The following is a 288,358-nucleotide window of genomic DNA, read 5'->3' as shown; positions in this document are numbered from 1 at the left end:
TAGCAACTGTACTTGTTGCTGGGGGTGGTGCAGCTGCTGTGCTTGGAGCTGGGGTAACCGCGCTGTCTGTTGCAGTCGAAGTTTGAGCAGCTGCTGTACTTGCCACTGGGGTAGCTGTGCTGTTCATTGCAGTTGAAGTTTGAGTAGTGACTGTACTTGTCACTGGGGGTGGTGAAGCTGCTGTTCCTGGAGCTGGAGTATCTGCGCTGACTGCTGCTTTGCCCTCAGATCCGCCGACATTCTTTTCCTTTTGAAGGTGCTGGATAGTGTTGAACAAGGCCCTGTAAGCATAGGCCAAGCCCCAGCACGTTGCCACGATTTGTCCATCTCTGGTATGGCCAGAATGACCACACACCTCATTTAAGTGTTTTACTAATTCTTCTGGATTTTGTAGTTGTTCGGTAGTGAAATTCCAAAGTACTGAAGGGGCCCACTGACCTAGATACTTGCCCATACTATACCACACACCCTGCCACTCATGGCTGTCCAGCCTCAGGGAAAATCTCTCGGTCCTCCTACATCGTCGTTTGACCCCAGACAAGACCCAAACCTGACTCTGCTTAACTCTTGAAATCAGTCGTGGGCAAAACACACTCTGTATGCGTGCTAGCATGGTGATTCCCATCACGATCAGCAAACAAGTCTCAACAGCATTAAAATGCCATTCAAAAACATCAAAACTCTCAAATGTAAATGGTCTGGGGAGAGGACTGGGAGGGTAAAAGGATGTCTCCTTCACAGGTTGAGCACCTGAGAAGGAGAAAAAAGATGTGTAATTGCTAAGCACCTCCATCATATACCTCCCAAAGTATAAAGGTGGTGACCACACTGGGAACATAAGCCAGATCAGTTTCATGATCAATGATTCTATTGTATTACAAGTGATTACCATAAAGTACAATGAGGCAAAAACCTTAGCCCAAGCCCTACACTTGAAAAACACTAATACAGCAAATACCGGATGGACGTAAGATATGATACACTGAAACTGTGAGATCAAGAGGAACAACCTTGAGAGCCAATAAATCAGCATTGTGACGAGTGACTATCAATCCAGTCAGATCTGTTCTTATCTCAACCCCTCATGCCCCACGTTGGGCACCAAAAATAACTGTTGTGGTTTAAACCCAGTCAGGCAACTTGTTCACTCACTCCCAGTGAGTGGTGCCGGGCTGACAAAAATCGAGGCGCCCCCCCCCCCAGGGCTCTCCCCTTCCCCGCTCCCAGAGGAACGGGGAGGAGGATTGAAAGGGTACATCTCCTACGGGTTGAGACAAGAACAGTCCAGCAAACAATGTACAACACGAATCACCACCGCTACTACCAACTACAACAATGATAAGAGAAAACAAGGGAAGAGAATACAGTGCCAACGGCCAAGAAACGAGTCCCACGCAGAAGCCCGTGTCCTTCCAGGTAACTCCCAGTTAACCCCCACCCCGGGCATGACGTGCTGTGGTATGGAATACCTCTTTGGCTAGCCTGGGTCAGGCGCCCTGTCTCTGCTTCCTCACAGCTTCCCCTCCTCCCTGGCAGAGCATGAGCCTCACAAAGTCTTTGGTCAGGGTAAACATGACTTAGCAACAACCGAAAACATCAGTATCACCAGCACTGTTCCCAGGCTGGAAGTCAAAACACAGCACTGCACCAGCTACCATGAAGGAGAAACATGACTGCTACTGCTGAACCCAGGACACCTTGGCTCCCTAGAAGTCAGTGGAGAGTAATGAATACTTCCAGGGTTAGGTTCATTTCACTTCTCTTAGACAGCTGCTTTAGGATGAGACAAATTGCACTTTAGACTCTACTCATTATGTTGACTGCATCTCTGCTGACTGTGAATGGAGCCCAGGGCATAGACACACCCTTGATGAATTCCATCCTTTCCTTTTCCCATCATCTGCTCCAGCTACATCATATCTGAGCACTGACTGAAAAGAAGTTACTGATTATTAAACATGCAGTAAGACTGATAGACACCAAGCAAATTTTAGAGAAAGAGAACTGAGGTAAGAATCTGGAGTGGGATTTCGGGGACTGCACTGAACTTCAGTAAGCTGTTTTTTAAAGGTTCCTAACAAATGCTGAGTGTTGACTGCCAAATACATTGTTAATTCTCAGTTCCTCTTTTTTTTTTTTTTTTTTTTTTTTTAAGCCACAGGTACACAAATTCTCAGCTGTTCACCAATAATAATTTTAAAAGCTGTGGGTTTTTCACTGCATGGTCAGGCAGATGGCAACTTGTAAAGCAAGAGCTAAGCATGACTGCTACTTAGAAAGACTGTTGTCCAATGTTTAATCTGGGCAGCAGCTGTATAAAATCTGAGGAAATTTGAAATAAGCCTACATCAAACGGATAACAGGGGGGGTTGGACTAGTATTAGACTAATCAATTCAAGTATATTTACATGGTCTCTAAAGCCAGGACAGAACTTGGCCTTGCTGTACAGTCCTTAAAGGACATGGTAAATACTATGATCTCAGCAACAGGGCACTCTGTACCAGATTCAGAATTGTAAGTGTGAAGACCAGACTAAGGCATGTGTTTTAGGACATGTGAGTAGGGCTAAAGAAGGTGTATGTACACTTTACTAGGGAGGATAGCTTGCTTCTATCCTCACTTTATTTCTCCTATTTCTCACTTTAAAAAAACTAGATCTAAACTCGAAAGCATCTTCTGTGACTTGAAGGGGTAAACACCATGACACTAACAGGAAGGAGGGGTAAACATCATGATACTAACAGGAAGGAGGGCTTGTGAAGTTTCCATTCCGCACCTGATTTTAGTCAATGGCCAATCAGCAGAGCTTATGGTGCTGTACTAAAAGACTAACTGAAGCCTGCTACAAATTCAGAAGTCTGCAGCAAGTTTCTCCTCTGTTGTGAACTGTGTGTCTGCTGTAAATTTTGACAGTGATCATTTAATGGAGTAAAGAGTAAAGGTTTATTAGTTTGGTTGCAGTCGTACGTTAAAACAAATACCTCACTTTGGATATCCAAGTATCTCTGAATCACCATGTGTACCAGCTTTGCTTGAACTCCAGTATGTAGCATGTTTACAAATTTTATATGCACTCAGCATCTGGATAAAGCTATATGTCCATTGCTTTCCAAGAACCAGAGCTGTGAATCGTCTCCTGAGATTATAAGAGAAAATCAGGTCAGTCTTTGAAAGAAAGAAGAAAAAATAAATAGCATCACTGCTTCCTTTTGTTTCCTCCTTTATTTACTCAATAAAGAGCCCCAAATTAGAGATGTCTTTCAGGATTTGGGAGATCCAGTTTTTGTCTCAGGTGACTAGAAATTACATCCCTTGCCTACCAAATTTGCCCTAACCACAGAACTATAGAATACTTTGAGTGACAACTCTGTTTCTCTCCTGTGAAAATTTTGGTTAGTGAAGAAGGTTTATTGCCAATACATTCCTTGGCACAGAATAGGCTGTAAGCATTGTATAACCTGCTCATTAGAGTACATCCTGCACCCAGAGCAGACGTGGATCTCAGAACCTGCTTCATATATTAGATGAGAACATAGATTCCATCAAACACCAATTCAGGTTAGAAGACAGCACTGACACAGCATATCCAGTGTGACTAAATTCCTTGTAATAAGCATAGGAGTATAGTCCCATCAAATAATTCAGGCCTCAAAAATAAACAAGCAGCAAAGGTAAAATTAGTAACTTTTATAGTATTAGTATAGCAGTTTTCCATCAATACAAAAGGTAGAAAGGTGGTTCCTTCAGCCTCAAAGCCAAATGCACAAGGTTTCCCTCCTAAAAACAGTACAGGATGCATTAGAAGTTGAATTGAAAGCTTTAGAAGCAATTTGAAAAGCATAATCTTCACAGGGTACACATTAAGTAAATGATTCTGTATGAGAATCTGACTGAAAGACAGATTTCTCATGGCAGCATACCTGTTCATGTTTCCTTTGAACATAGTTAAGTCCAAAGTGCTTGAAAATTCTGATAGGACAACGTTATCAGCTAGGGGTAAAAGGTCTATATAACCTCTACTTTGTAGATTTCATCAACCTGATTAGAAGAAATAGGACCATAGCTAACAGATCTAGCAACAAAGCTACTGCCTGTGGACTGGTGATCAAATAGGAGGTAAAAAACAGACAGAGGACAATAGAAAATTCTCATATGCAACAAGAAATTTACATCAAAGTTGAGAAACTCGAATGAGTGGATTCATTCAGGTATCTCTGAATTACCATCACAAAGGAGAGAAAGTCTGAAGCAGAAATCAAAAGCAAAATTGCTTTTGTGATAGCAGCACTTGCAAAATTCAACAGAACCTGACAAGACAAGAATATGTCAAGTGCATCAGTGGTAAAACTCAGAATAATTGAGTATGCCATCAAAGCCTAAACATACATGAAATATGGACTCCAGCAGTATGGATCAAATGACACATTCAGGCCTTTACATTCAAATGCCTCCAAATAAATATATGAATAACATATACCGTATAGGACTAACAGCACTATTAGAATGGATATTTCTGCAATAATTACATCCTATGAGTCTGTGCAAGCAATTGCAAAAAAAGGCAGCTGCTGGGATGGCTTCACCATGTGGGGAGAGCAACAGGCCTTGCAAACACAACACATCAGACAAAAGTCAAAAAGTAGAGGGAAGAAGACTCCCAGGGACCATACAAAGTGAAGACGGCACAAACCCCATGCATCTGGACAAGGAAATTAGAGGCAATTGGACAGTATCTCCAAGCTTGAAGGTCATATTTTAAGGTGTATTGCCCCAGCATCAATTATTACTTAAACACATTATACTTAAACTATACACTTATGAATTAGTTTAAAAGTCTGTTTCAGCTTAACTGTTGGTACACCTAAATACATAATTCTTCCATATGTATATATATATATATATATATATATATATACGTTCTTCCATGTATATATAGCTACTGGGAGCCAACCAGCTTGTCCTTGATTTTGAGCAGAACAGTAAGTTGTACATGTCTTAAGGTTACTGCAAGCAGTTTACTAAGTCATTGAGTTTTGCTTCTCTCTTGACTGTTTCTGTAGCAGTTATACTACAGTAGTGCTGGTCACAGACTCAAAGGTGAGCTGAGTAGTCATCTGTCTTGACAGAAGTTGAAAACTCCTTTGAAAAATGGCACTGTTAAAAATAGCATTTGTTTGTATATTTTCTATCAATGGACCCTAAATTTATCATTTACTAAATTAATTTACTAAACCCTAAATTTACTGCAAGAAATTCAAGTTTAAATACAGCAGATAGATTGAACAAAGTCAGATGGGCAGGTACAGTAATCCAACTATGCCGATAAGCACTGGGCCCGATACATCTGTGCAGCTGAGCTGTAATGTATATTCATCATGATGAGACAGAAAGGTAGTATTGCTTTGGGTTGTACTGTAGGTCAGACACTATTCAGACACCATTGAACACACTATGATTGTTCTAAGCCATACAGGAGAGGCCCAACCTATACCCATCAGTTCCTTCTGCTTTTTTACCATGATAACGACAGCAGCACTTGGCACTTCATTCATTTGTCTCAGAAGTGACAACAGTTTCCCAGGCTGCTCTGTCTGAATTTCTGGTCCACTGGTAAGGATTACTCTGAATCTCAATAAAGCATTAAAAGAACAACTCCATCTGACATTTTCCACATAAATAGCTTGGGTAAGTTATTTATTGTCTCACAGAATCCTGTCATGGGTAATGTCAGTGATTAGCTAAGATGATCCCTTGGTACTCTAGCAAAAGGTCTGACTGCCTAATAGGAAAGCATTCAAACCTATGTCATGGACATTGATTATTCCACTTAAGAACGAGCTTTCACAGCTTCAAAGTATTCCCCACTGCCAGGCTACTGCCACTTTTTCCAGAAAATTGATTATCTCATGATTTACTCCTCGCAATAATTATTAGTCCCATTGGGCCTGACCTGTACTGCCGTACATATCTGAAGAGCATTTAAGATTATGTTGTGAAAAAATAAGGAAATAGATGTACAACCTACTAAGTTCCTTTCAGCATTCAACAGGTGTCCCATGCTGGACAGTTAAAAATCTCTGACCAGAAGGGGTAGAAACAGGAGGATGCGGCAGATTTAAACCGGTCATTGTCGGCCATTAACGGTCATTTGCAGAGGTGACTCCAGAGAGGAGCCTTCAACCCCGGACCGAGGGGAAACACCGCGTCCAGGAGCCTCAGTTCTGAGCGGCGAGAGCCACCGAAGGACCCTCGAGCCCCTGCCAGGCCTTGCCCAGGAGCCGGCAGCTCCGCTGAGGCGAGCAGGGGCTCCCAGGGGACGGTGCCAAGAGGGAGACCCCGCCCTGAGCGGAGCAGGAGCGGTTGGCGCGGCGGTTGGAGCCGGCAGCGCGAGCAGCAGTGAGCGGGATGGGGAGCGCTCGGCTCAGGACCAGGGTCCGACCTGGGAGCTCTGCTCTGGCTGCCCCGGCGGTGGCAGCGTCGGCACCAGACAGAGCCGATGAGAGGGGAGGCTGCAGGGCGGACCTCAGGGTGCGGAAAGTGCCTGCACCGGTCTCCTGAGGCGCGGGTGCACAATGGGCAGGGCTGCACTCGGTGCTCCCTGGTGGAGGTCTTCCCACAGCTGGGGGCTGAGCTGCATGACACTGTCAGTCGCTCAAAGGTGTCAGGGGAGCTGAGCGGGAGCTGGACTGCTTGCTCCAGGCCTAAACTGTGCAGGGGCCATAAGTGTCCACCGTAGAGCATACAAAACACTACTCCCCCAAATACTAGTTTTTAAAAATGCCTGAATTGCTGCTTTTGGAGAAACAGAACCTAACACAAGAGTCTGAGGACAACAGCACTGCATCAGGAGTCCATCTGACCCAATACTCTCTCTCCAGTAGCCCTCCATGCATGTCTGAGGGAGCATATATGAGGAGTGCAGGTCTACCGCTGTCAGGGTCCAGAGGGTGTTCGTAGGCCTCAGTGCCTGGGACCGGCCTCCCTTGGGACCTGGACTGCAGATGGCCCCTCAGACCTAGGTCAGAGCCTGTCATGCAGAACTATATGCGTAACATATCATAGAATCATAGAATCATATCATAGCTGTTCTGTTCTATTCTATTCTGTTCCATTCCATCCCATCCCATTGCATTCCATTCCATTTCAATCCATCCCGTTCACTTCTGTTCCATTCCATTCCATTCTCTTCTGTTCCATTTCACTGCATCGCATCCCATCCCATTCCATCTCATTCTAACCCATTCCATTCCATTCCCTGCACTCACAGTGAGTTGTATAATGATGTGACCATTCTTTACTTGAAATGCCAAGGCTTTCAGCACCAAAACCACTTTCCATGACACAAATCAGACACAAATCAGGTTCGAGATGGAAAGAATATTTTATTAATCTATAAATAATTTTATTTAACTTAGCTTAGTTTAGTTTAATTTTAGTCTAGTCTAGTTTAGATTATCTTCTTTTTCTAAATCTCTCAGAGCTGATGCCCACAGGCATTAACCCGATGCCCTTGTGTAGCCTGCAGCAGGCTGGCGCACCCTTCAGTTTAGCTTGAAACAACATCCCTTGCAGCCTGATAAATGCAAAGGCCAGGACAGGAGCGGTGCCATGGTGGGGCAAGAGCAGTGCAAGAACCCAGCCAGAATGGGCCAGGGAAGACCTGACAAGGGGGGTGCTCAATGCTACAGAGAGAAGCAACAAGTCCCGGGGCCACGCTGGGGCCACCCTGGGAGCACAGAAGGCTTCCTCCCCCTGGATGCAGGGCACGAGGGCCACCTGCATGGAGCACGAGCAGCTGCCTTTGGGCTACCAATAACCCGAAGGAGCCCCATGGAGGGGCTGTGCTCTGCTGCGGAGGAGGCAAAAAACCCCGGGGACACTTGCTAGTCCACCTGGGGGCCGAAAAGCCTCCCCCTCCCCCAGCTGCAGGACATGGTGCATGAGCCCCAGGTGATAACGCAGAGCACCAGGACCAGAGGAGCCCTGACAAGTGGTCATGCTCAGTGCTCAGAGGAAGGCAAGAAAAAACCCGGGGACCAGTGACAGTCTGCCCCAGGGGAAAATTCCTTCCTGACCCCAGTGCTGGCAATTGGCTTCTCCCTGAGCACGTGAGCAAGACCTGCTCCCGGTCCACGGGCTGGTTATGCCTCTGAGGGGACAAGGGGACGCTGGCACTGCCTGTTCTGCCTCCACCTGCAGCCATCTCAGGGGCTTCCAACAACAGCAAAATGCCACTGGCCTGATCTAGCCTAGGAGCAAGAACCCTTTCAGTGCCTGGCACTGGAGCTCCAAAGCACTGGCACAGGGCACTGGGCTTTATAGTGTCCCAGAGCACTGTGATGCTGCTTTGGCAGGTGCTGGCACTATGACACGGGGGTGATAGGGCCTCCTCAGCCCTTCCCACCACAGCCCTGCTGCTGCTGCCCTTCACCCAGCATGCCTTGGAGAAAGGCCTTTGGGGTTGTGGCCCTGAGGCAATGCCTGTGTCCAGGAGGCCCAGGGGGATGTCCGGGCCCACGGTGGCCACAAACTGGGAAGAGCTGCAGAGTGTCCCTGTAAATGAATCCCTGTGTCCAAATGTATCAATAAAGGCTTTTTTACCACAGTCATTTTAGTGTGGCAATCCCAGAGGTCAAAGAAAGAAAGGGGTTTTGGTTCCTTCTGTATGAACTTTGCGGAAACATAGAGAGCAGACAGGATTTCCTCGCCATTCCTTACCAGTACACCAAGTGCCATTTGCTACTATGCTGCTTATGGTGAGGTCTTCTTGTTGGAAAGAAGAAGAATTTCAGAAATCTGCATTTGTTCCTTGGAATGTTTAGATATTTGCTTGTGTTTATTAACATTCGTGTTAATACCTCTTGTATTACTGCTTGAGTGCAAAGCTTCACTGACTGCTGCCTAATTCTGTGTTCTCGATGTCTCAATAAAGTGTTTTGATCCCAATTTGATTTAAACCATGTGAGCTGAGCATCTTTTCCCTGCAACTTACGCAAAACAAGGAACTGACTCAGTTGTGTCAAAGAGTTTTCAAACCCTCAGCTAAGCATCATGTAAGGGTACTGTATAGAGGGCAGAGATTGAGAGATTGGCGACACCCCCCCCCCCAGCACATTTATCCAAATCCTTGAAATGCAGCATGACCGCTGGTCTCTCTCCCATGGGCTGATTTCTTGCATGGTCTGGAGTGAGGGGGGAAAGGAACAGGCACCGAGTTTCTCATTGGAGATGTTGGTGCAGGCTGCAGAAGGCAGCCCCAGGTGGGTTCCTGTCTGAATTGAGGAAATTCTTGTGTCTGTCTGAACAAACTGCTCTTTTAGGCAAAACACCTATGTTTTTCACATACAGGAGGAGAAAACACTGCTGCCTCTGCCCACCTCTGGTAGAAAGTGAGCATAATCACCTCATGGAAACAACAAGGGAAAAACAATATACACAAACAGAAACACACCCTTCTCTATCTATTGCTATCTCATCTCTAGCTCTGTATCTCTACACCTATATCTACACCTCTGTCTCTCTCTACCTATCTCCTGGGTTAGGGCAAATAAATCCTCACACGACAGCAGTACCGGTAACTGAGGGCATGTGCTGAGGACACTGGAGTGAAACCCAGAGCTGCAGCCAAGGCAAAGGGAGACAAGCTGGAGGGAACTGCAGTGACAATGCTCTTCCAAAAGCTTTCCTAAGTGAAGGCAGGAAACAGGAGAAGCTGTGCAGGGACAGCCTGATGCCAATTCACACGGTGTCCTGAGCTGGTACCAAAAGGGAAGGATGGGCTCTAGAAGAAAAGGGTCAAGGAACAGTGACCTCCCTCCCTAGACGGGAGAAGAGCATAGGAGGCGATGGATTGAAATCTCTTCTCTGTGTTACAGAAACACACTGCATGCTTGGTAAAGGGAAGTACTGACGAGTTTTGCTCTGCCAGGCAAAGGACTGATATCCTTCGGCACAGGCTGGCACGGCCATTCATGAGCCTCAATGCCAGTCCTGTACCCGTGGTCCTTTACAGAAAAATGATTCTTTACTGTGAGGGTTGTGAGGCACTGGAATGGGTTGCACAAGGAAGTTGTGAATGCTCCATCCCTGGCAGTGTTCAAGGCCAGGTTGGACAGAGTCTTTGGTGACATGGCTTAGTGTGTGGCACCCCTGCCCATGGCAGGAGGAGTTTAACTAGATGATCTTAAGGTCCTTTGCAACCCAAATCATTCTATGATTCTATGACAGTTTCCAATGGTCTGAGAACTAATATTAAGATTTCACACCACATTTTCTCATAACCATCCCACATACAATCTACCTGCAATCCATGATGGGAGAGGCTCATTAAGACTGTATCCATCAATGCACAGAAAGCCTGAAAAGGAAAATACAACTTTAAATAAACAAGGAAATAAGTCATGCAAAACAAAGACTACATATCCCATTTTTTGCCATTGTCACATGAATACAGCTCTAAGTGCAAGGAATTTTCATGTAAGATGCTAATGAATTTCCTAGGAACCTAGCTTCAGGAAACCTGCAAAACATCTGTTCAGTTTCAGTGAGACTTGAACACACTGGGTACCCTCTTGAGAACTCCTGATATATCTTTGGCATGGCTAAGAGGAAAGAAGAGCAAACTGGAAGGAGTCGGCTAGACTGCTAAATATTTTTATACACTTGTTTTAAAATACTAAATCTTTGGTGAGTTATGAAAAAAAAGTGGTGTTGTGGCCTGCACTGAAATGGAAATTTTCAGAGCTCATTGATACAAAAAATCTCAGGAGTTATTGCCATCCACATTGGACCTATTCCTTCCCTGGACAATGCTGTGCCATAGGAAAGTTTCCCATCATGTCTAATATATAAAAGTCCACCATGCCATCCCACAATTAAATGACAGAAAATCACACATGTACAATTGATAGTAAGAGCCTACAAGTTTCCATTCCTAGAGAAGAAAAAGTAATGTGATTTTCATGTGTTCTGTGCCTTTTTCTTTAGGCATAGAACAGACGACCAAAAAAAAAAAAAAATAAAAATAAAAAAAAAAAGACCACCAGGAAGTCAGAAGATCCAGCAGTGAGTGCTCTCAAAGGACCTTAAGCTACTGAGGTTTTTGACAATATAAGAGCAGTAAGGTGTCAAGGCTCTGGAGGTCTGGTCTGGTCATATCATGGATAGGTTCTGTTTGGCTCCAAATAGGCACTTAGAAAAACATCTGTATGTTTGAAAATGACATAAAGCATTTGGCAATACCCAGAATATTTCCAGTATAAATACTGATCTAATTAATTTCTAAACAAGTCAGTGAAAGTGTATGCATTAATCCAGAAGACCAAAAAGATTTATGTACCTTCCTGTTAATGATGCATACCTTAGTCCAACAGTTTGACCAACGGAAAAGCATTTCATAGGTCTGTTTGTTCCCATTTAAGGTCAACCTAGACATCATCTTCTATGCATTATGCTTTGTGATATACTGGTAAGTGATAGCCTTGGCTTCAATGATCACAGTATTGTGGAGTTTGGTATCTGGCTGAGTGTGCTGAAGATTAATGATAAGACAGAGGTTTTAGATTTTAGAATAGCAAAATTCAGCTCGCTCACAGCTGAGTTGGGAAAGATTCCATGGGAAATTTCCATGGAGGATAAAAGAGCTAGTGAGTGTTGGAACAAGGAAATCACTGTGAAATCATTCAAGGTGAAGGGGCACTAACTCCACAGAGTTGGTGCAAATAAAACAGTTTATTCACACACCAATAGAACAGAATCCAGCATCATCTATCTGAAAACCAGAAGCTGAAGTTTCTTTCCTATCATGCTGAAGGAGAGAAAATTTGAGGTCAGGACAAAATTTTTTAGAAAGGGAAGATTTACAACAACATTAACTAGGACTTTTCCTGAAAACTAAGTCAGTAATGAGATATCTCAGGGATGCAGGCAACTCCCAAGCATCACAGGTAAAAGCTGGACTTGCACAAGTCTGAGAAAAAGAAGTAGAAAGACAGAAAAAAAAGAGCCCAAGAAAACACACCAAAAAATCACTAGAACAAAACTTCAGAGTAAAATGCAAAGATTCCTGTTCGAACCTTCCCATTTCAGGGAAACAAAACTTGTGCATTTTTCTGTCAGTAAGACTGGCTAAAAAGCTCCACTATCAATTTTTCCACCTACATAAAGAGGTCCTGAACCATAGCTAACCATCACAGAATGAAATGGACATTTAAATAATATTATTATTGTGCCTGTACTACTGTTAGTGCTAGCCAGTCATGGTTCTGATTCGTATGTACTGTGAATTGTAGGCACACTGTGAAAGAAAGAGTTTCTGTCCCCAAGACATTAACATCTAAATTATCTCTAACCTACTGAGGGCTCACTGCTGAGTGGGACTGTAGAAACATTTTCCTAACCTCATTTCCAATCTGTTTTCTCATCAACAATAATCCCAGCAATCAATGTTCCCATATCAGCTGAGCCAGCCTTCCTCTGCTACAAAAACATGTTTTAACAACCTGATGGACCGTATCTCTTAGTTACCTTTGATGAGATTACAGTTAATTTCTGAAAGGAAGGATATATTTAATAGTGTACTCACCCAGGCTTACAGTCACACAAATTATTAAATTAAGGAAGAACAACACAGCTGCATTTGGATAATTTCTCTCATTCCTGTGGATAATGCTCAACACAAATACTTAACAGTTAGCATTCATCAATTCTGCCCTCTCAGCTAGTCTTCTATCACCAGACAAAGTACTCCTCTCCTAAACCACATCAGCAGTGGCTAATTCCTAGTGCCGAATCAGTCAGGACCTTCCTCACTCCATGGACTTGGTTGAGAACACCTCGGCTCCCCAAACCAGGACAGTGCCCTTTCTTCCACTGGCCTATTCATGCAAATGGGCAAGAGAATAATTTGCTGCAGAGGTTCCTTTCTGTCCTCTCCCAGTGTAGAAGTGCTGCCTGAAATGTTCTTAACCTTTAATTCTGTAGGTGCAGTACTATATAAAAGTCCACAGAGAAATAGAACATTTTTCAGGAAGTACTAGATGGAGTTGGCCTCTTGGGAGCCAGGCAATAAAAATCTCTATTTGTTCCAGAAGTATGGGTTTGTTCCTGATTTCTGTGCTTTAGAGGAATGGGAAATACATGATACTCTCTATCAGTTCAGCTAGTTTTATAATAAAAAAAATAATAACTTCCTCTATAAGGAAGGTATTTATTAGCACTGAGACATATTTACTATACAGCACTGCAGTGCCTATAGGATTAATACTTGTTTCTTGAAGCAAGACTTCCTATCAGATTAAAAAAAAAAAAAAAGAAAAAAGACCCCAACCCACACTATTTTTTATTAGGACAGTTTAATCCTAATCCTTTTTCTCTCATCTTGGCAGAGGATTTTTAGCAAGTAACTATATTTAAATAACTACCCAGAATTAATCCTTTTGGTTGCTCAAGGCATGAAGGGAAAGCAGTTAGAAACAAAGAATTCAGAAACATGTTGCAGCTGTTTCATACAATTCACTATTTATAATTGAAAAGATGTTTTTTTTTTCTTTTCTTTTTTTGTGTGGTATGAGGGTAACCTCAACTGCCTTGTTCTTTCTTTTTCACAATAGCAAATATCAAGACAGAGTAGACATAAAACATTTTCAGCATGAAGTTAAGTGTTTCTGACAGTTTACAGTGCGCAGCATAATGCTGTATGTAGAAAGAAGATTCTTCTATATAGCTTGGGTTGATTTAATAAAACTAGAAAAAAAAAATCCCATTTTTTGCCTCAGCAGTAATTGATTGAAAGTTTCCTGGTTTGCAAAAGTAGGGATTGCAAGTACTGAGAAGGAATTTTGTATGTAAATGTAGTCCCTCTGATTCTAACTTCTTGATGTTTGGATCATGATACTTCCATGACGCTTGGGGCTTTCCAGATCTAAAAACTACCATGACCAATTTAATCTCAAGAACCCCATACAAGGTGTAAGTCTTTTTAGACCCATTTTAAATAACCAAAACCCGAGCCAAATGTACAAAATGCACATATATATGTGTTACACTGAAATACTGTTATATTAAGTAATCTTTAGCGCATGAGTGTCTATGCCTTACTCAAAGACTAAGTCCTTATAGTAGGTTTGGAATTGACAAGAGGGTTAGGAAGCTAGTCTCTGTCTCTGTCTAGAGTTCTCAAGAACTCTCAATCTGCAGGGTATGTTTCAAAACATACAAAAATACAATTCAAAACATACAAAATACAATGAGGCAAGTTGGGAGCGTGAAATATTTGGGTACTTCAGCTATACCATTGAATGGTGAGAATGGTATTCCTGCATAAGGACCTGTAGGTAGAAGAGAGAAGCTGGGGTTTTTAATAGGGATTATTTTTCCAAGACTGTAAAAACAAAGCTGATTGAAAACTGGGAAGAAAAATTAACTGAGTTTTTACAGACACATAACCGGTATTTACCCATGCACAGAGTGAGCTGTATTGGCACATGTATCCCATGTTTATAGCATTTCAACAAATCACCAATAATATCTTTACCATATCACTGAGGTAAGGGTGTGCCTCTGCAAACATTAGGAATCAAAAGCTTTCCAGAGAAAAGCAAATCGTTCAAGGTCACACCAGGTGTATGGGGCAAAGTTAGACTGTTTTTCTAGCGTTAGATATGAAATCTTGCTTCTTGAACACATATTGTAGAAATTACTACCTTAGTTAAGAATTAACAAAATAGAAGGGTTATTAAAACTATTCTAAAAAACTACTTTTCATTGTCTGAAAGAAATTCAAGTTTCAGTAGCAAGTTCCTATGTCTTAGTCATTCATCAGATTTCAATTATATGTGTTTTCTCAGTTTTCTGAATATTACACGCTAGATCTCTCTTACTATGAACTTATAGCCTAGTTGTCATTTTCCTTTACTGCATACTTCTAAAAATGTTTAAGATTATGTCAATAACACAAACCCTTTATAAGAGATTCCATTATAAATCTTTCATCTGAATATTTTCATAGTCCTTGGGCCATATTTCTTACATTTGCATTGTAAATTCAAATCTCTCTAAATGACAGGGTTTCCATTTTGTACAATTTTATATCCTTTGTCCTGATTATGTTAACAAAACTTCAGATACAGTATAGTGCACATGAAAGAAGGGTAATATCATCTGAGAAACTAGTCACACTTTTACCCCATGGGCTAACAGATTTGATGGAGCATATAATTAAAAAGAATAACAAAGTTGTTCAGAAAAAAAGAAATCATTGTGTAATATGTGCAAAATGCAAATATTTCAGACACCTTCAGCGTTAACAGTGTTTCTCCACTCTTCTGCTTACTATTTAGAAGTAGAAGCTGAAAGCTCCTCCATCCCTGGTACTCAACATTACTCACATGGCTTTTATAACATCAGTAAAAATTCCAGCAGGTGGCTAAAAGAAGTCAAAACATGGTCAGCCAGTACATGAAGAGGATGCACAAATCCAGGGAAATCTCATGCTCTTTCTGAGCCAAGCAATTACCAAGATCTTGCACTGCTAAATGTAAACATTCTGCTGATCAATTAGCACTGCAGGGAAGTTATGTGATTTATTTCACACGTGATATAATCCGTGGGTCCTATAAACACAGCAGAGAGGGACCAGTGTTACCGATAACAGATGATTAAACTGATATATAAGGGAGGGGCGATGAATTTTTATTTTTTTTAACTCAAGTATTGTGAATACAAAGCTGCTAACTGCTTTGCCTGCCTGCATCAAGAACATACCCTGAGTTTCGATCCATTATAATTATAATAAAATGTTGTCTCTCTGCAGTTAAAAATGACACTTGGAAATATTTCTCCTCTTTTTTTCCCCTTATTCAACCATGTGACATTGTTAATGCAGAAAAAAGTTAAATTCCAGAAACCAAAGTCATGCCTTGTAGTCTATTAAAGACCAGCTGTCGGCCAGAGTTAAGGAAATGATTGTGCTGTTTGTGCCATTTCTAATTAATAATAGCTAAGGATTAATAAGGCAATTTGGAAAAAGAATGTACCAGGTAAGGATTTATACGCAGATGAAAGTCATTTTATTGTAAATAATCACGGATAAAATTAAGTGGGAGCTAAAACATTTTATGGTGTAGCAAAAAATGTTTAAAACATTTTCCAAGCTCTGCTTCTCTTGGAAGCATTGTTAATGCACGTGGAGGTGCTGAAAAGTCACAGTTTCATCCCTGAGAAATATGTACTTAGCTCAGAGATGTATGAAACATTTAGCACTTCTCTTCTTTGTTGCAAAAAAAGCATGAAAACTGATCTTACAGCGAGACTTTTCTTTGTCTATTGTGCATTAAGCCCATTAGAGGTTCCACGGCACAATGGGCAACTTCTAACCACACTGCTGAGAGAGACATGGTTTGGGCCTTTCAGGAACCACCCTCAGGAGGTGCCCTCAGGAACTCCTCTTGGCCTGCTGCAGAAGGTGTATTAGGCTGCTGAGGGAGCAGCTGCCAAGCTGGGAGTGACTGACCTGGCAGGGGACCTGACCCCTCAGGTGCAGAAATTGAGAGCTTCAGGGTTCTGGAAGGCTGATGTCTTAATGTCACATAAATGAGGAGCTAATGCTGCTGAAGTGTATAATGCTTTGAGCCTAGCCATGGGCACAGTCTGCACTATGAACAAGTAGCACATGTGTAACATCCTCCTTCAATCTCAGACCACAGACAAGCCCAAATCTGCAGTTATTCACTCCACTGTCAGACCCCAGTTTCTTCTCTCCCTCTTATGGATAGTCTGTGGCCCACCAGAACAGCTAGTGAGCCAGAACTTTCTTGTAGTCACTTAAAAACGTGCAAATTTTGTTTGTGGTAATGTGTGCATGTCAGGGCCAGCAAGGCTAAGCAGCGGCCTCAGGACCCTGACAGGTATATTGTGGACAGGGTTTCAAGCAGGATAAATTCCTCTATTACAACTCTTACAGTCAGTATTTCCTTAGCTGTTGTCTTCTTTCACAGCAGATGCTGGCTTAATCATCTATTGTCCTACTGGAAAAAAAAATCAGATATGTATTTGATGGGAAAAATGCAAAACCAGTATATAGAACAAAGTGCATGACATTACAGACCTGACTGTGCTCAAAATCTTGCTACTCTGACTGCATCAGAGCCCTAATTTCCTTCTGAATGTATAGTTCTATACCCTTCAGAGCATCACCAGTACATAGAGCTTTTACACCAGTGCCCCAAAATAGATTTTACAGACATCTGTGGAATTCTCTGCCACACTTTGGAAGTGGGATCATATTATCCAGTCAGTGAAATTGTTTGTTTTTAAAAAATTCATTTTTAAGGAAAAAAAAAGGCAGAAAAAAAAAAGCGCCACACAGATTCTGGTCTACTGGCTGACAAGGAGTTCTGGACTAGTTAGCCCTTAGAACACCTACTCTTAGTTTCTTCTATAGTTTACTTATATATTTATATACATATACAAACACACACATATGCACAGAATAATAGAGCCTTGTAGCTAGAAGACTGCAAACTTCCATTTTGAGTAATAAGAACATAATACCTCACGAAGGATTAGCAGAAGAGTTCAGATTGGCTTTATCAGTATCTATTCATATGTCCACTCTACAGAAGCGGAACACAGGTATTCATTGCTACTAGTGTCAAGTTTCGGGAATTACTTTCACCAGGAAAAGAAGCTTTATATAGTTTAAAGGTGAATATTTAAACGCATGATAAATCTTGACCATGCGCTGATCACAAAAAGCATTCATAAATCTGCCAAGCTGTAAATCTTTTTTTTCTTATTTTTTCTTCACCTTAAATCCTACATTGAGGATAGAAATTAACATTTAGGTTACTCTGTTTCCTCAGGGGCAGTTGTAATTGTGCTATGTGTATATTCACATTTTTCTTTTTCCTTGATTTCTGTATTCACAAGGTAAATGTTTAGACTCTCAGCTGCTTGGGTTAAATCTTTGCAGGACAATAGGATGACAGTTAAAGCAAACAGTTTCTTTCTTTTATTAGCATATACCAAACACAGCTGTAGTTCTACCTTCTGATTATCTCCCTGCTTCAATTTCATTTGGAGGGTAACTTGTGTTACAGAATAGATTGCTTTGTCTAGATGCTACACATTATGGATACATTTTTGTCTTTTAGAAATAGCTACTAATTCTTAGCATAAACTACTCAAATATCAAATAGTTCCTGTGTGACTTGGGTCAGGAACTTGACATAAATTCTCTCCAGGAACTGCTTCAATTTTTTATGCCCTGCTGTGTTGTTCCACCAGCAGATAGCAGTGTGGCTAAACTCCCCCTTAAGGACCAATAACCTCATCCACGCATTCTTCCTGATCAAGTGGCCTTTAGCAGACACTACAATGTCCATATTGATCTGCTCTTTTATTCTTACCCATCAGCTTTCAGTCAGTTCATCATCAGTACCAAGGCACAGCTCCATGCATTCTGGCTGTTCTCTCACATAAAGGCCAGCTTCCCCTCATCTTTCTGGCCTTTTTCTCCTGAAAAACCCATATCCCTCCATTGTAACACTCCAGTCATGGGAGCCATCCCACTAAGCCTCTGTGATCTGAACAGGCTAGTAGCTCTACAGCTGCACACAGATCTCCTCGTGTTTATTCCCCTTATTGTGTGCATAAGTGTACAGCACTTCAGAGAGACAACCCAGCATGCTGATTTCCTAGAGAGGCTGGGATGGAGGGAGTGCACAAAAAAAGGCATTTCCTTGCTTACATGGAAATGCCAGATGTGGCCTTGCTTAAGCTTTATCTTGTTGACCTTGTGTTCACCTCATCCCAGGTCCTCACCCCAGGTCCTTTGCTTGTCAGCCCAGTCCCTCACCCACTCACAGGGCTGCTGTTAACACTCTTGGTTATCCCACCCTGCATATGTAAAGAAATAAATTTATAAAATTACATACACAAAGAAGTTAGATCTATCTGGAAATTTTGTTTGTTTGCTCATTTTGTTACTTGTTTGTTAAATTACAGTTCTAATGCAAAGTGTATTTATCTGTAACAAGTGACTTTTAAAAGAAGTTACTAACATTATTTCAGCCTGACCTTGTGTCAAAAAACACCAAGAAAACAGAAATGGCAATTAAAGAAGCATCATTAGCCAGTCACATCTTTTATAATAAAGCAATCTTGGAGCATATGTTCAGCTGGGCAAAGCGCAGTAACTATTCCGTTTATTTTATCTAGATAATTGTACCCATAGACATCAGTGGAGCTTCAAGAATTTACAACAGCCAAAGATTGGTCTAGTTTTCCTACCCCTTTCACTCTAAAATCCTCATTATTTATCTCTCAGGATATAGACTATTTAGGCAAATTTTGTCCAGCACTTTAAAGAGTGAACAAAGTCAGCTGCTTATAGAATAACTGCTGCAGGAAAATGAAGAGGGATGCATGCAGTTTGCCGCATTAGGAAAACTCACAAGCCAAGTTCCAGCTTTGGGATGATTCTCCAAGCAGCAGCAACAGGTAAAGTAGTTACAGTGTCCAGTTCAATAGGAGGTCAAGGTCACTTCAGGTCAGGACACAGGCTAATACAGCGCAGAATTTTAAATAGGAAATACATGGGAAAGCTATCATTTTGCCATTCTTTTGCTGTGAATGTTAATACATTTACAATTACCAGCAGATTAATTCCAGATGCATCTATTGATGACCCTTGTGATGAGCAAACATTGCCCTTGGAGTAAGAAAGCAAACTGAGAACATTATAAAAACAGCATATTTATTTTTCATACATATTTCATTCTTAAGTTGTCACAACTTCACTATCAACAATGTGTTAAATAAATATACTAGGGACTGTCGAAATACAGCACTTCTGCAAGAATGTCGCCTGAAAATAATACCACAACAATGTAATTGTTTTAGCAGCAGAGGAGACTTTTTGACAAAGAGTGAAGAAGGAAGACAAATGCCAAACACATTTTTCTGTAAGGGAACTGGTTCATACTAATACAAAGGTAAATAAGGAGCACATAAACTCTTTCTTCATGCAGGATTATTAGAATGTCACTACAGTTGTTATTCGATACAAACATGCACTTCGTTGTACAGAAAGCAAAGCACTGTTTGCTGCAAGACACAGGGAACAGGGGACAGAAATTAGGAAATTGATCCTTAACAATCTGTCCTTAAAGAAAAATATGAAATTGGGTCTGTATGGTATTTCCAATCTTGCCTACATTCAAAGTATCTGACTTATCAGAGTAACAGCTCTGGTCTTTCTTGAAATGTTTACTTGTATGAGATCTACTTCACATGACCAAAGGAAGCAAAATGATCTTCATAATTTTCCAAGTACACGAGACCATGAATATTTTTCCTTATGATTAATATAATGTAACTCCATAAAGAGTGTCATTTAAGGTGTTAAAGATTAATTCATTTAAATTGTAAATAAACTTCCCTAGAGCATCTTTTCACATCAGGCTGCTATATTAGTGGTCATTTAAAAAAAAATAACCTTTGCAGGTATTGCATGGCTTGTCTGTGGTATGCAGTATGCTTTCAAGATAAACATTTTTCAGATAAAGCATTAGCAGTAAGGTCTGTACTAAATTTATGCTGTTGTCCCAATTTCCACAAAGGTTTATTTTACAAGAACTAGAACTCAGGTGCTGCTGTTCTACACTTTTATAACATTAATGTGGGTCACTGACATGATGACAGAAAACTGTGATTTCATGTCAGCAGGGTTAAAATTTCAGGTTTGAATAAAATGTTTCAGTCTGAAGGGACAATACTGTCAATGAACAAAAAGACATTTCCATTTATCTTATGGGAGAGTAGAAAAAGTACAGTGTAAGAAAGTACTAAAGGAGCACTTGCTAGCACCATTAGAACTAAAGAGGACTTTCACACCAGGGAATGTTTTAAGTATTTTACCTCTGACATATATTCACTTCCCTTGCAATTACCTTTAAGGTATTCTATTATTTGGGCTGCTTTCGATAGCTCCTTCTACTAATGTGTGCCCTCTGCTTCTCTTAGTCTACCTTGCAATTACATGAAAATATATGTTTTAGTGGCATCAGAAACAGTACTTGATATACTGTAATGTCAGAATTAAGCCTTTGTTCTATAAAAAAAAGGGCATAGAAATGAAAAGTACTTGAACAGGTTTTCCACTGTGAAATATTAAAAAAAGAAATTTTACATACCATAACATAAATATGCTGAAGATCCAAAAGAGAAACAAATGAGGTTATGTAGGTATAACCTATAGGTATGAGATCTACACCTAGTAAAATATACAGAATTTTTAAACTTCACTCAGTGAAATCACTCCCAACTAAATCTTTGTACATTCATCCTTAGTACCAAAATGGACAATATTTTCTTACTGTATTATTTCTGTCCCAGCCTGGTGTAGATATTTGCAGATGACGCTATTGCTTCTAATTACAAATTGATATAAAGCTCAATTTTCTACTTTGTTACTCCTTATTTGAACTCACAGATTCGCAATCATACAATAACTAAAAAAAAAACCAAAAACACCAACAAAAAAGAAACAAACCCGGCAGAGAATGAGGTAGAAAAAAATTGCTGGTAAAAATTAGGGACACAAGCCTTAAACTAGGTTTTCCAATTTAAATATGGATGGGAAAGCTTCCTGGAGTCCATGTCTAGCTGTCATATCTGTATCTTCCCTCACATGCATTGTAAGCTGCTAATTCACCTGAAATAATTTACTTAAGCACACTTCTAAGTAGAAAGTTATCATGGGCTGCTGAAAATACTAATAACATTTCTAACCCAAACTTCACAAATCATATAAGACTTGGCTTAAAAATTGCTAAGTTTAAAAAATATAATGTATGGACTGTTTTGGGGGGAGGGGGGGTTATTCATTCTTGGGTTTTGAGAATTAGTATAACTGTCTTTAATTCTTTTAGATATTGTCTTTTTTGCATTTGCCATGCTTTCCCTACAAAAGAGTGTGTTCTTGGTTTATATACAGACTCTGAATCCATAAAAGGAGTGGCACAGCCTACTAAAGCTTGATATTCTGCATTCCTAGGTTTTGCAGGAAAACTTAGACTAATTTGCATTACTGCTTTAGGAAAGAACTTAGATTTGTACCTGACACTGACAAAAGCTATAGTGATGATAATACTAATACCAATATTAGTGATGTTGGTGATGATGGAAGGCAGAAGTTACTTTGCCTCATTTTTACATGGAGATGGCAGTGGCAGATATATTAAGTTATGGCCAAATTGAAACCTGACATGCAACCTTTCTGTGGCTTTCATAATTGGTAGTAATCTACCACCCATGAGAAGAAATATTCTCACAGGAGAGAAAAAAATAACTACGAAAATACAAAAGACAAGTTTTCATCAGGACAGAGGTTTTGCTGGTAAATTCTTGGCCCTGCCTTTACCAACACTTAAAGACATTTCTGTGGAGCAATCAGAATATGACTGAAAGAGAAACACAATTCAGTGCAAGTTCTTTTTTTATACATATAGTACTTTACAGGAAATGCTGGGAATAACTTATTAACAGATCTATCCAATAGTTGACAGTGACGTCATTAAATCTCTTGTACAAACGAGAAAGTGTGGACTTAATTGCAGCAAGCTCAGGTATCAATGGCAGCAAAGCCATTCAAGCTTGGGTTTAAGCCATGGCAATTTGGGATTCAGCTACTGGGTAAGTACAAGCAACCTCTTGTGTCAACTCTTCTGAAATTTCACTGGTGAGGGAAAACCACTGTCAAACAATGTCAAAGCAACTCATGAAAAATTAGAACATTTCCTTCTGAAATGTTCTCAGCTCTGCTGTTCTTAACTTTGCATTAACTACAACGTTACAAAATTGAAAATAATTATATTTGAGACAAAGTTCTGCTTGACTTCAGATGACCATGTCTTTTCTACAGGCTCCAAAATGAAATATAACATTAACCACTAACGGATTTGTAAAAAAAAATACCACTTCCAAGGTCAGTTCTGTATGGCAATTTTATTGGAGTCATACTTTAACAAATTCTCATTTCGGGAAAAAAAGTCTTTAGCACATCCCAAAGAGCAGGTAAGAGACACGCTCCAGCTGTTCTGACAAGGTTATGTATTCATGAATTGCTGAGTCACATTCAAAGATAAACCCCAATTCCTTGAAATCTGTAATTGAAGAGCTAACATGAGATCCATAGCAAGTGAGAAAAGACTGAGGCTGAACAACAAAGAGAAAAGATTGTAAATCTAATGCCATTAGATAAAGCATAAATACTCAGATGTTTTCAGGCAGGTAAACCATCTTTTGTATATATTATAAAGTATATACCCGGAGAAGCTAAAGGGAAACAATGTAGTTATCAGTGCTAAATGAAAATGTAAATTCTGGTGAGCTTGCAGCAGCTAAACCATGGTCAGTCAGTCGGTAGTATCTTTATTTTCATTACTTACTTCACACAACATCATCCCATTTTAGATTAGCCTCATACAGCAATCTACTAACCCTTTATATGCCTGGTCATGTTGAGTAGTTATAGTCAAGTTATCTGTCAGAAGTGGATAAATTGAAGGCATTTGCTCCTTTGGTCTGAAACTTCCAGGGGAATACCAAATCTGTTCTGGTAGAAATACCATTGGCAAAAAATAAGACTGCAAGTCCTGTGTTCCTCAATAGAAAAAAAAAGAAACAAAAAAAGAAAAAAAAAAAAGAAATCTTATCTTTGCAATTGTCAATTTTTCAGCAAAAACACAACTTTCAGCCATTTATATTACTTAAAAAAAATCAAGATTCTGGAAAAGGCATACTATTCAACCACTTTTCTTATCAGCATGGAAACGTCCTGTGCCTTGCATGACCAGTGACAATTACAAAGTCTTGGAGCCTTGGCCATAGAACGTGCTTTCAGGTTACTTTGGACACACTCTGCATGGCACCATAGCCTCTGTCACCTTATAACTGCTTGCACCAGACAGCTATTCTGCTAGTAGTTGGCAGATGGGGGAAGCGAGATGGGAGAGCAAGTCTTGTCTGACTCCTCTCCCTGTGTAAGACTTCTACACCACTCTGGCAAGGCTAATTTTCTCCCACAAAACCTGCTGTCAGATGGGGTCACTGACCATTGACAATGCAACAGTAGTCTAAATAAGCTTCAGAAATCTGAACAATTAAAGGATGGGCTAATTAGAGACTACTCATTTGTGACACAACCAATAAATGGTTCAAAGCTATCTAGTAGAAATAAATGGATTTTTGTAGGGCTAATACTGTGTTTTGCAGAAGAGCAAACAAGCAGAGAGAAAACTCAAGAGCATATAATTACAAGTGTCATAAAGACAAAATACAAGAGTAAACAAAAATTGAGATCAGATAGGTTTGCGATAAGTGTTGAACTGATTGCAGTACAAAGTAAAGGTGCAAGAGGTTCAGAGTTGTTTATGCAATAAAATTTCTTTTGATGTACTTGAAAGCACAAACTCAGATTAGGTGTAACGTACTCCAGAGCACATGTGCAGAATCTCTTGCTCTTTGTCACAGCACAGTACACATTAGGAAACCATACTGACCCCGATATGCTAATACACTGGAAAGTCTGCAGAGTGACTCACCAGCACTTCTTTAAACTTTCTTCTCTCATGATTGTGCAAATTCACACTGCTTAAGTCCTTCATTAATGTTCCTCCCTCTTATCTTTTCCTTCCGAACTTTGTTCTTACAGGTTTTATTCTTTACTTTTTCACATTTATTCTGTTCCACTTAATTTCCTTCCATCATGTCTTTGTACTGCAGCCACTTGTCATTTAAAGAACCAGATTTCCTCTCTTACCTTGCCTCTTAAAGTTTCAAAATGTTCTCTCAGATGTAAATGTTTTTATCAGCAATAGTCTTGTGTCTGTCTTGGCATTAATTTTATTGGTAAGTGTCCTACAGAAAATCATTGAATAACTGTGCCTTCACATGCTTATAGCAGAGACTAGGCCAGACCTCGATCTGGCAGAATGGCATGAGTGTTTTCTTTCAACACTTCAACACGTAAGGGTTAGCTATCTTGAGATCTGAAGGAGCACAACATATTTATTCCATGTACTGCTGCATACAAGGTGGAGAATTTATATACTTAATACTCCGGCCTTATAAAAATACTTTTATTCCTTCTTTAACTCTCAAATGTTTCCATATTTCTACTTTCATTTTTATATGTCAGTAAGAGACAAAATATTGTGAGTTTTAGCTCTCATTTTGTTCAGCAGAGTTAACCTCTCTGCTTGTCACTTTTGAGAAGGCAGAAGCAAATCACTGATAACATATAAAAGATGTTGCTTCCCTTTAAATAGGCACAACTCAATGGCTTCTGCCATGTAAAGGAAAAATTTTGGTCCATTTCATTCATGTTATATCTGCTGATTGAATTCAATTGTTAGGCCTATACAGTGGTATATTTTCCATTTTCAGGACAAGTACATGCAGTAAGTGTACTCTTCCTTTAGTAAAATGGATCATTAATACTTGATGCAAAGTAGCATTATAGATATTACTGTTGTTCTTTTGCATCTAGTGCTGGGTTCAACAGTGGATTAAATTGCCTCATGTCCCACACAGTCATAATTGCTAAGGCTGACATTTATGAGGTTAGCATGAAGGATATTTCAGGCTTTCAGACAAATGTCATTTCAGAGACTGTGGATTAGATGTTTACATGCTCATTTGGCTGCTAATAATTAAAATGAACTTCAGTTATTGGATGTTCACATATCAAATCTTTCTTTGCAAATATTAATAAGGTATATACAATACACATATAGTATATATGTTTATAATATCAGTTAAGGTAGGTTTTCAGTAATAAACAAGATATTTCTATACTCTCAAGCATAAATTCACATCAGGCAAAAATATTATCTGATACTTAGTTTAATATTTTTAAAAACTACAATCAATCCCAGTTCCTTCGCGCAGAGGGAATACAGTTTTTCTGCTTTCATAATGGAATGGAAAGTAATGATGCATTACAATGAAGGCATAATTCTTGGATTTGGTGTTCATAATCAACTTCTGTAAATACAGCAAAGCACTAAGATCAGAGTATAATACATGAATCCTGTAGTAGCAGGGATGGAAGTGATTATGTCTAAGGAGATATTAGCAAGTAAAAATGAATTGCCCGTAAAACTATTTCTTCATGCTGTAAGGCTGTGTGTTACGATGATCAATTTGTGCAAGGTTTCTGCTGACATCCGTATTGTAGCTGTTTTGCAGACTTTGAGTAAAGTACTGCCCTTTTTGCCACTACCCTGATAAACCAGAGTTTAAAATTCAGTTTATTCTAGTTTTGTTTTCTACTTCCTTTGCCCATCTAGCAGTGGCCTGCTCCTTGTATTCATCAAGCAATGCCATGGCCTGGTACATTTAATTTCCTTCCAGCATCTCTACTTTAGCCACTCTGCAAAAGGAGTTTTGACTACAGAACAGGTCAGTGTAAGTGATTTGGCTGTAGTCTTGCCTATGGATATACTGGGATTGAAACTAGACCTCCTGAGTATTCAGAGTTTTGCATTGCAAAACTTGCAGTGAAAGTAAGCTGCTGTGGATTCATTTCTAATGCTTAAACAAGCTAAGATTAGAGCTGCCTCTGGGGTAACACTTCTGCTGATATTTCTTACAGACAATACACCTACTTGGTGGCACCTGCTCTATTTATATAGAAATTCTTTAGCTCATTGTAAATGACATAATTTATTTTTTTTTCATCACTATTTGTTCTCTTTCTTGGTCTGAGATTATTTAACTGGGATTACAATACTGAAACTGTCTGAGGATACTTCATGAAAAGTTGAGCTTCATATTCCAGTCCATTCTATCTCTCCAGATCTGAAAACAAATCCTGTCATTTCAATGTATTCATGTAAAGCAAAACCAGGCAAAAAAATGTGGTCAGTAAATTTTATTAATATACTCAAAGAATATCAATCATATCTCATGAAAGAAACAACATGTGAGATTTTAAAAGTCTGTTTATAAAAAACCCAGCTAAAATAATACCCTTCAAGTGTTGGACAAATAGGCCAGATGTTGTTTAAAAAATGGCAAGCAGGAACTGAAAAATGCCAAAGAGAAATGTTTTCAATTCCATGTTTGCTACACCTAAAGTAAACTCTTGCTGCTCTAACTTAAGAGGTAACACCAAAATTCAAATGAAAATGGGTATAGTTATAGAGGAGAGAAAGCTCAAACGGACCTACCTTGAACATTTCTTTTAAGTCTAAAAACTAACAGTGACATCTTGAAAATATTCTACTGTTATGGGCACCCAACTTAGAGAACTGGCAGGGGGTCATGGTATCAGAGTTGCTCAGACAAATAAACAACCACATTTCTGCATTCCAGAAAGCTGCAGGAACAGAAAAACCTGCATAAGCTAATAGAGCATTACAGCAAACATGCCTTTTGATCATAAAGGGCACACATTGCTGTTGTGAGGTTAAGTCAACAGAAATAAAGTCCAGGTGGGTTTTTTAAAACTGGTCATTTGGGGGAAAATTGCTATTTTTTTTGTACCTGAACTGGTACACTTTTTTCCATGAGGGGAGTTAGTTTGTAAACAATGGTGAGGGGTTTGGCGGTTTGGGTTTCTCCTCCTCCTCCGGAAGGTATCTTTAGGAATGTACTCAGGACTTGTTCAGTCATCCAAAGACTAAACTCAGTGGCTCAATGGCCTCATCCAGTTTTGTGCAACGTACTTTCACCACCACATTTTTCCCTGTGGTAGTTGTTCTCACAGGTGTCAAGGATGATATGGGTTGGACTATGTGTGGCATGTTCTGAACGGATAATGCTGACATCAACTGTAAAGATTTCATTGTAAGTGTAGTTTTTTATAGCCCTAGTGTCTGAAGTTGTGTGAGGGTTCCAGATTTTATTTTCTTTGAGAAATAAATAATCTAAAATTACTTTTCTACTCCTTGTGTCCATAGGGAACAACTTCACAATTTGGAGATTCAAAAAACAGACAGCAGGTACTAACAAAAATTGTGGATTTTTATCATGATTTTTACCTATTCCTATGATTTTTTTAAAGCTTGGGATTTGGCTTTGTTGTTAATGTGTCAACACAGAAAAATCTGCAATTACTATCCAAAAGGTAAAAATAGGAAGCAGAAGTCCAGACAGTTCAATAGATGTTTTCAGTTTTTCACAGAAAGCTGTAGTCTGACCCTAACTCTGAATCTCCTAAACCACAAACCAATCACTTATTCGTTGGGTTGTGTTTATAATGTGAGTAATGTTTACTTAAACAGAAAACTAATAAGGGTAGCTGACTGTGAGAAATAAAGTTTCTGGAGATAAATATTTTACATAAAAAATAGTTACGCGTACCTACACAGTGAAACAGCCTGTTGATCCCCAGGCTTAACATGGGAAATTTACAAAAGCTTGCAAAGGAAAACTCAGTAACATTTCCTGAGATTTTACTTTATTTTATAATCAGAAGTATTTATTCTCATCCACCCCAAAACTAAAACAAAGTGCTTTCCTTTTTTTTTTTTCAGTTTCTATATTACAGAAGGCAGATACGAAAGAAAGAGATCATATTAATACAGAATTTGATTTTTGTTGAGATTAAAAATTTCAATGACCTTTGGACTGCTAATATCTACATTTGAAACAGGTGACAGTAGTTTGGGGAAAATCTGTGTACAGAACATTGCACACAGATTGATTTTGTAATACTACCTATGGAAACCAAAATGAAGTGTAGCAGACGGCAGACAAGCTTGCAGAGATTATGTAAAGGTAATGAAAATCCTGTTAAAGAATGTTTCCTAAGCCCTCGTTTATTCTCTTCTATCTAAATATCCTCAGAAGGAATTGTCTTTACTGATTACTACCACAACTACTACTGTGGGTAAATTGGTGAAAATTATATTACATACAGCAAGTATTAAAAGGACTGAATTCAGGAATAAAAGTAGGTTTACATAGCATGGTCTTCAGGTTTTATAGCACAATTGTCTTTCCAAAAAAGACAGGGTCATTTTTCCATACAATAGTTGTTTCATTTATCTTGTGCTGAGTTACAACAGAGAGTGGACTCAAAGCTGATTAAAAATTAAAATACACTTTATTCAACATAATGGTAAAATGATGCTGCATAAATTGAACTGACTTTTCCATTTCTGTCATCACAGTCTGCTCTTTAGTTTCTTTTCACACGCTGATATTCTTAAATGCCGGACATTTTCTGAGAATTGAAATGTTAAGGATTAGAAAAGCTAATTGCTCCCAGCGCTAATGGCTACTATTACATGAAGCATGACTGGAACATTCTTCTGCTTCATTTGATTCCCTGATATTCTCTTCCTGTATAGTGAGGAGGTCACCTGCTATACTAGTATGTCATAGAAATGTAATGAAAGTATTTCTTGATCCATAAATTTAATAAAAATATGCAATAGAAATATATTTGTATTGCATAGAAATGCATTGGGTCTCAGCACATGGCAATTTCCAGAGTTGGACTTCACATGAATTCATCCTTAATGCTATTTGCTTAATTTTATTTGCTACTAAAGAAGACCTCCATTTACTTGTCCTCAGATTAATTCTTAACATTTCAGAGTGTAATCACAGTTACACAAGGTGCAGCAAGTCATAGATAAGTAAGAATGGCAACCTTCTTACAGGATTGTTGAAAGTTAACCAATGTAATTTCTCAGATGTGAACTTCTCAACAGGCCAGCTGATTTTTTTCTGTCCTACCCTTATATTCAGGTTCTTTAATAGTCCTATTCATTCTAGGTAAGTAAAGCTGGCATTTTGACCCACGACATATGTAGAGATCCAACTGCAGATGCATCTTGTTCTATTTCATCCTTCTCTTCTGGAAATGTGATTGCTTTATTTTGAATATGGCAAAGTTTTTTCCTGTCCCAATTTTCCTAAACTAATGTTAAATATTATCATCAGATCTACTGCCTGATCTTGTTGCATACAGCAGCTTTCTGCCAGTGAGAAATTTCCTGTGTCTTTGATATTTGGGTCGTTACCTTTTTGTATAGGCTGGTATCTACTTCTTACCTTCAGAATCCTCTTACTAAACATAATTAACATGTCACTATTTTGAGTTTTCTGCCTCACATTGTTACTAGGTTTTTATATATTCTGTGGCAAATGAAGCTGTTAATTAGTATTGATTTGTTGTTAACATTAATTTCTATATAAAAAGCAAACACACTGTTAGGTGCTTTTATTACTTTCCTGCGAGGCTCTTTATTACTAGAAATCATGTCATGAAACACAACAGTTTCTAGATAGTGAAGGAACCACTCAAAAGAGATTGCGTTAAATACCCTAAACTCCCAGAATATTAATATTTAGCCATCTTACTACTCCCCCTTTTCCAACACCTTGGATTTCAGGTCAGCCATGCAATAGCTTTTAAGGTCAAAAATCCTGTTAGAAATGGAACCAGCTTCGAAGTAGGCAGGCCTGCAAATCACCCTTCTTCAGCTAGCTTCTGTTAAAGTTAGAACTTCATAACAAAGAGGGAAAGAAAGAATTAATTACGTGACAGATCCCAGTATCCTCACTTAATGCGCATGGTAACACAGTTCTGAAATCATCAGCACCCACAGGTATAGTTAAGCATAAGTATCTGAAAAAAAAACTAAAATTAGGTTTGAGTCTAATTACAGTCAGTGGGAAAACGTAAATGAGACAACAAGAAGCAAAAAAATCCCCAAACCCAACAATGTGGCTCCTTACACATACTGGACTCTCTCATCACATCAACATTATTTTGTGTAATTCTCTTCTGAGACAAAGGGGGGCACAAAATCACAAAATGGAATATAGAAATCTTTAGAATTAGTTTTAAGTAATGTTAAGTTTGAAGGCTTTGTAACAGTAGCAGTGGAAAATTACTGAGGTGCATGATACATAGAAAAAATAGAGTGCAGCTAGAGAACATACTGAGAATTCTCACAAGATAAATCGTTATAGTTGACATAATTTTAAGAAAAAACAGTCTAGAAGAACAGGACGCAGGATAGGGAGCATCTGGGAACTGCAGGTGTCCAGGACAGGCTACAGTTAAACTAGCTGATAAGTAGGAGGATAGGAGGATTATTATGTCTCTGCTGCTAATGAACCAATTAAACTGGTATGAGCATTTTTGCGCATGCTTCAAAGGCTGCCAGAAGTGATGAAGATTGTTGGAGGAAGTAAACGACCCTCAGAGAGCACCACCACAATTCTGTCCGCATGCAAGGAACAATCTGGAAAACGATGTAATCCATACGTAGCCTCATGAATATGTGTGTATGCCCAGTGGCTATAAAAGGACGGCTTTTGTGGCAATTGGGGTGACACACGTTAGGAAGAGCTATCCCCGGTGTCTCCCGGCGTTGCAATAAAGAGTACCTGCTTGCCAGCTTGAAAACTTTGTTGGCAAGTTTGTTCCTGGAGTTTTCTCCGAATCAATTTGGCGACCCAGATGGGACCCTCTCTGCTCAGCTGCAGGACCCGCTGAGGACAGGGCTCCCTAGGGCCCTCGGGAATTTTTCCCGGAGGGACCCCTCAACTCATTCGGATCACTGCAGGAGCAGACAAGGACCATCTCATAAAAGGTATTTGTTTCTTTTATATAGTTTGTAAGGTGCAGGGGGCATCTCGGTTTGGTAAATTGGTTTGGTAGATTGGTAAGCGTACACATGGTTTGGAAGCCTTCCTTAAATCGAGATAGGAAATCTCGTAGGTAAAGGTGTATACCCGGCTGCTAGCGTCCGTTTGGTATGCACCCACAAGAAGCAGGGGGCTTCTTGAGGTTTGGGTCCTGCAAGACACAGGGGGTGTCTTATGGAAATGGTTTTGGATTTTACTGGCATACACCTATAAGAAGCAGGGGGCTTCTTGAGGTTTGGGTCCTGAAAGACACAGGGGGTGTCTTGTGGAAATGGTTTTGGATCTTGATGGTATTTATTTTGTGGCTTCTTACATAAGGATTTTGGTCTTGTGATTTTGATATCAGTGACAGACTGTTATAACTAAGCAGGGGATGGTCTGAGCCATAGGGGTTAGGATGTATTGCTTTTGATTCTACTGGTATTCGTCTTATTTTGTGGCTTTTTACAGTAATGATTTTGGTACTGGTGACAGGATGTTATAACTGTGTTAACTGTTGTTTGGTTGAATTTTAGTCTCTGTCTCAAGTGTTGCAACTGTGTGGAGTGTGTCTGTAGGATCCCACATATTTTCTCTGAATCACTTCCATACTTTAGGTAGCTGCAAATTCAGTTTTGAAGCCTCTCTACTTCTCATATTCTTTGCATTGAAGCTCATTTTCCATACGTTTTTCTTATTTCCCCATGCAGCTTCTCATTGCACATAAAATGAATTGTTTCTGATCAACCTATCTTTGCCTTGACTTTGGGATTCTTTTGGATGGGCTTATTCTGCACCATGCTTAGGTTTCTCAGTATCTTTCACATGTTCCTTTTATAGCTTAGCATCCTGTGCCATCTGGAAAGAGTTCTTTCGTTTATTTGGAGGTATCTGCATGGGAATAAGGTAGAGCATAATTAGTGGTTTCTTTTCCCATGTCCATTTTCCCTCCTTGATTTATCCTGTATGAGAGTTCAGTTCCTAATTTCACCTTTTAAAACCAGACTAAACATCCAGCTTTCATAGTGACCATACTACATGTCCCTTTGACTGTTTGTGGCTTAATTACAAATAGTGAGAAGTCATCCACCTCCTCATTAATGCTTCTGTGTTACATGACATGGTCAAGGCCACACAGTCATGGAGCATCTGCCCCTATCCAACTCCTTTGTGACTGGGTAAGAGCTGCCTTCTTATATGTATGTTTGGTCTCACAGAAGAATGTGGTTTCAGTAAGGAATGAGACACTGCAAGAAAGAAGAGAACAGCAACTCTAAGATAATAAAAAAGAATAAGAAGAAAGTACTGGTGAAGAGTCAGGACACAAATATGAGACAAACTGTCTGGTATTTAAGTCCCCAGAAAAGGAGAATGGGTTTCCCTAAAACAGACTTCACACTGGAGCTTGTCAGTTCTCTTTATCTAGTTCTGACTGCTAACTAGTCTGGAACTATACTAAATAAACTAAACCTAAAGGAAAACCACGTTAAACTTCCAAACTTGGTAAGCATATGTTTTCATTTGAAATCTTCCTAAACAGTTGTCTGCCTGGGATAACTGAAACAGCAGCTCTATAAAACGGAATTTGCAAAGAGATCTGTGACTAGAAATAACAGTGGAAGGCAGCGTATACTGCATGGAGGGCTGCCATCTTTTGGTCATAACAAACTGGGATTGTTACAAGAGAGCTCTATGTTTCAGAAAGATTAATATAGTCTGAAAGCATAATATGTAAGCTAAGTATATTAAATACAATTATCATTGTTACTCAAATGACTAAGTTTTGTATTAAAGACACACTGAAATATAAGATTGCCACTTAAAATAACATACCATTTCATTTAGATTCCCTTTTTTATTTTTAACCTTTTGCTCTTTCACAGATCTGGATAGACAGAGCTATAAAAGATTTCTTCTCTTGTTGTAGTGGAATCTAAAACAGTATTTAAAGCACATAAGAAATAACATTAGCTAATAGTTCCTGTAAGTCCCTCTATTAAAGCCAGCAGATTGAAAGATATTATTGTAGTATCCCTATCATAAGCAGGCCTAATTCTTCTTAATAATTTAAAATAGTTTTCAAGATTTAAAATAAATAAATAAATAACTTGTTCTTTAAAATATGACATATGTTTTGTTGTTATGTTTTAGAGATACTGTACATTTACCCAGGCCCATAGCAGAACAGTAGGCAGCCTTTTCCTGATAGTTTATTGCAATCAATAGTAACTGAGTTTATTAATAGTAATTAATAAAGAAATAACCATGCTTTTGAGGGAGGTATCCAGCAGTTTGATCTTACCTTTTTTTTTCTATAGAAGGATGGGTTTGGTTTTTTTTTTTCTGTGCAGAATTTATTTGAATTAATGGTATACACAAGTTCCTTCCTCATTAGAGACATGTCTGCACAAGTGACTGTCGTATGCTTACTTTTATTTAACTTCCACAGATGAAAACTGTATGCATAGAGCATTTGTTTAGCTGTAGTAGAGCTTAGAAGTGGATGTGGATGTTTTGTTCTCAAAGAAGTGAACCATTGGCTCTTGAGCAGAGTGTTCTTACTTTGATTTTTCTTTCAAATCTTTAATGCTTTTTCAAGTTAAGTTTATTTGCATTTCTAGATTCATGGATAATAGTAAAATCTTGAAAATGTGACTTGGAAGGCAGGAAAGTCAATAGCTAAATAGCCAAATGAGAGTTAAAACACAACTATTTTCTCTGGAGACTTTTGAATATTCAAGTTATAAATTTATGATTTTCCTCAATCTGGAAATGTATCTGTTTGGTCTACAGCTACAATGAGAAAGAACCACAAACTGACTAACAACAACAAAGAAAAAAACCCCAGAAAACAAACAAACAAACAAGTGAAGGAACAAAAATAAAACAACCAACCAAGCAAAAAGCCCCACAAAACCTATGACCTGCCCTAGTGACTTTTCGTGTTTTCTGTGAAAAGCAGGTGTTCACTGTGCCTAATGCTGACATTTCTCACTATTCAAAGTGGCTTATTTACCTATCAAGAGAACCAGTGGAACATTTTCTTGGCTCAGGCTTTCTTCAATGCACTCAATAAGCTTCCAGCTGATTAGGTTTCTTTTTCTTATAAGAGTGTAGTGCAAAGATATTGGCATTCACTCTTGCACATTGTGTATGTTTTGTGATTTTCTGGTTGTGCTGATGCAGTGATATGTTTTCTGTCAAAGGCAGTTTACAGGCACATTACCCTGCTTGACAGGAACAGCAAGCTACCAGGATTTCCTGAGGAGAAACTTCCAGATGCAGTGTGTGAGATTTCTCATCTCTCGACTACATTAATTACATTATCTCCCTGAAACAACATTCTAAATGAAATCATTCACTGAAAGTTTTACACGTAGTTCAGCTGTCTGGACTTTTCTAATGCTTCTGTCATGTATAAATATTTCACAGAAAGCCAACTGGGAGACTGCATACTCATTTTCTGCTCTCTCAATAACTGCCAGTCATGAGTAAGGAAAGATTTTCAACCTGGCAGCTGAAGTTTAACAATTTTGAGTCTTCAAAAAAATTTAGGTCCAATCTTAATAAAAGAATAAAACTGGCTTTCTTTAAAAAAGGTATTTTAAAATGATCTTAAAAATATTTTATCTCTTTTTTATTTATCTTGAAGTTCACTGCGGTCATATTTTCACAAACTTTGTTATAACCAAGAGGACAAGAATTTTAATTTGTAACTTAAAAAATAAAAAGGTGATTTTTACATAGTCATAAATCTGTGGACACTGAAGCTTTCAGGAAAAAAAAAAAAAAGAAAAAAGATAAAGAAAACTGTGAGAGCTGGAATAAAATCATGAGATTTAAAAGCACTGATACAGAAAGGTTCTTAACTTGAAAAGTCCAAGCAGTCTATTAGAACAGAACAATGCAATCATTTTCACACACAAAAAGATCATATATACTGCTGCCCTCAAGAGTTAAAGAACACGGACAAAATGTGATATATATAAATCCTGAAGCTGTATCCAAAAGGACTGGTTATTTGGTTTTATAGGTGTTTTCTTTGCACGTTAATCCTGTGAAAGGAAAAATAAGTTATGTCATCATTAACAATATAATTCTAGTCAAAAGATGAGAAGGCTAAACTCAGATGTGGTGTAATGGAATTTGTACTTATTTACACCAGTTACAGATTTGGCTCATTATTTGTATTTTCATATTGTGGAAAAAAATACTTTTAACCTTGTGATCAAAGGAAAAATACTCACAATTTCCCTTTGAAAGACAAATGGGGCATGCAGCTTTCTGAGTCATCTTTTTTTGTAGTTACATCCTGCAAACTTTGATTATAATAATGGGAATTTTGACTGAAGATAATAGTATTAGACCTATCATCGACCTATTTTAGCTCCAAATTGATGCAACTCCATCAAAAACAATTGGTTGGATATATTTACACCCAAATTGATTTTGGATCAGTTCCTTTGAGAGGCTTTATTTCCCTTCAGCTATTAGAATCTTGTTTCCCAAAGGTAGAGACATTAGCATATTAGTTGCACAAAGGAACAACATCAAATGCTGCATACATAAGAATAGAAAATTAAGTCTTAAAAGAGTTACATGCATTTTTCTTTAAGGACTTTGAGGAAGAAAGTATACAACTGTGACCTTATATTCCAGGATCTATGGGATGTTCTATGGAACGGTAAGTTCCAGATTCCAGTTTGCACGTTTTGGCTCTGCTTACTATAGTCAATTAGCATCTCTCCATGAATTCATACTTTAAAAACTATGAGGAAAACCTGGCGGCACCTGCAATGATAGTAGTACTTCAACATGTTCATAAAATTGCTGCAAGGGAAAAAAAATCAGTCTTGGTGACCTTTTTTGGAAAAAAAACCACAGTATTTGCTGTTACTATCATGTCGTGGTAGGCACTTTTCTGCATCTTGAAGCGATGTTGTGATTTTTGTCTCCTTGATTCTCTTGTTGCAGGTATTGTTCTCCTGTTTCCTGTGGAGCTGAAATGAATAAAGTACATGAGAAAGTGGTGGTTAATGAGAGTAAGAGTGAGAATGAAGCAATAATAGGAGTAATAAAAGGTGAATTTCAGTTGAGAGAAAACATAAGTATCTGTTTGTAGCATTCTTGAGGATAGAATTAAAGAAACAAAACTCATTCCAAGGTCTCACAGGTTTAACTTGCTAACAAATATCACCTTTTAGTGCCTCAATACTTTCATGAGATAGTTCCAGAACAGGCAGTTTTGGTGCTTGAATCAGTGTTTAGTTTCTGCATATACAGCAGTATTATTATTACTTTGGACTCTCTCATGTGAAAGCCTCACAACCCATTTAAATTTAAGATTTTAATTTCTTAAATTATTATGAGACCTGCATTTAGACAGAAAATGTTGCGAATGTGCCTCCCAAACACTTTTTGATAGAGCTTTATTCTCCGTGATACATCCCCTTAAGAATGCAAGGTCAGATTTGTATGTTTTCTCTCTCCTGAAAACAAGAGTTTATCCTTCAGAAGTAACACACATGTTCACCAGACATTTGAAGAATGAAAGCCTGAGATTCTTTGTCAAATATTTTTAAAGGATATTTTCAAATGCTTCATTAGGATTTAAAAAGATTTGGGGTTTGTTGTTTGTTTTTTTTTCAAGGAGGAGGGGGAAAAGGATGCTCATTAATATAACTATGTAGAGCTTTAAAAACATACTTTAAGTATTGTTGCTTTTCATAGTATAAAGAACATCTTGAGTAAAAGCTATATATATAGTCTTTCAAACAACTCTGCCCTTTTCCTTTCTAAAATGTGACTACATGGAAAAATGTTTTTTCTTAAGATACGGGTTGCAGGATCTGGACTGGGCTGGTCTTTCAGCTAGGGAAAATGATCTTTTCTTCAAAGAAATAACCATGTCATTTACTTTCTCTCAGCCACTTGGTTTTTAGAGTATGTCTACATTCATTGTAGGCATGGTTCAACACACCAGAAGTAGACTTTTCTATATAAGGGACTCCTAAAGCAGCTATTGAAAAACCAAAGCCCAGTTGTGATCATCTCTCCATAAATAAGCCTAAAATTTGCAGACTTGGATGAGAGGGATACCCTAACAGTACCACAAAATTCTTATCTGTATAGGTACCACATCATTTATATTTAAAGTAGTTACAAAGATATTGGCTAAGGAATAGATTTTATTTCCATCAGTTGTTCTGAATGGCTAAACAAAACACAGTTTCAGTCAAAAATCCACATAAGTAATACCTAGTCAAAACCACAAGATTATAACCAGTATTACTCCACTTCACAGACAGATTCACTCTTAAACATAAGATTATTATCATAAAATATCTCAAACAAAAAGTTTTCAGAATGGGCTGTTGAGCAGCTGTCAAAATGTCACAGGTTCTGAATGCAGTACTGTCTTTAAAGAATGTAAGTGTTGGGATGAAATAAAAATTTCCCTACTTGGACTGGGAAATTAAGGCTAGTGTTTATGTCATAAGAGATGAATTGTGGCATTTTTCCTTTCTCTGCCAGCTTTTATGGATCTCTTCTTTCTTCTGTTGTCTCTGTTTCAGTTAAAATTCTTAAGATCTATAATCCGTTTCTAAAAGGAGCATTTTCCATTCTACATGCAGTGTATTTAGGCCAGCTAGAACATGATGCACAGTGATCTCATATACGGAAAGAAGAAGCAATCATAAAGATTTTCACAGAAACGAGACTAAACAAATCTAATGTGGTTGTCAAACATAAAATCTCTTTCTCTTGCTGTTTCATTCTTTATTTCATCATCATGCTTGAACAGCTAAAGCTGGATAACCAAGCCTATGAAGTCCAAAGTAGCAGAGACACTGGATGAAATTTTGATAACTGATTAAAAGACTGATCTGAAGACTTTGACACTGAAAATAGTCATAAGACGCACTTCTTGCACCATGTCCTAAAATTATTTTTCTAAAAACTTTGTTTAACACCTTTCCATCTCAAACGGTCCCAAAATTCATAAGGTACTCGTTAAAGTAGAAAATTCTCTGGAGAGTGTGATTCTTCTTTAGCAATTGCTTAAAATTGTTTTAGTGTAGGAATCTAGATCTTTCTAAAAGCCAGAGGTGGAAGATGCACAGAATGCACAGTACTTAGAGGTTTCAAACCTGTGGAAATATTCACAGGAGACTGTACACTATACAGTGGGTAAGACACAGATGCCAAAATGTAATAGCAGTTAAGCTTTTGGTTCAAATAAACACAAAAATAGGCTAAAGATAAAGGGAAAGGTTTTGTATTAGCAGACATTATCAGTGAGTTAAGAAAAGCTTTGCGCTGTTCAGCAGATTTATAAATTACTCAGAAAATGATGAACACAATAAGGGTTTGACAATGACATAATAAACAAACAACCCTCTTCTAGGGAGAATAGTGGCTGACACCAGTAACTGTTTCATACCTTATTGCTTTGTGTGTGTGTAAACCATTTTTTCCTATGAAATATGGATTGAAAGTTTATTTCAGGTTAACCCTCATGGATTGCATCAGGCCCCATTGGTTCCTTCAAAACTTTGAAGTCTTCATAAATCTAAATACTATTGTCTCCACCATTATAGTATTCAACTCTTTATTGAGTGTTATTAAAAAATTGGATCAAACCTCAGTCCAAGGACTAACCTCTAGGACAACAGACACTTAAATTCTCATTTTGCTGAGAATGACCATTTATCCTCATTCTTTTCTTTCCTGTCTCATTTTATCACGTCATCAAACATAATAAATGTCTATATGGGGTATTTGGGGGTTTATTTTCTCCGTCTTTTCTCTTTGATTTCAAAATGAAGCTGAATAAATTAATTAACTTCAGTCGGTTTCTTTGTACCCTTTTCTACTGTGTACATTTTTTACTCTTTACAAGGGATTAATATTCCCACTTTGAGAGATTCAACCAAAGCTTTTGTCTGTATAGGAGTAACAGCAACAGGATACATAGGTCACATGTGTATGACATAACACAGTGCACTAACTATATCCAAGAGAGAAAACGCATCTATTCTTTATCAGATGTATTTGTCTGTGTTCTTAATGTTTAAGGACGTATCATCATGCTTTTAGCTCTGCACCTGGACTGCTGCAGTAAGTGTTTTGTGTACAGTGCATCACCAACAGGGACACTGTTTATGGCTCCAACAATTTGGGTCAGCAGTACCCAGCATCTGCCCATCATATCAAACAGCCATGTCACGTGCTCATAGCTGGGGGACTAACCAGTTTTTGGCCCCAGGTAACTCCCAAAGTAGGGCCTATTCTGTTCATCTTTTGTGCTGCACTGTGTAAAGCCAAATATGACCCATGAAATGTCTGGGATTGATCTGATGCTAGACTTCTGGTTGACACATTAATACTAAATTACAAGCACCTGCTGGTAACATAGACATATTAGCTTATGTTAAATTAAATGATATTATATGAAGTAAAAACTTTACCATTTCTCTCTTTTGAAAGACAAACAAAAGTGATCTATTTAAGTGCTTAACTAAACAGAGGTTAATGAATTTCAGAGATATCAGAGATAGTCTTGGAAATAGTTTAATAGTTTTTTCTCTTTAGAATCTGAAATTGTTTCATGTCTTCTGAATCTCTTTCTGCGTCTCTTTGTTCTCCCTTTTTGTTTATTCATAGCTCAGATAAAATATGGATCCAGAAAACATAAACGTGTGTATATCTATATTTTATTCCTTAAGTTCATCGTTACTATTATATAAACCAGTGCCTTCTCTTCCAGTGCCTTCTTTTCCTTTCTTTCTGACTTTGGATGTTGTGAATGGCTATACAATTTCCTTTGCTGTATTGAAAATAGCCTTTTTTTAACTTTTAGCGCAGCACAACCAAACAAAGGACAGTACAAGGACATAGAAACCATCATGAAATGCCTTTTATTTCACAGCTCTTTTCATCTGCTCAACAAATAACAGGAATCATGGTTAATCATTGCATACTTCTGGTTCCCTGGGCACTCATGGAGCTCTCCATATGGTCTGTTCAAAATGGAGGCACTTGCATATATCAGATCTAAATTATGCAAAGAAATATGATCAAATAGTGGAACAGAGTAATAATAGAAAATATACCTGCTCAACAAAAACAGAAACCTAGCTAATAATCACTCTACATTTCAATTCCCAGGACAGGAGAACATTGTACTAAATACATAAATCTCCATTCTGACATTAATTTTATAATATTTAAAACATATTCACTCTTGAGTATTAGATATTGTTCCTTCATGTGAGAAACCAAACAGCACAATGAGAAATTATTTTCTTTTCTTCATTACTCTAATTTTGTCTTTTTTCACCTTGCTCTTGCAATGACCAAGCTCCTCTAAGTCCTCTTCTTTTTCTTTACCATTTATTTTGCTTTCCATTCTTCTTATTATTATTTCATCCTTCATTATTTCACTACTTTACTATATTTTTATTTTGGTCTGGATTAGCATCCCTGACAATAAGAAAGGTACAGAATGTATGATTATTTTTACAGAGAAAAGTTTAAATTCATTTTATTCAGGTACTATAGGCATCACATTGAACAGCCTGTGGAGAAGGTTACAGATACGTGTCACCAGTGAGCAGAAGTGTTTTTTGATTAAACGTCTTTGCTTCAGCAGGTTTTGAGATGCTACATTAGTATTATGAACCAGGGGTACTATTAAGCAAAGAGTGCAGGTCAGAGCAAATATATGAGGCTATTCTTAGCTGGCAGTAGCAGGCCAGACTCTCAGGTGGTATAAACTAGCATAAGTTAAGGTGCTCATAATCGCCCACTATGCAACTACGCACCTGGGTCCCAGGTATTGTTATCAAGGACAGCTAATAGATGCAGTAACTGCTGTACATTAGCCCATTCAGGTGAAAGGAAATGATTTTTAAAATCTTAAATTTTGCCCACACCACCCCCTCAAAAAAAAAAAAAAAAGAAAGAAAAAAGAATATTCTGAGTGAAATTTCAGAAATCAAGAAATGTCAAAAATAAATTTCTCTATGAATTCAGCCCACTGATTATTGCCAGTGCCTAGCTGAGGCTGAAAAGGTGTGCAGGGAAATTATACGTTCCTTAATTTGAAAAGTAGCATAGATCGTATTTTACATCTGGCAGAGAGTAAATGAGGAAATTAATAATAAACTTTCTCTTTGACTGCTGCAGTTTGTAACTGGCACAATAGTCACATATTAGCCATTTAACAAAGTTCAGCAGATCAGATAAAGATTACTGGAAAGAAAGCTTGGAAGAATGAGCTAATTAAAAACTTCCCAGAGCCATGGGAGTAACGTGCAGGGGAGGTGATAGAGAAAAAAAAAGAATCCACGCAAAAAGACTGGTATTTGCAATGGCAAATGACTGGTAATTGTAACGGCAAAAGATCCCAAATAATCCATTTAATAATCATTTAGGTAATGAGTATTTTGTCTTGCCATATCCCTCTTCTCTGCCAAATATTTTCCTTGACAGCTCTACTGTAGTGTTTCTCCAAGGCAAAAAGACTTCATTTTCTTATAGAGGCAGTAGTGAGCAAGTGCTATTACATGTAGTCTAAAACTAGGTAACCACATACTATTTTTCCATGGGACCTAGCCCTTATTCAGCACATAAAATGGGCAGTTACCCTGTACATGAACCGAAGTTGTGCAGTGGGAAGAAGAAAAAGTAAATATAGCTAAACCTTGTTCCAAACCCAGCAGATCAGCTGGTACTTTGAGTGTTAAAGGTCCAGAACAAGCAAAGAGAATAATAGTAGTTCTGCAACTACAGACTTACAGTTTAATACCTCCTTTACACTGACAAAAGAAATGCAGGAGCTGGCTGCACACAAGTTTTCTTCTAGTACATTTTGAAGATGTTATATGTGAGTTTCAACAAGGCAGAATCAGCTACCATGATAGAATCAGCAAGGTTATCCTGTGAAACTCTTCTTGGTATTGCCAGATAAAAAAATTTCTGAATCATATGAACTCATGCATTGGTCTGTGTGCTGATGGGAACTGATGACCTGCAGGGGGCTAGAATCAGTTCTGAGACTTACTCTTCCATTCCTCCAGTAGGGAATGGAAGCCAGACCTGTACTTCTATTTTGGATACATCCTCCAGTTCAGCCTCTTACTGGAAAACTGTATATCCTTGCAATGCAGATTCACCCCACTGGCATATATTTTCGTCAGCTGCACCTGTATGATGTGTCCTCTGTCTAATTATTTGGACATGTTTAATTTTAAGTTTGACTGTCACTGACACTAAGTATAGGTAAGACAATTTGAATAAGACTTCAACATAACAACTCTAAACATGCAAGGGACATAAACGGTGTTTTCATCTGGATTTTGTTCTTCAGCATTCAAATGAAGATGTGAATTTCATATCCTGTGCTTGGTACAGTGTATCTTTCCCCCCACACCCCCCCCCCCCCCCCCCCCCCCCCCCCCAAGGAAGTTCAGGTTACCTCAATTAGATAAAACCTATTTTTTTTTATGAACATCAGGGTAATGTTGTCACATTCTTCCGTTCCTAAGAGTGATATATAAAGAAAAAGCCTGCCTACTAGAACTGCTGGTTCTACCAGCTATACTCATAATAGAGTCTTTTAAAGGAAATTATTTCTCTAGGACAGGGAATCATCCTTCCCATTTTGCTTATGTACAGCTATCACTGTTGGATCAGTGAGCAGAGGAAAGGAGAGAGAACATGTGACTCCACAGTACTTCCTCACCTCTTCTGGATGGCGGGAGCTGAAACCCTTTTACAACACTACCTTTCCTCATATCTTCCTTCTCTACCACCTGCAAATCTCTATCTGTTTGAGAGGTTGGTTTCTTCTCAGCCATATTAGTAAATTACGTTTTTTTTTTCTTTTCCAGAAACTCCCTACATGGAGTTAGGTTTTATCTGGTTTTTAATGTTCCTCTGCCTCAACATGGTTAACAAGTATATATTGTTTTATACCTGGTTTTAAGCCTGTGACTCTGTTTTAGGGAACCGCATGTTTCTCTGCGTAAAAATAGTCTCAGGAAGTTGCTGATTTCCTAGTTACTCTGTGCATTTTGTTTCAAAGTTCTGAACTGGACATGGTAATACTAAAGAATCAGCATGGAGTGGAATTCAATAGAGATATGCTGGTGTATACTGACATGGACTGCAGATTGCTGTAAAATGACTGAACATGCACTTTAACTACAAATTTATTTAGAAAGTGTTTTAATGTAGATAATTTTAAACATTTTGTTAATAGCACAAAGAAGAGAAATCTAAGGTTCTCAGGTAAGACTTTTGAGAAAGGCCATGTGTAGGTGAAAAAACACAAAGAACTAATTCAAGGTGGAAAAATTCAGGCATATGGAGCCATATGGAGGGTGGCCCAGATAAGAACAAGAAAAATTTGAGGCAATTAGTTATGAAGCTCTGGGAGAACAGCATGGATATGAATTTATGAATGTTTCTTGTCTCAGTCTCGATTTGAATTCAATTTATCCCTTATCCCCTTCTCTTCTTACTTGCTTTAGTAGTACAGAATAATAAAAAGAAATAAATCTTCCTACTCTTTTTCTATTTTGAATAGGAATTAATCAAATCGACTGGTTGTTCTGCACAATACATATTGTTGTGACTATTTTTGCCAACACAGGCAGATTTGATGCACTGTGTGATTACTGTTTCTTCAAATCTCAGACACCTAATCATTTCTTTTCCTAAATACAGTGAGAACAGATAAGATTCAGCTAGACTCCCAAGAAAAGCATTTGAGCTTATGCACATTTGGTGCAATGCCTCAATATTACACATACACACACGTATACATATAGTGAGCTGCTGTACTGGAAAAGGGACTGGAAACTTCTTGTACTGTTAAATTGATGTCAGGGAAAGTTTTGATTGATTTGAATTTGAGAGAGACGTCAAAACTTGCCTATGGGTTATCAAAATATTGTAGTGAAATGATACATGTCCTAAGAAGGCTGTAAATTTTCCTATTGGCTTAACAAACCCAATATTGATTAAAACAGAAAAAGAAAGAAGAAAATTTATGCAGATTTGCATTAAAACAATTAAATCGGTTTGAATTCACTCTCTTTGAAATTTACATCTTCATTTGACAAGTTCTAAATCTAACCTTGACAAAAGCTAGGATAAAGGACGTGGAATACTGGTACTGACAAGAAGGGTACAAGTTTGATACTCAGCTATGTTAGGAATTGATTGTGTGGTCTCAAAAATTTGCAGAACTATATGGTATTTTCTCAGTCAGTCCCCTGGTACTACAGGCAGCTGTGTCATTTAGTGCCTTTCAGACTAGGCGATCATTTCTGTTTGTAACGTTACCTACCTATAAACCTGAATAACCATGTCTATAAACATGTTAAAAATTTTAAATATTTGAAAATGTTTTGAGATCTGCAGATTACAGGTACTAAGGAAGTCCAGAGCATTAAGGAATTGTGATAGTGTTGTATTTACCAATGTTTTTCTCTTGTACTTTGATCTTTACAGTTACTTTCCATTTCAAAGCAATAAAACACTGAACAATTCCCTCAGATGTGGTTTCTGCATAAGAATTCTCAATTATTTCTGAGACACCTTGCATAACAGCACTGGGATAACAAATGAGAGTACGGTTGAATTACAAATCATCAGAGTTGTATAAATGCATTTAAAAATATGATATCTGATTTCCCTATTTGCTCTGGTTAAAGTCACAGTTAAGCAGTTTGCATTTCTCCTTACCCAAAATGTGATCTGACCAGGGGTGTAAAGCTAAAGATATTCTTCATTACTTGGCTAATCAAGGCGTAATGTACACACTGCAATAAAAGACAGTAAAGTTTTATGATAACATGCCTACATTTCCCTCTTCATTTACTAATATATCATTAATATTAATAGATTATTATATACTCATATATCATTATATACTGATATAACATATGACCTTACAGTAAAGACCCCACTGTTTTTGATTCCCATACAATGGCATTGAGGAATTGACTAAAAGACCAAATGCCACTCACTGTTATTCCCTGTGTGGCTCCATTAATTCAAATGGACCCACTATGTACATAAGGTGAGAAGCATTTGGCCCATAAATTGCATACCTTAAGTACTGTAATTCCCTGATTTTCCAGGAGTGGCTTCTCTAACCCACAGAAAATTGTATCCAGATCTAATATTCACATACTATGTAATATATTTGTACATGCTTATTTATAACTGCATAGATGGCAAAAATGAAGACGCCTGTTGTCGTAACATAGACAGTATGGGAATGTTTCTCCAAACTGCTCCAATGTCTGCATTAAAATGCAGAGGAGAAATGTCATAAGTACACTTCTTGAAATAGAATAACACATCAGTAACAGTGTTTAAAGAGACTCTGTTCCAGAAATGAAATGTTCATTTCATTTACAATGAACCTGAGGTAGGGTTTTTTTGCAGGAGGGAGGGGGAGAGAAGAGGGAAAGTTGCCAAGTGAGCAAAGATGGGGATGTTTGCAAAGAAACATTTTGTCAGTAAAACACCATGCTTTCTCATAATGTCATGCATCTCACTCACAATAATTCTTTCTTATTAACTGCATGGGAACAATTTATTTTCCTCTCAGGCTATGAAGGCAAGTGCAAGTGTAGCAGACTCTGGTTGGAGCTGATAAGCCACCCTATACAAGCAACACTGCTGGCATGATGAGATTTGTTAAGAGGACAATATCCCATTGGCTCAGACAAACCATGCTGTATATCAAATATATTATCAACTATAATATCTGCAAAATAATGCCTTTATGTATCCACCAACTGCCACAGAAAGCTCTCTGGTGTTTCTTAGGAAATGTGGGATTTTTTTTTCTGGGGGGGAGGGAAGAAGGGGGAATAGGGAGCTGACATATATAACAGTTGAAGGCTTGCCTAGTCTCTCTTATATTTTACAGCATTTTTAAACCCAGCTTCTAAAAACATTAAGCATAAAACTGCACTAAATAAAACATAAAATGATTGGTTACTGCTGTAAAAGAAAAATCAGCCTTTTCAACAAAAACAAATTAAAGACAATTAACAAATTTGCATTGTTAAATTATTGCTGTTTCACTGTTTAGAATTTTTAACTGAACTGTGTGGTCTTAAAAGAGCATAAATAAAGCAAAAAATTTTTAATCTCGTGATTAAAACTGTATCTCCGTTATCAACATCACCATTGTTTTTTGAAATAACTTTTTTTTCTTTTCAAGTGATTCTGTTTACTATTTATAAAATTGTTTCAGATGTCATTCAAACAGAAGGACAAACCCTGATTAGCTTTTTTTCTTATATTACAAAAAATGATCAACTGTTTATAGTGAAAATTTGTGTTGGTCAAGGTCATCAGAGAAAGCTACTTTTATTGGGGAAAACAACTATCAAAGACAATAGACGTTTGATCATAGTAAGTAAATTTGCATCTCAAAGAGTTCTAAAAGACAAAAAAATGTATGCGAGTGTCATTTAAATCTACAGGCTGTATCTTCTTTTTATGTACTTAATATTCACATTCTGGCAGGTGGAATAAAGATCTCATAAAATTTCTGGGAGAACATTTCCTGTCAAATCTGTTGGTAAGTCCCAAGTTGAACAGTTCAATAATAGTTTGAGTGACAATATCATGAACAATTCAGACAGAAATTCTATTTCTCCCTCCACTCATTTCATTACAAATATTTCTGGGAAATCAGTACTTATTTGTGGGACTGCTCGGCTTAGATCATAAATGCTGGACTCCTTGCAGAGCTTCATTTGTTCAAAAATAAATTTCTTGCTTCAAATTTTGGAAGTATCTCACTTTTCAGTGTAAAGCACAGCTTTACATACCTATAAAATAGGAAGACACGTATTTCCACAGAGGGATAGGGCGGGTAGACGTGAGAATTCATGTATTGAATATACAAAGCATTTCTCTCACCATTCACTAGAGCAGTGTAAGAGCAATGTGTAGGCAGATGGACAAGCAGAGAGGCACCTCTTACTGCAGTGAAAATTAATATACTATTTCATCTTCCTTTAGACACAGTTTTGCTGGGGTGGGATGAAGCTGTCTGTCCTGCACATTAGTTCCTGTCTGTCACTCCTGCTACAGTCTTGACAATACCTAAACCCTTTCTCAGCCTCTCTCAACTCCCAGGACTTACCTGACAAATTGAATCTATCAGAGTGAAGTTGCATTGGATCTATGTAAACAAGGGATGGTAAGGCTGGGATTAATGAAGTAGGACTTCGCCCACTCCGCAGCTGAAATCCCACATTGCTGCCACAACCGTATCATGTCACCATTCACATATGGGCTGTCTTAGCTCCTGTTCTGCTTGACTGCAATGAAAGTCATTTGAGCACTGACAGTGGCTCAACTGAACGAGGGCTCAGAGACTACATATACAAGCTGCTCCTGTGCCCTGTATGGAGAATACGCACATGCACAGTGACGTGAAATGTGGATTAAGTCCAGCAGATTGATATTGTCATTGCAACAATTTTCCTAAAAGATAAATCCTTTATTCTTCTTTTTTTCTTTCTTTTTTTTTCTTTTTAAGTTAAAAATTGGTAGGCATCTCCATGGTTACAGTTCACTGCCAGTCTTCTACCTTCTGCCTCTTGATGCAAAACCATTCAAACACTGAAAGCACCTCTGGTGCTTTCTTTGCTTTTCCTCCAGCTCCACATAAGCGGGGTTGTTCTATGCATGGAAGAACAGTGGACACATATTGCTTCAGCCTTGCTGAACATGACAACACCTGCTTCCATGGAGCTCTAATGGCCACAGACTCAAGCAAAATAAAGTCTGCTCTTTTCTGTTCTTTTTTCAGTGATCCCTGACAACAGGGTTTGATCATGGACTCAAACGGGCATGATCCATTTAATCACGATGGTCAAGGTCTGAGGCTCTCATTTATACCCCCATAGTGTGAAAATAAAAAAACAAGAATTGCAGAAGAAACAGTGTTCCATGAAATTCAACAGTTACACTGCTGTTTGAAAGCCTGTTTTGCCCTGCTTCTCCACAGATACCCACACATATTGGAGCACCAGCAGCTCCACCTCCTCTTGGTGAGATCTACCTCTTGGAAACATTCAATAAGGAGCTCTTAGCTCTCCTCAACATTTGGGCTGTGATCTGCCATCCTCTTAAGATGGACTACTCAGAGAGAAAAGGGGTTTTATTTAAGTTAACAAAATGATGCTTGCGAAAATGAAGGGATTTACTAATTAGCACTTTTTTGATTAATGCAAGAAATTTATGCAGATTATACTCACAGTGTTCAGTTCAACAAAGCACTTAAACTCAAGCCAAACTTTAAATTCATCTCTAGTAAAACATGTTAGGAACATAATTTCCTTACAGTAGCAGACCTAATACCAAGAAACAAAAGCAAACCCCTCTCTGCTAAAGGACACTTCACATTTACTGAAGTGCTATCCATAGCAAGCAAACAGTTCATGAGTGGGTTGAAATTTATGTGTTCAAAGAGATAACAGAAAAGTTGATTGGCAAAATATTTTTTTAATTACAGCTTGATACCAGTCATTGCAGCTTAAGTTTGTAGCTGCACAAAATGGCGCTGACAGCTAGTCTAGAATATTTGTAGCTAAAATTGTGTCCTTTTATAAAAGTGTAACCTCTGCATTCAGCCTCTGAAGAAAAAGTTCTGTAAACTCGTGGACTTCACAATTTGTATTTTACATTGCTTCCAGCCGTAAAGAATCTTTTACACTGTCCACAAAATGCAAAATGTCCTTCTGGAAACTACTGTTCCCAAAGTCTCTCCTTGTCTATCACAACTTTGGCATTTATGTCAATAAGTAAAAATCAAAAGAAGAGGCAGGCATTGACATCTTCCATCATCCTAGCAATAAGTCCTGCGGAAGAGATTATATTTAGTGTCATGCTCAAACTGCCCACCTAAGAGTATGTCCAGTTTATCCCAAGACCTGAAAAGCTGGCATATAGCACTGTTAACTGGCATACTGCCATACTGACAGATGGTCATGACTTTGAGCAGCCAAGAGATGGAATATGATATCTAATGTGCATTTCAATTGATGCTTTCCCAGCGAGGAAGGTCACATCTGCAGCTTGTTCCCAGCCCTTATGCCTATGGCAAACGGGGTACACCATCACTAGTTCAGCTCTGAAGTATATTCATTTAGAAAACTGCCTGCTGTCCCTGGCATGAGACATGACTTTAGAGATTTAGGAACAGCAGTCTACAGAGGAGTACTGTTGTCTTTGACTTTCTACCATTGTCTTGCATCAAACTGGCTGTCAGTATGTCAACTGAGAGGGTGAGGAAGGTGTCTGGAGGTATTAACAAGATGAAATTAAGTTTTAAAGCAACTGCGATTATTGATTCATATCACTGACGGAATGTTGCAGTGCAAAATCTTTATGCCATCAAATTGCAGAGAATTGCTCAGAACCCTCTAGGTTGGAAGGGACCTCTTGAGACTGTCTAATCCTAACCCCTGCTTAAGCAGAGTCAGCTAGAGAAGGTAGCTCAGAACCATGTCCAGACAGTCTCTGATTATCTGCACAGATGGATTCTCCATAGCCTGTCTGGGCAAACTGTTTCAGTGTTTGACCACTCTCCTGATAAGAAGCTTTTTCTTCTGTTCAGATGGAATTGTGTCCATTGCTTCTTGTCCTGTCACTGAGCACTACTGAGAAGAGTCTAGCTCCTTGTTCTTCCTTGTCTCCCACCAGTTATTTTGCACACTGATAAGACCACCCTTGAGCCTCCTCTACTCCAGGCTAAACAGTCCCAGCTCTCTCAGCCTTTTCCCACAGGAGACATACTCCAGCATTTTCATCATCTTCATGGCCCTTCACTGATTCTGTCCAGCATATCCATGTCTCTCTTGTACTGGGGAGCCCACAACAGGACCCAGCATTCCAGGTGTGGCCTTGCCAGTGCTAAGTAGAGGGAAAGGATCACCTCCCTCAACCTGCTGGCAACAAGCCTGCTAAAGCAGCTGAGGGTGCTGTTGTCCTTCTTTGCTATGAGGGTGCACTGCTGGCTCATGAACAGCTTGTCTACCACAAGCCCAAGGTTCTCTGCAGAGCTGCTTTCCAGCTGGGTAGACCCAGCACATTCCTCCCCAGATGCAGGAATTTGTATTTCTCTGTTGACGTTTAAGAGGTTCCTATCAGCCCAGTTCTCCAGCATGCTCAGGTCGCTCTGGATGGCAGCACAACCTTCTGCTATATCAGCCACTGCTCCCAGTTTTCTATCATCTGCTAATTTGCTGGGAGTGAACTCTGTCCCATCCTCCAGATCATTAATGTCAAACAGCACTGGTCCCAGCATCAATCCCTGTGGTGCACCACTCCTGACTGGCCTCCTGGGCCTGATCATTCACCAAGGTTTCATATCCAACACTTACATGTTTCCAGAAGCAGGTTTCTACTTTATTCATAGGTATTTAAATAGCTCCTTTTTTTCTGTTGGCATTGTATGCATCCCCAGAAGTTAAGCTTTACTACTGAGTCCAACTGATGCAGAAAAACATGATAGTGCCAAGATGTATCCTTGCAGAAATAATTCATTTCATTCTTAGTTGGTAGCTATGCTAATTCTGGTCTTTCTGCTCATACAATTGTGCCAAAATAGGTGGCAACTGGGTGTGATTTAACTTTTCAGACAAATACGTGAGAGTAAACCAGAGCAACCAATTTCATCATGAAGAATTTGGGTTCAGCTGCCAAACACAAGCAGAAAAATGTGAAATATGATTTGCTAAAACAATTTCAGTAGAAAAAGATTAATAACATGCAAAATGAAAGTTCTGATGGCTCCCAATAATTAAGCCTCAACCAAAGTGTTATTGTAGTTCCCATTAACTTATCATCTTTCTCTTTCAAAATTAAGCTGAAGTAGATAATTTGTGTGAATTTTACAAAAATAATATTTTCTTAACCAGGTGAATCATGGTTTAATTATAAGGATGATATGCTCTCAGTTAGGCTGCCATTCATATCATTAATTTTTAAGTAACCCACCAAAAGATAAAATTTAATGTTGCTATTCTATCCTTTGGCTGCAATAATTGTATTTCCTGAAGCTGAACTCAGGAATGCTCTCTGAAACAGCACTGTTTGGTTTTGACTCTCTGCAGGTCTGGATCACCAGTTTAATGCTCTGCACTGCTTTAAAAGGAATCCACATCAAAGTGGTAAGCTTCCTTCTGCTACACCAGACAATAGAGTTGCTAAAGGATAACAATGCCCCCTGGGAAGGAAGTGAAAATGCATTCCTAAACTCACAATTGTAAGAAGTCAGACAAAATAGTAACACTCTCTGTATTTGGAGGGAGAATAACATCAAGAGAAATTGTTGGAAATGGACTTGTCAGATACCAAACACATAGTGCAAGTGATCAGAAAAGGTTTTATTTCTATTTGTTACAGTTTCAAAATAAATAGCTCCACAGGGTTAAAAAATGCCAGTAACTTTCACAGGGAAGTAGCAAACCCTGTATCTGGCAAGTTTCTTTTTTCTAAATTATACCCTGTAATCAATTTGTATACCAGAGATATAAACATATATATAAACATATTTGTCAAATTGTATACGTAACAGTCAAAACAGTCCTCTGCACAAGTTTATAAAATGATAGCATATCATAGAACTATAATATTTATTGGATATAGTAAAAGTGACTTCTGAGTATTTTTTCTCTGCTATACTTTTTATTGAATGATCAGCTTTTAATATTAAGAGAAAAGCCTTAGAGAAGACAAACCTGCAAGAGGATTCATAGCTTCCAATAACCTTTTGTCCATCTCTAAGCTTTCAACCCTGTATTTCTTTTATTTCTCAGATGAAATGAAATGCATCAAACCCAGTTCAGCTTCTGCCTTTTAAAATACCGAAGGTGAAAAACAGGGAAGCTGTGGATAATGTGGTAAGCAAAAAAAAATCTCTGTGAGAAGGGAATCTTTGTTCTGTGTCAGCCATTGTCAGGAAAGAAAAGCAGCTGTTCAAAAAGAGAAGTGAGAGTCTACATTTTCTTTTTAAATATAAGAGATAATAAGTTCTCTAAAAGTATATGTGTGATAAGTAGATCTCCAGTGAAAAAGTATTGTAACAGAGGTAAGGGATGGGGGTGATGATAGTTATGGTAATAGAACAAAGGCAGAAATGTTGTATAAGGATATGCATATAAGGGTCAGTTGATTAGGCAGTGCCAAAACTGCGTTCAAACAACATCTGAGGACAAAAAATCATGGATATTTCACTAAGCAGTTAGCAAAATCTAAGTCAATAGCTAGGTTTTTGCTAAGATCAGCTCTTCTATGTTTAGCTGCTACATTCACATTTACTTACTGAGTCAAGAAAGTTCCTTCACCAGAGACTTCCCACATGAGTCAGGGCATTTGTTACAGCCTCCTCGTCAGCCTGACCTTCAGTTCCTAGTGCTGGAGACACACAGAAAATTTATTTACCATCACAGTATGCTAGAGATTGGAAGGGACCTCAAAAGATCACCTAGTCCAATCCCCCTGCCGGAGCAGGAACACCTAGATAATGTTACACAGGAATGTGTCCAGGCGGGTTTTGAATGTCTCCAGGGAAGGAGACTCCACAACCTCCCTGGGCAGCCTGTTCCAGTGTTCCGTCACCCTCACTGAGAAGAAGTTTCTTCTCAAGTTTAAGTGGAACCTCTTGTGTTCCAGTTTGTACCCATTACCCCTTGTCCTATCATTGTTTGCCACTGAGTAGAGCCTGGCTCCATCCTCGTGACACTCCCCCTTTATATATTTATAGACACTAATAAGGTCACCCCTCAGTCTCCTCTTCTCCAAACTATAGAGACCCAGCTCCCTCAGTCTTTCCTCATAAGGGAGATGCTCCACTCCCTTAATCATCTTTGTTGCCCTTCGCTGGACTCTCTCCAGCAGCTCCCTGTCCTTCTTGAACTGAGGGGCCCAGAACTGGACACAATATTCCAGATGGGGCCTCACCAGGGCAGAGTAGAGGGGAAGGAGGACCTCTCTCGACCTACTAACCACCCCCCTTCTAATACACCCCAGGATGCCATTGGCCTTCTTAGCCACAAAGGCACAGTGTTGGCTCATGGTCATCCTGTCGTCCACTAGGACCCCCAGGTCCCTCTCCCCTACACTGCTCTCTAACAGGTCGTTTCCCAACCTATACTGGAATCTTGAGGCCTGCTGAAATCCACTGCTCACTCAGGACCTGGCTCTGTAGGCCTCAGATGACCTCTTTCACAGGCTAATCCTACCTTCTTCTGCAATATATTGGGGTATTTTTCTTATTGTTGGTCAGTCATACTCACTGCTTTTAGGTGTCTCTGTGACCTCCACCCTTCTCTTCAATGGACATGGGATCAAATACCATCATCATAAGAGCCTTCCTAAAGGCACTTATCTAATCTCTCTTCATTATTCCAGCTAGGCTGGGTTCTGTTTTTTAGGCTATGTGTGGATTTGCATAGATTTCCTATCACTTCCTATTGCAACTTTGTCTCCCCATATTGCCTGATTGCACACAAAAAATCCAATCCCTTTTTTTTCCATATACTTGTCTGTACTCTTCTGTTTTCTTCTGCGGTGAAGTGTCTAATTTCATGTTCATATGGAACACCTGGCTTGGTACAACTAAAACAGGGTCTTTCTTAGTAACTAGATGTAGAATTCTCCACATCCGGATAAGAGAAGCATTTGAGCTCTTTGTTCATGCATAAAGTCCCTCCCTCACAAATTTTTATTAGTAACTAATGCTCCTAGATAGCAGATTATCTCAGTACTGAAATTGGGGGTTATGACTGTCTATTTAGATTTGTCCAAATCTGACAACCAGCCATTAAACAAAACAGAAATGCTATGCCTTGCTTTTGCAGCTTTTCTGAGTGAAAGATGCACAACCAGGGAAATGTAATCACTTTATTAAGAACTTCTCAATTATTTGTTTATATCTCACAAGTTATTGCATGGGACCTTATTACCTGTTTCTGAAAATGATATATGTCTATTACGGTACATGTAATATACATATAATTCTATAATTATATGAATATTCTGGTTACATTTCTCACTTTTCTCAAGTAGTAGGTAAATTTGAACATTGCTGGAATTCATATTGATTTTACAATGATCTGACTTACATTGTCTTTCTAGGATGAATCAGTCAATGTAAACAGACCTCAGAGATAGGTTGTTATTGGGCATAAATAGGAACAGAATACCTTCACACTTCTCCCATTCTATCTTCCTTCTTCAAAACTGGGTATATAGCCACTTCTCTTTGAAAAGTCCTCTGGTTTCTTTTTAAACCTCTAAACAAACAAAATTAACGTAGAGACAGTTTGCTTGTCTTCTCCTTTAGTGTGCTTAGTACTTCAGTGGAAATCAGTGGGTTGTTCTGTTGTTTGAACATTCCTGAAGCCTCTTGGAACTTGTAAGCATTTGGTTCCTCAACAGTGAGCTTAACCAGTGGTTGTTCACCTTTATTGAGCTCTTCATTAGAGCTCTCATCAAAATATCTCAACGTCTACCTATAACTGCATTCCGTGTAAATGTGTATTCTATTCATGTGCTAATTCCTTTCTTGTCCTTTATTAAGCTTTGTTGCTAATATTCTTGCCTCCTTACAGTGACATCCTCATAGAATGACCTCACCTTATTAGTATTTCTATCCTGTTCCATCTGCTTTACCAAGCTAGGCAAGTATCATAATTTGCATTGTTTTATCAGTCTCTTGGCATTTGTTTTACCTTGATCATATTCCTCAGCAGGAGCCTAACTCCCGTTATGAACACATGCTGTTCTTACCCTGCTGGCACAGAGTGTACATAATTAACCTTTTTACCATACAGTTTTGCCCACAAGAATGGCTGCAAAAGGCATTTCCACTACCTTCCTTTGCACTTGCCTAGCGCAAAGAAATCAGAGCCCAAGTCTCTCTTTTGACCTTATCACACACTGGTGCCAGCCACACTGGAATTAAGCAACAGTTAGTTTCAACCACCAGCCTGATCACAGAATAGGAGTTACATGGGCCTCATGATGGAATTCAGGCAATACTGGCTGTGAGTTTTATCTCTTCTTCTATTTTCACATTTTAAGCAGAGAAGCAGCTGACTCATTTTTAGCCAACTGTGCCTTTCACAGGTCTCTTTCTGTTTAGCTACAGTGCACTCTAGAGTACTAACGGCAGGCAAAAAGCCCTTCATCTGCTCAGACATAGACCTATTAAGTAATACACTTTTCTGTTCTCCAGTATTTCCAGGTAATTAGATTCTGGAAGTAAGGATACAACATGGCTTTGCTTAAATAGAATATGATCTTCACTTGACATATTAAAGCAGCACAGCTTTGCTGACATCACTTTATATCAGCTGAAGATCTGGCCCATTGATTCTTTATTGAGACATGAATATAATCAGTACCATTAATATCTTGCCAGAAGGCACTAATCCTACTTTTACAGCTTACTGTTTTTTGCAATTTTTTCAATTGTCTCTGCTGCTGATTGAAAGAGGAGACTTGCATTACTGATTTCAATGAGGCTTAGAGGAATAAGAGCACAAAAAGCAGGCTTGCATGTGGAGACACTTCTGCATTCATAGTATATTTGTTGGTTCATCTAGACCACATTTGGAAGGCTGACTTAGTGAATAATTTGGGGCAATTCTATGAGCCATTTTGTGTCATGCATATTTCCAGCATATAAAATTGTTGTTTATTAAAGTAAAAAGCATCACACTCTCCTCCACTTGTCTGATTTAACAGGCAGAAGTAGGAAAATGGTGAAAAAATGCAAGTGAAATAATACATTTTTGTAAAACATTCTCCAAAACAACAGGGTATTACTCAATAAACAAGCTAACATGAACATTGTCTGAACACAAATATTGTTGGGCAACAGAAAGATGCTGCTGAATAAAAAATGTTTGTTTTACAAACAGAGAGTTGTTTTCTCTGTTGTTCTGCACTCGTCTGTTCTTAATTTCCCCCTTTTTCCTTCCTGCCTCTAATCTGACTTCCCCTCTGTCTGGGGTGTATAAGCCACTCATTGCTTTTTCTTTTTAATTTCCTTTTTCTCTACTTTTCCTTTTCTTCCAACTGCAACTTGATTTATCTTTATTACAAGACTGGTTTTTAACTGTAAACACATTTTTAAATGACCACTTTGCATCAGTAAAGAGTCATTTTTAGTCTTGCACAAATGTGGTTCCAGCTGCACTACACTGGTCTTGTGTGAAGTGGAAGTAAACGAAACATGACAGAGTCATTCTCAGAGTCAGCTGATCTCAGAAGAGGTGTAATGGCTGAATTTACTGAATTGGTATAAAAATGAGGTCTCTGAGTGTGCATATTTCTCTTCCCGCATCCTACAGCACCCATGCTTAGGAAACATGGGGCACATTTCTAATGCAGTGATAGGTAATGTTCCCACTAACAAAGTCAACAAGTTTCCAACAGTTTGAGCTCTCTGTCTCCCAGACTTCATCTGGGATGTGCAGCCTACCAGCCGGGATCAGGAAATATTTCTTTCCCTGCTGAGGACTGGAGGAGGGTTTTCAGTCTTCTTCAGCAGGTGTTCAAGTTATGCATAGTAATAGCCAGAACAAGGCAGCCGTCTGTCACTGGGTAATGTTAAAGTAGCAGGGAAAGCAACAGGTTAGCTATTTGCTTTCTTAAGAAATGCTATGAATTCCTGAGGAAGCCAGTGAGGACCTCTGCTAGTTTTCAATTAATTTACTGGGTTGGTGAAATTCAGCTGTAATAACCTTTGAGGGATGCAAAAGGTGACACATGGGACACTTTCAGTATTCCATGAGTAGGTTTCTTCCCCAACAGTGTGGTGCTGAGTGTGCCCAGCTCTGAAACTAGAGATCACATAGATCACCTTTGGGTATAGCCGGGTTTTATTTCCAGCAGTGTCCTGACAGTAGGACATTGTACGAGTTCTGTCAAAACAGGTTTTCACGGGGATGCAGTGGGACTCAGCAGAAAGAAAGATGGTTGCATATTATCACTTTAGACCCACTGGGAAAACTGCTACATAGACACCAGCCAAAATAAAAAATAATCTCTATGTAAAACGTCCAACTGTTTTGATAGTCTATCTTAAAATGAGAAAAAAGTTTATGCTGCCAGTTCATCTTTAATTTATATTTTTTACCAGTCCAGTTCTTTTTCCCTAGAACAGTTTGCAGAACAGATGGGGCATACAAACATGACCAGCATTTTCTTGGGGGAAACAAATAAAAAATCACCAACCAAAACCCAACAAAACCAAAGACCACATGGCATTTTTTACAAAAGTAGGTAACCAAACCTACTTTATTTTATTACCTCCTTTGTCATAGCATAACCAGGTAAATTAAGATAGTATGTACAGACTTAAAAGGTATTTCAGTGAAGCATTGGGATTGCTGGATTTTTTGCTTGAGGACTGTATGGCAGGATCTTCGATATATTTTCAAAGTCATTATAAATAAAATGAAAGAGCTATCTATTGATTTACCTCTGACGTTTATGATGTAAAATTGTGGAGAAATTTTTTGAAATCATGTACACAAATATATATGACACAATAAATGACACCTGCCTCACACATCTTCTAAGTGCTCTGCTAGGAACACTGCCTTTCTCCCTTGATTTAATGGAAATTTGTTACATTCAGTGAAGTACAGTGAAGTGGAGACACTGGGTTCTTTCTTAAATGGGGAAAAATATGAGCCCCGTTACCTTTACATTTTATGAGTTGCTTGCTCTTTAGTATTTGGCAAGACAAATAGAATTACATACTGTGAGTGACTCAGAACAGAGCTTCACTATCAATCACCAGCCTGACTCTGCACAAATTCTGTAGGGCATTCAGGACATTTTGCTGCCTATGAATATTTCAGACAAGATGAATCCCTGAAAGCTTCCTGATGGATTAATACTGTAAAGTAGGACTTTTCCTTGTTTTATAGCTGTTTGTCAAAATACTATTGCCACTACCACCCTGCATTAGAAGCATGTTTCTTTAAATGAACTAGCCCAGTGTAATATTGCTGACTCCCTTTATCATAAGTCATTTGAAAGTAATGGTATTTAATATATTAATATTGTATGAACTACAACAGCAGAAAATGGAGAATTGCATTAGCTTCTAAGCCTTTAATATGACATTAATGAAAGTGAACTACAATGGATGTTTTATTAAAGTCATATCAACAGCCAGAGTCGTCCAAAGGTGCAGACTATGGGCCTGTGCCTGTTGTAAATCTCTGAAGGTTCCCCAACAAGAGCTGTACAGGCAGATCCTCCAATCCCAATAAAACTGTGATTGTTGACTGTCTTTTTATGATGAAAATCCACTCTTCTTGAATCCATTCACTGCCAAAAACTCTGGAGATTATTCTATATGCAGAAATAGCTCTAATAACACCAACATACATATGATGCATATGACGGAGATTTGCTCTGCACAAAGACCTCCAGACACTACTGCAAACCAGGCCTCCAAAATGTTTTAAAAAACCTCTATCAGTACCAGTCTTATAATAGGAAATTACCTTATTTTGTTTTATATTGACATCTTATCAAATGAAAACTAAAATGACAGTTTTATTCTAAATAAATATTGCTTCTGCTCCTCCACACAGCCTCAAAAGACTGTTTCAAAACTAGTAGAATAGATTTGCTCTGATTTCTGATGCTGTGCTCATATCGGGGAAATCAGAAGTACTGTTTGGTGCATGTTTTTTATGAAAGTATAATTTTGTTTGCATCTGATTCATTTAATCCATCATCTGCCCATTCAAGTACATGGAAGGTATCCATCACTAATCCATCTACAACTATAGTTATCATAAGCTAGGCATATGGAATCATGATATAGTCAATAGAGCATGTACCATGATTTCTACCCTTCAACCAACCTTGGATGCTATATGTTTACTAGTGAAATTTCCTCTTGCTTTCAGCTCATCTTCAGCCTTAAAGTGTGCTTCCACCTCCTGTCAAACAGCTGCTACATGCCAGGCAAGGACAGCTGCATTTCAATTCATGTGAAAAATTTCCTTTATCTGCCATGATTACTTCTCCAGGTTATTATAAGCATTAATTAAATTTTGCAGGAGGCTTAGAGACATTTGGATGCCTGCAAAGTATTATTAATTATAACCTCATGCTAAAACAGATATCTTCAGACTTACACAAGCCCCAAACAAAGTCATATGTGCCTAAGCATTCTTGAACTTTACAGCAGTTTTCACAAAAAGAAGTGAAATTTGAAGGTCAGGTGTACTATCAATAGACCATGAGCCTTTGCAGAAGAGAAAGAAAATACGCTTTTCTTATTTCAGACCATGTCAAATGACAGAATATTTTTCTTTATTAGCGCAAATATTAAACATGATCTGACTAGTATCACTGTGGTACATCTGTTGTAGTAATGGATATGAATTTGCCAAGCTATTCTCTCATTTTGTTGTAGTAAGAATAAAAAGCCCAGTCCATTAGCAAGAACAGGGTAAATGATCTCACTTCATCATTTTCAAAGGGACTGATGGAATATGAAATGAGTTTCATGGCAGTAAAGCATCATGGTATTACAGAAATTGTTTGAAATTACATAGATAAATAGACTCTTAGAGAAAGTTGCAAACCAGTCTTTTGCATGTTTGTTTATATAAATATATTTATGTACATCTCTATGTATATATATATATACACGCATTTGTGTTTAGACTTCAATACAGAAATAATAGTATTGTTTATTATTCATACTTATGACATTGTATGGGTCTTTACCAGGCAAATACATATTCTGTGACAAATCAAGTTGTTATAAGCAATAGCTGATGTTTTCGTCAGCTAAAGATCTGGCACTGCATGCATGCATGCTCATATATGCATCTACAGGTACATATGCCAACATATATCATAAGGAAACTTGGAGTGAGAGCATTTTAAGGTTTTCTTTTTCCATTATAAAATATACAACGGTCTTTTTATGTCTTCTACCTTCTTTGACGTGATTTCAAAGAGTAATATTTAGACTATCACAAAACTTTGGAATAAATATAAGGCCCAGTATTACGACACAAACCACACTAAGAATCTTTAAGATAACAATGATTTGGGTTGTAAGGGACCTTAAAGATCATCTAGTTCCAACCCCCCTGCCATGGGCAGGGACACCTTTCACTAGATCAGGTTGCTCAAAGCCCCATCCAACCTGCCCATGTTTTGTCTCTGTCTTTCAGTCACTGTAGTTTCATTGAAATTGCTTGCAAATTATGTCACTGTTTAGATGGGGGGGGGGGGGGTGGGTGGTATTTATTTATTTATTTATTTAATAGAGACTTCATTTATTAAATGTGGTTATAGCTATTTATCAAACGTGGTTAAAATCATAATTTCTCCTGCAGTGGCTGGATTCCTCAGAAAAATTTTGGCCATCTTCCCATCAAATGTTCCAGAATTGGTCTCCTCATGATACGTTACACTATAGAGGCCACGAACTGCTGCAGGTTGTACAGTGTTTCTGGACACGCACCCAGGCTTGTTATCCTTTCAGAAAAAAAAATAATTTCAATTTGACTTAAAGTAATAAAACGCACCTATCAAAGTTCTGGCTACCCTAATGTAGCCAGACAAAATACCAACTTTCCATGAGCATATGATAAAAATACTGAAGCCTAGAACAAATGGGTCACAAATTTAAAGCTCACAGACAAATGAAAAATAGGATTGTAGAGTTTTAAGACGTTTTCAATTTAAGAAAACTAAGAAATTACACTTAAAGTCCTCCTGTAAACAATGCGGGGGATAGTTATCAAAATCACAATTTCACATTTGTAAGAGAAATTTATTGTGTATTGGTAGATAAACATTTTCTGCTTCTTTATGTAAAAGTCTTATTATGGCTTAACTGATTATACACTATTTTTACATAACACTTTGGCATTCTTCAGCTCACAACCTGCTCACACAGAGAAGGGGCATGAGGCTTACACGAGAAACTATGCAACTTAGTACATCCTAATTTGCATGAACTTAACTTCTCTCCCCTCCACTCCCCCGCCTTCCCCTTTACCCCCTGTACTCTTACATGTTCCACAACATAAATGCCTTTCACATCATGACGTGCTCCCAGCTCCCTCTCCCTTAGGGAACAGCCAGCCCTCGCTGTGCCCTGACAGAAAGGTATTGATAACTGTAAGACTGGGATGGCTGCCCCAGGCAAAAACCATGCTGAGTTATAAAGGTCATCAAAAAAGAATTATCTTCAAATTCACTTGTTTTCTAATCAAGCAAGAATATTTAAGCAATAGAAGTATTTTACAGTCAAATTTGTTATCTTTTTTCCCCTAAGATTCCCATGGAATTCAGCAAAAACATGGAGATGGCTGAAAAAAAGGAAAGCAAGAAGTGTTATTAACAGAAAATTATAATAAAAATTTCAATGTTAAAATATAAATCTAAGAACTTACTAAACAGCTTCTGATGGATAGAAAATAATATGACATTTTAGACATGTAAGAACCACCAATATTCAATATGCAGACTGTCATCTGCCAGGAGTAATTGTGAAATGATCCCGTTTCCTAAGAATTCTAACTATTCATTGCAGTATATTTCATGCCAGATAATATATTTTATAATATTTTGTAAATTAAATGTATGAATACATATCCCAAGTTGTAGTGTGGGAGGTGTGAAATTAGTTCTGTACTCACACGTGGTTTTGATTGTTGGGGATTTAGAACATCCCAAAGCTTAGCTAGGAAAAAATTAACTATACTATAATGGAACTGCAGCAATGTAATCCATTCAGAACAAGGATAAATTCAGAATACATTCTTTTACAGAATCCACCATGTTAAATTAAACAGTGATTTTTTAATACTGTTTTGTGGATTCAATGGATTTTAAAGAAACGCTTGGTTTAGGCACCAGACATCATAGTGTGCCTCATTTCTCATAGCCTCTGAGACTTATTCATATTGCAGTCATCACAAAGTCTCTATAATAACAAGATCATTTTGTTTACAAAACCATAATCTTGCAAAACATTTGCATCTCTAATGTAATTAAGTACTTGTGCACATGCTAATGGGTTCTACCTAATCTTAGGCTAGCAAGTTTTCAATTCTGTGTAAGGGATGGAATTATAATTTTTTCCTTTTAGTAAATGCTTCAGGGTTTAATGACAGAAATAAACTGGGTAGCATTAGTATATTCCAAGAGACAAAGAAATCTGGGCTGTGGGAAATTATCCTGCCACAAACAAACAAAATATCTTTCCACGTAAATTTTACATGACTAATGTTAAGCATGTGCTGAGCTTTCAAGAAATCGAAGTGGTGTGCTATGTTGAAACATCATTTCATGCCTCAAAATCAGATAAAGAGAACAACTGTTGATCAAATAATCCTAATCCAAAATGTATTGATGTTTACAGGAAACATTGTATTTATTCAGCAGTTCATTAAAGTGTGACCAGCACTCTAGAAGAATAGGCTAAAACATAACTCCATTTGAAATGTTCTTATTGAGACTAGGTGCTGTCTGTTAATGCAAATTACTTTTGGGTATCTGTGCTACACCCTTAGGTGGAATACCTGCTCATTGTTACATTAAAAGCTCATGATTCCTAAACAGACCTTTCATTAATTACTGCCTGAGAAAACAATTGGCCTGAGCCAGAGAAAATTCAGAATAATTATCACTGCTCAGTCTCTTGTAGGACTTGATCCTCAATATGGCTATATAATATACTGCTAATGAGGCTTCATTAGAAAGCACCCACTCAGACTAAATTATTTCTGATTCATGTATCACAAAATAAAATACAGCTTAGCTTGGTTTTCTGAGCAAGTCCTTCTCATGTTTTTACTTACAGAAGCCCTAAATCTGCTTACTTATTTCTTCACATTAGCTTTGCTTACTTATTTCTCAATGGTAGATTACATGTAATGCTTAAAATAGTCGTAATTTACCACAGAGTCATTAAGAAGAAATTGGTTACTTGGCTTATATTTCTTAGAAGCAGGAGTTTCCAGATTAGGAACAGAAGTCATAAACAAAACATGATAAATGTACTGGCAAAGTAGCAGGAAGGAGAAGTCTCAACTCTTCCGTTGTAGTCAACCTATAATCCATGCAAAGCATGAAGAAAAAGGATGTGAAGGACAGCAGACACACCACCTCTAGCTTTCTTATTACATGACCTAACCAGAAATGTGTCCCAGACAGACTCCTTCCGCAGTGCTTAGCCTACCTGTGCTGGAGACAATTCAGTTTATGTGTTTTATCTCCTTGAGATGCTCAGGATATTTAAACAGCCAGAAGGTAACTCAGAAATTCTATCATTTTCTCATGCACTTAGGGTCTTTTATTCATGTAATTACAATTACCTAAGAGATCTGGAGATTAAATATTGCAAAAAGCAATATTCATAAGAATTTTTTAAGATTCTACGTGCCCTGAATATTTCTCTCATAATATTTATCTTTCATTAGTCAGTAGGAATGAACACTTAGTGAACTGTTTCTTCTCCCAGGGTGTTTGCTTGCTCTTGGTACAAAATCTCAAACCTACATTCAAATGTCATTTGTGAACCAGTCTTTTAATTACTGAATACTCACTATCTGGGCCTGTTTTCTGTCTTTCCTGTTTAAAAGGGATTAATTCAGGTGCAAAACCACTAGCACATTACCTGAATGGTCAGCTGAACCTCAAGAAGGAATATTAACAATAAACATGACTAAACTGTATTCAGTTTATTATTAATTATTTTTATTTCCAGAGACTGCTGAAGCAATAGGTCACAATGCCACTGCTCACAGAAGCACAGCTCCTGTTAGAAAGGGGGACTACTCAATTGCTTAATAAACGACTAACAGCAGAAGGGGTGATAAATCCTGCTTTCGGACACTTAGCTTTATAACCTTAACATTGTTGTCTTAACATCTTCTTTTTCCTGTAAAGTTTGATAATGAAGATACTTACTGAATAGCTAGAGCTTGTCATATCCACTTAGAGTGTACTTAAGTATACTTCAGGACACAGTGAAGCTATATTCATCGCAGTCTAGAAGTGGTAGTCAAGCACTAAAGATTCAGTAAAGGTAAAGCATTATACGACTGCAACTTTTTGAAGTCTGTATGAAATAAAAATTCAATATTATTTGTAAATTTATAAAGCTGGTTTAAAACATCTATCTATACTTATGATCTTTATATTAATACATAAATCAAAATTATTCACTATTGAAGTAGAAAAATATCCCTCAAACAAGACATCAAAAGTACACTATTATAACACCACCATGTGCATTTTACTGTTGCAAAAACCATGGGTTGAAAATTCCCACATAGTGAAGCTAATAAAAACTATATCTGTGTTCATACAGTGAAGTTCAATTTCTCTTTAGTTTCTCCTATGCTAGCAGGTACAAGCAGTGTCAAATTAAGTTAAGCTTCCAACCTTTTTTTTCCCTATTGAGTCCTGGAAGCCAAGTCTCACCCTTTCTTTTACTGCACTATTCACCATACAAGCAATTTTCCCATTTGTGTCTTCACAAAAGCTGTATCAAAAAAAAAAAGATCATGGAAACTTATAACATTTCCAAATGAGACTACAGTGGGCAAGTTGATATTTGCTCTCCTCCCTCCTCCTGCTCCCTTTTACACTCTTTGTCACTAAAGACTTTCTCAACCTGGGCAATGTGATCTCCTGTCCTGGGTTCAGCAATAGCAGTCATTTTTCTCCTTCTTGGTAGCTGGTGCAGTGTTGTGTTTTGACTTTCAGCCTGGGAACAGAGGAACAGAGCTGATAACACTGATGTTCTGGTCTGGCCAAGGACTTTGTGAGCCTCATGCTCTGCCAGGGAGGAGGGGAAGCCGAGAGGAAGCAGAGACAGGACACCTGACCCAAACTGACCAAAGAGGTATTCCATACCACAGCACGTCATGCCCAGTATGTAACTGGGAGTTACCTGGAAGGGCTGGGAGCCTGCAGGGTGGGAGGAGGTATCGGTCGGTGCTTGGTCAGGCTGGGGGGGGCGAGTTATCAGTTGGCTGGTGGTGAGGTGTTGTATTCTCTTCCCTTGTTATTTCCTTTATCATTATTATTAGTGGTGGCAGCAGTAGTGATTTGTGTTATACCTTAGTTACTAAATTGTTCTTATCTCAACCAGTGGGAGTTACATTCTTTTTGATTCTCCTCTCCATCCCTCCGGGAGTAGGGGTAGGGCAAGAAGGGGGGGATTGGGTAAACGAGCTGTCTAGCTGGGTTTAAACCACAACATCTCCCCTCACTGGTTTTCTGCCACTGCCCTTGGAAAAGCTTTCATTCTCCTGCACAGAGGAAAGAGCCTCTAACTTCAACAGGAAGAGCAAACCAGCTGGTTCACCTGGATCTTGGGCAAGGAGGGAACAGCATGCAAAACAAAACATGTACATACACTGAATATAGCCAGTGTGGTCTCACCCCTACACTGACCCTGGCTGATGTGTTTGAATCAGGCATTAAACACCACAGCAGGTGGAAAAAAATTACAAATCCTGCAAATTAATGTAGTTTTCCTGTACTTTTTTTTGAGAGAGAGCAGAGGTGTGTTAAAGATCCTTAGATTACTTGCTTTATACCTCTGCTGTTAGGTAAGTTTTTCATTATTTGTTGCACCTTGCAGTCCATATTAATCCTTTCAGGATTGTCTCCTTTTAGAGAAAAGAAAAAGCAATACAAGTTGTGAGAACCCTGGCTATTCAGACATTCATGCAGAAGCTGATTTATTTTTACTAGAACTGCAGTAGTTTAGGTTTAAATCATATTAATGTAAAAGCATGTTTCCTAGCCCATTAAAGCTTAAATTGTGCAGATTAATATACTACTACTGCTACTCTATTTTGGAAAGCAACCAAATTGAAAATTCAGTTCAGTCTGAAACAAACATTTTTATTATTATCTTTGATATAACTGGTCTTGTTACTAACAGTATATATTGCCAGTGTAATTTGAGGCAATTGAAACAAATGAGGGTATAGTTGTGCTAGATAAAATATAAGACCGTTTCATTTCCCCTGTGAAATGTCAAAGTTTATGATTCAGGTCTCTTGAATAGAATAGAGTTGAGATAACCACAACCCACACACCAGTTTCATTTGTGGATTGAGGACGATCCTTGATCTGTGCCAATAGATTACAGTACTATGTTTTTAAAGAGCTCATCATTTATATAAGAAGACAAGAGCTGAAATGAAAACGTGTAGAGGAAAACAGCCTTCATAAAGTGAAAGAGGCCCAAGATAGCTTTAAGGTGACATAACATCTATCAGTGAAATGAAACAGCTGTCTCAAGCAAGACAGATAAAAGTAAATGACTTCGAAGAGGAGGAAAGTCAGGACCAACCCTGGACTCCTCAGTCTTGAGAGATGACCGGAATGAAGAAAGGGACTTGAATACGAAGCATAAGACTTTAAAAACTACTCCACATCTGGCAACTGCTGGACAACAGCAGCTGTCCAGTTGGAGTAGATGGTGCATTTCTGGGATTCAGTGCGGCAATTTTTGTCATTCTTTATGTTCCTGGTGTGCACATGATAAATCAGATTTTTTAGAGACAATTTGGAAATATCTGAAAGCATCATTCAATGACATTTCAAAAATTCCTGAAAGTATTTTTTTCCACAAAAACACTCCATTAAAAACACAACAATAATACAAAAAAAACCAAATCATTATTTGTCTTAAATGCAAAACATTGTTATGAAAAGTTAAAAATTACCATTGAAAGTTGAGAAGTTGAAGTACTTCAGAGCTGAAAGCACTGGCAATCCAACTAAATGAGAATTAGTGCCTGTTTCTTTAAAGTTTCCCTTGAAATTAAGCAAATGAATAAGAACTAATGTAGTCTAGCTTGAAAGAAATATAATTTTTAAGGCCCTGCAGCAGATCAAGCAAAATAATCATATTTCAAACATTATGTCATTAGCGCTGATCAGGATGATTAGTCGTGATTGGACAAAAAATAGCCTAACACCAAAGTAAATTATCTGTTCAGATGGAATAATGGAGAGATCTGTAAAATTGTTGTCAGCGTTGGGTATTATTTTTATGTAAAGTGAAAATTGTGCACTTTTAACTACGCTTTATGTTCCTTACTATCTGAAGTCTTACTTCCTTACATTTGCACGTGAATTTAAACCTCTCACATAGCTCTGAACACCTACCAGGGAACAGGTCCATTGTAACATGTATAAACAAAAGCGAAGGTGCTTGAACTCTTCATAAAGCTAAGAAAGATACAATTAGAACTGCTGATTGAGACCCAGGAGGTGTCTGATTAAGTGTGAGATAACATCACAAGTATTTTTACAGTAAGCTGCACACCAGATCTCTGAAGGCAGTAGTTAAAGGTGAAAAACTTTGTTTATTCTATTATTTTCTTGTATTTGTGCTGGAGGTTGGTTTTGCAAATTAAGTTGTCCCACAAGCTATTCATAAACACAAATGCGACTTGCAATACTCAAACAGCGTGATATGTTCATATAAAGGAAATTTACTCAAATAATGCCAAAGTAGCATTTCTGTTACAGGCTAATATAAAAATAATTATTAGCTGCAATAGTAGCATAGCCCATTTTGGTAAATGCTGTAAAAAAAAAGCAGTCTTGCATCTAAAGAAATTATTATTTAAGACAAGGCAACAGATACTGCAGTAAAAAACTACATTTACAAACCAAACAGGGCCAGAGCTTATGGACTAGCACATATTAGTGCTGTCATACTGCCAGTGAGGTCCAAGGGACAGCTACAGTTCAACACCCCCCAATGCCATGTCTAGACATAGTACTGAATTTAACTTAGGCCAGGGAACTGTCCCACCATGTAGTGTAGATGCAGCCATCCTATTCTGAAATGCCAGTTTAACTCTAAGGATGTGACCCATAACCTGACAGCTGGCCTCAAGTCGGACAGGCTTTCATGGTCGGTTTCATTCACAAGCATGTTTTGCTATCTATCATGAACTGAAAAATTCAATGGTTAGTGATACTGTAGCTTTCAAATCAAATTCTCCCATAAGTATTACTGCAAGAGAGGGGGTGCATGCTGTGACTTCAAAAATGTTTACCACTGAAGCATATCAGGCTTGGAGGATAGAGAGCAAGAGCATCAGAATTGTCGAACAGGGGAGATGCTGTCTCTTTAGAGGCTGACTGAGGTGTGGGTCACTGCTCTGAAAGATCTCTGCTGATTTATCTGTGAGACTGGCACAAGATAATTATTCTTTTCTCCAGTCTCCACCCTTGTTACTTGGACCTTCAGACATTTATGGAAGATGCGAATGATGATGATTTTTAAAATGCAACTGTTCAAAAAAAAGGGACAGCAAGAGAAGTAATTTTAAAACCTTTAAAAGGTTTACTTTGGGCAGTATGTTTCATAGACCAAGCAGCTGCTCTGCTCCATACAGTCAGCCTCCAAAAATCCCATTGACAGTCCTGCTGATGCCTGATGCTTCTCCAGCCTTAAGATCCTCTGAGAGGTACACTGTCTTCATCAAATAAAAGACTATATATTTGCCATCATGCTGTTTGCTAATGGCTTTGATATTCTGAAGCACAATTCATTGTTTTAATGCATGATGTACTGTAATTCATCATGCAGCAAGAGCAATGCTATTCATCCTGTTTTCATCAGCCATCATTCTTCAGCTGCAATTGTATCTGAATCAATCTGAGCTAGTTTATATTAATCATGAGCTGTTTGCATAGAAAAAAGCAAGTTGCAAATTGTATGCATAGGTACCATACAGGAGAGAAATAGAGTATTCGAGCAGATAAAAGAGGAAACAAGAAGGATGTTTTCTTGAGTTAATAAGCCAAACAAACAGACAGAACAAACAGCATATAATCAAAAATGACAGAAAAAAATATTCAGGACAAGCTCATTTAAAAGGAATTGAAGAACTTTCAAACCACCAGAAGACTTCAAAATTCCCTTTTGATTTACAGCCTTGAAGAACTGCAATATGAACACTTTAAGATGTTACATGTACTTTTTTAGTGGCATGGTCTTTAAGGTGTAGCTTTATACCAAGTTCAATGCCTTTGCACTGAGATGTATCAACCTCCTCTCCTAAGCATGCAAGCTGGACATTTATTCATTTTCATTTCCATTATTAAGAGTTTCTTACATTATATAACAGCTGCTGGAATGACTGCTGCTTATAAAAAGGATAGCTTTGACTCTTTGGTTTACAATTAAACCTCAATATAAATGCTTCTTGCATTTATTTTTTTGTTTTCTTGTTTCAAAATGCAGATGCCTAATTTGAAATAAATAATTTTACATACAAAATACTAACATTGAAATTAAGTGTGCCATCAGAAATGAACTATATCCTTAAACAATTGTCTGACTTGTGGCTATTATAGTTTTCCATAGACATCATACATCATAAACCAGTGTATTTTAAAGATGACAGTGTAAAATAACCCTACATAATATTTCATAGGAATATTTCCCATAGCAGAGTATAAATCCAGGGTGTAAAACATGCTCTATCATTTAGAATTAATTGCATCAAGAATTCTTATTTTTCTCTTTATCTTTTAATATTTATCACCATGTCCGCTTGTATGCAAGCCAAAGCTGACTTCTAGATTTCAACTAATGATAAGAAAACTTCTTTTCTAGTCTTAAACCTTATAATGGAATAGCTCATAGAAAGCAATTTCAGATAAAAATAAGACCAACCCAAAGGTACAGTCCAGCTGCAACCATAGTTTTTACATTGTCAATCCCATTTTGGGGATTCAACATCTTTGTCAGTGACATGGAAAGTGGGATTGAGTGCACCCTCAGCAAGTTTGCCGATGACACCAGCCTGTGTGGTTCAGTTGATACGCTGGAGGGAAGGAATGCCATCCAGAGGGACCTTGACACGTTTGTGAGGTGGTCAATGCCAACCTCATGAAGTTCAACCAAGCCAAGTGAAAGGTCCTACACCTGGGTTGCGTCAATCCCAGGCATAGATACAGGTTGGGCAAAGAAAAACTTCAGAGCAGCCCTCTGGAAAAGGACTTGGGGGTGTTGGTTGATGAGAAAATGAACATGAGCAGGCTTCAGTGTGCGCTCGCAGCCCAGAAAGCCAACCGTATCCTGGGCTGCATCAAAAGGAGCGTGACCAGCAGGTCGAAGGTGGTGATCCTGCCCCTCTACTCTGCTCTCATGACACCTCCCTTGGAGTATTGTGTACAATTCTGGTGTCCTCAGCATAAAAAGGACAGGGAACTGTTGGAACAAGTCCAGAGGAGTGCCACGAGGATGATCAGGGGACTGGAGCACCTTCTGTATGAAGACAGGCTGAGAAAGCTGGGGCTGTTCAGCCTGGAGAAGAGAAGGCTGCATGGAGACCTCATAGCAGCCTTCCAGTATCTGAGGCAACTAAGATGATTAAGGGAGTGGAGCATCTCCCTTATGAGGAAAGACTGAGGAAGCTGGGTCTCTGTAGTTTAGAGAAGAGGAGACTGAGGGGTGACCTTATTAGTGTATATAAATATATAAAGGGGGAGTGTCACGAGGATGGAGCCAGGCTCTACTCAGTGGCAAACAATGATAGGACAAGGGGTAATGGGTACAAACTGGAACACAAGAGGTTCCACTTAAACTTGAGAAGGAACTTCTTCTCAGTGAGGGTGATGGAACACTGGAACAGGCTGCCCAGGGAGGTTGTGGAGTCTCCTTCCCTGGAGACATTCAAAACCCGCCTGGACACATTCCTGTGTAACATTATCTAGGTGTTCTTGCTCCGGCAGGGGGATTGGACTAGATGATCTTTTGAGGTCCCTTCCAATCTCTAGCATACTGTGATACTGTGTGATACTGTGAATGGGGCTATAAGGATGCTGGGGATGAACTCTTCATTAGGGACTGTAGTGACAGGACAAGGGGTAACAGATTCAAACTTCAACAGGGGAAGTTTAGATTGGATATAAGAAGGAAGTTCTTTACTGTAAGGGTGGTGAGGCACCGAAATGGGCTGCCCAAAAAAGTAGTAAATGCTCCATTCCTGGCAGTGCTCAAGGCCAGGTTGGACAGAGCCTTGAGCAACATGGTCTAATGAGGCACCCCTGGCAATGGTCCTTTCAAACCCAAGCTATTCTATGATTCTATGATTTGAAAGGAATTATTGAATGGATAGGCAAACCATTGGATTATTAGAAGATATGGCTTTGATTATTACAAATGGCTTTGAAGGATTCATCCATGTGAAACAGAGGGGGAAAAATATTACTGAAGACATTCTTTTTGAGCTGGATACTTGTTCTGCAATGTGATTTATGAAATAGGAATTCCATCATCCTTTTTATTGTTTTGTTGGCTAAAAAGAAGACTTTGAAATGGTAGTTTTCTTCTAAAATTAAGATTTATTGGAGAGATAATCAGGAAGATTAGTCCTGTCAATGTCTGCTGGATGTATGGACTGAACAATTCCTTTTTCATTTTGCCAAACGATTCTTTAAGCTCATAACAAGGTTTCTAAAAAACACCCTTTGCATGAAGCTTATTTCAGTAGTTTAAAGAGAGTAGCAAGGTAACCACTGGATTTCCAAGAAATCAGAATTAATCCAAGACTTCTAACCACTCTTCTGTTGCTTCCCTAAGGTCAAAAATTTGTGCCTAACTCAGTTTTATTTCTATTTATTCTTTTATTCAACTGCTTCATATAAATATATACAGAAGAAGCTTTGATAAAAGCACATTACATTTCTCAAGGAGAAGAAAATTCTACTGGCATTCCTACTATTTGTTTCATTGTATTAATTAATAAGTCTAGTCACATAGTAGTAGCCCTGAAACATGACAGGAAAGTAAATTGTTCCATGTTGTAAGTAGTAGTATATTTACATATTTGTCTGATTTTTCTGCTATCTACATATTAGTAAACATATTGCTTTTTCATGAATTTTTTACTTTACCACTCACACGTATTTTTTCTGCCTGAATATCAGGCAAAAGCTTAAAGGAAGGTTTGGTGTTTTAAAGGAAACCTTTCCTCACTTAGCAACAATTTATCATCCAAGCATAGGGCTTCCTGAAAGCAGCTGCAAAGAAAAGAGTGGATGTTCTGTTTTTTCACTTGCTTTCTGGCTGTCATTTATTCTATTAGCAACACTACAGGGGACCAATTATAACAAGAATAAACAAGATATCTTATTTGGGTTTTTCATTATTTGACTGCTGCAGCTCCTTTTCCTCTGTTAGAGCTTTTCAGCTGAAAGCACCCCATGGTTTTGCTTATAAACAGGATTTTTGGGGGCATACTTAGAGTAATGGTATTCAGTGGTGCAGAATAAACTCAATCATAATGTTAAAATGAAGTCTCTGGGTTTGTTTATGCACAACTGCAAGCTTCAGTGTGAATTTCAGTCTGGCTGCACCTTACACTACCTTTAAAAGAGTAACTGCAGTGCTGTCCTGTGTCAAAGACTTTGGCAGAAAAAACAGCTTTAGCCAATGGTCTCCTGTAGAGCCTTCAGGAGACGTACTTGAATTAAATAATAGCTGTGCCCATGTGTCTAGGTCAATGTTGTCAAATTTATGACATCTGCCAAAGGCAAGGCCAAGTCTTGCCTTTGTTTGCCCATGTGACTTATGACTTATCCTTATGGCTAACAGTATTTGCCCTACTATAAGAACCTTGGAGAAGAAAACACCCTACAGATGGAAAATTTTGACTATGCTGCAGCCATGCCACTGATTCCCTGACATGTTCAAGACTTAAGCCTGTTGATTCTGTTGAGTAAGCATGAAAAACAGTTGTGGGGTTAAAAAAAACAAACAACAAAACGTAAAGCTGTTGCACTCAGCCTGCCAAAGAAAGGAGTTCATATCACATCATGTCACAGGCTAGTGGTCAGGCATGAAACTTCAGCGAAAGGACCATAAAAATGAATTGAAGATATTTGCTCCTTTGACGCCCAAAGCGCAGGCAGGGTGCAACCTGTGGTTGGGTTGACACTGACTGGACACCAGGTGCCCACCAAACCTGCTCTATCGTTCCCCTCCTCAGCTGGACAAAGGAGAGAAAATAGAACGAAAGTCTCATGGGTTAAGTGTTCCATCCCACTGGGCAGGTCCAAGGGGAGCTGATATTTTGGCATACTCTATGGTTTGCAGGAGAAACCACAGCCCTCCAGAGCCTGGAAAAGGAAACAACAGTTCATTTTATTGTAAACATCCCTGAAACTGTGTCAGGTGGAACAAAAGTCCTGTCAGATTCTCATTCTTACAAAAAGACATGGAGTAGAAGGAGAAAAGAAAAAAAAAAGGCAGGAAAGAAAACAGAGAAATAGGCTCATCCCCCCACGGATCCAGCAATGTCTTCTCTGTCATAGAGCAGAAATCGCTTTAGGTGTAGTCCTTTCAGTTGTAGTCCTTGTGGTCAGTGACTCCACTAGTGCCCAACGTGGAGGACACGCCACACGTCTGACAGAGAGTTTTGCCTTTTTATAGAGTCAGGGTCTCCGGGAGCCCTCCGGCAGGTGAGACTCATCCATGGGGGATCCAGTGAGCCCCCGGCCCAGCTCACGTTGTGCCCTGGCAGGCACCGCGGTGTCTGTGCCGCTGTCTCCGGGCAGTTTGTTTCCGGGGCAGTTGATGTTCACGACCTCAGGGCAGATGGCCCAGGGAAGCATCCCCCGTCTTTGTGGAGCAGGATCCCTGCTCGGCCCCGCGGCAGTTTGCCGGAGCGATAACGAGCTGTCAGTGCCTTCTGTGTTGTTTGGAGACAAACACGCGAAGGCCATCTTGACCATCAGAGGTGAGGTGAGGACAGGAAGAGATCGTTCTGCAACCGCCATCACCAAGTCTCACCTTGGGGAAATTATTTTGATTTATTACCAATTAAATCAGAGCAGGCTTATGAGAAATAAGCCCAAAGCTTAAAAACACCTTCCTCCCACTCCTTCCTTCTTCAGGCTCAACTTTAGCCCCAAATTCTCTACCTCCTCCACCCCAGTGGGGCAGGGGATGTAGCATCAGGACAAGGGGTAGTGCATTCAAACTTAAACAGGGGAAATTTAGGTTAGACATAAAGAAGAAATTATTTACTGTGAGGATGGTGAGGCACTGGAACTGACTGCCCAAAGAAGCTGTGGCTGCCCCATCCCTGGCAGTGTTCAAGGCCAGGCTGGACAGGGACCTGAGCAACTTGGTCTAGTGGGAGGTATCCCTGCCCGTGATTATAGAATCATAGGTTAGGGTTGGAAAGGACCTTAAGATCATCTAGAGAGAGATAACGAATCTTCTGGGTAAGAACCCTTCCTCTGTCTGCAAAAGGATGAATAGTTGTAGCTGCATGTTTTGGATAAAAGTATGGCAAGGGTAAAAGTCAGGATAGTGTTGTGGATGTGGCCTGCACATCACAGTTTTTGAGTGTAACTTGATGGCTGCTGACTTTGGGATGGTGTGTACGCTAGTCTGGAGGTCTCATGCACACAGTGTTACCAGTGTAGGTTGCCGGGTTCTGTGCTGAAAATTGTATGAGGAAAGATGATGGCTTGAGGTGTTTCAGCATATTTAAATGCTATTGAACTTTGCACTTGCTTGAAAATTTCTACTTCTTTCCAACTTACTGCAGTCTAATAAAAAATATTGTTTCTTCATACAACCTTCAGCACAAACAACTGTTTATTATTCATTTTGGTTAAGTAGTCTTCACATTTATATTGCACAGGCAGTATCTCAATGCCTGACAAAAAGCATAAAACAGCACGATGATTCTGTTTCAAATGAACATTAATGCAATTTTATTTCCCCAGAAAATGAAATGCAAAGAAATTTATGAGCTGTGTAGCAGGTTCAGAAAAATAAAAATAAGATCTTCACCTGGTGAATTAATCAGATCTCTGATGATTAACTGTAGATAAGTTTCTGACTTACGATGTTGGAGCAGAAAATAAGAAATATGCCACCTGAATTTCAGTTTGGCTTGACCTCCTAAGTTTATGAGTGTCCTTAGGGAGTTAAAAGCAATCTGACTATGGTATCATGACACAAGTTTGTGAAGCTCTATCCTTCATGAATGACTAAAACTAGTGAAGAAACAGGAGCTTCCTATTAATGAGATTGATACTAATGTTGTTCTAGAAGATAAGCTGCCAGTCCCACATAAACAAGCAGAAATTTTTGCTAAATAAGTCTTCCTTAGGTATTAACAATCTCACCAGCTGTTATTCCTTCTTGAAAAAGGAAGTAACAAGGTCCCCTCTCAGCCATATTTTTATCACACACATTTATGTTGTTTCTCTTAGTCTAAGTTTGTAACTTCATGAAAGACTCCAATGATTACAAATATTTATGACTGATAATTTCTTATAAGATATGTCTATGAAAATCTATGCAAACTGTACTGCTGACCACAATGAATCCACTACAAGACCTTACAGAAGCAAATAGAAAGGCTCATTAATGAGTTCATTCATCACTCTCAAAAAGGCCCTGAGGTTAATACTGTGGAACTGCTTTTCTTCATCTGGGTCTGAGTATGCTATACCCTGCATGAGTCTGTCATCTTCTCATCATTCTCCTTCAGTATAAAGATGAACCCTAGATACAACTTTCAGAAACCCTTCCAAGTGCCTTACTTGGAAAGAGGAGAAGCTAAATTTAAATGACTATAAGAATTTTAACAGAACACAGAAATACAGTACAAAACCTAAGTGCTATACCGTGGGAATATCACAATGATCTTAGTTCAAATCCATTAGACCTACTTCAAAACCTGTATCGACACCACCGGTAGCTTACATGTTACGTGGCCACCTGGGAGATGATGTTTGTCCAATGAATAGTGACCACCTATACCTCTGTCACACAGAAAGTTATTACTGGAATGAGTAGGGTATTTTGATATTTGATGAAAAGCAGCACTGGTATGACCATCACTTAAGTGACATTTATTGTAGTGCGTCTACTCAACAGCTATCTGTTGGACTTCTGTTTATTCTTGCTTTGATTTATGGATTTGTCTGCATGCTTTAACATCCTCGAGTTTTTCAGCCTATTTCTATAGGAGTTCCATATGGAGTCCTCACCCACAGTGCAAAAGTTTATGCAGATAATAATGGTCCATCTTTGGACAGGTTTTATCAATAGTGTTTCACAGAGAAGAGGAAGGATCAATTGTACTCAGGGTATGGGGATCAAAGACAACAAAGGCTGCAATGTGCTGGTGGAAAACTACCAAAAAAAGAAAACTATAATCTAAAGAACTAAAGACAGTGAACAGTAATTAATTAACCTGGATTAATTAGTCCATTCATATTATAACCCTATCAAGTTCTTTGAATTGATTTTGCCAAGCTTCCTGAGCCTACTTTATTTTTCTCTTGTTTTTCCCTTACTCTGTGTACTGAGTTCCCAGTGCTCTGTCTGGAAGCTTAATTGTAGTAGTACCGACAAAATCATCCTTGGTTTATTTTGGTTAATATAGTGTCTAGAAAGAAAGCTTCATATGATCCATATAATAAATCAAAAAATGTTACAGATATAAATTACAATTTTTTTCTAATGCTTTTCTGTATTTCTGGAAAGAAAGAGGTTAAGAGGATTAAAAGCTCTGTGCTGCCATGAGAACAAGATTTTTCAGTTCTTCATCCTGCAAGACTTCATAATGGGTACTTTTTACATTGTACTGAAAGAGGAGACTTTTATACAAAAACATAATAAAGAAATTCCCTGAAAAAGAACAAAAATCTCTATTTGTAGTTTGGACACAGGCTAAACATGGATATTTTGGTAGAGGAATTAAAATAATTAGAAGAATAAATATCCCAGTACCACTTTGACATGAAATAGAGCACTCGGTATTAATCAGACATCAAAAGCTGATGAAGAGCATTTTGGTTATGTAGGAACTACTTTTCACTGATATAACTCTTCTAAATTTATTGGCCCGATGTCTCATACACAGCAGCAATTAGAATCAGGGGTCTCCAGGAAAATAGGTAATAGTTTATAAGCGGTATAATGCTACGTCTAATCCTGAAAGCTGAATGAATGACATATAAGCAGTTCCAGGTAAAGGTTCATTGGGGCAGAGAACTCTGTGAAACATTGAGTTATCCTCCAGTAAAGCCAATTTCACACAGCAATAGGCTTTTAATACTATTCCCACCTTATAATCCAAATCTAGTAGACTCTCCCTACTGCTGTGAAATATTTTGATATGTTTACAATGCTTAAAAAGTATCACCATGGTTGAATAAACTGTGCCAAAATAAATGAAATCTATCTGGCAATTGACTGTGCTTTCTTTCCTAATCAGCTTTTGAAAGGAAATTAAGGTTTCTGATGCAAAACAAATTAAGACTTTGTTTCTGTATCTGCCCATCTTTCCTTCCCTACCAAAATGTAAATCTTTTGGTCCACTTTTACAAGATGGAAGACATCGGTTTAGGTTTCTACAGTGATTAGGTTACTACAAGCTTCATGAAAATTGGCAGCTGGAAGGAGAAGACCCAAATATGCATCTTTGATGCAAAGAAAGACAGAAATTCAGAAGCTGACTGTGGTTGGAATCAGCCAAACGGCCATGCAAACACACATGTAGCACCCTGGCTAGCCACAGCATGTACTTCTGGTGGATGTCAGGAGATGATGGAAAACTTGGACTTACTTTTCTTGGGAGAGTTCAAGGACAACATTAAAATCTGTTAGGCAGTAAGGTGTTAATAGTTCTACTATTCACAAAATAAATTGTTTTTAATTTGTTTATTCATGAACTTGATAGTTCAAGAATGTTAGGGAGTTCTTTTATTTAAATGTGACTATTTATTACTAATGTATAGCAAACAAACAAATTTCTCCTGAAATAAGTGGACTTTAATGGGGTACTGTCAGAATCACACAAAAAATCATTTCTAACTGTGAGCAGTGAATTGTATTAGAGAAAGGAAGATATTATTTCCACAGAAACTAATTCTTCTTCTCCTTGCCTCACTGCAGAGCTTCTGACTGTAACGCTTCCCACACCTCCTTCTGCCTAGCTCCTTGCGACAATCTTAATAGAGAGAGAGTCTGGCTGAACCTATTGTTTGATATGCAAATCTTTTGAGAGAAATACTACATTTGAGAGAAAAAGGGGAAAGCTTTTGTGTACCAGGTTGGGTTATTATTAGTTTTACTACTATTATTACTGTTATAGATGTTTTGTGCGATTTAAGAGCTAAATAAATAGTAAGGTAATTTCTAAGGAGATGGAATAGCTGCAGAAGGACTGAAAAAATATTCAGCATTACATGTTTTTTGTTTTTATTTGATTTTTCAAATTATTATACTGTTTCTTATTTGGATTTAAATGTCAATACATATGGAACATTGATCTACTTATATGGAACCCTGGAATTCTCCTATATGTTGAAATTCTGACACTACTCCCTTTCTTCCTTTCAAAATGCTGAGATTTGCTATGAAGCTACCACTGTCTCCCTAATGTGTTCCAGTACAATCATACTTATTACCAAAAACTGAAGGCTTCTGACATAACTACTAAACTTCCAAGGAATTGTTTGGGATTTAGAAACACTGTTCTCATTGACTTTAACAAGATTAGTGAGAGTCTACTGCAACAAAGCTTTGAAAATTTAGGTGGAACAGTTAAACATTAATGACTACAATGGTTAGACTAAATAAATTAAAACAACTGAACTAATAATACCATAGTGCCTCCCCAGAATTTTTATCATGACAGTTTCTCATAAAATAAAGAATAATTCTTTATGGAATATTATTTTGCCTTTCCTTCAAATATTCCTTTTTTATGTCTCCTGTTAGCCCTAACAAATAATTCCCGCAGTAGTACTGTTTACTGTATTGGTGCTCTAGAACTGGGCAAGCTCTTTTTTGTTTTCTGTTACTTTTAGGTAATCGCAAGTATTTTAGAGCTCATATAAGTTATTGCTTAAGTATTTACCATTTTGGCATTATGATCAGTGGCAGAAAATATACACACAAACATCTTGAATGTTGAGGAGATAGATAAAAAATAACAAATGAAAAATTAATATTGGTGAACTAGTTCTGAAAATACAATATTTACAGCTACAATGCATTTCAAGGCCAGGTTGGACAGAGCCTTGGGTGACAAGGCTTAGTGTGAGGTGTCCCTGCCAGTGGCAGGGGGGTTGGAACTAGATGATCTTAAGGTCCTTTACAACCTTAACTCTTCGATGATTCTATTTAACTGATAGGAATGGGAAAATCAGTAGAGAAAGTACTAATTTTCAGTATGGCTTGAAAAAAAAAATAATAACAAAAAGAAAGAAATGGATGAAAAGTCAGTGAATAAAAATTAATAAATAAACAGCAGCTTTTACTATGGTAACTGTGGGAAGAAAGGACCATAGTCAGTAGGAAATCTGGAATCATAGATTCTGTATGCAGGGGAATGGGAATCCTGCAGTGAGATTTGACTGCATCACAGAAGGGACTAATGTGGACCCCAGCACACAAAGCTAGTGAGGGAAGCATAAAAACAGAGCAAGTGTCCATTTTCTTTTCTGCTCATCTCTGCCTTCTCTGTTCTCAACATCTCCTTCTAATAGCCCATCTGCAGATACTTCCCAACAAACCTGTAGCTATGTGGTGGAAGCCTTCAGAAATGGAGAACAGGAAGGCTGCTGTGATTCCTCAGTGGAAGAGGGATGTCTATGGCATTGAGGAAATCCTAACTATGGAAGAAGGCCATCACTGCTGTGCTGGCACTTGCTCAGGTCTTTGCTCTGTGCTGAAGATATCATGAGCTCCAAAGTGTTGCTCCTCCAGAAAGCTTTGCACAGAACAAAACTGACTTGTCTGGGACAACAGACAAATGGGAGCAAGCACAGCTTAACGCGCCACTAAATGACAGGACTGTGAATTTCACATGTGAAGTAGCTGGGAGTGAGTTGCAGTCAAAGAAAATACTCTTAGTCAACAGCCCAGACATCTGGAAGCATCTTTCCTATGATGGCATCTTATTAACACCAGCTTTTAAAATAGCCATAGCATATGACTTAGATAAAGTGCTTAAAGTCAATGTCTTCTGCAGGAAGCAGTGATAGGCAGAGAAGGCAATTTTGGGTGAGTAGCAAAAGTGAGTTCCATACCATTTCAATGTTTCTATACTCAATAATCAAGTTCCCTTGGCTGTAATTTGCCACAAACTTCTACAAATTCTTGGGGCACTGCTGATTTGCTGCTGTGATTTATAGCATGAATTATAGCATTCACAGGCTTCATTGTGCTTCATGGTAGAAGACACTTTTTGGCAAATAACCACATTAAATTTGTAGCTGGAACTAGCTGCACAGTAGCTGGACTTAAAGGGTTTGATCTTGCAAAACCATACCAAAGCAAACAACTTGAATATTGATATGAGGGTGCACATTTTGGTTTCAGAGAGGCAAGCCATATAAGCAGAGCTGTGTGCTGGTTTACACATATTAAGTTGGATCATATTGTTATCTCAGTTATTTCTTTCTTCGTGCAATATATTTATTATTCTTAAATAATCCTGATGGTTATACAAGCAGAAAAATAAAATCACTTTAGACAACAAAGCTCTCCATTTTTGTAATTCACCTAATTTTGAAGTAGCTGACTTCCTTCCTCCTCTTCTGTATTTGCCATTTAAATAAATAATCTAACAAACAGAAAGCGTGGATTCTGGACTTAAAATTCTGTCATTTTTCATCTTGAAACAAATTCTTTACATATGAGTTAAAAGCTCCTCAAAGGTCTTCTAACAAAACTACTTGATGTAGTTTGGTAAGAGCTTTGGTAGGAAGATGCTCTAATTGGTGCAGATGGACAGCTAGAAAGCTGTCAGTTTACCTCCACAGCTTTCACCAAACAAAGGAATTTATATATAAGCTAGAGTGTTTCCTTCTGAATTAGTTTAATTCTCATGTTTATTTCCATTCATACTCATTTTGTTTCTCACTGATTAAATTACTTTCCAGATCACCTTGTTTCTTCCATCTTGCCTGATAGTTAAGCACTATCAAATTGGTTTTGCTCAATTTACATATTAAATTCAATAGAATGTGTTATCATGAAAGTATATGCTTCAGAATGCGACACCCTGAAAACACGTAATTTTCTGTGTTAAAGTGGGTTCAAAACCTGTGAAATGTTTCTCTGTTTTCTTCCTAGGCAGCTAAATTTTCTCTATTTCTAGTCTGCCCTGGTCTAAGCATTTAGCTCACAGGAAGATAAATGCTTTATTTTATAAAACAAGAAGTTAATATTATTAAGTTCAAAATTGGACATTTTGGCCTAATTAGGCAGTTATTCAGAATATTCTGAGAACAAGTCAAACCTACACTAAGAGCACTGGTGAAATCACCCTGAAAACAAAGCAACTATGCTTTACTTTGGTCAGAAATATCAGTAGAAACAGTCACTTCATGTTAGATTTTAATGCAAGCTCTGATTGCTAAGTAAAAATTCCCAGTTTTTCAGTGCAAGTTAGCTAATTTGAGTTAATGAAATCCATTTAGAATGAATAAAGATTACAGTCCTTTTGATAGTGTAAGTGCACTCCAGTTGCTGGAGCCCGCTAGGCTTATTGCATCACCCATCACACCTTTTTTAGGCTCTTTATTCTCAGTTCTTCTCTGCCACACTTGTGCCAGAAGGATGTGCCTGTTCCTTCTTGATTATAAACTGATACATGAGCCGTTTAGAGCTTTACAAGACATCTCTGAACCTTTTACACTGGCCCTTAACAGCACACTGGCTTAATAAAAGGAAGCTCTGAGTGTATCTAGGCAGCGTAAGCATTTGCTGTGGTTGGCAGGGAAAAGAAATTGCACTGAGACAGAACCAAGATGCAGAAGGATGGGGAGTTGTGTTAGTTCAAGTATCTATGTCAGAAAAGGAAAATAACATTTCATATTAAATAGGTGCCAGCTTGTTTAATTTAAAGACGTTCTCCTTTTAGAGAGGAGATGCTACTAGCTCTATGCATTTTTAAAAGAGAGGCTCACCTGAACCTCAGCTACCTGCACTTCTTCAGGATCTCAGGTGTTGCATGTACACTATATTAATTAATAGAAATATATCTATGTACATTTTCTAGATGATAGCATTCTAAATTGGAAGTTAACAGAATACATTTGCCATTTTCATAAATGCTTTTCCTAGTATCAGAACAGAAATTAATAAAGATAATTCCTTTCACTGATTCCAGTGACCTTGAAGGAATCTGGTAGATCTGAAAGTTTTGAAAGTTTTAAAAGTTTAAGCCAAGTAATATTCTATTGAGCCACACAGAACTATATAAAGCATGTAGTGAACTGAATGATGCTAATGTATACAAACAAAAACTGACCCAGGCAGATTCTGATCATGGTATACTCATACAGTCAAACAACAAATATCAGTAAGTGCTGGAAACTGAAAAGAACCAAAACCATTGAGTTCCTTCATAACTTGACTTACAATCACTGTTGTATTTCAGTGCAACTACTATTAAAAACAAAACAAAACACACACAAAAAAAAACAACCAATAAAACAAAAACCCCCACTTCCAATAAACAACACAATTATTTTTAGTATCTATTTTGTGTTGAATCATGTTTAAAAGTGTAACATTTTAAAATGTGACACATTTCTGACAATTTTGTAAACTTGTGTACTAACATTATCTTAGGTACTGTTTTGTCTTATGCATGGTATAAAAAGGAGTTCTTTGAATTACTATCTCAAAAGTTTATGTTCTTTTAAACGAGTGTTCTTAAGTTTATCGGGAAGAAGTATACATAAAAGTACTGCTTAATTAAAATTCAGTATATGATTCCTTGGGTTTTCACTTAAAGGAGTAAAATCTCACCAAGCAGCTTTCATTTTTTCTATTTCTCTCACAAAGACAAAGATTCACTGAAAAAATATTTATGGCATGTTTTTCTTCCCCACCTTGGCAGCCACAGGAGATGGAAAACAAGCTCTTGAGCCTGGCCAGGTATCCAACAGCACTTTTAATCTTGCAGTTTTCTTCTTAGTTCCTCCTTCTAACAGTGAATAATGGTAAAGACTATCAGCATGCAATTATCAGGTTTTGGGATTTCTTACAGCAACTTTAGTTTTATGTACCCTGGTTAAGGTCCATAAAGCCAATGGAAAAACAATCAACTTCCTTTTTCTGTTGGATCCTTGACAAACAATTATCAGCTTTTCCCATAGTTTATTAGCTACTCCAGTGTATACCCGGTAGATGCTACAGATGCTACAAGAAATCTTTTGAATCTTAGCCAGAAGATTTGTACAAAACTTCATATTCAAGGATCATGGTTTTTAATTTTGCTGCAATAGTAACCTCATTGGTCTATAATGTAACAATGCTCAGAAGGAAAATGAAGTTCTTATTAGTGCCTGAACATTTTGTGCTGAACTACACATAATGGTTTTCTTTTTCCTCGCAGAAGGATTTGCTCAGGATAGAAAATAATGAAACACAGGAAAAATAAGTCTGTATGAGCTTTGGGAATAAATAGTCATGTAGTCCTTGATATGGCATGATGGCTGTAGGGTCAGATATCTCTGGCTAGCAGAACGACTGCTCTCATTTAACTTTCCATATATTAGGTCAATTAATTAAATTTATTTTGTGAAGTATTCAACTTTGTGTTTAATATCACATTAAAACCACTACCAGTAGTTAATTCCACTTCATGAGGCAGGGAGACAAGAACTCTAGGTACATGAAAATCTTTCACTGGACTTATGTGGTTAAGCTTCAGTTTGAGAGACAATGACACCTTCGCAATAGTGCCCACTTTTTATTCCATATAATATACCATATTCAGTACTTTCAGAGGAACAGATGTTCTAAGCACATCTGGACTCACTTTGCTTCAGGACTAACCTACAGGACATGTGGGTTTTATAGAGATATGTGTGTACAGGGCATGATGTATATGACACGAATCAGACAGGACTGGATAGGGTTTGTGCTGAGCGTAGCCTCCATGCAAAAGTGCTCTACATAGTGCGAGTCTCATAAATAGCATCCTCTTTTACTTCTCCACTGGTCCAGAAACATTTGGTGCCTATGGTATCTGCTGGATTTTGGTGGTCTAGTAATTCTGAAGCCACTTAAAATCAAGTACAAAACAACAAAATACTTACTGTTTTCTCCCTCATTTTTTTGTTGTTTTTTTTTTATTTCTTCCCTTCGCGGTGCTGGTCTATATATAAATCAATTGAATATACCTTTCTTAATCTTTTTATCCCCAGAGTGGCCGCAAAGCTGAGTTAATGGGTTGAAGTAATTTCACAACTGTTTATCACTTTCAATGTTAAAAATAAATTGGACCAACTTGGTGTTTTCAGCTCTCAAGAGTTTAAAAGTGAGAATTATAACCGGCTATGCTGGGAACCAGCGATTCAGTGAACTTTAAGCTTTTCTTCAGGCACAGGAAGCTACACTCATGCTTGTCAAGGAGATTAACAAGAAATCTGATTGAGTCTGGAAGACTATTGCTGCAGTGGATTACAAGTTTGATCTTCTCTTTTTGCAGGGATAAACAACCTCAAGGGCTAGGACACTGGCACAGAAAAGCAGATAATATCACTGCTGTGAAGAAAAAGTGTGGCCATATGGCAGGCCCAGTAAATGAAAGTAAATGAAAGTGAAGCAATCCATTCAATAAATGTATGGTTATGTACTGTCATACAAAATCATTACTTTTATTTTTGTGTTTGTAGATTAACATGAACCCTTTCTCCAGCTCCTTTCTATCTTATTTATTCAGGCTGCATGTTCTTTGGGAAAGGCCAATCTAGTATTAGGAGTATGCATTGGATCCTGGAGCTATCATAGTGAAAATGTTTAAAATTGAGTCTTTGAATAATCAGATTAGAATAAACACAGGGATAAGGATTTATAGCTGCCGGCGGAGTGTGAAATTTCTAAAACTACATAGTATACTACATAGTAAGGAGGGAAATTCAGGAGAATTTAGCAGCTGACAAAGGGATGTATCCTCTAACTCTTTGATCTCAAGGACTACAGGGTATTCAGGAAATACTTACCAAAAAAAAAAAATTATATAAAAAATAGAGAGTGTCACAACTGGTCATTTCCCTCTAGACTGCATGTGTTACTGTTTCTTAAACAGGCCATATCCCTGAATAAAAAACCAAAACAAACCCAACCCAAGTAACCAAGCAAAACCAGAGACAACAATAAAAAAGCAGGATTTCAAAGTCCTTTGTAATATTTTTTTTTTGGTGTTCAAAAGCTATTGCAAGAGGAATCATCACATATATAGTCTATATATAGTTGTTGGCAAAAATAGGGTAGCTATATACCTTAGAATAATGCCCAAAAAGTAAATCACAGTAACAACCAAAAGCATTAATTTCAGTGATAGCACATCTGCACTAAATGCAGCTTTCTCACTTCTTGGTGAATGCTTTCTGAGTAAGATCAAGAAAACGATTCTGATGGCTATAACTCTATCCTAAAGCAAGATGATCACTGAATCAGATAAACTATTAATCTGGTTAAAGCTTGTTGCTCCTATTTTGCCAAGGCTGAGGTGCTGTGCAGCAAAAAGCAGCCAGGACACTTCCTGCCAAGAGCCACACATCTCATGCATGTTTCATAAATATGTTCCTCCACTGAAAACAGAAGGATTAAGCAAACACTAGTTCAATTTGCAAAAGCTTTCACTATGAATAACTCCAACAGAAATCTTGGCTCTATTTAAAGCAACAGTAAATTCTCATTGCATTCAGTATGTCTAACATTTTACCTCTAATTTTTATCCACAATACAAACTCTTTCAATTTAAATGAGAATAAATTAGTAATATCAGTGCACTGAGTATGATGATGCCTATTTTTATTTCACTTCTTAAGCTTCTAAACCTCCAAGAGATGCCTTTTTACCATTAACTAAAATCTCCTTAAAATTTGCGTAGATTAATCCAAGCTTATGCCTGCATTAGAAGTTCACAGAAAATATTAACTCAAAGAAGCCAAGATATCACAATAAAGCTCTGCTATTTGTAACATAACATCACCACATGGTGAAAGTTTGTGTGAAATAGATCAGTTCTCAAGAAAGCACCTTTTATAGCAAGACAGGAGGTATTTCAACAAAATAGCAATGCTGTATTTAAAAGAGTATTGATAGAGTCCTCCTTTACTTCGAAAATCATAAACTTTATGCAAAAACGGAGAAATAAATATAAACATCAGCAAGGTTTGCTTTTCAAGCATGCTAGGATACCAATGTGGAATATTAAAACACCCTAAGAAATAGGCTTATTGCCTGATATGCATTATGACCATAATCACTACCATAGCACCTCACACTCTTGGGAAACCAGTGAAGAGAAGATAAAGAGAAATTTTCCTTCCCAGACAGTAAAATGGTAAGAGAGCTGTTCACAAACAGCCACTGTGCGACTGCAGTAGCCTCTGCTCCTCTAACGATGCACAGATGTACGTGCAGCTGGAAGGGCTTGGAAGGCTGGCACAGCACATCACTCAGTGGCCCTCTTCCAACCCTGGTGATGCAGAGCTCAGCCCTAGAAACCCTGCCTGCTGCTTGCCCAATGTGACTGTCTTTTAAGAACTGATGTCCCCATACAGATCCGGCTGCAAAAGAACTTACCATTTTCATGAAGAAAAGAAGAGCATATGCCATTTGAACACCATAGATGAGCGCTCTGCAGTGGCTGCATGCACCTCACCATGTTAATATGTAACATATCACCTAAAGTACAAGTATTACAACACATTTCATGTGTGTATACTATATCTAAGGCATGTATTATGTGTGCATATATGTGCATACTTTAGTAGAAATTATACTTACAGCTGCACAAAAATCACTTATTTATAATGCACATTGTATTTTGTAGTGTGCAAATAATCCTACAGCTCTTTTTTCTTCCATTCAAATAACCATCAAGGAAACAGTGCAAATCCTTCAGTCTTGCCCTTTAAAATCATTAAGCATGTTCTAGATTGCATAAATTTGCAAGGCAGAGGGCAGTGCTGCACAGCAGTAACTGAGATAGCTCTTAACAAGCTTGCCTGGAGACCAGCAGCCATGGCCTTACAGTAGTGCCAGGTAGCTCTGCTAGTCTGAGCAGATTCAGTGTGCTATGCTCATGTGGCTGGACTAATACCAGAGTGAAAAGAAAAGGCTGGTTTGCCCAAAGTCATATTGCTGTGTAATACAGCATTTTGCTAAATAGGTTTCCTTAAGGCTTAGGGCGTACTTGAAAGCGAACTCTCTGGTCCCTTAACTTATGGCATTAGCCAGCATATCCAAACACACCTCTCACCAGAAATCAGAAGTTAATTCTTCTCCTCTGTTGGAAGTTGCATGCATTAATTAGTCCTAAGAAAATTAATAGTCAAGATTGCTTTAAAAAAAGCAAGGCTTATTTGGCTTAGAAAACAGATATAAAATCCAAAATAGTATAACAATAGCAATTCTACAGAATTAATATCATAAGGTAAACAAAATTATGCAAAACCTGACCTTGGTGAAGTTAAATGTATGCATATACAAAATAGTAAATATACAAAGTAGCTCTAAAGGTCATCTCTGACCCCTTGGATTGATAAAGTGACTTTTGTGAATCATCTCTACTTGTGGTGGTTTAACCCCAGCTGGCAACTAAGCCCCACACAGCCGCTCACTCATTCTCCCCCTTTCGGATGGGGAAGAGAATCGGAAGGGTAGAGTGAGAAAACTCATCAGTTGAGATAAAGACAGTTTAATAAGTAAAGTAAAAGCTGCGTGTACAAACAAAACAAAGAATTCATTCACCACTTCCCATCAGCAGGCAGGTGTTCAGTCATTTCCAGGAAAAACAGAGCTCCATCATGTGTTAACGGGGGTACTTGGGAAGACAAACAACATCACTACCTATGTCCTCCCCTTCATTCTTCCCCCAGCTTTACATGCTGAGCATGACCTCATATGGTATGGGATATCGCTTGGGTCAGTGGGGGTCAGCTGTCCCGGCTGTGTCTCCTCCCAGCTTCCACAGCCCCAGTCTCCTCGCTGCTGGGGTGGAGTGAAGAGCAGAAAACGCCTTGACTCTGTGTAAGCACTGTGCAGCAACAATTAAAACATCCCTGCATTACCAATACTTTCCAGCACAAATTCAAAACGTAGCCCCATACCAATTACTGTGAAGAAAACTGGCTCTATCCCAGACAAAACCATCACAATACCCAACTGAAAATCCAGTTCTAAAGGAAAATGTTGGTCTCATCCAAAGCAATCATGAAACTCCGTTTGGCTGCAGTGACATGAAAATATCACCCTGGATGATCCTTCCTTCCTCCCTGACCCTAAAATATTAAAAGGCTCTTAATACAAAGCCTGCTGTAGCCTATGGGAAACTCTCTTTTAATTTAAGCAGGTTTTGTATCAGTCCTTGTACGATGTTACACAAAACTGGTTAGAACCAAGTAACGTTGTTCTGGATCTACAAAGATCCCTACTTGGTATTAACAATCTTTCAGTAGAAAACAAAGCACTAGAGAATACAAATACTTTTGTGTCCTTTACAGATGCACTTCTAAGTCAAATATGTATCTTATTATATTCTTTGTGCATGCAATGCCAACTTTTTTTGGTTTTAAGGTACCAAATCACATACTCATACAATGTTTAAACAGCTAATAATCTTCTAGGTATTTAATATACAGTGAATTCCACTTTTCAGATATTGTTTTGGCGAGGGTATGATACACCTTTTTGTTCAGAGAGGCCAGGTGTCCACCAGTGATCCTCAGTTTCTTGGTAGGTATTTTTGTATGAAGGCAATTTTCTATTTCAAATTCTTCAAAGTTTTACTTGAATCATTTAATTTTCCTGCTTACTCAGGAAGCAGGTGTCACAGCTGTAATGAGGTGGTGACTGGAAAAGGTGCTATTCCTTTTTAACACAAAAGTAGCCAGTGTTTCTAGCATGTCAAGAAATAGCATAGCCATAACAGAAGGAAAGCTCCTGACAAGCAGAAGATATATGAATGAAGAAGATTTCTCAGGCTAGTAAGCAGAAACCCTGGCTATCTAGCTGAAGAAAGGATAAGAACATAAAGACTGAAGACAAGAAAAATTGAGACCTTAGGCAACACATCTATACACATTTGTATACTGCTGTCTCTGAGCTTTTTTCATTTTCAATAAATGCAACACACAAACAAACAAAAAATCCATCCAATTTTCTGTGTCAAAATTCATGTAGAAAAACATTTCCCTGTGACAATAATTTGTAATGGAGAAATTCATTACGCTTCCACTGCACATTTTATATTCTCTGCTTTCCTATGCCTGAGTGAGTAGGCCACTTGTTTCTGTCTCTCCATTCTCCTTGTTTTGAATATAACAAATCTCTCTTTCTGGGGTCTCAAAAAGCTCATTCTTCTTTCCCATAAAAGCCTTCTATAATGACTGAGAAACACAGCAAAATACATCTATGCAGAACTTCAGATACACTACTGGACTGTTTATTTTGTGGTTTATGTGCACACAGGTAGATAATGGAATGTTAAGCTTCATCCAGGAGAGCTTCACTATTTATGAAGCATACTGTTTAAGCTCCATGAGCTGCTGAATGCAGCTACAAGACTCATTTGACTGCTAGGGCAAGCACCTAGGCTTCAGGATTAGGAGGTCTATTGCTATATACAATATAAATCATATCTACCTGCCTGACCACTGCATGCTGTGTTCCATGGTAGAAGTATTTCTTTGGCAAGATAATCCTCTAATTTTGAGGATCCCATTGCAATTTGTACTCTATTCTTTGTCAGCTCAAGCTCAGGTTATTAAATTGCAGAATTTGTAAGAACTTGACTAATCTTTGCTCCAGCTAGCAGACCAGTTGTGAAATATTTGATTTGATATGGGAAACAGGTAAGGTTTGAGTCATCTTTTTTATCCTCTCTATCTAAATATTGCACAGCCGTCTAGATCACTTTTAAGCTCACAGCTGCTGTAGCCTGGACCATTAGTCAGCTCCTGATTTACCCCCTCTGCCAGGGATTGATAAAAGCAAACCATTGCCAGGGTGCTGGAATAAAGAGCAGTTCGGGTGGTGGTTTTTCACTACCTATCCACCCATCCATCCATCCATCCAAAAGACTCCTTTCGTGTTTATAGGTTGTGCCACCAGCATAAAACAGCTCCCGAAAATTTTGTCTCTCCTTATTTTGGGGAGAGAGATGTTCAACTGCTTACTCTGTGACACTGTATTACAGAAAAAGGGATGTAGGCCCTTCTCCAATACTGCATAACAATTTGCTGAACAACTCCTTCTGGTGACTCAGCTGTTAAATTTTCATACGTAAAAATAAAATTGGATACAAGATGGAAGATCTTCTGAAACCCTTTTCCTGTTCAAAGGTGTAAGACAAGTTTTGATCAGGTACAATAAGGTATGGTGAGATATAAAATACTAGGATCTTAAGCTAATACAAATCATTACTGACACTGAAATCATTAGGAGAAAGTATATCAAAATACATACAGCTGAGGTACGATTTGTATGTACATTTTACATAGATCTTACTTAGAAAAATTAAAGCTTGAAGAATACCATTACAAGGCTATGTAGGCAGAAATGCTATTTCCAAATTAATCATAAACCTGGTTTTATTTTTATTTCACACCATTGCATTAATACAAACTTGTCATTAGCAGTCTAAATTCAGAACAAGGTGCACCAGACCTTCTTCTGCAGTCACTCTGCTTCTTTATTTTGAATAGTAATTTAAACCCACTGGAACATCATGCTTGCTTTTATTCTCAACCTAATTCTCACTGCATCCTAATAGGCCAAGCAGTCACGGTATGTGTGATGAACAACTCCTGCATTTCTTAAAAACATGTAGAAACTGATGGACATAAACAGAGAAAGCTCCTGCACCAAAATGAAAAACTTGGTGCAATGGATGTAAAAAGTGATTCAGCTCCATATCCCTCTTCAGTCAAATGTATGTTACTATTTATTTTTTTTTCCTCTGGAATAATTTGTGAACTTACCTGGGCTTTTATTAAGGGGAGGGAGAGGTATGATCTGCATCTGCAGAAAACCACTTCAGTAACTGATCCCTGGTCATTTTAAGCACATTCTCTCTCTTGCTGGGATGAATTTTCCTCCCCTAAACTTCAGAAATGCTAGGAAGTTAAATCTGTTTGACACATTATGAAGACAAGAAGGGGATTATCCCCTGAACCCCCTATCAAAATCCCATAGACTACCATGAGATGTGATACTAGAGTAGGAAGTCTGAAATTGGGATGAAAAGCTGTTTTATTCCTGGTGATAATGAGTTCTGCTACTTTCCTGCTCTCAGTCTAGGGAAAAAAAAAAAAAAAATGTTATCAGTACTGAGGAAATCTTATTAGATTCAACCCCATTTTAAACAGCTAGGACCAAAATCTTCATTCAGACACACTGGTGCCACCCCATTAAATTCCAGCAGTGGCACCACTGGTAGAGAAAAATGGCACTCAGATTTTTCACCATTAAGTAATCTGTTTTCATTACCTTCTCAGCAGTTTGTTTCATTTGCCTGCAGTAGGGAAAGTAAAATTAGAAAACATTTCATGTTCATAGTTATTTTGCTTCGACATGAAAAAAACAAGTCTATAAATTTGCCTATTGGGTTATGCCTTGTGCAGTTCTCTTGTAAAGTTGTCTTTACATTATAGTGATGAACTGTAAATGGTGTAGTGCATTATTTTGTCCAAAGTAATTCAAATTAATGATCCTAGAAATATTATTTGAGGTGTCTATGTTATAAAGCATTGCCAATAGTCATGACTATTACCAGCAGAATTTCTATTCTCCTTTGTAATGTATGCATTGCCATGTGATAATAAACTATTTTACAATCATGTTCAGAACCTGCAGTCTTTTGCTGGAGTTTCACATGTGAGTCTTGTATCAGTACTGGTAGTAAATGAGTGGCAGGTAAATACTGATAACAAACTATCAAAAGTCTGAATGTTTTGTTCTCGTCTTGACTTGCGTACTTAAATTTTCATTTCACATTACCTAAAGTAATACTGATTCTGACTGAAAATAGAAGAAAAAAAACCCCAACCCATGTAACTCAAAATGCAGTGAGATCTCCTAGGCTCTCCAGCTTGTAACTGTGAGAATGACATGAGCTTAAAAACTCTAAAAATTACCTGTTAGTTTCATTCACATGAAACTTTAAAAAAGGAAGAAGAAAAAATGTATAACACTCTTGTGGTTTAGACAAATGTTACTCTGGATGCTAAAACCAGACTTGGTTCTCATGAATGAAAGGAAACTGTATTTTTTCGCATTCTACTGGCTCATGTCATTCTTGCTAAGAAAGCGTTAAGCTTTACCAACCACAGTGAATAATATTATGAAATTATAAAAAAATCCACAAAGTTCATCATCAGTTGGATGGCACCAGAATTAACACACATTTGGAAAACATGCCATCATAGTGGCATCCAGAGGCACTCTTAAGAATCTTAGAGATCAGAGGAGGAGATGAAATGATTTGAGCTTCATATGAACATCTCATGAATAAATACTGATGCCAGGACCACTTCCAAGGAAAAGCAGACTGAGTGTGAAATCAGAAAAGCATTAAAGCAGCTTCTGGATTTCAAAAAGAGAGGTCTAAAGAGTAAGCTTTTCTGTTAAGCAATATTAAAAAAAAAAAAAAAGCTCTATTATGGCAATGATGCAAGTGAATCCCTATTTTTTTTTTTTTTTTGAGTTCTCATAGACCTGCTGTGCTTCACTTTGTCTTGGAGAAGTCTTCTAGCTCATACAATTGCTTTCATAATAAGGCTGGCCAATGAGTAGAAACAATAACTTTGCGTGCACTTGCACCTATCTTTCTTTTTTCCTAGAACTCATTTTCTGTTCTAACTACTTTTTAAATTCCTTTAAGAACTTTTCAACCTTTCTTTCTGACAAATTATTACAGTCCAATCAGCACTAAACACACATTTGCTTAGTTTTAAAGGTCATTCAATAGTCACACACCAAACTATCTTTAAAGGTAAAGCAGAGCCTGAAAACATCTGAAATCTATTTCCTCAGATGACATTTGCCTAGAAATGCTATGCAAAATTTAAATTATTTTTAATATCAGGCACACCCTTCTAATTTCTTAGAGGCAGTAAGATATTTAACGCTCACAAGGAACTTTCCTCACTGCAGGCAAATAACACAAATCCAACTTACTGGCTATACGAAAAATACAACCAAAGGCAATACACTGCAACTTGCTGCAGAGTGTGTTCATGTGCCAAAACTATGGAAACCTGTCATTCTTTCTGTCCTAGGTGAGCAGTTAATTTCAGATTTGGTCACCCTTCTGCATCTCAGGATCACTGATAAGGAGGTGCAGAATAATCTGACAGTGGCAGGCAAAATGCTGTATTGTAAAAATAACAGACAAATCTTCTGTCTGTGGCTCATTAACAAGACACACAGGCCAGGCCTACACTGATCATTCAAAATAAACCTGACACAAACTGGAGGTTAGCAGCTGTATCTATCTTGGCCAAAACATAGACAGCAGAGTATCAGCCTTTTTAAGGTAACAGGACATCAGTTTGAGCAAAATTACAAGTCACAGTGTTAATGAAGGACCTCAGTTTGGGATTTAGTCATTTTATAAAAGTTAATAGCCAAAGATGAACATTAAAAGCTAAAATAAAAAAAACTAAACTGCAATCACTTCATGATGTCTACAGGGAATACCATCTTTGACTTCATGGAGAAGAAAGAGTTAGAAGATGGTTTTAAAGAAGCTTTAAAGATGCTTAAATATTTTAATATAGATGGAATATTGCCAAGCTGTGGAAACAGTTCTCTTTCAGAAACAGTACACTACAAAAACGCAAAGAAACATACTGAGAGACCACTAGTGAGCAGTTATAAACTAAGGCCAAGCACGTGCTTTGGTTTTACATGGAACAAATAGTTCCTCTGTCCCTAAGGAAAACTCAGAATAGAAAAAGGTAAGCAAGAATTTGAGGCCTTGCAGGTCTGGAATTTTATGAAATAAAAAAAGGAAACAGGGATTAACAAATTAACAAATGCAATAAACTTGCATTTGTAAGTTTAAAACCAACCAAGCCAACAAATACCTCCCTCCCCCAAACTACTAAGGAAATAATAACAGATCACTAAGACAGATCAACCCATAAGTTAACTATAAAATATCAAAAAATGTGGAACTTCTAGGGATCTGAAGAACACATAATGTCATACTACCAATAATGTTGATGAATTTCAATGCTTGTAGATCCCAAAGCTGAAGATTTAGGCAAGCGATGAATTTCTGCCCACAGAATAACTTAATACAGACTTCCTGTAAATACTGCAGTGAGAAATTAGTCCCATGGAACCAAAAAATAGTAGTATGCTTGTATGAAAATAATGTTGTTGGACAAGCTGCTGTCACAGAAAATATGCAGCATTCTTCATTTGACCCAGTTTCCTTTTGGAAATTATTTAACCTTTTAAAATTACTGAATATTTCAAGCATTAAAATTGAGAAAGAAACAGAATTTTTATGACACTTAATAGTTTTATGTTAGGCAAGTACAGTGACTATTGACCATTACCACTTAAAATAGGACAGAAGGAAATATTGCAACACAACCACCTACTTCCCCAAAATATTCGGATAGCAACCACAGTCCCCAAGGACACTAACAGACTGTACCCACCACTGTAAACTTCATCTCAGTCATAACACTCATTTGCTTCTTCAGACTCCCCAAAAGCCTATCAAACAAGTGAAAACTTCAAGTACATCTACCATTTTGGTATATAATGAAGATGATCTGAACTGCTACCAAAGAAACCCCAAGATTTTTTCATATAAAATACGAAGTCTCTGCAAATACTGTTAATTTGCTGTCAGTTACTACAGAATAGTTTTTCTTCTGTTGCTGCTCAGTTTGTTAATATATCTGTCAGCTATGGTTATCCGCATTCTCAAGAGTCTACTTTTAAGTGGACTGAAACATACCAAGACAGGAATAGCTGTACAGTCAGATAGTCCAGAATGACATCCCTTACCCAAGAATATATCAGATGCTCACAGAAAAGCACAAAGAAGAATCTACTGATAGTTACAGACTTACAAGACTTAGCCATGCACTGAAATACGAGAATTCACCCTTGCCAAAAGGTGTTTTTGCACTTACATGAAAATCTAATTTCTCAAATCCTGTACCCTGCTCTGCTTAGGATGTGCTTCCCTTCCTTAAAAGTGTAATCCACAGGGAATCTTGAATATGTTCCTAGAATTTTATTTTTTCCAATATTCAAGATTGTCTTAACAAACTGCTTACAAAAAAGCTTAAAAACTGCTTAAAAAAAGCAACCAACCAACCCACAAATCAGAAAAAATAAATATAAGAAACAACCCTTTGCACAACTTGGTGCTTCCCCCCTTTCCACCTTCCCTCCAGCAACGTATAGCAACATCTTTTGCCTCCCTGCTGGACAATGACTTCTTAGCATTGATTTTTTCGCTACCAAAGCTTTTTAAAGTAGAAAAAATCAGGTACAACTAAAAAAATACACATATACGCACACACAAACACATGCTTTCAAATTCTTGCAGACTGGTGTACTGCATGGACATGCAATTTCTTCTCTGAAGTCAACAGACTGTGTATAAAGCCCATCAAGACAACTCTGCTTTCTTGTTGAGAAATTAGCTTTTGCTTACTATTTGATCATACCAACTGTTAATAGGAGGATATTCTCATTTTGCAAAGTTAAAGAGCAGACACTTCAAGTTTCAGATGTTTATTAGGCCTCATCAAAAACTTTCAAACACATGATTAAGTGCAGTGTGAGGCAAGTTTGATTATTTCCAGGATGATAAAGCATGACAATTGTGCGGATGACTTTTGGAAGACCTTTCTGTGCAGCTTATGGAGATGAGTGTGCTGTTCAGAAGTCAGGACGGTCCTTTTTCAGTCTACTGTAGTCTACGTTAACTGAGTAGAACTAGGAAAGAGAGGGGGGAAAAAAATGAGTATCCATTTTCCATAGTATTTACTAAAAAACATACATAATTTGAACTCATGTCAGGAAGCTGAAATCACAGTTTGAGTCTGGACACTAAACCTTTGAGAAGCAGTAACATTTTAACACTATCTTCATTCTGCATACAGTACTAGAAGCTCTGCATTTAAAATGAGGCAGTGCTTGTGTCTACAACTAGAGAAAACCCTGTATATCTCTTGTTTAAACCCAAGAATTAAAAGCGCATTCACAGGAAGTTCTTACAGTAGCGCTGAGTTTATCTTTTGTGCCCCCAAATCTATGTGTTTCTGTATACTGAAGCACCACCTTGCTTGCCAAGTGGCACAAAGCACGGTGTACACAATGAGATCACAAGTGAACATTTTAGAGCACTCCTGCAAAAGTTTGGTTTAAGTATCTGCATCCAGAACTGTAAGATATGACAAGGAGGAAGGAAAGTAAGAATAGATCCTTTCACACTCTCAGTTTGTATTAATAAAGTTGGATCCCATTATAAGCAATTCAAAACAGCCCAAGCAATCAGTGAGGACAATGAGTCTCCAGACTAGAAGCATATTTTGGCATCCCAGACTGACTTGACATCAGCCATGTGACGCTTCAGCTTTTCTTCAAGAATAAAAAAATATTTGTCTATTAGCTTATTTTTAGTTATGACCAAATGTAGTATTTCTTTTTACTTCCTCAGAGAAAACAAAACAGCCTCCAGCACACTCAAATTAAACCTTTCTGTGAAAATCCTACAGTAATGATCAGATCTTCAACTGTTTGGGAAGACTGAGGAAGTTGACACACCTCCTTAGTCCTTTTTGTAAACTTGAGAGAAGTTTACAAAAGAAAAAACAACTGCACCAAGCATTAAAACTTGTATCACAGCTTTTTACTCAACAGTCATCCTCAGTTTAAGAGTATCTGCTTTTCCATTTCCCACAGTGCAGATATGGGAGAAAAAAATCACCAATGATACACACACACCCAAATATGGTAAACCGCAAGGTTGTGTTTGCATGCTAAGAGAGAAGAGGAATGCTACACAAGGCATTCACGCCTTAACAGAATTTGTGCTGTGCACCCAGTTAAATTTGCCTCTTTTAGACACTTAAGAAACAGTAACACTCCAGAAACAGCAATGAAAACAAAGTATTGTGTTCCCCTGGACCTTGAGGGGAGTCACAACATACCTTATTTTGGAGAGTGGGGTTTTTTTGCTTATTTCAGCAGTTGGAATGGTAAGATATGGCACTGACCAGACACTAGCTTTGAAAACATTGTAGGTTTATTTTTTTAATAGCTTAAAGATAATCCTTAACTATTCTTAACAGGAACCTAATAAAATAGCACTTTAGTAAAAACGTAATAAAACCATAATTTCTGCAAACCACCAAATGTTTTACACATCTTTGCTTGCTTCCTCAAGAGTTCACGGAAATAACTTGATTACTTAAAGAACACTGCTACTACATCCAGTTACTTACAGACAAGTGTTTTGTTTCCAAACAGTCAACTGTAGAACTGAATTAGTATTTATGTTACAGACTGACATTTTCCTGCTGTGCTTCTCATGAGTAAAGGCCAACAGTTTAAAGCTTAGAAAGCTTTAGTTCAGAACTTACACAGTTTTGTCCTTCTCCCTGTAGTTTATTTCTGAGTATTATGAGCTGATATATTCTTCCTCTCACATATGATTCCTCTTTTTCTCCGAGTGTAATATATACGACTGCTTCCATACAGAATTCTTTCAACCCATTACCAACCAACTCTAGAAAAATTTTAATTCTCAACCCAGCGCTCTCTGCTTGGAGTTCTAAAGACAAGCAAACATTGCACAGCAGAGGAAATACATTACTCATTCAGCTACTTCCCAATATACTTAAACATCTTAAAGCAGTGATTTTATGTATCTTAAAGCAGTGATTTTATGTTTACCTTGTACTGATCACTGGGAGCCAGCTTGTTCCAAGGTTCTGGATTATTTGTCTTGTCCCAGCTATTGAGAAATATAAGATAGAAGAATATATTAAGAAAAATCAAACTACCTTCAAAATAAATAAAATTCATATGTGGTTATTAGGCCATGAAGTGTCACCCATCCAAGTACATTTACACAGAAAAAGATGCACTCCTTTGCTAGCAGTCTCTAAATATCATACGATAAACAAACAAATCTTCCGATCAAGGAAATATCCTCACACTTAGTGCCAATGATACTGGAGCAAGATATTAAGGCCTCCAGAAACATAAAAAACAAAGCAGTGAAGTTTACTTTAATATATGCAGCAAATGGACTGGGCACTGTGAATTATTTTATACATACCAGACATCAGGGTTGAACATTGCCAAACGCATAAGATACAGGCCTGCGCCAACGCCTCCAGATCCGATGATCAAAAACAGAGGGATCAACTTTAAGAAAAAAACAAAAATGTTACACCAGAATATAACAAATAGTATTATTACCTAGCATTTCTAGCTAGCACGGTGACAAACCAAAGAGCAAGCTCACATACTTTGCGCCGTAATGCACAGCCCTCTAAACCCCTGACATAAGCTTCCTGTGTGCAGGACATGCCTGGGGTCAGGGAGATTAGCAGCTATGAAGAGGGAGATGCGGAAAACATACTGCTACATGCAGGACAACCAAACGTGCTGTAACAGCACATTCCACTGTCCAAAACAGTCCCTACTATTGTATCCCTGATCATAAAGAAATCGCGAGTGGGGGAGTGTAAGGAAAGAGCCGAGCAGGATCAGTGACAGAGCCACCTTGACCGTCGCTGCTGCATTACGAGAAGGACCCACATATACTACAAAAAGAGAAGGACGTGGCGGTGTCTCCCGGACGAGCCCTGAGCTGCCCCCACGCCGTCAGTCCCGGCCAGCCGGAGGGGGCAAGCATCCGGAGGGAAAGGAGATGGACAAACGTGGAGAAGGGCGGCCGAAGGGCCGAGGGCAACGACCGCCGCCGGGGCGGGAGAGCGCAGGGCGGGGAGGGCGGCCCGCCGGGACACGGCCGCCGGGCACTCACGCTGGGGTGCTTCTTGGCGTGGCTGATGATAACGCGAAACATGGCGGCAGCAGGCGAAGATCTCCCTTTCTACCAGACTCCAGAACCCGTCCTCCCCTACAGCTGCCGAGGCCCAATGTCACCCGAGGCCCCCGGCACAGCAGGTGCCCGCAGCTGCAGCCCGGATGTAGCAGCTTCGGCGTTCGCCTGTCCGCCATCCTCCGCGGCATCCCTGGCCCGCGCTCTCCGCGGCAGCCCTCTCCGACACTGCCAGCACTCCGGGCTCCGCAGCTCCTGTGCTAGCGGGCCCCCGGCCGGCAAAGCGCGCGGAGAACAGGCACCTGCAGGGGCACCCCAAACCCTCTGCAGGGCACTGAGCAGGCGCCACCGCCCAGCAGCGTCCCGCCGCTTCGCCCCGCCCGCTGTGAGGGCGGCGCGGTGCCCGCAGGCAAATCATGAATGGGAGTTGGGAGCTTCCAGCAGCCGGTCCTTCAGGGCCGCACGCTTCCCGTTTGCTTCCCCTCACGCCGCCTTCTAGCCTCTGCCACGAAGCCGGGGGCCAGGAGCTGCCGCAGCCCTCCCGCTCGGCACCTGCCCTCTCCTCTGTGGTAACCGGACGGCTTTGAAGGTGTGCGGCGGTGTGTGGGTGACCGGGTGTTCTCCCGTGTTCGCCTCCTCCGCTCTAAGGTAAATCTCACTGTGGAGGTCTGTCTCTGCCGTCACGCGGGTTAAAGGCTGAGGTGGTGGTTAAACGTGAGGCAGGAGTTAGGGTTTTGTTGTCTTGAAAAACATAAAAGAGTGAAATTAATCATAAAACCGCCAAGTTAATTATTATTGTATAGTCAGGGTGGCAAAAGTTGGCTGCATGTGCAGCCCTGTGAGAGACCTTTGGTATTCATATTCAGTGTACGGATGATAACACAATGAAAAACTTGTCTTTGGCAGAGAGGTTTGTAAGGAAATACTTTGGCCAAGGTTGGCTTGGGATTTGTCATTTATTAGGTAAGAAAGCCAACAGGCTGTTGGGTTACATCATCAAGGGCATCACCAGCAGAGGTAAAGACGTCATTGTCCCACTCAGGCGCTTGTCAGGCCACACCTGGAATACTGTGTTCAGTTTGGGTTCTTGGGGTACAAAAAAGACTTGGGCAGCCTGGAGAGGGTCCAGAGAAGGGCCACAAAGATGATGGAAGGACTGGGAAGCTGCATGAGGAAAGGAGGAGAGAACTGGGTTTGTTTGGCCTTGAAAAAAGGTGGCTCAGGGGAGACCTTATCACTACGTTCCAGTAGTTAAAGGTGGAGACTTTCTTTCTACAAGTGTTTACATGGAAAAGGGGTAATGGGCACAAGTTAGTCCCAGGGAGATTCTGACTGGACACAAGAGGAAAATTTTTCACAATGAGAACAATCAGGCATTGGAATAAACTCCCTAGGGAAGTGGTGGACTTCCAAACAATGAACACTTAAGATTCGGCTGGACAGGGTGCTGGGACATCTAGTCTAGGTCATGCTTTGCCTATAAAAGTTGGATCACATGGTTTGAGGCCCCTTCCAACTTACCATTCCATGATTTATGAATTCTAAATCAACAGGGCCACTTACTGTATAACAGTGTGTCTGAGTGCTGCCCTAGTTTGTTCTACATTGCTATACATCTTATTTTATACAGAACTGGGAACCTAAAGCCTATCTTTGGCTAGGATCGATCACCAGCTACTTTGATGCATGATTTCCTTTACAAAAGGTAACCCAAAAGGTATGTTTGCATCCAGTCATTAAGAAATTAATTTTTAAGTAGAGGGAATGTCAGCATGCTGCTAATCTAAGACAAACAGTCCTTTTCCCAGGATAGAAGCAGAATAGCGTTACATGCATGTTAATGGTTTGTGTGGATTTATATCAAAGTAAAATTTAGTGGTAAAGAATAATGAAGTGGCAGAGAATAAATGTATTTAAGCAAACTGATGTCTTTTATTTCATTTGCCAGTTCACAGACTGGCTTATGCTTATTTTCAAGAATTGTCTCAAATTGTCCCTGTCACAACAAATAAAAAAAAAATCATATACTTTACTTATTCCATAATCAAACCTCATAGCATCTTGACTGTGGATCCATGGTAGAAGTACTGGCATGCTTGTGTGCTTGAACTGTCCTGCAGTTACATAAATTGTATGTATTAATTTATAGTAATGCTGTCAATGTATTGGACATACTTGAAGACTAAGAATTTTCTATTGCCAAGGATCCGTCCATTCCCTTAATGGGAGTGAACATTTTACCACTCTTTTATCTGTCGCTTAGCTACTCAAGCTAAAAATAAACACATTTATTTCCTCTTAAAGTTTGCTGTCTTTGTGTTCACACTTGACGATTAAATTTACAATGCTTTAGTTGGGCTAGTCACTCATTTTGTGTGAAGTTATTTTTGTGTAGGTTTCTGCTTTTTAAATAAGTGAATCCGTAAATCCTTCAGATGTTTTGGCAAGGTTTTGTGATGAACCGGTCCATTAAGGTCTAAGGGGCTAGATCTGCAGTACTGCTCAACAAGTCCTTCAGTTATTCCAGTATTTTAGCACTTATTTTTTACTCTTTTCTTTTATTCTCCTGTACAGCCTCATCTCATGCTTGTCCTTCTTTGATTGCTGTCATACCTTGTTCATTTGTCCTTTTGGTTTCAGAAACTTTCTTCTATTCCAGGTGCTTAATTTTCAAATTTGATGGCCCTTCTGTTTCTAATGCCTTTCTTCCTTAAAGCTTACCTGTTATTATGAATACTATATCCATAGATTTCTTCTGTGTTTAACATCAGTTATGGTGTGCTTCATTTTTTTATATTAAAAGCAATCAATTTTAGTCACAGCTACAAGCATGTCTGATCTCCTGAAGAACAGGAATATGAAGTCAGTATAAAACCAGAGGTTAATTTTATTTTTTTTTTATTATTGGCTAATTATTTATAAAAAATTGAACTGAGTTTGCTGTCTGAATAAACGTGTTCTGCTTTACCAGAAAAGAATAAGAAGGTATTGACAGCCATTTTCAGGACATACTGCTGCCTAGGAGAAACTGATGCAGCTGCCACAGGAGTATCTGTCAAGCAGACAGTCTGGGAACAGAGCAAGCTGCTCAAAAACAGCTTCTGAAATGTAAAAATGCAATTTAAAAAAATATATAAATGACTGTGCAACAGCTGTAAGGAATGATGCATGAGACCTCACGTTCACTATGTATTCCAAACATTAAAGAGAACAATATAATGTTAACAAAGAAACATGAAACCAGCATATATTTACACAGTATAGTCTTATTGCTGTGGTATTATATGCACAAGCTGTGCCAACAAAGGATTACAGAGAAAAGAATAAAAAGATTCTGTATCTCCTAATGTATTTTTCTGTATTTTTGTCTTCAACAGAGCATGTCAGTATTTTAATGGAAACACAATTTATAGAAAGAATATGGCTCCCAAATCTAACAGTTTCAATAAACTAAAACTTGTTCTCATTTAAAACAGTGATACAGCCCTTGGAGGACAGGATGAGACCTAGATTCATAGATCCATAGAATGGTTTGGGTTGAAAGGGAGCTTAAAGATTGTCTAGTTCCAACCCCCTTGCCGGGGCAGGGACACCTTCCACTAGACCAGGTTGCTCAAAGCCCTGTCCACGTAATTCTGATCAAGGTATTTTCCACAAACCTGGGCTGGAGAAAATCTCATCTGTCTTTCACTAACATGAGTCATATGCTTTTGTTTTCTGTATGGGGAGTGTAAAGATGTAATCTTGCCATTTATGAACAGGATACTGTTATTTTAGAAGTAAGAATGTTATTCATGTACCTCCCAGAGGAAAACAAATAATCTGCCTCTTTTCTGCTGTAGTTTTTACAGGAAGGTTATTGGTTTACTGGATAGAAATTGGAAAAGAATGTTTTACAGGTAGTTCAGAAATGCAGTATGTTTTATGCATTGCAGCAAGAAGAGACATGTCAATCCAGCTGCTAATATCAAATGAGAGAACTATTATTGATTACATTAGCAGTCTTTGAATTATGCTGCAGATCTTGACACTGCTGGGTAACAGAGCAATCTCACAAGCATCAATGTGGAGCATGTTTTGCTTGTGTTTCAGTGAATGGCAGTGCTGTGGGGCAATACATTTCACAAAACTTTAGAAATGGAAACCTTAGGGTTTTAGTTTAACCAAGTCTCTGAAAGATACAGGTGGCTCCCAGGGGCAATCTAAAGTAGAGCTAGAATGGATCACTCTTTCAGGATGCCATCCTTCACCCTTGCCAAAACCATTGGAGATACAAGCTGATGCCCAGGGATAGACTTCAGCTGCGTTTCAGGTGTCACTGGATAAACCTCATTCTTTCACTACGCTTCATAGCAAAACCAAGATACCTGCAGCATCCTGCTATAAACCTGTTAAGACCTAGACAACTTGTGCAGAACATCTAATAATACCTGTTTCTTGGTATTCTCATGTGGTTCACACTGTGCAAAAACATTCACCTTGGGGTTCCTCCGACAATGGCTGTGGTGTCAGACAGTGCAAGGGCTGATCAGTTTTGTAAGTAGTCTGGTTTTTGCATGCAGTTGAATTTATAACTGAGGATAAACTATTGAGATCTTGGCAGTGGTTTGAACCTGTTCCTGGTTTTGCCACCTGAAGTGTAATTTAGAAGCAAACAAAATCTGCGTGGAAGGGCATAGTGCCAGGTTCTGGTAAAGAAGGAAGCGGTGGACCTCCAAGCTATCTCCTTTTGACAATTACAGTATCTCAAATTATCACATTCACTTGAATCATTAGTACTTTAGGCACATAATTTCTAGCATAGCAGAATATGCAATCTAGTCCTAGCTTTCCTCCTTTCTGGGTATTAGCCACTAAATAAATATACTATACTTGCTTTACTTGGGAGAAAGGAGATAGACCATGTTTCAGCATGGATGTAAATTGAAGTGCTGCCCTGTACTCTAACTCATCTGCCACAAATTTTGCAAAATGACATTTTTTGACTGTATATGCGTCATCTAGATTAGTACAAAACCGTGTTCTGATTCTAAGAATACAACATATCCCATGATCTCTCTTTAACAAATCACAAAAGATTTATCAAAAAGTGTATGAAAGTAATTGCTTTGGTTACTTTTGAGCTTTATTTGTGGTGTTTTTGGAAGCTCCTACTGTCTTAAAAAGTGTGATGCACCCCTTACCAAGAAGTAGTATTCCCATACAATTTCTTTAAATACTGTTTCCTTTAAATGTAATGAATTGTATTACTATATTTATGGGAGAAGGGTAACATGTTTGATGGTGACTGAGCCCATCCTCCGTCTCTGAAGAATATGTACAGCATACTGTAAGATTCATGTTATATGATTGCATGAAATAATTACCTGTAGTATGACTTCTGAGTAGGAATGTATTATTTTATTTGAGCAGTAGAGTCTAGACTTAAATGAAAATCAAGTGAAGGGGAAAACTACAGTATATCTCGATATTTTGCCTTATATGTAAAAGACATCAGCTTTTCTCTCAGAACAGGCAGAGCATAGAAGCAAATTTAATTAAAAAGGAGTTTCATAAAGTACATTCTTTTCTTTATTATTCTGTAAATGTGGTTTTCATCTTACATCACACAAGAAATGAGATTAAAAACAACAGAATGTTCTGTTTGTTTACTTGCTTGTTTCAGAGTCCAGAAAAGTTGGCTCCTGTCTTTCACTAACCTCCCTGTCTGCTTAACTTACAAGCTTGTATACTTGGAGATGTTACTCCACTGATGCTGTCTCTGCCCATCTGTTTTTCCTCTTTGGGACTTGCCCTTAAGAAACACCTCCTTCAGGCTGCCATCCCTATTTACGAAGACATAAGCAGAACACTAACACTTCTGTGAAAGAGCTGTCTCAACAAACACATGTAGTACTCCTAAAGTATTCAGGCTCTTGTGTTTTCTCCATGGAATGCAGAACAGATGTGGATAAAATTAGTACATTTTAAAATTGATATCTTCTGCAAACATAATTTAAAATGCTGGAGCTCTGAAAAGCAATACCCATGATGAAGGTATATCTCATAGGAGACACACTTTATACAACTTCCACAGCAGAATCATTGCTAATTTAAAAAAAAAAAATCATGGTTCTTTTAAATTGACTTGCTGGTATAGTGTTTCATGACCGCAGAATCTGGAAGAGAGAGAAGAGTCATTTGAGGGGCAACAGAAAACACTCCAGATTTCCCAAATCTTTTTCCTTTAGAGCCACAGAATACAAATAGTGAGAACACAGACAGGTATAGTTTTATTATGTGGAACAGTAAAGGATGTAGTGAATCACTAAGGCCAAGGTTACACACGCATTTTAATCCACAGTAAATCGAAAATGCCACTCAGTTGTACTCATCCTTTGCCTTTGGCTACTTGTGTACCAGCATCAGTCGACATATGGATGTGGAAAAGAGATGAAACAAAGTTTTTATCTGGATCAGTTCCAGCTCATTGCTCATGCTAGCATGAAGGAAAAGATTGCAGAAAGCATCCAGGAGAAGCAAATAGGAGAGGGGTAATGGGATCATACCCTTTCACTACAGGCTGGACTGATCTACCATGTAGCCACCACTGACTATGTTACACCTGATCTAATGAGCTGCTGGTGAGTAGGCACTTGTACCTGCTTTCCCCTCTTCCCCTGTGTTCCTGTCCCCATGTCCCTGCCCCTGGGTTGAGTGATGGGTCTTGGAGCTACAGGGCTTCTTTGTAAGGTAGATTTCTGTCAGATCAGAATCTGCCTCAATGTATGGTTTGAAGATGCAAAATTTGATACAGATATTGAGAATGGAAGATGGCAGATTTCATGTGAAACTGCATCCTACCATTGCTGTAAGGACTTCATTAGGGTTGAACATTTACATTAGGAAAAAAAAAGTAACTATAATCATGTCAGTGTAACTTAACTTTTCTATTTCATTTTTTACAGCATTTCCTGATTTTGACAACTATTTAAAGCAATCTAATAATTGATTTCATTCAGTATTTGGTGTGAAAAATTCCAGTAGCCTCCTATTTTCCGTTTGTGTTTTCTTTACCTTTCCAGTAGAATTACTGAAGGGAGAGAGCTTAGTAGAGTCTCTTGTCACCTTCTCCTCATTTGGCAATGGAAAAAGAAGGGGAATGAGGAAGTGGGTATCAATCCTTTTACAATTAATTAAAAAACAAAACAAAAAAAGAAATGGAAAGAAAAATATAAAGCTTTTGAAACACTTCAGAAGACAGAAAAAAGCCCATCTTCAATGTCAGAATGTTGTTCCTGCTAAATTTCAGACTAACAAACAAAAGCTTTGTAAAGCTCCTCTATTATTTTCTAAAATTCAGCTATTTTGTGTTAAATATTTTAAATATGTGGTTTCTGCTATTTCTCCCTATAATTGTCACAGTGTAATACGTGTAATCTGTATAAGCATAAAAATGATAATCACTATAGAATAATAATTAGCATACAAATAGCTTCATAGAGTGGAGTGGAATATTCTAGCTAGGAGTCTTTGCCTGTGTTTGGAACTGGAGATGTTCAGATCTCTTGAGGATCTCTGGTTTATGAACCATCACAATTAGGATGGATTCCTTTTCCACTCACTAAAACTAAACCCTCCCAAACTGAGTACTGCCAAGCCAGATTTTTCATAATGTAGAAATAAACCCTACCAAACAAAACAAAACCCGAATATTTCTCTTTTTTTACATGGAACAGGTCATCACTCTGAATGGCTCAGCAATACGACAGAATGAAAGGAAATCTGGTTCTTTTTTAGAAGTCCTGCAGCGACAGGATTTCATCCCAGTTCTCAAATACTTGAAAGTGAGACTGACCTGTAAAATCTTAAATTAGCGTGATTATTTCTTAAACATTTATACCTTTAAATATTTATTTCACAGTAACATATAAAACACAATTATGCAGGGACTTTTTAAGTTCCAGCTTTAACAGGAACTGCTTGCAGGGCTCTACTTAGAAAGGTAAAATCTCTTTCTCTGACTTGCAAAATCAGTTTACCTTCCCTCATCTATTTCCAGGAACTCGTGCTTCTTGCCAGTAAATTGATAGTCACAGGCCATAACACTGGTCTTCACTCTAGCCTTTTTCTCCCCAGCCACAGAATGAATTCAGACCTATCAGATCCTGCTGCACTTTCCAGGCAAGGTGCCAGTATTTTTGCCATATACCACCAGCAGGGTACCTTAACAAAGACGTATCTTGGAGGTTGTTTTCATTTTCAAAAAACAAAGAAAAATGTGTATATATGTCTTGACCAAGTGGAGCCCTAACATAACTGAATGCCTTTTCTTCTGCAGTAAATTGTATCTTAAATCCATTCAAATTCCTAAAATACACTTTCTCAAGAAAAAAACCTAAATAATTTGGCAAAACCAGATTAAAACCAGATTAGTTTCTGTAAAATCTGTAATAAAAGATACCTTCTGTGTCTTTGTTACACATTGTGCTAATCACTGAAATACAGAATGTTAGAAAAAGAAGCAAATTGATTCCTAAATGTCACAATTACATTTAACAGAAAACATTAAAAGCAGTTATTTCCTTTCTTTATTGCTTCCTGGTTTTATTATTTCATTATATTTTTCATACAAATCCAAATCAGGTCAGCTCAACTATTGTTATTTACAGATAATAACTAAATAGAATTTAAAAGGAAGCTATATAAACCCCTTCACTAGAATTTATTTTAGAGCAATTCACAAAGATTTTTGTCAGTGTAGCTGAAGTATCTTTTGTCCTCAGTGAGACCAAAACAAGATTGTATTGGAAAAGCTTTATGTGAGAAGCGTTATTGGCACTCACATTCAAAGTAATTATTCTTGTAAAATTAATTAACTTTTTTTTTTTTTTTTTAATTCAAGCCCCTTGACTACTTCCCATTAGTAACAGCAGGTCTGTGCCTTTTATGTTTATTGTGGCAGATGTTCTTTACATCCTAGATTTTTTCAGAACAACAGAATGGTTTGATGGATGAAAGACTGCATCTGGAAAATGTGTATCAGTCAGTGTCATTAAAAGCCTGAGCCAGAGCCCACTGAAATCAGTGGGAATCACTGGCTTATGATCACATTTTTTATATCTTGTTAAGAGGGAATAAGTCTTCATTATTAGAAAACAAGGGGATGGCATTCTTTACTTGATTTGCACATATTTCTTTTTCCAACAGTCAGGAAGAGAAAAGTTGTATTGGTGGAAGAATCTGTCATTATAACTATTGATAGTTGGGTTTGTGATCCCATGATGGTTGCAAGCTTGCACAGTGACTACCAGGGGGAAAACCTCCTCAGGGAGTCTGGATAGGCTCCTAAGAAGGGCTGGCGAAGTGTAACTGGCTGTGATGCACCAGTATTACTGACAAAGGGAAGAACATTTAAGCAAGCAAGCAAGCTAAAGACTAAGGTTTCTATATTTTTGTAAAATGCTTCCTGCCCTCCTTGGGACCATGGGAAGAGGTGGCAGGGAAAATATTTTAACTACCTTGATCAGATAATATAAGTAGGAAGAATTCACATTCATCATGAATCAAGTACAGTTTCAGAATAAAGGGAATACTTTATCTGAAATTCATCTGATTAAGGTTGGGGAGCTGCGAGACGGAGGTGCTCCATAAGGGAATGTAAACAAAGAGCTGGTGCTGAGAGTAAGGCATAGGGGGCAGAGTGCCAAGGACCCCCCCAAAAAAAAAGCAGAACAGGTCTGGTGATGGTAACGAGGGTCAGCCAGCCACTTGATGACTGCCAGCCAGGTATATGTCCATAAGGCAAGCGTGCACTCAAGCCAGGATCAGGTAAAACTCTGATAAGATCAGGCAAAGCAACACAGTTGTTCAGACAGGGACCATGGGTTAGTCCTGACCTTAAATGCACCTCCCATAAATGCACCTCCAGAACTAAAAAGCACCCCCAGCAAAGCTTCTCCTGACTTTTTCTCCCACAGCAGTTTCTCCAGAGTCTGATCTAAGATCACATGGCCGATGGTCTTGAGCACTGGCAGCCAAACTGTCCTAGGAGGGTGAAGAGCCTGTTGGTGCAGGTCCCTAAGAAAGAGTGTCACTCTTTGGACTTGTGTAAAGCGTTCGACACTGTCCCACACTACATCCTTGTCTCTAAATTGGAGAGAAATCAATTTGATGGATGGACCACTCAGCGGATAAAGAACTTGCTTTTTTTTTCTGTTAGGGTGGTGAGTCACTGGAATAGGTTGCCCAGGGAGGTTGTGAATGCTCCATCCCTGGCAGTGTTCAAGGCCAGGTTGGACGAAGCCTTGGGTGAGATGGTTTAGTGTGAGGTGTCCCTGCCCATGGCATGGGGGTTGGAACTAGATGATTTTAAGGTCCTTTCCAACCCTAACTATTCTATGATTCTGTGATTTTGACACTTAAAATATAGAAAGTCATAACTCAGGGTATTAACTCATTTGTGAAAGAGCTCACAAATGCACAAGAACACATGGTTCTAAATGGTGATTCTTGCTAAAAAGGAAACCTTGGAAGTTTTGTATTCTCCAGTAAAGAATGGGCCAAGGGATGTAAAATAGGCAGGCAGGAAATGGGAAGCCAACTGAGTGTTACTTAAATGAGCTCCCAAGATGGGTACAAAACAGAGGTACATATGTTTATAGGCAAATGCTAGAAGTTTAAGAAATTAGATGGAGGAACAGGAATGTCCTCACTTACTTAAAAAGTGACATAGCAGACACTGGAAACTTGGTTTGGGAAGAAGACAATCAGTGGCACATGGTAATATCAAGACAGAAAATATGCATGAGATGACAGAATAATCTGTGCAAGGGCAAAGACGTAGTATACATTCAAGAAGTCAAAATGAAATAAAATTAACAAATTAACCACATCACTGAATTTAAATGGATTGAATTTCCAGGCCTGAATTGGACAGAGGTAGTACTGGGTCTCTCTTAATAACCACCCAATGAGGATGGCAACACAGACTGCAATATTCTCAGAACAGCAAGGAAGGTAGCAGTTATACTGAGGGACTTCAATTACCTGCTTTCAGACTGGATGAACATGATACTGAGATACAAGTAGAGATTAAAATATTAGATGATATGAATGGCTCTGTCATGGAATAGGTGGTTAGTGAGCCCCCATCAAAAAATACAAACCTTGACTTCATACTGAATAACTAATGGGATCTAATAAAAATCTTACTGCTGAATTGCTCTTCCTAACAGTGACCATGTACTTAATTCAGCATTCCTACAAAAGCAACAAATTTCAGAAACCCCAGACTTCTTGTGCTCCACTTCAAAAGGGACATGTAGAAAATGAGGAAGCGTCTTAACAAGATATCTGAAAGTCCAAGGAATTAAATTCTCATAGGCTTGTAAGATTCTGGAGAACACTATACTGGAACTGCAGCATTAGTGCTTATCACCTATGGAAACAGGAGAAAAATATGAAAGGAACTGGAAAGCACTTCCCAGGAAAGTGAAGGAAACTACTATAAACAGGAAGGAATCCTTCAAATTGTATTTAAAACAAGAAAGTGAAAAGTATCATAAACTCAAATAGATTAATTGTAAAAATATTAATTAGGCAGCATGGAAAAAGAATTTAAAAATTAGTACTAAGTAATATTTCAAACAGCAAAAAAACCCTGCCAGCGTCCATTGGCCCAGCAGACAATTCATGTGAAACATGTACTTGAGGAGATGAATTCCTTCCCTCAGTATTTTCTGTGGAAAGGAACTGAAGATACTTTCCATGCTACACTGCTGTTCTCTGGGGGAAGAGGGCTTAGCAGACAATCTGAATTCAAAGTTATTGTGGAAGCAGCTACAGAAAAATATTAAGAAAAAAAGATAAACTGCTCAGATAAAATTCTAGGAAACCACAACTATCACAAAACCTCTGAAAAGTTGGGTATGAATCAGTTAAACTACTAATGGTTTAATCTTTTATTTGTCTGGGCAATAAATAGTAGCTGAAATTCAATCTAATTAATGCAGAGGAAGTGAAATGCAGTGTAGCTAAATGCAAAGAACTCTATGCTTCTGAGGAAAAGCAGTCCTAACTTCACAAATAAAAAGATGGACTCTTGAGTTGACTGTTTCCACTGAGGAACAAAACCTTGGGATTATGATATTTTTATGGAAGTGTCAGTTCAGTGTAGCCAATGCTTACTCCATGTCCCAAAGAAAAGAATCTTAATGATTACTTGGAAAGGAATAAAGAACAAACCAGAAAACATTATTATTCAACTGAACGAATGCACTATTTGCCTGCATTTCAGTGTTGTCCTCTCATTACAGAAAGAGTATATTATAAAGTCTGGAAAAGATTTATGGAAGGAAAATAAAGGTCATTGGAGAAATGGAAGTCTATCTCAGTCACACTGTCAGAAGTGACTGTTGGCTGTGATTCTTCAGCCTGGGAAAGAGATGACTTACAAGGTACAGCAGAAGAAGCCAGGTTCAAAACAAATGATAAAGAGATTGTTTTCATATGTAAGATAGCAGATCTGTGAAATTCTATGACAAGTAATGTTGTAATAACAACTCTACATGGGTAACAAGGGAGAATGGACAAGTTCTAAGAAGAAAAACTCATAGAAGAAAGACTCACTGCAGGCCACTAAATGAACAAACTACATGAGGATCAAGAAACTCCCCAAACTGAAAATCACTAGAAGTTGGGAAATCAGTAGATATTATCATATATACTTGTTCTTGTCCTGCTTTTCTCTGGCTGTCCACTTAGGCTAGATAGACCCTTAATCTGAACCAGTACAACACCTCTATAGTCTAACACTTTAATAATTTTGTACTATTATGAAGTATTCTTATTTCTGAAATTATACGTACTTTACAAACCAAAAGAACATGGCTTACTTGATGAGCTCACTATCTGAAAGTCACATGATAAAAGTTACCAATATTGCTTCTATAGCTTTTATGTTTAGGAGTTTTAATCATGAGACAAAATTCTGCTACAGCTGAAACAAATCATAGGCAGAAGAGCAATAAAAAAATGGGAAGTCTGCCCCAATTGGACTGGAAACACAAACATAGAACAAGAAACAGAAGCAGACAGCTACAGCAGGGAAGCACAAGCAAACTGTGAGACAACATGAGAGACAGTATCCATTGGACCTTACAGTGTTTTTTTGGGAGCATAGTGATAGATTTGTGAGGAAAAATGAACTGAGCTTGCACATGTTTACTAGGATTACATTTTAAGTATGAAAGATGCCTGGTAAAAGGAACAACTTTGTCCAAATAATTGAACAGAGAACAGGAGGCCAATACATTCTGTGTACATTATATGGCAAATGTCATCTGCCATAAATAAATTGCAGATGAGAGAGTAATCTGTGAAGTGTACTGAAATCAAACCCAAGAAATTTATGACTGATGTAGCAGAGGCAAATTCACTGGAAGAATAAGAATGTAAAAGGAACATGGTAGAAGCCGAGAAGAATCATTACAATAGACATGGCAACATCTGAACTGCATTTCTGAACACCTAAGAAAGGAATATTTACATAAACGAAAAGGGAGATGAGCCTAGACAAGAATTTTAGCTGGATGGACAGATAGGAAGCCTGCATGTGAGGTATGTTTTGCATTGAAACTTTCAGATATAACTTCAGTGGCATGATCTGCAGCAAGGTCTGAGTTGAGGATGATGTCCTTTGTATGGGCATGAGTGATGGGGTGGTTTGGTAGTGGCTGAAAAGGAGGTAGGCATATAGAGCTTATAGGGTAAAGTTGGCAAGGTCTCTTCTAGCTCTGTCAAGCTTGAGCTCACAAAAAAATACAAAATGGCACTTTTTTTAAGTTAAAATAGCTGTCTGATTAAGGGGTTGCAGGATTGGAACCACAGAGTGGGGAAGAGGGTATGGACGGCAGGAGTTTGCTGCTATGAGTATGAGCACAGGTTCCTTATGTGGATCTGACTAAGAAAAATGCCTGGATCCATCTTTCCTGATCCTTGGCTTTAACCTGCATCCTGTATCAGCAAGTAAAAGAGGGAGTGGGGCCTATCTCTACCTAATCCTAAAAAGAGCATCACAGTTCACACAGCACTGAAGATATAGGTAGCCCTAATTCTCGTATTTCTTAACCTATGCAATCTTAATAGCGATATACATCTTTAATTCAGGAAGCACTTCTACTGAAGACATATACTGTTGGTTTTTACTTTTCCTGGACTTTTTTACAACATGTGTACCACATAATAAAAAAAAAACAAGCCCATGGGCTGAGGCTGAGCATGGCATGGCAGAAGGAGTGCAAGAAATATCTTCATATCTGATGCGACTATTCCATGGCAGCATTTGACTGCAGTAGACCTTGTAGCAGTCTGCAGTTTATTATTGCAAACCCTTATTGTTCAGAGGCTACTGACACTGAATTTCCTTCCTTTGTAATTTAAAAGAGTGAGGACATCTGATTCAGTCATTTTATATTTTAACACATAATACTAAACAAAAAACAGAGATCACCAAGCGAGTTTGCTGTAACGGCACAGTTAAAAGAGTGAAAGCTGGAACAATTTTTTTTTGAAAGGTATTTGAAGAGGTAAGTCTTCCCACTACAGATGGTGATGTTTTGATGGACGAAAAAAGAGTTTGCTGTTTGGATTCAGACAGGCAGGTCATGGCTTTAACTGTCTGCTCACTGACAGAAGGGGAAAAAAAAAGGTACAAGATTTCATACTATTCTTTCTCCATTCACAGTTGATAGATGAGTTAAAAACATACACACACTTGAGTTTATTCCCTTGGCAAGAAAATGCTGTATTATTGTATTTATTTATTTGAAAACTCAACACTTTCATTAAGCTAGGAATGATATTTTAAGGTAATTTATGTGTGACTGTATTCTCTGCTGACTTGCTATTGTGTAACTCCTAAAATGGTCTCTACAGGACCACAACAAAGATCCTTTTTTTGTAGGGCAAAAGTACAGTCAAAAGATACTATTTTCTCTCTTTCTCCAGCAGTTGAAGAGCAGCACTGAAATGGAGATTCAGACACCTACTCTTGTAACAGGCTGTGCACTAAAGGCCCAATCTGAAGAAAACCACTGGAATGCTGAGATAATTGAAAGATCTGATGTGCTTGACGTGACCTGATATACTGAAATATTTCTAGGCATTTCTTTAGGTATTATGTTAGTGATGGAGATGCCATGACATTTTCATACTAGATGTACTAGTTCAGCTCTTCATAATTTTGCTTTAAAAATGACCTTTTAAGATTTTTTTTTTTTTGTATGTGTATGAGGGTAGTACTTAAAGGTGCTAAACTGACAACACGATCTATTTAATGGATATTGCAATGTCATTACAGTGCCCAGCTCCCAGCAGTGTGCCAGTAATACCTCAATTCTTCAACCAAAAAAGCAACTGAACATTTTAACATCCTTGATTATCTGCTGCGATTGGCAAAGTCCTTGCAGAAATAAGAGGATCAGAAATTCTCTCTGAAGACTTCTTTCATTTGGAGCATAAATTCTCCCTTCTTTTCTCCTTATTTGAAATAGTCTGACTCTAGTAAGGAGGTTAGCATCTACTAAGGAGGACTTACCTTTTAACAGGCATTTTAATAGCCAGAAACTTCCAAAGAATGATGATCAAAAGATAAACTGGTAGTCCTACTGAATTTCTATGCTGTATGTTTTATTTACTTCTAATTACTAGATTTGGAGGATTTGTTGGTAAGTAAGTCCTATGTTTGCAGTGCCCAGTACTTTAGGGAAAAAATGAATAAATTTTTAGGTACTTTACAGTTTTCATTTTATTGATGTGGGTTTTTTTTTTTCCAATGAGGAATGAGGGCAAAGTATGCAAGCTGACTATAGAAGATAACAAAGAACATGTGCATGCTATTTTCAGAAATAAAAGTAAGTGCGACTGTTCCTTTGGAGAGGGGAAAAAAGGAGTGGAAGAATAAAGAGAAGGATTTGGAACAAAAAAGCGTAAGAGAGATGGGCTGAGAGTGCTCAAGTATGGGACAGAGTACAAAGAGAGAAAGAGGAAGGAGCGGCTGGGCAATGTGAGGTTCTGATGAGGAGCAGGGGCAGGCAGCCATTAATTAACTTCTGCTTCATCACTTGTTCTTGCCAGAACTGTGTAGGTAGAAACTGGAATAATCCTAGCATTGCAGGCTGCCCCAGAGGTCTGAACTGAAAGCCAGGCAGTCTGTACATCTGCTTTGACTTTCATGTTTAAAGGAATCATAAGTTCCTCCAATGCTCTACAGGGTGCTCCCCTTGTGTGTTACACACTGAAAATGTTCATTCTTTGAAGCTGTGTCCCTCAGAGTGCTCTTCTACATAAAGCCAAATTTGGCAGCAGTTCTGTTTACTTTTTGTTTCCCTTACAAGTGATTTGAGTTGTCCTGTCAATCATCATGTATGGAACAAGATCAGGGTCTTGTCCATTGGCAGGCAGGGGGTTCTGCAGAATTTCTTGCTCACATGTCAGCATGCATCTGCAGAGTCTAAACGAAGGGATCTGAACCCTGCTACTTGTACTATTAAGACTGAAATTGTATGTGAAGAGAAAGGAGGATGGGAATGCCAGTTAAAGAGGAAAAAAAAAACACCTTAAGGAGTGAAGTGCTAAGACATACACTTGGAACAGGGAAGCTGATCAGAATTTTGAAGGAAAGACTAGATTGCAGGGGCTGATAGCTATGTAGCCAAAGAATTGGAGGAGGAAACAGGAGGTGCTAGGGTGAACATACCAACTGTGCGTGTGATAATGTGCTAAAAAAACCCCACCCAAGAACCTAGGAAATTCAAGCACAGAATGAACATAGAATTCAAATTTTTCTTTGGAATTTTCTGCCCTTCCAAAATACTCAAAATCTGAATCACAGAAAAACATTATCGTGTTTCAGATGTGTAATTACATCACACACAAACCAGCCATCTCTATGCCCTATTTAAAAAAAGAAGACTAGTGCCCCCATAATACACTACCTGTCTTTGCAATACCAAGACAAGTTTTGGCTCTGGCAAGACTTACATGGGTGACACTGTTGAACCCAGGACAAGCATGCAGAGCTGTGCTAAACGTAGCACAGGCTCTTGTCACGAATTGTATACTTGCCAAACTTTACATTCCCTCCATGTTGCATCATAGAACTAGTCTGACCCCACTTGCATTTAACCATCACACACCTTCCAAAAATGCTCTATAATTTTGTTGCTAGCTTTCATGTTTAGCAGTACTCTTGATCCTTGAGCTGTTGAAGTCATACCAGTATGTTAGAGCATCAATTCTTTAATATGCCCCCATTCTTCTAATTCAAAAAACCAAACAAATACCTTTGAGGAAAAAGCCAAAAAAAACCCCTCCAGATTACTCCCTCAAATTTTTTTTAAACACCTCATGAGGGTTTTGGGCAGCTGGCTCATTTTAAGTGTCGGACTGGCAACACCGTGCAAGCACAGGCGCTGGGGTAGCTCTGTCGACGGAGACGGTTTAGGGACTCTTGCAAAAAGCAATGACCCTGCATCGCACTCCTTCACCGTTCATCCCTCACCATTAGGTTTTGAGTTTAGCTTCTGTGCTCGTGTGATATAGTCAAACAAAAATTCCTGGTTTGCTACTTTTGCAGAGTGAAGAATGAAGCTGACAGTGCAACGAAGTCTCAAGGAACTCGGCTCTCGAGATAGGCATTAACTAAAAGCAGTTCTGAAATGCTTCGTTTCCCCACAGGACAACGGCGCAAGTGCCAGGCTGTTTTGGGATAAAAGAGATCCTGAACACGCACCGCACCACCCTCAGAGTGAACGGGTCCGCACTGACCCTCCGTGGCAGGCTCTTGCCAGCACTGTCCGCGCCCCCCTCCCCGAAAAACGCCGCTGCTCCACCGGGACGCTCAGCGCCCTCACCGGGGCCGGCCGGGCGGAGGACTGGCACTGCCCCCCTCCTCGGCTTCACCTCACACTGCGCAGGCGCGCTCAAGCCGCGCATGCGCCGAGGGGCCGGTGGCGGTCAGGCGCGCAGGCGCGCCAGCCGAACCGGCCGCCGCGAACAGGCGGGCGCGGGTCTGCATCCGGGTCGCCGCTCTGCCCATTGTCTGGGGAAGGGGCCTGGGCTTGGTGGCTGTGCACCCGAGGGCCCCTACCCTTCCGCCGCTCCCCTGCGCAGGCTTTAGTAAGTGATCCGCAGCGGCTCTTCCCGCCCCTGCCCTGCGGGGATGCGGGGTTCCTGGCGGGCGCCCTTGCCCCGGGTGGACGGGCGGGCGGGCGGGCTCATCGTCGTCCCTTAGGCGGCCTTGGCTGTCGTTTCCCCGTGCCTCTCCTTGCCGGCGCTGATGGATCACGCCAAGGCGCCACGTCCGGAGGTGCTGGTGGCTCCGGCGACCCCAGCGTCCATGTAGTTCCCCCCAGGATTCCTGCCGATGACCGGGGCTGCAGCCGGTGAGGTGCCGTGTGGTTTCCCGGTGTCTGCGGGGAGCGCAGCGGCTGTGGCTGGGTGCTGTGTGCAAACGTGTCGCTGCCCGCCCTCACCTGTGGGGATGGATGTCCCCTGCACCCCGCACCTGCCGGCAGCGTGCCGGGCAGTGCCCCTGCCTGTGACTGCCATTCTGCCTTGCCTTTCATTTGCATACGTTTAGCCGCTTGTATGATGTTTTTGTAATGCCACCTAGTAACAGTACTGTGTTTTTTTTCCTGCAGTGGACCGCAGTTCGAAGAGGAGGCAAGTGAAGCCTTTGGCAGCTTCGCTGCTGGAAGCGTTAGATTATGATAGCTCTGATGACAGTGATTTTAAAGTTGGAGATGCTTCAGGTAAATCGGCTTCCTCGTCTCCTCCTTGCAGAATTACCTCATTTTTGTTTCATTGTTGGTCATTTAATATCATGTTTGAGACAGAATGTTATTAGTGAACTGTTGGGACTTGGAGCCACTTAGAAGTTCAGTGACTTGATTGGATAACTGGAAATTCTTGGGCTGTGGATAAGAACTGATGAAACAATAAATCCATACAATACTTCAATTGTAATTATTTTTTTCTCAACAGACCTCATGATTATCAAAGAAGTTTTTGCAGGAGCATTCTGTTAGCTACTGTGCTGACTGCTTTAGCTATATCTACTGCTTTTTATTTTTACAATGTAGAGAGAACTTTTGAAATGCTCACTGCGTTTAGTATTGAAATAAGAATATTCTATAGCTGTTTTGTTTTGTCTGGATAATGGTTTGTTGTCGACTTAAGAACTTGCCTCTTTCTCAAGGTTAATTCCACTTGGTGAGTGAAACTCTTGAGCAGAAAGATAATCTGTTAAGGGTTTTGTTGTTTTTTTGATAGACAAAGTGCCCATTCAGATGGCTGTGCAGAAAGATTTGTGCATTTCATACTTAAAGGAAGTCCTTGCCTCAGAGTGGTTTTGTTCTGCAGTCTTTTCTATGCGTGCATGTGCCTATATCTGCATTGAACATTGTCAGAAACTGAAAGTAAACAAGATAACAAAATAAAATGGATAAATCCAATATATTGGAGGGAAGGGAAAGAAGGGGCAGGACAATGTTTGTAAATAAACTGCACATTGGAAGTTCTGTGGCATATGCTCAGGGAATTAAGCAAAGAGATATAGGGTGTGTAAAACAAGCATTATGACAGCTTGCCACAGAACTTTGCTTTATTTTTTCTGCATTGGGGACACTAAGCTGTGTTTTCATGCAAATGTATTGTGCAAAAATGTTCCCTATCTCCATTTAAAGGCTTATTTTTTAACATCTAGTAATCTCCTTATTAATGAACTTAAAGAAGCTTAATAATTCTGCATTTTTCCTTCCCCCAAGCTTAGACATATTTCCCTTCCTTGATCTGGTAGAAGCAGGCTGCAGTGACTTAAAAGGGTAAAACTGGTGTCATCAAATTCATGCTAAGAGTTTTGGAGGGCTTGTTAATTTACTTTTTAAGTCTTGTTTTGGGGATTTTTGAGCCTTTTGATTTAAGGGTGCTGCGTTTTGCAAAGACAGTTTGCCATAAAAGGAAATCAGTCCCCCCTAAAATTTCTCCATTCTGGAACAGTAATGTAGGCAGGATTTTAAGAAAAAGGAGAATTGGAAATGGCAGATGGACACATATCTTGGAGCAATATATTATTTGATTAAAAGACAGTCATTAATTAAAATTAATGAATAAACCTTCTTTATTCAACTATGTCAAAATGCAGAGGGTTCATTTGTAACTGATACCCTTTTTGACTTTTAGGATATCATATGTACACATGGTGTTGATCAGTATCTGGCCTGGTTAATTTCATTTTCCCTTAAAAAAACAGCACTGAATTGAAATTATATCAGAAGACCCCAAGTTCTACTTAGAAAATGTTTTTTGAATCACTGTTTTGTGTTCATATATCTCATATAGCATTGTTTTAACATGTCAGAACTTGTATCTAACACTTGTAGTAAAAATTAATGTTCTGTTTAATAAAATGTAAAATCAGGTGAAATCACTTTGAAACAGCAGCAGAGTTTGATGGTTTACACTTTATTCTGTGATTTTTCAATGAGAAGGGAGAAAGTTGTAATGTTTTGGGGAAGTTGGGGAATGGAGAGTTGTTAAACATAAAACCTCCTCAGTTTTTAAACAATAAAAAAAAATTATTGTGTGCAGTACAAGGTAAATGAAACAGAACATCTGCGCTGATTTAAAACGAAGATGGTATTACATAGCCTTAAATATGGTTGTACCTCGTCCATTTAAGTTTGGATGGAAGAAGTTCTGAAATAAAAGGACTTTTACACACACATATAAATAAAATCGATAATTTTGAAGTTATGTGTATATACAAAGAATCTGTTTACACATGAAAGCAACCCTATTAAACAAATTCTGAATTGTTCCTAATAGAAAACAGGTTTTCCTTTTTCCACTGTGGTTTCAGCCTTTAACGTATAATGTGTATTACTCCAGTACAGTCAGGGCTGTTGCTCTTTTTCCTCTTTCAATGACCATAGAGGTCTCTCCATGTGCAGCCTATTGCAAATCTGTATTTAGTATTTGTTTGAATTCAGGATTTCTTTGTGTAGTTTGCTTACAAAGGGAAATAAATGTGAGAGAAGGAAGGAACAATCTTTCTACATGAAAATGACCACAAATTCTATTCATGCACTCAGAAAAACCCTATAAGTATGGTAATTCCACAGGTCTGTAATGTATGTGTGATTCACAAAGGCACAGATAGGTGTTTAGAAAAACAAATCTGAAAGTTAAAAGTTAAAGTACTATCTAGATGCTGAGTTAAAAGAATTCTGAAGTTGTTTACTCCCTGTTGGTGATGTTCCATCTGTATGTATGAGCTTTAGGATGTTGAGTGATGTGTGCTAGTAGATGATACTATGCAAGTTTAAGAAGACTGAGCCCTGAACATTTCATCTTTTACACACATTCGTTGTTCTGTCAGATTTCTGGGAATATGAGATGCAGTGAGGATTTGGGAAGTTGATATTAGGTATTTGAGAAGTTGGTATTAAGTACCTGTAGGAAGGATTCTGAATTTCTGTATTCGGAGTCCTAATGCTATGGGAAATTTTTTTCATTACAGAAAAGATTTCCAGTCACCTAACCTCCATTTCCAACAAAAAAAAGTCCATGGGAGTTATGGTCTTTGCCTACAGTGTGGTTAATCTCTTTTCTTTCGGATCTGGGTCACACCAACAAGAAATTACTGCATTTTTCACTTAAAAGATCTCATCATTCTGACATCTCTTTAGGGAAACTGATTTTTAAAACTGTTATATTCTTGTAAATTTACTTAATATAAATAGTTTTCAGGCCTGTGGGCTTTTCATCATGTTAATATTGAATGAAGTTTTTTAATGGCTTCTCTGTTTCTACATAATAGAGAGTACTGTATTTTTCTGTTTTTTATAAACATCTTGAAAAATTTGCTCCTTAAGTAAGAATGTCATATATAATCTTAATGTGGAATCAATAAAAAACTGTCCCTTTGGAGTCAGAGCATACAAATATATCACCTGAAATTATGGTTCTGTAATGTACTCAATTGAAGCTTTTTAATAATACGTTTCACAGGATGGATCAGTTATTTTAAGTTTTGCTTTTAAGTTAATTAGAAAATACTTTTTTCTTGGGTTGTTTTTTTTGTTTTTTTTTTTTTATTTTTCTCTAGTAAGAGCAGCTGGAGATATACTGTTGTCAGAAATCAGTGTATAGTTGCAGAGTGATTCCCAGCAGGATTCCAAAGCAAGGATTTACTGCTTTTCTTCTCTGTCATCTTGAAGTCGGTCAGTTTTGGCAGCTCATATACTGAAATCTAAATAATGCAGAGAAATGTAGTGTGGTCCCTGAACAAGGATGATATGTGAATTTAAGGCTCTTTCTCTGAGTGTAGGGAAGAAGAGCATAGCTGAATGCTTCCTTGAAGAACTCGATTCTTTACTACTTTTGCTATAAGTCTTACAGACTCCAAAGTTTTTAGAGACAAATGTTTGTTTTTTTTTGTGTTGAATGTATGGAGTCTGGTTTGCATAATATTATGTATTATGATTGCAGTTGAGGTCAGTAGGAGCTCTGTTTAAAATGATCTATATAAATGCATGTATTAGGTATTCTGAAAAACTTGTGACTCGATCTAGAAATAAAAAGTTGCAAATATATTTATCTTTCTGTAATTCGTTTCCTCTTAATGCGATGGAGAATTCACTTTTGCTTTCCTGTACAGGATATTGGAACACACAGAAATGTTTGTGAAGCACCAAAGTAGTTGTAGTGGTAAACAGTACTGAAATATTGATGAAGAAACTAATACATTTGTTTTTTAGAATAAACATAAATGATAAGTAACAGCAAAGTTGTAGGGTGCTTCAGCAGACAGTGAAGGTAAGCAAAAATATTGACTAGCTAATGATTAGTAAATTATCACTTAATTGCACAATTAATGCAATCATTTCAAGGCTTGGATTTGCAACTGGAATGTGTGGTCCCTCAGAGTGGAGTTCCCGAGGGCATTTTCCTACTGAGAAAGTGGAAAATACTGGCATTAGGTTTTGTTGGTTTATCTTTATCCCAGGTGAGATCTTTTGTCTGTACAAATGTCTGCCACTTGAAGTAACACTTTGAAGTGACTGGCAAGCATTTTGAACTTGCATTCTCTTTGGAAACACTTAAGATATCCCATTTTTCTGTGTGTTTACTGAGAGCAGAGGAGTAATATAGCAGAAGCCTAGGCTTTAATTCCAGTATCTGGGCGGGGTGGATTTAGTGATGGGATGACATTTGTTTTCCTTGTTTTCACCTTACTTTGACTTTGTGCCTTGTCTTCCAGTCTGTCTGTCCCCTATGGAACGCTTTCTCATTCATTCAGTGTCATTCTGCTTGTTCAGTCAGTCTTGAACAGGATTTGCATGGTCCTTACTTTACTACACCTACTTTCCTTTCTCTTGCATCTCCTCTCTCCTGTGCCTGTATCTATCTTCTGTGTATTTCCTGCCACATGGAGAAGATTCTTCTGTGCTTTATTTACTCCAGCTTGGTGAGATGGTTGGTTTGCAGCCTGGCCACCTCAGAGTCTAGATATGCCAGCAAGGATGAGATGTTTCAAGTGTTCCTTGAGCAAATGTGCTTCAGAGACTTAGCCTTAGCATGTCCTAGACACATATTCAACTGTCTCCCACATGCCACTTCCCTTGCAGAAGATGTGAAATTCCCCGGTGTTTCTTGGAAAAATAGTATTCTGAATATTCAGTAGCTTATGTTGGAATCCAATTTTATGGGTTATTTAGGACTGCAGCTTTACTGAGGGAGGTCGTGGGGCACACAGTACTTCAGGCCAAACAAATAAAGTTTGATACATTAAAACCAGGGAAATGTCAAGCAAATTCAGGAGGTAGGGTAACAAATTCCATCTGTGTTATGGCATTATAAATAAGGCTGTTCCCAATGACTCAGATCAAACTTGGCAACCTTTAGTTTTGAGTACTTCTATGACTTGAATAGAGATCTACTAAAATGCGGTGGAATTATTGCTAGTGTAGAAGTGAGGAAACTGCTTACTAAGCAACTCTCATTTATGTTCCTCTTCTATCCTTTTTTTGCATTAAAATACTTGTCTTCTGAACTATGTGTAATCATGGATCAGTTATCAGTTTCTTACTCTGCCCATTTTAAATCTGCAGTTAATACATATTAGATGCTTTTTTCCAAAACATTGAGAAGTGCATCTCTCTCCTTAGACCAGTAACACCTTAATCTATGTTGATTTTGTTTTGTATCATATTACTATTTTATCGTATTACTTTGGCTGGTTCTGTTTTTTTAACTGCCAGCATTATCAGTGTTGAATTGCCAGTAGTCTCCCAATGTTTAATTATCATACTCAGCAAAATAACATAGAGACCCAGTGGCATATATCTAACTGATGTTAGATTCTCTTTTTTTTGAAGTTGCAAGAGAAATATTAAGCTTTTTCAGTTCTTGCTTTTGGTATAGTTATATTAGTCTTTGCATAATGGACCTCTGTGGCTTTAGTCTCGTAGACAGATGTGATGAGAATTTTCCAGTTGCATAACTCTGCCTTTGGCAATTTAAAAGTTCATGTTTTCCATGTACGGTCTAGTTTTTCCTGCCATATTTTTACATCTAGTTGTTAATACCATAATTTTATCGTTATCTTAAGCATTTCCTTAAAGTATTTTGGAGTCTTTAAAATTGTTTGCAATTTCTAGATCAGATGTGTAGGAAATACAGATGCTTTTAGATATGTTTGGTATAGCACATTTGCAAAGGAGTTTTTTGTGACTGGAGCTGTTCTTGTAAGGAAGTTTATGGGCAGAAGTTGTTGACAGACACTTTTTTGCAGGGCTTTCCTCTTTGCCTGTCTGCCAGAAAGCAGGCACACCCTTGTGAGGGCTTGTTACATGGTGTCTCACATGGCGTTTCAGCAGAGATGCCCAGGTAATTTCATGTCATCATGTCAGATTTGTTGTCTGCCTTGTGACTGGGAGAAAAAGGCTAAGGAACTACTGGACAGGATGATGGTGATTGAATAGCTTTAACCTCCAAAAGAACTGACCTCACCTGTAGCCTGTTTTTTGTTACCACCCTAAAAAGAGGTTATTGTGAGGCACGCTGGTCTGGATGACTTCTCACATGATGCCTGTAGACTATTACTGGCCTATAATAGGAGTAACTTGCGACATGGTAGTTGTTTTCTATATCTCATGCTCAGCTTTCGGGCTTTTCACCCCTTTTCAGCATCCCAGGATCCTGGATTATAGTCTCTGTATGTAGCTTTGAGCACCTGGGTAAAACTGAACCAGACAGGACTCAGTGGGAGAAAAAAAATAATCCAAAATTATTTTAGATGCTTCATTCCTGCTGTCTGGAGTTGGTTAGGCTTTGTTAGTGGAAGAGGCAAGCCCAAAATCAAGTCTGTGATTTCCTTTATCTAGTATATCCTTCAGACTTCACTTAAAAGCAAGCATTTAGGCTGCTTGTTAAGCAAAATACTGCAGTGAAGAATCAGCCTGTCTGCTGTGAGTGGGCGGCCATGTACTTACATCCTGCAGCATTTACTGTCTGTATACATTTGGTACCATGTGTTAAGTTGCTTGTAAAACGGTCCTGCAAAACCCTGGGAGGATTTTTTTTTAACTGTTGTAGTGATTTCAGTAGCTTTCCCCTGAAGTCTTATGCATATTATACAGGACTTCATAGTTGATTAGCAGTCACTTTATTACACTTTTTCATATGTTAATTCTAGAGTATAATGTTCTGTCCTGGAGAATTTCTCTTTGAATTCTCCTCTTTGGGTTTGACTGCCACCTGCTGTTGTACTCTGAACAGCTAAAGGTGTATAGGAATAAATGGTGCCTTTCTCACAACTGTTATCTCTCATATTTGTTCTCAGTGGGACTGTATATTCTTTGCTATTTGATGGTGTATCTGGCCCAGTCTTTCACTGAGGGTAGCTTGAGTTCTCTCCCATAGGGAATAACATCATATGGTTGCCAATTTGAAAGAGCCATTCTTTCAAGAATTTCTTTCAAGGAGAAAATTGTATACTACAGCCTCTTCCTAACTGAAAGTGCATCTGACAGAAGAACACCTGCAAAAATAGCTGTTATCACAGAATAGCTCTTTCTAGAAAAGCAGCTATCACAGTGAATACATTCAGACAGAAGAGGAATATCCCTTATTGTAGGTATCTCTGGTGTGTACATGGATGCAGAAAGAGTACAAAGCATAATGTGCAGGGAGAAGGCAAAGAGAATTTGAAGGAGAGAAGTGAATGTAGCTAATGTTTATTTGTTCTCTGTTTTTTATTGTTGGCATGGCATAAAGCAGCTAGATAATACTGTTAGTTCTGTAGTGTTGATGTACAAGGATCACTGTTGGTAATTTAGAGTGATGTTAAAGGCTAAGCTATTCCCAGGCCGAGATTCTCCCTAAAAATGAAGGGGAAGCATGTTTAGAAGTGGATTGCGTATTAGTTAATACTGTCTCTTTTTCTTGGGTATACTTGAGGAGTGTTCTACTATTTCAAAATTTCAGTTAATTACGTTGTACTTATGTTACTAACATTAAGGCTAGTATGCATGATTGAGTTAATTACTCTTTTTCTCTAAAGACTGTACCATAACTTGTGTTACTATATTCTCATTTTTTTCTGGCTCTCTAAATGTTAGAACGTTTGTGAAAAACTTTTACTTTCTATTAGGTTGTAAGGGGACTGATAACATTAATGTCCCAATCAGTAGTAGCAGCACGTATGCCTTTTTTTTGTGTTAAAAATTATAAAATCTGCTCATCAAATACTTCCATATACAGATTTATGCAGAAAAAGACAAAAGTAACCATTACATGGAACTATCAACCGAATTACTGTCTAGTCATAGACAGTGATCTGTGGGGTGGAAATAAACGCCATGTGACGTGTGTAGCACACTGATCCCACTGTTTGTGTATTTGTCTTTAGGCAGAGGTGGATGTGCTCAGAAATTCTCTGTGTAAGGTGGTATTAAGTGGTGTTTTTTGTGTGGTAGCTAAAGTGATTAAGGAATTTTTTTATTTTTTTATTTTTAACTTGCAAGCATCAACATGTTTCTTTGCATCAGGAGCTTGGTGATGGCTCTGAACAAGCTGAAAACTGTAGCCACTGCCTAATTGATCTCTGTGTTGGCTTTATATTTTTGTTGTTAATTTAAAAAAATATTTTCTGAGTTTTTCATCCTTAATACTGTAAATGAAAGGTAGTAGGTGAATATTAGATAAGAGATAGCCAAGGTGAATGGTGTTTATCAATTTTATCAAGTTCACTTGTCACATATTGAAATATTTTTTGCATGTACTTTATAGTACAGATGCCTTATTTTGTGATCTGTACTATGAGGTACAAGTGTACCTCATAGTACAGATAACAAAAAGAAACATATACAAAAAAAATTTCTTTTGTTCTCTTCTGTTTTACAGACTGACCTGTCTATTCATTGCACAGACTGGCTTTCTATTAATTAATAGAAATAGTGGCTACATACAGGACAATATCATACAGGTGGTATAAGGTTAGGATTTTTGCATTGATGTGCAGCTGCAAGACTGGACCATAATTTATGTGGGATTAGTAAATGAAATAACATAGGAAATTAGAAGAGCCCCCAAACCCAGGAAAACAAATGTGTAATAAATATGAAGGTGTGGAATTATCCATACTTTTGTTAGTACTTGTAATGTAAACTCCTCATTTTGTAACTTCAAACTTCTTTATTGAATAACTTTTATTTCGAAGATTTAGAAATCACCTGCAGAAATTTACAAACTGGGATGCTCTTTTTTTAAGATGTGCCTTCACATGGAATTTATTCTGTGCCACTGGTTGTTGTTAATATGAGCTGCAGTTCAAAGGAACATTTACCGTTCATTTAATAAATACTGCCATCTTTTCTTTTGACATCTTAAAATGTACTCACGTTTAACAGGTTCTCAACATACCACTCGAAATAGCTGGACACCAGCTGAAAAAATAGGTGGAATACCTTATGAGGGAGGAACATGCATCATTCTTTTGTTTAACAACTTACTTCAACAGATTTTATTTTTGGGGGTACATTTGTGTCGGCACTTTTTTTAAATTTTCATATGCTCAACAGATTCTGAAGGAAGTGGTCATGGGAGTGAAGATGCATCAAAGGACAGTGGTGAAGGTTCCTGTACTGAATCAGAAGAAAATATCTTGGAGGAGGAACCGGCAGAAGAGAAAGTAGAAGAGCAACAGCCAAAAAGCTCTACTGAAGAGGAGGTGCCAACAACAGACAAAGAGGTAATTAAAACTGAAAAGAAAGAGCAAGAAGATGAAGAAGAGAAGCCGAAAAAGAAGAAAGAGAAGGAGAAAGCAGCTGAACCTGATGCTGTAGCTGACGAGCAAACAAATGAACCAAAAAAATGGAATTTGCGCAGGAACAGACCTTTGCTGGATTTTGTATCAATGGAAGAACTAAATGATATGGATGACTATGATAGTGAAGATGACAATGACTGGCGGCCTACTGCTGAGAAAAAAAAAGGAAAAAATGCACTGCGAAAAGAGGGAAGTGATGGAGATAATGAGGATGATGAAGATGATGGAAGTGGAAGTGATGAGGATGACAATGATGAGGAAGGTAACGAAGAAGATAATAGCAGCACGGCTAGTGATGGAGGATCCAAGAAGAAGAAGAGTAAAGTTCTTAACAGGAATAATGCAGATGATGAGGAATTGACAAATGATAGCCTGGCTCTTTCACAAAGCAAGAGTAATGAGGTAGTGCAACCAACTTTCTATAATATATCTGTTAACAAATGGAAACTACTCCCTAGTAGATATTCTCTTAACTTGAAAAATTAAACTGATTGGCTGGAATTGTGTTTAGAGGAATAAGAAAAACAGCAAAATTATACTAAGTAGGCACTGCATATTAAATAACCTTGCTTGGACCATTTGGCCAATCTAATGCCACTAAAGTCAATAGAGTGACTTCTCTTGGCTTTAGGGGGGGTTGGATTAGTTCTAAAGGAAATAGAAGGTCCAGTATGTAAATCGGGGTGTATTAGTGGGACTTCTAGTTCTGGTTTAGCGTAGATGTTGCTCTAAAAGTTAAAAGCATCTGTGACATAGTCAGAAAATAGCTAAATGACAGGTTATTCTTTATCCTAGCCCTTCTTTTGTGACAAACATCAAAGTCTGAACACTTAAGTTCACCGATAGAAGAATTCTGAGTAAAGAAATACGCACACTGGGTTTAAAATCAAATAGAATAATCATGATAATTCATGTTAAATTTGCTTATAATCATAGAATTACAGAATCATAGAACAGTTAGGGTTGGAAAGGACCTTAAGATCATCTAGTTCCAACCCCCCTGCCACAGACAGGGCTCACAGGTGATTTCTTAAGCATTTCGGAAGTATTAAATATCTTCTGATTGTAGAATTTGAAAATTTTACAAGTGTTTAATAATGCAACTTTTTTTTTTCCTATGCACAATTTGTACAGTTGCCTGGAAGGTTGTGCATGGGGAAAAATTAAGAAACTGGGTTGTCAAGATGGTTGACTTCATACCCTGCAGTGACAAAATTTTGAAAAAAGTGAGAAAAGTGGCTGCAGAATCTGCATGCAATTTTGCAGTAAATAAGTGCAATATCAACATAACATTTGATAAGTGATAGTGATACAACACTATTAAAAGTTTTGCTGTTCCATTTAATCTTAATTTTAGTGTGTAAAATGACAGAGAACTAAACAAAGTATTTGAAAGAATCAGTTGTCTCTGTTTCAGATGTTACGTATTTTATACAATATATTTGGCAATATATATGATTGCCAATGAGCTGTGTTGTTTTAATTACTAGTTATAGATGTGATTGGAGAAAAACAAACATAATTCTATTATTTTTTTCTTTTTGTATAGGCATCTTCTTTCATTGTCTAACTCTGTAATTCTAGTGTTGTTACCTGTATTCTCTTAGCTCAGCAGCTGTACATGCTCTACCACTAGTGATGATCAGAACATCAGAGATAGGCGATTTTCTTTCAGAGTTGTTTCCCATATCGGAATGGAGATGTGGGTATGGAATGGATATATTCTTGAATATGTCCATAATTTTTATTGTCTTGAAAAGTTAGGCCTGTTTCAGAAACCTGCAGCTGTGTCTGGCGTATCTCTTGTGAAGCTTCTTAATATGCATGGACCTCAGACTCCGTTCTTGCATTTGGTTTAGGACATTGATCAAAAGATAAAATCTGAAAATTTGAAATTCAAATTATAATTTTGTAACTGCTTTACATGCAGTAAAGTTATCGAAGCACTGCTCATGAATACGTCTTTAACAAGAAGTCTTGCAATGGTGAGTATCTGTAGATACTCTCCCACTACAATACTCTAAAATAGTAAAAATAAAAAGGTAAAAAAACTTGTCTAGCAGACAAATCTAGCAAAATCTCATTATGCTGCAGAAGCTAATTTCTTAGAAAGCCAGATGTCTGAATGCAGAATTAATTAATGAAAGAATATTCAGGTAATTAACTCTGAAAATGTTGTAGTGTCCTTAGTATGCATTCTTCCTTTCATTTGCCTACTTTTTGGGGGTGGCTGTTGGGGGGCAGGGAGGAGGGATTGTTTGGTTTTTATTTCTGTGGGATTTTTATTTTTCTACATTTTTTAGAAGTATTTTGAGGTCTGCAGTGTTTTAACCTGTGCTGTAGTTAAATATGTGCTTTTCTACTTTATCAAGCACAGAATGCAAACTTACCTTTCCTTTTCTAGGGTCAGGCATCATTAGTAGGTAAATACACTTTGGTTTTATAATTGCTACCACTTCATGGGATTCTTCTGTTCTTAGTGAGGTGGGGGTTTTCTGTTTTTTTTATTTTTTTTTATAATTCCTTTAAAGTTGGAAGTATATAGGCATATCCCTTGAAATGCTCGCTTTCTTCATTAACACCACTGATACAGGAATTACATAAGTGATACAACTGAAGTAATTTCTCTCACATGGGTAGGGAACAGGACTTGTTCAAGAGTTGTCAGCAGTTACCATCTCTACATTAATATTACCGTGCTTTAGACATGTATAGTCAGCTTCTGGAATGGGGTCTTTCAGGTGCTTACATGGTCTAAGCAGGTGAGAGCAGCATATGTTCCACATCACTCTCAGTGTCTGCGTAGAAAATTAAGTTATTCTGCTGCTCTATTTGGCCTGTTGGCTGTCTTCACGTAAGGTAAACCATAATGGCTGGGGTTCCTAATATTAGATCTACATTTGCTGTCCTTCCATCATTGCTTGTTTTCCCTCTCCCCCACATTTTTGCATATGTTCTCACTGTATAAACAGCTTGTGTTTTTTCAGTGTTGTTTTTACAGTTCTGTTTATTTAACCTAAACTAATAGGTTGTTGGTTTTTTTTTGTTGTTGTTTGGTTTGTTGTTGGGGTATTGCTGTTATTACTACTTCTACTATTATTATTTATTATTATTTTTAAATTACCAGACCTTGGGCTTCTCTAACAGTAGAGATCACAAATTTCTTCTAAACTTCTCTTAGTGAAGCCAAATAACAGGTTAAGTTCAAGGTACTGTTAGTCAAAACTGGTTTCTGTAGAGTTGCGAGATGCCTGTGCCATTACACAATTAATCTGATAAGGTTAGGGAGAACCTACTGCTGTTTTTCTCTCTGCTGTATGAATGATAAGCTAAACGTGAGTATTTTGAGCAATGATGGGCCACAGTATTTTTGAAAAAATGTGCAAGTTTCTTGCTTTGCTCAAAATACTTTGCAGCTTTGTCCTAAAAGAAAGATTCTGCAAGAAATGCTCTGTAAACCTGAACTTTGTAGCAGAGACTCTTCTATTTTTCACAATGATTTGCCTTCCTTAAGGAAGCATGATTGTGTGAATGGTTGCATAATCTTTAATTTTTACTTCTAGATTAGGGTTTGTTTTCTTCATAGGTCATGTCTCCTTAGATTGTTTAGAAAAAATGGATGGGAGATCAAGAAGTCTTTCCTAACAGCTAGAAGTACGTGCTTGACTTTTCCAAGGTGAAAAACATAAAAATCTACCTCTATTATTCAAAGTAAACCATTTGAACCCAGCTTTAGGTTATTTTGCCCTTTTATCTTGCTTTTAAATAAAGCAAAGATTTCCCCCTTTACCTTCCAAATACCTGCCCAGATAACCTAAAGTACAAAGAGAGTTCATTAATGATTCACTGAAAATTTTGTGTGGAGAAGTACTATGTCAGATTGAGAGGTTATCACGAGATAATTGCATAGATTAGCGTGAGGATTTAAAATGCTTGCGGAGGATTACCTAGCTCAGGTAGAATTCATGGTACTTTTTATCTACATAGGCTGCACAGGCATAGTACTGGTGCTGTGTTTTATATTATAAACAGGGGTTGGAATGAGAAAATAATGTTTGAGAGTGCACCTTCCACCTTCCTCTTTTTTTTTTTTTTTTCCCCACTGGTCTCTTGGGATAGCACTCCAGTTTTGGCATATTCTCAGATCTCTGATATGTTGAATGATGCCTGAACTTGTCAGCTTCTGCTCTGGAATGATTTGTTATATTTACACTCAGTGTTTTGTTGTTTTTTTTTTTAACTAGTGTGCCTAATTTCACACTTCCCTACATGCCTTCATATCACCAATGAAGGTAGTTCAAGCTTAATGGTTGCTTTTTAGTAAAAAAATAAAAGATAATATATATAAGCCATAAAATTTTGCAGAAAAGACAGTGTCTGTATCTCACAGTAGAAATAATAGTAAGCCTAAATGGTGTTTATGAAAAAAATTATATTTATGTACAGCTTTATTTGGTTTATGAAACACTTTTTTGTGTTTTCTTAGAGAAATTCCCTGTTAAAAGCCACATTCTTTTTAAGTGGTCTGGTTCACATTGAAGGTTGCCAAAGCAGAGCATTATTCTTGTCATGCAAATCCTTGCTGCTGCATGTAATCAGAAGAAAATAAGTTGTTGTATTTTACTAAATCATATGATTTTGCATGGAGACATAAATTTGCATTACAACAGAATAGAACTAAGCTGATAATTTGTCATATTTTACATAAGTGAAAACTTGGCAGGCTTCTGTTAGCTGTTTATTTTCAGATTTTGCAGATCCATTTTGGAAGGTGAAATTTTAACAATGTTTGAACGTCATCTTTGGCCTTGGTGTATTTTTTTTTCTCCCCCCCCCCAATAGTCTTTTAGGTGTGTGCGTTATTTCCTTATAGTAGAACAGAAATGGTTTAAAGGTGTGTATGTTTCTCTTGTGCAAATAAGACCCTTCTCTGGCCTTTGGATCTGTAGGTATCCTGAGATTAGATTCTGTCTATAGTTTCTCCCAGCTCTTATGTTTGTGAATGAAGCATTTGAATGTTCCAACAACAAAGAAGCTTTTAGTCTTATGAAATCTGCTTGTTCAAATATTGAGCAAAACCCAGATCTTTTCTTTGTTGTGAATAAAATTGAAGTTCCTGGCATAATCCATGTGTCTTAATTTTTCAATATTAGGACTCACTGATCCTTGAGAAGTCTCAAAATTGGAGTTCCCAGAAAATGGACCATATTTTGATTTGTTGCGTTTGTCTTGGAGATAACAGTGAAGATGCTGATGAAATAATCCAGTGTGACAACTGTGGAATAACAGTGCATGAAGGTAATGCAACCCTTCATCCTCATTGTGGGAGGAAAGCGCGTGTGTTGCTTTTAATAAAATTTTGATGTGCTTTTTCCAAAAAATGAAGTTTTTGAACTCTGGCAGTTACTTTCTTGTAATACTACATGGATCCATTTTAGTAGTGAAACGTCCATCTTCTACTTTAGCAAAGCAAATATAAGCAACTATAGGACAGGGCATTTTTTTCAGATACCTATATAATGAATCACAGTCTGCAAATATTTGAACTGTACGTCATATTTTTAGGGCTTTAGGTTATTCTGAGGTAAGCATATGAAATTTTAACATCTTTACATAGAAGATGAGGCTGTGTTGTATGTCATTGCTCTTCCTCTTGAGGATGCAAGGCAGGGTAGATACTAACAGAGAGAGGCATACCTGTTTTGTTGAAAGACAAAATAGGTTTTTTTCTTCATTAATGAGGTTGTGATTTGGTTTTTGTTTATCTTGTTTTGATTTTGTTATTTCCGATACCCTGTACCTTTTTAGGGCTTCAGTTTTTTAAGGTTTCCCAGAAAAATGAGATAGGCTACTTCAGCCCTTGAAATTAGAAGAAAGCAGTCTTTCATTCTTCAAAAGCATAAAAGACGTATCTTTATGTGGCTCCATTTGTTTTAAATTTGTTTTTTTTTTTAGCTATTCAGCATGCCTATTCAAGTAGGAAGTGCTTTTATTAATTCCCTACTCTTGTTTTGTTTTCTCATACTAGATTGAAAATCATTTCCAAACAGTATTGAGCTTATGCATTGAGCTGTAGCTCAGTTTTGCTCAGTTAGGAAGCTGAGGATGGAATTTCTGTCCTCAGGTTCAGGTGCCTTATGTTAAGCGTCAACATGTATTCTAATTCCTGAATTCCTCTTGTGGTCCTTTGAAGAGCTGATCAGCAGAGCTTAGAGAGCAGTTTAGTTGACTTAATTTATGATGAGCTGGATCATACTCTAGGCGCCTTTGAGGCCATTAGTCAGGTCTTCATTGGCTGTAACTAGTGTTTGACTCTTAAATGTAGGTGTCTTGGTATGTTGGCAGAGTTTCTTCCTCTGTATCTGAAGTTTTTGAAATTCAGGTGCAGAATGTATTTGATTTCAGATGCAGTAAACTACTAAAAGTAGATTTATAGAATCTTGATAGATTCACTCCCCCCCCCCAATACAGTCTTATATTAACTTATGAGAAGAAAAGCATTGAATGAAAGAGCCTTTTGGTGATAGTTATGAATGCCTATTCGAGAATTCCCCATATGTGAAATGTAGTCAGTACCTCTAAACCCTAAAGCTGTGGAGCTCCCTGAAAATTCTTCTGTAAGATTTATTTAAAGATTGTACAGGAAGTCATGTTAAAGTGCAGAATGATTGTGATGGAAAAATGATCTTACGCCTTTTTATAACAAAATGATGGCAAATTAGTATTTTATTCCAGAAGAGTGCCCTGAAAATCTCTAGAGGCAATTTCCTTATTGTGTTTAGTTTACTAAAGCTTTTGTACATATAAAAGGTAAGATTATACCTGGCCTTCCTCTACCAGAAAATAGTTCCATAGTTCAAAATCTGTCTAAAAGTAATTGCTGCTATTCTTCTTTTTAAAGTGTTACAGGCAAAGATTCCCACTGTTACAGAGTACAATAGGTATGTTTTCTTTGTTATTGCAAAAAAGTAAAATAGATTAATTCAGAAGATTTAAATTGCTCGTTCTGATAAATTCTGCAGTCTGTACAAGTTAATATGAGTGTCAGTTCATTTTTCACACGTTTGAATGTATTGATCCTTACCATTTATTTTAATAATAAATACTTAAAAGTGTATGTAAAGTAGCTGTGAATTTCTGTTTCTAATTGTTGACTGTGACAAAAATGTAAATATTCCCTGCAACAAGCTGAACTTCAAATCTGTGGTAATTGCAGTTTGGACGTTTACTTGATGTTTTATGTATACATTTCGTTGCTAGATGTGTATATCAATTTGTAAACAAATGAATATAGTTTTAAGTAGAGATGAACATTGATTCTGGTGTATTTTTTTCTGTATTTTGATATTTTATAATATTAAGAGCAGGTACTGTTTTAAATTGGAGCTTTTTTCAGTAATTGTTTAAATAATTGCTTGCAGCGAATCAAAATTTTATAAACAAATTTTGAGCATTTGAAGTTTTAGTTTGAGCCAGTGATCTTACATATATACATGTTACATGATTTAAAGATTCCTGCACTCTTGCCCAGAGGTCATTCACTCATTGTATTACTTCTGAATGCATGAGTAATAAATGAAGACACAGACTACCATAAAGAAGATTCAGTGAAAACCAAAATGCAGTGCAGCAAGTACTTTTTGTTCCTGTTGGCTTAATGATTAAACTCTGGTGATTCCCAAAAATAAATTGAAAGTAGTTGAAGAAATAATTACTATCTAATCATAAAACATTGCTTGCAACCTTGAGAATTATTATTTTTTTTAATATTAATAGAGGCGAGGTTTACTCTTACTATCATTGACTTTAAACTGTGCCTTATAAGTTTGTGCCCAGATCATGGGCGCAGGCTGTATTGTAAGAAGCCCTTTGTGCTATTATACACAGCTGCTTTGTAGTTTGAAATGTGTGTTCCAGAAATAAGCAGGTTTGTTTTATAAACAGATTGGAATCCAAGGATCTTTGCAGGTTTCCTTTAGTAGGTAGATTGCTGTGGCTGCAGACATCATGCTGTGTTCTGAAATTTGTTCTAATAATTGAGCCGCTGAGTTTTTCAGAAAATGCAGTTTCTAGTACAGTATTGAATGAGGAGGCTCTTATTTAAGTTGTACAAAAATCAATGCAGTGATGTTTACCTGTGTTTGCCTGCAGTTGGGGAAAATAATATGCCCATTTCCTGTGAACTGATTCTGGTATTTAGCAGTTGTCTTTTCCCTAGAATCTCAAACCCAAGATGCCTGTTATTCTGAAATGCCCAAACAAAGCTACTGGAATTCTGCAGGGGTTTTCTTCATAGTTTTTGTATGCAGTTTCAAGTTGTATTATGAATTGATGTGTTTTTGCTACTTTTCTATAGCACTGTAGATATTTATTTGGAAGGAAGTGCACTCCTTTCACACCCTACTGGTGTCCCTCCCAGGGACCAGTATAATGATACTGGTGATTTGATTGTTCTTTCCCTGAAGACTTTATTTTCTCTCTCCTTGTTGACTATTACAGAAACTGTTTTACTTCACAGGGAGGGGTCTTACACGGTTGGCTTGTGCCTTTGTGCTCTGCTGAAGTAGAAGTTTCTCTTTACTACAGAACCTTTCAGATGACTTGAAAAAAGATTTTCCTGTAGTGGCTGCCTTGGTATTTAATATGAAGTTACCCACTAGCCATAAAAATGCTGCTTGAGTCGAGCCTACTTCTTCAGGACAACAGGGCTCCCTTCCCTGCGGGAGTCTTTTGCTCTACTTGTAACTAACTGGTCAAAGGGCAGTCAATCGTATGTGGTGGTATGGCCTTTCATGTGAAGGTGAGCCTTCCAGTTGTGATCCTTAAGTGGCTGCATGCCAGTATAATTTTTGGCAGGAATCTGTTTTTAGAGGGTAAGATGATGTTGCATTGTGTTTTAAGTAAGGCAGGGCCTACATCTCCGTTCTCCCTTGCCCCTGTGAGTTTTGGCTTTTCTAGCACAAGGTAGCTTATTGCTGTGCATACTGCTCTGTTACTTATGTTCCTGGGTACTTGGTGCTAGTGCCTTTTCCTTCTCAGTTCCTGGTGCAGCAGCTGTCAATTCAATCATAATCTGTATTCCTTTTGGTTTGCTCACTTCCATTAATCAACTGTTACAGGAGTCTTCCATGGGACAGGAGGAGTGATAACTCATCCCAGGGTGACTCTGCCAGTGCTCACGTGGAACACAGCAGCATGGCGGAAAGTTAGGGGAGGATTCTGATTCAGACCTTAATAAACACTTTCACTTGCTTTGCTGACAGATTTTGAGATTGCTAGGAATTCAGTATCCTTTCCAGTGCAGCTGTTTGCTGGGTAATGTTCGTATCACCTGCATGGCTCGCATCGCTTGTCCAAAAGCTATCTTTGCTCTGCAGACACACGCCCAAAAAAATCTATAAACTTTGTGGAGCAAATAACTGGTTCAAAATGACAGAAATCTGTAGCTGCCTCTGGAACTGTGAAGGCATATGTGTAATGCTAATTTAATACCCACTCTTACACTTTGCATTCATATTCTATGTCTAAATAGCCTGTAATTAATTAATAAGTCCATCGATTAAAAATTTATTCGCATTTCATGTATCAGTGTATCGCATATCAAAAAAAAAGGAAAACTGTTTACAGTGCTAGGGAAAAGTCTGATTGAATTTGTAGTAGTACAATTGGTTTTTTGAGTGTTTACTTCTGTGTGGAGTTAATTCTTGTTTCTTTTTATAAAAATCTTTAGGCACTAATCTGCCATTTTGGATATTTGTGGCAAGATTTTGTAATAGCATGACACCCCTGACTGTGGTGTCACATTTCTTCACATATTGATTGCATCGTGTCTGAAGAAATTGTCTGGTACATATCAGAGCATCTACCATAACTGTAGGTAGTATATTTGCGAGCTATTGCCCTTGGATGAGTTGCTGTGAATTAAATGAGAGAAGTTGTACATTTTTCCGTCTGTTTTTTTTTTTTTCCCATTCACTCTATTTGTTTCTTACTTTACTGTGATGTGCACAGTACAGAATAAAATTTCTCTTGCTAAAAGCAATCGTGTAGTGGCCATATGCTTTACAGTGTAGTAAAAGGTTTTTGTGTTTTAAATTTGCTGCTTACCCTGATCTGCAGTTGTCTGATATAAAAATTCATTCTGCGAAATCCTGTACTAAATAAAAATACTGTTCTGAAGTTATGATGCATGAATTGATTAATGTCTTTATTCTAAGCTGTTGGTCCAGTTAAGGGTTGAATGCAGTATAGTTTGAATACTGTGATCTCACAGCATTTAGTTTTGCGAACCTACAGTTTACCTTAAAGTTCATGTTTTCGTGGTCTGTGTAAGAAGATCGTGTTTCAGAGTATATGTACGCTTAGTTAACATATGCAGATAGTCTCTTTGGCAAAAAATTACCCTCCCAGAGAAATGGTGGGACAGATGCAGCCAAAGCAAGAATTAGGTCTCTCTTTCCATTTCCCTCAGTGGTATAAATTTCAGAACAATTGTTTTAATGGTAGCATTTTAAAGTGAGTGCAATTTCATTTTAATGGCAGTCACATAAAATACAAGCTACCGATGGAGTATAATGGCTTTAAAATCCAGGAATAAAAAAGTTTGTTTTCTGTGTAAAATGACATACATTCAATAGACAACTTAGCTGTAATAGTAATACATAGATGCTGTTAGTGGAACAATAAATGTTATGGGAGTTTTAACTTCTTGCCTTTCATGTGTTTAAATTCATAGGATATTATACTAAACCAGTTTTATTGTTTAAGAGATATTCAAGGAAGTGGCAGACATAGAGTTGTGATGCAGTAATCTAAGAATATACAAACATGAGGATTTAATGAACTGCAGTTGAAAAGGGGCTTCTGAGTATTCTAAAGATCCAAATTCAGAATTTTTGTGAACATTAAGGAAAGGCTAGGTGCATTTTATGCCAAGTGTTTAAAAGTTGTTTTATTTTCTTCAACATATTTTCTTGTCAAAGGGGTGGGTGGCTGACTTTGTGCCGAATAAGTCACAGGTGAGGTGATAATAACTGGAATCAAACACATGATTTAAAAAATGTGCATCCTTTCCTCTCTTGTCCTTCAGTCCTTAAGTAGTAACACCATCTACACAACTATGATGCTTCTAGAAAGAACCTAAGGATTACCTCCAGATGTTGCTCGGGAGATTTACTTGTAGTGAGGCCTTACCCTGCTTTCTGTTCCAACAGCAGCAATTCCCAGCAATTCATACAGGAAAGTTGGATTAAACAACTTTTTCTTGATCATCACTTAACCATTTAATACTAGGATGAAGTGATATATCAAGCAGCAGCTTTGTATTTGTATGTCTAAAGAGTCATAAAAAATAATGCTTTTTAAGGTTTTTAATAGGACCAAAATAATTCTTTCAGCATAGGAAAAAGTGTCAGTTGAACCATTGTTGTACTCAGTAGTTTTAAGGATTCTAAAATAATATATTTAAAGAACTGTTAAGAGACATATTAATGTGTTAGCATGACTGTTACAAAGTTACTCAAAATCTGAAAGTGAAAGCCACTGAAAGCGCGGTCTAGAACTCCAGGTTCATCTTTTTCGTTAGTGTTAATTGCATTTGCTCGCTTGAAAGTGTTTGATAATCTTTTTAACCACGATACTAAATTCTGACAGTGTATAAGACGCTGTTGTTTAAATGATGTTAAAATGACCAGATTAGTTTTTCTGTTTGCAGTTAGTATTGCAACTTGTGATATGAAGGGATGAAATGAAGTCAGTATATTGAGAAATTTTGAAAATTTGTTTTTTTTTAATTTTGATACTACAGATGCTTACTAGATGAGCAGCATTCCTCAGCTTTGCCAGGGTTTTCATTATGTTTGCTACTTAAGAAAGTAGGTTTTCATTTCTAGTAAGCTGTAAGCTATTGAATTCTTTTTGTTTCTCAGTATGTTGGAAGAATTTTGAACTGCTGCAGTTAGGCTGCAGAATTAGTAGACAGCTAGTACAATAAATACTGTAATGTATATATATAGAAGTGCAGCAACTCACAGAAGGGACTGAGGTATTTATTCTGTAATTACTACCACATGTGAACAGAGCAGTGGTTATGGTACTTGCTCTTGTTTGGGCTGGATGGAGACTTGCTGTAATAATCTTTTAATTGTTCCAAATAGGCTTACTTGAACTAAAATTCAAATCTTATATATTTCAAAATTTAAAAATTGATCTATCCTTACAATAGGGTTTCTTTCTGAACCTTCTTTTGCCTTCAGATCTCAGCTGAAGTAAAATAGTGGGGGTTTTGTGCCTTTTACATTTGAAGAACAAATAAGTACATTTGCTCCTGTATACGTCTGACATCTTAGTGTCAAATGACATCATCGTGTTATCTGTGATTTCCTTAAAACAGGGCAGACGTATGTTGTCATTGATTCTTTTATTATTTTAAGTAATTTCAGTCTTTTCTGAATTGTGTCAGTTTTGTTGTTTAAAAATTGAGCTACTAGCATTTGTTTTCTTCACCATTTATTTTTGGCCTGCAAGAAACTTTAACCTCTGTTTTTCATAAAGGTTTTTTTTTCTTCATACTGTTTTTTGATGTCAAAACCACATGCAGGATTTGCTGTCTGTCTTGTAGCTTTGCAGACATTTTATAAATAACAGCTATTCAACAGATTTGTGTTACCAGTATGGTGAAATTTGATCTTTCCTTTGGTTTCTGTTACCACTTAACCACCGAAAAGCAGCAAATGACTCTTTATAGCAAACATAAGAAGGGTTAAAATTCTTGCATATCTATAACAAAAAATACAGCTAAACATGTAGTTTCTGATTAATTTTGGGAGTTGCTCTTTATTCCGTTAACTATTATTAGACTGAATTTAAACTTCAGCTGCTAGGTCCCAAGACCTGAGTAGAAATTATTTATGGCGCATTACCTAATTAACTACTTAAAAGCACTCTTCATAAAGGTGAGTTTTATTTCACTATTCATATGTATTAGTCCTAACTCCTCCTAGAAAATAAACTCTTCAGATGTGTTACATAGAGTTCGGACTTATTTTGGAGCATACTGAAATTGGTCCATGCCACTCTCAGTCAAGAACAATTACCAGGTACCTTGCGCTGAAGTTTCTTTCCCTTGTGGTTAAAGGTAATAATCTATGTGGGTACAAAAAGCTACCACTGAGTGCAGCTTTTTGTTGATGCTTTCTATTGCAGCTTCGATTCTGTAGCTTTATGTGGCAGTGTACACCAAATCTATGGCAGTCTTCAGGTTGGATTGCCTTTTGTTCAGCTCTGTTGTGGACAAAGTTGTTTTGATGTATTTATCACTGATGATTAATAGTAATTTAGTCTGTTTTCTCCAGCTAATGACTACCCCTTTTGGTCATTGTAACAGTATGGTGTTTAGTTGTAGCTAAATGGTAGTTAGGGAAAAAAGTAAATTGGGATCAAAAATCTGGGTTAAAAGTTTACTTTTTTAAAATCTACTTGAAGAAAGGATCTAGATTTGTATTGTTAGAAAAATAATTTTATGTCAACACATGATAAGGATGAAAATAATTACAGCACATATGTGTCATTTTCCAGGAGGAAGGATAAAAAAAGATAATCGGGTATAAATGACTGGTAAGTATGATAAGGCAACTATTTTAGAATGAAGATAAGACAGTTTAGTTAAGTCACTATTCTAATTTTAGCAGGCTGATGGCGCATAGGTTAGAAAAGCAAATCTAACTACTTTAAATTTGTGAAGAAGCATCAGTGGTTGAAATAAACTGAATTTATTTTGCTGTATGGATTGATGACAGTATTACTGCTGTGGTGGTAGGTAATTTTTAATAAGTACATTTAGGAAAATACTAATACATTAAGAAGTCTGAGGGAATTATAAAATGCTTAATTATTCATTAACTCTGTCAATGGGCTGTGTGTATGTTAATGTAATTGCTTGAAAGTAGCTTTACTGACATGTATTCAAGACTGTGTCATTAGAACTTAAAAAATTACTTTCTGGAATGCTACCTAAAGCTGATACTACATTATAAAGAAAATGGAGTCACCTTATGTGTGAGCTATATGGTCTTTTATATGCATTAATGAAACTTGTCTGTGAATGCAGTTCTGCACATGACTTGTCCTTTAATTCTGGAATACTTTTATAATGAAAAGAAACATTCTGCCTTCTTATTTTAATTCTTATTGATGAGCCTCCTTCTGTAATGGAAGACTATATTTCTTAAATGGCTCCTACAAGTGTTACTGCTTATTTCCTGGATGTAGTTCTAGTCTATTATGCAGACCTCTGTTTCTGTCACAAGGGGAGTTGGAGCTCTGTTGCTTTTTTATTACAGTGAGTGGGTAATGAACCAAAGTAACAAATCATGTTGCTATTTAATTGCAGAATTCAGTAATTTAACTGATCTGCAAGCACAGATGTTGACTTGATCATTGTATTTGATGGATAGCTGAATTTAATCTCTTAGTATAAGAGTCTCTACTGTGTTTCAGGTGTTGACAGTGAAATCATATTTTTCTCCGTTTGAATAACAGATAAATGTTCAAAGTGTGGCATATGCAGAAATACAGTTTTGTGGTGATAAGCTCTAAAATTTTCATTTTTGTCATTTGTAATAATACTACTGTTATTCTTATGCAAATATTAAATAACAAGATTTTAATCACTTGAAAAATACTGTTTTCATAATTTTGTGGCGATTAAGTATGCATAGACATCTTAAGAATCATAAAAATTACATTGGATATACCAAAGAAGAATGGAGAAACTGAATGATTGAGTCTAGCCATAATTTAATACCAGTTAAAAAAGAGAATGCCTAAAAAAAATTAATATACTCATCATTCACCAGTGTGGTATCTCAAAACTTTCAGTCTGTGCTCTGCAAACTGTACTTTGGTGTTGAAGTTATAGAAGGCCTTTTAGTCTCAGTCCTACAACCCCTAAAGTATGCAAGTAGTTTTGTGGGGTTTTTATTTTTTTTTTAATATAATTTCATGTGCATAGGTTCTCTTTTAGTTTGGATGCTGAATGCAAAGTAGAAAAGTGGAGTGCATTTTCTGGACTGGATACTACTGGCAAAATAAACCTTGAAAAAATCACACACACTCCTATCCCCAATTAATGTTCATTTTCAGACTAAAGAGAAGGAGAAAGATAGGAATATCCAGGAGAAGCCTGCAAATGGTCACAAATTCTTTAGCTTGTTGCATTTAACTTGAAATATATTTTATTATTTGAAAAAATGCCTTGAGTTTTTCTATGCCTTAAGTTTTAATTTGTTTGTTGTTTCAAGTGTTCTTTTGTTACTTTCCTTCTTAATGGATAGCCTGGAAGAACACAGTGTTGCAGAATAATTAAGTAAAGCAGCCTTTTTATTCTTGTTTTTCAGTTGCAGTCTAAGACAGTCACATAAAATAGATCACTTCTTATAATTAGAATCTCTTTGAATTGAAAATTTTGAACAATCTTTGCAAAAATATTTTAAGCTTTCTTGGTATTCTCCATATCATTTCTCTGAATGGATATGTATATATTTTTCCTGCTGAAATCATAACTGACAGCTATCTACTTCTACAATTGACTTTTCTTATATTGGTGTCATTTTTCATGTGTACAGGTTGCTATGGTGTTGATGGAGAGAGTGATTCGATCATGAGCTCAGCTTCAGAAAATTCCACAGAACCTTGGTTTTGTGATGCATGCAAATGTGGTGTCACACCTAGTTGTGAATTGTGTCCTAACCAGGACGGGATCTTCAAGGAGACTGATGCAGGCAGGTAGGACTGGAGAAGTGGTATTTTGAACTGATGTCATCATACGTTTGAAACATTGGGATTTTCCCTAGTCTGTTCCTGTTGAAGACAGTGTCATAAATTAAACTTTGTTGATATCCTTTCTGTCTCACCTCACTTCTGAGTTGGGCTCTCTTTGGATAGTCATCTAATTTTTTGTGTTCTTGTAATACTCTTCATGGCCATTATAATGTTAGGAAGATGTTGTCTGAAGGTGAATTAGTGCAGGAAAATTTATGGACCTATGAGCAAAAGATGTACCTTGGTGAAGTAAAGATCACCATTTATTTCAGGGACTGATAAACTCTGTTGTTTAGTATGAAGTCGCCATGTGTTGTTATCACCATATTGTTATTAGACATAAGCAATGTCCAATTTATGGCTAGTGTTACTCATTTTGGTGGTTGGTTGGTGTTTTTTTTCTTTGTTTTAAACTATAAGTTATTTTTCCATACATTTTATAGTTACATAAATTGTGATAATATACAAAGCTTTCAGATACTGGGCCTGTCATAATTCTTTTGACTATGTTAATACAGAAAGGCGTTCTCTCTTAAGAGATGTAGAAATACAAAAGTCTGAAGACATATTTTACAGGTGATGATGGATAAGTTGGAAAGAATCCAGTTAAATATTCACTGTTTGTACAAACACTTTACAAAATATAGAAATGTCAGTGTGTTATTGTAAAACCTTTTGTGGTTTCTACATTATCAATTCATAGACACATTACTATTTACACTTAGCTACTTAGCTTACTGCACTATATATTGTAGAACAACATCTTTAGTACTAGCAAATCGTAAAATATAACCATGTTCTTGCTCAAACCCACTGGTTTGTAGTGGTCTTCATGGTTTTTCCTACTCCTTGTGAAGAGTTCCCTAGTTAGACTTGCAGTAAAGCTAAGAGGCAAGTTAAAATAAAGTAAAAGTTGAATCTTATAATCTGTGTTAGTACTCTTTTGTATATGTGATCATGTAAGTATACAGCTGTCTTGTCATGTTTGAATAAGCATACCCATATCTGTAATCTTTTTTTCCTTTTCCCAGTTCTTTGGTGTTTTCTGTAATTTATTTATCTATTCATTTTCTTTCCAGTCTTTCTCAGATTTTATTGTTGCGTATTGGCAATGTAACAGTCTGGTCCTGCCATCATTAAAAGTTCAGCAGAGCTCAGGATGATGTTTAGAAAAGCTTTTCTGACTTACTATGTTGTCTGTCTTCAGAAAAGTAAATATGGTATTGAAATGTCATAAGTTGATTCAGGTTTTATGTATTAAATAGAACATGCCCTTGCATTTCTCCCTTAGTTTGTGTTTTTTCCTCAGAGCCAAAACAATTTGAGTTTGTGCTGGGAATAAAACAATGACAAGGGTGTTCATAGTACTGAACTATTAAAAAAAACAAAACGTTACACAAGAGATTCAGGATTCATAGTGAATAATTTTGACCCTATAGAAGCAGTTCTGCTGCTTTTTAAATACTTTTGGGGTTCAGGCTCTCAGTTTCTGGTCTGGCATAGGTTCAAAGGTGTCTGTGCGTCTTCTGTGTAAAGCTGTTGCACAATTTAACAAATTGTACCTTGCAGCTCTCTCTTCTATTTTAATAGTAAGTCTGCTATATGGAAATAGTGTTTTTAAAGACTGAAGTCAGTTGTCTGTCAGTTAGGTAATGTGAGAATCAATATCACCTCGCAAATTTTATTTCAGCCGTTTTATTCCTGTGTTCTGTAAGCCAATTAAAGCATTAGATATGTAATTTCCTATATAACTGCAGTAGAAACTACAGTCAACATTTTAAAAATTGTTTCTTCTTGTAAAATGGTGGTATGCTTTCGGTTAAAGTTTGTGATGCTGGTTCTCTGTGCAGAAGCACATTCCTGCTTTGGTGATTTTGGGCATTAACACCATAATTTACTATGATTATTACTGTCTTTTTACCTGCTAGATAATGTGATATGGCTATCATGAATAGGCATGAGGTTATTCTCCCAGATGAATAGACCCTGTGTACTAGAAAAAACAAACACTGTCTACCATGTGAAAATTTCTGTGCTCTCTCCTTCTATCATTTATTCAAATTTTAAATCTCAAGGGCAATGGGACACCACAGGCTAAGGGTAAAGTCTTGGGGCAGGCAATGTCCATTATGTTCTCATTGTACTCAGTAAACTGCAATCCAGTTCACTTCCTTTCTTGAAATACTAGCAGAGGCAGACTACTGAATTCATTAACTCACGATCGTTCTCCACTCCCTTATCACCTTATTTTAAACTAAGTTCTTCATATGCATTGGTGTTGCAAATTACACACACCAAACCTATTCTGCTTCTCTTCGTAATGAAGTTGGAATGATTTTAGTTCCTATATGAAAGGTGAATAATAATAATAATAATGAGGTGCTTAATTTCTCAGCACACCACTTTTCACATTAACCTCTCAGTTTCATATGCATAAATGTGAATTTATGAAATTTTATTTCACAAAATGCTATTATGCAAGAATATGAATTCTGTCCTTGTTTTGGTATGGAGTTCTTCTTTGCTAATCAACATCTGTCATCATCGTTCCAAGCTAAATGGATGGTAAAGTAACAAGGAAGATTATTCTTCTTTGATTACCCAATTTGTCTTAATTACAAGCTTCTAAAACATGTGCAGCTAAACAAATGAGGGGGAAAATATTTAGAACTGGTATTAAAAGCAGCTGAAATTGCTTCAGCTGTGAACTTGACTGACTTGCGTATGTTTTTTAATAAAGATTCAGGTCTGAGTTCGCATATAGGTGGTTAAAGAAATGAGGCACTTGTGTGCCAATCACACTGAAATGGCAGTTTAAATCTCTAATACTGTAACACTTGGGTGACATATACTAAAACATTTTGAGAAGGTCCGTATGAAGCAAGCAGTCAGCTGTTGGGTTTATCATAGATAAACTCCTACAGAGTGCAGCAGCATTTAATACACCAGTGGAGCATGAAAAAGCTGTGCAAATTAAATTGAGAAGCAGCTGCTTGTAGAAGATGAGTATCTTCGTATTGAACTTTGGAAGGTACATTTAGGAGGCTGTATTAAAACTTAGTATCAAAAATCTCCAACCAGAATCTTGGTTTCTTTTTTTGTAAAGAATAGTGATTGTGGAGATATGTAACTTCTGTTTATACAAATTTGTTCTATATAACACATCTTAAATCATTGGTAGAGTATAGAAAAGAAGCCCTACAGAATTTCTTTTGAAAACAAGTGGAATACGCTCATTTACATGAGATATTTATGAGATATAAATGCTTAATATATACCAAAGTACATGTTTATGCACAGAGATATGCTTTTTTGTAGAAGAATATTTCATAAAGGTATGGTAGTGATTTAGGCCAAGCTGTTGCCAGTTCTGGATAGGGTGTGGAAGGGCAGAGATGGTATGAGGTGCTCCATTGCTCCCTCACAGGAGTATGTTGTACCTCCATTGCGTTTGTGGGGAGGCAGACAGAAGATACACTTTTCATGTACTAACAGGAAGAAACTTATTTTTTACATGTAACATTGTATTGAATTAAGGCGTTTTGCTAAAATGTGGGAGTGTTTATACTGTAATAAAACCAGTGATGAGCTCTGCTCTGTACAAGCAGCAAGAAGTTTGGCAGAACGTTTGAGTATCTCAGTTTGTTCTCTGGCAGCTAGCATGGTGTTGTATGTGTACTGTGTTATTAAAAGAGAGGGTTGTGACTCATCTTTAAATTTTCTTTGACTCTTCCAGTAGTTACAGTGCTATGACCAGATAATTTTGTGGATGTGGTGAACCTTGGTAAAATCTGTAAAGGCAAAGCAATGCTGTTGTCAGATGCAAGTGTGTATTTGGGATATACATTATTCTCATTGTTTAAACATTTCATGTTTTAAAGGGAATATACCACTTAGCATCTCAAACCCGAGTGATTTAACAGTAGAGTAAAAACTTGTTTTTAAATATGCAGGTGAAAAGAGTTGTCAAGTGTGATGCTGTGGAGCAGTCAGTGTTGTGGTTTATGTTAGATTTACTGAGAAATTTCTTAGAAACCATTAACTCACTTTATAACTAGTTTGTTACTGTTTGTTTTTTTTTTTTTTTTTCTATTATCCAGTTATTAGCCTGGACTATTTTGGGGGAAAATGCTAAATAAACAGTGTGTCTACCAATTTTGTATGTTGCAAGATCATTGCTGTCTTTTGTAAAGACTTTAATGTATTTATGTTTTTGACCTTGCTACTAAAATTTTGATACCTTGATTTTTTGGAATTTCTGTCACGTATATATTAACATGAAATGTAGTAATTCTGGAGTGTGGTAAATTCCAGCATTGTAGGTCTAAGGACCACTGATCAGAAAAGTGCTTATTTGGGAAACGTGGGAAATTAGGGTTATATGTAGCTTTTGATTAGTATAAGCATCAGCTATAGTATTTCTCTAATCTGTAGATAGCCAGTTAATAACAGGTTAATAAAATCAGGTTAATAATGCTGTTTAAGTGTGTCTGAAACCCTGGTGGGTCTTACTGCTCTGGTCCCAGTTGATTTATTTTCTTTTTTTTTTTTTTAATTGACACAAAACAAAGGGAAGGGAGAAGGGGTCAGCTAAACAGTGGTAGAAGACTGGGGGGAAAAAAGCACAGCAGGTCTGTGCTGAACCCCTGGTATTCAAGGAGATTGGAAAATTGCTGTACGTGAGTAATGAAAGAGCCAAGGGAAGAAATGTTTCTACCATCATTGTGAGTAATCTTGAGTACAGGGAGTAGATTTCTGTGATTCTGTTAGAGGTTTTAGTCTTCACCAGTTGATACATTCACTGTTACACCTTAATGACTGGTAAGATCATTAGGTGCTGAATTAGCATAGTTTCTAAGAGTTAAACGCAGGATATTTCAGCACAGTTACATCTAAAGTCTCTAGTTGTATCTCATGTTGTCTGGGAGCTCGTAGGCTCAAAGTGGTAGTTACAAACCTCTGCATTTGTAAGGCTTGCATATTTTAAGATGGCAGAAAGTAGCAATCTTAACCTTCTGTCTGCCGCAATTTGCTCCCACCTAGTGACTTATGACGGGGTAACAAATAGTTACTGGAATTTTGGTAATGCATTATTTTGGGGACAAACATTTTGATTTTTGGAGTAGGTTGTCTCAGTTGATTTGAGTCATGCATGCTGTGTTTGAGTTTGTCAATAATTGATGGTTTGTGACAATGAGAGTTGGATCTTTTACAAAGTGTTTGTTACCTAAGAAGAAGAAAATGTGTGTTCTGCTGCAAGGCTGCCTTAATGGCAATTAAGAGTTTCAGGAGATTACAAAGATGTTTGTCAAAGGCAGACTTGAGGCTGAAGCCTTCACCATTGTGTTGTATTTGATTACTGGACACTGAGGCCCAGATTCATGCTGTCTCATTTTATGCCACTCAGAGCTGAAGATTTGAACCTGTTACTCTTGAATTCATTTATGGCCAGTGAAGAAGAGTACAGCTGGATGTGCTTCTGGATGGCCTAATCTAGTTCAAGATGTCCCTGCTCATTGCAGGGGGTTGAATGAGATGACCTTCGAAGGTCCCTTCCAACCCAAACTATTATATAATTTTGTTCAACATCTTCATCGCTGACATGGACTTTGGGGTTGAGTGCACCCTCAGCAAGTTTGCTGATGACATCAAGCTGTGTGGTTCGGTTGATACACTGGACGGAAGGAATGCCACCCAGAGGGACATTGACACGCTTGTGAGGTGGGCTGATGCCAGCCTCATGAAGTTCAACCAAGCCAAGTGCAAGGTCTTACACAAACATAAACACAGGCTGGGCAGAGACTGGATTGAGAGCAGCCCTGAGCAGAAGGACTTGGTGTTGGTGGATGAGAAACTTAACATGAGCCGGCTTCAGTGTGTGCTCGCAGCCCAGAAATCCAACCATGTTCAAAGGAAGGGATCCTGCCCCTCTACTCTGCTCTTGTGAGACTTCACCTGGAATATTGTGTGCAGTTCTGGCATCCTCAACATGCTCCAGGACTGGAGCACCTCCTGTATGAAGACAGGCTGAGAAAGTTGGGGCTGTTCAGCCTGGAGAAGAGAAGGCTGCGTGGAGACTTCATAGCAGCCTTCCAGTATCTGAAGGAGGCCTGTGAGGGTGCGGGGGATGGACTCTTCATTAGGGACTGTAGTGATAGGACAAGGGGTAATGGGTTCAAACTTAAACAGGGGAAGTTTAGATTGGATATAAGGAAGAAGTTCTTTCCTGTGAGGGTGGTGAGGCACTGGAATGGGTTGCCCAGGGAAGTTGCGAATACTCCATCCCTGGCAGTGTTCACGTCCAGGTTGGACAGAGCCTTGGATGGCATGGTTTAGTGTGAGGTATCCCTGCCCATGGCAGGGGGGTTGGAACTTGATGCTCTTAAGGTCCTTTCCAACCCTAACTTTTCTATGATTCTATAATTCTATACTAATAGGTGTAACTGTAACAATGCAGTGTCTGACTGATTCTGTGTTGTAGGTACTTCATAGCTATATGCCTAGAGCTCATTGTTGCTGTGACTACTTGTATAATTTTATTCCTTCTTTTCCACCCTCCTGCCCCATCATGAAATCTGTCTGCCTCAGCTTTATAAGTCATTTTGAAATCTTTATGTATGTTTCATGTCAGATGAGAAGCGTTGTGGAGCCCCACATGAGAGCCAGCAGAACAAAAAGGTGATGGTAACTCAGCCCTTGGTCCAGACAGGCAGAGCAATCCCAGTAGCTTTGAAAAGCCTTACTCTGTAGTTAAGCATGTGAGCTGCTGAATTCCAAAAATGCGTTTTCTCCCTACTTCTATAATGTACTTTCCTTCAGACACATTTCTTCTAGCATCTGTAACATTTACAAGGCACCTTGATATCTGTAAATGGTGAGGATAATATAGGATCAAAAGATTGATAGCAGTAACCTAATTTTATCTGCTGTTTTAGGTGGGTCCATATTGTTTGTGCCCTCTATGTTCCAGGAGTGGCATTTGGAGATATCGACAAACTGCGGCCAGTAACGCTTACAGAAATGAATTATTCAAAGTATGGTGCCAAGGTAAATTTAGAAGAGATGTTCTGCCAACAAGTAGCTTTATTTTACATTTTGACATAGAATAGAATAACATACATGTTCTCAACTTTTTCTTGTTTATAGCAATCACAGTAATATTCAGGACTAAAAATGGGATGAAGTTTTTTTTATGGTTGTTATATCATTGCGCATGCCATTGCTCTTCCCTGCCTTTTTCTATTTTCCTTACCACTGTTCTTCATAATTTCTGTCACTGTTTTTCCCCTAATTTCCCTCATTTTTTTACACAGGTGGTAATTACTTTCTTTTTTTAAAGTCAGTTAGAGGCAGATTGCCAAAATGTGGATGGAAATTGAAGAGGATTTATGGGATGCGAAAAAGAGAAATGGAAGATTAGGTTGATTAAGAAAGTGACAGATGTGCATTCAGTAAGAATTGCTGTAGGGTCTATATAATCATGGTCTAGAGTGCATGTAAAAAGGTTGCTGCAAACCAATATTTAAAAAAAATCCACAACAACATGGGGCCCTCAATTTGAACAAAAAAATGGCTCTAAAATTAAAATGGGTTTACATGTAAATGTTTTGAATCCACATAGAAAGTGATTGTGCACAATGCAGAAAACCATTGCAGTGGACAGAGGGCAGTGCTTCACAGTTTCAGTCATCCAGAGCACAGCTCTTTATTTGTTTGTCCTCTGAACTTGTTGCAACTGAACATTTGCTGAGCAGCCATGTTGGTTTATGATACCATACTTATGTAGTTAATTGTGTATGAATTGCCTGGGAGGGATTTAGTTGTTGCTCTGAAGGGAAATACAAGACATGGAAGTTCATATAAAAAATCATCCAACATGTTGTTTAAGCACTTTTCCATTGCTTGTTGAACGTGAAATCAATAGTGGAGGTTGGGAAGGGGTTGAAATTTCAAGTAGTGTCAACTGTTGGCAGCATAATTGGTTTCTGTACCATACAAGAGTAAACAGACCTGATCTGGTTTTATATAAGATGTAAATTGTTAAATATTAGACAAAATGTGCCTGAAATACTTACTGTGGTATTTTCCACCCTTCTGTAAAAGGAATGCAGTTTTTGCGAAGATCCTCGTTTTGCCAGAACTGGTGTGTGCATTAGTTGTGATGCTGGGATGTGCAGAGCTTATTTCCATGTGACCTGCGCTCAGAAGGAAGGCCTCCTCTCAGAAGCAGCAGCAGAAGAGGTACCTATGGAAAGGATAGAGTAAAAAAGTTATATAAAAAGCTTGTGAAGGCAACCTGTTGTTGTGCCTTTGTTGCTCACTAACCACGAGCAAAGCTTTTGTAAATTGGCACCAAGTTATAGGCTGAGTTAACAGGACAGTCCAGGGAGGGCTCTTTGCTCACCAGGTTATCCAACTCTGAGCAACTTTTGAAATGGTCTGGAAAAAGGGATAGAGAAAGTTAACATGGAAGTTCACTTAGTAGGCTATCAGTCAATATAGATGTGAATTCTATAGATGTGAAATTCTTGAATTTCACCTATTTTGACGTACTTACCCACCTGTTTATGTAGTACCGTAATTTCAGTTTCATACCAAATAGGACTGTCTTCAGAAATTAACTACATTGCTAATGCCATTTTTTCATGCATGTTTTCCAATGTTCTTCAAACTGCAGTACAGGTATATGGCTTTCCTTGTGGTAACATTAATCTTAGCAATCAGAATGAAATGCAAACATTTATTACCTACTGATTGACTTCTAATACCTGTTCTTACCAGTTTTCTCCCTGTAATACCATTAAAGCGATTTAGATTTGAAGCTCCTACTTCCAAATTCATTTTTATGGTATAAGTACTTCTAGGTTGACAAATTTCATCCTGATGTGTGTCATTTGAATTAAGTCTGTTGTGTTCATAGTTGCACAATTTTAACTTCTCGTTGCCTTAGGAAGTACCACAGATAGCAAACAAAACAAACATTACTTGTGCTGTTGACACTGACACTTTTGTTTCTGAAAACAGTGGACCGTGAAGTGGTTCTTAAAGGATTCACAAAGTACTTCCTTCTGTGAGACTGAGAATAGGAAGATAGCACAATTACCTCATTGTTGGTCCTGATAAATTATGTACAATGTTAATTCTTCAAATACTCTATGTGAATTTCTTCTAGGCATATGCATCACTTGCCTTTCCACCTTAGTATTTTGTTCCATGTTTTGGTTACATGTTTTCAATGAAGGCTTCACACTGTCTTATTTTAACATGCTGCTAATTTTTGGAAGTTGTCACACTGAAAATCTAAATCAAAATATGTTTGTAGGGAAAGCCTGTATGGGTTTCATTGGTTCATGTGTTATACATGGAGTAAAGGAAAATATAATAAGCATTATTTATTAATATTTTATTACTTTATGAAGACCGCTTTAAGTTTTTCTTCTTAGTTTGTAGATTTATGATGACATTTCTACACTTTGAAAATATACTGTCAATGAAATACACCTCTCAAACCACAGTTACTTGTGGTTCAGATAGTTCTAGTCTGCTTGCAAGGTTTACAGGTGCTACAAGTTATTACAAGCTTACAGCCATGATAATGTGCAGATCTGATGGAGAATGAAGAAATAGAGAAAACTTCTGAAAGATAATAAATCATGTGGGAGTATAGCCATGAAAAACGTTTGGAAATTGTTTGAGAAACCCAAATATATTGCCTTTGTATTCTGCAGAATTGTTAACCTCTTGTAAGTTAACAGTGCATGTTACGTGTTAAAGGGATTTGTACTTAGGAATTTTTTTGCCTTTTTTTTTTCTGGGAATGAGAAAATAGTACAGAGACTGAACAGTAGATAGTTAAATAGTTAATGGATTTAAAAACATTTAGAGTTGCACAATGAAAACAGTGAAAAACCACTTTATATGGTAAATTACATTAACATGACAAAATTGATTTAGAAAGATGTGTATTAGTTGTTTTTAAAACTGTGTCTGTTTGAATGTGTGAACTGACTGCCAGAATGTTTATGCTTTAAGAGACTTTTAGCAATGTATGTCTTACTTTATTTTTGTTCCTTCCCCTTTGTTTTCTCTGAAACAGGATATAGCTGACCCTTTTTTTGCTTATTGTAAACAGCATGCGGACAGGTTAGACAGGAAATGGAAGCGGAAGAACTACTTGGCATTACAATCTTACTGTAAAATGTCCTTGCAGGAAAGAGAAAAACAGCTCTCGCCGGAAGCTCAGGTATTGTACTCATAACAGAGGTGCAGCTGTGTTAATCATCCATGTTAAACAAAAAAGAAACAAAGAGGATGGGACATTTTTATTGTAGTAGGAAATAAAATCTGAAATACGTTGATAATGCTTGGTCATTTAACAAAGCAGTAAATGATTTGTATGTTTTGGTCTCTAAGAACAAGTCTCAAAATAATTATCAAAAAGGGGTATCTATACTTGTCTGAATTGAAAAATCTTATTTTGGTTGATTTTTTGTGGCAAAAAGCTGGTAATGACATTTTCATTGTAGTTCATAGATTTTTTTTTAACATTCTCTTCAAGGTTCTTGAGACAAAAAGACAGCCAGACAAAAATTACACATATTTCTATATCCTTCAATAAAAATCCACTTTTTTTCCTTAGTAATATCTTGAATTTGGCAGAAGAGTTTAGCTTGCCTAAAGTTTTTTCTTGTTAGATATTTGTTGACTTTTTGTAGGCCTAAGTAGAATTCTGTGTGCTGGGTTTTTTCATAGTAAAGATTTACCAAGAAAAAATTATGGTAGAGAAACTGAGTCTGTGCTGCTGAGTGGAAGTTAACTGAAAATCTTAGGCAGTGTCTGTATTCCTGTCTAGTGGCAGATCCACATAAAAGTGTTAGCTACTACATAGGCTCAACTGATAAATTTCCTCTTGTTGTAAACATTTAAATCCTTCTGGTGGAATTTGTGCACTTTCATGCATTTTAATGTGTGTATTTCTGATTCTGAGGAATTTCTGGCACACTTTGCTTTCACTGCTTAGGCTGAACTGCATTCTGTGGAAAAAATTATAGATGGGTAGAAAAGCAGCTTGCTACTCGAGTGAATCCTGACTAATTTGTTGTAGAAAGTAGCAGATGCTGCATGTAATGAAAGGGAGTTAAGGGAGAGAAATAACTGTTGGGTTTTGTTTTGTTTCCTTTTTTTCTTTTTTTTTCTTTATCCTTGAAGGGGGAAGGGTAGCGTAGTGATCAGAAAATAATTCTTCATATAATCAAATTTTTAATTTAAAAAAATCATACCTTTTCTGCCTAGTTCTCCAAAGATCTTTGAGCAGAAGGGAATATTAATTTAAAATGACCTGTGCAGGTGAGAATGAATACGAGCAAACTATTGTAGAAGAATTTTGGATAAAGTATTTCTGTGGGGTATTGAGCTTTGTGTAGCTTGATTTAAAACTGGTTACATAATTTTTTGCTGAAGACACCACCTCTCAATTAGGTGAAATGCACCAATGTAGTAGAGACATCACAATAATAAAAATACTACCCAGCGTAATGATAAGTGCTGGTTGTGCAAAATCAGTTTGAATCCAACAGGGTTTATTAGCTCTGTTTTCAGGCATTTGTTATATGGCACTGAGAATGATGATAAGTTCCCAGCCTTTTCCCCCTTTCCTCCTCTTTTCCTCTAAATATAGCCACTGCAGGTTTTTTAATCTAACTAACTTGGATTAAATATTTTGAAACTGAAAGTTTAGTATTGTGTGTGTGCATGAGTTTACATGGATAGAAACAAATTGGATGCCTGATAAGTCCATTTTCATGTCCAGTTGTATGTATGGGATTATATGAGGTAATTGTCTTTGAGTGGTTTCTGTGCCTTTTTAGAAATGTAGAGCTGCAAGGGGTACTTATTTACTAAAAATGTCGGACTGGGGAGTACACGCAAAGTATGTAGACATTCACCCTGACCTCACATTGTCTACATGAGGAAATTAATATCCCACCAATAAATTCAGCCATCTTTGCTAAATAAAGGTTTTGTCTGAGAAATAAGAATTGAGACAGCTTAGTCTGGAGAAGAGCATTAAGAAGTAAATATATATATATTTATATATATTCATACATATATATATTTAGATTGATGGCTTAGCTTTGTGAGTGAAGATTTGGGAACAGCTTTAACCATGCTTACTACAAGCTGTCGGCTCTTCCTATAATTGTGAAGCAGAATTCACCAAGTGTTGGATTGTTCACCCACTAATAATATTTAGATAATATATATGTATATACACGTATATAGTGTGTGTGTGTGTGTATGTGCATGTATATGCAAAAGCGCACTTCTGGGATAGACTGTAGGTTTAAGTAAGGTTTGCAAACATTGAGTTAACATAGGCAAGTACGCAGTTTTACAAGTAATATATCTGGTATTTTGAAAGTGGAGTTTTGAGGTACAGTTTTGAAGGAGAAAAAAAAAAGAGTATTTGGTACTTTGTAGCCCAGGCAGGAATAACTGAGCCAATGATATCGCAAGTCATGTGGCCTGAAAAGAAAGTAAATCCCTCTAAAGAGTATAATATACAAAACTACGTAGGGCTGTTGATTGTTGGAAGATGTTCTATCTTGAAATACATTATGTCCTTGAGTAAAGCATGTACTTGAAAATAGCTTAAATCCAAGTAACTTGAGTTCAGTATTCCATTTAGACATTAGTCATTTTAATCTGTCCTCTATTTCTGGAGTAAGGCTCTGTATGACAACTTAAATGACCGCAAGGATTTCAGAACTGAGCATGTATTGAGTAAAGAAGTGCCTTAGCTGAGGAAGCTATAAACCATCCTTGTCCCTTCCAGTGGCAAATAAAATTAGATGGTGGCTGTAGGTGGGTCTGTTGCTTGCTGTTGTGGGTCAAAGAAAAAAAACCCTTGGGGTCAGAGCTGGCCTGCAAGCCACATTTGTAGTGTTTCTTGGTCATTAATGTTCAAGACCTACTAAGGTAACGTGTGTCAAACTGTCTGTGGTATTATGTTCAACGATTCTGTTTGTAATCAGAAATGTGGCTTAACCATAGCATGTATATACACACACTTTTTAGTGTTTGTCTCGGGAGTATCTCATACCATATGGTCAAGCAGTCAGATTAGTTTAGTTTCTTCTTTCTGCAGGCAAGTAAACAACTTCTAACTGATAGTCAGCTGGAGTTTTGCCTCTGAAGGCTTGTATGTTGATGTCATTTTCTGCCAGAATTGCCACTGCATAGAGTTCCCACAAGACAGTGTTTTCCAGCTGTCAGTAACAACTTGATCTTCTGTGGTGGATCTCCCAGATGGTCACAAATATACAGGTGTCATCAGCAATATAGATTGTGAGCTGCTTTTGCCTACTTCACTTCTGTTTGGTCTGTGGTTTTGGCACATTATAATCAACTAGTTTAACATTTATAATGAGATATGGCATTGAGAAAGGAGTTCCTACAAAAGGATGTCAAATAGGACAGAAATGCCCTTCTTCAGCTTTTATTGCTCACATAGATACCAATTTAAAGTGTATCTAAATGTGGTTTTGATAGGTCAGCTAAGGCTTTTCCCTGTAGCGAGTTTTCACAGTCCCATTAAATTATCATTATTAGATGGAATTGTCTGAAAGCCAGCAGTCATTTGTGTTACTTTCATTGGTGGGAAAATCTCATCAAGAAACCTGTGTCTAGCTCCAAAACCTCTCGAAAGAATAATTTTATTTGTACATGCATTTTGAAGTAAAGTCTAATGTCTGTCAGTGGCTGGTTCTTGAAACATACAGTTCTGGAATGAAAATGACATTGATTAGATTTTGTGGCTTTTAAAATGAAAATAAAATGCAGATGTGATCCGAAATGTTACAATTCAGAAGCAGTTTTGAATTGTTCCCTTATGTTTTTAATTTATGGAATTCTTTATTGCAGGCGCGCATCAATGCCAGGCTGCAGCAGTACCGTGCCAAGGCAGAGCTGGCCCGCACTACCAGGCCTCAGGCCTGGGTGCCCAGGGAGAAACTACCACGACCACTTACTAGCAGTGCTTCAGCCATACGTAAGCTTATGCGCAAAGCCGAATTAATGGGAATTAGCACAGACATTTTTCCAGTTGATACTTCAGATACTAGTTCCAGTGTTGATGGAAGAAGAAAACATAAACAACCAGCTCTCACTGCTGATTTTGTGAATTACTACCTTGGTAAGAATGAAAATTTTGTATTTTCCTCGCTGAAGAATAATCACTTTGCTGTATTTGTACTGTACTAATTCATTGCTTTTTTTCCTTCTATTTCCTTGTTATTAATAGGTTAATATGAGTTATTACTTCCATTTTAGGTTAGGTATATTATTGCGTAGTATCTCTACACAAAGTTATTTTTTAAAAAAGACATTTAGGAAAAGAAGAGAATCTTTCAAATGTAAACAGGAGGCTGAACTGTTTTTGCTAAGAAAGGAGTGGAAGCTTAGTTACCTTTTGGAATAATTTAAATAACACTATGCAGCAAAATGTTATGACTGTTCATTCTACCCAGTCTGTGTAACTATAGGCTGTAGTTTTGTGTTTTTGTGTTGTTACAGTTTCATGTTTTTCATTGCTTCACTTTCTTTAGTGCTTAAAACTTGAAAATATATCTAAGGATAGGAAATAATTCAGTTTTCTTTTAAATAGAGAGAAATATGCGCATGATTCAAATCCAGGAGAATATGGCTGAACAGAAGAATATCAAGGATAAATTAGAAAATGAGCAAGAAAAGCTTCATGTGGAGTATAATAAGGTGAAGAAAAAGGGATTATAAACCATTATACTGTTTTAATATTGCTGTTGTTAACTTCGGCATTTTGCTTTCCAGACAAAGTGACTTTAGAAAGAAAGATACAAACTATGCTTTCTTTGAAAGTAGTAATTTAAAATATAATCTTCTTGTAAAAATATTCTGTGGTCCTTACCTCCTATACAAGTAGAATCAATTTCTAAAGTGTCACATGTTGGCTGGGTACAAGTTCTTTTAACTGACCCCACTGAGAGCTGCAGTAATAAACTGTGCGTGGACAGACAGATCTTTCTCATGAGTGAACTGTATCTTAAGGCACTTCTTGTTTTCATTCTTTGTATGCATTTCATTTGAGACTTTTGAGACAACAGAGATTGATTTGTTTTGCTTGTGTGTAGTTATAGGTTATTTTTGAACCTGCTTAGTTCTCTGCTTGGAATCCTATTTGATAAGTGGGAATCCTGGATTGTCAAGAGTGCTGTTTATTTATTTACGTCAACTCCAACTTATGCTATATTTAATGACTTGGATATTTTTGCAGGCTGAAATAATTCACACAACCATCATGTCCTCTGCGTGTTTTGCTTAAGTATAGGCATTGCTCCCCCAAAATGTTGCTAATATATTTTTTTATTAACTCGTCATAATCGTTAAAAAGGCATTTTGTGTTTTCATTGAATTTTTACTAAATGATTATCTGTTTATTTTAATCTTTGAATATTTTGAAATAGAACATAGAAACACTGTATCTGACAGATGATATGCTGCTGTTCTTGCTCAATTCAGCAACCTACTGAGTGATGGTTAGTGATGACAGAAAATAGTATTTCTGTTAATTGTTAAACTGTTGAGTGTGTGTTTTAAGTGAGAATACACTGAGATGAAGCAGCAGGTCCTTGTGAACTGCCCAAAGATGATAGAGGGGAAGGAGATCATGCATGAGGCTTTTAGCTAACTTAACAGGTTGTATATGCTAGGTGGTAACTAAAAGTTGCTTCCAGAAGTAAAAAAAGGTTCTGCTTGAACCCTTCTATGAATTATATCTCTTTCTGTGAGAGTCAGTGTTCCTTGGTATGTATATATAGAGAGAGCTGGAATTCAGTTATACGGTTGCTCGTTACAATCTTGCTGCTCAAGTTATATGGGCAACACATACAAGATGTTGCTGTATTTTAGGTTTGCTTTCTAATCGACTTTATGAAACCTAATTTTCATGCTGAAATGCTCCAGATCTTTACAAAACAGGTGGCTGTCCAGGTTTTCATCTTAGTTCTTTCAAATCGCTGAAAGATTGCGCTGGATTCAGCTATGCTGAAATGAGTTCCATTGTTTTTTTAATCCCACAATAAAGTAATGCACCCTAGATAGGTAAGAGGTTGAATAAATTTTATTAAATAACTCCTAATGGTATTTCATTTCTGTTGATATTTTTTCCTTTAATTTTTCAGCTGTGTGAGTCCTTGGAAGAGCTACAAAATATGAATGGAAAACTGCGAAATGAAGGGCAAGGCATTTGGGCTCTGCTGGGTAGAATTGTTGGACAGGTTGGTGTTTGGGATTTTTTTTTTCCATCCCTCTTTATAGTTCATACACAGACCTGGTTTTCTAAGAATAGCTCTTTTTGTTTCTGTCTGTCACATCTATGGCCAAGTAAATTGATTTGATCAGGCTTTACTTTGGGGATGATGTATCCCAATTGAAATATCTGGACTTCTGCAAACCACCTACTGGGGACCTGTAGCTTAATTTTGTTGTTGTAAAAGCGATCTTGTTTGCAGAATTCTTTCATTTGGTATAACGGATTGATCTGTCATTTGTGATGAACCTTGATGTGAAGCATCAGTTAATCCTACCATTTTTGTTTATACATTGTCTTTAGTTATTGTAGGCTTCAAATGATATAATAACTTTTAATGGCTTTTATAAGATACAAATCTTTAAAACTTTAGTGTGTGTATGGTGGTTTTTACATGAATAGAGCAGAATATTTTTATGATGACTATAAATATCCAGGGGACAATGTGGATTACTTCCTGTTGTCAGCAGTTATCTTTGTTCTCATTGATGTGGGGAAAAAAATATAGATTCTTGCAGTATTTTGGTATGTTTTATTTCAAAATTATTAAGTGGACATCTTAGATATCAGATATTAAAATTATTTCCAATTATGATTTTAAGGAAGATTGAAGAAGCTTTTCATTGTGGAAATGCAGGTATATAATTAGGTCACAGTTTTGTCATGCCCTTTGGTACTGCCTAATTTGTGCTGCTCTTGAGAAAATGAAGCTTACCCTTTCTTTATGCAGTCATAAGGTATGCTAGCTTATTCTAGTTCTGTTCACACTCCTGGCTTTTCTACTTGTGAAGAAGGATTCTCACATAACATATCTCTTGAGTCAAGATTATTTTTTCCCTCCTTTTTAAGATGGCTTTGAGAAAGTATTCAGAAATATATCCTGCTGCAAATGTTACTAAATTAAAAAAAAAAAAAGTTGAATAGGATTCATTTACACAGCTTGCATGACATTTTTTTTCCAGTTGGTTGAACAGATGCAGACCCACGGGGCTGCTGAGAAATGACTTTGATAGATGGTTGCTGTCTGAGAAGCTAGTATACTGCAGATTAGTAGAAGCCCAAAGAGAATCTCGTCTGCTTTGTGGAGGGCTTGGTCCAATAAGATAATTTTTCTCATTAACCTATCGAGCACCAGGGTAGCAAGGATGTTGGGGAAAATAAACTGCCTCAGTATTCTTCTGTCATTTCATGAATTTGCCTTTGTTTGTTTCAGCTTCCCAGTAAAATGCATCCTTGTCCATCAGTCTATTTGAATCTTGAATTAAAAATTTAAAAGCTAGTATTTCAGTGTCGGTTTTATTTATTGAATTGCGAAAATAAGTATATTACTTTATATTTCAAAATCATATTGAGGTAAACATCTGTAGTTCCTCTTGTCTGTAAAACAGCTAGCTAAGCAATTTCCTACTCATAATTTGATTCTTATTCTTTGTGAACTGAGATTGTATTCTTTTAAAAGTCTCAGGACTCATGCGTACTGCATTTGTTCAAATCCAACAGAAACTGAACATACCGGCAATTTTACGTGCTCCTAAGGAAAGGAAACCAAGTAAAAAGGAAGGAGGAACACAAAAGTCATCTGCACTTCCAGCCGTACTTTATAGGCAAGTAACAAAGTCTTGACAGAATAGGTACAATATCTAGTCAGTCATAGTTTCACAAAAGTGCTGAGAAAATTGTTTGCTGCGGTTTATATTAACAGAATGCATCAGTGGTCTATATGTTCTACTTATTTCTGAAGGCTAAGTTGAAGAGTAGTCAGATCTTCACCTTAGCACGCAGCAGTAAGGTCTGCATTTTTTTTTTTTTGTCTAATATGACAGCAGCACTTTAAGGACAAAGGAACTTTACAGCTGGGTCCTTTGTTTCTGTTGATGTGAAAACTTGTAATTGGTCATCTTGTCTTTTGAATGCAATCATCTGTGTTGATTTTGCAGACAGTGCTCTTGAGATTTAGTCACAGTCGCTGGGTGCATAAAACACCTGTCATATTAGTAGTTTTACTTTTTACTCATGGGTTGTGACGTACTCTGAGATATCTTATGGTTTAAATTTCCCTACTTGTATTTCTAGTATTTCCCACGAAAATGTATTCACTTATTCTATTATTGTTCCCCCTTTTCTCCTCTCCTATAAGTTGTGAAGCTACTGACTGCGTTTTAAGTAAGTCTGACAGTGGAACATATGCTAGGATCCCAGAGCATGACTGTGCAAAGGATACATGTCATCTTGGATCTTCTTTTGCCACCAGTTGAGAAGTGTCATAGTCTGTTGCTTATCAAGAGGGCAGCAGTCAGACCTTCACCCACAGATACAGTGGGCAGTATCTTGCCCAGCTAGCAGGCTAAATAAAGAAAATGGGTTTACCTGAGGAAAAATTAGTTCTAGTGCTGTGAGAGATGGAAATCCTGAGAACACGGCAATGGGCTGAGGATTTGGCAATTTAGTTGTATACATAAACAAATTATAGGAGTCATGCTTTACTAGTTCTGTTTTGTTCAAATCCAGTCATTTAGTTCCTCCCGTTTTATAATGGAATCAATGAACACCTGATCTTTTGGAAATAACTAAAATTTCAAAGCCAGTAAAATAATAATAATGATGATAATAAAAAGGAAATGTTATTTCTCATGAGTTGATGCATTGCCCAGCATAATAGCAGCGCAGGCCTATTTCAGGGTGCTTGCAAAAAATCAGATTGAAAGTCATTTTCTTGATAAGTTAACTATATTAGGTGCTTTTTATGCTTTCCTGTACATAGGTAGAAGCTTCTTAAAAAGTAATTATGCGCTTAATTGGTGCATTGAAGTTGCCACGTTTGTATTGAAACTGGGGAATGTGCTGGGATGTATCGTTTATACTTTATGATATCAAATGTAATTATTATGCTTTTCTGCTGCCTACATTAAAAGTTGTGGAATTTGCAAGAAGAATCACGATCAACACCTACTGCTGCTGTGTGATACTTGTAAACTCCATTATCATCTTGGTTGCCTGGATCCACCTCTTACAAGAATGCCAAGGAAGACCAAGAACAGTTACTGGTAAGAATGCAGTTGATGATAGTTTTGTTATCTCTGTACTTAAAGTAGGACATAAATGTGAATATATTTGCAGTTCCTATTTGCAAATCTATTTGTATATATAGACATTGCTATAATGCAGTTTGAACTGAGTCATTTTATTTTGAGGTTATCAGCAGTCATATTTCAAGGTAAAAAAAATAAAAGTTGTAAAGATTTTTCTCATTACTAGCCACTGGAGAAACAGATTTTAGCTTTAATTTTCTTAGGTTTTGAATTCATTTGTGATTATTAATGCTGCTATATAGTAATGGTAGAAAACTATAGGCTGCTTTCAGGAAATAAAAGACTTGGTCTTCCGTTTATCTTAGGATGCAGATACGCAATTCTCTATTCAGATCTTTGAGATAATACCCGTAAAAAATACCACTTGTAAGTAGTAGATCAGTTTATTACAATATGGGGAATCAACTGGGTTTACTTCTGTCTTATGACTCAAATCTGCAATGTCAGTAGCGTATGTATAACTGTCCTTGCTGCAGTTACATTTCTGTGAACTAAAAATTTTATTTTGTGCCAGTGGAGCAGAACATAAGCTAAGTAGTACAATAGAGAACTGGTAACACGGTAGAGGTGCTGATTTCCAAACTACAATGAAACTAGTGTGTTGCTGTATTGTGTTATCATTCTTTATGTTTCTAAACTGCTCTGAAAGCAGTTATTTAGAAACAATTTTTGTTTGGCAAGAAGTTCGTGTACAGCATCTCTAGGAATCACCATCATCTTGTCTGAACATTAATGTAACAAATCAGAATGGTATAAGAATTAATTCTAAAATGTAGTAAAACCTTTTTTTATCAGGAAAACTTCTATATTTTTCTTTGTAAGTTTTTTTTAATTTATTTTATTCTAAACTTCCATAAAACATTTACTTAAGTCATCTTTCTGTGTAGTTTTACTGATTGTGAGCAGGGCAAGATGGCAGGTACATGAAACGGGAGGTCTGTCATTTTATTATATTTTAACATAACAAAAGCTGGATTTACCCAAATAAATTTTAAATTATAAAGGAAATCTCAATAGAGATCACCATCACTAATACTTTTCTGAATTTAATTTTCCTTTAATGACTTAGTGCGGTCTGTGATTTTGGACTTTTCATTATTTAAAGGGAATTCTGAGCTCTTTGGTTAAATTTGTGACATGGAGACATTTTTTTAAACCCTTTTTTAGGAGCTTCTGAGTTTGCCAGGAGGTTCTTGATTTTTTTTTTTTTTTTCCTTTTTCCATTTTTTTTTTTTTGTTCTGCCTTTTAACCAAGTTGAAAAGGTTCACAAAAAGCTATCAGTCCAAAAGATGTTAAGACTACAATTCTCAGTAGGTGTTAAAGCCAGAATAGGTCAGGTTAGGTAGTAAAACTCTTTCATTTCAAAGCTGTAACTTATCTTTGTTACGAATTTCATGCTTCAGTTATACCTCAGATCACAAACTTGACTTTTACTTTTAATTAGCTGAAGCATATGCTGAAATGTGAGATTATAGCAGTCAAATTGAGCTGTATTGATTGCATTCTTTTCATCATTGAGCATGCCTTTATACATTCTTTTCAGGATCAGTAGAGAGCATATAGAATGGTCCCTTAATCCGAGTTTGATTTCAGCAGGTCGTCCCCCCCGTCCCCCCCCGCTGTTTTGAATACAATTTTAATCTTTTGATTAACCTGTGAAGAAAAGTGCAGTTTTTTTTTTTTATATGGTGCCTGTGTACTTTTCAGATATTTGTATAGGATATAATGTGAACTTATGCAAAAAAGATGAAGTGTGAAAATGGGTATAGTGGGAAATTCCTTGAAATGTTAGGCAGGTTGAAAGACTTTGAATACAGTGGTTAAAAGTTTTGCCTTTAGTTGTCTTTTAAAATAGTATGCAGGAAGCAGTTAAAAATAAATGTTTGTTAATTTTTACTTTCTATTTTATTATCACTGATAATCATTTACTCACAGTTGCTAACTTGAACCTTTGCAAAAATTTTGATGGTTAGAGTCATATACTTGATCAATACATATTTATTTCAACATAAGGTAGTTTAGTTAAACATTAGGTAGCATGAGTTTATTTCATAGGCTTCATATTTTATACTGTGTTTGACCATGTCAAATGATGCAGTTTATATGTGTGATGCCACATAACCTTATTGGTTATTTACTCTTTTTGTCCATTTCATACTCGGCATTTAATAGAAATGTACTTTACGGTATACAGAAAAGGATTTTGAAATTGTTTAACTAAATCCACTATTACATGTAATGGTAAAGGGGAAAAGAAAATATATCTTTTTTATAATTAAAACCTAATTTGTTAAAGCACAAATTGTAATTAGTTATCTGAATGTTTCTGAACATGCAAAGGAGGTAATGATTTTAGTCTTCATGAAACCCTAGTAGGAGTTTAGACCTAGTGAGCACCAGTGTCTCACAGCTTATTAGAAATGGGTTTCAGGCATTTAATACCAAGAATTTTCCCTGTTCAGGGACCTGACAGTTTTCTCCAAGGTAACATTTATACATATGGAATATTTTAGAAAGAAATTTTTTGTAACATACCAAGTTCAAAGCCTGCCCTCATTTCAGATGGATTTATTTTGAGAGGAAGAGCATAACAACTATTTTGCATAATAAAACATGAAAGCATTAATTTCTGTCTGTTTTGATGTGGTGCCTTCAAAGTAGACCAGCAACTCTAATCATAAAATAAAATGGTGTGGCATACTTCTATTTAAAAATTTGGAAATTTTTCATTTCTTAGAAAACCTGTTGATTAAACACTAGAATATTACTTTGATTCACATTATCATAAAATTAAGTCTTGTTATTCTCTCTGACAGCTGTGTATTCTTACACTCCTGCCTATTCTGGATGGACTGGGAACTGTATACTTTCCTGGTAGAGAATGATCTGAACTGATATATAAAAATGCACAAGTGTTGCCAGACAATACAATGAATCAAAGTCTGGTTATAAAGTATCAACATTTTCAGTAAGAAAATACAACACAGACTAGCTCTGTTGAAATGAGATTGGTGAAAAACAGTGATGATTGCAAGTAACATAAAAAATGCTGGAGATGGAGATGAACCAAACAAGGATTAGTGATCAAATCAGGCTCGGTGGGTTTTAATTTTGTTCTGGAAGGCTAGGTTATTTTAGTGGTAACTTTGCGGTAGGGGGTATTGTCCGCAGTACAGAGTGAGCTGTGGAGTTCATGACCAGTAGACCCATGAACACAAGATATATGTCAGTATCTGGACATTCATTCATATTCCTGACCCTGTTCATTCAGTATTGATCTAGCACATCTTGATTGCTTTTGCATCCTAATTCATTGAATGATGATACAAAGTTCTTAATTTTTATACACGTGTGAGTGCAGTATAATGTTGTGTATAACATCACTTCTTATGTGTTTGTCACTTGTCTTAATTAGGTTGTTGCAAACAGCAAATTTTCCGTACCTTGACTGTCTGAAAAATGCTCTTTGAAGCTCTTAGATGAACCATTTTTGGTTCATATACACTGTCTTTTATCTCCAGAATAAGAGCAGTCTTCCTTTTTCCACTTCCAGTACGTCATTCAACATGTCTGATTTATGCAAATTCTAGATCATAGATGTCGTCTGAAAACTATAATCCATGTTTCTGAAGTTCACAGTGCTTTATTTCTTTGTAAACAGTGCAAGAAGTGATTTATCACAGAGGTTGTCTGAGATCTGTTGCCTCCTAATTAAAACCAACTCAAACTCTAATACAGTTTTCGTTTTTATATACTGAGGGCAGAACTGTTTTCTGGAAGCACTGTAGTGGTGTTCACTTAGCACAGAAGACTTAAATTGGCTCCTTTCACAGTAAGCAGCATGCACAAGGTGCTGGTTTCTTCTAAATCTTCTTCCAGCCTAATGCCCAGTTGTGATTATAAGAATGACTTTCTTGTTCAGACTGCGTCCTTTGTATTTTCATCACATAAGGCGTTCTGAAACTATGTAGCATAACACAGCTAAGGCAGTCTAATTCGTCTATAAAGTGATATTGGAGTAAAAGCTCAATTTTTCCTAATTTTTGTAGTGTTACCTTTTCAATAAAATATTTTCATATGATTTTATCTGTTTTTTTCATACAGCAAAGATGTTATTTGCTTTGTCATTAAAATTTCAAAAATGAAAACAGATTTGTGTTACGTTTACCAGTATGTTGTTGGCTTTGAGCCCTGTTTGTGAGTTTTTCAAATTGGTGACCTTTCATTTATAAAGGAATTGTGTTCAGTGTTTCCTCAGCTTTTCTCATTATCATTTCACAAATTTCCATGTGCCAGGCCCATCAGTTAAAGTGCATTTAGATTTCTTTTTTTTTTGTGTGTAAACCTATAGGATAAGGAAACATCATAATGCTACTGTTTTAACTAAATTTTGGGGGAAGTAACAGGGTTTTCTTTCTACGTTTTTTGTTGCCACCCTACTAAAAAGCACCCCATCTCCAAACTGTCCCTCCATCCTTGTTTTCTCAGGGTTGTAGATACTCACATTTTCACACTGTAAAATTCCAGGCATCATTCTGTTAGTTTCTAGAGCTTTTTATATACAGAAAGAACAATTTGGTCCTTGAGTGCTTTCTAAAGTGCCATTGTAGGTTCACACGTATTTTGAAGCTGCCTGTGCTCAAGAATTTATCCACCGCCAGGCAGCACAGAAACATTTGCATTGTGCTGTTACAAAAAAACAGTTTCAGTGTTAGCCTGGACCATTAATAATTTTTGAAAATCGATAATGTATGTTCCTTGTCACTTGCTATTCTTGTCATTTCCTAGTGAGTTGAAAACATCCATTTGTTTTGTGAGATGGGAAGGTATCTGGTACCATTGATTCTTGTATCAAGTCAGATTGAAAACACAACAAAACTGTGCGTGCAACTGCTTTTCTTCTGTAGGTAGTTGGTGCTTTATCAAAGACTTTCTGTATGATTAAAAGGTTTCAAATAATGACTGAGATTTCTTGATGGATCAAGCATTTCCAGTAATTTTTAGTAATAGGCACATTTTAGCAGTAGGCATATCATTGCCTATAGCTGGTTTTCTCTAAATATAGATTAGTCAAATCCAGACTAAAAGCAAAACAAAACCTTTGTACAGAAGTTGAATCTTTGGCACCGTTTCTTCTGTTATTTTGCATGTGCTGAATGGCCATACTTGCTAATTTAGAGGCAGTAGAAGACTGTTGGAGTAGTTGGAAAGGTGACCTGTTGTCATAGGTTCTCTATTCACTTACTGTCCTTGAAGAGGTGAAATTAAATGAGCATGACTTTAGCATAGCCAAAAGGAAGGGGAGTCATGTGACTGCTTTCTATGAATATATTAGGATTAAACAGCGGAATGGGAAGAGAGTTCTTTAAAATCAAGAACCATGTTGAAATAAACCATAATAGGAGCTGAAAGTTAGGAGATTGTTTCCAAGTCAGAGGCGTGTGTGTCTGTAATAGCTTTTCTGTGGGCCCTATGGGAGCTAACAGCCAAAGCACTTTATAGTTGAAGCTTGACTGCTTTGTAATAGGGTTGATAAGATGTGGTTGCCTGTAATAGTAGAGGCTATTCCAATAAATCAAGAGGTTGCTTGTAAGTTCATGTTTATAACTTAGCTTTTTTTCCTTCACCTTCAGTGTATATGTGAAGTTTTGTTCTGTGATTCATAACCTGCCCTCCCCTCCCCCGTACTATGATTTTTGCAGCTCTCTTGTTGTAGCTCTAGCTTTTTTCTAATTTGGATTGCTGAGACACTTGCACCACCTGTTTCAGAACAAGCTCGGTCATAACAATGAAATTTCAGGAACTTGCTTGCAGTACCTCATCTGTTGGCAGAGATGTTTCTGTCATCTTCACTAACATCAAAGTTAAAATACATTATTTATGTTTAAGTAGGGTCTTAATGAAACTCAGGTACTTTACGTGTCTGCATAATAATTTTCTGTACAACTGTCTGAACTTAGGTAGCAGAAAAACAATGTATTTCCCTTTTAAATAGCATAGAGCTAAAGAACATGAATTATTTAATCTAAAGCTTCTCTCTCCTGCCACATCATTGAAGAACCTTTCTCCATAAAATTTTACAATAATAGTAGTTTGGTCTGTGTACTTTTGTTTATTTATTGAAGTGCTTTGTATATATGCAAATGAAGTTACTTTGTGTGTGTAGATGCACACAAATTTATGTAAACATAAGAAATAGCATTTTGTAACAGTGATTATATCTTGTATTTTTCTATTGATTTTCCATGCTGGTGTCCTGAAGAGGCCTAGAAATGTTAACAGGTACTGCAGCCACAGCAAACAGAGATTTGTAAAGAGGAGGAAGAATAGAGTATTACACACTTGTATGCTGGCCAGAGACTGCAGAGTACAAAAAACTGCATGATCTGGCTTCCTTGTGTTTTGACTACTACTAAAGTCTCCATACTTACATGAGGGAGGGGAGACACTGTTTTGTGCAAAGTACTTCTGTTTTTCTGGACCAGCAAATACTGTTAGCCCTAGCATGTGTCCTATGTCCTGTGGTCTCAAGTGCTTTAGAGATAAGAAGTGGTTAATCTTCATGACATTATAATGTAGCCACAATTACCTTAATTTTGCATATGGAAAAACCGAGTGGGAAAAGTGTTGACTTAACCGTGGTTACACTGGTAATTTGCCCAATCAAAGATTAGATTGGTCCCATATCCTCTATTTTTGCTTGGTAGCTACTGCTCTTCGTCTAGGTGACCATAATGACTGCTGTTGTCTTCTGGTACAGTCAGGACAGATCTGAGATTATACTGCTTGTATTACTTTGAAAGAATTAGAAAACATAGAAAGTTGATGGAGTTCATATTGTGTTATTTTAGTATGTGTATCCCTGTTAATGCAGTAAATAGCAGAACACAATGTTGATTTCATACTTTCTTGAATTGGAAATGTAATGTGAGAAGGAATTAAAAAATTGGCAGTTCTCAGTGGATATAATTTTTAAAGTTTTCATTAACATATTTTAGTTACCATATGCATTTTTATTTAACATTCACATTTATGACTTTGCATAAGATGTTTTTTTTTTTCCCTGCAAATAAGGACAAAACTTGATGAATTCCATCTTGGTAATTCTGTCATGGAGCTTGTTCTTAGTATCTGTTCACTTTTGAAGTTCTGATTGTGCTTTTGTACTTTTTCAGAAACTCGGTAGGCCTTTTCTTCAATTCAGTGTTCAAAGTTTGCTTAATAGGTGTCTCCAGCTTCTGTATCTTTGTGTCTTTTTTTTTTTTCAGATTTAAACCCTACTCCCTTAGAAAATATATAATAAAACTGGTTTTTGTAACAGACATATCTTCTAAATCACTAGCACTAGAGTGCGCTCATCAGAATGAATTCAGGAGTGTGTAATGGTCAAGATTAAATTGCAACAGCAGCAGTTACAGTAATGAATATATTTGAGCGATGTCTTTAGGTGTCCATTGGGATTCTTAACTTTTGAATTTATTTTAAGCCAAAACACTTCAATATGTTTCTTTTTCTGCTTTTATGGCTGCAGTTTTAAATAGGAAATCTTCCACTTTTCAGGCAGTGCTCAGAGTGTGACCAGGCAGGTAGCAGTGACATGGAGGCAGATATCGCCATGGAAACCTTACCAGATGGGACCAAAAGATCAAGGAGGCAGATTAAGGAACCAGTGAAATTTGTTCCTCAGGATGTGCCACCAGAACCGAAGAAAATCCCAATCAGAAACACGGTAAATGATGGTTGAGTTGATTTTTTGCAGCTCATATTCATAATAATGTTGTCTTAAGATGACTTACAATTTAGACTTTTTTTAATTCCCTTTCTTTTGTTTAATGATTTATTACTTGTGTTAAGTGTATAGTTTTGCTAAAGTAAAAAGCTGGGAAATGTGGTAGTGAACTGAAGCTTTTCCTTTCTTTTCCTTTTACCTGGGTCACAAAGTCCTCTCAATTGCAGAAAAAGAAAATTCAGTTTGTACTTAAGCTTAGCCTTTACAGCTGTCCTTCACCATAGTAGTAAGGACACTTTGTTCTTGTATGCTGAGATTTAAATATATCAAATTGCCCGTTAACAGCTGTAAAGTAATCAGTCATTTCCTTATGTACAGGCAACCTACTGACAGACTGCACATTTTGTGAGTGTCACAAGACCCTTTTATTTCGATTTGTTTAACTTCCTTATCTTATTGTATGTTTTCTCAAATTTTCCTGGTGGATAGTTTTCAGAGAACAGAAGCTTTCATTTGCTGATGAAACATTTAGCATCTTTCTTTCATTTAATTGTAGATTTTTTTTATTAATCATTGTGTTCTAATCCCTATAGTTTTGCTCTCCTACTTGCTCATTTTGATGTGTCATGTCACCTATGAAATGTACATGAAGGTATCAAGGGCTTTTAGGTCCAGTTTAGGGAATGAGCAGTGTTCCCATGACCCTTTGGACATGAGTAGTAATTGTATATAAACTGATGGTTTATCTTTCAATATATTTCTTGGTATTTGGAAATACCTAAAACGTTCTCACATTAGGCTAGACATGCTTTTTCTCTCATGCAGAACAACTTTATTTTCTTTGCAGAGCTTTCCAGACTTTTTATCCTTGTACTAGCAGATACCGTACTTATCTGAGTAGACTAAGATTAACCAAGTATTTTCCTGACCTAACCTTAAATGTTTGGTTTTGTTACATTTCAATATATTTTAACTGTTTGGGCCACAGCTTTGATTTACCTAATGGCTTCCTTTTCCTGGTCTGTTGCTAAGAAGAACTCAAGTGACTCAAGCCAAACTGATTAATTTAGTTCAAATTACTAGGTTTGCAAAGTTTTGTGAATAATTGAGAACCTCTGTGTAGTGGAGAAGTTTTTTCCTTTCGTCTTGTCAGTGAGGGAAAGTTCCTTTCTTTCCAGTATGTAAGAGCACATAGGTTCTTAAAGCTGTCTGGGTAGGTTGCACCAACTGTTGGCATATTGTTATTCACACAGACAGAAGAATCTAGTGTTCCTGCTTACTGAACCTTTTGCATTTCTCCCCTTTTAATTCTTTGTCTCCTCTCTTCCTGTACTAAGGTAGTAGTATGAAGGATGGGGATTCATGATCTTGGGATTTAAGAGAACTAGAAGTATTACAGGAAAGACATATAGTAGTAGTAGACAAAAGAGTGATATAAGGCATTGTACAAAAATCCATAGGAAAATAGGTTTGTTTTGTTCTAAGGCCGATGTAATAACTGCTAGGCTGCTTCTGTGCTAAATGGAGGGAAGTCTGATTGCTCTGAAGTGTTCCCCTCATGCAGTGACGCTATAATGTGCTACACTAATTCTGTGTTGATTTGGCACCTTGTGTTTTAAAGAGTATTTCTGCACACATTGTGGTATGTAATATAAAGACTATATTTATTTTGAGTGGAGTAGTATGTTGGCATGGTTTAGCATTACACTGGGGAAAAAATTACTGCTACCAGTCTTAAGAAAGACTTTGTTCCTCTGCTTGAGTTTTTAGGCTTAGTTCTCTTCAGTGTTTTTTTGCTTTTTACAACATGCAGACTTTCAGAGTAACATCTTTGCAGCCCTGAGAGCAGGGCTTCTCTGTCAGAGTTATTATTTCCACTTTCACAGCTTCCCCATGGCTGACAGATTGTTGGGTTGTTTTTTTTTTTTGTTTTCTGTTGTGTGGTTTTTTGGTGTTTTGTTTTTTGGTTGGTTTTTTTTTTGGTTTTTTTTTCCAAATTCCTGTCTTCTACTTAACTATGAAGACACCTGCTGGATTTCTTTCTCTGAACAATGCTGAATTCCTTTATTTCAAACTCTTTCATGCTCTTGGGGCATTTAGGCTGTATGACAATATTAAGATAGCACACCTCTGAAGACTTACCAGATACTTCCTGGAAGTATGGGATTCCCCCTCACCTTTGTTATGAACCCTGAAAGTTGATGTTAGTTTTTGTTACATGTTTGTTTTGGTTTGCCTTCTTTATAAAGAGAATACTTTTAAATTTCTTAGGTCTGGGGCTCTCTGAATATTTGAGAGGAAAAGACCTGACCTTTGAAAAACTTCTCATATGAAGTAGAGTCTGACTCAACTATGTGGTGCTTTTCAACAGATTATTTGTTCTGTGCTTTGTGTCCTCACTGCTCAAATACTTCTAAATAGTTTAAGGAATTAAAAATGAAAAATTTGAAAATATATATATAAATATATAAAATATATTTAATATGTAAAGAGATAATTTATATAAATTCTAATAGTTACTATTTTTATATAAATTAGAATTTTTGTATATAAATATATATATAAAATATATATAAAGTATATACTTCATAGTCTTCTCAGAGTACTTTGTATCTCTGGGCATGTTTTATACAGTCTAGTTTGTGTGAGCAGCCTTGCTAACAGTTATAATCAACAAGTGCAATTATAAGACTGAATTGTGTGTCTGTTGCTCTTAAGGGATTTCCATTTGTTTTTCATACAATTATCTTGAAATGATATAATTGAGAGAAGGTTTTTTTGTGGCACACCTTAAAAGAATAGAAAGTGTCTTACATTTTTGGATTTCGTTGTTATGGTTTGTCATTACTGTGTTGACAGAAATTGTGTGTAAGCCCCAATATTTTTATAAAGTTGCATTAGGTGTTATACTGATGAAAAAAATAGTTGGAATTTGTAAGAAATTTTATACAAATGTATAGGATTAAGCTTATATGCTAACAATATATATATATATATATATATACAAAAAAAGTTAAATTGTAGTTTCAGACTTGGTATTTTTTTTATCGTCTTGTCCTTCAGCTCCTGTTTGGTAACACTGATTTCAGAGATGATAAAGGCTCCTCCTTTAATGAAGAAAATGCTTTTTCCTTATGCAGAGTATTTTTTTTTCTAATTCCTGTCTCCTTGTACAATGAAGAGTTAAAGACTCTTTTAGAAGTATTCATAATTTTACCGTTACTTCTCATCCAATTTAAGGATGTGTACCTAAGTCCTGCAGAATTGTATATTTTATTATTCTTCAAAGCTGCTGAATTCATTGATGATGTGGATTTTCGCTTCAGGGTTAAATATTTTTTTCAAGAAAATTGTGGGGTTTTTTTTCCCCTCTTTAAATGTAACCTTAGAATTTGTTTTGCATCACTGCAAAAAAAAAAAAAAGATATTTTAACTTACGCAACCTGTACCATTTCTCTCTTTCTTTTCCCTTATGAACTTAACAGTTCTTTTCAGGTTTTTCTTGTCTTAAGTCTCTTAAGTATATAGCCTTATATCTGTGTCAGGATAGTTTTAGCAGAGATTCAGAGTAGGATGCTCTGCATTATTTTGCATGAGGTACCTTTTCTTCATACCTTCAGTTCTGCTTGTGCAAAAAGCATGGGTCATAATTAATTAATGGCTGGGAAGGGCTGTGAGGTATATTTATATTCCAACTCATTGAGAGGAAGGTGAGACTGTTTAATGAAAACACAAGTTTTCTCTTGGGACTGTGTTGCTCAGATCTTAATTCAGCCTAATGTCACATCAGAACAGTGATAGCCAGCGACCTGTGGCAACTGGAGTACCCAAGTGTTCACAGCTTTTGCGTGGTGTTAGAGACTTGGCTTCCTTCTGTAATTTGGAAGTGTGAGAGAAGTGAGACTAAAGCAGGTTATTCAGTCAGGACACTGCTTCTCCCTTGTACATTTATCTACATAAATTGTGTGTCAAGGCATTATTTTGCATCCTAATGCTGTATAGGCTTTCAAAATTACCTTGTGAGTGCTCTGTTGTATGTTCATCCCCTTAGCTTTCAAAAACATCAGAGGATATTTATATAAAGATCAGCTCTTTCAAAGAAAAAAGGAAGACGGAGTCCAGCCATTTGGATTGCATTTTTTTGGAGAGAACACCTGTCATATTGTATATTAAAAAATATAACTAAAATTTACAAGAAGACCTTTCTGATTTTAAACTTCCCAAGACAGACCATGTTAGAGAATATACCAAAGTGCACAAGCATAGATTTAAACATGGCAGAATTATACTCTGAGTCAATGTCTATACAAATTATAAATAAATGTAAATAGACAAGACATTAGCCTTTAAACTTGAGCCTCTTGTATAAGGACTGTATTTGTGGGCAGAGTTTAATTCATCATTTATGCTTATACACTTTAAGCAGTGCATAACTCCTTAAACTAGCTTTATTGAAAATCTCTGATCTTTATAATTCCAATTTCATACTTGTATAAGCTTCACAAATTATTTCTGCAGCTAGTTGACTTCATAGAAATTAATAGCTAATAGAAATCAATAGCTGATCTGCATAAACCAGAAGTCTGTAAACAGTTTAAAATATTTCCTTAAAATCTGAATACGATTTTAAACATTTTTGCAGAACTGTATGGTTTTTCATATTGGATATTTTTATTATAAAGATTAAGTGTACAATGGTTTGTTTATTTGGAAAAAATCTCTAAAGAGATATGGATAGTGCTTTAGAGCAGTAAGTTGAGTGTTTAATGTGTTTTGTCTGCTCAACTATGTATGTTCAGTTTTTCAGAGATGATCCATGTATACAAAACCAGCTTTTAACAAATTGCCAACTTCTCTTCTTGAATAAAAAAGAATACACAGTTTTTGCTAAAATAATTTTGTTAGTCTGGTGTTATATTTTTGCAAAATAAGTGTTCCGCTTTTATCCCTTGAAAAAAAAATTAAGTATATTTCAGTGACTTTACTTTAAAAGTCCTTGAAGTATGTTTTACCTACTGTACGTGCTGTCTGGAAGCATAGTGGAGTTTCTGTGAGAAATGTCACATACATGAGCATCTTCCTGAGACATATTGCTCAGCTGTAAGAGGTGGTAGGGAATGCTTTCTCCTGTAATTCTGTTGTATCTGTTGAAGTAAAGTACTGTTTGTGTTGTTTGAATGGTCCATCCTCCAACAAATGCTGTCACATGCTGGTACTCTTAATATGCCGTGTTTTCTTTTGTTTGGAAATTCCATTTCTGGTTCCTTTTTACTGAGTAGGAAGTATCTACCTTGTGTTGTAAAGGTGAAAAAGGCTTTTTTGTAAAGGCGTTTTGGGAACTGAATGGTGTGTTGAGGGATTTAAATAAAACCTTCTGATCTTTCAATATCAGACTTATTTTCGTTATCTAAAACCTGAAAACCTAATAGCTTTTTTCTGTAATTGCATTGTGTACAGTCCAAATAAACAGTAATTTTTCTGTTTAGCGGTAAAAAGTCTGTGTTTGGGGGAAGAAGTTATTAGCCAACACTATGCTGTTCATTCTTCGGAACATGGAAGAAAACAATTCTGTGCCGGAGGGGCTGTAGTCTAAGTAGATTAGTTTTTAAAAAATAATGATAAAAGAAAAATACTGACAAAGCACCTACAAAGTGTTCTTAGTGCAGGGAGTGGTTGTGTATACTGCTTTTGTTTTACAAATAAATACTTATTTAGAATAGATGACCATTTCTTGCTTTCGTTTCAAATAGGAAAAGATAGCAAAGGGAGTGATGTATTTTTTTTTTTCTTACCAAGTATATTAAAAGATAAACAGGATTCTTATCTTGTATTTAACTGAAGCATTTCCACCAAAGTGGTTTCCAGACATCTATTGTGTAACTTAATTATGTGATGTCATTGATACAAGTTTTGAATAACAGATGGCTGCAGGAGGAAAACATAACAGCTATTCCAATTTGAATGATTTGATATCACTGCTTCATAAAAACATAAATAATTTTAAAGCACTTTATGTATATTTATCAGTCGTCATTTTAGTTAACATCGTCAGTGATTTATGAACTCATTTAAATAGGACTTCTAAATAAGTACCTGAAAGACCTTTCAAATCAGTGATCTGATGGTAGGGTGTTTGACTTACTCAACTTTAAAGAAATTGCTGTCAGCTGAACACGAATGCTGTAGGAAAAAATCAATCAGGAGTTACACAGCTTTCTGAAATGTAATGTTATCATTATAAAGAACATTATAAAATACCTGGGTTTTTTGCTTCATCACTGAATGTAAAAGCTTAGCTGAGTCTGTAATGTGTCAGTACAGACATAAAAACTAAATCAATCAGCTTGCCAAATACATGGATGCATGGTAGTATAGGACTCGTTTGGCTTGAGGTCAAATTTAGAAAGCAGGGAAGTAGGATACATTCATACAGCTTTTCCACAGTAGTGGAAGTATATCAGAGCTTTGCATTTTGTTTGGTTTCTTTTTGTTTGTTTGATTTCTTTTTTAAGAAAGTGGAAGAACACCCATAGATGAAAGGTCACTTCTTTTTGATGTAGCAAAGGCATGAAGAGATGGACATATTACACATGGTATTCTGATGGCATAAATGTCAATACATAAGTTAACTGATGTGTCTATCTCTTCTGCAAATAGTACATTAAGTTCAGTTTTCCAGAAGAGCATCACTTACTTTAGCCACATCTGCAGACTGACTTTTTCTGGCCTTGTTGCCCTCCTGCTTCTGTTTCAGTTCTCCAAATGTGCGTGCTTTGGAATAAATTAAGGGTAAAAAACCTAGATCCTGCCAGTTCTTGAATTCTGTTATATGCTTACAAGTCTCAGAAATGGTAGTTTCAAGTTAATTGCCACATTCAGTGATAGTATACCTTGATGGCAGGAATGTTGCAAAATTTTTACTTTTCTAGAAAATAAAAGTATTCAAGAGAATGTGAATTAAGAAAAAGAAATAGGGTAAAATGCAGTTCTAATTAAACTTCATGGTAGACTTGTTTCTCTTTATAATCATGTTTTGATTTACTGCTGTTTATTTGTCAGTTCCCTTTTTATTGCTGTCAGTTTTCCAGAAAATTAAATAATTATTTCAAAGGTATTTTGAATAGTATTGGTATGTACCACTTAAGGTATTCACTTTGAACTGTATTGAGCGAGTGTGCCATCTGCTGTCTATGTTGCTGTCCTTACCTTCATTTAAAATAATTTTGTGCTTGTGTGGTGTGGTTGATAGAATATTTTTACCTGCCTTTTAACAAAGCAAAGGGAGTCAAAGAGATTTTTCTGCAGCTGGCTTGATTGTAACTTTCCATTGGCAAAGGATTCTTGGAACATTGAACTCTTAATAAGGATTGGATGACATTATGGATTAAAAATTGCTATCTTTGAAAAACGGTCATAGTTTGTGTTTAACAGGGGAGAGAGATCACATTATCTGTGCAGTTTCAATGTGTTTTTTTTTAAAAAAACTATTGAAAAATAGTTTGCTCTATGCATGCTTGTAATAGTTAGCACAGTGATTTCATTAGGTCACCTTTTGGTAGCAGTGGAAGTTTTCCCAATTCTGTTTTCTGAAAGTGTTCTCCTCTGCTTATGTTTCATATCAGAGTCATCTTATGTAGTAATTAAATGACATGACCTCTTTCTTTGGAATGATTCTCAACAACAAGTAGATGTTAAAGCCTTCAAGAGTGAGAGGGTTAAAAGTTTTTGGTATGTGTGATATGTATCAGTGAACAATTGTTTGATAAAAGGTAAAACTGTGGAAGTACGTCATTAATATCAGTGTGTTAACTATAAAGGTGACATAAGATAATGAAGATGCCTGAAGAATTTAGATGGGAAACAGAATTAAAGCATGGTTGCAATCTCCTACTGGTCGTCTTCACTGTGTATTGTATATGTAACTATGTGCCTTTGTTCAGCAGTCAGTGTAGCTTCTGGTCAGTCAGAAACAAAAAGCAAATATGTTGTATTTCAGAGAATGAATTTGAGATTTATAGGTCTACAAAAATCAAAGCATCTGAAGTTCTTAATATTTGTCCCTTTAGTAATTACAACACAAATCATCATCCACAGACTTTCTATACATCAGTGAAATTATAGTACCAGTAGTTTTGTGGGTCAGGTGTGTCTTTAGTAATTTAATCAATGTTTAAGTTTGAAATCTGCGACTAGTTTCAAATTAACTATATGAAATTCAGAAATGAAAATACACTTTCATAATAACATCATGTGCCCACAAACTCCAGGAGCACTTGGAGTACTGACTGAATTTCCTGTGCTCACCTTTATGAAGAAGGGTAATATTTGCTTCATGGTACCAATATTATTAGTGGTATCAGAAACTCAGTGAAGAAAAGCCCTTTATGTATGACGATGTTGTTTCTGTGACATCCAAGAGGTATAGAAGCACCAGCATGATAAAGATCATCTTTCCTGTCTATTAGCAGAAGCAGTACACACTAACATAGTGAAACCCCTGAATTCACACAAACAAAATGGCATAAGCTGGTGTGCTGGGCCTCTTTGCTGCTTTTGTGTGCATATGCAAACAATTAAAAAAAAATACATTAACCAGTAAATGCATTAAGCAAAGGAGAAACTGGGAGCAGTGCATTCTATTTTGATGTTTGAAATATTGGCAGAATTGCTATCGCTGTTTTAAATGACTCTTAGGTTCTGTTAAATATCTTTGTTCTCTAACCTCTTGGGCTTAAATTCACTTTCTCAAAGAGCTTTTTGAAATTGCCATGCACAAATCACCACTGATTTTCTGCAAAATAGTGACTGAGCAGATCACATCCAGAACCATGCTAGTTTACTTTATGTGGAGTGGACTTGAGCCATTGCCACTGACCTCAGATGCTTTCAGTGTTTCATATTCTTTTCCATTTCTTTGTAACACCGATAACTCCTGTTTATCTTTTTATGTACAAGAAGAAATGAAGTAGGTGACACTATAAATTCTTATCCTCCAGGAGCACTTCAGTGAACACTTAGTATTTAACAGAAGCATATACTTGTGACTCTTGGGAGTTGCCTCCTCACTTTTGGTCTGTCGAAGAGTTCTGGATCATGGCTGGTTTTCCTTTCCTTCCAGCTGAGAAAGCAAAACTGCTCTAAGGGAATGTTCTGCCTTCTCTTCCTGCCTTTGCATGCACTGGTTTAAAGCATGCGTCTTCCAGAGGCGTAGCAATATGGTTTTGTCACAGCCATGGTGGTTTTGGGTCAGGTGGGCACCTATTCTGTTATGTTCTCCATTCTGCTTTCATATTTGGAGACTCGTATGTCAACTTGTTGCATCTATGAGCAGTGGCAAACAGACTGTTTCGTTTGGGGCTTGGCTTTGCTGCTTTGTTTCCTTTACTGTTTTGTAAACAAAATTACCTGCTGTTTTGCAAAACCAGCCTATTCTCAGAATGAAGGATTCATCACAGGCTTTGTTTGTCCCTTACAAATGTCTTTAATTTCTCTCATGTACGGAATTTCTTTTTCTGAGAGTATTCAAAATCATACAGTTAATGCATTAACTAATCCTTTTAATTTTACATGTTTTATATTGTTGTCCAGTTGTTACCGAATTGCTTATAAACAACTTGAATATGATAACTGAAGCTTTTACTTTTCAGTTTTACACGTCCAAAATGGAGACTCTCATTTCAGTCTTTCTTCTTCTTCCAACAACATCTTTAATTCCATTTTGGACTGGAGGTTTTTTTGTTTTTTTTTTTTTAATGGTCTAATTTTTTGAAGTGTCTTGAGTACACTACTTCCTTCCATGGATTGGAATCACGTTTTTCCCATACCTCTACTGATTTTTTGTCCATATGTATTGTAAAAATGTCACCCCTAATCACTCATGCATTTGATCTGCATCACATTGCATCATTTGTGCTTCATCATTATTAATTTCTTAGGTCAGTATTCTGGTTTTTAGCCATTTATGTCCTTATTCTTTTAAATCTCTAAGCTGATATGCAAGTTACATGCATTTTATACTGGATTAACATCTCTTTTTCTAAATAAGTTCTGAATATGAACAAGTTTGTCTCAGTTGTAGTATTATCATTGGACATACACAACAACACTGTTCATTTAAGCTTTTCTTTTATAAGAAATCTGTTTATGGCAGGTATATGCAGCTCTTATGTTTTATGTTTATAATCTGATTCTGAGCCCACTAGTGATAGAAATTATTCAAAGCATTTTGAACGGTGAATACAATATGGTGAGGCAAACAGCAGTGAAAAATATCGGACAAAATAGTTCAGGCTTATCTGATTCTTTTTGGTGAACCTGTAAGGTAACTTCAGTGAGAACGTATATAAAGTCACATACGCCTTATTACTGGAAGGCTGTTGTTGAAAATCAGAGAATATTCAGTGTTTTGTTGTGAATTTTACGATGTTATTTTCCATTGTGAATGCTGGCAATAGTGTAATGATTCTGTGAAGAAGTTAGCATTGCCAGTATGTTGGAAGAAATATGTGTGACGATAGGTTTGGAAAAACATTAGTGTAAAATTTTGTTACTTTAAAAGCATAAAAGATTTACTACAAACGTGTATGTCAAAGATACTGGTTTTAATGTTTGTTTTCTAGCGATTGTCGAGCATGTTTGAAGGTTTAGAAATTTAATGGAAGCATAATGCAAGTATAATTTCATGTGATATTCCTTGTCATATACATCACGCTTTTTATGAAAACCAACATTTTCTTGACAAAGGTGACTAGATTATTTATGGATCTTGTGTTTCCACTTGCTGAAGTTAGACTATGATTCATTGCTTCTTAAAATGCAGTTATTAACTTGTATTCTTTTACACTTAGGGTAAAAAATTTTCTTGTTACCTTTTTTTCCAAATTGCATATCAGTTTTGAAGATGGCATTACTCTAATTGTACAAGGCATGCATTATTTTCTCTTCTTGCTTAAGCATGGAGACAATGAGGACCATAACACTGCTGACATTGGCATGTACCTTTACATCTACTTCTTTTTAGTCTTTATACAGCTGCATTCAGCAATGCCTATGTGGCTTAAAATTGTCAAAATTTATAAGTGTACTTAGGACTAATGCCAGAGATTGAAAGTAGTGAAATTGGCAGTTACAGTGCTGATGTCTGATCAAACCCTTTTTTGTCTGGTTTTAAATTACAGTGACCTTGGGCTGTGTAACATGCAGCTGTCATGTAGCCCATGTTGCACGAATATCTCTAATACTACACTGATAAACTCAGTTACCTGTAATAAATCAGTACACTTAGGTATCTACTGTATGGCTTGTGGAAGGTAGAACGCCTCAGTTATATGACTGTATTATAGAATGTATAGTAAATATTGAGATGTATTAAATAGAAGCTTTTACAGATTTTTATAAATTGTCTTTAAGGAAATGTGGAAGAGAATCTTAATGGTAAAAGAGGCACAAGGTAGAATATTGTTTTCTGTTCTGTTACAGTCCTTTCTACTATAGAGTTAACTCTTACCTAAAAAGAAAAAAAACTTCCCAAACAGTATGCTATTCACATGTGCAGATCAAAATATGCATTGGTAGAAAGGTATAGATACGTTGAAGTGATGGGTTTATTTACAGTGGAACTTTCTTTGACTATTAAAATATAGTTATATAAGGTAAACATATTTTAAATATCTAATTAAAATGGTTTAAAATAGAGACCAGTCTTAATTTGAAACTAGGATAAATCCCCTGCAAAGAGGACCCCAAACAGGAGAAACATGATATTCCTAGCTTCTTTGCAATTGAATTTATGGTTGCTTGTGACTTTAAACTCGCTTTTTTTCCCATCAGTTGGCTTTTACTTTTTCTGCAATGAACACCAGCTGCTTCAAAAAAAGTTTGAAGACATCATAAGTAGGCAGTGTTGTTTTAAGCATAAGACAAATGATTTTCTAATGTGATGATTTCCTCCAGAAAAACAAGCACTTAAAAGTTCATTTTGTTACTTATTTATTTTATTAGTGTCAATGTGTCAGACATTGTAGGTTAGTGGAACAGTCTCTGAGGCTTTTAATTTCCTTTTGCATCCCTTCTAATTTTCTTTCCTTGTTAAACAAGGAGGAGAGAGTTTGATATTGTCAGCTTGTGACAGTTACTTAACATATGCGGGTTATAATGCTGCTATTTGAGAGATGAAAGCATTGGGACTGAAACTGGACTCGCATGAGTTGAGTTTAGTTACATACAGCTGCTTGTAAACCTTTGGTGTTTACGGTTAGAGTCTATGGAAACCTCTTTTCCTCCTCACTGTTGATATTTAGACATTTTGGCCAACTGTAATACTGAAATAATTTCCACTTTTTTATTGTGCATTCCATCAGTTGTGTACTAGTCATAAGTTAGTATATGCTACAGCTTTATGACCATCTGCCATATGCCCATTACACTAAGCTTCAGTTTGAAACCTTTAATTCTTGCTTACTCCTCAAAAGCTAGAATTATTTTCTGCTTCTGTTTTAATGATTTTTTTTTTTTTTAATTTTGATTGCTTTTTTTTTTTTAATCTGATCACTTGGCTTACAAAAAGAGCACTTCAAGTGCTCAAGGAATTTGCTGTAATATACTGTTCATATCAGTATTCAGATTATGAATTTCAGCATTGGGAAGTTTGTGCAAAGTTGGTAGGAGATTTGCAGTTCTGGTGGCAGTCTTCTTTAGAATAAAGCTTCACATGCTTAGGTCAACAAATGTATTTATATTTACTTATTAGTTAGGTCTGTAGGTTTATAACCAGGATCTGAAGCTGTTGTTCTGACATCGGTTATTATAATTGTCTTGCAGTGGTTCAGTAGTTAATGCTTTAAATTATTTCCTGTGGTATGTTTTTGTTATCGTTATGAATAATAGATAAATAGCAAACCCATTATATTACTATCCAATATTGAATTTTAAATATATTTTTCTTCCAGAGAACTAGAGGACGGAAACGAAGCTTTGTGCCTGAAGAAGAAAAACCTGAGGTTGGAATATAGTGTTTTGTTTGTTTGTTTTTTTTAACAGTTTCACAAAAAAATCAAACTTTGGGCTGAAGTGTTGTTTTCAGTGCTATAATTGAAATATTTGCTTTCCTTCCCTCCTTACCCCCCCGCCCCCCCATTCCTTTCTTTTGCTTTCTGATATCACAGGAACGGATTCCCAGAGAAAGAAGACAACGACAGTCTGTTTTACAAAAGAAACCCAAGTCAGAGGATTTAAGGACTGAATGTGCTACCTGCAAAGGGACTGGAGACAATGAAAATCTAGTCAGGTAGGTTTGATGCTCTGACTTTAAGAAATTAAAGTTCCATCTTCATCACTTTGTCATTGTGATTATAACAAAGAAGATGTGCTTAAAAAAAACAAAACCAAAACAAACAAAATCTTATTTAGGGGAAACATTGCATTAAAAATATTGACTTGATTCACTTACTGGCCTGCCAAACACATTTACTCTGTGAATTAAGATGTAAATAACCAAGATAATCTGTTTTTCTAAAAGAAGAGAAATAATTTTCTCTTTTCAGGGTGAATTGTCAATGTTTCGGAGCAGGTCAGAAAGATAAACCAGTAATTTAATGACATTAAAGCTACAGGAGCATCCTAAAAGTAATTAAATTAGCATCATTAACAATTTTATGAGCTGAAATGTGGATTATGAGGAATGTATGTTTTTAAAAATGTATTAATATACATCCATTAATCATGCAGATTATGAAAGTGTTTGATAATCATGTTTCTTATCTGAAACAGAAGTAAAAAAATCTGTTGAAAGGTTTTCTAGTAGGTGGAGAAATCTAATTAAAGTGTAGAATAGCTGCCATTGAACTTCTGCTGATTCTGACTTTATAGCTAGCATTGTCGCCTCTTTGTGAAGCTGTAGAAATTGCTCACAATTCGTTAAAGAAGAATACTGGAGCTTAGCAACCAGAAAGTGGATTTCAATTGAATCTACTGAGCTTTCATTAAAATGATCTCGTAATAACTTCAGATAAAAATAGTGTTATAGTTAGGTCCCTTGTGCTTCAACTAGACTTGTCTTGGTAAGATCTCCTCTTTAGCTCAGGTGGAACTGTTGTTTTTAACTGAAGGAATGATTCCAAAATACATCTTTTAATTTCTTTCAAGAGGGTTGTGAGACAAGTCAGTCAGTGATACATGCAAGCAATAGCTTTAGAATCAGGATGTGTCCCAGGTACAGATGTTTTGTACTCAGAACAGCTGATTTTAGTATCAATTACAGCCTGTGATTTACTGAGGAAGTAAGGGTTGTATGCCATTTTGTATTTTTATTTCCAAATTGGAGGCATAGTGCCTGTACAAGCTCATCAGTAACTGACTCTCATATATAGGCAGCCTACTCCTGCTAGGTACTCCTAGATCCTGCTCAGTACCAGACTTTGAAATAGAGGCAGGACATTAGAGTGATTGCTGATACAGTTACAGTCATGAGAGCTGATGGCAGCAGTTTTTAACTGCCCATGACAAGATAAAGGGCTTTCTTCAGCCTTATGGTACACAAAAAATGAAAGATGCAGGAAAACCTTTTCATTGTGGGAAGGAATCCTGGGAACACCATGTACTGTGCTTTACTGTGAAAAAGCTAGTGAATTAGTTTTCTTCTTCAGGCTTTTTCTAGAAGTGTTAAATACCACATTTCAGGACATAAAGGGTAAGATGAGAAAATGCCATGACTAACTGTATATTTAAGTTGCAGTTAAAGAATATGGTAGAAAATTAGTGGTATGTCTTGTTTACTACATGAAAATATTTTAGTAGCAATTTAGATGAGCTCAAAATAAGGCTGCTACATGCCAGAATCCAATAACTTCTCTTATAAACCATCCTTAGAATTGGGCTTGGAAATGGATAGTAATCCTGCATGGGAGGAGAGAGGAAATTCTTATGTTCCAGTCCTTTTTTCATAATTCTCGGATTTTTTTTTTTTAATCTGTCTTATTTTCCATATTAGTTTTGGAAATAAATTCCAGATGTAAAGCTTGCTTTTCTTCAGGTAATTCCTATAAATACCTGCAGTTTTATTCAGTGCTGTGAAGGCTTATTTTTGATAATTGCAGAATGGTGGTAAAGTACTTAGTAAATTTGAATTGTTTTAGTATTATTTTTTTATAATCTTCATGGGCCTTCTAGCTTTTTCTGCTGTGTGTTTCCTCTGTCAGGGCTGGTTACACGACTCTTGAACAATCTGCTTTTGAAAATTTTAGGTTTTTATAAACTATATGTGATGCTCTCACTTTGGGGTTGCTAACTGAATAAAGATAAAAGGAAGTTAAGGAATGATTTAAAAAGTGTAGTGTATAATAATGAATCTAGGATAAAAGCATAGATTGTTCAGTTATTACTGTTTGACTAATGGAGATTCACTTTTTTTAGACTCCATTTTAGGTGCTTCTGTGTAGTATTGCATGGCTGAGGGATTATTTTTTCTATGTGCAGTGTGTTTACAGAACCTGTCTTTCATATAGTTTTAAATCTTTAAGTAATTCCTTGTGAGAGAGTTTGAAAGTCTTCCTAAAAAAGTACATTACCTTCTGATGAATGATGATGGTTCCTTAGTTGGCTGAAGTTTGCCTTGGTGACTACAATTTTGTACCCAGAAAATGGTTAAACTGAGAATATCTTAAGTTTAGCTTTGCTAAAATATATTGTCATGTTCCCTGCTAATATTTGCCATGTGTGTTTTATAGACATACCAAGACAGTACTTGTTAGTCACTGATGTCAGATTATATAGATAGGCTGTTTCAGTATAGTAGCATGCCCTAGAACTGAAAGTTTAGATTTTGTGGTTTTGTCCACAAAAAAGTATCAGTCTTGTGATCCTTTTTGTGATACTTTTCAATTTTATATTTGTTTTTAGAATTCACAGTTAATTTACTTTATAAATTCCTTTCTATACATCTGTGTAAGTTTTATTGAACTTAATACATTTGAAATTTTTAACTTTTACAAGATTAGTGAGTGGTACAGTCAAGATTTACAAATGAGACGACCAGTGAAAAGTTAATTGAATAAATCTACTCAAATGAGCAAATTCTGATCTGTATCACTCTAAATGACAGTAAGAAAGCTGTATCTGTAATTCAGGTGTGGATTTTGAATAACTTTTTACTCAAATTAACTCTAATTGAGTTTTGAGAGGAATAATAGTAAAATCTGGAAGGGTTTTCATATTTTATACTTGATGCAGATAGGTTTGATTTAACGCTTGGAGACACGGCACTTTTTTTTTTTTTTAAAGAGATAAGCATTCATTGAAAGGAGTCATAATGTGTGCTTGAAATTAAAGTATTGTAAAGCCAGAGGGTACCTATAACAGCATACTGCTATATCTTAAGGAGTAATCAAATATTGAAAATATTTGTTTGAAGACCTCTTTTGAAACACAGGAGTTTCTAAAGCTTGATGTGAAAGATAAATTTTCTAATAAACTTGGAAAATAATTTTGAAGGATAAATTGTTTTTAGAGGGAATCTCTACTGTTTGGTTTAAAAAACATTTAGGTAATGATGCTTTTCATTCTTTTTGTCAATCTTGAAGTTGTGTATAGTTTAGACATTTTATAGGTTTCCTGAGTGCTTTATTACTCTCCTGCATGAGTCTCTAATAAATTTAAAAATATCTCCCTTGTAGCTCCCTCTAGAACTTAACCATATTTAGTAGAAACATGGGTAAGGAAGCATATTTCAGGTGGCTCAATATGAATAGTTCAGCTAGCTCTCCATCTTGCCCCATACCCCAGAGTAAGTGTCGGAATGACAGTACACAAGAAGTGGATCTAGCACAGTATTACTGTCTGCTCCATTTTGCTAAAAGAAAAAATAATTGGATTGTGTGTTTTCTATTAATATGTAGAATAATTTTTTTTTTTAAAGAAGCATACACAGTCTAACCTAGGTCAAAATCTCCCTAGGGAATACTTTTGAATGACTTCACTTCTTTAGAAGTGGCCACTTCTCAAAAAATAATCCAGCCCTCACAACTGCTGCTATTAAAAAAAATAGTATTATACCTTCAGTCACTGGCTTTAAGACATCCCTGGGTAATATTTAGGAATATAGTGCATTATATAAAATTGATAATCTCAGTACTGGATTTGAGAAAAGCAGAATAAAATTAGAATATAGTTTACGTATGAGGCAAAATCATATATGACCAGGTTAAAGATATCTCTGAAAAAGCATTGCATTTCTTCATCCCACAGTTTAAAGCACAAGTGTATTGTAATAAATTCTTGTATAGTTTTATATATTGAATTTTTATGCTTTGTAGTCAGTTAAAATGTCCTATTTTGATTGATATAGCAACTGAAGCAAAATTATTCAGCATTACAGAGAAGGTAAAAAATACTTAAGTCATGTATTTGAAAGAGTATAGAGTAAATTTTTTTTAAAGATTTGAATGCTGCTTATAAACTATTCAAAAATGTAAAGCTGCAAAAGAAATTGTTAAGCATGTATGTTATTTTTAGGGCGCATGTTTACTAGGAAATAAGCTACATGTGGAAGTATTCATTTTTCCCAACATACTAAGTCGTATGTTTCAAGCAATTGTAATACCCTCCGTATGCAGTATCTCTCATTCTGTCAAGGCAAGCCTTAAGGGGGAAGGTGAAGAGTAGGAAGGGAGAAAGAAAAAAACATGCAGTGTTATTTACTACAGAAAAAAAACAATACAACAAAGCAAAACTCTCAAGTGAAACTGAGTCTTGGCATAACTTGGAGTCATCAAATCATACTGTAACTGAAAATCTTTAAAATGTATGCAGCATTTGTAATTCTGGTGATACAAATGTACGTATCAAATTTAGGTTGATAATTTAGACTGTATAAAGGATTGAGTCCTTAGCTACAAAAAGTGATCTAGTTTAATTCTGGCTTTGACAGAAAGCGTGTTCTAGTCAGACTTTCTGAATTCTCTGGAAATTTTCTCTCTGAAACTGTGAATTGCCATATTCCTCAGATGAATTTGTCTTTTATAGGTTCATCTTTGCATTTGTATTTCTTATATTTCATTCAGAGGCGCATTCCACCCTTCAAGTTAAAGATTTCTTCCTTATCTGTTAGCTGCTATTTTTGAAGCTCTGTGTGAGCTGAAGTTTATTCCAGAATGAGTACATTAATTATTAATTACTTTAAATGCACTGCAACAAAGTTAACAATCCATCTTAGTAATTGAAAGCCCATGATTTATGGCTGTTTCAGAAGTTTAAGGCTGCTAATGTAGAGATTAATCACAAGGAAAATGTTACGTAATTCAGACACAGTTTGCAACAATCTCATGTTTTACAGGGGATTACAAATGCATTATTTTATTGAAATGAACTACTTGAATGAAAGGAAACTTAACATTCAGGTGTGTAGTTTATTTCTGCCCTATAGTTCATAGGGATTAATTCTGCACATTAGTTTTCCCAATTGCTTAAGTTCCCTGTTAGATAATTTTATCTGTCATTTACCTTATTTTATTGCCTTCTAAAAAGTCTTATTATTATGCTAGATAGAAGGATAATAAATATAATGGCAAATGCACATTTTTGTTGACAGGATTTTATTCAAACTGAATTACCTATGCTGCATTGCATTTTACTGTAGCATACCACAGATTTTTCAGTAAATTCACTTGTTAGGGCAGATATTCCAAAAAACACTGTAGGCATTGTGAAGCTGTCTTGTGGAGTACCTGGAAGTCAGGCACAGGTCTGGTAGCAAGACTTCCAGTGCTTGTTGAGAAGCAGAGTGCAAGGCATCTCTGCATCTGGGGTACCCAGCTACCTAAATCTGCAAATGTGTGGAACATTTGAAGTTGTACTGCAAATAGTCCATGGCAAGCTCCAGAATTTTCTGTGTATTAGGAACCAGTCTATTTATCTGATATCTAAAGGATTTCTTTACCTGTTACTTTCCTGAAATGAGACAGCAGAATCTGAGCTGAAGCCCACATTATTTTTTTTCCTCCTGATTTATGGTTGACTCTCACAGAAATTGAAGCCATCTAAAGAACAGAAGCTCAGGTCTTTGAAAACTGATTTTGTGTTCCATCTCTGATTTGATTCTTCGTTCCTTCGAGATCATACTGTATTATCTTAAGAGTTAATCTGCGTCGGAGTGACCCAAACCAGAAATTTTGGAGACGTTGCCATGATTAAAAGACCTGTTTCTATTCAATTCTGCATTATCTCGGAATGAGGAAGCCAGGTGCACAAGGCCATCTTACGTTATTTTTATGTAAAGCTTAGATTTGAGCCTTCATCGTGAAAAAGAGAGCAAAATTGCATGGAAGGTTATTCTGCCTACCAGTGCTTTCTGGTCAAGGGCAGACATAGCAAAGGGTGATATTTGTTTGGGGTTTTTGTTATTTTTGTTTTTTTTCCCCTCTGGGGGACAGGTAGGATGTTGGATTTTTTTTTTAATATTATTTTTTCATTTAATGGCATTTCCTGTTGAAATACTGTGAAAAAGTGTAGTTTTTTAAAGGAGATCTTTTTATGATGGTAGACCAATGACTGCCAAGCTCTTGTATGCTGGGCTTTAATCTGTAGAACCTTTGTGAACAGTAGAAGTTTATGAACTCTTCAGGTACAAGTATGAGTCTACTGATCTGAAAAGATGGTGTACCAGTGTCATAAACTTTAGAAGTCTGTAACTAGATGACCACTTGTAAATAAGTGATCTGATCGGTGATTTTTAAAAAATATAGTTCTGTTCTTCAGTTACAGCTGCTTGATAAGTTTGTCCTGCAATCATGGATTTGTATGTTACAACTTGAAAATATATTCAAAAGTTGTCATCTGTTCCCAAACCAGCTGTGAATTTCAGTTTTATGTATTACTTTCCTGGCTGCCTTAGGAAATACATGCATCAGAGACCTTTGCACTTTTTTGTCTTCTGTAACTCCTAGGATTTGGAAAAATTAATAAGAAAGTATAATGAAGATGATCTCCTAGTTATTTTTTCTATAAGTAATGAGCGAGCTGTTTTAGATAAAGCTGTCATTGAGTGTGGTGCCTCTTCAGAAGATAAAAATTACTTGAATGAAACAAGATGCAGGGAAATGAAATCACATTACCTGTGATGGTGGAGGAAAGATGACGTATCAAATTGTTTCCCAGTCTGGTTACCAGTAATAGGTTATGGCTGCAAAAATATCTATCTTCATGGGGTCAGTAGCTCCTTACTTATGTGGTCATTCTCAGTAATTTTTTCTTCCAGCATCAGAATTGCATCAGATCATTCAATTCACTTGGTGTTTAAATGTGTCAGGTACTCCATCATTGTGGCCAAACTGCTTCAGTCACTTTCAGTGCAGCAAGGTTATCACATCAGAGCATTTCATAATACAGGATATTCAGAAAACAAATGTCACATTCTTTATCAGTTCAGTTGTGTTATATCATTAAGTTGAGCTATTGCTACAGTGCCGTGAAACTGGAATTTATACTTATGAAATTTATAACCTGAGAATGTTCGTGTTCAGGTATTAAAGTAATGTGGTAGAAGACCACAGCAGGGCACAGTAGCCATTTAAATGCTATGTTGCAGCATCAGTTTTGGCTTCTCACAATTAGTATCAAGTGGGCATCTGTGCAGTCAGTTTTCTGAACAAAATGTCTGTTCACAGAGCTGTAATGTATATTATGGACTATTTCAGTATGAAATCTTAATATGCAAAATAGTGATGCATACTGTTACATTGCTGCTGACCAATGCTTTTACAATTTTTGATCTGTAGTTAGTTAATCTGTATGGTGTTTTGATAATAGGAGGTCTGAGGCTTGGGTGCAAAACTGCATATACACTATTCAAAACAAATTTTATCTTGGAGTAGTGTGAGAGTATGTTTTATATTACCAAAGGAGCCTATATATGAAAAGCAGTTAGATGTCAGGAAGCTTAAGGATTTTGAGTCAATTTTTATAGCATTGACCAGAATTATTCTTCACATGATTAAAACGGAGTGTAGCACCATTTTCATTAATAAATCAGTGGATCAAAGTTGCCTGCAATTGGTTACTGATTTGGGTCTAAATCAAGAATTTTGCATATGGCGGTATTACCTCAGGGGCTATAGATAATCTATATGTATATGAACTATTGCTCTTTTTAGTTTGGTAGTTCTATTGCCCAAGATATTTCGGCGCTACTTACTGGAGGACATACTTTTAAATACATGAACACTGAAAAATAATTTAAGAAAACGCCAATAAAACCCTGCTCTCATAATGCTTCTTCAGTATTATATTTAGTAAAGATGGCTTTCTTTTCCAGTATATACTACAGGAAATCGAGTTCTATTATTGAACTTTATTTTGAGGTAGCTGAAATAAGTGTTGTATAATAGTATTTAGATAATTTGAGAATGGTGAAATTTAGTATTAATCATTTTGCAGAATGGGTTTTTTATGGGAAAGGGTTAGAGTTGTACATTTTATTTCTTGTTACTGTAAGTCAGCATAGTGCTGACATCCACTAGATTTTTCATTTTGTCTACTGTCGCTGTTACTTTAGCTCTCTATTGGTGTGGTTATTGAAGTTACAGATTGGATAACCTTAAAGTTTGTTGTTTTTTTTTTCCTGTAAGCAAAACTTAGGAATTTATAAAATAGAATTATATGGTTTTCATTTATTTTTGTGCCTTATTAATTTTATTTTCTTTGACATGATTGTTATTTTATTTTGATTAATTTGGGGGTTTGGATGTTTGTCATGTATACCATATCCAAGGCTAAAATAAGGTTTTGCTTTGCCTTGCAAACACTAAAACTGGCTTCTCCTTTGCAGCAGTTGAGATTGTTGTTATTACTTCTGCTTTGTGTGATTCCTTTACATTTTCATCTCAATGAAATTAAATCTGATTTGCTTCAGGCCATTCAAAATGCCAAAGGCAAGATTCCTTATCAAGGCAGGAATTCAGTATCCCTGAATGTTTAAGGTAGTACTTAATTACCCCTTGAATGCATTTTTGAATCTTGCTGTTCGTCTTAAAGTGTCTTTTTTTAATTTTTTTATTTTATATTTTTGTTTGGACAAATGTTTTTTTGAGTACCGTTGTCTTGTGGAGATGAGAAGCTCACAATTTTAAGAATTTGCCATGCTGTCTTGACTCAGGTTACAGCTAAATTTTAAGCCTCTCTGACCTCATCTTGAGAAGGCCTAGTAATTTCCCTTAGTTTTGAGAAGAAAGGTGTGGAAAGGATATGCAAGAGAAAAAAAGAGAAGTGTATGTTTTCTTCCAGAATATCTAAAAGCTTTTAGCAGAAAGTAATATGGGTCTGTTTCCTTTTTCATATCACTGATTGTAACAATGTAAAGGTCAAGTGTAAATTAATTTTCAGTTCTTTGATTAACTGGCTGAACTGATTCTTCCCCACTCTTCCCCCCACTTGTCAAACTCGGTAATGCTATTGTATTTCATGTGTATTTACTATTGAGGAACATGAACAATATGTCCCTCTGATTCTGACTTTGAGATCTGATGTGATGCCATATTAGGAAAATATACAGTAAAGTATAAGATGACATTGGAATATGGTGCAGTAACTGACTTTTACCATTGCAGATAAACAGAGTAATTATTCTAAATCATAGCATCACTTTCAGCTGGGTACCCACTAAAATCACTGCACTGTGGTTTCCTGAAAATGCCACAATCCTTCAACTGCCAAATTAAGCCCAGGGAGAACAACCATCAGTAGTGCCTGCACAGTTATGTAGAGGGATGAGCTCTGAACCAAGTGAAAAGATGTTCTGGAAGAACAGTAACCTTTCCCATGATGTGCACATTTTCCATTACATTTCTGACACAAAATGCTGTGAAATGATTTAATGGTGACATTTTGTTTTGCTGACATTCCCTTTTCTTATTAAAAAGAAACAAAAGTTAGGTTAAGAAAGTTGGAGGAAGGGTGGCCAAGCATTTGAATTCTACTAGAGAAATCCATTTCTTTTGAAGGCAAAACCAAAGCCATTCTAGATAAACATTGTTTCTGACATAGGAGTTGGGTTTGGGGGAAGGGAAAGGTATCTGTTGTCAGCATCAATATTGAGCACCTTCTTCTGTAAGGTTAATTTATATTGTTGCTTTGCAGTAATTGCACACCAAATATGATAATTCAGTAAAGCATCCTTTCTAATTAGCTAACGCAGGCACATCAGCTATACAGCACAGCACACTTATTTTTGCTTGTCATTCTTGATCTATATTACTAGAAACAATTGTAGAAAGGAGCAAAGCATGAGCAGATGTAGTACACTGAAAGGTCAGCACTTGTCACTTGGAAAAGGCATTGAGTGAGAAAACAGAAATGCTGCCTATTGATGTCATACAGGAGCTTGTCTGCATCTGAAATAATGTAAAAACACTTCGGCAGAAAAACTGCTTGTCTTAAGTGCGGTTCATGCATCCTTTGGCAGCTTTCGATTTCCTGTTTCAGAACTGATGAAAAGCCTTGCTTGTTTCTAGCACAGAATAGAAGTTTTATCTTTGAAAACCACAGCTTTTGCTTTTGTTTTCCTAAGGATGTATAAAGCTTTCTTGGCACCTAATTTATTTTATCCTTCTGCCATCCATTTCTAATTTGTTGGATGACGGTTGATGTCATTGTAAGTCACTCTATTTCCCTGAGGGGACATCTGAATATGAATAAAATATTTTAGTTTGAAGTTCCTGGAAATAAACATAGAGTTTCATTTGTGCAGTAACTTACTTGAGAGAAAATATATATGTATTAAAGCGTGTTTGCTGTCACATTATTTGTTACTTGGGCGAGAAGGCATGCTGGCTTTGAGAAATTCAAAATAATTTTAAGTTCTGGGCAGAGAACCTCAGTTTGTTGTAATTTAAATTTTTGTAGCTAAAAGTGAATACAGACTAGTATATCCTTACTCTTCCTGAAAGCTAATGTGCACAATTGGGTTTTAAGGGTTGGATGTGTCTTCGGAAAACTGTGTGGCATCTGTTTGCACCTTCAGGACTTTAGGAGAGCTTCACCGTCCCATATGTGCTAAAGCAGTTGTGATGAGGTTTTTTAGTTTTGAGAGAAAGCGGACATTGTAGTGATAGCTAAAGGTAAGTATGGTACTGATACTTAAAAAGCTGAAGAACTGCTTAGTTTTAGCTTAAATAGCTGGAAATAAATACAATTATAATTCAGTTGTAGTAGTGGACTGATAGCTAACTTAATAAATTCTAAAAAATAATGTTCTAATAAAGTCTAAAAAAATTGTAAAAATCCTAATGACAGTAACCCAAATGATACAATTTGTTGACATTTATTTGGCCATAATGTATTAACAATAATTTCAGAGCTGTTTCTTACAAAAGGGTATTAAAAATGAAATAGATGTGATGAAATTGTTTTGGCAGCCTTTAGCTGTTTGCTAACAATTTAATACAGCAGTAAAAGCTAGCAATAGCAGCACCAAAAGTGCGTAGGAACAACTTGATTGTAATTTGGTAATACTATATGAATAAAAAATACATACTTCAGAGTAAACTGCAGCCAAGGTTTATCCTTGGGTTTAAAGACCTCATAAATTTGAAGAGCTTTCTAAAGTGTTCTTGTTACTAAACGTCAGAGACAAATTATGCCTGGTTGCTGATGTTGCTACCAAGGGGAATGGAGGAGAGGAAATAAATCTTCTGTTATGTAAGTATGCCTGTAGTAAGGCCTTCCAGGCCTCAAATGGAAGTCTCTTTGGACCCTGTGGTATGGGCTGCTTATTTAAGTATTCCCATCTCTGCTCAGCAAGCCAGGTGAATAAAATGTAAGAGTATGGATGAGACTTCTGCCTGTATTTTGGTATCTAATGGAGAGCATGGTAATTAGCATAAGCACAGTTCTGTGGTTTATACCTGGTAAAAGGCAACTAAATAAAAACAAACAAAAAAAGCCATCTTTAAACTGTCTTTGTGAAATTGTGAAGTCCACTGAGATGGTGAATTTCCTTTGTAGAGCTTCTTTTAGAGGTAATGGAGTCCATATTAATTTGCTGTCCTTTAACTTGTGTATAAAAATTCACAGTACATGGGGTGGGATGTGGAAAAATGTTCTGAAAGTGTGTTTTATTATAAATGCTTATTGAACTAGACATTAAGTAGGTGCAACAGAATACATAGCTGGTTTAATTGGCAAGAATCTGTGCAAGTCCAGAGCAATCCACATCATCCTTTTTTTATACATTTAGGATATTTAAATTATATTTCTGTTCAAATTAATTATACTTTTTAAAGTATTTTGGGGAAAAGGTGAAAATATGGAAGTGCTGCTGAAGGGGGCGTGTTTGGGAAACTGAGGAAAGTGAGACAAAAGAAGGGGTAACTGGGCAGAGAGAATGAGAACAAGTAATACATAGAGGAGAAATCAACTTTCAAATTCTGTAAACCTCAAAGTAGTGAACTAGAAAGAATCTAGTGTAGAAACTGTTAGGAACATAACTTCCTGACAGTGTATATTTTGCATTACCATTTGATGATGCAGAAATTGAGAAGGGGAAAGTTGAAGTGATTTGAGGATGGAACAAAATGTGACCAGAAAATTGGCACTAAAAAGGAATAGTTGATTTAAGATGTTCAGAAAGAATAACAAATGGGATTCAGTTAACAGCGTGAGAAATTGTGCCAGGGATAACCTTATTTATAAAGCTGTTTGCTTCAGTATTGAAGACCATTTTGTAATAATTGACAGGAAAAGAGAGCAACGCTTAGATTTTTCCAGCTTGATGAAGACTGAAAACTACCTGTCTGTGGAGGGATATTAAGAAAAGCACTTGAGGAGAAAATACCTAAAATGTCCTTTTTTTAAAACCAAAAGTAGTATCTGTTAAGATTTTGTTCTTATGAGTAAAAACAATCGTGCTAGTTTTAGTAGTCCAGTTGTGTGATGTGAATCAATCCAGTTATATTTAACTGAAGTTTTTCTCCATTTTTGAGAGATTGTGCAAGCACTGGTATGGAAAAAGCGGGGAAAGCAGCAGTATAGTATCTCAAAATGCATAGCAGATGAAAAGAAAAAAAATAGTGTTATTTTGTAACCAGTCTTAGTAAAAAAATGTTTAAATTTACATAAAAACAGCCTGTTGTCTGCTGGTACCTACTGACAGTTCTTTTAATAACACTTGCTGTGAAAAAGAGATAAGAAAACCAGCGGGCTTTTAAAACTCCAGTGGTAATCTTAGTTTTTCACATTAAAGGACAATAAGTAAACGGCAGGAGTTTAATTTTCTTCAGTTCTGAAAGGCTTTTCTGAACCACTTCTGCTTTTATCAAAAGCAGAATCACAGAATAGAGTTTGGAGGAGACCTCTAGGGCTGGTCTAGTCCCCAGTCCCCTAACTCAAAACAAGATCTGATAGAGCGTATTACTCATGGCAGTGTCTTACTGGGTTTTGAGTATCTCCATGGATGGAGTCTCTGTAGCCTCTCTGGGCAGTTTGTTCTTCCTCATAGTGAAAAAAAAAAAGATTCTTCTTATGATTCAAAAAAAAAAAAAAATCCTGTATTTCAGTTTTTGCCTATTGCCTCTTATCCTTTCACTGAAACACTAAGAAATACGTTTTCTCAACCCAGCTCTCTCAGCTTCTTTTTGTATGACACATACTCCAGCCCCTTAATCATCTTCACAGTCCCTTTGCTGGATTCGCTCCTGTAACTCCATTATGCTTTTTGTGCTGGGAAGCCCAGAATTGGACACAGTGCTCATGGGGTAGTTTCACCAGTGCTGAGTTCAGGAATAAAGCATATTTATTGTACATATAAGTAAACTATTAAAAAATTTGGTTTGTTATAAAAGAAACATCTTCCTGTAGTCAATATAGTGAGTTATTGAGAACAGTACTTAAGGGTGAGAAAGTATTTCAGTTATTTTGTTTATTTAATCCATGTCTTTGGAAAACAGTTGTAGTTTGTAATTGTAGTTTAAAAGGTTACTTTGTTGAGCAACATACTAGAGAACCACCAGTGCTAATGCTTACTGTTTTCCACTAGAAGTTTTCTGTCTTGGTGGAAGGCTCCACTATGTAAGTTAAGACATCCCAGTTCCAGCCCCTTCCTCTGCCTTCTTTGAAGAGTGACTTTTCAAAATGCTTTTCAAAATTCAGTGCATTAGGATATCATTCCATCTAATAATAGCTTTCAGTGAGCACCTGTCAAATTGCATTAAAAGAGCTGCATCATCTAACATAGCAGTGGACCGAGACACACACATAAACTCCCAAAACTCAACTGGGAAGGGCTGTTTGCCAATTCCTTTCAACCCCAGAAAATTATAAATAATGTTATAGCTAAAACTCGACACTGTTTCTTTCTAAAACTCCTTCTTCTACAGAGAAGGAGTTAGAACTGCTAGGAGTGAAGTTCTAGCAGTGTTACACTAAAGGGATAATGTCCTTTTCCCGAGGGACAGAGAATGTGAGGACAGGAGATTAGTCACTCTAAATTATTGCCTTTGGTGGGTAGTGGTGTACCCTACGAAGTGGGGTTGTGGGTGCAGGTTTTATGGATGCTGAGTTAAGATCTCCCCCTTCATTCAAAACAAAAGTGGGGAATACACAAGCTGGCTTTCAGAGGAGTGGCAGAAGACTACTAACCATAAGTTTTTTGTCTGATGCAGGTCGTAGTTCCTTGAAGACTTGATCCGAACAGTTTGCGTGAACTAGCCATTAATTTCTAAGCTATACCAAAACCACTGTGGCCTCTTTTTCACCTTGTAGATAGTATTTCGTAACTGTGTGTAGACTGTTTATAAGTATATCTGCACACGTGCGTGTGTATTTGGAGTGGTCAGTGTATGATTTCAAACAGTGTTAAGCACATGCTACGTTCCTGTTTACTGTCATTTCCTCCAGATTCTTCTCTGAAAGCAAATGACACCTTAAAAAAGAAACTTGCCTTTGCTGGCCCATTTGATTGCTGGGTATTTATAACAGTATGCGCTTTGCATTTTGCGGAAAAGTAAACATGCATTAAGTTTATAGTATATAATACTTAAAACTTCAATATTTTTCCTTTTTTTCAGTTGGTCCTCCCACCATAGGAAACACATAAATTATATTATTAAAAGACCTGAGACTTTTATTTTGAAACTTACTTTATTTTGAAACTTTATGGCAGCATGCCCCTCCCCAACATATATACATATAGGCCTTTAAGAAGAGAAGTGAACCAAAGTCTTTGATCAGTTAATTGAGTTTTGGCAAAGTTCTCCTATTCTTTCCCAAGGAGAAAGAATAAATATATCTATGTCAGTTTGATGAAATCTGGAAAATTGGAAGCCTTTAAGAATGTTGGGAGTGGAATACTTCCCTCGTAACTAGCAGACTCATAGTACAGCGGTTTTTAGATCTTTTGTCATCTGAGCTTTGATTTTCTTATCCCTGCCTTGGAGCACTAAGTTGCTACAGGACTTGTGGAGAAATTGAGAGCAAAGTGGTCAACAGTGGTGTCAGTGACTGATTTGAAGTCTGTTTGATTCAAATGGAGATTGGACAAGTGCTACGCTAGACAAGAAGAATAATATGAGGCATTGAATTTGGGCAGGTGTGTAACTCTCCTGGGTCACTTCACTTGTTTGTCATTCTCAGGGAGGTACGAGCAGAATGTTCATAACTCAGGAATACACAGTTGCATATTCACTTCTGGTAAGGACTAACATGTTGCTAGGCTAAGCTTTATTATGAGCATCATACACATAGTATGCAGATGTCTAATGAATCTGCTGGTGAGGCAGACATTGGTAAGGTGAAGGTGTTTCAGGTTCTGTTGTTCCTGGATCAGGCTAGTCCTGATCTTGCTGAATGTCATCTTCAGATTCTCCACTGTATTCTCAGGGGTTGTAATTTCTGTGTCGTTTTTTTGTGGGGTGGTTTCTTTTTTTCTTGAGTCATTAGTGCATACCATTTCAAATCAACAGACGCAACAAATTTTTGTACTTACCTAGCAGAGTTTGTCTTTCTCCTTTATTACATCTTGTTTTCCTCCATAAAGCTAAGCCAAAGTTATGCAGATTGCTGTATGAACAGGGCCTTGGGTTAGACAGAGAAACCCTTGAGCTGTGGCTGTCTGGGAAAAAAAACTGGCAGTTACCGCCAAGTATGGAGATTGGCAGGACTGAGACTGGTAAGCCAAAGAAGAACCCGAGTTCGAATGGTAAATGTGCAGAAACAGTATTGAGAGACAGTCTTAAGCTCATGTGGAGAGGCAGCAAAATACAGACTTTTCAAGCTCCAGGACTTGAAAGAAGAAAGTCAGGCATGTGAGAGAAAGACACTGGAACAAGAAAACTGTGTGGATGGTAGTCAAAAGTGGGGGGAATACTGATACCGTTTGAAGAGCCATGGACAGAGAGTTGTGGATAGGAAGCCTCTGTGGAAAGGAGAGGTTTGCTGTGGTTAAGTCAGTGAAGCTGAGAGGGGAAGTGACTGGAAAATGGTATCTTAGTAAACTTTCAGCTACTGTAATGGTACAGTGGCAGAGGATGTTTATTTATTATGGTCGTGAAATGTCTCTGATACTGACTTGTTATTTTGAAAATACATGGATAGAAGACCTTTATCGTCCCCAATCATTATTCAAGGTGTTTTGATGGGTTTTTTCTTTCCGTGTTTGCTTCCTGGTGGTATATTTGAGCATCAGCATGTGCAGTGTCATAAGAGATGAACCGTTCTTTAAAACGGCATCTGTCCAATTTGCTCACAAGTTGAGAGGCAGAGAACACAAGCTAGACAAAAGAGGCCTCTAAGGTGCTTGTTTATGTTTATATACCTCACTCTATGATACACATAAATATCTAAGTACATTAAATAGGTGAAGGCTGGTTGTGCTGATTTTTTTTTTTTTTTTTTACTGATTAATGAAAATATTAGTAAAGCTATCTGAAAGTGTCAATTTAAAAGTATGAACAGCAAGCAATAACAAAGAAACTAATGCTAAACCATAATTAGCATTGCTTGTATGATTATGTTTACAATGTATTAATTTTGCATACTTAGAAACACTTCATTCTAAAAGCAGAAAAATACTGGGTTTATGACTTAACTAATCAAGTATGTATTGATTATTAATCCTTCAGGGTTTTTTTGGCTGAAATTCTTGGTTTAAGTTTTTATATATTTTCTTTGTTGCATGCTGTCATTCACCTATCTTGACCAATTTATTAAAAATAGATAAAATAGTTAAGTCCTCATTTGGAATACTTCAGTTTTATCTCTGTTCTCCAGAAAAAGTGGGAGAGAGCTCAGAAATCAAATAATCACAGTCACAGATTCACGCACAATGCAATTTTCTTGAAATAAAATTCTTTAACTTCTTTGTATCTGTCATTTTTACCTTTTGTATGTCTGTCATTCCAATGAGTCAGTACATTCGCATTCTGAGGTGTTTTTATTTTTTTCTTGAAGGGACAAAAATAGTGAAAAGGAATAGGGAGGGGGCAAGGGCATTTCAGAATGGCCATGAGCATTAAAAAGGCAAAAAGCCAAATCTACTCTTTGTAGTTCTGAAGTCATGCAGAGTGATGTACAGTCTTTTATTTCATCATCTTCTTCCCAAATTCATGTTCTGAAGACAGAATATATATATATATATGTAAGTGCATTGTTTGAAATGCATTTAAGCCTGTTACTAGTTGCTTTTAAAAGTAGTTTCATTTCTGCCTGGACTGAATGCTGAGTTTGTTGACGTGTTGCAGAAGGAACTGTACACTGTGGAGCAGATCCGGCTGAAAGTGTCCAACAAGAGCAGTAACAAAAGTTTAGGAAACTGGTAAACTTAAAAAAATAACTACCTTACACCCAGCATGGCATAGGGTAAGGCATCATTTCACCTTATTGGTTTGTTTTGCTTTAGTTTTATTTCATGCAGATTTTACTGCCAAGATATAATGAGAATATATATTACAAATAAAGTATTCTTTTCCTGCCTGAAGAGCTTACTGCATCTTCTGATTCAGTTGAAACAAACCACGCTTCATGCTTTATCTGCACTACGTTGTTGATGTACTGCTGAAAGTAATATTCAGTAATGGTAATGGCATTGTGGAAAATATGCAAAACCTCTCTTGATGTCCATTTTTGTTACAAGGAAATAACTTTTGAGAGCCCTTTTTTATATTATTTGAGAAAAAAATAAACATGGTACAGTGTAGATCACAGTGGGTTTATTTATTTTTTTTAGTTCTCCTGGAAATTATTTCTATGATTCTTAACATAAAGTTCCTCAAATAGAGCATCTTCTCATTATACTTTTATCAAACTTCTGGCATTGTCTTAGATGCTATTAATAGATTTTTGTTTATCATAGAACTAATCTTTGTCACTGCTTTTGAGATCTGTGTATGATGTCTGAATTTTATTTACATGCCCACTTTCAGCCATGGTGTAGAACAACCATGTTATAAGAACTGTTGTTCTAAATACTTTGTCTGAATTCCAAAAATGTTGTATGAGGCTTTTTGTATATAGCTCAATTATGATACAAATGTAAATATATCTGTTGTTTATACATACTGATTAACTTCAGGCTTCATTTGAAAAAAACCTGTCACTAAATACTGCATGTTCCAGAAGTCGTTTGAAAAGGAAACGTAATTCCTGCTTTTGTATACTTCAGATTTATTCTATTCTGAGTGCTTTTACACCTAGAAAACTGTCTTTTTTGGTGTAGAGTTTTAAAAATTAAGACTGAAAATAAATGATGAAATTATAATGGAATATATGAAATATTTGCCTTGTAAGTTAAGCAAATATATTTTGAGGCACATCTTCCCAGCTTTTCTATATCTATCAGTTTGAAATACTTTCTGGCCTTTACAAAAAGATGATCCAGTGTTAACGTGCATTTTAAAAATACAGGGATGTGTATGTACTGTGCAAGTGAATTCATTATATTTTCCATGCTTTTCTTTTCTGACTTGTGTTTACAAACAAAATGAAATGTATCTGGGAGCTTTTTACTTAGGCCATTTCATGCATAAAAAATTTATTGTGGGCTTGTAAATATCACAGATAATACTTGTTTTATGTTGTGGGGTTTTTTTGTGAGTTGCTTGGTGGTTTTTTTTTGATGTCTACAAATATGCTTTAGATATGCTCACAGTTACACAACTTACCCCTATAACTTTCCTGACTTTTATTTGGTTTATAGTATCTAGGTTTCTGTAGAATATAAAATCACCTTCCAATCAAAGAAAGAGAGCCTTTATTGTGTCAAATACTATTGAATTTTAGGATGTCATCAGAGGCTAAATATTTTACTATTTATACACAACAAGAATGATTATAAATCTTGAACAGCACTTGGAAATCTAGCAAATTTTGGATTGGAGCTTTACTGTTCAGTTTGTGAGCCACCTTTTCTAATTTAGTGTTGTTCTGAAAGGTGCAGAGGTTATCATTATAATAATTATTTAATGAATTCAGTTAGCCCCAAAATCACCCCCAGTGGTACTTTCTCTGTTATTGAGTACCATCTAAATCTCAAGCTATTGTCTGCTGCTTTTTGAGTCCAGCTGTCTTTTAACCCATTCATCCAGCCTTGTACTTAAGTTAGTAAAGAAAGTGCTCTAGGAGGCTGCTTGAGAAACCTTATGCTGAATACATTTCGGTATGTAACCACCACTGCTTTTTCCTGTTTCACATAGCCAGTCATTTCATCATTGTCGTTTCAAACATGAACAACTCATCTATCCTTGTTAATCTTGGCTGAAAGTTCTGGATAACTTTCTTGTCCTTCCTGTGTTTGAAAATGGATCCTGAGGGACCTGATCATTTGCAGGGCAGGAGTGATGCAGCCTGTGATTTCCTAGGTCCTACTTACTGCCTTTTTCTAATGGGCATGTCTTGAATCTTAAAGATGGGCTTAGTATTTTTCAGTTTTCAGACTTGCTTTGGTTGTCATGATATTCCTTAGATCTTATACAGGAGCCCGACTGAGGTAACAAGCATCCCTTTCAGACCCATTGGATAATCCCCATGGGTTGGAATATGTTGAAATTTAGTAGCCCCTGACTTGTTGCTTTCATGCTGTTGGCTGTCCTTCTCTTTCCCATGTCTCACTGCTGGAAGTCTGAGAGCAAGTTTTCACTGTGTGCACTGAGGCATTGAGCACAAAGATTTCAAGCATCAAAGACATCATCCCTTTTGTGTTACCAGTTGAAATCCAATCTGTATTTTCTCTGAAATTCCTTTCACTGCTACCATTTTCGTAGAATTCCTTTCTGTTTCTCGTTGGATCCATCTGGGGTTTTGCCTCCTCAAATTTACTGCCATTCATTTTGCACATTTAGTTCAGTAAAAAGCTTGCTTAATCATACAGACGTTCTGCTGGAGTTCCTCATCTGTACAATGGGGTGAGGTGTTTCTCTGAGCTCTGAGTAAATTTTATATGAAAAATCATCCCTCTCTCTCACTTGATAACCTTCCCTTTCATGATAGCCACCTGCAGGGTTCTGCCTAGCATTTCCTTTGACAAGCCAAGGTTTCCTCTTGCAAAGCTGTGCTGCAGCTTTTTATAGTCTTTGTTATGAAGTAGTAAATTATTTTGTAATTTTAAAACCATAGTAGTGATGAAAGACTGTACTTACACCTCCCTTTGTTCTCTGGATGCGATGTTCCTATACATAATAAAGTTTCAGTACTGTCATTAATCTTCTCAATATAAATTATAAATAAAACCTGATATTAATTGATTTCTGTATCAGCAAGTGCATTACAGATTTTGATCTGGGCTCTGATACACAGCAGCTTGGTAAGGAGGTTCCACATGGTGTTGTAGAGGCTTGAATGGCTCATAGTAGAACTGTTACAGTTTTAAGATTTCTAGGAGTGGGAGTTTTGGGACATAAAAATATTTCTTGAACAAGAAATTACTTTTAAAATGAAGAAAAAAATACTCATCTGTTAGTCCTGAATCTGTGTTTTGGAATGAGCAGACTAATACAATTACATGAAGCTTGTTACCTACAGCAGGAAAACTCACACTTACTAGACATGTGCTTGATAGAGCAGCTAAGCGAGAAACCACTGGGCCAAAAACATTTGGCTTGTTTTGTGGTGCTTTGATAGTCCTGCTTAGGTTTTATCATTTTGAAGTCACACAGGAGATTCTGAATGTTTCACGGATGCCAATAAACCATCAATAAGTGATGGCTAACTTGGTGGCTTGGGCTTGCATTTTCATTAACAGCAGCATGAAAACCATGCAGTCCAGTGGTTTTGCAACTCATTTAGACCCTTGTGGTGACTGTTGCATGTTAAAATGTAGACATTGGAGTGAAATTTAGATTTTCTGTTTAGAACATACGAATCCCCAGGGTTAAAGAGCCAACCCACCCAAATTACTTCTTCTGCTTTTCTGTAAGGAATAATAATAGTAACGACAACAGCAAACAACTTTCAGGTTGATTTGAAAGACTCCTCTATTAATATTTTTATATCAAGTCTCCCTCATAATCTAACTATATAACTGCTCATTAAAATATCTCACAGTATATCCTAATAATAGTCACAGTAATAAGCCATCAAAGCCAGTTCTGTATTTGAAAGAAGTTTAGATTTTTATTTCCAGTAAAAGATTTGATCTCAGAGATTAATGGTGTGTTAGTATATTTATACAGTAGTTAAGAAGTACGCAGTTCTCCTGCAATGAGTTGTAGTACAATAAAATAAATCATGTAATATATGAAATTTAAACATTTTTGCTGAGGGCATGCTGTTGACTTACTTTACTGATAGATTAAGTTCTAATTAGACACAGTTCATGCAAGAAAGAATTTTTCTGGGAAGATACACTGTAAACTATTATCATTAACAGAATGCAAAGCCCTTTCAGCCTGCTCTGGGATAAGGCAAAGTGGTTGATGCTGAAGGCCAGGTTGTGGTTTTTCTGCAACTGTTTCAATGGGCATGCCTGGAGTGCATGCTGCTTCAGAGGAGCCTGAGTGTTCCTGACACTGTAGATTCCTTAATTCTTCAAACTTTGATGTATATAGATTAGACATGAACTGAATTTCAGGAGAACTCATGTCATCTTCTGTGATGCAGGAAGTTGGGAAGGGATTGAAGGACTGGCAGTTGATTTTTAGCTCCATTTTCATTGCTAGTTAGGTTTTCTGAGGAAAGCTCAGTTTTGTCTTTAAGCCAGCTAGTCATGTTCCATTGGTAAAGCATGTTTTGTGTGCACGGCCAGCCTGTGGTTAAGGTTGAGTGAGTGAAGGCCAACTTAGCTGACCTGCTAGCTATGTACTGCTGGCAACATCTATTGCCACATTGTGATTCAGCTATAGTCTCATTAACGTATAATGGTGATTACACTATTCATCAATCTTCAGTTAGCCAAGTATCTGAGAAAGATCACTTCCTGATGAGGGACAAAATAAGTTGAAAAAGTTGTACTGAGCTTGAAGAAAATATCTCTGTTAAATAGTACACTGACACATGTAAATCACTTGATATCTGAGGTGCACATCAGTGTCAGTGTTCCCTGTAGTTCTGATGAAATGTAAACAAGGTGGCCAGTGTTTAGCAGTGCATCAACCTACATGAGCAGGGTCCATGGACAGTGGCCCAGTTGTCTCCCCTCAAGGCTTTGTTAACTCCCCATCTGTACCACAGGTTTTTTATGTTTAAAACTAAATCTAATTGTGAAGTTCCTACTGGTACACCTCTTTTCTGTTAAAAGTGGTGTAAACCAAACTTGCATGGGAAGATACGATTTCATATATATCATATCTGTGGTTATAAATTATTATGCTCATTGTAAACCAAGCGGTTTTGTTTTTTTTTTAATTTTGAATGCATCTAGGTACTCAACTGAAAATAAGTACAATCTGTTACAGTGTAAATCACATGATATTGTGCAGTTAGATTTAAAATTAGTTATGTAGTGTCATGACTTTGTGTTATTCAAACCCTAACTCAGTATTTTTGGTTAATAATAATAATGATAAATGTGTTCTAACAGCCTGTTTTTGCATAACAAATATGCTAGCAGTCACAAGTTTTGGTTGAATTCATGGTTTGACATTCAGTTGAGTATACCTTTTCTTACAGTGAGTACAGAGATTAAACTTGAAAATGCTCTCCATATATGCTCATTCAAAATAATAGCAGGAGGAAGAAAAGAGTTCTGCTTTGAGTGGGAAAGGATAGTCACTCCTTGCACTTGTACACTGAATCAGATAGAGACAGCTGCAGAGGGAAGATACGCATTGCAGAAACTAGATCAATTGGATTCAGTCACATCCAAATGAAATTACATCACTCAGTAACCTTCCTTTCAAGTTACTGAAATCTTCCTGGCCCAAATTTCTCTTGTCAAGTTACTGAGTTTTGCCAGTGATTAAAGTATCTTGAAATTGTTTCGATAACATCAAGGACCTTGTTGTGACAAGGTCTGTAAATGCAGTCTCTTTTTAAGAGAAAGCTGGGTTTCATGTAGAGTATTGAGTGTATTGACTGAATTTCTTTTTCACGGGTTCTCAGAAGCTTCTATTCACAAAGACAGTGCAGAATGAAGGAAAATGACACTTGTATTACTGAATGAAACCATTTCACATATGTGGACCCATTATTTAATCTTTTGTATAGGATATATCTATTCTTTAGGGCTTTGAAATAGTTTGAAAATGTGTTCTTATTTTGAAGTGGACATATTAGTACTGGGAGAACAGAATTCTGTAAATCAGAACTGCTGTTAGTCTTATTTGTTTACCTCAAGTCAACATATTTGTGCAGTGATCAGCTCTGTGTCGTTATTTATGCTCCAGTGTTCGTTATTGAAATGAAGCAGAGCTTTTCTATTCAGCTGGTACCTCAGATGCTGTGCTATTTTGTCCTGCAGATATCTTTTTTGCAGGCTAATCAGTATATATATTAGCACATAAAAATCTGTAACCATTCAGGAAGCATTTATTAATATTTAAAACTTGATCAATACTGAGAATAATTGAAGTAATTAACAATGTCTAGAAGACACATTGATCATCATTGGTTTAGGGGTCTGGTTTGTTGTTTTTTTTTTTTTTTCCCCACTAAAGAGCTCTGTAACTCTTATCCATTTAATGGAGCTGTGGGTACACATTAATTCCTGGGATCAAGAAGTATATCTTTAGCAGCCTGAATTTTAAAAATGCCTATTAGTTATATCACCTCCAGATGGTTTGGTGTTTATTGCAGATACGGTTCCTTGCCTTCTAAAATTGGTCTCTGTCAGCACTTCCTCTATAACTAAATACTCCTTTTTTCCTCTCTTTCATTACCATCTTACCTTATTGCAGTTTTTCCCAAATACCTCTTTAGGCTTGACAGACTTACCTGGTGGGAGAGTCCTAATGTTTCAGAATTGGGAAGGTATGCTGAAGAAGCTTCCTACGTTCAGACCTTTGAAGATAAACTGAGCTTACATTATGGTTGCAAATGTATTTTAGTTGTGGCCACTTAACAGCCAAAACCATTGTCCTCACATTGGTACTTAACCTGATGAAAGCGAGTATTAAGATGGCTAAAAATGAACAAGGATCAAAACTACTGAAACAAGCATTATGTTTATCGGGAATTTGTACTTTTCAGTAGCTGATACACAAATAGAGAGGGCCTTCAGCAATTCCAGTAGAAAGTATTGAAATAATTTGTGGGGTTTCTTGTACTGTAAATTCTTTTGAAAGGGAAATTTGCACATATTCGTGCACACACACACACAGTATTTGCATAACTGAGGAAACGGATTGCAGCCATGTGTGGTTAGGAAGGAAAATGAGAGAGGTTGATGTGTTTTTCCCTTTGTTCTAAAACTTGAAGGAGAGTGCTTTCATTGTTTTCTTAGTCCTGGAATGAAAGAAAGGAATGGGAAAGAGGAACTCTTCTAAAGGACCAAATATGCAATTGAGAACCTTCCTACTGAAAGCATCTATTACAGTATTACCCATGATGCTTTTTTTCTATCTGATACTTGTTCCATCTGCTGGTGAGAAGGGAAGGCTGTACAGTTTTGCTCACTGTCCTCATTTCAGGTATTTTGTGTTCAGTAAATCTTTTTTCTGATAAGGCTGAAAATGGTAGTTCAGCTATTGCAGGCAGCCCTGGGTACAGCAGTCAGTAGAAATTCGAGTGGATGTGTAGGAATGGGAGCAGTTCAGAGAATAGAACAGGAGAAATGTCCTCAGTGTGGGAGGTCCCAGGAAAACTTTTCAGTAAGTAATTCTCCAGAATCAGTAGTCAGATGAGTTTGTGGGTTACAAGCTTCAAAAAAAAAAAACCTATAGTATTTATCCATTTACATTCCTTTCTCTTTTACCAATCTGTGGCTGGTTAGAACTGTGTTTAGACACTCACTAGTGATTCCTTAACTAAATAATACTTCAAAGATGAGAGGGGTGAAGATAACCCTGAATCATGTAAAATAAATGATGTCAAGTCAAATTTTAAAAACAGTAGAAATGGAAAAGTTGTCCAACCATTTAAAAAGTAAATTCCCTTTAAAGTATTGGTAACTATTATTGATGCCTGTGTTATTACAGCATTACCTGAAATGTTACAAAAAAACAGGATCTTGGCTTTGCTCTTTAACTACAAGTTTCCCCCGTGAGCCTTGTTTATCTTATTACTTTGATTTGTGAGCTTATTGTTAAAATATAACTCTTTTCTTAGTTCAGCTATGAAGTTTTTTCATATATAAAAAACATTCACATAAATATAATTTTCATATAAAAATAATATATAAATATGAATTTATATAAACGCAATCATAATGTGCATATTCATACATGTATATTTCTATACACACACTCATTTTGAGAAACAGAAATAAAAACTTGTATTAAAAGTATGGATTGCTGTATTCATGTCCAAACATTTCTTAGCCCAGCTAGGACATAGCCTATCACATTATGATGACGTAACTCCAGTAGTACATTTGCAGCTACTCATACTGTGGCTGAGAGGATAGTGGTGGCAGAAAGACCTTGAGCTTATCTCAGGTCGTTTGCTGATGCTACCCTTCATGTATGTGCACTTCAGTGTGCCCTTGTGTCACACTCACCCACTCTGAGGTGATGAGAACAAAATCAGTTGCACTTGCTAAGGGAAGGTGATTGTAATAAGACTACTATTAAAAGTATTTCTGTTTTACAGCTCAGCTTTTCCTCTGTTTTCTTCAGTATTGGAGTGTAGAATTGCAGTTCAGAACACCAGAATTAAAATTCTAGTTTTGTCCTAACTAAGAGATGAAGTGGGGATTTACGTACCCTGCCTCCTTGCTGTCCTTTTAATTCTTAATCTCAAAATCCTTACATTCAAAATGAGTTTGCAATGTACGTGCGGCAACACCACAGCTGCTGTTGATCAGATTGTTATTGATTTTATTTTATTAAAGTGTGACAGCAGTTTAGAATTATTTTTTATTTACAATTCTACATTAACATGTTTGAAAGAAGAAAACAAAACAAATGCACTGGGAACTTAATATAGGTATTTTCTCAAAACCCGACATGTTATGCCAACACAGCTTAAAAACAACATGGATTATTTTTCTACTTAAAATCTCACAGTGGTATCTGTTACATTAATTTGCTGTGTTGCAAATAGTTTTAGAGTTGAAATGTAGAGAATCAGCACTTTAAAATCATATTAACTTTTAAAAAAACAAATTCTTGAAAAGTATGTCTGAGAGTGTTGAGGTAGGAAATACAAGTAGGAAAAAAACCTGTGAAAGCTTTTGAATTATTGCGTCAAAGACATTGTTTCAGAAGTGACTAAAGATTTCTATGTACTGAATTATTACATTGCATTATGAAAGAAACTCTCTCTTACTTAATGCTTCCTAAATCCTAAGACTCACTTTCTTTCAAATGCTACTCTATAAAACAAGCACCCATGTTGTTTGTGCTTGTCATGTAGTCAGTCCATAGCTGCATTTGTGTGGGATTCAAATCTGAGGAAAATGCTAGCTTCACAGTCAAGGCCGCTTGTCATAAATTGTTACCTTTATGATTAAACAAAGAAAAAAATTATCTTCTCTGTCTTATGGTGGACTGCTTTTGTTCTTTGAGCTGTATTGAGAATAAGTTAAAAGGATGCTGTACTTAATTAAGTTTAATGATTTGGCACTTAGAGACTCCTGGAAGTTTGGTATGTCTTAAGCTGTTTGTATCTGAGCATACACATTGCTTGAATTTAGTGTGATGTTAAAATGTTTCATAAGACAGAGCAGAGTTGCTATGATCTTTCAATGTTAATATGTTTTTCTTATCACTTTACTGTGTAGATATCCTTCATGAGACACAACTCTGCCACAACTCATCCTCGGAGGCAATCGTGGAAACCTTTTATAATATGATTTTTAAATGTGGATAAAGCTCTCGATAGAGTACCTAAAGTAAAGGAGAACAGCTACCTTGTCGCTACTATAAACTCATGACAAAAAGTTGAGTTTGCTTGTCAGGCTTGGATAGAATGTAATTGATTGGTTTGTTGTTTGGACTGGCAAGGTAGTTAATTTGCCTGCAATTTTTTGCACTGATCAGGAACATTTCGTATGTGCATTGTTGAAAAATCCCAGATAAATGTCTTGTCAGAATTGTCCTATTAAAGTAATGTCTTTTTCCCCTGTGCTTCGTTGGCAAATGATGTTATACAATGCTTGGATTCACTGAAGAGTGACAGAAGCCTGTGGGACTTAAATATTGTGCATTCCTCTATGGTGATACCGAACGAAATAAGCAATGGTTTGCCATCCGCCTGCCACTCTACTTATATGTGGTTTAATAAGAACATTTCTATATAGAACATCATGTTGTACATAGACCTTGCTGTAAAAAAGATTGTTTCCTAAAAAGAAAAACCTGTTCAGTCATAAAGAGACCTGTAAAACATTTGAGACTTAACTATTCTGAAGGAATAGATTTGCCACGGAAAAATTGATTTTCTGCTTATTAGCATGAACTAATTGTTTCTGACTTCAGACATTCAAGTGATTAGAACTATACTTATATTGCTTTCTAAAAAAAAATTATGAAAAGGAAAAATTGAGTATATACAGACATTTGTTTTATTTGGCTTACTTCTCTGGCACTGTTCTGGACAAGCTTATCTCCTCACAATTCAAATATGAAATTGTTACGTAAGTTGAGGAAGGAATGGAGAACTGATCACACAGCATGACAGCTGAGATCCTCGTCTTCGTCCATATATATCCTGGTAGATGCAGACATAGTATTTTGAACTACAAATGGTACTGATCCAGTTCTTAAATCTACAGTATCAGTGTGTTGACATCTTCATCGTTTTCATCTTGAACTTGCTCGGAAAAATTCTGCTCAAATGCAATCACACTTGTGACTTTATGACATAATCTTTGAATTTCTGGAGTTATGGTGGTTTTTGTCATCTATCAAGGCACATTTCCATTTGCAAATATTTTTTAAACTTAATTAAATGCTGTAATAAGTGATAGGAGAAATATACAAATTTGTGTATACTTATCTACAAGTCATATCTTACCAGGGATTTCATGTTTGGATATTATATTAAATAAAATTAACCTGATGTCTTAACACGTCGTTTTGTTTTAAAAAGGGGGTGGGATGATATTAGAGTAAGATTTTCATCTGAACTATCAGAAATGCCACTGTGTACTGGCAAGGCACACAAAGAAACCTTAAAATCAAAGAAATTTGCACTAGGAAATAGACATTAATGCTGGAATTTGATCTTTCAGAATCCAGTAATCTGTGACCACTTGTGCAGATAACCACAAGTTATGTCCAAATGCTGTGGTAATGAGGGTAAAAAAAAAAAAAAAAAAAAAAGGTGTTTGCTGTGCTGAGTTTAGGGGAAAAAGAACAAACAGAAACGTTACATTCACTGTGATTTATGATCAGTTATTAAACTAACACAGTCAAGGTACTGTGAGTGGGAGAGAATGATAAATGTAGCATATCTTGGCTTTAGTAAGACTTAGAATACTTCTGTGTGTGACATTCTACTAAATAAGCTAGAGAAATATTCTGTTAATTAAGCTGCAGTGAAATATGTAGGTGATTAGACAAGTATGCTAGTTACTATGGACTTGCTGTCAAATGATGTTCCACACACTGAGTTCCACACAGGACTCTCCTGAGTATTATTATGTTTTTGTTAATTTTTGCTTTAGTATATTAGGTGCTGGAATAAAGTGTTTTGTTACATTTGCCGGTCATGGCAAAATGGTGTGAGGGACCAGTTTTAGAATTAAAAGTAATATTTTAAGAAAGCATCCAGAAAAAGCATGCAAGGCAGTAAAGGCAAATCACTGTTTATTGCATTGTTACGATACCAAGAATAACTAGGTAGATGATACATCTTCAAAAAAGAAAGTATGGGGGGTCTGGATCACAAACTGAGTGTGAAGCAATTTGGTTATATGTAGAAAGAGAGGTGTTATATTTAACATGTGAAAGTACTCCCCCTGAATGTTCCAGAGACTGGTGTATCACCCTTGGAAAAGCCTCAGCTAGCATATTCTGTCCACTTTGGCAAGAAATATGTAGAGACGGTCCAAAGCAAATTGACTTGAATGATACGGAGACCACAGGAGACACAATGAAAAAGCTTTAAATAGCTGGATTTCTGTAATTTACAAAAGATTGAGGAATCTTTCTTCAAACAGCCTAAATTAATACAAAAGTGATGAAGAGAGAAGTTGCTGCAAAAAAAGGCAAAAAAGTTGTTCTTCAAATTTGGTCAAGCCAAACAAATTGTAGTAGGATGATTTGGGTTAGGCTTTTGGGCTTTTCTTTCTTTTATTGTTAGGAAGCTTTTTCTAACAATAAGAAAAATTGCAATAGAGAAGTTTGTTAGGGAAATTGAGAAATCTCTGCTGTTGGAGGGGTTTAAGTAATTTGTGTTTAAAAACTGTTGTGAATATTATTGATACTCCCTGGGCATTCTTGGTAAACTAAGGCGACTTCCTGCTGTGTTTCATATGTTTGTTCCCCAGTACAGCTTTTGTGTTTGGTTTTTTTTTATTACTATTATTTTTTATTTTTGTTTTCTTTCTTTGGCACTTTTCTTTTGACATTAGGCATTAGTTTAATTTTCAGTATCTCTCTTTTTGTCTCATTCTTGTAAATCGTTGTGTCACTTTTCTCTCTTTTTCTGGACAGCTGGATGTTAACACTTAATATTTCATCTTTTGAAGGAACTTTGATGGCAGTATTGAGAGCTATAATGGACTTCTGTACTAGTTCACAAACAATACACCATTCAGTGTAGTTACCAGTCTGAATACCTGAGAATGGCACATTAGATGTAATCATCAATTATGACTTTAATGTACTTCAGAATAACTAGTGCAGCATTTGCTAATAGCTGTCTTAAATTTTCTACTCTCCAGTTTGTCAAGGGGGCCATCCTGGTTCCTTCAGAATTTCCTGTATTTTGCAAGAAAGAAAATACTTTGAATTGGGGGGTAGGGAAGGGCCTGTAATTTGTGTAGCATTATCTTAATACATGCCTTGGAGACATTGTCTTCACAGAAATACTTAATTTAAACTTAAAAATACTGTAAATAGAAGCTCTACATAGAGGCTGTATAATATTAACAAAACCAAACACATTTGATACAGTGTTTACATCAATGTATTCCCTTTGTATATGTGGGCCCTTAATCAATTTTACAAAATAATTTATCAAAGCAATGTGTTTTATAGTTTTGGCATACTACGAGAGAGAGGGAGAAAAGTGAACACTTCTTGTGAAAGGAAGCTGTTCACATACAGGTTAGTAAATAAAGTTTCTTTATAGCATTCTTATAATTCATTGCGTGCATACAAGCTCAAGTTTCATGAAACAGAACACTTGTGGACCAGTCAGAAAAATACGGACTACATAGGAATGTCACATAATGATATTGTGTGATTCTTCCTTACGCATAGATTCTTCAGATTCTTCCTTACCCATAGTTTGCCAGTGTTAGGTTTTTTTATTTGAAGGGTTGGTGTTTTGTTTTAGTATTACAAAACATAAATAAAGTGGGAGAGGTTCAGCAGAATAAATTTAGCTCCACAAATGTCTACCAGATTAATGCTTATTTTCTTTTGTGATATAATTGGCACTATTGGTACTATTATATCAATTATATTTGTGTTCTGTTAAAGTGAAGCGTTTGGGTTACATGATGATTAGCATCTGGGGGGGTGCAGAGTAGAAGCATAAAATGTTTTTTTTTTTTCCTTCTGAATTTATAGGTAGAATGTTTTGTTTACTGTTTTGGTTTAAAGTAGAACTTCCTAAAGTCAAAGCTGTAGAAATTCATGCTATTATATATTATAACTAGTGCTAAACACAGGATTAAAAAAAAAAATACTTCATGTAGCAGATACGGAAAAGTGTAGTGCAGATCCTCTGAGTGGAGGGTTTTCCACAGAATTATTGTATACTAAAGAGAAAAAATAGTCATTTTAGTAATACCCATGAATTCGGACAAAAACTTGAGTTATAGTTTCTCACCTTCAAAATTGTGTAGATACTTCATTTAACTACTGGTAACTGAAGATCAGTAAGTTCATCCTGCTCTGTCAGGCCACGTTTCCATCTTTCCCATACCCTGTCTTCATCAGTAGTAGGTAGACATAAAAACCAGAATGTAAAACTCATCCTGCAACTGGTATATTCACCCACCTTTCAGCAATAACTGTGCCCCTTGTCTTCCAGCCATTACAGAAGAGAGTGCTAGTCTACTGTCTCATCTAACGCAAGTCAGGGTCTTCCTTTGGTATGCTTGCATTGCACCTGGCATAGTAGAAATTTGAATGTGTAATACCATAAGCATTAATTTGTGTAATACCATAAGCATTATCTCCTACCCAGAAAGAGTATTTCATTTACTTCAGTCAAAATTATTAAAATACTAGAATCCAGAAAGATCTAGGTTTGACAGAGCCTCTGGAGAACTTCTGTTCCACTCAAAGCAGGACTAATGCAAGATTAACTCTGAAATCAGATCAAGTTCCTTAGAGTTATATGCTGTTGAATTCTGAGCATCTTAGGTGGCAGCCTTTCAGGATAACCAGTACCTGTGTTTGTAGAGGCTCTATAATTGGGCTACATCCTGGTTTACGTTCAATATTGTGTGCATGTGCAGTCCCATAAGAATTTTAGTGCTGGAATCACGCTCCTAATAGTGAAGTCACTTAAAGCTTGGCTGACTTGTTTGAGGACACTTCTAAATTATCCTGGTGCTAATAGTTTTTTCAAATGGCTCTGTAGAACAGAAGCTGCAAAATGACTTGACTTACAGGCAATGGAAAACATGTAGAAATCAGGAAGAAGAAAACAATCTTTTTCCATTTTGTACTTATATTTTTGTCTTTCGACAACATTCTGCCTAAAGAGTTCCTAAGGATCTAGACCTGATTTTAAAATAGTGTAAATACAACACTACATCATGTCTGTTTTTTTCTTGGCCTGTGACATACCACAGCAAAATGAAGGGTATTTCTGTTGGAATTCATGGGGCTGAATTGAAGAGTTTCAGTGTAGAATGGCAGGGTAAGATACGAAGACGTATCCTCACTTATCTTCACTTTTTTTAAAGAAATGGCAGAAGAGAAAGCTAAAAAGAAGAATGGTTTCCACATATTCCATAATGAAAAAGTACTATTGTTTTGGGCTTTTCCCTCACTAAGTAGAAGTACTTTCTTGGACAACATTCATAACAATGCACTAAATATAAAATTGTATATTTACTTTACCATTAGATCTTTAATTTTATTCTTTAAATAAGGGCACAAGAAAGTGCCTTCTTTGATATTAAATGTAAGAGTTGCTGATACAACCCATCCCACAGGATTAATTCCTATCAGCCAGAATTTGTCACCACTGTGGTCTGATTGCAGTTAAGGTATCCCAGGACCACTCTTCATCCGCCTCAGTCCAAAGTCAGTCATCTTGGCTTTATGGTTTGAATTCTCTTTAGCTACATCATCTTACTGTGGTTTGGGGGAATGCTTAAATGCTCCTTTCCACTGGTTCTATCATACAGCCACTAACAAGAAGTAAAATGTTGACAGTGCCTTAAACTGTCATAGCTGGTTTAGGTTGTTCATCTGAACCCAAGAATGTACTGCAATTTAAAATTAACCAGTGCATGTCTCCAGCTGTTTGCACATTCAGGGTGGCACTTGCCACAGAGTGGCACTGAGGGATTAAAGAGATGAGGGATCACTGCCTGAGGGGAAACATCTCTTAGGTATTCAGGGCCTTGGTCAGAAATGGGGTCCAAAACAAGCCAACAAGCATGTCAGTAGTTAAATCCACACAGGTGCTGGAATAGCCATGGTTGTTGCATCCCCCCCAGCTAACGGGTGAGTGAATGAACACACATTCTACTGCAGCTCTCTGAGAGTTTAAAAATTCTGGATGAGATTACTTCTAATTTTATTCTAAGTTTGCCAGTGTGAGACTTAATATGACAAGTTCTCTCATTTTAATGGTGATGATGGTTTGTCAATATGTATCAGTTTTATATCTTCCATTAAAATAAATCTTTCTAAGCTGATACGATGAATAGGGAGTGGTACATATATTTTGCAATTCTGTATTTTGTTCAACATGTTTCCTTTTGGCATGACGCTGCAGAAGTTGTGCAGTGATGTGTACATAAGTGAGAGATTTTCTGTAGTCTCTGAAGCATATTTGGAAAGTTTATTTAAAGATTAGCTTATTAATGTTGTGTTTCAGGGACATGTAGGTAATTACTTTTACAGCAATAGATGGGTGGTGCTGTCTTGTGAATGCAAAATAGGTTTCTTCACTCTGGCTGAATCAGCTCTTTGTGGTGATATTAACCAGTGACTTACAAATGTGCCAGTGATGGGCAGGTTTTGCATTCACTGTTCTTCTGTAAAAGCACAAGTCTTTCTCCCCAGTGCTCTCAGGAATACTTCTGCAGGCCAACTGATAAGACTCCCTCCTGTGCAGGTAGATGCAATGTAATGAAATTGGATGTGTGTGCTGGGCTTTGTAAATAAAACGAGATTGACCCTAGCCATTATCTCATTTATCTCATTTACATTGTAAAATCGGTATCTACACTATTGATTAGAGTATAATTAGTTAATTATGAACAGGAAGATGCAGACTTTCGTAGGGCTTGAGCACAGCCAGCTGTACTGCTAAAAAACTAATAAAAACAATCCAAGGGCCTGAGCAGATGGAGATCACTTTATTACAGAGCAAAGCAGGCAGATTTCAGGTATGGAAATGCCTAATCAAGCTTTCTTGCTGTGAAGACGTAGCTGACCTGCATTCTATACTTTCAGAAGTGAAAAATGTTTTCTTTTATTATTTTTTAATTTATTAGCCTAACTCCTTCAGAATTCACCTTCTTCACACCCTATTTTATCGTTATAGAGTGGGCATATATCCATCCTCATTAATTGCTGAAATGAGGAACACAGTGATTTCTAATTTTGCTGCATAAAGTAATTTCAGGCTTGTTAAAACATTGATAGTAAGCAATTATCTGTCAGTTAGAGGTAATTTAGGAGGTTAGGTTGGCTTGTCTTTGTATGGAGCTCTGCTTTTATTCTCACAAAGTTTTCAGTACAGCTGCTAGCCAGGCTAGTGGGGATGGCTGTGCATTTAATTGCATTTGTAAATCATATGCTTAACCACAAAAGAGTTATCCACAAATAGCAGCAATACAAAATATTTGATAGTTTAAGGGCTGTTTTTAAGGTGTGACCTTGAATATAAAAGGGTAAAATTTTTAACTGAATCTTTAAAATGGAGGAAGTGCTTTCTTTCCCTTCCCCTCCTCCCATCCCCATACTTTTTAAATTGTACTATTAAGCCATCTTCAGGATGGAAGTGGATGATATTCGTAAATGATAATGCTGTATGGCTCCTTTACTTGGTAGGTTATTGTATGGTGATTGATCTGTGAGTTCAGGCATTGAAATGCTGTGAGACTGTCAGCATGACACCTCCTGTGACCCAACAATTTCATTCTCTAATTAAGTTGAAAGTTCTCCTTATTTTGTGTCGCTTTCTTATTTTCTGAAGCTGGCAGTGGATTTTCTGTCATTTTGTGTTGCTAGACAAAAGAACACAAGTAGCAGTATACACTTGAGGACTTAATCTCATTTTACTAGTGCCATTTTAACCTAGATTTAAGGTTTTCTTTCAGAACTAGGAGTTAAGAATGCCAATTCTGTCTTCTGTACTGTGATGTGTGTAAGCTTCCCATTTTGTCCCAAGTCAGTGTCAGCAGACAAGAGTTGCCAGGCAGCTAGGGCATCATCTTTAACCAAGGTACAGTGTGTATTCATCCATGTTCCCAGCATCGCGCTCTAGGAAGTTCAGAATCAGCGCATTTGCATTCCACAATACAGAATTTGTATTCCAATAAAAAGCAGTACAAAGGAAGTGTTTAAAGAGTTTCATTTTTATCACCATGCAACTTTTTATATTTTGATACATGAAAATATGCTTTTGGTATTTGCATTTTCTCAGCTGTGCAGATGCAGATAAAGGCAATTAGAATCTGGAAACTTTCATAGAGATATTTTTAACACACTCCAGGAAAATGCAATTTTGCTTCGGCCAAACTAAGCAGCTTTGAAGTGATAAAAATTAATGACAATAAATATTAAAACCATTCAGCTTTAGAATGGCACCTCCAGATCTGTATTTAATTTCATACTGTCCTGGTTGTTTCAACTCAGCCTTGCTAACTCCCTCAGCATACTTCTGCAATCTGGCTGAAGGTGCAGCCAGGAAATAACCGCTTTCTAAACGCCAAATGGAAAAGATGTAAGAAGAGATGGCAAAGTGTAATTTTAAAGGGGAAATATTTTCTTTTGAATGTATAAACACTTGTATTTATAGACAATCACTTCAGAAAAAAATCTAAATCAAAGCTGTTTAAAGCCAGATGTAGATTTTAGGATTAAGCTCTGAAAACACATTAAATTGGTCAGAAATAGTGTGATGCTTTGTGTTACTTAGAGGACCCAAACAGTTTACAGGAAGGGAGTTCTGATAACCACTGCTCAAATGCAAGCACTTAAATGAATAAGATTCTAGATACTGAAGTTTAGGTTAGTAAAAATATATTCCTTTACAGATGAGAACATGGAAGCTCAAAGGAAGCTTTATCTTTTGCTGAAGGTCACATATGCTGTTGGGATGTAGGAGTGTAACCTATCTCATCTCCCACTCTCAACTATTTTGTTATTTTAGTATGCCTTTCACAAGAAATAAAGCTGCATATATTCCTGATTGTAAGTAATATATTTGTACATTCGAACTCTTCTGTCTTTAACAGAGAATTATTTCCTCTTTTTGTTTTCTTTGTCCTGGAATTAGATTGAGTTATTACTAAACAGTCATAAGGATATAGCTTGTAATATAGTATATCCCATTTTTTAAAAATGCCCAAACCATGTCAGGCCAGTGTTCCATAGTCTTGATAGGTAGATTATTGTTTTTAATTTCTACTTAGTGGAAGACAGTACATGTTATACCCTTACCAGTGATCACGTCTTACATGTTACTGCTAAAACCAGAAGGCTTCTACAACAAGCACAGCCTTGACTGCAAGGACCAAAGTATTTACTTAGGTTAAACAGTCATATTCAGGAAACATGCTTCTTTTTATTTGGAGACTGGTACTTGGAGAAGACTCACATGAACATTTTCTTCTGTTAATACAGCAGCATGTTCTGTTAGTTGAATCTTCTGTGCTGCACTGTGTGTTCTTTTGATAAATTATATCCCTCTGGGTTTGATCTGCTGATGCCTGTGCCATGCTGTTTGCAATTTTCGCAGATTTTTTTTTTTTTTTTTTTGGTTTTGCAGGTTTTGTTGAGGAGAAGCTGAGTGGCCAGGGAAGCAGAGAAGTAAAGTGTAGGGGGTTTCTTAGAAAATTTTATTTTTAAACATTTACTCTATTTTCTGTTTTTTTGATCTTTTTGTATTGGCTTTAATTCAGAGCTTAAGGGCATTTAATGAAGAGAATATTGCGAAGTAAATTTGAAAAAATCTTGTTTTTTCATACAAAATACAGGGGGATATGCAAATAAAGTGAGGTTCAGTAGTATATATGAAAATCTATTATTTGCTTTTAAAAGTCTCTTATTTTGAGCAATCATTGTACTGATTTTAAAAGCCTTTCAATATGCACTCGTTAAACTGTAGCATTTCTTCAACACTGGTACCTTAAGAATAGGTGAACAATAGCTATGCTACATGTTTTGAGCATTTTATGGGGGCTGTACATAGCACAAAACACTAATGAAAGGTTTATTAAAAAGAACATAAAATTGTTGTACGTACATAGTGCAGCTTTATAAGTGAAAGATCACAGTGAAATTCTTTTAAATTAGTGCCCCTTTCCAGAATATTCAAAGTGAATCAGAAAATATTTTGTGCATCTATTTATCAACCACATAGTCCTCGTTTAAAAAAGTATAATTCATAGCTATAAATAATACTGGAGTTACTGAATATGTGAGCAAACATTTCACAGAGCTTTCCTTGAAAAAGTAGGTGTGTGAAATAGTGTCTTAAAACTGTGAAGAATCAATGTTGTCACTGTCTGAAAAAATCACAGATTTCTGAATGTAAGTGGTAAGGAATGACATTAAAGTAACTAAAAAAACTGAGCTGGTTATATGTTTTCTCTTTAATTTGCAAGTCTCTGAAGTAATGTCATCTGTATAAAATGATGACAAAGGTAATGTATGAGTGTAGGCATCAAAATTAGGCAGAAGCTACTTGAATTGATTGTGTTTGAAAATACCCCTTAGAGAAAATGGATTTTCTGTATCATGATAATGGATCAGGAAATCTTGTTCTGAGAATTGCATGGAAGCTCAATCTAAAATAGTGTAAAAGTACCATTTATATATAAATATATATTTTGGTTTCCTGTTGCAGGTGTGATGAATGCAGGCTTTGCTACCACTTTGGTTGTCTAGACCCTCCCTTGAAAAAGTCTCCTAAACAAACTGGCTATGGGTGGATTTGTCAGGAATGTGACTCTACATCCTCCAAAGTAAGTTAATTCATCCTGTGAAATAGTTGAAGTATTCTGGTTTTAGCAGTCTTACTCAGCATCTGAAGTTTTTGTTGAAATGCAATGCATAGGGCTGCTCTGAAAACCAGTAGGTCATGAAGTAATGATTTCAGATTCTCTGTAAAACAGGTAAAAACCAGAATGTATGGAAAATGGAAATATTCTTAACCAATAAAGAGAATTTTACTATCCCAGTTAAATTCTTTCTTTTCATATTGTGTTCTCCCTGATAAAGGAGTGAGCATGGGCACTGTATCGGGATTGGTAACATCATTAACAATTGAAAGTATTTCAGGAGTAGCACAGAATGCAAACCTCTAAGGACAGATAGAGAATGCATGTTTTTTGGAATGAACATTATTTGAATTACTAAAGCTGTTTTTTTCACTGGAAAATCATATAAAGCTCATTAATACTTATATTGATTGGTATGCCATGGTCAAATACAGCATTGTAAAATTAGAACTAAATTTTTGACATGGATTAACTCTCTTTAGTAATATTGATTAGTATGCTTCTGTAGTATTTTCAAAAAATAAAGATTTTGATTCTTTGTCTGTCTGTACAGATCTTCTTTAGTACTGGTTTTCTTTTCTATCACAACCATAACCTCTGAAGAGATACTCTACAAATGATTTTCAAAACTGGATTTATAAATTCATCTGATACCTCAGTGTTAAAATAACAAAGCATTTGGAAAGCCTGTAAAATTTTACAGGCTTTTCTGCCACTTTCTTTGTATTTTGCATGGTTTTTTAACGAGTAAGGAAGTATTTGGTTACACAGGGATGCAGTTGTGCAGAGAGGTTGTCATAAGTTACCTGTTAGCATACTTAGATACTTAAACCCTTTCATGATGTTACCTTTAAGACTGGAACATAAAAAATGTTCAGAGAAAGTTATAAATTTTTGGCTTGCTAGTGTCCCTTTGCAACTGGAAAAATATGGTATTCCATTTCACCCCTGGGGATTAATCAAATCATTTCATCTGTAAAGAGATACGAAGACAGAGATCGGAAATTAGCTGTCCACTGCAGTTTGGACATCAAGCGATCTTTCTTGAATACCACTTACATGCAATGGACATTCCAAGAGCGAATTAAAATTGTTATTGAATTTCTGTCACCTGCTTAAGTTAAAAGGGGTTCTTGATAAGGTTAGTTAAAGTCTTACATCTTCTGTTCTTGGCTTCTTCTGAGTAAACAAAAAAAACCAGGATTTGTAATTTCTAAATGTATTTTCCAAGAGATTAGCTTGCTGTGTACCATATACAATTTTAAAAATACTTTATCCTTGTTAAGCATGATTACTTTATCATAAATTAGGTATGATTGACTTCACTTAGTGCAGGGTGTATATCAGTTTTAAGGTGCATGTTGAAAAACACAATGTTCTAAAGGGTAAACAAAGTCTATTTGAAGGATTTATTTTATTTATTGTAAGGATTTTTAATGACTAAATCTAAATAAAGTCTTCTGCACTTTGAAACATAGACACTTTCCACTGTATTTGAGTGACTGTGTAATGAATATGAAAGATATTGAAAAGTTGTCTTAGGGGGACTCCTTGTGGTTTTGCTTAGTCAGTTTCCCATAGCTCTTCCACAGAGCTATGCAGAGATATTTCACTGAAAAATATACATTGTTCTCTGGGTTTTTTTTAAGTTCTTTTTTTGTACCTTGTTTTTGGTTTATTCTGTACTGTGTAACAGAGTCAAACAATGTGATGTTGAGTTAAACTCCTTGCAGCCTCAATGTGAATGTATTTTTTAAAGGATTAGGCTTTTTTTACATACTTAATTTTCAAATTTAGTACTCTCTATGGCTTTAGGATTGTTTATTATAGATCCACGCTTTTGCACAGCCTTTCACAGCCAGGAGGAGCTGATATGGAAAGGCTTTTTTTACTCTTCATTAGAGGGGGTGGTCTCTCAAATGTATACTCAGAGTTCAGAAGAAGAAAACCGTAGAGAAAAGTGTGTTGTTTGCTGCACTCTGCCTGACCTGTGGATGAATTGCAAGCCTGAGCTACCAGCAATTTCAGTCTCTTAGTCACTCACTAAATCCAGTTTTTGGGGTGTCACAATGAAGTTTCTTGTGTGGGTTAAAACAGCAAAATGGGATTGAATTTCCAGTTTTGGCCAAGGAAAATACTGTTTAGTTTTCATTCCTTCTACTTTGTTTTGATCCAATTTAAATCACTGTTACAGTATACATTTTAAAATTCCCCAACAATATTTTCTGTAGCAGTATTGGGCCTTGAAAACGGTAGGTAAATTGTACTGTCTCAGTGACATGAGAGGTTATGGCATGTAGCATACAATGGTTCAGTTAGTGTTTATTTCTAATTACGAATTTCAATTTTAGATGTTCAGGAAAAGTTGCATACTACTCACAACGAATAATGTGATTTTATTTTCAGATTTTGCTAAGCACTTGCAGGTGTCAGCAGTACAAAGGATGTAATTTAGCAGATATAAACATATGCTTTAAATTGTATCTATCATAGATGTTGGACATGGTCCATCCATTTTGCTCATACTAGTCACAGAACTCTCCAGAAATTGTGTCAGTTTTTTCACCAGCGTAACATATTCCCATATTACCCTGCCTGTCAAATAAGAAACAGACAGTGACTTTGCTGTAGGGCATGAGGGCAACTGTTTCTCTGTGGGTAATACTAGCTGTCACTTTTATGGAATGGGTGATGCTCACTACTAAGGTCTGACAAGCTCCCTCATCTCAAAAACATTGTAGATTTTGTTACATCACATGAAAGCTGAAGCAAACGTCTAAGCTCTCCATTTCTATAACATTATCTATCTACCCTGTGAAAGGATTATGGTGCGCTTTCAGGATTGCCAAGCAGCACTCTAAATCATAAATTTCCTCATAGTTTGAAACAGTGATATTCAGAATGAATATAGAACCTTGTTTTAGTTGGATTTACTAAAAATAAAATGAAATATGCACCAAATTATTTGACATTAGGATGTGGTAATATTCACTAGGAACAAATGTGGCCTGACCATTTGTTCATTATGTTCAATAAGGGCCTCATGAGTTCTCATTATTATTATTAGATGTGGATTGCTTTCTGTTGCATTCCATTTAAGAAGTACTGTTTTAAAGTATCTCCTCCAATTTTAAAATTCTGCAAAGGACTAAGGCAGTAAAGAGTTTATATCATGGGGGTTGCAGTGACTGTCCTAGTTAGGTTGCTATCGGCTCATCTTTGCGTACTATCTGTTTTGCAAAACACTGCAGAGTGTACATGTCAGGTCATTATTTTAGTGCTGCAAGATCAGCTGCCTTGCCTCTAGACTTCTCTTTAGTTTGCTTTTATTTCATCTTCCTGTTGTATTGCATTTTTGCAGAGGAAATAAATTGTCAGTATATATGCATAGAATTCTCATCTAAACCCCTCAGGAAATATTTTCTGAACTACAAATACCTGACAGACCAACCCTGGCAAAGCATATGTTTTTGTACATTGTTTGTGCTTGAAAGCAATCATGGTTGATTTGCTCATTAGCCAAGCAGAATCATTTCTTTGAGTATATCTTGCTTTCACATTGTGAGTAAGCATATTTAGTTGGTCACTGTTATATTAAAACCTTGAATGTAGTATTTGAAATGATGTTTTAAATCAAAAATACTTTTTTAAATGTAAAATTTATTTCAAACATCTTAATTTGGTCAGATGAAGAAAAAAGAAAAAAGTAAGCTATTTAATTCTCATAGTTCATGGGATTTTATTCTAGTAAAACTAAAGTTGGTGGTTAAGAAGGACTGTGAGGAGTGTAGAAGTTTCTGATGGACTCATGAGTTGTGCAGGTGACAGTCTCTTTATGGCTTATGGAAACTAATCTTTTTCATTATCCCTTTTTTTTTCAGACTGAGGGAGCATTTCCTCACATGTGGAGTTAAAAAAAATTGAACCTCCAAAATCCTGATGTCAGGCTTGCAAAATTCAGGAAGTATCAAAATCAAGGTGGCATGCAGTGCTTAAAGACCTTTTGTGGCTGTATGTGAATTTGCAGCCTTTAATCACTTCATGCTGTGATATGTTTTTTTTCTATAGGACCCCTGTCTTGTCTGATTTAATTGGCAGGGATCACTAAAAGGGATTAATTTGGGTTGAGTGTTAGGAGAAGATGCTATCTCTAGCTTTTAACAGGCATGAAAACCAAAGCAATGATTTCAGCAAAAGAAAAAAAACAAAGCTTGGCCTTATTGAGTTGTGACTAGAAAATTGAATTTTACCTTTGTCTCACCTCAGAGGTCCTGTGAATGCTAGACAAATTCAGATTTTGAAATGCTTAGTGATTTTTTTCTCCTTGTTTGCTGCTGCCCAGCTTGGATCCCTTGGCCCAACATACAAAACTGCTGACTTCTCTGAGCTGCCATAGGCAATAGCATAAGCCGTGTTTTGAAACCATAATGATGTGGTCTGGACTACTGCAAATTGAGTAATTTAACAGAAATTATAATTCTTACTCTCCATGTGTCTTGGCTTCCGTTTTGAAGAATGTCGATACTGCTTCCTTATCTTAGCCGTTTTCTGTAGGTTTGGATGAGTTTTCTCTGGAGCTGCCTTTTCCTGTCCACTGACTACAGGAGGAAGCCAAGACAGCTATCTTAGATTAGCCAGGGTTATAGTTTAGGGGGAATTCTCCCTGCCTGAGTGCACGCAGAAGATGATTGAATCAGTGTTGCATGGACAGACTTTAACTGGGCATTTACTAAATGCTTGGAACAAAACATTTCCAGTATAGCCAGTATCTTCTAACATTTTATACATACAAGAAAACTCTATTTGAATACAGTTTATGAGCTTGGCATATGGTGATAGTATATATGCATACTTAATCATAAGATTTATATGATTTATATAGGGATATAGTTTATCTTTAAAAACAATGTGATTTTTAAATAGTTACATTTAAAACACGTATTTCAAGAAATTAACCAAAAAAGTATTTAAAGATCTTTTGTATTAATTCAGACTTCTTTGAATTGCATATTCTGGCAGAGGGTGACTGCAACTGTAAAGAAACTGTGACCCTAATTTAATCAGCTTGCATCACAGGGACTAGCGCATCAGAGCACCTCCTTTGAGGACACAACATGCAAACAAATGTGCTGTCACCATGGCAAACAGCATTGCAGCTGAAAAGTGATAAAAACATACTGCTAATAAATCTGCTTTCTGATACAAGCAGAACATAATATAATGCAAAAAAGTTCAGGTTTTATGCAGCATTCTTCAGCTAGAACTTAGGAGTATTTCAAGGTGTTTTGCAGAATAAGAAATTGCATATTATAATTCACTGGCTGCATTTGTAAAGGTAGACTCTGTCTGCACTTCTACTAGGTGTAGATACTATGAACTATTTCATTGTGAAGTTATCAAAAATGATAGAGTTAAATATTTATTTTTGTGTGTATTCATATATTTAAAGTTGCAGGAGGAGAGTTGAATTCTGCTACATAAATCGGATTAGGACTTTAGTTGCTTGTGTGACGTAGAACAAAAGATGGGGTTTATATAGCAACTGGAAAATATGTGGTTATTTTGAAATCGTTGTCTTCCTGGGTTTGTGAGGAGCAGTCAAACATTGGCACTACACTTAATTCCCTTAAAATTGAAGAAGAGAAAATTATCCAAATCTGTAAGGTTGTGCACAGATTTAACACAAGTCCTTGTATCACTTAGGCCTTGTTTTAAGAACTTCAGTGACGCCAAGCCTTGGCAAAGAAATGAATTTTGCATCAAGATGGTTTAAAACAAAAGGGTGAAATTGCAGTGTACGGTAGTTCTTCTCAGTTGGCTGAAGTATTGCCAACCGTGTTTTAATATTTGCTCCCAAGTGTCATATTTAAAAAAAAGAGTTGGCAGAGCCTCCGTTATTTTCTGGCAAACAGGTATAATGCATCTATGTAATGAATAATTTCGACCATAAAACGTTCCAAAAATAATCAGCCTTCAAATTAACTTAAGATGGGGCTTGATTTATGAATAGCAGATAAGCTCAGCCTAAAGTTAGTTGGTATTAAATCCCTAAATTAATCCAAATAATCAGATACACTTAGTTGGCAGAAGATTCCCATAGTGTAGATGGGAATTTTAAATTCTTCAAAATTATTAAATTAAATTAAAACTCTTTTAATTCTCAACATCAAAATCAATTCTACCAGTTCCAGTACCCCATAGTACTAATGGCAGATCCTCATCATAGACTAATAATGCTTGTAATTCTTCTTAGGTGAAACTTAACTGTATCAAAAAAGTGTAGAAAAAAATGGACAGTACAGTACAAACATTGTCTTTCCCATTACCCTCATTCACTCTTTTTCATAGACAATCCAACAATGCAGGATTTCCTTTCCAAAGCTGAATCTTTGCACACTGTTCTAAGTAAGTTCTTTAACAGGAGAGCAGTAACACCATTTAAAGTCTTCCATAATGCTGAATATTTTATGACAAAAACAGGAGGAAAAAATGCTTGAGATACTACTGAAAAGAGTAATTCATTCTGATGTTGTGATACACACACATGCCTTATGCCAGGTGCCCATCAGAGCTGCTCTGTCATTCCCCTCCTCATCTGGACAGGGGAGAAAAAATACAATGAAAGGCTCATGAGCTGAGATAAGGACAGGGACATCACTCAGAAATTACTGTGATGGGGAAAACAGGGAGATCAGTTTAATTTATTACCAGTCAAATCGGAGTAATGAGAAGTAAAACCAAACTCTTAAAAACACGTTCTCCCCACCCCTCCCTTTTTACCAGGCTCATCTTTATCCCCAAATTCTCTGTCTCCTTTCTTGAGTGCCACAGGGGGATGGGGAGTGGGGCTTATGGTTGGTGCGTCACATTATCTCTGCCACAAGTTATATTCCTCCTCAGGGAAGGACGACTCAGACTTCCCCTGCTCCAGCATGGGGTCCCTCCCACAGGAGACAGCCCTCCACAAATTTCTCCCAAGTGAGTACTTCCCATGGGCTTCAGTTCTTCATGAGCTGCTCCAGGTGAGTCCCTTCCATTAGGTGTATCCTTCAGACACGCAGGCTGCTCCAGTGTGGGTCCCCTCCAAAGTCACAAGTCCTGCAGGAAACCTGCTCCAGTGTGGGCTCCTCTCCATGGGCCACAGCTCCTGCCAGGAGTGCACGCTTCCCATGGGGTCACAGTCTCCTTTGGGCATTCCCCTGCTCTAGTGTGGGGTCCTGCATGGGCTACAGGTGGATATGTGCTCCACTGCTAACTTCCATGGACTGCAGGTGGGTATCTGCTCCACTGTGGACTTCCATGGGCTGCAAGAGGACAGCCTGCCTCAGCATGATCTGCACCACAGGCTGCAGTGCATCTCTGCTCCCGTGCCTGGGCCACCTCTTCCCCCACCTTCTTCACTCACCTTGGGATCTGCAGAGCTGTTTCTCTCACATGTTCTCACTCCTCTTTCTGACTGCAGCTTGTTGCACAGGTTGTTTTCCCCCTTCTTAACAATGTTATCCCAAAAGTACCATCACCATTGCTGATGGGCTCCACCTTGGCCACCGGCAGGTGGACGTGGGGGCATCTCCAGCACCTTCTCACTGAAGCCACCCTGTAGCCCCCCCACTACCAAAACCTCACCACATGAACCTAGTACAGAAATGAAACAAATTATTTTTTTCAAGAGGCTTTGTAAGTATCTTGCAAATCAGGTTAATACTGAGGTAGTCCTGCTTTTTCTGAGTTGTCTTGATCCTTTGCTTTTTTGAGGCTAAAAATATGCTTCTGAAGTAAAAACAAACAGTGATGGCTGAAATTAGAAACAAGCTTGGTCATTAATTACTGCTTTGGTGAACGTACATACCCATGTCTGATTTCCAATGGAACGTTTAGGAGGTACCTGGTAGTAAAGTACTAGACTTAATTAAATCATAAACACAATGTAGGGATTATACATTTTTAATCCATGTAATTTGAATATACACAATCTAATGTTTAACTGATTAAGCCTCTAGTTTAGATGTGTTTTAGTTTAGCTAGAATAACTACTACCTACCCTAAAGTAGTGGTTAAGGAAGCGAATTCTCTTCATGGGCAGCTGTTAGAAATGCTACTGCTGCTTTGCACCTTCTTTAGGTTATGCTTCTAACAAAATCTGCTTACAATGACAGTTTATCTGGGAAATAGCTCTTCTACTGAATCATGACTTATACTTCCTAAGCCATGACAAAATGAATTTACAGCCTACGTTGCCCGCTGCTGTAGTGCTGAGTGGCAGGGAATCTCTGCGGGGACTTACGTGCAATTGGGAAAAATCCAAAAAGCAGCTAGCATCTTGTTTGAAGTAAAGCCACTAAACATGGTTTTATGCTAACACAGCGTGAGGGAATAAAAAGTGAGAGCGCTTTTTCAGCCCTGAGCAGCGCCCCGCAACAGGAAGATTTTATACCTTCTCTTTCGTATGCAGCTGTGTGCACTCTCAGAGGATGTGAGAAGGCTGAAAGAGGAATAGTGTGTAGGAAGGACGGGGGAATGCTTGCTCCTTAAAGAGCTAGAGGCTTTCTTGCTTTTGAAAATCAATTTCTAGATATTTATAATGTTGAGCAACATTGACAGTGAATTTTACATATTAAAGATGCTACACTGAAGTGTGAAAGACATGGAGATGGTAGTTTTAACCCAAGTTGTCTGTTTTATGTTCCTTTTTCAGTGAAGTCACAAAAGCTACACACCTGTGAAAGTCACTGAACTGTAGCTGGCAGAGCATCATAGCTTACTTATGACATCAATCCAGTTCTCTTCCTACTTCTAGCATTCCTAAAATAATGAGCCTTTTGAGTATTGATAATTAGGGGCTTCATGCTGACAGTGGAGCCATAAACAAATTTACCAATAAACTGTAATTGACCATTACGTCTTTCTGTTAACAACCCTATTGCTTAATTAGTATAACATGTTAATTTTGAAAGCATCTGAAAAAAATTGTGAATGAAACACTTATAACTGACTTTGGAATTTTTTAACCTTTCAAACCTTGATTAAATTCTTGGCTTAGATGGTATAAGCTGCCAGGAGGGCAGTATTAAAAACATTTCCACTGTGCATAATCTTTTCCAATTTGAATATTCATAAAGAATTAAGATAATTATTTCTTACCTAGAAATATATTTCTTGCCTTATGTTTTATGTAGAGCTAGAATGTATGTAATTAAAGAAATATGTATCTTAATTCCTCACTATTCCAACATTATTACCCTGCAAATTATCTTAGCACATGACCATATTCTATGTGATTGAAGAAGAATTAGTTCTTTAATTGTTAGTCTCTGGATAAGATCTGAACACACTGTCATAGTTGCCTAATTAAGTGCTCATATATACTCTCAAGGTTGATTTTGTTTTAAAGAAATGCAGCCACATACGTCTCTTAAAGTAATGTACAAATTAATCTACATTAAGGCAAAATCTAATCGTATCAATCTAATCTAATCATACCAAACCAGGAGAGACAAAGGGGAGTGGGGAAGAAACCAAAAAAATACCATTTTCTGTAGTGCTAAGCAAGCAATGAATTTTAGCGGAGTCAAGATTTGCTTTTTGTCATCATGTTAGGTAGTGGTAGTGAGGTTTAGTCGCCATTCTCCAATAGAGATTCACTTAGTGCCAGCCACATTTAATCACATTTTGCAGAAGACAGCTGGGCATTGCTGATTTGTGCTGTGTCAGCCACTTTCTGTGGAAGAATGTCTCATAGCTTGAATTTTAGCATTCTGTAGCAGAAAAGTTCACTCGTCTTAAAATTGGCTCAGCAAATAGCTTGTGTGGGTATAGAACTGTAAGAGCATTACAGTCTACCAAGAAAAACCACAAATAAATGGCATTTTAAGATAGCTTCTGAAAAGATTTTCACAAAACTTTTAAAATGTATAGTGCATTGATAAATCCTGTTAGCAGTTAAGTTTATCTCTAGATTTTTTAGTAAATGTGTCTTTGGTATGATTGAAAATTATTCAGTGGTTCAGTGGTTTGAAGGGTATTTCGGCATGTTTGAGAAGTCTTAAGTGTATTTCAGCTGTGTCAAACGGTACTGAAGTACTTCATATGTGAAAAACCTTGGAATGTGTAGATAGCAAGATTTGTTCTAGCTACTAATCTCATGAAGACTGAAAGGCAGATGGTATCCTTTCAGTTGTGGTATAAATAGCCGAAGAAAAGAAGTGTCAGAAAAGAAATCGCAAGATAACTCAATATTTATGGAAGGTACACACAAGTGTACTTAGAGTGGGTTAATCACATCACATATTTATTTTTGGAAATAGAAGGGTATCAGCAGATTGATACAGTCAGTGACATAATGAATATGAAATATGTAAGCACTCCTATGCAAGGATATTGTGTATTGAATGAATATGCAGTTTGTCCCACCATTTTCTTCTCATGCATAATACCCCCACTGCTTGTTCAGGTTCAAAGTGTTGCAGAAGGCAGAGAAACTTTATTGCAAAAATGAGATTCTAAATATGGTTTTTAATTGCTGGTGGTAAGGAACTTTTTGAAGGTTATTATAAGATGTCTGGACTGATGTAAAAATAGCTCAAGAATCGTGCATTTGAAGGGTAATTATGAGAAAATACAAAAACTTTGAGATTTGGGAGCTGTGATTCATGGATCTCTTATTAATCCTCTCACTGAAATGATCTGTAGACCTGCTGTTGTTTATGTGCTTTCTAGGTACAGCATAGACAGAGACTGAAAAGCTGCTTGATATAAAATAGTAAAATATTAGAAGACAAATTGTACCCTTTCTCAGATACCCTGGTTAATATAGAATGGATCATTTTACCCACTCATTCGTCTTTCCATCAAAACGACCTGCTTCAGCTAAAGAATAGATGGCTTAAGCAATCCCTTATGAAATATGATTTTGAAGCTTTTTAAGAGGAGGAAGAGGGAAGTGAACGAGGGTCTTCCTGATGGTGGTTGAATGTGTTCATCAATTAATTTATGGCAGCAATCAAGCCATTGTCTAAAAGTAAGGCAGTAAGTGTGTCTGTCTCTCTTTTTTAGTTATTTTTAACTTGGGGGAGGAAATAGAAAAGGAAAGGGGTAGCGGAAGTTTTTAGACCCCAGAGAACTTTCAGTGTAGTGAATCTCAAGAGGAAGAAGGGGACTGTTGATAATCTGGGGTTGCATTACTGAATTCTGAATAAAACTGGTATTTAAAATACCCTGTTGTTTTGAACATTTTTGACTGATTAAGTTTAGATGGATCTACATTTCAGTATGCTCATTTTCATGGATCTTAATCTGAGATATTTTAGTGTGTATTTATCTCAGCATGTTGGTTAAGATCAGGAATGCATTTTTGAAAGCAATCCCCCAGTTGCCACCAGATGGTTCATATTACAGAGTTGTCTCAAGAGTGTGCAACTGGTTCCTGTCAGGGACACTAAAGCTGAGGACGTATTCTGACTGCTGATAGGCATGCTGCCTCTGTGACCAAACTAGTCCTGTCTTTGAAACATGTATAGCATGTCTGGCTGATCCTCAGTACTTGACTGTTCAGCTCTACAGAGCTGGTCCACTCACACCACAGTACTTACTGGTATGAAGTGATGATTAAAACCTCTGTCATGTTTGCTGTATCAAAGGTGTATTTGTGTTTTAGTTTCATTGACTACAAAAGTTATTTAATTCCTGTTTTGAGAAGAGAATTTGTGGAATTCACATATGGATAGTCTCAAGGTCAAAACCCTAAAAATTGATATATACATATATATTGCTAGGGTATAAAAGTTTATAATGTGTATGTTTGTATAAGCGCTGTATGCATATGCTTTTAACTGAAAGAATTTGGACTTCAATGTTATTAAGCAGCTGCGTATAAGAGTAAGGGACTTGCTGTGTGTTTTCTACTACAGGTCAGAAACATAAAAAGGAATTATGTCTGATAGATGTAATTTTAAAAAAGCCAAGAACAAAACCAACAACAAAACAGGGAAAATACGCCTCTTGAAACAAAGCAGTGACATTGACATTTCAAGTGAACTTAGCCTCGTCATTCAATATATCATTTATGGTGTTCTTAATTAGGGAAGAATTAGGTATTTCCAGGCCTTTCTGAGGGCGCTTTAAACAGCAGCAGTAGTTGTGACCTTTCAGTTCCTGTGGGCTCAGCAAAAGATGGCTGATTAATGTCACATCTGTGTCAACTGGGCTTGTTCATTCCCTTTTTAGTAAACAGCCTGTTGTCAGTGTAGCTCAGTTTGTCAGAATAAAATAGCCTTGTGTTTTAGCTGGCTACTTTCTGTTAAAAAAAAAACAAACCAACATGTATCTCTATTTACTAGTGTAAAGTTATATGGAAATTTAATTACTCTAGTGACTAGCATCAATGAGTTAACTCCGTGGCACCCACAAAGCAGTATTCCTAATCAGTGTTAGAAGCTTCTTAAAGAATGTCCTTTAAGTTCTCTTAAAAAGAGATTTTTTTAATTTGGCACATTCAGATGTTAGAGAGATCTGAAATGGAGGATATAAGAAACACTTTTATAAAAAGCTTTTCTATAGATAGATGCATTCTTTCAAAATATTTTTATAGCCTTGAATTAATGTTTTAGTTTTCTGCTTTATGAGTTGAAAATAAATTATGGTACTTTTTAAGAAGAGAGGGAGAGAAAGAGGGAGAGAAAGAGAAAAGCAGAAAAATAATGGCATAGAAGGAGAAATGTGGACACGCACATTAATAAGAAATTTTCACTTGGAGGAAAACATAAACCCTTATAGGGGAGAACGGAGTGAATTAAGAAATAGGTCCTGGGCAGAGTGGAAAGAAGTATGTGGAGGGCACACAGCCTTCCTCCAGAGCAGTTTTTACAAAAAACTTCTGGAACACAGGCAGATAAGTGGGTGCCATAGACAGGAATTTGAGGGAGCTATAAAACTTGCGTAATAAACTTAGACTGTACAAAATGACTTACTGGGCAATCCTTTATTTCATCTTGTTACTAGAAAAAATCCTGGAAGTGGGGAGAGATGAAAACCAGTCATGGTTTAATAAGTAGCCTTTGACAATTTTGTGATGCTTTTGGTGATCACACATTTTAATATCGCTCTGTTTTGCATTATGTTGGGAAAATCTGGACTTCAAGGAGTTGAAAAGCAAGAATCAGTGCTGATGAAAATATAAGGAGCTGAATAAATATTACGTAAAGGACTTCTCAAAGGGGAGGAAAAAAATCAACCCTATGAATGAGCTGACCCTGTCTTGAGAATTAAGTTAGATGGTACAATTTAAAGCTTTGTTCTGACATCTGACAGACACACTCTGCATGCTGATGCATAATATCTGAAGATTGTGTGCTTGAAAGAAAGCCTTTTCTGAGCTACATTCTATTTTTGTTATAATAAAGCAGCTGCTTTTTGGAGCAGAGATCTTCTCAAGTGCTCAATCTTCTAGTTCAAGTTAAGTGTTAGCCAAGTATTGTGAGCAAATTTTGTGTATGCTTTCTTGCAAACTGCTGAAGTGCAGTAAAGCAAATTACTTTGACCATAAATTGTACAAATATACAGCTTGACCCTGTGAGGTTAAAGTAAGTTTCCTGCTGTACCTTAGTCCAAAGTGGTCCCTGCCTAGCAATCCAAGAGCACAGAAAGTTTGGGGCAATTCAGACATGATTTGAAAAGAAATGCAGATGGACTATGTGAATGGATTACTGTGGTCTGCCCCTGATCATTTCTGAAGGGAAAAAAAACCAATTGCTTAAGGAAACAGAGAACTGCAGGCCTGAATGTAGCCTTACTAATGGAGCAATTGCAGCTGCAGCACTGCCTTCCGTAAGTAATAGCAAGTGGCTCTGTATGGTGGTTGTTTAGAAAATCTTGTTAGGTGTAAGATGTCTGTGTCATTCTGTAAATATGTTGGAAGTCAACAATTGCACTTATATGCAACATACATACAGCTGCACAGTAAGCACCACACTTAGTGGCCGTAGATGCTTATGATGTGTTTCAGAATTTGGTTTGCAAGTTTTGGGTGTTGGGTTTTTTTTTTTCATAGATGTGGGGGAGTGATCAGAGAGATCAGAGCTGTACAAAATGAACACAAGGAAGAGGAAATATCCTGGTCCAGCAGTAACAAATTACGTGTGTATTGTCTTAAGGAGCTTTTAGAACTCCATAAAAGGACTTAAAACTTCATATAATATAAAATAGTGACAAAAATACCTTCTAGGATATGGTATATGCCTGCCTGTAACCTAATTCATAATAAGAAAAAACAGCTGAACAATATATAGAAAGAAAGCAGTACAAACAATAAAAGAGAAAACAAAAAGGAATTACTCTTATGTGCAGTGATAATGGCATAGTACAGCAGTCTTGTCAATATATTAATATCCTGCAAAAGGATATTTGTATAAAATCTGTTGCTCTGGTGCACCAGATAATTAGCAGATTCTGCAAGACATGGGAGATTTCTCACAAAAAGGACGGATATTGGCATTTTCCCTTTACTGAAGAAATTCTAAAAATTTCTGGTGGTGGTGTGCATGATTGTACAGAAATTTTTACCAGTAGTTTAAGCCATCATGTAACCGTGATCAGTGGCTCTAATCCATGACAGTAGCAGGAAAGTTGTATTCCTTTGTATTATACATACGAGATGAGGTTAGTGTGGGGAATCTACATTTTGATGTTTAATTTCTGGTTTTGTATCCTAATGTGATTTTGTTAATTATGGTGTTTTAGGAGTTGATTTTGAATACTGTTCAGAGAATTCTGGGGTCAGAAAAAGCAGCTATTGAAAGGGTAGCTGAAAGTACAGCTTTTGAATGTTGGGACATAATGAATTATGAAAAAGTACAAGGGAAATACAATAATCTAGGAGAGTTTGATTTGAAAGGCAGAGAATTCAGTCAAAGAGAGGTAAGATTGGTACACTTGGTAATGGAAATATAGAAAATATGTGTTAGAAAGGGGAAACTAATTCAGGTTCCAGAGGTCAGTGAATAATACCTTTAAGTGATAAAATGTTCTCCTGTTTGCCGTTTCTATTTGCATGTGATAAAGTTGGATGAATAAATATGGAAAACATTATTTTGAGAGTACTCTTTCTAGCTTTAAATATATGTACATTATTCTTTTTCCATTGAAGAAGGCATGCAGAGAAAATGTGTGACCATTTCTTTTCATACTTTGTTCAAACATTTCTAGTAAAATATTGGCAATAGTAGCACGCCATTCTTATTATAAAGTAACAGTAAAAGTGGGAATGTATCCTTTGACGCTTGGAAATGCAGGTAGATTTCAGAGATGCAAGCTTGTTTTGTCAGCGCTTTAGTTTACTGAAACATGGATTATAAATTGAAACAGACAGGTATTTGTTGGAAACTTCTTGCAACTTTGTACCTTGAAACTTCTTGTAACTTCTTGTACCCTAATGTCCTTCGCATTGCGCAATGTGTTTGAATTAAAAAAAGAGTAGTGTGAGGCTAAAGAATGTAATCGCTCTGGAAACAGATAATTATAAAAGGCTTTTCTTTTGTTTCTGTCTTTAAAAGAAGGCAGAGGGTTTAGAACTAGGTTAAGGTTTATTACATGAACTGAAGTAGTTTCAGAGTCAGCTGGGAATGAGATCCTGTGCTAACAGTGTATAAACACAGAAGTCATGGTCTCTTTCTCAGGAGAGAGAAAAAATTGCCAAGGACATGACAATGGTGTTGCCTCTGTGACTGGCAGCGTAGGAGGTTAGCACATGTACGCTGAAGGTTGCATTTGTAATTTCCTGTCTTTGGAGAGGGTAGAGGAAGAGAGGACATGGTCAGATGTTAAATAAAATCAGCATGAGGAGAGTGACAAAGGCAAACAGAAAGAAGAAGGGAAATTTTACAGCTGTGGAGCATGACTTAAAAGTGCAAAGCCCACGTTTTTATCTCATTAACAAAGGGTAAAATCCTAGGAATGGCAGTGATTGATCTTGCATATGAGTCAATTGAGATAAATGCTAAATTTTTCCCGTGGAATTTACTTTGTCCACCTGTGAAGTGTGGAGAACAGCAGATACCTTGTCTTCACCAGATCTTACCAAATTCTTGCTTTCAAAGTATACCCCTGGGATGCAAGAGAGGGTAAGGATGGTAGGACCAGTCAGTCAGCTGGTGAAGGGCTGTTCTGTGGTCTGGGCTAGAGAGGCACCTTTGGTCTCCCTCAGGAGGGCTTTGCTGTGCAGCACTGAAAATGATACGCTGTGAGGCTGCCAACACTTTAGCACTTTGATAAAAATGTGCTAATTTCTTCCCTTAGTCCTTCAGCCTTAAGAAGCTGCCTTCATGTTGCAGAAAGAGCTTCCTCCTCCCTCCCCCTCTTTTGTAAGTCTAAAGGGGGACAAATATTTCTACTTTGTTACTGTTAGAAGTCTTTGTTAGTAACTTTTGCTTCCAATTCATTACTGCAGTCATGTTTTCACAGCCTGGTGTGAGAGATAAACCCTTTGCAAATGAAGACAGCATCCATTTTCTTTCTACCTCAGGCCACACAGAATTGATTGGGGTAATAAAATGACAGTAACATGTAATATACTGACGGCTCTTTAATTTGAAAAGGAGTTCCAGGCTGATTCAAAACTCGTTTAAAGCTAATTTATGACTTGTGTAATTTTCAACTGGACCAAGGTAAAGGATGGTACATGAAAACTGATTCAGAGTTAACATAATATATTCAAACCTGTCAGCTTGAAGTCATTTATAAAGGGTTTGTGGGTTGATTTCTTTCAATTCTATTTTGGTTTTGTTTTAAAGTAGCCGTGACAGAAAGTTGCTTAGCTGATATAAATACCATTGTGAGACACTATTTCTCCATCATCTTTCTCCAAATGCAACTTCTTATGCTTTCTAGCAAAGCATTTCATGCACACTTTCAAAAAATATGCATCAATTCTCCATTTTCTTCAAAATCAGCAGCTGTGTTGTATGTTTCTGTTTTGTGTGGGACATCTGTGCTGATGGTAACATGGATTGGTAAAAGATTACAGTATTTCCTTACCATAATGTTCACTTTGAACATTCCTTATGAATATACATGTCTGTATATAAAATTCTGTATAATATTTACTTATGCAATACATATGTGTATATGTGTCTTGATACTAAATTTAATTATTTGGTTTTTAAGAAACCAGAAGTAAAAATAGTGAAATCTTCAAATTAAGCCACAATATCAGCATAGCATGAAATGTGTTTTTCTCTGAATTCTATCACTTTTATGTAGCTCACAAATCACATCTGTATGCACTATTGATTTATCAGCATACTGTATCAGTGATGCTTCTGCTCACAAAAGGGACAAAGCTAAAAGGCACATGTTTGCTTCTGTTGCAGTGGATGCAAATAGCAAATACACCAAATGGGAGGGAGGGGAGAAAAGAACTGAATGCTTTCAGAGAGGTGCTACAGTTCGATGCACGTCTGTTTCCTCACCTCCTGCCAGTCATTGTCTCCTTTGATCTTTGCTGACTAAATTAAAAACTAAAATAAAATCTTGACAGTCCAAGACTCAGAATTTAACCATGTGCATCTTTGTGTCTGCTGCCGAGGCGAGCAAGCAAGTTCCATCCCAGGACTAGAATACCCGATTTGTTATGTGTTTGTGTCGACACTGACTTAAAATACTTTTTGCAGAACTGTGGTTGATTCAAACCAATGCTGTTGTGGTATCTTAAACTGCATGAGCATTTGGGTCATAGGAAAAGGGATATAATTCAAAACAGGGCTGTCTTTCTTGCATAAACACAGTAGAATGTTTACACGTTTCATGTTTCCTCTTCAAAGTTTCCCAAGTCCAAGAAAAATCATGTTCTGTGGAGCTTTGATCACAATCTGCATTTTGCAGGCAAAACATAGTTACTGCGCATTCTGAATTTATTTGTTTATAATGCATTTAAACTTCCATACAGAATTTCTGTATTTTCAGGAAACTGAAAGTACCACATAGTAGTGGTTTTCCCCCTAATTTATTAATTTATGTAATTAAATATTGTGATCCATTAAAGAGCTATATGTTGATCTATCAGACTTCAAAATGCTGATGTGAGCTTTCCTATGTAGATCAGAAAATACAACAATATTTTAATAAAATGAGAAGGGCTGAAGCATCAGAAAAGACGTGTACCAAATTACTTACTGTATTGATTACCTGTCCATGAGCAGTCGTGTCCATCACTGCTGCAGTTGAGACTTACAGAGCCATAAGACATTGGCATGGTTTTCATCATGCAAGGCCTTGAAAAGAAGAAAGGAATGACGTTTTGCAAAGTCAGTACAGTATGTTGTGATAATAATAGGAAGGACAATAAGCTAATTTCAGGTTTTTTTTTAAGAACTTTTTTCCATTTAACACCTCTTCAGAAAAGGCACTGGTTTATGTCAGCGATACAGATTTTTTGCCTTTCTTTTACGAAGAGAAGTGATGCTAACACATTTTCATGTTTTATTTGCCTGAGTACAAGTAACATTACCAGGAGTTGTAACCAGAACTGTTGCTTACTTGGCCATGTACTCATAACACAGAGAAGAAGCTTTCTGAAGGTTCTCACTTGCACGTTGCAGCATTTTTATCTTTGTACCTTACATTAAAGGATCTCATTCCTCTTACTGAATATGGTTATTTCTGAAAGCGTTAGTTCATATATTGCCAAATTAGTTCAGGTCAACATAGATTGTCTTTCTTACCTATGTTCAGGCTCGAAGCAATTTTCCTAAGAAGTGACAGCAGTGTGGAAAGAGGTAGTAAAACCAACGTAATTGGAAAGAGGGACGTTTTCTGTGATTTCTGAATAATAAAATGTGATTTTCATCCATCTTCCTAAAAATTGAAGTATTGCATTAGCCAGCTGTTTCTTAAGAGACCTATTGGGAAGGATGGTCAAGCTGCTCAGAAGAAAATATTTGAGACTTGATGGTGGAAAAGAATCTGTCATCCTGTTGAGGCACAAGGGCTGTAACAGGAATACGTGTTTACCAAATTACAGTTGGTCAGATAATTTTTAAAAGAGAAGTTTATTACTTTAAGAAAACATAAGTAACAATAAATGGTTACTGCCATTATCTGCCCACAGGTAATAGAAACATAATAAAAATTTGTTCAGGCACAAAAGACAGGCAGAATTCAGTGAGAGAAATCACTGAACCAAAGGATTCAGACAAGTACATCATTTTCTTCCAGCAGATGTGGTTGTTACTTTTGGATTTGTAAGTAGTGCAGAAGAGCTGCTGGAAACATACTGAGCTGATAAATTGCATGATGGTGATTTAAGTTCCCAGTTCTCGAGGAGAAAACAAAACCATACTGTTCAGTACTCAGAGCCAGTTCATGGCTAATTGGGTTAACAAGAAGAGATAGTTTCATCGTCATAGTTTACTGAAAACCAAAATGAGGCAGCCTTTGAGAGAGAGGATGTTTGTGTCTTCAAGTCCAGATCTGCTAGGAAAAACAGTGAGCTTTCAGGATTAACACAATGCAAGGTTTATTTTTATGGCATACAGAGCATGGGGTTTCATACAGTCAGTAGAGGAATTGCAGACTTCTGTAATCAGAATGCTAGAGCTGTTCCTCCTCCTAGTTCAGTGCATTTAGATGTGGTGTTGGTATTATCTGCAGGAGCTGTCAAAGCTGAAAATTAATTAAATTAGTGTTTTAATATCGTTGTCATGGAATTATTTGGGATTATAGCTCTACCAAGGTATCTTATTTTTCCTTCTGTTCCACAGATCCAGTGCTTATGCCCATAAAAGAGTTATGTGCAATGGCAGTTTGATTTCATTGTTAACATTTAATTGGTGGTTTTCTTTAGCCTTCACTGAAAGCTGAGTTTTCCTAAAATGTCTTACTCATACCAAACCTTAAACTTAAGTTGGTAAGCCAACAGAATGGGCCAGAATATCCTTTTTTTTAAGTCACAGAGAGGTGGTGCAATGGGAGACATAAAAAGCATTATTTGAGATCTTTAATCTCTAAAGCTATTTTAAAGGGATTCCTCTGAAAAGGTGTAGAAAATAGAGATACTCCCCTACCAGGCCCAACTTTCGAACCTCCAGCAACCCCTTCCATGTATTAATTCTTTTACAGTATCTGCTTTTACCTGTGAATCTCCTTGTGATTCAGTAACAGTTGTTGAAACAGCATTCATTTTTCCCTTCCAACAGTCAGAAAGTTTCATTGGGCTAAACCACAAATGCTGAATATTATTATGAAATTTTAATTTACTTTTTAGAGGTTGTTATGTTGAAAAACTTAATAATGAGCTTTTCAGCTTGCAGTTTCCAAAATATAATCTTGATTTCATTGCAATTAATGGCCGTAGAGAAAAAGTGATATATCAAAAGCACGTATTCTGCTTGCTAAGCGATGACATCTAAAATATCTTCTGTAATGAGCATTACACAAGGCACAGTAGAAATAGTACTGATTAATGGATTTTTTTCTCTGTAGTAAAATATCACAATCTATGTTCTGCAGTTATCAAAACCACTGTGTGAAGCAGTGAAGGTATTAAAGCGGGTTGTGTTTCTACTGATCTTGTCATGTTGCATTGCAAAATCAAGGTAATTTGGAAAATAGAATGTAAACTACTTAAGAATTTTTATTTTATTTATTTTACTGTAGTGGTAAAGTTACTAATAGACAGACAACTCTACTAACTTTTCTAACCTTACCAGGTTGTGTGCTATATTGGTTTGCAGTGATTGGTAAAATACATTTGGGGGGGGGGGAGGGGGAATTATTCTAGCATGGTCCCAGCTGTTTTGCAGAAACCATTACCTTGAACAGGGGGATGAAATGTAATACTCCCTTCCCTGCGTTTCAAGAGCAGGGGTAGGTATGGGCAAAACAAGCATCCTTATTTAGAACTTTGCAATCCTGAAATACTGTATGGCTATTTAATAAGTCTTAAAATGCTCTTGTGAAGAAAGTGCTACCATTTTAAGAGAAAATATATGACAGATGTTTTGCCTCTGGGGTAAGAGAAGTAGTTTTTGCCCAGGGTAAAAAGAGTAGAGTTTAAGACCTCAAGTATTTTTAATTTCCCAGCCTGGGCTTAGAGCACAGTTCCTCTCAAAAGTGCCACGTCAACATGCTGCTGAGGGGTCTATTTGTCTCTGTTGCCCTCAGGACTCCGAACCGTCAAATGAGGTGGTCTCAGAGGCCCCAGGTAATGTGGTACCCTCTACCTCAAGAAGTAGCTCTGAAGAGCTGGTATCAGTGGCACAGAAACATCCAGAAGAGGTAGGACATTCTCTGTCTATTCTTTTCCAAGGTTAACTGTTGGGGGATACACGTTTGCCTCTGTTTTTCATGCCTAGTGTTGTTTTACTCATAGCAGAGACTTTTCAAAGCTAAAGCTCAATTTTATTCTCCCATACCAACAACATGCAAGACCCATGTAAATCTCAAGACCTTGATTAATGGAACCTCTAAGCCAACTATATTCCCTCTGCTATCTTTTTAATATTATTTCTTATTATCAGTGATTGGGAAAATATTTCTTCTACTTATCATGGTCTTTCACACCATGATAAGTAACATCCTGTTACTGTTACTGTCCCATTAGATTCTGTCAAATTAAACTCTGTGACACTGAAGAGCCAAAAGTGGAATCTGTACATAGGTATATAGGTAGATTGTAAAGCCTTTGTCACCCTTCACTAGGTTTAAACTAATAACCCAGCTAAGTGATGGGTTAAATGGTTTGTGCAAAGGAAAGACCCTACCTAATCTTGTGCCATTTTTTGTGCCCTTGTTTTCCAAAAAATTATACTAGATGCTAGTGGTGTAGTACAAACATAAGTCTATACTTCTCCTTCTTATACAAGAAAGTGCTGGCTTATAAGGTAGTTCCATAATGTAGGCAATGACTTGGGGTTCTGTCCCTCCAATGTGTACTTGTCACAGCGCACCATAGCTAAGGAGAGGTTGTCTGTAGAATTCAGGCTCACAACTGCATTTTATGGTGGCAATTGTCCTTTCAGAGAACCACTATTATCCTTAAATTAACTCTTCCAGTGAGAAGAAAGCCCTTCATTTGGAGTAGCCTTAACATTATTAATCTTGGCTTCCTCAAACAGGTTTATCATCATCATTATTATAATCATTATTATTGTTATTTTAATTATTTTCATTATTATTATCGGCATCATCAAAGATATTTGAGTACCAGATAATATAAAGGCTAGTCTTTCTTGTTTTTTTTCTCAGATTTCTTTTGACTATAATCTTCCTAATAAAGGAGAGTATGAAATACTAGCCATAGGAAATGCAGTGCCATTTATTAGTTCTTCAGTGCAGCTTTTAGATAATTATCATAGACCTTCTTGAATTTCTCCTTTCCTCTGATAGTCTTGTCACTTTGTCTGAAGAAGAGAGGATTCCGCGGTACAGGGCCAAGAGAATTCTTAAGAGTGTCTTCTGGATTATTCCAAATAGGTACTTCACCACATATTCTAATTAGATAGAAAGTCAGGTTATCACATCTAAGGAGTCCTGAGGATAGACTAATATAAACTTTTAGTAATGCTTTTGTATATACTCTTGAGTAGCAAAGGGACTTCTAGTTTGTGGAGTGCCACGGGTTCTGCCTCTTAAGTCTCAGCTTTGCCAGTTTATCTCACTCCACTGGAGAAACAAAAAGAGAGAGCACAGATTATATTAAAAAAATATATAAAATAGAGGAAAAGTGCTGGAGAAGGAGGGATAAAACATGGTTAGTTAGTAAAAGGATGAGAGGAAGATGGGTATACAGTTTTTGTCTTTGTGGAATAAAACCAGCTAAACTGGGGTGGGGGGGGGAGAGTCGACTTTAGAGAATTGAAAGATGAAAATGCACCCTTCAAATTTTTCTAAATATCTCCGTTTATGTTGAAGCTGTTTTACTGAATGTGTGGTCATAAAGTATTATATGTGTTTTATAAGGGAATGAGACTTTCTCAAATCATATTTACTGCAGTTTATAAAAAGACAGAGAAAGGTGAGTCAGAAAGAGTGTTGTGGTTGGATTTGCAGGGAACCTTGAGAGGGGAGCAGCACTATCCTGAATTTCCAAATTCAGAACCCACCATGAAACAACCCATCTAAGTTATGCATGGGTAAGTCAGCACTGTAAACAAACATTTGTGAATCACCCCTAAAAAACAGAGCTTTACTTCAACTAATGCCTTTTTTATTTCTCATTTTAGTTGAGATCTCTTGGAATATATTCTTATATTCTTTCTTATATTCTTTTAGTATCAACTACAGCTGCTGACTGATGCATTATTTGTATAATGGTTTATGTCTCTGAATTTAACCCATCAGTACTTGTGAGAAGGCAGATATTAAGGAAAAGCTCAAATGCAGCCATGGAAAGCAGAAAAACGAGAAAAGTTTAAAGAAAGCAAAATGGCTTACAGATAGGGATTTCTGGAAGGTGGAGAAAACCTGAGAAGAATGTGGAAAGTGATATTCAGAAAGCGACTCGGACTTGCAAATTTGAGGAGAAACAGCTTCTAGTAGGAGAAAGTAAAGACTCATTGCCACATTACTTTGAATAAGGCATATTTTTGCCTGCTTGCAGTTTGTTTTCTTTTTAGATAGGCCAGTCTGAATCCAGCACTTAGTTACTTGTGCCGTCAGTTTTAATTGTGTAGGATGTCATTTAATCACTCAGATGAGGCTTTGGTTTGCTTGTCCAGTTGTTCTTCTGAGTAGAAACAACGGTGGAAATTTGAGTTCTACTCAACAGTAGGGCAGGGTGGCATCTGCTTCTCTGCCTCCTTTCTTCCCAGCCTCTTTTCATACTCTAAAATCAGCTTTAACTCTGTGTAACCTAGGGAGAGTGTCCAGCTATGTGGCATATGACAGAAGCCACTGCAGAAATAATTAGCATGTTGGGTGTTTAGATTTAGATACCTGTGAAATTGTACCTGTGCAGGATTCAGGAAAGTGCCTGTATTCAATGGCATATTTCAGACGTAGAAACACTTTGGGTTATAGAATAACCAAACTCTGTTGTTAGAAAGATACATTATTTTGTGTTTTCAAAAGCTGTGCAAACCCCATTAAAATTTAAGTTCTGTAGGTTTGAAGGGTTGAATGATTTTAATTAGTATCCATACTAAAATAAGGAAGTTTCCTGTGTTGTATACATTTATTGTCTTTTTTAAGAATTGGAATTGAAAAGTGGAAATGAAAGAAAAAAAAATCCATGCATTTGAAAGGGGACAGATGTGTAACATCCTGATTTCAGTGTCATTTCATTAGACCTTCTTAGCAGTTTCTTACAAAACTGTAGAATAACAAAGCTTTCATAGAATGCTTGATTAAATTATATGTTTTGGTGGTTTCCCTTGAATAGTAGTGCTTTAAGTGGGAATTTTGTTCCCACAATCCTTTCAAAATTCAGAATTGCACTATTGTTGGTATGCCCCGAGTTCATGCATTAAAATATACCTGGCATCAAATGTTCTTTACCATGAACTGTTGAAAGACAATCCTCTGGACATGTTTTGATTACTTAAGTTTCAGAGGTTTTAAAATCTTTAAAATGTATGAATGCTCTTGTTTGAGTAACACTGTAATCATTTGATAAAATTGAAAGGGTGATGAATTGTATTTCATGACCCTTACTCAGTTTTCTATGGCCATTTTCATTGTGTCTCTGCCAGTTGCGTATATTTAGTAAAAAATTATATAGCTTTTTAGATGTATATACAGTGATGAAGAAAGTGAAGGTTTGTTGTTAAAGTAGTTTTGCTTTCCTTTTTCATGACGAGCGGGGGGTGGGGGGGGAGGGAGGCTGTATCTTGATACCATTTCTCCTGAGCACTGCTTTAATCCAAGGGGAGTGATGGTGTCAGTGGTAGGTTATCTAAGTAAGGAGAGACTAGTTTTGACAGTTCCTTAAACCTGAATCTCATAAGAGGCATATCCTTTTCTTTAATTGGAAGTAAAATAGAAATACATGAGTTACGTGTATTAATTTCCTTTGCTAATCCCATGGCAAATCAATTAATCATGTTTTAATAGTGTAAGCCTAGGGGCTAACAGAGCTGTTCTTCCTGTATGGCTGCATTCCCAGAGCAGTACAGATACAGAAGAAATGCTGTGCCATTCTCTCTTGTAAAAAAAAAAATGAATTAACCAACCAACTCCCTGCTTTCACTGCAAAACCCCCATATATCTGTGTTCGAAGCATTTTAGTGTAAAGTCTGAATGATGTGATGGTAGCATATGAACGTGAACAGCTTATGCATCTGTGGTGCTTTCTGAGTGCTATATTAAAACTATAAAAGCTGTGCAAAATACTTTGATTCTCAACTAAAGGAAGATTAAGATGGGTACACATTAATCTGTTTCTGAACTATTAGACATTTGGTATTTGGAGTTTTCTTCAAATAGAGACCAGAATTCTCTCCATTAGTAATGCACGGCTGAGGTATAGTGTTTTGTTTTATAGAAAAAGGTGTGTTCCACTGTCCTGGGTTCAGCATTAGCAGTCATTTTTCTCCTTCTTGGTAGCTGGTGCAGTGCAGTGTTTTGACTTTCGGCCTGGGAACAGAGCTGATAACAAGGATGTTTTGGTTTGGCCAAGGACTTTGTGAGCCTCATGCTCTGCCAGGGAGGAGGGGAAGCTGGGAGGAAGCAGAGTCAGGACACCTGACCCAAGCTAGCCAAAGAGGTATTCCATACCACAGCACGTCATGCCCAGGATGTAACGGGGAGTTACCCGGAAGGGCTGGGAGACTGCAGGGGTGGAGGAGGTATGGGTGGGTGCTTGGTCAGGCTGGGGGGGGCAAGTTATCCGTTGGCTGGTGGTGAGGTGTTGTATTCTCTTCCCTTGTTATTTCCTTTATCATTATTATTATTGGTGGCAGCAGTAGTGATTTGTGTTATACCTTAGTTACTAAACTGTTCTTATCTCAACCCGTGGGAGTTGCATTCTTTTCGATTCTCCTCTCTGTCTGTCTGGGAGTAAGGGGAGGTAAAGAAGGGGGGGAGTGAGTGAACAAGTTGCCTGACTGGGTTTAAATCACCACACCCACACTTAAGTCATCTGCCATTAGTCATGAGTATGGTGCCAATAGCTTAAAAGGATTATAGAACTCAGTGTTTAAATCATTGCATTATGCTTGGAAAATCTGGGGGAGCCGTCTGCATTATTTTGTGTATGAGCAAAGGGAGCATTTCTTAATTTTTATGAACACAATTAGCAGCTGATACATTTTTTTTTTCTTGAGTTATAGTCCTTCCTTGTTCTCTGGATAAAACCTTTCCCCACAAGCACTATTTAAGTTAATATGAAAAGAGGTCTCATTTGAAACCCCAAAGTGTAAACTTCATCATCAGAACATCCTTATGCTACTTTATGACACTGAGGTGTTTGCTTTTGAAACAAAGTATGATGGAACATGTTCTGAGAGAATGGAATAAAAAATAATTCTATGGCAAAGCTTGTAATAATGCTTGTGATATTTCCTCAATCTACTGTTATAAGAGGACTGCTAAATAATTGGATTTCCATCACCAACATCTTTCTTTTGAGAAAATAATCATCATGTAGAATAAGCATTGTCAAGAGGCAGAAAAGATGATTTGCATTCTTAGAGAACAAAAGAAAATATCAAAGTATACATTTGTATATGTATAAATGGAAAGCTTTTATGCACATGCTTGTGAAAATGCTGTGCATTCTTTTCTAAAGTTCATAGGCATAACAATATTTCCCCTCTGTTCTGTGTAGCTGCTAGCTTGAACTCACTTAATAGAAAAATTGTGTCAGACTGTTGTTGCTACAAGTATGTTGTTCTTCCTGACACACTGCTGAGGGGAAAAACCCCAGTTACCCACATAGGGTGAGTTGAACTGCATATTTACTCTTGAACACTAAATTTTTCACTTCTGAAGAGCTTTCCCATTTCGAAAAGTAATTGGAAATTTTCTTACTGTATGGACCTAGCAGACTGTTTTCTGGTAAAAAATCATAAGTGATAATTTACCAGTTATTCTGTATAGTAGATAAATTATCCCCCTTTATATCAACAGTTGTAGGGCTGTGATTTTGGAACAAAGGTTGATTTGTGCTCTGAACCTGCTTCTGCACTGAGATCAGGATGTTCATTTTGTGCAGTATCACAAATACTACATGACATACTTTAACAAAGAGAAGATAACATTAGGTGGAATCCATCCCCTAGCAGGTACAGGGTTGAGCCCTCCAGTGCATTTATTAATACTTTATTTTGGTTTTAAAACTTCTGAGCAATGATGGCTTTCACACTTCCGAAGTATTTTCCTTTACAGTTATATGCAGAGCACCGTAGAGAGTTCTTACTACACACCTTCACTTTGTTTTCTTTGAGTGGTGATAGAAAGTTGCAACAGATCACAAGTCTGGAATTGCGATGCATTTAGCATATTGTGACGACCTCTGATCTGAAGTCAGGTTCATTGGAGAGAGTACTGAAATTTGGTTACTTGGCTGAAATGTGATTTGGCCCATGATCCAGCTCCTCATGTCAGAGTATGGGTTCCAAGCATTTACTGAAGCAATGGAGTTGAGTCACCTATTCAGATCATTTGGCACTTGGAAGGGCTGTTTTATTTTACTTTTTATGCTTCTAGAAGTAATTATTATGATTACTGTAGTTCCCATTAATATTTCATAACAAAAGTGCTAAGCCACATGCCTAAAAAGCCTTAGAGTCTAAGTGTGTTAAAAGTCAATTAATAATGAGCACAGAAGAGAACATAATACCTTTGACTACTGAAGTGATTCCTCTGTAAAATAAACTGGGAAATATAGTACACATGGAAATGCTCTGGAGTTAGGAATTCATTTTTTCCGTCTAATCTCTTCACATGACTGTTTTATGTAATCTTCTTAATAACAAAACATAAAGGTCGCAAATGGCTTGAAAATGCTGTCACACAGTTCTGCTTTTGAAGTAAAAATTTATTTATGTATATTCAAACTTAAATGGCCTTATGAAATGAGGGCTGTTCTTAGAAGGACATTATTAATTAAAAAAATTAATTAGGTTTGTTCAGAATTTCAACAAATCTAAGACATTTTTCTTTATTTAACCTTTTCACAGTCTCTGCCCTTCTTTAAAGTACATTCAGTCCTGTATCATCTGCTACTCAGGAAGGTATTTAATACATGACTTGGCATCATTTGCATTATACAAGAAGATTAACTTTACAAGCTCTGCTATTAATCTGAGTAGCTCTACATATTGACCTATGAAAGAACATAATTAAGTTAGCTTAATTAAGTTAATTAATTGTTACACTCCGATGAACTTACCATTGAGAGGAAATTAAATGCAAATAGAAAATGGCATTCATTGGTTTGAAATAATATTTTAAAGGATTTTACAAAGATACATTATATTTAGGTGATGAAAATATCTATTGCATAGTAACCAAAGCAGAGGCAATTAAAAATGTCAAAAGCTAAGAATCCCTCCAGTATTCTTATATTGACATATTTCTAAAGGCAATAAAAAAAGCATGCTAGAAAATTAGAAAATTACTGTTGAGGGTTGTTTTTTTTTCCCAGTACCCAAATAATTGAATTCAGAAATTGACACCACTGTATACACATGGACTATGGAGAAAAGCACACTAAAGTAGTCAGATAAGTGTTATCATCTGGTATCACACTCTCCTTTGGGGGAGAGAAAAGGCAGAATGAGTGAAAGCTAGCACAGGGCAGTCAGGAGTACCCCATCAAAAGAGCATACACCTAATTCTCAGTAAGAATGTCTTTCTCATGCAGTGATGGAGGCGAAACGAGAGACATTCCTGGAATTTCCTCCGTTAGCCGCATTTCTGTTCTCAGAAGTGCCTGCAAGTTCACTGCAGGAAAATGCTGAGGGTTACAGCACAAATCCTGTGTATGGACAGACCCTCCACATGGCTCCAACATCTGGGGCGCATTCATCAATCTGGATATGCACTGATGTGCAAGCTGGACATCATCAATTCCAAGTAGCTATAATTAATAAAAAATAAGAGAAAAATGGCCAAACATGCAAACAATGTGCCATAATAAACGCTGCCAAATGAGCAGTTTATTAACCTCTGAGATTCATTAATTTTACTGTGACTTTAATTTGGAATTAGCTTGTGTGAACAATTGCCTACTACTTTTTCCTTTTTTTTTCCTATGTATATAGATTTTCTGCATGGTATCCCTAGAGATTTTAGGATTTCATATTTTCTTTCTGTTGTAAAAATGAGTATTTTAACTCAAGTGGAAACAGTATTTTCTCTGAGGTATTATTTGGCATTTCCAGATTACATGAAGAGGTCATTGTTTTGTGTGTACATTCTCTGAAAAAATAGCACCATTGAAAATGGGAAGCCAGTGACATTTAGAATCACTTGTGTATAAAATTTTATTCGTATTCTAAAGAAAGTTAAGTTGGAATTTCATTCCTTTTAGCAGAAAAAAAATCTTTCCTTGAACTGTACTAGGTTCTTTTTTATTTGACAAAAAAAAATCTGAAACACCCTTTAGAATTGATAGGATCAGAAAAAAAAACAAATTACAGCTAATGTATATTTAATAAGATTTTTTTTCTTTAACACCTTGCCACAAAGAAATAGTTCTAATTTTTGTAAATTCAATTTGAAATTCACATGTTGTTTTATTTGGTCACTTCAAAGTGTTATGGAGGCTAAACAACTTGTTATATTTTAAGAAGAAAGAATAGCTTTGATTTCATCTTAAATGTCATGCTTTAAATCATGAATTTTTTTTTGGCCAGAGGAGGAGAGTGGGAAATGGAATGAAAAGTTAGATTTATGCAAGCTTTAGGTGGGAAAATGGCAGCAAGTTGTACAAGTTGAAGTCTACTTCCTACCTGCTGTATATTTTGATAGCTGTACTGATGTCAGCGGACTTCAGTGTACCTGTGTGCACTCTCTAGTCAGCTATGGCTGTTTTGAGATATCCATGTTGTGGTATGGTACGATGTCATATAAGCTACTGATGTCATTTGCTGTGTGGCATGTGTGATGCACAACGAAAATTCTTTCCTGGAGGAAAGTAAATGTAACTCCTTTCTTCAGTATGTCATGTACAGAGTCTCAATGTTCTTTTTTCTGCCTCTCCTGAGGGATTTTTATCTTCTCTCTGATCTTTAATATTTGAATGAAAAATTAAGCAAATACATTCTCTGGTCATTGTATGCAGTGTAAATATTAGACTTCACATTGCCCTATGTGAACAAAGCAATGATTCTTATTCTAGGCAATATATAATGTCAGAAATTTTCTGGTTATTTCTATATGATGGGTTAAAAATATCATCAGAACCCTTTTAAGTTATTACAGTCTAGATTTCAGATAATGAAGCTTCAGCAGAGTTAAAAATTTCAATGTCATCTTTAAGGTAGTGAAGATAAGCAAGAGATCAGTCAGTAGTCATTAATAACATAGGTTATATAGATTTTTCCCTACCCAGTTGTTTCAGGGTTATCTCGGAACTGCAGCACAATCCCAATAGTGTCCCAATGCTGTTCCATCAAAGTATTGTTTCTGTAAATTTCTCTCACTGTTAAGCAGAATATTTAGATGTCAAAGAGTTCAATTTACCTAAATATTTTAGCACAGTAGGATTAGTAATTTGTTATTTACTAGAATAGCTCATTTTGCTAATTATGTGTATTTTTGCGTTAGTCATATATGCATTAATCCACCATAATTAACAGTAATTGAAAACTTAAATTTATGTTAACACCAAGTATGTGTTTTTTGAAGACTGTGATGTAGACTAACACACATCATAATCTTTCATAGTCCTCCTTACTGAACTGCTAAATGCTTCTTAAGTGAAGTTTTCTTACTGTTAATTCTTAATATTTTGGCAGTGGCTACGCAACTGTCTTAGACTCCCAGAACCTCTAGATTACCTTGAATACCCAGAATTACGTATTCTAAGATGTTGTTATGGGCTTTGTTTTATTTAGAAACTCTGAAAATATTACTGGAAATACAGTTAAATTCAGAGAGACTTCAACAGTGAGGAGGGGTGGTATCTTTGGGGATTCAGTTCTCCATTATCCAGTACTCACGTGTTTGATAAGGTTTTTCTGCATTTATCCATTCGGAAGGAGCACTTTTTCCTCGTTTCACAGCTCTCCTCATGGTTTACCCCTCAAGAGTAGGCTTGGTTTGTTCAGGAGACTGACTAAAATTAACAGCTACTGATTAATGTTGTAACATGAAAATTCTGCTCTTTCTTCTGCAAGACCAGGTTGGAAGAGGCCTCGGGTGATATGATTTAGCGTAAGGTGTCCCTGCCCTCCGCAGGGGGGTTGGAACTAGATGATCTTAAAGTCCTTTCCAACCCTAATTATTCTATGATTCTATGATTCTATAAATTAGGATCAATTCCTGCTTGTAAGATTTTCAGACAGGTGATTAGTTGCACAAAATTTAGACTGTGATTTGCTATCAAGTACCACAGGTGTTGGAATGCACAGAAATTGTACATGTGTGCTTGTGTCCTTGTGAAATTTTATTCTGAGATTTATTCTGAAATTTATTCTGTTTACCAGAATAAATCTTCTCAGACTATTCATGCACGGAGGTGTATCCACACGTTTCTTGTTGGAAAACTATCACTGTTGGTTTGGATTCAACAAGGTATAGGGAACTGTGTTCAAACCTAGGACTCTAATGTGAGCATCCTCTCTCAAAAACAGAGTAAAATTAAGTAGTAGGTTCTAGTTTGGGAGAGATTTATAATTGAAATTCCAAAATATAGTAAGTTGCCTTAAATGTGTACAATGGAATTACAATAGTGATGTTCCCTGTATGATTTCTAAACCTTCAACTGTACTTGACTCCACTTTTCTTCCAATATTCACTATAATTTTTGTGTGTAGGCACTTACTATAAGTAAACTCAGTTAATCCAATACTGGTCACACAAGGTGGATATTATGAAGGTAAATAGCCATACTTTAGGAGGATAAAGAGAGGCCTTTAGAAAACACTTTCTTAGAAAAAAGGAAAAAAAATAAAGTCAGAACAAGGGCGTATTTGTTTTAATGTAGCTCTGAATCTCAGAGGTATAATACCCAAAATGGCAGACAAGATATGAAAAAGTAGGCAGCATGAAGAAAGAGAGCATAAAGAAAGGAGCAGAGATTTTTTTCTGCATTTAAAATGCTTATTTTTATTCTCATTTTCTGACGGTTTTTATTTATATAGTTAGCTCTGGGAAAAAGATCTCAGTAAGTCAGCATTTAAAAATTGAGTCACCCATAGAATATAATTTGTGTGGGGGCATGCTGTGCAAAATTTTAGATGTTTGTTTCTGCAAAATGTTGCTGCTTTTAACAGCCTCTTTGTACTTTCAAGGGTGGTATTTGAAATGGGGATAGAAGCAAAAATGATGCAGTGTCATTCAGAGTCTGTAGATAATCCAAAAGTCACCATTCATATTTTAGCCTGATAAGCAGCAGGGTAAAAATAACACAATTTTGAAGTCATGTTGTTACTTGAGAAAGCTTTCAGTGTCTGCAGAGACACCAAATTATTCAAAAAGGGGAAGCACATAAAAAACTTACAAGAAACCAAACCCAACCCCTGTTCCTGTAACAAAGATTGAGTAAACTTCCTTCTTCACCACAAGCATGACACCCTGCAAGATCTCTCCTTATGCCATTTCATCTGTTCATCCCTGTCTCAAGATCTCATGTAGAAACACTGAATGTTTAGAGAAAATTAAAAAAAAACCACTTTTAATTATTTTATCTAAGATAGGTGGAAGAAATTGTTCTTTTAAATAATATTGCTATTCCTAAAGTCTATATTTTCCCCTATGCTAAGTACTTCAGGTGAAATTTTTTATCTCAAAGTTATTGTATTTGGTAATAACATTTAACTTGGGAAACTAATAGGGATAGATCGGTTTGTTCTTGCCTTCATCTTGCAGTCTTGGTGGGCATCTGCCTGTGGCCATTGAAGGCAACAAGAAGCTGGGCTAGATAAGCATTTGTTGCTACCCAGTGCAGCTCCTTACTTCTTTATGTCAAAACTTAACCTGTCAGTGCCTGGGTGGAGTGATGAGGCCAAGAAATAGTGTCAAAAATTAAAACATTTAATGTGCAACATTGCATATGTGGTGTGGTTTCAGGTTGGGTTTTTTCTGCTAAGTTAACATCTGTGAATTGTGTTTTATAGTTCACTGTTTAATACCAATGGCACATTGAAAAGATAGTTTAGCCAATTTTTCCAGAGTATTATAACTTTATAACTTCTTAATTTTTATATACTGAATTAATGCTAGTTTATTTTCATTTAAATCAATATGCTTTTTAATTTGAGTTTAATAAGTAAGGGGTCTTTAAGTTACAGTCTGTGAAGCTCCCATAAGACAATTTAGCAAATAATTCTGTGCAATTATATATAATTCTTTTCTCATGGCAAACTTACTGTGCTTGTCATTTTGAGTATTTATTTTTAGTTCCATAATTTGTATTGTGAATACAGTTTTGCAGTCAGGGCTGTATGGTTAAAAGCACTGAATAAAAAAAAATGATCCTTACCTCAACGACTTCTTTTTCTAGTATAAAACCAGACATTGTGGCTAAAAATAATATTAAAAAATCAAGTTGTATTATTCCTGCTTACTACATTTTGGCTATGGTTTGCACTTAATAGGAGAGGTTTTCTTCTTTTAAAAGGGAAGGATGATCGTAAGACTGATAATATTGTTTCAAATATTCAGAAATGTAACTGCTTTTTTCCTACAGTGTTTATTTTTCAGCAAATTATAATAGCCTCTACTTCTCTGCATCACATAATGGAATAAAGGAATTCCTAGTGTTATTAATTGCGAAACTTAAGCCAGAGAAGTATTTCACAAACAAACTGAGATAATGGAAGGCTGTTTGCATAACTATTTTTCCAGAGTTAAAGCACATCATTAATAGACTTTATCAGATCAGACCAAGGATCTGTATCAAGCAGCTACATCATCTGTGTAGTCATGAAGTGAATGTCATCAGAAATCACTGGGCTTAAACACCAGCTCAATATGATAAAATAACTGCATTTTTAGTTCCACGATAACCTCAAATCCTGATATTAAAAAGTGGCAAATTTTTTTGCCCTTTGCTGTTCTAAGTGTGACACATGTAACGGTTATTCATCATTCCATAATAGATCATTTTTGTCAGAGCCTTGTGTCTCTTCTGTATACATAGAATAAATATTTATGTTTTCTCATTTTTCTGAACTAGAAGATACTGATAGAATAGGTTTGAAGTGTCAACTATAATTCATTGCCTGCAAAGAAAAGCTTTATACTGGTACTGTGTGAAAGGAAAAGAATATCTAAATCATTTCAGCAGCAAGCTTATAACCAAGATGATATCAGCATTTTCCTTCTTGAAAATATATCTGCCATAAATTAAGGGAGGTCTTCAGTATTTTATTAAAATGCTTCTGACAAGTTTAACCTCGTCTTCAGCAGGAATGTATCTATGAATACGAAAACCTTCTTTTAAAAAAGAAGTGAAGGTCAAGTGAAAGTTAAAACAAGCTTGTGGTAAACTTCAGACTAATTCAGCAAATAATTTGTGTGGAACACACTAACACATTAAGACAATTATTTAGTATCAATCTAAAGCTACACATTTTATTGTTATAGCTTAATATATATTTAGCAGTTGCTGGTTTGTACAATAGTGATATAGTTTGCAAAAAACCCATAAAATATGTGGTATATGTGAATGAACTCCTAATTTAGTTAAAATTAGCCTTAGCAGTAAATGCAATAGAGGAGGTGCATATCACAGCATATAATTATGTTTAAATGTACACATAGCAAAGTAATTGGGTTAATAAGAAAATAATTAGAATTCAAAAAATCTTTGTAATGAAGCATTTTATGCACAAATACTATGGTTCAGTGTCTTAACAGATTTTCAGTTATGCTTCCAGCTTTAACAGGAAAGTGCAGGGAAGTGTTGGTACTATTTGTAATGAAGTAATGGCACAAGAGAAAAGTTGTGACAACCCCCTGCACCTATTTTGCAGAATAAATGGCTGTCCCTTTATTATTAAGACCATTTGATTTGAAGTAGGATCATATACTGCCTTTCTCTTAACAAGGGGAGAAATGTATCTCCTTCCTATTCAAGGAGTGAAGTTTCATGCTTTAATTGTGAGTGCTCCTTCCCCAGGCCCCAGCAGCAGCACCTCCTGCATTTACAGCCACTTGCTCTGTGACTTCAGTGGCAGCTGGAGAGTGCGCATCTTCTGAGAGAGGTGCTCTCCAAGGCACTTGGCCAGAGGAGATATTTCTGTTCTGGAGCCAGTCTCATACACAAAAGACCCAAAGCAGCTTTGGGACAGCTTTTTGCAAATAAGTAGAAAGCTGAAATGAAGTCTCAGTGTTTCTAATGTGTATGGGAAACTTGATAATTGTTTTCTGTAAAAAAACAGATATTAAAAGACAATGCAAGAATGACAAAAACACACAAGCAGTCCTTCATTCTGGAAGCAATTAGTATGTTAGAAAGGTCATGAATGTAAAGCTATGAATTTGTCCCTGCTAGTGACATAAGCTAAGTGATCTTATGGTATTTGCTGATGTCAAATTGCATTAGCATCTTAGGCATGATAAGAATGTCATTAATGTGAACCAAAAATTAATTACTATGATAAGGCAATAAAACATGCTTAATACTGCATGATCAGTAGCTTGAAAGAAACTTGCCATTTCAATTTTAATTCTTTCTTCAAGTATTTCCAGTTCCTACAGAGTCTGAATCTTTTCCTTTAGTCATAATTTACGAGTGGAATTTACAATTGAATGGGTACTCTGTAGGAAGAAGGTGTTAAGGGTGGCTCCATTTACTTGCCACTTGTCCTTGCCGTAATGTTTTTAGTATATGTATTAAGGAATTGCTGCATTACCCTGTCCTAAAATCAATGCGGAAGATAAGGGTGATGAGTTATGTTCTGGGCATTTCTTCTAACTGTCCACCAAGTGCATCTTTGGTAAGCAAATTGTCTAACTCAGAGCTCAAATGCACAAAAGATGAATCTGAGTCACGGTTGTTGAGATTAACAGCAGTTGGGTATCAAAATGCGTAGAAATGAATGGATAAGCTTTGTTCATACTTCATTCAATCGCTTATGCTGTTTATGTACACTGAATTTTGGTCACCCACCTCAAGAGGCCTCAAAATAGCACAGGACTTAAACCCAAACAGCTGCCTGCATGCTGGATGAAAACCTTCTTTAACTGGTAGGTTCCACTGCTTATTTGAGAGAAGTAATGCAATCGATCACATTTATGTCGATAAATTCTACACACTCAATTTATAAGCAACATCAGAGGGGAAAGATTGTTGTTTTCTCGACAGCACACAACCATTTATATTTGGTTTTGTCCTACAGATTCACTGGGTCCTTTTACCTTATGAAGAATATGAGTAAATTAATAGTCACACAGGCAGGAAGTCAATTGAACCATTCCATTTTCCACCACCATCCCCATGTAAGATTGAATTTTTTTTTTTTTTTTTAGGGTAGAAGCTTTTCTCTCAGTGTTGCTTTACTCAAAATGAAGACATTTGGTGTTGAAAATAAACCTTAACTAGGTGGACAGCACAGTTCGGAATCGATGAAACGCAGCATTTTGTTCAAAAAAAATAAGATCTGCCTGCATCTGTATGACTGTGCTTCTGGGAAACTATCTAGAGCTTTCAGTTGCATGCAGTCAAATGCATCCTGAGAACTTAAGAGTCGACAACAGCCCATTGTTCTTTCATTTGAAATCTCTATTTCTGTTTCAGTGTAAGAGAGAGATTACATGGGGATATGTCTACATTGAAGTATGAGGTCATACTTGCTGGAAATCAGGTTGCTTACGTTAGGCTGGCAGATGTGTTTGGCTTTTGGCTAAGAAGAGGCACGCTAACAACTTTGCATTCACAGTGCGTCTTTCAAAGAATTGGCTTCTGATATACTGCGTAACAAGTTCATCAGACAAAAACTGTATTAGGCTAACAACACATATAGTTGCATATAGCAGAGGCTTTTCTGGCTCTGGAAAAGCCTCAGTATCTTCTGTTCCAAGGAAGTGGTTACATTAGATGAATAGATTTAATTAGAAGGCAGCTTTGCGTGCTTTGACATGGAAGTACTGAGAAATACTTGGTTGTCTTTATTCCTTCCTGAACCACGGGAGCTTGCCTATGCTGCAGAACAAATATGATGCCTTCGTGGCAGATTGAACAGGCACACTGACTGGTGTGTCTTTCATATTTTCCAAACATACATCAGTACTTCTGAGGCAAGCAAACTCCAGGTTCATATAATATGGTAAACTTTGATTGACTAGTGGTGACTTCTGAATTTCAACATGAGAACTCACATCTTCTCAGTGCTCCATGAGGATCTTGCTTCCCATCTTCCAGCACCAAAAAAAACCTTCAGTAAGGAAGCCTGCCAGTAACGCAATAGTGCTCCTTTCATAATGATGTTCCATCTAGCTGTAAGTATATGGCTTAGAAATTCCATCAAGTCAGCCAGTCTTGCATTTGAAAGTGGTGTTTCGGTGGATATAGTCAGGAGGAATATACCTAGGGCTTTCTGAAATGCTAATTTCTTAGACCACATATGCTTGAGTGTGCCTCTCAGAGAGTGGCACATGAAAAAAAAAAGTTAACTGAGGAATATCAACTGCTTGATTTTGCTGGGCTTCATACATCACTGGGTCATAAACATTAATGTAGAAAGAGAGAGTGATGCAGTAGTCAAGCTGTTGAGGAGATACAGCCTTTCATTTGTTTGGACAGGCATGGCATATTGTTGTCAGTTGACTCTTCTTGCTCTTTCCTGCCTTTGGTTATGAAATCATATGCTCTGAGGAAACAAAATTCAATTATGCATTTAGTATTTTTGGATTAGTAGGGAATATGCACCTGGCTTGATGAAAGCAGGATAGTTTCATTTATGAAAGCTAGAAAAATTATCTCAGTTGATATAAGTATGGTCACAACCTGCTGTATTCCTCAGAAAATCTGTAACACTTGAGACGAAAGCTGCTATTATCACTGTTATGATCTAAATCTTTTTTCAGAGTGATAAAAGATTAATGTAAGTTAGAATCATAGAATAGTTTGGGTTGGAAAGGATGTTAAGTTCATCTAGTTCCAAACCCCCTGCCATGGACAGGGACGCCTCACTCTAGACCATGTCGCCCAAGGCTCCGTCCAGCCTGGTCTTGAACACTGCCATGGATGAAGCATTTACCACTTGTCTGGGCAACCCATTCCAGTTCCTTACACACTCACAGTAAAGAACTTCTTCCTTATACCCAACCTGAACTTCCCCTGTTTAAGTTTAAATGCGTTAACCCTCATCCTATTGCTACAGTACCTGATGAAGACTTCCTTTCCAGCATCCTTGTAGGCCCCCTTCAGATATTGCAAGGCTGCTAAGTTCTAGAATGTTTAAAAAACTTGTTTATGAAGGTGATGATAGAAATCTGTCACTGTGTACAAAAATGATTTAGGAGCAATGGCTGGCATAACAGTTTATTAGCAAATAGATTAATACAATGCAACTGGAGTTCTGCTGGTCCACTAAATTTTTTCAGATATGGACAATTCCTTTTGCATCAAAAGACTGGAAGCTTAACTTTCTAGGTATGGAAGAAAAATGAAATACTGGAATCAATACTGATTGGTTGCTGGAAAATGAGGATTAGTGGTTAGTGTGGATGCCCCATCCCTGGAAATGTTCAAGGCCAGGTTGGACGGGGCTTTGAGCAACGTGATCTAGTGGAGGGTGTCCCAGCACAGGGCAGGGGGATTGGAAGTAGATGATCTTTAAGGTCCCTTCCAACACCACCCATTCCATGATTCAGTCATGGACTAATACTCTTCCTAAAGGAGAGAATAAGGACTGAAGTGAGGCCACTGCTGTTAGTGGCTATGGAATAGGTAGCTGGACTGTCCTTTAAAAACAAACAAACAAAAAAGCTGAACACATAGAGTCAGTTTGAAAATTAGTTTCTGTGTTGTATCCTTTCATCTGAAATGTTTAATCTTTAGACTCCCAGTCATTCCTGGTGAGGTGGATAAAGTATATTGCTCAATGGAAAAAACCTGAAGTTAAACATTGCTTCATATATTCCCTATCAAAAAAACATGACTTCTGGCTTAAAAGGTACTTATGACAGGTGAATGAGTTGAAAATTTTATTTGTCAGTGAAATATTCTGTGCCGATGTCAGCCATTACAAAATGGACACCATAGGTAGTGGTTTTCTTGTTGGAACACATTGCCATGGTCCCCAGAGTGTTTCTAATTTTTTTTTTTTTTTTAGGGAGAAAGACTGGCATCTGTTTCAGTTATTCCTGTTGGATGCCCTTAAATATCAGATTACAGGAAAAAACTATGATTCAGAATTAAAAAAAAAGCCCAAACCAACAAAAAACAACAGAACAACTGCCAGATATCTCTTTTCTAGGAAAATCTCGGTCCCCACACCTTGAACATATTTACAAGTGGTAAGCTGTTATTTTTACTTTATCCTTGTACCAAGAGAAGATGTTCTTTTGAGTAAGTAGACAGAGAAGAGCAACAAAGAAGAGCTTGTGTCTAAAGGAATGGGTACCAAGAAAATTTTAAGCGTTATCCTAAGGATCTTCAGAAACTTTCCTGCTTAAAAAGATGAGAATTTTGTGAAGTAAAGGGTGAAAGCTAGAAGCAAACAAGCCTGAAGATGGTGAAACATCTACCAAAGCGTGAAGTTCTGCAAATGTTGAGAAGGCAGCAAAAGGAAATAGTTTGTGGGAGGAAGGTGAGACAAGGAGGCACAAAAGCACAAAATGTAATCAGTTCTAAGTAATGTTAAATTTGATGGCTTTGTGATGGCTTTTTTGATGGAAAATAACTGCGGTGCTTGAAGGTAGTTGACATAGTTTCAGGTCCTTAGGACCTTAGTACAAAAGGTGTAAGAAAAGCAGAATAGAAGGACAGGACCTGGGGATGGGGAGTATCTGGAACTAGCAGATGTCCAGGGTGGGCACAGTTAAACTAACTGATAAGTAGAAGTCCAGGATGATTGCTATGTCTGTAATGTTAATTAAGCTGGTTATGAAGATTGTTGGGAAAAGTTGGCGAGTTTGTTCCTGGAGTTTTCTCCGAATCAAAGGTGTTATGGTCTTAAGACACTTTATTTTCACCTGCTTTTGTCTAAAGCTATTAACTCAAAACAAGCAAATGGGCATGGAAAAAAGTCCCTTTTGTTCTTTTATATAATGGATAAGACCTTGAAAAAATATATTTGGGACTTCACCCAAGGAGTAGGAAAGGGCTGTGTTGCGTTTAATGAAACTGTTCAGACAAAATAAAAATCTTAGGTCTCACCTCAGTCATTCAGGAAAAAAAAAGAATCACAAATGCAGCCTGTATTTTTACATAGGCCAGGAGTGCAAATCCTTTCATTTGATTCAGAGAAAACTCCAGGAACAAACTTGCCAACAGAGTTTCAAGTTGACAAGCAGGTATTCTTTATTGCGGCGGGAGACACGGGGATAGCTCCTCCTAACGTGTGTCCCCGAATTGCTACACAGGTCATCCTTACATGGTCACTGAGCGTATTACATCATTTTCCAAAAGGTTTCCGGCATGCATACAAAATGTGGTGGTCTTTAAGGGTCGTTTACTTTTCCCAACAAGCTCAACTAACATTACAGACATAGCAATCATCCTGGCCTTCTACTTACCATTTAGTTTAACTGCTCTCATCCTGGACATCTGCTAGTCCGGAATACTCCCTAGTAGATGCTTACATCAGCTAAATGGGTTTATTAACACCTCAAGCATAGCAATCATCCTGTCCTTTTACTTATCAGTTAGTTTATCTGTGCCCACCCTGGACATCTGCTAGTCCCAGATACTCCCCATCCCCAGGTCCTGTCCTTCTGTTCTGCTTTTCTCACACCTTTTGTACTGAGGTCCTGAGGGCCTGAAACTATGTCAACTACCTTCAAGCGCAGCAGTTATTTTCCATTACAAAGCCATCAAACTTAACATTACTTAGAGCTGATTACATTTTGTACTTTTATGCCTCCTTGTTTCACTTGTTTTGTGCGTTCTGCATATTTTAAGATGTAGGACTGTAATCCATTAGTTTATTGAAATCTGCTTTAATTTGGGTTTCTCCTACTTCTGCTCAAGGCAGGAGTTAAAGACAGAGACCTCTATGAACAGGTACTGGTTTGACTGGGATGAAAATGTACGTGGCACTGAATATCATTATGAGAATACCTTAATGGTATGCTTTCATCATGTTTAACTTGCTTAAAGAATGTTGGGATTTTATTTTTTATTTAAATAACTGGTGAATCACACTGTGCTGACAGAAAATCTGACATCATATCCACAAGCAGCCTATGCAGCAACCTTGGGTTGCCTTTGTGTCATCAGTGGACCCAGAGTTTCTGCAAGGGAGACACAGTACTGCTTTTTTCTGGCCCTTCTCTGCTGAGATGCATGGATGGCAAGCCACTGGCATCCTCAGGTCTGCCTTTTCAAGACGTTGTCCAGCTTGCTACCTGTGGTTAATCAGTCTAAGAAAGACAAAAAAAAAATAATAAAAAATGTAGAAATGTTCATTAGGTAGGAAAGTATTGTTTCCTGTGGTAGGAAAATATGAATGAGGGTTTTCTGAATAGGCTGTTGGGTGGCTGCTTGAGTTATGCATGGGTGCTTTGGCCTTTAGAAAAGAGGAGATAATACCTGCTAATGAGGAAGCTCTTGCTGAATAGGGTGACTCATACACTTAAGGGGTACATCAGCAAAGTATCTAATGATGTAATAACCTACAAATCCAAGCTATTCAAATTGGGATAAGTGTTAGAATCAATTATTGTGGCTCTCAATAGAGTGCCTGTTCCTCTTCTTTTTCTCAGACTTAGCCTCTTACCTGCCTTGTTGAATCATGTCTCGATGTGTAATAATTATATCTTGTCATAACTAGTGCTGAACACTGGTTCCTGTGAAGCTATCTGTGAGTTAAACTTCTCAGTTAATGAGGAGCTGACTGTGTGGGATTGGATTACTGCCTGGATTAGCTTTCTAACACAATTCATTTCCAGGCATCCTCTTTCGATATTTTCACCACACTTCAGTCTATATTAAGGTAGAAATTGGATTAAAAAAGACAAAGCATGAAGTCATTTGCTGAAGCAAACAGTGTTAGTGCCAAATTTTGTATAAAAGGATGCCGCTGAAAGGGCTGTGGGTCTCTTCTAATCCATGGAGAACCCCTCTGCCTCTGGGCTTCATTTCCAAATACAATGCACAGGGGGTACATAAACCCCTGTTAAGCAGTTCATTTCGTGCATTAATTTCTTGTTTGTTTGCAGTATTAAAAATGTTGTTTTCAGCCTGGAACAATCCCATTCATACAGAAATCACTTTGTAAATTTAAATACTGTACCAGTGACAGCTCTGTTTAGAGCAAGTATTTTAACCCGTTGAGCAGTGTCAGTAGCTGTCTTCCTGTAGTTAAAGTTTTAAATATATGAGAGAAAATTCTGTCTTTTATTTTTCTTAGTGCATAAAGATTTTCAAGAGTGTCCTGGGTTCAGCAGTAGCAGTCATTTTTCTCCTTCTTAGTAGCTGGTGCAGTGCTGTGTTTTCGACTTTTGGCCTGGCAGCAGCACTGATAACACCAATGTTTTTAGTTGCTGCTTAGTAATGTTTACTCTGACCAAGGACTTTCTGAATCTCATGCTCTGCCAGGGAAGTGGGGAAGTGGGGAGGAAGCAGAGACAGGACACCTGACCCAAACTAGCCGAAGAGGTATTCCATACCACAGCACGTCATGCCCACTATATAAACTGGGGGCAGTTACCCGGAAGGGCTAGATCGGTCAGCGGGTGGTGAGCAGTTGTATTGTCTTCCCTTGTTATTTCCCTTATCATTGTTATTATTGGTGGCAGCAGTAGTGATTTGTGTTATACCTTAGTTACTAAACTGTTCTTATCTCAGCCCCTGGGAGTTAGATTCTTTTGATTCTTCTCCCCTTCCCTCTGGGAGTGGGAGGAAAAAGGGGGTGGGGTGGGGGAGTGAGTGAACAGCTGTGGCTGCGTGGCTGACTGGGCTTAAACTGCAACAAAGAGGAAGAATTGGTTATATGTAGAGGAAATGCTCATGACATCTGAAAATGTTGTTTTCCTAGGGCAAATTATTGATGGTTTTGGATGAAGTGGAAATGTAAAACTTCCACTGTACATTGAATAAACAACAAAGTTTGAATTGCAAGCACTAGGCATGACATAAACGATGCATTTTAAAAATCTAAAATTAGGAACTAAGTATCCAAAAGTTTGTACACCCAAAGATGTAATTCTGGGCCACAGCCTTAACAGTTATCATTGCGTTATGCAAGACAGCCTAAGTATGAAAGTATATTCACGTGGAAAAAACTCATCGAACTCATCTGATCACTGCAGCTTTCACAAGGAGGATGTTGACTCCTCCACTTAAATGCTATTAGGATATGGTCTTCCTTGGAGAGCAGGTACTTTTCCTTCTGAAAAAGAGATCTAGACACATCAATTTCATTTGATCCCGCTGCTGATGTACTAGCGCTGACTTGGTAGTTACTTCCTGATTTCATTATGTTTTTAAAATTGACTCCATTCTCTATTCATCATTCCAAACCATTCACCTTTTTTATGCATTGCCGCCTTAGTTATCGCAAAACATCTTTTCAGTTAAATAATTTCCTGATGAAAAATAAATTTATATGAAGTAAAACTAGTTTTCATATGCTTTATGGCTTGCTGCATATTATACAATATCAAGCATCATAAAATTAATGTTATTAATGGTTGTTTATTTTTCCTAGAGACAAAAAATATGCATCAGAATTTAAAACCAGGCAGTTTCTTGTGATTTCTGCACTCATTTTATGTCTTCTTTGCTGGTTTCAGAAAGAACAGGTGATGTTCTGCGCTAGAAAAGTTAATGCTTTTAAAGCCTTCTGTACTTTCTGAATGTAATAACAATGACAGCACTTAACACTTATATAAATCTTCTCATGCACAGAGCTCCATCCTGACATTGAAAGTATTATTATTCACATTTTATGGATAAGTTCTTTAATGTAGCAGCAAGTTCAATATCCACACCCTCCAGGACGAATTTATATTATAGTAGGGGGACAAATGTCAGAGATTTTAGCTGAGAAATGCTTCATCTGAGTCTCAGACCTTGCTTTACTATGGACACATGCATTAGTTTTATCTTGGTTTCTGTTAGTGATCGTACTCTAGATTCTAAATCCTATTAAGTACCACTCCTCCATTTCTTCCTCTTCTCCAGTGACATTTTCCAGCTCACTGGTTTTCTCCACTTTCTCCACAGTCTGTACTTCATACAGGGAGTTCTCACCTTGATCTGAACTCTTTCCTGCACAGAAGTACACCTCCGCAGACTGACTCTTCAAGGCCCAGTACTCTTTTGATAAAATACCTGCAATACCTGTCTTCTTATGTCTGTCCTGTATAGTCACTTTGTTTTATAAATAAATATAAAATATTACTGTGTGAAATAGTTTTAGATACATTTTAATGGTAATCACTTTTTAATCATTCTTCACTTATTAACCATACTTGGCACAAAAATGTGGTTGAGATATATGCCCATTATCCTGACACACGTAGCTTTTATATTTTACTTGTTCTTTTCTTTCATTTTTTTTTCTTAACTGATTGTAGATTCTGCAATCTCAGACTCTCCAGATGTGTTTGTACAGTTTGTGGTATGGTGTGACTTGGCCAACAAGGTTATTAATTAATATTATGGTTAAATATTGTAACTATATGTTAACTTTTATCAAATTGAGCAGCAAAAATATTGAAAGGCGGTAGAGACCTTGCTATATCTAGGTCTTAATAGGCATTACTTTTGAGGTTTTTGAATGGATAGAGAAAGAAACAGCACAATTTTTCATGTTTTGCTTTTTTGAGAGCTTGCCTCCTGAAAGATTTTCTTGAATTTAAATTAATTAAATATACTTCAGTTCACTTAAAAGTCACAAATGATTAATATCAGTAACTGTAACTGATGTTAAGGAGATAGACAGCATTTGCTGTATTTTCTTCAGAGCCTTCATATTCTTAATAATCATATTTTAGAAGTATGTTGGTAGATTAAATAGTATAATTATGTGTTTCTTTCTAACTTTAAATGCTGATTTAAATGGCAGCACTACAGGCTTCTGTAGTTCTCTGTGTTGTGTGTACATCTTGATAAGAAGAAGCAGGCAAAATGAGTTGCATCAAATACTAGGTAGTATTTGCCACAGGAGAATATAAGCCTGTTTTTTCTATATTACCTTTTTTTACTACCTGTTCTGCTTTGAGAGTAAAGGGGACATGTGATGATTGTCTGAGTAAACAGAAAATAATGAAATAGTTACTAGCTGTTAATTCTTCGAATTGTGTTTCCTGGAGCTCCTGTATATGCAGAAAGAGAAAAGCCAGTGAGTAAAACCAGATAAATGGATTGCAACTAAGTAAAATGAATGAATATGTAAGCTTTTGCTTGATGTTGGTAGCTAATCCTGACAGTTAGGAGAGCAGCTGTTGTACAAGAGCAGAGAGCAGCAACTACTAAATATATTGCTGTTGGGCCATTGCTGACCCTAAGTAAGGTGCTGGGCAGAAACTCTTTAGAGGCAGCTGCCTGACAGCACTAGCCCTCTGAAAATAGCCTCAACTTCCTCTTAAATACCCATAATTTAAATGCTGTTCTTGATCCAGGGGCTGTTTACATTTTTTCCATTCCAGAGAAGCCTTGGTCCGCAGTATATTCCATACATAGCCCCAGTAAATAGTACTGTTCAGTTCAGTGATCAAACGAATTGAATGTAGTTGAATGTATACATACAATGCATGTATACATGTTCGCAAGTTGTGGCCCTTAATGGTTGCGTAGAATATTATGTCTTGGAAGCACTGTGATGTAACATAATGGGAGACAAAAAAACCTCCTCAGTGAGTAGATGTCTGAGGAATGGTGTTTAGTGAGCTTCAATAGGAATTTCAATGAATGTTATTAAGTGGCTTCAGTGTTTTAAGGAAAAAGTAGATTAATATGATTTATTATGAGCTCTGTAATAAGCTTTTCTACCATAAATATGCAAAACACTAATTAGAGTCAAATTTCCCTTGCTTTGGGAATCTTTTAGAATATGGCTTTTCAGTAATTGAATCACATTGAAGTATTTTTTCTCCCACTTTTCTAACAAAATTATGTGTGATTTGTTGGAGGGTGGGCAGAGATGGGAAGCAAACTGGTGACAAACCAAAAGATGACTTTGATGTCGTATAGTGAAACAGGAACTTCTAAGTTTATCAACTGGTGACAAACCAAAAGGATGACTTTGATGTAGTATAGTGAAACAGCAACTTCTAAGTTTATCAGAAAGAAATGCACCATGAACCTGTAAGGAACCCTTTTCGTGGTAACTATCTGCACCAAGGTGAGGTCTGTCAATTAATTTAATTCTAAGTTTCTGAAAGGCAATTATTTCTTTTTCTTTTTTTTTTTTTTTTTTTAAAAGTGAATAGATATTGTTAGAGAAAAAGTTTTGGCAGGATATCAGAGTGTGTGTTTGAAGGCAGATGCTGCTTTTACAGGGCAGGTTTTTGCAGAGTTCCTTTTGACAACAGTATTAGCTTAAATGGTTAGACATTGCGTTATCTCTGATGACACTTGAAGGAGTTTCATCAGATTCTGACATCACAAAATTACAGCTAAACAACATCACTATCGTGACAAATTACCAAAACATCCCTTAGTATACCCACTGAATTGAATAACATTTGACTTCAGAACCTCACCTGGAAATGCAAAGATGACTGGAGGTTGAAGATAACTCATTCTACTGTTAAACCTAATACTTTTATTTTACTTTATTTTATTTTATTTTATTTTATTTTATTTTGTTTTGTTTTGTTTTGTTTTATTTTATTTTATTTTATTTTATTTTATTGTTTTGTTCATTTAGAAGCTGATCAGCTTGAAACTATTGAAACCTTGGTATACTTAATGTTATAATTTCAACACAAAATTGACTGTGTTTGTTACCAATACACCCTTGATGCTTCAAATACAGCTGAGTTGATCTGTTGTATGAAACAGGACTGTTCAGGCATCATTACAGGATCAGAACAGTAAGTGCTCTCTTCAAATACAGAAATAATCTAAAAATATAAACCCGAACAAATCTACAGGCCTTCTTTTGCTATCAAACCAACTGGATTCCAACTTCTAAAGCCTTAGATTTGTCTTTTCTTTCTTGTCTTGTTTGATTTCAGGTCCATAGTCAAATATTTGTGTTATATTGTCAAATTAAATGTATGTTTATACAGCTTGTAAAGGAGTATTTTTGACTTCTGGCTAGGTCTACAGTGCTGGTGTTAATTTAGATTAAACAAATGTAGGGAAGGTATAGGTGTTCCATGAGAGATTGTACCTGCACCTGCGTTGTTAGCATGAAGATGAGGATCTGGTCCTCGTCTGGAATGCTTTTTGGGGGATTTTATTTAATGGATATTGAAATCACTGAAGCATCTGTCTAGTTGTAGTTGTTGGATTCTGAATTTCAATATCAGCATGTGTTTTGGGCGACCTACTGAAAGGAATTGTACAGGGTTTTTAAAAAAAGTCTCTTCTACCTCTGATTTCTTCATCAGTACCACGAGTTCTATTTGCTGTCATAGTTTATCCCTTATCTAACTGTACAGCTTTGCCCATTTCTATCAGTTGTTTTTGCAACTTCATGGATTGTGACTGAGTATAAGCATTCAGGGCTGCAACAAATATAAACCATTTTTTACATTATTTATATCGTATTTTGAAAAATAGGTGGCTGAAATAAAGGCCTTTGCTGTATTGTTCAGACTCCTGTGTCTTCATATTAACTCTATTGAAAGTTCTGTCTTTTATGCCTAGAGTCTGGACAGAATTTCATGGCTGCACTCAGGTGAAATGTTCTGTTGAAATACAAACGAAAGGAGAAAAAAGCTTTCTGAGTTGTTAGCTGTCGCATTATAGCAATATTTTCATTATTCCAAAGTTATTAAATTTAAAATACTGCAGTAGACTTTTTCTAATTAAATGTGTGTTTTCTTTTGTCATAAGGAAAGAAAAAACTTTGGTTATGCTTTTTACAGTAATTTAATTAAGCATTTCCTGTAAGTTCATTTCAGTATCTACATGGCTCACTAAAGTTGGAATTCAGTATAGAATGGTAGATTAATTGCCCTTTGTCTTAGATGAAATAAGAATCCTAAATATGCAGAGTCATGAAATTTAATTGTGTTCCTCAATTGCTTATTCAGTGCTTTGGAAACCTGAATAAAAAAATACAGAAGAAGGGGGCCAAAGGTTGTTAAATGTAGTGACTAACACAGATTTTGAACTTTACTTAATGAACCGAGTGTTTATTACTGTGAAATAAACGCACCATTTAAAGAATTATGGTGGAAATGTAGAACATTAAAACTCTAATTAATTTTGGTCAAAAGCATGCAGTACACTCATTTTTCCTAAAACATTTTCATTATGGTCTAGATTTTCCCTGTTATTGAGATAAATTTATTCCTTTCATATGGTAGTTAGTGCTTTCTTGTAAAAAACATGTACTTCAGTGATGTTTAGAGTGATGTCTTTTAGCTGCCTTCAACTGTAGACAGCATGTCTTGTCTGTAGCTTACAGAAGCATTTTTCTATAGCTCAGTTGTACCTGCTTTTCTATTTAATGTTGTTAATCATTGTGGAAATGAAGGATGTTCAGACCTCTTGAGAAAAGGCTGTCTATAGCTAAACTTATTTGTGAAAACAGTTAAAGCATGATAAAAAATCTTCAGGTTTAGTAACGACCAGGATACATAGATAGCCTAACAATTGAGCAGTTAAAAATTATCCTCTTATTTGCTAGGGTTTTTTTTATTAAACAGTACTTAGAAGTTGAATTACTTAAAAGAGCTGTTAATTTCATATCACTGTCCTGATCACCTTTTGTTCTAGATTATTATCTAGATTATTGTAAGAAGAACCCAACGTTTTGCTTCTTATAATTCAGTAAATATATAGTGTAAATATGGTGGGAGTGGAGCCATAAATATTTAAAATCATCTTGATAAGTTTAGAATACACTTTTCTAGGCTACGGAATATCGTTCTGTAGTAGTATCACAGTATCACAGTATATATAAAGTGGAAGCAGTATGAGTATATATAAAGTGGAAGTATGAGTATATATAAAGTGGAACTTCCTGTTTTAATTTCCAATTCATAAAAATAATTATATTGACACATTAGTCAGAAATGCTATTTTAGTTTCCACATATATATTTATATATGCACAGATGTAAGTATTATATTTGAGTGACAAAATTGCCTTACAAAGGATCTAAATCAGGACAATGCCAGACTTGAAGGCTTGAAAAGTAAGGCAAGCGTACACTCTGAGATCAGAGTGGAAACTGAAGAAGCCCATCCCATACAGGCACAGTACAATCCCATTAAAAGTTGCTTTTCAACTATTTCCTAGTTGATGTTTCAGGTTTGTGATATCTACATTTTTATAGATGCAGTCTAAAGTTCATATAACTAAACCTTTTAAGACTCCAATTGTTAAAGAGGAAACATTTTCCTCTGCTTTCTTCAAGGAGAACCAGCTGAACTTGAAAAACAATGGTTGAGTTTCAAGCACCACCTGCCCTGAAGAGCATCCCAACTGTTGTGGCAGTCAGCCAAAAGGGCCACTCAGTGGAATGGCTGCCTCCTTAAAAAGAGAGAAACAGATGGAAGATTTGAAATCTGGCATGAATTTCCACTTCTGTACTAAGCGTTAAATGAAATTTTGACTCTAAGGGCTCTTGCAATGGTACATTTATCTGTATAATCAGAATTAGAAACAAGGAAACAAAAAATATAGAACACTGACAAACGTTTCAAAAAGACTTAAAGTTCTTGTACTAGTGCAAGTTAAAGGGGAAAGAGTTTGTGATAAACATGCAGCTGCTTGTAGCTTCTTCAGCTTTAGTATAAAAGTAGTTCTCCCAGTCTTTCATTGCCACCTAGAGCACGATGCCATATACTGCATCGGTGAAGGAGACAACAGCTAAACGTTGCTCATTTTACTGAACAAAATGTGGTGGAGAGCTGCTTCCAGCTAATTGATGTCATGTTTACTTACATTATAATGGTTAGTTCGTTCATAGCCTCCATTTTTTTAACGTACCAGATCAGCAGAGATTTTCTTACAGGAATTTGGTGGGCTTTGACAGTAAGAATTAATGGAGATGAGCATTAAAAGGTACGACTGTCAGATTGCCAGTGGTCCCAGAGGGTGCATTTTCTTGATGGCTGCTTCAGAATACTTCATGAAGCAAATGTCAAACTTGTCAAGGCTGTCACTATGAAAATGATCCATGTAGCAAGGGTCTCTTTTTCAAAGGAGAAACAAACAGCTGCCTTATCACTTCAGAGCTACAGTGACAAAAACTGTCATCTATCACAAGAAATTTATATTTGCTTCTAATATCCATTGGTACAAAATTGTTCCAGTTGTACTCTGTATTTTTGCACCACTCTGTTATAAGGACTGTCAGTAATACGTTTGAAGAGATAGCATAGGCTTTGGAAGAAAAATAACTTTTAAATTTTGGTGCTAGATGCTCATCTTTTGTTGATTTAACTGAGAGACTGATGTAATTCACATTTTTTGCCTGATGGTCATTTCCCTCCAAATTTGGCCTATGACATTGGAAAGCTAGACTTCAACAATAAAAACCTCTCATAGTTTCTCAAGTCCCTTTTTCCTGGTATGTTTTTGAAGAGTATTAGAAGTATTTTTACTTACTTCCAACTGACGTTTTGCTGGCTGGGATCTGTGAGGCAGGAGATGAAACACCACATGGACACCCTTGCTGAGGCTTAGCATGTTAGTCATATCACAGCTCTTTTGAGTTAAGGTACTTTGAAAAGTAATAGTGTCTGAATTTGGTCCTGAGTGGTTTTGAGATATTTCTAGAATATGTGATAGCATAAAGAACCCTTTCATAATTTCTCACTGTAATAAGATATTTTTGAATTCTGCATACTTTGTTATTATTCAGTTGTTCATTTACATCATACTGTAATGTATAGCTGTTTATTAAGTTTAGAATATGGGTTACAGTTTGCAAAGCACACAACAGAAGGATTATTTAAGTATACCTTTGTAATGCAACTTTAGAAATTTGTGGTTTAATGCACAAATCTGTGAATTGTTGCATTTCTTAGCACAGTTAATTGCAGTGCGGTCTGTTCTACATACAGAGTAGTGTCAGATTCCTTGTCGAATTAAGAATTGACTAATTCACCATCATCTTCCAGATTTCATGTCATTAACTAATGGAATAAAAAGAAATTCTCAGGCAGTCTGAACTGGGGAGGTGGAGATGGGGAAGGAGAATAGAAAAGTGCACCAAAACACCTATTTCTAGGCACTTTTTAACTACAGAGTTACCTTTCTATGTCAGACCTGTTATTCTCTGCTTGGATCATCATTTGTAGTTGACCTTAAATACTCTTTCAAATGGGATGAAGTTATATTATCGTCTCCCTCAAATGTTAGATCAAAATTTTCAGAAATAGGACCTTAAAAGTCAGCTTCTTACCTTTAGTTCTTGGCACCTTGAGGTGTCTAAATATTGAAGTATTCCTATTAACCTCAGCAAAGTTATTGAATGCTCAATAATAATAATTCTCAACACTTATCTAAGTAGCACACTGTAGGGTCTCAGTTACAAGTTCATGGCCCTGTTCTGTTACTGTGACCCATAAATGCTCAGCTACCAAGTGTAGACTAATTAATTTGGAGGAGAGATGTCAATAGGACATTTGAGGACATCCACAGAGCATCCAAAGGACCGTTTAATCCGATTCCCAGGGAAAGGAAGGGATGCACTGTGGAAAGAAAAAAGCTGATGTAGAAGGTCTTTCAGTCTATCAGCATCATCAAGATTCTGATGAGGTGTTCAGTCATTAATGGTTTAAGGAGCTCCTGACTGTCTTGTTCGGAAACACCCTGAATGATCAAGCAGCCTTTTTTCCAATCTGATTTGCCTATCCCACATTGCCTGCTCACTAGCCTTCAGGCAACCATCCTAGGAGACGGACAACTCTAACTTCAAACCTGGGCAGATGGAGCTCGTTTAGCCCTGTAAGGCCATCCATCTAAGAGAAGGACACTCTAACCAAACCTACGACCTGAGGACTTTGCTGTCACCGTCCAAGCTCTCTAGGCCCTGGCAGTTAAACCTCAGGTGTAAAGGGTGGGGCCAGCTCTGCACATGCTGTGCCTCACCTAAAAAATCCACTGCGCAGGCCGGAAGGGTTTACTCACACTTGCAAAGCCCTGTAGGGACAGGCGAGGGACAAAACTGCATGTGATGAGGTGCACTGGAAGTCGCAGACCCAACCCTGCATGCAGGCGGTTCAGGACATGGGTCGCTCGAGATTGACCAAGGAGATGACAGTCTTGTTTGGCAACATCCTGAATGACCAAGCAGCCTTTTGTCCAACTGGATTTGCCTATCCCACATTGCCCTTTTAGTCCTCATCACTCTTGTAGTAAGCATGGGTAAAGCCCTTCCCAAATCTTCGTTAGTGAAGCCAATCAATCAAGGAGCTCCTGAGCTGACATTTCAGTTCAGGGTTTTGGGTTTAACAGCGCTTTATAAAGCCCTTTGTCCTTTTCTTTATCACTTACGTTTTGTGTTTGGGTTGTTTTTAAATCTGAAGGAATGACAAATCCAGACTTGTAAACTTAATTTATTTCAACATTAAAATAATCTTTGAGCTGTTAAATACACTTTTTCAGTAAGGTTAGTAATACAGTCTTGAGGAATTTGCTTCCCTTTACTACTCTTAAAAGTCACCACATCTGTACTAAGGCATCTTTTAGGTCACTGCATAGTATTGGAGTATATGATTGTCTGTAGTCAGGAAAGATACAAAGGGATGTTTGACTTTTGACATCTGCTATCAAGAACTACTTTAATAATTGAACATTTTAACACCAAAGTGATTGTTCTCTGTTTCAGGCACTAGACAGTAGAGTCATAGGTGGCTGAGAGCAAAAAATATAGTAACAAAAAGAGAGATGTGAGGCATTAATAGAAATAATGTGAACTGAAATTCTGTGAAACAGAAACTGGAATTCAGTATTTCATTTGCTTTGTAGCCACAGATAAACTTTATACACTGCCATCATGGACTGGTTTTTAGCAGATAACATAAAAAGAAAAGGTTTTTCTTTGTTATCTGACAGTATTAGAAGCATTAGAATCATGACAATGCTAGGTGGTAGTTACTAAAAAAAAAATAATATATGTTTAATCAGCAGCCTGTTCATATAATGTCATAGAGTCATAGAATAGTTAGGGTTGGAAGGGACCTTAAAGATCATCCAATTCCAATCCCCTTCCCATGGGCAAGGACACTGCTGACTAGACCCTGTTGCTCAAAGCCCTGTCCAACCTGGCCTTGAACGATTTCAGGGATGAGGCATTCCCAACTTCTCTGGACAACCTGTGCCAGTGCCTCAGCACCCTCATAGTAAACAATTTCTTTCTAATGTGTAATCTAAATTTTCCCTCTTTCAGCTTAAAGCCATTGCCCTTTGTTCTATCACTTTATGCTTTTGTAAAAAGTCCCTCTCCAGATTTCTTGTAGACTCCCCTAGGTACTGAAAGGCTGCTATAAGGTCTCCCTGCAGACTTCTCCAGGCTGAAAAAGCCCAGCTCTCTCAAGCCTGTCTCCACAGGAGAGGTGCTCCAGCCCTCTGAGCATTTTCATGGTCCTCCTCTGGACTCACTCCAGCAGGTTCACATCCTTCTTATGTCAGGAGCCCCAGAGCTGCATGCCGTACTGCAGGTGCGGTTTTATAACATTGGAGTAGAGGGGGAGAATCACCTCCCTCAACCTGCTGGCCACACTTCTTTTGATGCAGCCCAGGATACGGTTGGCTTTCCAGGCTGTGAACATGCACTGCCAGTCATGTTTGGCTTCTCATCCACTAACAGCTTTGAGTCTTTTTCTCAGAGCCTAATTTCTTAATAATTAAGCTATATAGGCTATTTAGCTGAAAATTCAAACATCATTAATGGCATTAAAGCCAATTCAGTATTCTGTGTGCAATCTTTGGGATGCCTCTTGGGCTATTAATAAAAAAGATAAAACATTTCATAGAAATTTTCCATTGTCAGCAAAGTAAAAGAATAGTGAGTCTTTACATCCTGGAGTATGGTTAATGTGTATGCTCAAAATTGCCAGTTGAAATTTTTCCCAGCAATACTGGCAGGGATACTGCTCTTACAATTTATAGGAGTTCATGTCTCACGATAATTTTTGAGTCCTTAGTAAGTTTGCCATTCTCAGGACAATGCTGTCACTTCTTTTCTGGCAGAAGGCTGCATGAGTGCCAGTACTGGTAGATCATACTTTCCAGTGTCTGTTTTGCACAGCAGTCACCCACATTCAGAGAGACTAAACTTAGGTTTCTGTATCAAAATGAAATAGGACTTTCTGTTCTTGGAAAACAGAAATGGAATAAATGTCCCCCTACAAAATTAAGATGTCCTCTGTGGAGCATAGTTCAATACAATAGTATTCAGGGAGCTTTTGTGCGTAAAAATATGTAAAATTCGAAAAAATAAACAACAAAATACCAGTCAGGGGCCTGGATGACTGTGTGTAGGAATCTGCCCATGTAAGTTCAATTTATAATCTGCAGGTAGTTTATACCTGTTTGAATATGTTTCACCTAGTTGAAGCAACAGCAGATGAACAAAGGCAAGGGTATTGGTTCTGAAAAATATCCAGAGTGGATGCTTCTATCTTGAGTATTCACACAGAGCAAATCCTGGACTTGCTGTAGCCACTCAGCCATTATTTCTGCATCTCAGAAAACACTGATCATTGCAGCTGCTTCTGTAACCTAGGAAATCTGACAGAGAGCAAGCATGACCGTATGAGCACAGCATTAAAACATTTCAAGTTTACACAAAGCCAGAAGATTCTGTTACAAAGCTCTTTCACTGGATAAAACCTTTTTGTCCACAAAAAACAGACTCAGGAAGCTGATATTCAGTATTGAGCCTAATATCCTTTCACCCTCTTGTAATCCTCTGTGAAGGTATGGCCCTGTAGTCTTTGAAATTTGTGCATACTCCCTCTATTAGGAGGGGAAACCCTACACAATATATCAAGTGTGCTGGGAAAAGAATGACTGTGTAGGGTTAAGAGGGAATAAAAGGACGTTGGAATAGTGGCAGGTTGTGTGCTAGGGAGGTGGATAAGTTGGTGCTGAGGTCATAGGGATGCAACTTCTGTGGGTGAGGACCTTCTGAAACATGCAAATTTGCTGTTCTTTCATTAACAAGTCCTTCATGAAAGAACGTGGCTGTTTTTCGATGCCAGCCAAAAGTTCCTGTTGGTAACTTTTTTATTCAGTGATATTCTTTGTTGTGTACATCTTGGCCTAGTTACACATTGTTCCTTTGCTGTTTCCCATTCTGCCTTGGCTTTTATTTCTTGAGAAGTTTGACCTTGAAGTACGTTCACTATACATGAGACTCTCTTCCATATATGCTACACTTCTAATTTCAATGGATCAACAGTCTTTGGTTTCTCACACATGCACAGATGTGTTCCCTCACCTGAAATAAAAGAGCCACAAGGCTCACTACATCTTTTAAAGGCAATTGAAGAGATGTTCTGGGGTGTTTGTTTCTTTAATAGAACAGCTAGCTTTTCTATGTTATTTTAGCATTGTGTAACATAAGAGACCACATTTTTTTAATGAGATTTTCCGTTGCTATTCTGTTTTATGCTGCCCATGTAGTCTTCCTATGTTTTGTACCTATAAATATTTTTTATAATTATCCTTACAAAACACCCTTTGGTGGTGAAAGGAGGGCTAGGATGCAAAAAGATAGTTATTTTCCTAGAAGAATGAAGGTGCTCTTTTAAAACAGGAAACTGCACCTTGGGTTTCCGAGTCCCACCTAATATCCCTGACATTTCCTTTCTCTCAGCTGTTGACTTTGATGACTTGTGGTATTAGCAGCAGCCAGGATGCTTCTTCATTCCAAAATGTCTGTTAATTTCTTCTTTGTAGTTCTGGAATGAGAAAGATTCTTTGTATATTGAATTAAAATGCAGACAGGAAAACTGGCCATACTTTGAATTGTGATAAGGGCTGTTCATGATGCGATGGATTGCAAGTTGCCTTATAAAAGTTTTCTCAGTCTTTCATAATTTATGCTTTGGAGGTCAAAATTCTGTGTTGGACACAAAACAGTATCCATTCCTATAGAAACGGCATTATGATGTCACTTCATTTTTTTTCAGCAAAATTCAGAGGAACCTGTAGTGAGTTATGAGCCCTACTCGTGGAGCTGAAGCTGTAGAATATTGTAAGCATGCTGCTGCCTGACATGCTCATGTTTCCTATTTTAGACCTGACTGATCTTCAGATAACATATGGTGGTACAAGTAATTGGAGAATTGGCAGGCCTGTCAAGAAAATATGCTAGATGGGACAAAAATACGATGCTGCAGCACATAAAGTGTCTCTGAAGTTAAATTTATTGTCTTTTATCAAATGGTGAAGTAAACGTATCTGGTCTCAAAAAAAAAAAAAAACAACAAAAGAAACATTTTTCAATGGCAGATGCTTTTCAAAAGTAATTTTTAGAACAATGATGAAAGTTCTTGCATTTGAAAGTAATTTAGTAGAAACCTGTGGTCAAGAACAAAGGGAGGGTATATGATGCTGCCTGCCGCAGATGTTTGACTATTTTGTCATCTATGTATGGTTTAGTAATTTCTTTATGTAACCATCAGTAAATTGGTCAGTGAAATATTTACTCATTAAATTATTCTTCTACTATAAATGTAGGTGATAAGTTTTGTTTATATTTCTTATCTTTTTAATTTTAACTCCAAAACAAAATCAAATACTTGAATAAATGACTCTTTTTTTTTTCTTTTTTTTATGCCTGGTGGTCAGGCAAAGGATGGCAAAAATCTGTACAAAATTGTATGCATACGCGTAAGTACAGAAAGTGTACTTCTTCAATAAGTTCATTAATGTTCAGGTTTTCATTTTCTTTTACAGGAAGATGAAAATGAAGCTGGGGCAGAAAATCCATCTCAGGAGCTGAATTTGGAACAGAAAAAATCAAAAAAATAGGAGATTGCTGTCTTGTTTGAAATATTTGCAAGTTGTGTAACAGTGATTATAGTTTCTCATTGTAAAATTAACAAAAAAAGTTCTCAATAAAGTCATTGAAAATTAAATTCATGCTGCACTGGGGAATTAATTAAGTAGCTCCTGGTGATATTCTTGATTGCATTAGAAGCTGAATTATCAGAACTGAGCACCATATCAATAAAATTCTAACCGCTTTTTGAACACGGTATAGAAAGCTGATGGGTTATTCATCACTAATAGCGTTTACTACTCAAAGGGGTCAGTTTTTTTTCTTTTGTACTCTACAAAGCAATTTTATCCTTAAAGGATAGTTATAACTCAGATGTATTTTGGTATTTCTGAGCAAGAGCTTTGATTCTTATAAGTTAGCTAAATATGTTCTACTAAACGAGTTGTGAAATTTCTTCTGATCAGTGATTAGAATAAATGTTGCTGAGGACTTGGTGGAGGCAAGGGTTTTTCTGGTATGTACAGTATGTTTACATAAGTAGTTGGCTTTACATGCTTGTATCTTGTGATTTTTAATTGGTTTCCTGTTGCATAATAATTTTCTTTCATGTAAACCTTTTCTGTTGTCATGTGATCATTGTCTTTTAATGAATGTCAGCCTTTGGTCTTGATTAGGCCATCCTACCCAGGTCTGATTCCTTCCTTCGATATTTCCATTTTACCAGACTGAGTAGTGAAAATCTAAAATAAAAAAAAAACTTTTCTTCCTATGCTCATCGTTTTGATTTCCAGTTTACCTCTGATGTTAGCCTGTGCACATCAATAAATGGGAAGGTTACTTCGAGAAACTCAGGTGTAGATTTACAGCCTGATAGTTCCACAGGTTGCAGTGAAGAAACCAAAAATATACTGATTCTGTTTTAGGATTAGAGCAGCACTCACTGAAGTCCCTTGAGTGAAATTTATCTTGCTCTGAGAGAAATGAACTGTCTTCAATTTAAAAAGTTCACCTCTTTTCACACTCTTTTATATTTTTACTGTTATTCTGTATATTGAGTGTTAAATCAGGTTGTAAATAGTATTCATCCTCAATTTTATCCTGTCTGAATAAACTATAGTTTAAGATATTTTAAAAACAACATGCCTGTTCTGAAGCAATATCTTTTATAAATTCTTTTCTGGTTCATGAAGTTCAAATGTATGTAGCTCATGGACAAATTTCAATCACAATTACTCTACAGGAGTTTAATAACACTAGATCTCATTTTAACAAATGCAGCTATCATGTAAATTAGCATATAAAATAAATCTAGCATTGGTCTGTTTGGTATAGATCAGTCACTGTAGCCATCTCAGAGAGGAGGGGGAATATGATTTTGACTTTACTGCAGTGGAAGATACAGATTTAGGAAAGACAGAAACACAGATTTACCACACAGGACTTGTTCTCTACACGGTGATTTGTAGGATCATAGGGTAGATAAGAACAATGTGAATGTTCTTCCTTTTTTACAGGCTAACTTAGAAAGCCATAGTCAGTTCTCAGATCTTAGTACACACCAGGATCTGAAGAAGTGGCAGGGCTGCCATTGGAAAGGGCTGAAAGACCTCTGAATTTTGAAGTACAGAACAACGAACTTACAAGAAAAGGTGAGATAATGCAGTTTTACATGGGGTTTACACAAAGACAGCGTAATGGCAGGGGGAGTTACTGACTGGGATGGATTATGGCCATGTATTGGCATCTGTGGCCATCCCTATCCCCAGTCCACTTGGTGTTTGGGTTTATCCATACAAATTATCCTGTTTGAAATTAGCAGATAGGGTTTTGTTTGTGTAAAATAATTTATTTCCATTCGGTCCATGGCAGCAGGTTTGTCCTTTGCTATGAGTCTAAGCTCTGTGACAGCTTGGGACTGTATGAGTGCATATGAGAAAGGTGGTTATTTGGTGTTTGGGTTTTGTATGAAAATACATTACTTGGCTCTCAAACACCTGAGTGAGAAAAATGGTTCAGATGTTGAAAGATACAGAGTCTTTCATTTGATGCGTAATGCTGGTATTAGCTTAAAAGGAGTATTTCTGTATCTTTCTTAAACTCCTAAAAATTTAATGTGAAAGTATAATTACATAAATCATACTTTTAGGTAACTAATTTTTTCAGAAATCTGACATATGTCACCAGAATTCTACAGTCATGGTTGTGTCGTGGTTTGACCCCAGCCAGTCCTAAGTGCCACCTCGCTCACTGGAAAAACATAAAACCTGTGGATTGAGATAAGAACAGTTTAAAAATTTAAGAGAAATAAAATATTAAAATAATAGTAATATAAATCATAATAAAATAATAATGATAACAATAATAATAGTAATAGGAAAAAGAGAGAAGGAGGAAACCCAAGTGATGCACAATACAAATGCTCACCACCCACTGACCAGTACCCAGCCCAACCTGAGCAGCAACCAGTCCCTTCTGGATAACTCTCCCCAGTTTATATACTGGGCATGATGTGCTGTGGTATGGAATACCCCTTTGGCTAATTTGGGTCAGGTGTCCTGTCTCTGCTCTCTTCCGGCTTCTTGTGCCCCTCTGCACTGGCAGAGCATGAGACTGAAAAGTCCTTGGTCAGAGTAAGCACTACTGAGCAACAACTAAAACATCAGCGTGTTATCAGCATTGCTCTCAGACTAAAGCCAAAACACAGCACTGCACCAGCTACTAGGAAAAAAGTTAACTCTATCCCAGCTGAAACCAGGACAGGTTGATAAATAGAAACCTGTGCCTTGGTTAAGTTGTTTAATTCCAAATTCAAAATCTTTTAGATTTAGATTTTCACTGCAAAATAATAATAATAACCAGCACTGTTATCATGATCAGCTAGGTTTGAGGTTAAGTGAGATAAATGTGACGGAATCAAAAAGCTGTCCTAACTTCATCCCTTCTAGAAAAATGGAGGAGACCTATTCAATGACTTCTTTGTAGATGTTTTTAACAAATAGAGGAGTATTTACTCACAAAGTTCAAATAAAGACTATACAAAATAGGTATTTACTTTATTCTGATTCTGCTCTAATTAAAATTTGCAATTGATTTTGATATATATATATTCTTGAGTTTTCACAGTACCAGTATGAATTTAATTTTCATCTTACATTTTTTTCTCAGTGTATGGAATTTTTTAGGGTACAATGCACTTGGTAAAGCAGATGGCTGCAACAGTCCTACATGACTATGACATGATGCTTCTGATTGTTATTCTTCATCAGAACTCAGTTGGAAATGTGATGCACAATATTGTGTGTTTTATTAAAGGTATGTCCTTGCTGCAGTCAAACACAAGCCACCTTGGATATTGAAAACAGCCTAGCTCCTATAGTGGGAAGCTCGAAGCTTATTTGGATATGCTCAAAGCCTAATTTAGAGGTAGGATGACCAAAAGTTGAGAGTTCTTTAATTCAGGTGATTACATTCATTTTAATGCATCAGCATATTCTTTGTATGTAAATATATGAAGACACCCCTATGTACATGTGCCCAAGCACCAATTGTAATGTCTCCTTATTCTCTCTCCCTCTATGCAGTTATTTAATAGCAAAAGTCACATGCTGCTCTGGAAGTCTAAATGGAGAACTATTTGTTTCCCACTCTATTCCTCTCATGCATGACAATGGTGGTGCTCCCCAGCTGGGAATTGCAGTTTTCTGGTTTACACTAGTGACAGCTATTTTAGGGTGGCTTAGGGGATAATTATGTTTTCCATGCTTGAGGAGAAACTGTCATTTTCCTCATATTAAAGCAAATTCACTGCTTTTTTTTGTGCAGTTTATGATGGATTACTGTTGTTTTTTGTTCGGTCCCCCATGTTTGCTCTTTCTTCCCTGTGGAACAGTGGGCTATTGAGAATTCTGTGGACTCCAACATTGTGTTTTCTATTACAGACATTCACTTCACCATTGAAGAGCAAATTTGTCTATTAGTATAATTTTTGGTTTTAGGAAATAATGTCTGACCTTTCCATTCCCTCATATGGGGGTCAGCAATTTTAGGTGTGGAAGTTCTTGTCAGTCACTGACAGAGTAATTTCTGATTTTGACAATATAGTTATGTTTTGTCACATATATATGTAGTTTGCTAGTAGATCAATTTCCTTAGTTTATTATCTAATTGTTGTTGTTGCGCAAGGATTCTTATTCTGAATGCTACATGTTAAAGATAGGACTCCAAATGATTGGCATGAACTAAAAAAGCAAAGCTACTTTTGACACATGCTGTTAATCTTCCATTTGTAGCTCCACAGGCATTGAAATAGTTGGATCGTAAATGTTGTGCAATCATATGGATTCTGCACAAAAGCAAGTATCTTGGTATTTTGATCCCAGCGTATGTGTAACTTCTTACTGGTTAAATGAGAATCCACAGTGTTTTGTTGTTTTGATAATGATACATTGAAATGCATTGCTACACTGGACATTTGGTGCTCATTTATGTGTTCTTTTTCTCCTGAACAGCACTAGTTCAAGTGCATTATAGGGATTAAATGTGACAGACAACAGCTAATCCTAACACAAGAGATTTTTCTGCTCATTAGAAAGCATTAAGAAATTAAGATTTCTTAAATTAAGAAAATGATTTAAATATGCTTATTCTTTCTCAGGAACTTTAGTGTTTTCACAGTCAGAATTTTTAAAGGGAAAAAAAAACATACTGACAGAGAAGTATATCACTTCAGTGCTTGTTATTGCAGTCCCATAAGCCATCTACCTCTTGGTTGGTTGCTCTGCATCATGATACAGAAACTAACTCTCCCTGACGTTAGGCTGGATAGGTTTTACTCTGTGAAAAGTGAAGGTTGATTAGAAACTGACTCGATTTCACATGACCTAAAAAAAACCAATTTTTACAATGAGTAAACCACTTCTATCACCTGTCTAATGCTATAGTGCGAAATCATAGCAGGTAATAAATGTTTCCCCACAGTGAATTCAATGTGGATTCTGCAGCGATGTTATCTGGAGAAGGAAGTAAAATGCTGAAGGCAACAGCATGAAAATGCATGCAGCTATGGCATAATTCTGATTTGTTTGGAAGAACTATTAATTTCCTTGTTACAAAGCCAAGTAAGAGCCACCCTTTAAAACTGTTGAACCATGAAAGCCATTTCCTTAAGGGTTTTAAATTTGGGAACAGACTCATGAAATTTATAGCTTTGATGAGATATTCTTTGCCTGCAGTCAGAATGAGAGCCAGGTCATTGGTTTCCCAGCATGACACCTATGTATTCTTGTGTGCACTAGATATCATTAGGCTCATAATAACACAGCTATCATCACATTAATGTCTGAAAGGTTCAGTTTTGATGCTTGGTTTCAGTCTCATTTATACCTACAGCATACTAAACAGCTGAATAAAAACAAAAGCTATCCCATACCTATATTGTGCTATTGTTCTGCACTTTAACCAAAAATAGTCATTTTATGCCTGATCAGAGTTTTATTAATTTTTTTTCTTGCCAAGTCATACTGTTTTGAAAGAGCTGCAATGATGAACTAATAGCATACCATGAGCGCAGTAGCAGAAAATGGTACAGTGAGGCCAATTCTTTCTGGTTCATGCAGTAAGGACAGCGGTATACATTGTATACATATCGATTTCATTATTGTAATTTTTAGTATACTATTGAAAGTTTATGTACTATGGCTGCCATCTTCTGGTAGAAGAGAAGTGTTATCAGAGCAAGCTATGGTACCTCGTTGCTTATATTCTTTCTGGTAAAACAGTAGAGACTGTAGCATTCTAGAAAGGCAACAGCAATTGTTGTCTCCACTCTGCTACGTAATTCTCCTAGTTTCTATTGGAAAAATAAGGTGTATCCTTTTGCAGTATAGAGTTGCCACCAGGTTTTACAGTGAATATCTTACCACTGGTACCAAATGAAATTTGCAGAGAGGTACTAAGAGAAATCAAGTTTACTCTGCCATGTGACTGAGCAGGTAGAGTTTGGGAGAAACATCCTCATTCTCATAAAGGAGAGAAAAAGTTTGGAGAAGAGGCTTATAAGCATATTACTTATTACTGCGATTTGAAAAGTTTTTTCCAGAGCTTTCTTTTCTATGTGTGGGAGGTGATACCTGCAGGAGTCCTGGCTAGAGGTAGTCTCCAAGTTGGGGCTGTGACATAAATTGAGTCAAAACCAGCCAATTCCAGTGATCCGGAAAGAAAAAAATACAGACAACTTCAATCATCAGTAAATTGTGAGGGTTTTAAAGGCAAATGGAGACAGTACTCAGCGAGAGCAGAAAACCCTTGTGGAATAAGGAACACTAAGTAGCTGTGGAGGAGATGGAATTTATGAAAGCTATATTCGTAACAATAGTGTTACCCACAAGAAAGACTTTGGGGTGGTTTTGTTTTAATCATTGACATGCAATTGCTTAGTATTTATTTTAAGGATCATTGTTTTAATCACCAGTATCTCTTTTGTTTTGTTTTTTTTTTTTGACTCAACACTGGAAATTTTAACCTATTGCTATGAAAGATGTGTTATGAAATAAGCTTTTTTTCTTAAATATTTTAATAACCAGTTGAATTTTTTATGTCTTTATATCTTCAGACGTCAATCTATCTTTCAAATATTGAGTCAGCTGCAGCATTATGAGATGTTTTGTCCCTGAAAAAAAATGCAACAGTCATTCTAAATTACAAATGTCAAGCCAAACACTTAGGTAGAAAATACTTCTTTTGGTCCTCATTAGTTCCCTAAAAGTTTCCTGCCTCATTTCAAATCCAAGCATGGTGCAGATAACACATGACATTCCTAACCCCACCCTTTAACCTGCATTGGTCATGTTGTGAAATGGCCTTTAATTGCTAACCAGCTTGCTTATCACAGAATCATAGAATGGTTTGGGTTGGAAGGGACCTTAAAAATCATCTTGTTTTCACCCCACTGCCGTAGGCAGGGACACTTTCCACTAGACCAGGTTCCTCAAAGTCCCATCCACCCTGGCATTGAATCTGTATCTTGGTGTGTATTCTAAGAATTTTCTCTTGCTGTGAAGTCACATTGTTGATTCCTATTTTTAGGATTTGTGGTCAAAACAAAACTGAGAGTACCCTTTCCTCCTTGTGGATAAAACCTTTTTAGACCAGCCAGGGTAACTGTCACCTTTCAGAGATGTCATCAAAATGGGAACCAGCAAGGTGAAGGTGCTGCCAGCAGTGGAACAGAAGGACAGAGAAAAGACTCCCATGCCCCAGAGCTGTGTTTCCGTTACAGATGCCAACAACCTGGAAACCCAGACTGAAGAGGAGGTATAGCTTGGATCATGTTTTTTTTTTTATCACATCCCTACATAGTCTTCTGTATTTTTCAGGCATTTGTTAAGAGATAAAGGAGTAGAAGACTGCACTGCAGAATGCTTAAGATAAATAATAGACCACACTGAAACAAAAGTGGCAGACCTAGTCTCAGTGAATATCTGTGGGTCCAAGCAGTTGTACTGAAAGCCTGGGATCATAGTTGAGAGGCTGGGAGAAGTAACAGTAGTCCTTTAGACTGAACAAATACTTTTTACCATTAATAACTATAATTGACAAATAGGTCTTTAAGCTCACAGTTGCTGCTCATCTCATCATCCCATTCTCAGTTTGGTCAGATTTTGCCATCTGCACCTGGTCAGGAAGTTACAGCTTGTTTCCTGCAGACATCAGGCCTCTTGTTATCTTTTTACTTTTCCTCAGGGCTGGAATTCGGGTCCCAAGTAAAGGTAATGTTTCACTAAAGATGAAAAAATACACAAAACTCTCATTCTTGGCCTACTTGTTGGTCTCTGATATGAATTTCAATACAAATATATGACCAACCACCTCGCTTCTGCCCTGTAGCCTGGGACTGTCCTTTTACGAAGGTTTCCTCTTGCCTGGGCTTGCTGCCATTGCTGAAGTCATGCAGGCTCACTTGATTTAGGTTCCCTTATCACAAAAGATAGCAATTCCAAGTGTTTTCTGAGAGGGCACCAAGGCTGAATTAATTTCCCACCTTCTTACTGTCAATGCTTGTTAACCTTCAGAGAGCAGCCGCATTTTACAGTAGGGCAAACCCGCTCTTTGTTAGGGCTTGAGAGAAAGCTGAAGATATTACCCTTATAACAACAAAAATAACTGTTTTGTTAGACTGATTAACTACCAAGAATGTTTTCCAGGGTAATCAATCACCCTGCATTCTTGTTTGAGCAGTTAGTCTTGGGTAGAAGTTTTTAGATTATTTTAAAGCTAAATATTTATTACACACAAAGTGCCTAGTTGCTGACTTGAATGCAAATTCTTGGCCTATTCCCTTTATTGCTTCATTCACAATTAGTAAGATCTTTTTATCATAATTTTTTGCCATTTTTGGCGGGCGGGGAGGGGATTGTTAATTATAGTTATACCTCGTCATGGATCTGGAGCCCAAATTTTTATTAACAGTAGAAATTAATGATAATAAATCAGTCTCCATTCTGTTCTGTTTTAAAACTTACATGAACCTACCAGGAGTTGGCCTAGACTATGGAATGTTTTGCTGTGGAATAGTTAGAATTTCTTTGGTGGAATTATTTTAACAAAGCCTTAGCTTTAGTTTTTAATTAGCTCTAAAAGAGTTGTGCAAAAACCCCACAGGATTTCAATAAAACGGTGACAATGGTGACCTTAGAGAAACAAACAATCTAAGACATGTAATACTCTTAGCACAACATCAGGTGACATATCAAATTCTAATACTAAGGCTCACACT

General features: G+C 36.9%; 2 protein-coding genes across 3 annotated transcripts; one reads left to right on the top strand and one right to left on the bottom strand.

Moving 5' to 3' along the window:
* Window positions 1-96,532: 96,532 nt before the first annotated feature.
* On the bottom strand, window positions 96,533-99,973 carry NDUFA4 (NDUFA4 mitochondrial complex associated). Its single transcript, XM_062604978.1, has 4 exons — window positions 99,814-99,973; window positions 99,103-99,191; window positions 98,715-98,775; window positions 96,533-96,752 (listed from the first exon to the last, which is right to left on the bottom strand). Exons 1-4 carry the CDS (start codon window positions 99,853-99,855, stop codon window positions 96,696-96,698), a joined length of 249 nt encoding a protein of 82 aa, XP_062460962.1. The 5' UTR covers window positions 99,856-99,973; the 3' UTR covers window positions 96,533-96,695.
* Window positions 99,974-117,776: 17,803 nt separating this feature from the next.
* Window positions 117,777-279,721, top strand: PHF14 (PHD finger protein 14). Of its 2 annotated transcripts, none has more exons than XM_062605005.1 (19): window positions 117,777-117,990; window positions 118,515-118,625; window positions 127,959-128,608; window positions 133,360-133,504; window positions 143,830-143,989; window positions 150,961-151,072; window positions 152,129-152,266; window positions 154,122-154,268; window positions 157,949-158,219; window positions 158,691-158,797; window positions 160,243-160,338; window positions 161,871-161,966; window positions 163,275-163,414; window positions 171,021-171,189; window positions 184,137-184,187; window positions 184,353-184,474; window positions 222,133-222,250; window positions 243,437-243,550; window positions 279,540-279,721. In XM_062605005.1, coding segments are annotated over exons 1-19 (2,823 nt in total). In that variant the 5' UTR covers window positions 117,777-117,989; the 3' UTR covers window positions 279,615-279,721. The 2 variants fall into 2 exon arrangements, with proteins under 2 accessions (XP_062460989.1, XP_062460987.1); XM_062605003.1 differs by lacking the exon at window positions 117,777-117,990 and adding an exon at window positions 118,097-118,256.
* Window positions 279,722-288,358: the final 8,637 nt, after the last annotated feature.

The sequence above is a fragment of the Pezoporus occidentalis genome, unplaced genomic scaffold (assembly GCF_034315485.1).
Source record: "Pezoporus occidentalis ecotype Australia unplaced genomic scaffold, CSIRO_AGI_Poc_V1 ctg9, whole genome shotgun sequence".
Classification (NCBI taxonomy): Eukaryota; Metazoa; Chordata; class Aves; order Psittaciformes; family Psittacidae; genus Pezoporus; species Pezoporus occidentalis.
This window is presented reverse-complemented; position numbering and strand designations above follow the sequence as displayed.

What these genes read in the sequence shown, in the direction of transcription:
- NDUFA4 (XM_062604978.1), bottom strand. Translation starts at nt 99,855, where the DNA reads ATGTTTCGCGTTATCATCAGCCACGCCAAGAAGCACCCCAGC. An exon ending in ATGTTCAACCCTGATGTCTG is followed by an intron (nt 98,776 to 99,102) that starts GTATGTATAAAA and finishes ATTTCTCAATAG; the next exon opens with CTGGGACAAGACAAATAATC. An exon ending in CTCCCAGTGATCAGTACAAG is followed by an intron (nt 96,753 to 98,714) that starts GTAAACATAAAA and finishes TCTCTTTCCTAG; the next exon opens with TTCTACTCAGTTAACGTAGA.
- PHF14 (XM_062605003.1), top strand. An exon ending in CACAAAGCAAGAGTAATGAG is followed by an intron (nt 128,609 to 133,359) that starts GTAGTGCAACCA and finishes TTTCAATATTAG; the next exon opens with GACTCACTGATCCTTGAGAA. An exon ending in TTCATGTGGAGTATAATAAG is followed by an intron (nt 158,798 to 160,242) that starts GTGAAGAAAAAG and finishes TTAATTTTTCAG; the next exon opens with CTGTGTGAGTCCTTGGAAGA.